Source organism: Tursiops truncatus, chromosome X, assembly GCF_011762595.2.
Source record: "Tursiops truncatus isolate mTurTru1 chromosome X, mTurTru1.mat.Y, whole genome shotgun sequence".
Taxonomy (NCBI): Eukaryota; Metazoa; Chordata; class Mammalia; order Artiodactyla; family Delphinidae; genus Tursiops; species Tursiops truncatus.
In genome coordinates, this window is record NC_047055.1 from 38729216 (window position 1) to 39003075 (window position 273860).

The window sequence follows — 273860 nt, forward strand, 5'->3', positions numbered from 1 at the left end:
CATTATAGGTTCTTACAAGATATTGAACATTGTTCCCTGTGTTATACAGTAAATACTTGTTGCTTATCTATTTAATATATAGTAGTGTGTACCTGTTATCCCCACACACCTAATTTATCTGCCCCCCTTTCCCCTTTAGGAAGTTTGTTTTCTATGTCTGTGAATCTGTTTCTGTTTTGTAAATAGATTCATTTGTATTTTTTAGATTCCACATACAAGTAATATCATATAATATTTGTCTTTGTCTGACTTCACTTAGTATGATATTCTTTAGGTCCATCCATGTTGCTGCAAATGGCATTATTTCATTCTTTTTTTTTCCTTTTGATTTTTTTTTACATCTTTATTGGAGTATAATTGCTTTACAGTGGTGTGTTAGTTTTATAACAAAGTGAATCAGTTATACATATACATATGTGGTGTGTTTGCTTTATAACAAAGTGAATCAGTTATACATATACATATGTTCCCATATCTCTTCCCTCTTGTGTCTCCCTCCCTCCCACCCTCCCTATCCCACCCCTCCAGGCGGTCACAAAGCACAGAGCTGATATCCCTGTGCTATGCAGCTGCTTCCCACTAGCTATCTACCTTACATTTGGTAGTGTATATATGTCCATGCCTCTCTCTCGCTTTGTCACAGCTTACCCTTCCCCCTCCCCATATCCTCAAGTCCATTCTCTAGTAGGTCTGTGTCTTTATCCCTGTCTTACCCCTAGATTCTTCATGACATTTTTTTTCTTAAATTCCATATATATGTGTTAGCATACGGTATTTGTCTTTCTCTTTCTGACTTACTTCACTCTGTATGACAGACTCTAGGTCCATCCACCTCATTACAAATAGCTCAATTTCGTTTCCTTTTATGGCTAATATTGCATTGTATATATGTGCCACATCTTCTTTATCCATTCATCCGATGATGGACACTTAGGTTGTTTCCATCTCCGGGCTATTGTAAATAGAGCTGCAATGAACATTTTGGTACATGACTCTTTTTGAATTATGGCTTTCTCAGGGTATATGCCCAGTAGTGGGATTGCTGGGTCATATGGTAGTTCTATTTGTAGCTTTTTAAGGAACCTCCATACTGTTCTCCATAGTGGCTGTACCAATTCACATTCCCACAAGCAGTGCAAGAGTGTTCCCTTTTCTCCACTCCCTCTCCAGCATTTATTGTTTCTAGATTTTTTGATGATGGTCATTCTGACTGGTGTGAGATGATATCTCACTGTAGTTTTGATTTGCATTTCTCTAATGATTAATGATGTTGAGCATCCTTTCATGTATTTGTTGGCAGTCTGTATATCTTCTTTGGAGAAATGTCTATTTAGGTCTTCTGCCCATTTTTGGATTGCGTTGGCTGGGTAATATTCCATTGTATATATATACTACATCTTCTTTATCCATTCATCTGTTGATGGACACTTAGGTTGCTTCCGCATCTTGGCTATTGTAAATGGTGCTGCTGTGAACATTGGGGTGCATGTAAGGAACCTTGGAATAGGCTTTTTTTAAATTAACTTTTATTGGAGTATGGTTGCTTTACAATCAACCAGTATGGTTGCTGTGTTATGGAATAGTCTTAAACATCTTACTCTCACCACCTCCACTGTCACACACACACACACACACACACACACACACACACCTCTACGTTTTTTTCAGAAGTCCACCCCATCCTCCTATTATCACTTCAGATAAGCCTCACATCACTTTCCTGCGGCACTATAATAATAGCTTCCCAATTCATCTGTCTACTCCCATGCTTGTTTTCTGATTTATCCAAGCCACGTATTTATGGACACAATGATATACCACGCAGAGATGAATAATACCTCATTTATCCAGAGGTCAGTCTTCCAGCTGACTCAGCCTTCTAAATCATAGTCTCAAACACCTACGTGAAAAGGTACTAGGAAACCCCAAATCGCAACTCCAAACCTGTGCCATGGAAAGGCTGAGGCTGTCACTCAAGATTCCACTGGATTCTTATTTGAAATGAATTTCACAAGCTTAGTTGATATTTTACAGTCTGAAGCAGGCTTAGGAGCAGTAAGATTCTAGAGGAGAGCCATATAAAGCTGTAGTACTCAAGATACAGACCCTGGACCGGCAACATCTGCATCACCCAGGAGCTTGCTAGAAATTCAGAATCTCAGAACCTATTCCAGACCTTAGAATCAGAGTGTGCCATTTTAACAAGATCCCCAGGTAATTTGTAGGCACATTAAAATTTTAGATGCACTAATTGAAAGCAAATTAGATATCTGAAAATCAAACTTCACAACAAATTGGGGGTAATCATGTTTCCATTAAGAGCTAATAGGCATCTTTTAAAAAATAAGCTCTATTAATGAATTTTGGATGACTGAATTGCTTTTTTTTAAAGTTTCTATCAGGACATGCCTATTAAAATTTTCTAAGGCAGTGGTTCAGAACTGGGATGTTAGTTGGAAGAGAAATTGCCACTAACTATCCATGCTAAACTCAATTTATATATACTACTCCTCTAACCATCAAAAATGGTATGTCCATAAGTGTCTCACATTCATGAGATTGTATGTTTCTGGAGGAAAAAAGTTAAGAACTAGTGAGTAGTGGTTTTCAAACTTTTCACTGAATTGCCTCTAAGGTAGAAGATAATGAACATTTTTCTCTGGTGGTCAAAGTGCCCCCCATAATAATGAACTTCTTTTAAGTTCATTACATTAAGTAGTATGTAAATTTTATATTGTTTAATATGTTTAAAGATATTTTAAAAATCCACTCCAAACAGAAGAGACAATGAGTAAGGAAAATTTTTATAACCTAAGGTGATAAAGTTGATCCAGATATTATAGAACATAACTAAAATATTTAGTAAATGAACCAAAACCAGAGGGAGGGAGGAAAAGAATTGTTCCTAGCATTCCAGTTGTATTTTTAAGTGTATTTTTACTGATTTACCTGGGAACCATGTGTATTCTTACTTATAAGATAATACAACCTGACTTCTACTAAACCTACAAATGAACTCTCAGAAAACCCCTCCTTCTTAAGTTGGAGACTACCTATACATACAAATACATCTACTGCCACTGTTAAAGGAATCAGCTTATATTTTGACCATGTGAAAGTAATAAAGTCTATTGCCCCTAATCTTTTTTCTTATCAAAAGATAATACCAGGAAGAAAGTTCACAAGTGACATGTAATTCCTCTCCTTTGCATATACCCAAGAGAACTGAAAGTATACATCTACACAAAGACTTGTACATGAATGTTCATAGCAGCATTATCCATAATGGCCAAAAAGTGGTAACGATCTGAGTGTTCGTTAACCGATGAATGGATAACCAAATATGGAATACCCGTACAATGGAATATTATTCAGCAATGAAAAAGAATGGAGTACTGTTGCATGCTTCAACATGGATGAACCTTGAAACTATTATGCCAAGTGGAAGAAGCCAGTCACAAAAGGCCATATCTTGTATGATTCCATTTAAATGTAATGTCCAGAATAGGCAAATCCATAGAGACAGAAAGCTGATTGGTGGTTGCCTGGGGCTAGGAATGGGAGCAGAAACTGAGTGCAAATGGATATGAGGCGACCTTCTGGGGTGATGAAATGTTCTCAATTTGATTGTGGTGATAATAATCGCACAACTCTATATACATTTGCGAGGCATCTTGGAACCATACATTTATAATGGGTGAATTTTTGGTACATAAATTATGTCAATAGAGTTATTAAAAATTTAAAAAGTTATAAATGCCTCCCCAGAAGAAACCCCACAAAGCTTGAAATGATTAATTTTCTAAGAATATAGGCCAACTTTATTGTGTGGCATCACACACACGTACATTTGGCATATTGCCACAGAAGACTGGTTTGATAATCATGGTTCTGAAGTGTTACAAGCCAACTGTTTATTCTTAACATGTTTGGCAAAATAAAGAGATGCATTTAACTCATTAACAGCATCCCAAGAATGATACTGCCAAAGAGAAGGCTGAAGGAAAAGGTAACTTTAAAGCAATGAAACGGCCTTATGTCTTGGGTCATATAAAGATGGACTGACATCATGGTCTTTTTCTAACCTTATATTATCAGTGGTCAACCTCATTATTTACCTTGCTGACATTTAAAAATAATTCATGGTAGGTTCAGTTATATTATAATGGCAGCAGTTCCTCTCTATGTAATGAAATATGTAAATGTAAAGTTTTAGTTTTTATTGATCAAATATATCAATGACCATTTACATTAAACCTTTTTCCCTCCTAAATCCAAGCATATATTAAAAGTTAGCATATGATAACTAAACACCAAACACAAACTTTTATTGGAATATTTTATTTACATTTTATATTTAAAGAGAATCAATACAAATCGGGACATATTTACAGCATTTCAAATCAGCGTACAAGAATGCAATGGTTTCATCCATTCTACATTTAGCCAACAAAAATACATGTCTATTCTGCTTTTGCCTAAATTCTGCTGGAATGTGTACTGGAAACAAAACTCTAAAACCAAAGATAAGCCACAGAGAATAGAAGTAAAGTGCATTTTTATAATAGCTCTATTTAACTTTGGTGGATGAAGCTTCAAACTTTTTATTAAGGCACCTGGAATTCTCCCCCTCCCCCAATTCTTTTTCAAACACCAAGAAAATGCATTCACAAAATTTATAGCTACATGGACAGAATTTTAGTTTACCTAATGTTATTTTAGCCCATTTAGGTAAAATGTAAACTCAATTTTCAAAGTCAACATTGTTTGGAAAATATTTTCTACAGAGTAATTTCTGTAGACAAATTCATACACAAAGATCAATTACCAATTTTTTGTGACTTATTCATAATCATTTTCAAATAGTATGATGATTTATATACTCTGCTTTTGAAAGTCCCATAAGTAAAGTTTGAGAAATAGTTATACAGTGTTTCTGTAAGTACAGTTTTTGTCTATAATCTTTTGTCAAATTGGTGTCACTAATATACCAATCAATCCAGTCCAGTCCATATTCTCTGATAAACTATGCTTGACACTCATATGAAGTATATTTAGCCTAATTTTAAAAACAAAAAATAGTTAAAATGAATATTTTGCTTTAATCTTGTTCTATCAACTTAATGTAGCTTAAATAGACATTTCATGAAGTACTAGCCTAAGTTTGCATTGTTTTTTACATTACAATTCCAGATCAATATAAGCACCTGGAGGAAAACCCTGACACATATAGCCCAAGCTAAAGTAGTATTATTTTTAATTAAGATACTATCATAAAATAAAGTGATTACAGCTACTCCACATTTTAAAAGCAACATGTTTTTATAAGAAAATTGTTATAAATGGAAAACATGACTACTTGACAAGAGTTTTGAATGTTTAAAAATGTTGCTACACTATTGAGAGGAAACTTGCCTATGAAAAACATTATATAATGAGTTTGTGGAAAAAGTTAATAGGTTAAATATTTTAAGTCATTTAACTATAGCATAATATTAGTCATCTCATCACTTTCAGTATCATTCTTATTAAGTTATTCTAGTTCATTAATAGCAAACTAGGCCCTGATTGGCAGTTCTGTTATTACTAAAGGTTCAAGTTTTCTATTGACACAGATTTTATGATTTAATTTCTCGAACAGCAGTCTCTCGATCAGGAGTTTCATCTTCTTCAAAGGTTGGGTTGTCAACATGAGGGACAACATCCACTGCCATGGAACTTGCTTCATGGTTTACCAGCTGTAGATTTTCATCTTTAAAGAAATGGTAATTTTAGGATGATTTCACCCCTCTCTTCTTTAAGACAAAATTCAACACACGTCTAAGAAGCCTTACTTATCTAATTCCATCATACTCTGATTCTTACGCTCATTCCCTGTTCCTTTAATATGATTTGTGCTGCCTTACATAAAGCACATATGGCATTATTTTAATTTACAATTACAATTTTATTGATTCACACGTGTGCTTACTTGTACCTAGATTATAGCATCGTTAAGAGCAAAAGTTATATCTTCCACTTCTCTATTCTAAATGTAATAGCTCTTAAATCACACTTCAATCACCTGGGCACTTTAAAAAATTACCTATGCTATGCATAGATATATAGACAGATAAATAGATAGATAGATAAATAGACAGATAGATGGATAGATAGATAGATAAATAGAGAGAGAGAGAGAGAGACAGACAGACAGGCAGAATGACTAAAAAAAATCAACCAGGAAGTTGTGGGGGGCAGGAGTTCCCAAAATGGAATGCAAATAGTAACAAGTGAATATAATTATATTACAGATGAAATACATAATCATCCCGAAGAGAGTGGGAAAGAAAAGAACTAACCTAAGTAACTTTGGAAAATGATACTTTGACTATATCCTATAAGGCTAAAACCAAAGAACTACACTCGTTAGTGAAACTGTTTTTCACAGGGGTGTGTTAGCAATGTTGAAACTTAGGTGTACTTTAGGATTGAACAAATAAGTAAATATATTGTGGATAATAACAACCAGGTTTCTCAATGTCAGAGAAAGGAGTTACAAATAAGGAAAGGGGAAGGCTAGAATAAACTCTGTGGTGTTGGACTGGAATCAGAAATATCAGTATGAACTAGCGGTTCTTCAGATAGATAGGTGAATATAGATGTGTGTGTATATTTGTGTGAGTACATACACATATTTCCTAGCATTGTTCCTTGAAAGGGCTAATAGCAATGACACCCCAATAGCAATGAGCATACCTAGTGCCCAGATCTTGATTTCGAGGTACTATTCTCCAATAAAAGCCCTCACCCCCTGTAGAAATAACTGATTCCAGGGCTAGGACAAGGAAAGTACAAGATTAATCTAGATTCTAGCCTAGGGATCAGCAAACTACAGCTTGCAAGCCAACTCCATAGCTAAGAGTGTTTTTTTCATTCTTAAGAGGTTGGAAGAGAAAACAACCAAAAGCAACAAAGACCTATGGCCTTCAAAGCCTAAAAAAAAAAAAATGATGGGGCATGGTGAAAGAAAACAAACCAACTTGAGGGAGTTCCCAATGACCAAATCTAGGACAATCTAACCATGAATAAATCATGAGAATAATATTATGGAATAAAAGAAATATCTATGAGTCCATAATATTATAAATAAATAATTGAATAAATAAGTAGAGAAAGGATAGCTCTTCCTTAAAATAGAAGCTTAATTAATGTAGAAAGAAGGATGGAAAGAGAAAATCACCATTTGGCACACATTTCAGTAATAATTATTGTCAGCAAGAAACATCAGTGATTGATAAAATTAGTAGGTAAAAAGTATGATGAGAAACAGGATATTTGCATAGTCTCCAAGTGTCTCTCTATAAAATAATTAATAATTAAAAAGGGAAAAAGAATAACTTTAAAAGGAGAAGCTTGGCAGATGCCACCTTAACCAAGCAAACAAAATTAAAACCATTGGTAATAAGACATGGGCATCATGTGCCTCATTATATGATATGAGCCAGAGAAGGGCACAATATAATTTCTGTGGTATTCTTGCCAGAAATAGACAACAGACAATAAATTTAATCATTGGGAATCAGGAGACAATTCCAAATTGAGGGACATTCTACAAAATAACTAACTGGTGGCCTTCAGAAGTGTCAAAGTCATGAAAGAAAAAGACTAAGGAACAGTCACAGATTGGAGACGAAGAAGACGTAACAGTTAAATGCAAATTGGGTATAGAAGGAACATTCCCAAACATAATAAAGGACATACATGGGGACTTCCCTGGCAGTCCAGTGGTTAAGATTCCATGTTTCCACTGTAGGGGGCGTGGGTTTGATCCCTGGTCGGGGAACTAAGATCCCACATGCCGCGTGGTACAGCCAAAAAATTTAAAAAATAATAAATAAATAAATAAAGGACATACTTGACAAACCCACAGTTAACAACATACTCAAGAGGAACAAGACAAGGGTACCCACTCTCACCACTCCTATTCAACATAGTACTGGAAGTCCTAGCCAGAGAAATTAGAAAGGAAAAGAAATAAAAGGCATCAAGGGACTTCCCTGGCAGCCCAGTGGTTAAGACTCCGTGCTTCCAATGCAGGGGACGTGGGTTCAATCCCTGGTCAGGGAAACTAAGATCCCACATGCCGTGCAGCATGGCCAAAAAATTAAAAAAAAAAAATTTAAACAAACAGAAAAACGGCATCAAAATGAGAAAGGAAGAAGTAAAATTGTCTGTTTCCAGATGACATGACCTAGAGAAAATGCTAAAGATACCAACAAAAACTGTTATAACTAATAAACGAATTCACTAAAGTTGCAGGTTACAAAATCAACAGACAAAAATCAGTTGCATTTCTATACACCAGCAATGAAATATCTGAAAGAGAAATAAAGAAAACAATCCCATTCACAATAGCATCAAAAAGCAATATAATACTTATGAATAGATTTAACCAAGGAGGTAAAAGATTTGTACTGAAAACTATAAGACATTTATAAAAGATATTGAAGAGGGCACAAATAAATGGAAATATATCCCATGTTCATGGATCAGAAGAATTCATATTGGACTTCCCTGATGGCACAGTGCTTAAGAATCCGCCTGCCAATGCAGGGGACACAGGTTCGATCCCCGGTCCGGGAAGATCCCACATGCCACAGAGCAACAAAGCCTGTGTGCCACAACTACTGAGCCTGCGCTCTAGAGCCCGTGAGCCACAACTACTGAGCCCACGTGCCACAACTACTGAAGCCCACACGCCTAGAGCCCGTGCTCCACAACAAGAGAAGCCACCGCAATGAGAAGCCCACGCACAGCAACGAAGAGTAGTCCCCGCTCGCTGCAACTAAAGAAAGCCCACGTGCAGCAACAAACACCCAACACAGCCAAAAATAAGTAAATAAATAAATGAATTTATTTAAAAAAAGGAATTCATATTGTTTAAATGTCCATACTACCCAAAGCCATCTGTAGATTCAGTGCAATCCATATCAAAATTCCAAATGCATTTTTCACAGAAGTATAAAAAAATCCTAAAATTCATATGGAACTACCAATGACACTGGATAGCCAAAGCAATCCTGAGAAAGAGGAACAAAGTGGGGAGGCATCACACTTCCTGATTTCAAACTATACTACAAAGTATAATAATCAACGCAGCATGGTACTGGCATAAAAACAGACAAATAGATCAGTGGAACAGAATTGAGAGCCCAGAAATAAACTCATGTGTATGAGACCATGTGTATGAGATGAATTAATATTTGACAAGGGAGCCAAGAGCACTCAATGGGGAAAAGACAGTCTTCAGTAAATGGTGTTGGGTAAACTGGATAAATATGCAACAGAATGAAACTGGACCCCTATCTTACACCACTTAAAAAATGAACTCTAAATGGATTAAGGACTTAAAAAGCCAATATCAACAAATGGGACTACATCAAACCAAAAACCTTCTACTCAGCAAGAGAAATAATCAAAAGAATGAAGAGGCAAGCTACAAAATGGGAGAAAATATGTGCAAACCACATATCAGATAAGGGGTTAATATCCAAAATATATAAGGAATTCATACAGTTCAATAGCAAAAAAGCAAATAATCTGATTAAAAAATGGGCAGAAGAACTGAGATATTTTCCCAAGGAAGACATACAAATGGCCAACAGGTATGTGAAAAGATGCTCAACATCACTAATCAGGGAAATGCAAATCAAAACCACAATGAGATATTGCCTCACACTTGTTAGAATAGCTATTATCAAAAAGAAAACAGTTAAGTGTTGGCAAGGATGTGAAGAAAAGGGAACTCTAGTGCACTGTTGATGGGAATGTAAATTGGTACAGCACTACGGGAAACATGTATGGAGATCCTCAAAAAATTAAAAATAGAACTACCATATCATCCAGCAATCCCACTTCGGGGTATATATCCAGAGGAAATGAAATCACTATCTTGAAGAGAGAGCTCCACCTCCATGTTCACTGCAGCATCATTCACAATAGCCAAGACACAGAAATAACCTAAGTGTCCACTGACTGATGAACACATAAAGAAAATGTGGTGTGTGTGTGTGTGTGTGTGTGTGTGTGTGTGTGTGTGTGTGTGTGTATGTATATATATATATATATATATATATACACATATGAAACAATGGAATATTATTCAGCCATGAGAAAGAAGGAAATCTTGCCATTTGCAACGACATGGATGGACCTTGAGGGCACTGTGCTAAGTGAAATAAGTCAGACAGAGAAGACCAATACTGTATGATATCACTTATATGTAGAATCTTAAAAAAAAAAGCCAAATTCATAGAAACAGAGTAGAATGGTGGTTGCAAGAGGCTGGAAGGTGGGGGAAATGGGGAAATGTTCGTCAAAGGGTACAAGTTTCCAATTATAAGATAAATAAGTTCTGGGGAATCTAACATATAGATGGTGACTACAGTTAACAATACTGTATTAAATACTTGAAAGTTGCTAAGAGAGTAGATCTTAAATGTTCTCACCACACACACACACAAAATTCGTAATTATGTGAGATGATGGATTTAACTAATCTTACTCTGATTATATGTCAAGTATATTTCAATAAAACTGGGGAAAAATGAGAAAAGAGGAAATGCAATGTGGGATCCTAGGACAGAAAAAGGACATTAATGGGCCAACTGGTGAAATTTGAGTAAGATCAGTTTAGTTAATAACATTTTATCATTTAATTTCCTGATTTTGATAATTGTATATGGTTATATAAGATGTTAACATTTGGAGAAGTTTGGTGACGGGTATATAGGCATCCTTTTTACTGTTTTTGAAACTTTTTTATAGTCAGGCTGAAATTATTTCAAAATTAAAAAATAACCTGTGCTTGGGCCCCACATCTCATGGATTCTGATTTAACAATTCTGGGGTAAAGCCCAGGCATTAGTAATGTTTAAAGTTTCTATGAGTGATTCTAATGTACAGCCAGGGTTAAGAACTAGGGCCCTTATTCGGTGGTTCCCAAAGTGTGGTCCCTGGACAAGCAGTATCAGTATCACCTGTAAACTTCTTAGAAATGAAAATTCTCAGGGCCCACCCCAGACCAACTGAGTCAGAAACTGGTGGTTGCCCCTCTGTTTTAACAAGCCCTCCAGGTGACTCAACGTATGCTTACGTTTGAAAATCAGTGCTCTGATAAAATTCAGCACAATGATGGAACACACAGGCATGAACTAATCAATTGTATGTTTACAAAGTTATTTAAATCACAACTATCACCATAATAATCAATGGTTAATAGGCATAATGCCCGAACTATTAATATATAATCATAGACAAAATTAAATCTATTCTATGTGGTCACTCATTCAACACTTAATTTGAGTATTTACTATGTGGCAGGCAGTCTGTGCTAGGTGCTTGGGTATACGATAGTGAATAATAAGACACTGTTCCTACCCAAAGGGACTTTTTAAGGTTTTAATACAATTCAGTGCAATAAATGCAAAGATAGAAGTTCTACCGAACTAGACAGTCCTAGACAGTAGGACCACACAGGTGAGTCAAAGGAAGCTTCTCAAAGGGGAGCAAGTTTTAAAGGAGGAACAGGAGTTGGACTGGGCTTCCCCAATTTCTTGGGGGAGGAAGAGTAGAAGGAATGGGCAGAGAGAAGATAGTGGCTCAAACTATGACTGTTGAATTAAGGTTGGAAATTAGGGGATGGTTTAGAGGAAAAATGATATTGAATCAGTAGGAAGCGGAGAGGGAAGGATCTAGGATCTACCTAAGTTTCTGGTTTGACGCACCCGGGTAGGTGTTACTACCATTCATGGAGATAAAGAATACAGGAGAAGGAACATGGATCATCATTTTATTTGCTTCGCAAATTCTCTGCAAAAACTGTTCTGCCTTCTACCCTCCCCCACAAGAATAGAACACAAAAAAAGTAGGTTGGGACTTTTTTCTTTTTTTAAACTGGTCTGACAATAAACTGAATTATCCCATACACTCAGGTCTCCCGTATGGCAGGCAAGAATTCTACCACTGAACCACCAATGCTGCTAAACTGAATTATCCCATACACTGTCCTTTATCTTCACTGAATTCTATTACCACAGTTACAGGAACCAAAAATTCATCTGGGGCAAATAGACAATGATTATCTATTATAGGTAGAACAGAGCACAGATTATTAAGATTCTTATGACTACTTTGTACTCTAGGAAATGTCCAAAGATTAGATTACAACATGAGGTTTGCGTTTGCATGATGGTATTCCTCGTGACTTCTGTAGAAATGGTATCTATGCAACTGATAAGCCTACCAAGGACAAAGGTTCATGTCATAGGAAGCTGAAACTTTTACAAGTCATCTTGACATTTCATTTTCCTTCTACTTTTATGTCAGAATTAGGTTATCTCAAAATGAGGATAGAGGAAAAACTATCAAACAAACAAAAACCATGAAAAAGGTGGAAGTTAAAGAAAGGGAAAGTAATTTGTATATGGGTTTTCTCTAAGGAAAAAAGTAACAGAATTCCCTAAAATCTCTCTACTGGTATGACATTACTAAGTTGCTAATACTGATTCACATGAATTTTGAAATTAATACATTCAATTTTACTTTCTACAGTTTGTTCACTTCATGGCAAATAATCAACAGGTGGCAGCACATCATTCTTAAACACAGTTTCTGATCTGTGCAAAAAATGCGTTCTGGAGAAGTTGTGTATAAATCAAGCTTTTGGAAATTAAATTCTGTTTTATAATTCCAGGAATTCTTTATCTTAAGTTCTGATTGATATGCAATAAACAATGGCTTCTAAAGTTGAAAAGTTTCTCCCTTAGCCTAAGTTAATAAGCCAACACTTAAATGCATTGGAGAGAAGCTTTCCAATAAAAAAATCTTTTTCTTCTGTGAATAATCCCCACTCTTAATGCATTTCATCTGTTTCAGGTACATTTGAATGTGTATATTAAGTTAAGGTAGGGGTGCATCCTGCATTGCATCATTGTTACTAGAAAAAACCTGGAATGTGTTAATGGATGAATAGAATAAATGCTAAAAAGCAGGAGTACTCTGCCTGGTGTCTAATCCCCAATGGATCGTTTGTGGGGCACTCACTGCCCCTCAGCATGGTGCTTACTTGCTGACTGCACATGTTCCTCCAAAGGCGGTTCATCTGCGCCCTGAACTGAAGCATATCCCGACGATGCAGTTTCACTGCGATTATCCTCTTCATGAGGAGAGGCACTATTGGATGCTTCGTTGGATGCCGGAACTTGTAAAGACACTGATCCATCTTCAACATCCACCTGCGGAAAGCATTTAAACACATTAAGAGGCTCTCAGAGTATACGTTTTTCCTTGACGTATCATTACAAAGTTTCTTCATAGGTGATTTATTAGAGCAATGCTTCTTAACCTTTTAAACCTACAATCCATTTTTGATGATCACAAAAATTTCTTGCAGGTCCCAGCCAGAGCAGTTGGAGTAATTGGGTCCAATGGGGTGAAAGATGTTACAGGCAGATTGCCATCAATATCTGACATGTTTATCTGGGTGAACACTTCATAATATAATGCCTGATACAAGGAAAGCACCCAAAAAACATTCCTATGCTGTCTCCTAGGGGTTTTGAGAATCACTGTCGTCTGTATATCTCCTCAAGTCAGGAAGAGTTTGTTGAGCTTGACTTTCTGTTGTGTGTACTGTGAAATAGGTAGGTTTTTTTTTCATTTACGAAATATAACTTAATATTTATTATACTCTCTCAAACTTTACATGCTCAGTTAACAACAAGTTTGATTGCTATGCAATAGTAAGAGAGTAAAAAACAGCAAGCGGTATCAGAAGTCAGTTGGGGTCATCACTTCCAATTCTGACCAAATAATAAGTACATTTGAGGAGAGGGAAGAAGGAGGAAAATGGAGGTGGTCCAACATGGTACTTCTCTGTCACTATGATGTAAGTAGGTCCAATTTTTGGTATAAACCGTAAGTCTAGCACATTATGTAGCTAAAAAATAAGGATTTTTTTCCTGAAAGCCCAGATATATAAATAACACACTGCTTAAGTTCCTTCGTATAAATAGTTTAGCAATATTTACCTCAATTCCCAAAGCTTTGAGTATGTCACATTTGCACATGGGGCAAGTCCTGTGTTCTAATAGCCATGGGTCAACACATGTCTTATGGAAAATATGGCTAATGAAGGAAAAAAACACATATTTTGGTTATCAGTTGTGAACTAGCAACACTTTGCCTAATATACTAACGGGTTACCCTATAAGTTTACTTAGTCTTTTAACGGATGCCTTTTTTTTTTCCTTTTAAACACACTATTACAGAAACAAAATTTGGAAATTTCATAATACAGTACTTTTAAATATAGCCTCATTACTCTAGCTTCATAAAAACTATTTTCAATACCACTTACTTGAAAAATTGCTAAGATGTTACCTGACCTAAGGTTTTGTTCAGTAATTCAGATCTTAATTATTTTGTTATTCCCTAACCATAAAATAGTACAGTTAGTCATTCTCAATAATATAGTACAATAAAGTATTGAGTGTAACATAATTCCGATACTTTAAGCAATGTGATAAGTTCCAAGAATGCCACTATTTAATAGCTAAAAGGAAGACTGTTAAGAACAACTTCCGGGAGAGGGATAATAAAAAGCTAAAGAATGAAGACTTCCAAATAGGTGCTCATAAGTTGATTTTATTTTTTTCTCAATAGGATTGGTAGAATTATTTTGAATTAAATAATCCAGTACCACACACACACACACACACACACACACACACACACACAATTAAATAAACAGTGATGCTGGCTAGGTTCGTAAGTCTTTTACGGAACTAGTTTCCAAATTGTACCAGATTATGGAAATATTGTATAATTAGCCTTATACCACTTCTAATGACATTAAAAATAAAGCAATCACCTATATTTAAATGAAAAGAAGTTAAAAATAAACACTTTCTTTACATCAAATTGGAAACATTCGAAATAGTTTCCCCCACTACAATCATTTTTGTAAGTCAGCTATTCTTATTGACGACGAAAAAGAAAATCAAACTTACTTGCAGGTTAAGATGCGCACCAAATCATTAGGTTTATATAGTTCAATACACACAGCGCAACTATCTCCATCAGGGCCAATTTCCTAAGAGCAAATAGTTATTGTTATTCAGATGGATAAGAAAAATACATTAAACTACAGAGCAAAATCAGAATATACATGTATTTAATAAATTACATAAATTCCTACAGAAGAAGGAGCATCACATCACTAAAACGACTGTTTCAATAAGCAGTTTAAAATTATCTAGACTTAATTGGAATCTAGAAAAAGAGTCAAACTCATAGAAAGAGTGAGTAGAAAAGTAGTTTCCACGGTCTGAGGAATGGGGGAAATAGGGAGAAGTTAATAAAAGAGTACAAACTTTCAACTATAAGATGAATAAGGTCTGAAGATCTAATGTAAAACATGGTGACTACAGTCAATAACACCGTGTATTATGTAATTGAAGTTGGAAAATAAAATAAAATATTTAGACTTTAAAAAGTAAAAGAAAGGGGCTTCCCTGGTGGTGCAGTGGTTAAGAATCCACCTGCCGGGTTTCCCTGGTGGCGCAGTGGTTGAGAGTATGCCTGCCAATGCAGGGGACACGGGTTCGTGCCCTGGTCCGGGAGGATCCCACATGCCGCGGAGCGGCTGGGCCCGTGAGCCATGGCCGCTGAGCCTGCGCGTCCGGAGCCTGTGCTCCGCGACAGAAGTGGCCACAGCGGTGAGAGGCCCGCGTACCGCAAAAAAAAAAAAAAAAGAATCCACCCGCCAATGCGGGGGACACGGGTTCGTGCCCTGGTCCGGGAAGATCCCCCATGCTGCGGAGCAGCTAAGCCCATGTACCACAACTACTGAGCTTGAGCTCTAGAGCCCGCGAGACACAACTACTGAAGCCCGCACACCTAGACAACTAGAGAAAGCCCATGCACAGCAACAAAGACCCAACGCAGCCAAAAATAATAAATAAATAATTTTTTAAAAAAAAAGTAAAAGAAGGAAGTTCCTTGGTGGCCTAGTGGTTAGGATTCCGGGCTTTCACTGCTGTGGCCCGGATTCAATCCCTCATTGGGGAACTGAGATCTTGCAAAGCCACTCGGTGCAGCCAAAGTAGGTAAGTATATAAGTGAGTGAGTGAGTACGTGAGTAAGTAAGTAAATAAATAAACAAACAAATAAATAAATAAAGTAAACGAATAAAGTCCTGCAAAGCCACTCAGTGCAGCCAAAACAAACAAACAAACAAATAAATAAAGTAAAAGAATAAAGTCAACCAAAGAGGAACAGTACAAAGAGAAACATGTAGCACTGATTTAAACCTCTTCCTGGTTTTAGAATTTACACAATGCCACAAGTTCTATGGCTATGTTTTTCCATTAAAATAAATTAAGGTATAAGTCACATGCAATAAAATTCACTCTAAATGTTGAGTATACAGTTTTTCAAGTTTGGAGAAACATGCAGTCACTTAATCACCACCATAGTCAAGATACAGGATAGTCCTGGTACCCCAACAAATTCCTCTATACCACTTAGTAATTAACCCCTCTGTAATTAACCCCTCCTTTTATCACTATCTTCTGCCACCCACTTATCTGTTTTTCAGTGCCTGTAGTTTTGGCTTTTCCAGAATATCTTATACGTGGGATTGTGCCTTATATAGCCTTTGAGTCTGCCTTCTTTCACTTAACGTAATGCATTTGTGATTCATCCATGTTGTTGTATGTATCAGTAGGATTCCCCCCTTTTTATTGCTAAATAGTATCCCATGCTATGGATGTACCACAGTTTTTTTTTATCCATTCAACACTTGAAGGACATTTGGGTTCTTTCCAGTTTCTGGTAATTATCAGTAAAGCTGCCATGAACAATTGTGAACAAGTTTTTATGTGAATGAGTAAACATCTAGCAGTGAGATTGCTGGGTTCTTTCGAGAGTGTATATTTGACTTCATAAAGAACTGCCATTCATTCTGCTGTACAGCAGAAACTAATACAACATTGTAAAGCAACTATACTCCAATAATTAATTAATTTATACATACACACACACACACACACACACACACACACACACACAGAGAACTGCCAAACTGTTTTCCAAACTGGCTGTACATTGCATTCTCACCAGAAAATGCATGAGAGTTCCAGTTGTCCCACATCTGGTCAGCTCTTGGTCTTAGCCATTCTAATAAATGTGCTATGGGTATCGCATTGTGGTTTTAATGTGTATTTCCCTAATGACTAATGATGTTTAGCATCATTTTATGTGCTTTTTTGCCAGCCATATACTTCTTTGGTAAAATGTCTGCTTTGACCATTTTTCCACTAATGGCTAATAGCTTTTTTTTTTTTTTTTCGGTAGGCGGGCCTCTCACTGTTGTGGCCTCTCCCGTTGCGGAGCACAGGCTCCAGACGCGCAGGCTCAGCGGCCATGGCTCACGGGCCCAGCCGCTCCGCGGCATGTGGGATCTTCCCGGACCGGGGCACGAACCCGTGTCCCCTGCCTCGGCAGGCATACTCTCAACGACTGTGCCACCAGGGAAGCCCATTAATAGCTTTTTTAGCATCTGCCTTCTGTCTGTTCTCTTCTTGAGTTTTGAGAGTTCTTTATATATTCTGAATACAGTCCTTTATCAGATTTGTGATTTGCAAATATTTTCTCCCAGTCTGTGGCTCATCTTTTCAGTCTCTTAACAGAGTCTTTCAAAGAGCAAAAGCTCTTAAGTTTAACAAATTTCTCTTTTTTCTTTAATGGACTTGTTTTTGGTATCATATCTAAGTAATCTTTGCCTAACCCAAGCTACAAAGATATTTTTCTCCAAAGTTTTCTTCTAAAATTTCATAGTTCTAGGTTTTATATTTAAGTCTGTGATCCATTTCAAGTTAATTTTTGCAGAGGGTATAAAGTATGGATTGAGGTTCATTTTTTTTTGCCTATGGATATTCAGTCATTGCGTATGGAGAGCCAACAATTGGCTGCCCTTTCTTCTTTGAATTGCTTTTGCACCTTTGTCGAAAATCAATCGACCATTTATGTGTGGGTCTATTTCTGGACTGTCTCTTCTGTTTCAAAGATCTAAAGGTCCATCCTTTCCCTAATACCATGCTTTCTTGACTACTGTAGCTTTAAAATAATTCTGCAACTCAGAAAATGTGAGTCATCCAAATTTGTTTTTTATCAAAATTGTTTTGGTTATTCTAGTTCTTTTGCTTTTCCAAATAAACTTAGAGTCAACTTGTCAATTCCTACAAAAGGTGCAACTAGGATTTTGATTGAAACTGCATTGAATCTATAGATCAGTTTGGGGAGGAAGTGACATCTTGACGACAGAGTCTTCTAACCCATGAACACGGTATATCCCTCCATTTCTTTAGGTCTTCTTTGATTTCTTTCTTTCATTATGTTTTGCCCTTTTCAGCATATAGATCTTGTACATATTTTGTAAGATTTATACCTAAGTATATAATGGTTTTGGTGCTATTATAAATGGTATTTTTTATTTCAATAAGTTCTGTAGCTATATTTTTATTGTAGTACAAACTTCCATAGCGATTTTTTGATACGTGTTTTATACATCAATGGTAGTTTTCAATTGTGCTAAATCTGAAAATGGATGTTCAAGTAGAGTTGTACTGAAGCACTGTAGTAATTTCCTGTTGCTGTAACAAATTACAATAACTTAGTGGCTTAAAATGACACAAACTTATACTCTTACTGTTATTGCTCATGGCCCCTTTCTTGCATCACTGCAACCTCTTGCTTCCATTGTCACATCTCCTACTGCACTGTAGTCAAATCTCCCCTTTCCTCCCTCTTATAAAGACACTGTGATTATACTTAGGATCCACCTGGATAATCCAGGATAATCTCCCCATCTCAAGATCCTTAACTTAATCACATCTGCAAAGTACTTTTTGCCATATAAGGTAACATTTACAGGTTCTAGGGATTAGGACCTAGATGTCTTTGGGGGCCATTATTCAGCCTACCTCCAGCATCAAATAAATTAAAAAATCAATAAGATTTATAAATTCCAATGAAAATCACACTTTGGAAGAACATTTAGCTTTTAACAATGGCTTGGTAGCACTGCTTTAAAACAAATAGCATTTACAAGTCATAAATGCACCTTGTCTCCTTGTTTCAGTGTGCGGAGTTGAAGCCTTCCAATAGCTTTTTTGGCGTCTGCCTTTAATTGTCTCTGTAATAAAAAAAATAGCAGGTATTAGAAAAAGTATTTTTAAAAGAAATATGATAAAAAAGGTAGAGAGGATTAATAAATATTTATGAGGTAAAAGTCAATGTCTAAGTAATTTTTAAAAGATAAAATTTAATTAGCCATAATAAATGCCCATTTATCTGATACCAAGCAGGATTTTTTTTAATTACTGAAACCTTATGTTTCCCTACCTTCTTAAACAGCAGCTTTGGGGCCACAACGGTAAAGCTATGCGTCCCTATTCCAAATGGATTCGGATGCTATGAATTTTCAAAGCAATTTTCCTATTTTCAAAAGCCCAGAGGACCTTAAGTTACATCTTTTCCAATTTCTTTTTTGAATCGTGTCTTGTTTGGTAGAAAGTGCATTGGATGCAAATGGACCTAGCTTCAAAATCTGACTTTGTCACTTACTAAATGAATAATCCTGGACAAGTCATTAAACCTTTGAGCTTGTTTACTCATCTATAAAATGAGGATAATACCAATCCTTACAGTGTTATTTGGTATTAGGGAAAAAAATTGCTGTTTATAACCACTACTGCCTTGTAAGGAGGGTGGATTCTGAGAGTGGTAAGCCTTTTTTTTGTTTCACTGAACATATACCTAGATGAGTTTGGATATGCAAAGGCAAGTCCATGGCTCATTTAGGGACCAAAGACTAAAATATTACATACATATCTATATCTATCCATATACATACACACGTGTGTGTGTGTGTATATATGTGTATATATATATGTGTATATATATATGTGTATATATATGTGTATATATATATGTGTGTATATATATATATTCAAATATATATATTTGAATCAGAAGTGAGGTTAAGGTATAGGGGGAAATTTAAAAGGTGAGGGAAAAGTGAGAAAGAGAGGAATCAATGAGAGACTATCCCTCTGTGTGGGAGGAAAAATCTCCCAGGTGGTATGAGATATTTGGTGTTAATTTGAAATTATTTGTGATGCCACAATTAACCTTCCTTCTATTTCAGTAAAATCTACCACATACACGAATGCCTCAAGTGAAGATATTATATGTGTAAATTGAAGAAGAGGCTAGGTTTCACACCTGGGTGAATGCTGTATGGAATAGAGAGATAGCATGTGCAGCATGGCAAGATGATAAGCAATCTTCCTATTTTGTACTGTAAAATGAACAAACTTATAGAAATTCAGCAGAAAGTAGGTGCTCAGAACCAGAGGTCTTGTGAGGATGTCAACAACTTCCTCATCCCCCTGTATGTACCTCCATCCCCAGCAGGGAGACCCCTAGGTGACATTGAGGTTACATGAAAATTAGAGATAACATTAAGTAAAGTATCCAGCATAATGTCTGGCTGATAGCAGACACTCAATAAAATGTTTATTAAATGAAAATATAAAGTACTATTTATTCATCAATTAGCATTACAGATTTATACATATCTGTAGCAAATATATTTTGGAAGGGAATAATCCATGGGTGTAGATATGTGAGGAAATTCCTTAATGCCCAAACCTGCCTCCTATAAGATATCATTTTGTGAAACGTATTTGGCTTGATGCCAAGGACATTACTGCCAAAATATTTCTTTGCTGGCATAGTAGCAGCAGAAACTTCTCAGATTGTTACCTGACTGGCAAATATAGCTCACAGAAACAGCTAATAGGAAGGCCTAGCTCTCAGAAGGAAAGAGGCATTAATCGAAGCCCTTTCACTCTCTGAGACTTAATCATGGATTTCACTCACAAGGGGAATTTTATGATGGTACTTAATTTTTTAAATAAACTTATTTATTTTATTTCTTGGCTATGTTGGGTCTTCATTGCTGCGCGAGGGCTTTCTCTAGTTGTGGCAAGCGGGGGCTACTCTTCGTTGTGGTGCACGGGCTTCTCATTGAGGTGGCTTCTCTTGTTGCGGAGCATGGGCTCTAGGCACGTGGGCTCAGTACTTGTGGCTCGCGGGTTCTAGAGCGCAGGCTCAGTAGTTGTGGCGCACGGGCTTAGTTGCCCCACGGCATGTGGGATCTTCCCAGACCAGGGCTTGAACCCGTGTCCATGCATTGGCAGGCAGATTCTTAACCACTGCGCCACCAGGGAAGCGTGGTACTTCGTTTTGAGCTTAAATATTTTCCCTTCTGTCACTTGCATCACAAGTAAATAATAGAGTGACAGTGAAAGGAGATACACTTAGGATCTTTAGAGCTGGAAAACTCTTAGAGTTCACCTAGCCTGAGATCTAATCTGACAGATAAGGAAACTGATGCCCAAAGAGAAAGAATGCTGTGCTCAAAATCTCAGAGTTGGTTAGTGTCAGTCCCACTGAAGCCCAGAGTTTGGGAACACTTAACTCTGACTTCAAGGTAGCCATCTTTTGTTTACTGTGGCTTGGAGCAGGAAGCTAGTACTACTTCCTTACATTTATATAGTTATTTTATAATTATTTTTGATATATATTACCTCATTTAATCCTCACAACAATCCCCTAAAGGAGAGGATATTTCCATTTTAACGTTGAGCAAGTGGAGGCTTGGAAGAGTAAAATAACTTGTCCAAAAGGGCCTGCAGCCTCTGAATGATAGGGCTGGTACTGGAAGTCTGCTCTTCGTATTCCAAGATTCCATTACGATACAACCATCCAAAACTTTCTTAAGTTTTTCCAACTCCTGGATTCTACGGTCTGTCAAATTGTGGCCAGTCCTTACAGTGAACAGCCAGTAGGCCCACAGGATTCTGGCCCTGGCCTAGATTTCCAAACATCACTACTTTCTTTTCCTATAAAGCATGAGCTATTTCAACACGAAGATGAAAAAAATGCAAATGATACAAAAATAGAGCCAACAAGAGAAAACTGGGCAAGGAAAAAATGTAGTTGATAAGAAGTCTTTGACAATCATTTTGCAACCTGTCTTTAGAGCACTTCTGATTTAGGTTTAAGTAACAAGCTCTATGACACAACTGGGGAAATGCACTCACAAGGAAGTAATACATCTCTAGTGTATTTACCTGATTAAATCTATATAGTCTGATTTCTCATTCCAAAATATTCAATGAAATATAAATGCATGAGTCTCCAGTGCTAGTGTTCATCAATTCATCAGGGATGAACGCTAACTATACAACTTTGATTATATCCAAGACTAATGCAAATTAATTTGAGAGATGGGATTGAACACAAACTTTAAATGTAATGTCCAAGTCTGTGTGAATGAGAAAAGTGGAACTTACATTAAGACCAGAAGATCCAAAAAAAAAAAAAAAAACCAGAAGATCCTAAGCAAGGGACTTGATTATGAAGCAGCCCTAGAATTTTAAAAAATCCTTTAAAGGGCAATTTGAATATTTCCAATAACTCTTACCAAGCTTTTATAAAGAAAAGACATTTCTTTCAATATGGAGGAGCGACATGTGGTTTTGTTAAGAAGCACAAACTGTATTTTTATAACCTGAATAAAGGTCACTTTTAAAACTGCCATCAGTACTCAAACTATTTCACTGTCACACTGATAGCAGGAGTTCCCAAGATGCATCCATTCCTCTAAAAACTGACATATGAGAACAAAATTAAGACCAAGTAGTTTATATTAAATATATGTTTGGGTAATTTTGTTTAAGTCAAACTTCTGGCTTTAACATTTAAAGAGAATATGCCCCAATGCAAACTTTAATTTATATTTGATTCCTTAAAAAACAGAACTTCAAGAGTATATCTACTTTGTTACACAAATTACTTTGGACACCTTTTCAGTACCTCTCCACCATATCAGAATTCTCCCCTACCCTATAAATTCCAATAGCACATTGTTTCTACCTCTTATATTCTGTAGTTGTATTATTCATGTGTCTTTTTCTCCTAGTAGATTGTGAGTAGGTGGAAGACTGGTCCTTAATCATTTAAAAAAAATTCCCATAATGCCTAGTAGTTGCTCAAAGAATAGCTTCGGAGTTTAGAAAAACAGATTTTCATGATTTTCTCGTCTAAGTTTGACTCATTAAAAGCTTCTATTCTATCAAATCTGGGAAAATAAAGGTTTAGAGAACACGTATTGGGCCCCTGCCATGCGTCAGGTTTAACCCTAAGCTTTTTACATGTGTCATCTTGTTTAAACATTAACAACCTTATGGAATAGGTATTTTAATATCCAAATTTTATGGACAAGAAAAGGTTCTGAAGCTTGACTAAAGTCCAGGCAGCTGGTTAGTTGCAGAGCTGCTATTCAATTCAAGCCCAGGTTCTATGTGGCTTTAAAGTCCATGATCTCTCCACTATAGCACACTTCCTCCACTGTGTAACAGCAAAGAAGCCTTTAAAGGGCTTCACATTCCTTGTGAAGAAGATAAATGAAAGAAATAAGAAAAAAACCCCTCAAAGTCAGCTATTATCCAATCTTCAAATCCTTCCTCAACTGGCTACTTACTGTGATTTGGGGATCTCTTATATATATATATATTTTTTTTTTAATAAATTTATTTTTGGCTGTGTTGGGTCTTCGTTGCTGTGCGTGGGCTTTCTCTAGTTGCGGCGAGCGGGGGCTACTCTTTGTTGTAGCACACGGGCTCAGTAGCTGTGGCTCGCAGGCTCTAGAACTCAGGCTGAGTAGTTGTGGCACACGGGCTTATTTGCTCCGCATCACGTGGGATCTTCCCGGACCAGGGCTCGAACCCGTGTCTCCTGCATTGGCAGGTGGATTCTTAACCACTGCGCCACCAGGGAAGCCCTGGGGAGCTCTTTTAAACAGGTATTTTATATCAATAGACTCTACCCACCTCTCCCCAATCCTAAGAGATACCTGGTCTAAGAATATTTGGCAGAGTAGAAGATTGATTCAAAGCATCTTGGTTTTTCGCCAACTTTCTTAACAGAAGCTTAATGCCATTAGTCTATTCAAAAGCTGGGACGGTTCTAGTCACTGAAGAATTTCAGCTGTATAGTTGTTTTGTTTCTGAGTGACACTTTAAGTGGACTGAAAATGAAGAGTCAGGTCAATTCTTACCCTATATTACAATGTTCAATTTTTAAATTACAGTGAACTCAAAGATATTTTACCTAGTTCATCTGTGAATTTATATCAAACTAAGTAAAATAAATGTTTAGTCTGGTTATTTGTCACCTGGGTTTTGGTCCCACAGCATTCAGCTTTTAGTTTAACTGAAACCCACATGAATAACACTAGGCACGTAGTCAAACCTAATTACTTGATGGTGGGGGGAGGGAGTGGATTGGGGTATGTAAAAGCAAGAAAAGAGGGTAGATATAAGCAAACTATATTTCCCTGTTCTTAAGTCACCACTTTTTTAAAAAATTTATTTTTGGCTCCGTTGGGTCTTCGTTGCTGTGCACAGGCTTTCTCTAGTTGCGTTGAGTGGGGGCTACTCTTTGTTGCGGTGTGCGGGCTTCTCATTGTGGTGGCTTCTCTTGTTGTGGAGCACGGGCTCTAGGCACGCAGGCTTCAGTAGTTATGGCGCGCGGGCTTAGGTGCTCCGCGACATGTGGAATCTTCCCGGCCCAGGGCTTGAACCCAGGTCCCCTGCATTGGCAGGCAGATTCTTAACCACTGCGCCACCAGGAAAGTCCCTCACCACTTTTTTAAAATAAAAATTTTCATAAAAATTTGGCTCGGAATTTATAAAACAGAATACTTAAAATCAAGGATTATAGTAAGAGGATTCTTTTCTTCAGATACATTCCTCTGAACAAAATCAAAGTTTGAGTGATGTGGCTGTTTAGATATATGAGAACTGAGAGAAATCTACTTTTTTCCCCAGCAAAAACCTAGGCATGGAATCACTGTATTGTACACCTGAAACTAATATAATACTGTATGTCAATTATACTTCAATTAAAAAAGATAAAGCCCAAAAAAACCTCTGTATAATATTTGAATGAGAGTATTCCTAAAGGAAAGAGGAGGTGCAGACTATAGAACAGCTTCCCATAAGTCTATGGAACTACAGAAATAGGAGTACAGACCACTTACACAAAGGTGATCCCTGTGAACAGTGTGAGGAAATGCACTGTAAGGAAGAGCAGTCAGAAAAGGGGGAATTTACCCTAGGAGATAGGTTATGACTCAGATTATAGCATTTTTCAAAGAAAGACAATCAAAACCTTTATTAGAGTAAGTGAATATTTTTAAAAATCCCGACAGACCCATTTTAAGAGCTTCCTTTTGTCCAGTGAGAAAGTCAGAGAAAGACTATAAAACCAGGTCCTACTCAGACAAGAATTTGTTTAATCTGCTCTTCTTATACAAGAGCCAAAGCAGTGGTTTTGTAAAGGGCTCTAAATCTCAAATTCAGGCAGGAACAGATACATACAAATGCACCAACTACAAATATGTATATATTGCTAGTGGTACAGCATGCAGACACCTGGTAAGTCTTCCAGTTAATTTCATATACTAGGACAGTAGAGAAAATTTAATGTAACCAGAAATGTTTCAGATAGTTTTTAGTCATGCTTTAAGTTCAAGGACAAATTTTAAGACATTAATGTAGCTAAGTTCTTCCTCATCTGAGACCACACAGGAGTGCTATCTCTTTGGCAGCAAAGTATAAGGACATGTGTTACATATCTCTGCCCAGGAAGCCAATTTGAGTCTCAGGATCTGAGGCTCAGATGGGGGACTGGTCACTAGATAATTCTGCTAGCAGTTGGCCATGCTGCTCCAAACTCAGGACCCCAACAACAAAACCAGGTGCATATTATTTATCCTGATTGTTGCTCTAGATGTGTATAACAAAATCATCAATCACTAACATAAAGAACACTTTGACTCATTTATTTTGTAACTGAAAGTCTGTACCTTTTAATCTCCCTCAACTATTTCTCTCCTCCCCCCACTGCTCCCCACCTCTGGCAACCACCTGTTTGTTCTCTGTATCTATGACTCTGTTTCTATTTGGTTATGTTTGTTCATTTGTTTTGTTCTTTAGATTCCACATATAAGTGAAATCATACAGTATTTGTCTTTCTCTGCCTGACTTATTTCACTTAGCATAATATCTTCTAGATCCATTCATGTTGTCGCAAATGGTTAAGATTTCATTTTTTATGGCTGAGTAATATTCCATTGTATACAGCGAGATAAAGAGGCACAAGTTTCAGTTACAAAATAAATGAGTCACCGGTATGAAATGCACAGTGTGTGGAATACGGTCAATAATTATGTAATATCTTTTTATGGTAACAAATGACAACTAGACAATCATGGCAATCATTTTCAAATGCATAGAAATATTGAATCACTGTGTTACATACCAGGAACTAACATAGCATTGTAGGTCAATTATATTTCAAAAACAAACAAACTTGGGACTTCCCTGGCGGTCCAATGGTTAAGACTCCACGCTTCCACTGCAGGGGGCGCAGGTTCGATCCCTGGTCGGGGAACTAAAATCCCACATGCCGCGTGGCGCAGGCAAAAACCAACCAAACAAACTTACAGAAAAAGAGATCAGATTTGTGACTACCAGAGGTGGATGGTGGGGGAAGGGGGAATTAGATGAAGGTAGTCAAAAGCTACAAACTTGCAATTATAAGATAAGTAAGTACTAGGGATATAATGTACAACATGACAAGTATAATTAACACTGCTATATATTATAAATGAAAGTTATTAAGAGAGTAAATCCTAGGAGTTCTCATCACAAGGGAAAAAATATTTTTTTCTATTTCTTTAATGTGTATCTACACGAGATGATGGATGTTCCCTAAACCTACTGCGTTTAATCATTTCAGGACGTATGTAAGTCAAATCATTGTGTTGTACACCTTAAACTTATACAGTGCTATAAGTCAATTATATCTCAATAAAACTGGAAGAAAACAGAAAAGCAAACAAAACAAAACAAAACAAAGAAAATAAAACCATTTGACGACCACATTCCCAGGGCTGGCCAAGGGCCAAGCACGGTTTCCTTGGAGACTTTCAAGGAGTAAGCAGCTAGATCTACTGTGTTGTCTCTTTCCTTACAATCTATTCTCTCTCTCAATCATGGTCTTTTTAACAACAAAACAGTCATTTTGGGCTTTTACAATTAGTACAGCATTTATATATAAAGTAAGGAAGAACAACATAACCATATCTAATACTTGCAGAAGGCAATGAAGGATGAAAATAGGCTCAAAGAAATAATTCTTCCCATCTATAAGACCATTTAAAACATCTTTATATTGATGTACCAATTTAATTATCTCTTTACTCCCTTGATCTATGGCCACTTGAACTTTGGGATGAACTTGTACAGAGCTATTTAAAGTAATAAACTATATCTAATTCTTCCTCAGGCCAGTCACTCTCCATTGGTATCACATCCTGGGGAGGTTTTAGTTCAGCTTCCCAATACATTTCATTATCATAAGATGTATTTATATAAGGCAGTTGAACCTTACCAACAATACCAGTATTACGCCATATCACAGTATGGTTATGATACAGTTTCATCTGGTTACAAAAGAAGTCAGGAAGTATCACAGAAGTGTTTATTAAATCTTCCTAGAAGAAACTGTTCTTTGACCACATACCAGATATTATTATGGACAAGTGTTACCACCAGTGGTGATGATTCTGTCATTTCTAGGTTCCATGTTAGCTGAGGACAAAGTCAATCATTTGTCTCAACTCACACTATTACACAGTTTTCCCACTGACTGTCGTGCAGCAAGGCTGTCTCCCTCCCATGGGGAATACATGGGTATCATTCAGTATTATTCCTATTCCTATAACTCATCTTATTTTGGTCCATCCTTTCGGAGAGGTGAGTCAGAGATCAGCAATGTAAGTTACAATTTCACCCAGAAAGTTTATGGCTCTGCATGTGTCTCAAAGATGCTCTTCCTGGGGCTTCCCTGGTGGCGCAGTGGTTGACAGTCTGCCTGCCAATGCAGGGGACACGGGTTCGAGCCCTGGTCTGGGAGGATCCCACATGCCATGGAGCGACTGGGCCCGTGAGCCACAACTACTGAGCCTGTGCGTCTGGAGCCTGTGCTCCACAACAAGAGAGGCCGCAACAGTGAAAGGCCCGCACACCGCGATGAAGAGTGGTCCCCCGCTTGCCACAAACTACGGAAAGCCCTCGCACAGAAACGAAGACCCAACACAGCCAAAAATAAAATAAATAAATAAATAAATAAATTTATTATTTTTTTTAAAAAAGATGCTCTTCCTGAACTTCCATAACTAAAATTGGAAGGTCATTACCCCATGACTACTTGGGTCCCCATTTGGAGTAAAATAGTTAACAGACCCTGTTGTGTCAGAGTATACGCTCTTCCCAAGTGTTGAGTGCTAACATTCTCTAGCATTATGTATTGGGTCTGTGTGACCATATAACTAAGTTTTTATCAGCTTTCCAAGTGGCTTCCCATTCTTTTCTCTGCTCTTGGAAGATGATTCCTACCAATCTATTTCAGAGAGTAACTTCTTTTCTTCTGAAAGACAGTTTTCATTAAAAGTAAATTCAGCTTGTTCCATTATATGAAGGCCAGCTTCTCTTTCACCTAGAGCCCTGTTTTGTTTCACTGGCCAATATTTAATCCAACACATACCTTGTTTCCACTGAGTATGGACTGCTTGAGTAAGGTTAAGGTACATGCACTGTATCCCAAAAATGCTGGGTGTCTCATGCCAGAGTCAAGTGGATAATGGTGGCTCCCAAACTCGGTTTAGTTTGAGCATGCCAGAAGGTTTTCCATAATCTTCATTGTCTTAGGTTAGGGTTGTTCCCAGTGAAGACATGAATCCACCATATAATGCCTAATATGTTATTTTCATTCACAACCCATTGATATTTTTCATCTTCTTTAAAAGCTTTCTATCCACAAAAACAGGGATGATGTGTGTTCTGACACATCATACTACGGAATGTCAGGCATACGACCACTATATGCTGTCCATTATAATTGGGCATTATGGTCATCAAAATTTATGGTTATACATTTATCAGTTTGCCTGACATTATCTACTATGTGTCATAATGGTTCAGAGGGAAGACACTCCTGAACATTCTAATGAATTTTAACAAAGGTAAATTTTCATTACTCAGTTTCAGTATTATTTTTACCAGCAAAATGGGTATAATGCAGTTAAATATTTAGTGATAGTTATAACTATCATATGCATCAAGCTTTATGTTTTAAAAATAAGAAGTCAGGAAAATTAAATAATATGTAAATGACATTTCAGCACTCTCAAGTATATACAAGCAAAAGCGATTATCAGTCATATATTTAATCCTTTAGTCACCAAAGGATAAACAGATATAACCCATTAAGGAGTGGAAAATGCCCTCTCAAAAGCCTTCTCTAAAAGGTGAGAAGTTTTTTAATTTAATTTTATTTTTTTATACAGCAGGTTCTTATTAGTCATCAATTTTATACACATCAATGTATACATGTCAATCCCAATTGCCCAATTCATCACACCCCCACCCCCACCCTGCCGCCACTTTCCTCTCTTGGTGTCCATACGTTTGTTCTCTACATCTGTGTCTCAATTTCTGCCCTGAAAACCAGTTCATCTGTACCCTTTTTCTAGGTTCCACATATACGCGTTAATATACGATACTTGTTTTTCTCTTTCTGACGTACTTCACCCTGTATGACAGTCTCTAGATCCATCCACATCACTACAAATGACCCAATTTCATTCCTTTTTATGGCTGAGTAATATTCCATTGTATATATGTACCACATCTTCTTTATCCATTCATCTGTCAATGGGCATTTAGGTTGCTTCCATGAGCTGGCTATTGTAAATAGTGCAGCAATGAACATTGGGGTGCATGTGTCTTTTTGAATTATGGTTTTCTCTGGGTATATGCCCAGCAGTGAGATTACTGGATCATTTGGTAATTCTATTTTTAGTTTTTTAAGGAACCTCCATACTGTTCTCCATAGTGGCTGCATCAATTTACATTCCTACCAACAGTGTAAGAGGGTTCCCTTTTCTCCACACCCTCTCCAGCATTTGTTGTTTGTAGATTTTCTGATGATGGCCATTCTAACTGGTGTGAGGTGATACGTCATTGTAGTTTTGATTTGCATTTCTCTAATAATTAGTGATGTTGAGCAGCTTTTCATGTGCTTCTTGGCCATCTGTATGTCTTCTTTGGAGAAATGTCTATTTAGGTCTTCTGCCCATTTTTGGATTGGATTGTTTGTTTTTTTAATATTGAGCTGCATGAACTGTTTATACATTTTGGAGATTAATCCTTTGTCCATTGATTCATTTGCAAATATTTTCTCCCACTCTGAGGGTTGTCTTTTCGTCTTGGTTATGGTTTCCTTTGCTGTGCAAAAGCTTTTAAGTTTCATTAGGTCCCATTGGTTTATTTTTGTTTTTATTTCCATTACTCTAGGAGGTGGATCAAAAAAGATCTTACTGTGATTTATGTCAAACAGTGTTCTTCCTATGTTTCCCTCTAAGAGTTTTATAGTGTCTGGTCTTACATTTAGATCTCTAATGCATTTGAGTTTATTTTTGTGTATGGTGTTAGGGAGTGTTCTAATTTCATTCTTTAACATGTAGCTGTCCAGTTTTCCCAGCACCACTTATTGAAGAGGCTGTCTTTTCTCCATTGTATATCCTTGCCTCCTTTGTCATAGATTAGTTGACCATAGGTGGGTGGGTTTACCTCTGGGCTTTCAATCTTGTTCCATTGATCTATGTGTCTCTTTTTGTGCCACTACCATATTGTCTTGATTGCTGTAGCTTGGTAGTATAGTGTGAAGTCAGGGAGTCTGATTCCTCCAGCTCCGTTTTTCTCCCTCAAGACTGCTTTGGCTATTCGGGGTGTTTTGTGTCTCCATACAAATTTTAAGATTTTTTGTTCTAGTTCCATAAAAAATGCCATTGGTAATTTGATAGGGATTGCATTGAATCTGTAGATTGTGTTGGATAGTATAATCATTTTCACAATATTGATTCTTCCAATCCAAGAACATGGTATATCTCTCCATCTGTTGGTATCATCTTTAATTTCTTTCATCAGTGTCTTATAGTTTTCTGCATACAGGTCTTTTGTCTCCCTAGGTAGGTTTATTCCTAGGTATTTTATTCTTTTTGTTGCAATGGTAAAAGGGATTGTTTCCTTAACTTCTCTTTCAGATTTTTCATCATTAGTGTATAGGATGCAAGAGATTTCTGTGCATTAATTTTCTATCCTGCAACTTTACCAAATTCATTGATTAGCCCTAGTAGTTTTCTGGTGGCATCTTTAGGATTCTCTATGTATAGTATCATGTCATCTGCACACACTGACAGTTTTGCTTCTTCTTTCCCAATTTGTATTCCTTTTATTTCTTTTTCTCCTCTGATTGCCGTGGCTAGGACTTCCAAAACTATGTTGAATAATAGTGGTGAGAGTGGACATCCTTGTCTTGTTCCTGATCTTAGAGGAAATGGTTTCAGTTTTTCACCATTGAGAATGATGTTTGCTGTGGATTTGTCGTATATGGCCTTTATTATGTTGAGGTAGGTTCCATGTATGCCCACTTTCTGGAGAGTTTTTATCATAAATCAGTGTTGAATTTGGTCAAAAGCTTTTTCTGCATCTATTTAGATGATCATATGGTTTTTCTTCTTCCATTTGTTAATATGGTGTATCACATTGACTTGCGTATATTGAAGAATCCTTGCATCCCTGGGATAAATCCCACTTGATCATGGTGTATGAGCCTTTTAATGTGTTGTTGGACTCTATTTGCTAGTATTTTGCTGAGGATTTTTCCATCTATATTAACCAGTGACATTGGTCTGTAATTTTCTGTTTTTGTAGTATCTTTGTCTGGTTTTGGTATCAGGGTGATAGTGGCCTCATAGAATGAGTTTGGGAGTGTTCCTCTGAAATTTTTTGGAAGAGTTTGAGAAGGATGGGTGTTAGCTCTCCTCTAAAGGTTTGATAGAATTCACCTGTGAAGCCATTTGGTCCTGGACATTTTTTTTTTTTTTTTGCGGTACACGGGCCTCTCACTGTTGTGGCCTCTCCCATTGCGGAGCACAGGCTCCGGACGCGCAGGCTCAGCGGCCGTGGCTCACGGGCCTAGGTGCTCCGTGGCATGTGGGATCTTCCCAGACCGGGGCACAAACCCGTGTCCCCTGCATCGCCCAGCGGACTCTCAACCACTGTGCCACCAGGGAAGCCCGGTCCTGGACTTCTGTTTGTTGGAAGATTTTTAATTTCACAATTTCATCACTTGTGATTGGTTTGTTCATAGTTTGTATTTCTTCCTGGTTCAGTCTTGGAAGGTTATACCTTTCTAAGAATTTGTCCGTTTCTTCCAGGTTGTCCATTTTATTGGCATACAGTTGCTTGTAGTAGTCTCTTAGGATGCTTTGTATTTCTGCGGTGTCTGTTGTAACTTCTCCTTTTTCTTTCTAATTTTATTGATTTCTGTCCTCTCTTTTTCTTGATGAGTCTGGCTAATGGTTTATCAATTTTGTTTATCTTTTCGAAGAACCAGCTCATAGTATTATTGATCTTTGCTATAGTTTTCTTAGTTTCTATTTCATTTATTTCTGCTCTGATCTTTATGATTTCTTTCCTTCTGCTAACTTCAGGTTTTGTTTGTTCTTCTTTCTCTAGTTCCTTTCGGTGTAAGGTTAGATTGTTTATTTGAGATTTTTCTTGTTTCTTGAGGTAGGCTTGTATAGCTATAAACTTCCCTCTTAGAACTGCTTTTGCTGCATCCCATAGGTTTTGGATCATCGTGTTTTCATTGTCATTTGTCTCTAGGTATTTTTGATTTCCTCTTTGATTTCTTCAATGATCTCTTGGTTATTTAGTAATGTATTGTTTTGCCTCCATGTGTTTGTGTTTTTTACGTTTGTTTTCCTATAATTCATTTCTAATCTCATAGTGTTGTGGTCAGAAAAGATGCTTGATATGATTTCAATTCTCTTAAATTTACTGAGGCTTGATTTGTGACCCAAGATGTGATCTATCCTGGACAATGTTCCATGCACACTTGAGAAGAAAGTGTAATCTGCTGTTTTTGGGTGGAATGTCCTATAAATATCAATTAAATCTATCTGGTCTATTGTGTCATTTAAAGCTTGTGTTTCCTTATTAATTTTCTGTTTGGATGATCTGTCCATTGGTGTAAGTGAGGTGTTAAAGTCCCCCACTATTATTGTGTTACTGTCAATTTCCTCTTTTAGAGCTGTTAGCAGTTGCCTTATGTATTGAGGTGCTCCGATGTTGGGTGCATATATATTTTAAATTGATATATCTTCTTCTTGGATTGATCCCTTGATCAATATGCAGTGTGCTTCCTTGTCTCTTGTAACATTCTTTATTTTAAAGTCTATTTTATCTGATATGAGTATTGGTACTCCAGCTTTCTTCTGATTTCCATTTGCATGGAATATCTTTTTCCATCCCCTCACTTTCAGTCTGTATGTGTCCCTAGGTCTGAAGTGGGTCTCTTGTAGACAGCATATATATGGGTCTTGTTTTTGTATCCATTCAGCAAGCCTGTGTCTTTTGGTTGGAGCATTTAATCCATTTCTGTTTAAGGTAATTATCGATATGTATGTTCCTATGACCATTTCCTTAATTGTTTTGGGTTGTTTTTTTTTTTGCGGTACGCCTTTATCTGGTAGATAGCCCTCTGCCTTTTCATCTTGTCTATCTTTCTGTGAATGTGGTCTTTGTTCCACAGGCTGCAGGATTGTAGTTCTTCCTTCTGCTGTCTGCCCTCTGGTAGATGAGGCTATCTAAGAGGCTTGTGCAAGTTTCCTGATGGGAGGGACTGGTGGTGGGTAGAGCTGACTGTTGCTTTGGTGGGTAGAGCTCAGTAAAACTTTAATCCACTTGACTGCTGATGGGTGGGGCTGGATTCCCTCCCTGTTGGTTGTTTGGCCTGAGGCGACCCAACACTGGAGCCTACCTGGGCTGTTTGGTGGGGCTAGTGGTGGACTCTGGGAGGGCTCACGCCAAGGAGTACTTCCCAGAGCTTCTGCCATCAGTGTCCTTGTCCCCACGGTGAGCCACAGCCACTGCCCACCTCTGCAGGAGACCCTCCAACACTAGCAGGTAGGTCTGGTTCAGTCTCCTATGGGGTCACTGCTCCTTCCCCTGGGTCCCAATACACACACTACTTTGTGTGTGCCCTGGAAGAGTGGAGTCTCTGTTTCCCCCAATCCTGTCTATGTCCTGCAGTCAAATCCCACTAGCATTCAAAGTCTGATTCTCTAGGAATTCCTCCTCCCGTTGCTGGACCCCCAGGTTGGGAAGCTCGATGTGGGGCTCAGAACCTTCACTCCAATGGGTGGACTTCTGTGGTATAGGTATTCTCCAGTCTGTGAGTCACCCACCCAGCAGTTATGGGATTTGATTTTACTGTGACTGCGCCCCTCCTACCGTCTCATTGTGGCTTCTCCTTTGTCTTTGGAGGTGGGATATCATTTTTGGTGAGTTCCAGTGTCTTTCTGTCGATGATTGTCCAGCAGCTAGTTGTGATTCTGGTGTTCTCACAAGAGGGAGTGAGAGCACATCCTTCTACTCTGCCACCTTGGTTCAGTACTGGTGAGGTGAGAAGTTTTAATGCTATTCTTAACCATGTGTACAGAAGTTGATTTTCTTAAGATATATTATAAACTATGAAATTTACTTGAGTGATGAGACCGGAGTCAAATATCCAATGGAGCTTGTGCAACACCAGACAGTTCTTTATAAACTGTATTACTTGCTTGTGGGTTTTAATACCACATTAATAGATTTAATATAGCACTTGGCATACAGAAATACATACCCCACCATGAACACGCACAAACCAAACACTCTTGTCACTGTAACTATAAACTTTGAACCAAACACTCTTGTCATTGTAACTATAACATTGGAATAGTTCGTCATACTGGATACCAATTTCTTTTCAACTTCAGAGATAAGATCAGCACTATATACAAATGCCAAATATTAACACAGTGTGAAACTATTGAATGGCCTGGCACAGGAATTTTAAACATCCTTTTGACTACAACTAGTAACGGGCTGAACCTGCCACCAGTGTGATAAGCTGCTTCTCTAAGGAGAAGTACAGAAGTCAATTAACTTTAAACATTGAGATAATCATCACTCATTACCACATGCTGGTGTCTAAATCTTTACAAAGGTTTTAGAACACGATTTCAATTTTTCATCTGTTCCCAAATTTAATTAACTTTCTTGCCATATAGAAATCCTCACTGCTTCCCTACTCTCAAATAAATTGGGTTCATCTTTGCTTATTCGAGATAGAGTGCATGAAGTGGCCAGAATTTCACTGCCTTTGGAGGAACTTCTCAGTACATATAAAATACAATCTGGCCTCTACTATATGATCAGCTGAAAGCCTTAAATCCCTACTAATCATTCTGGAGAAGCGGCACACCACTCTGCTGTTGTGTTGAGAATTCTCGAGAAGGAGAGGAGGTTAAGAAATGACGGTGGCATGGACCAGGGTGGAAGCAATGGGAGTGGTGAGAAGTAATCGGATTCTGATATATAATGAAGGTAGAAAACAACAGGACTTGCTGATGGAGGTTACGCGGGAAGTGAGAGAAAGAGAAGAATAAAGAATTTACTCCAAGGTTTCTGGCCTGGGGTCAAGAGAAGTTCTTCTGAAAATGGAAGCAATTAATAGCATGTTTGGGTGTCTACAGCAACAGAAGACAAGGCAGAGGATATCGGGTATAGACACAGATGCAGATAGATGGGTACATGTGGTAGAAGCTTGTGGAAGTACTCTTGATTACTTCGATTTTCTCAGTGGAATAAGATCCAAAATACAAGTTGAGAGTAAAGTTGGAGGACGTGTTGGAGGTTTAAGGAGAAAGGAATATGTATGATTAGTAACCTAGGAAAGGAGAGGAAATTGTTAAGAAAACATGGCATGATTGTTGGGCAGCAGTAAGCAAACTCACTCTGAGTTTGTGATTATAAATTTAAAAATGAGATTAGCCTGTATAGATGCTAATGTTTGTCTCCTACTTCCGCTAAGCAAAGAACTGGCATAGAGTAGGTGGGAAGTAGGATTTAATCAGGGTTGGGTTTTGACAGCAAGTTAAAAAAGAGAGAGAAGGGCCAAGGAAACTGAAGACGTACGCATGGGAGTGGCCATGGAAGTTAAGCTGGGTAATGAAGAGAAGCGAGGATATAAGAGGAATGACGGGCACTTTAAATGTGGTAGGATCAATGCCACATAACCAGAGGTTCTTCCCTGTTCAATGATGCTTTGGTATTTTTGTTCTATTATTTCTGTACTTTGTACCTGTTTATACATCAGTTGTTAAAATATGGGAGAGATTATGAATATGTGACTCTGTTTGGAGCCTAGTACTATATGATGCACAATTAGATCTTTAAACTTGCCTACTCATGACATTCAGCCTAGTCTCTCTTCCCAGCCCTGCCCTCAAATGCAAATGCACAATGTACAGGCACACACTTACATGTAAAATAACAGTGATTACCTTTGGGTGGTGACTACAGTTTTGTTGTTGTTGTTATATGGAGTTTTGGGTGAAGGTTTTTTTCCCTTGTACTTTCTAGTTTCTAAATTTTCTATATTGCGTATGAAATGCTTTTGTAATTTAGAAAAAATGTGTAAATGAACATATGTATTTACATCCATATATACTTAAATGCTGGCTGTGCTCCCTAATGAGGTATTAGAAGACTTAACCAGGCAGGATTAAGGCCATAGACAAATTTCAGAAAATAAGAGATCTCAGAGGATAGAAGGTGACATACTTTTAAAAACTACCAGTTTTCACAAAACATATGCATGGATCATTGTCCAGCAAGTGAAGAATATTAAAATGCATGACACTGAATCTACAATTAAAACAGTAAAATATTTTTAAATTGGAAGAAAGGCCATTACAAACCTGCTTCCTGCTTTGAGCTCTCGCATTCCGTAATCTTCGAGCAGAATAAAAGATAAAATAGCCCACAGTTGCTGCCGTAATAATAAAAAAGGACACAGAAACGAAGAAAATTGAATAGTGATTCACCCAAGGTCCATGTTTTTTCCCTACTTCAATGACCATTGTTACTTGTATGCCTCTTTGAATAGACTGTAGAATTTTTGTGCCTTTCAGATTGCCAATCATGATTGCAACAATGTCTCCTGCACCTGTAAAAGAAAAGGAATTCAGTTTTAGTTTGGTAAAGCATTCTTAGTATAAAAATCCAATTGCTAAAATGATTTTAAATGACACTCAATGAAACATAAACATGCTGAGACTTGGTTACTGATCTTAAGGAACTCATAGTTTAGTAAGGAAGCTATGATATACAACAAATACCTCCCCTCCCCTCAGGTTTGCCACCTATAATTCAAAAGTATTGGGTTTGGGACCCAATTTGCCTCTTACATGAAGGCTTTCTTAAAGACAAGTAGTCACCTGGATGGTAGGGGATTCTCCTAGAGAATCTGAGATTTGAGAAAGACAAAACTATTTAACTATATGTTTCCCAATTTATGAAGTGATAGACTATCTCATGAGCTCACTACTAAAATGTATAAGGATCTACATATCAGGATTAGTAATTTGAGACAAATAATGATTACAAGCCCAAATGGACAACCTATATATATGTCCATGTGCCATTTTTCTATATCCTCAAGAGCAATATAAAATTTGTCCAAGATGCTCTAAGGTTTTGCATGGACCTAATCAGGTTAGCAATGAATATAACATGTAAAATTGATAGAAATGTGTTTCTATTCAACCCCAACTAAAGTCAAGTCTGAAATCAGACTAAACTTATTACTTAGTCTAATCATCTATAAGTCTTAGTCTAAAGGCCAAATCTCTATAACATCTCCCACTTTACTGACTTTATAAATCTTATGATAAAAATAAAGAACAGACATTATCTTTCCCAGTGGTGTGTGAATGTTAGACTATTCTCACCATTCCAACGCTTATCACGGTTTATATTCCTTCTAGTTTAAATGACCTGAGACCAATAATCTTTAGGAAGAGAATAGAGTTCTTTGAATGTTAATAGCATTCACACTTTCAGTGGATCAAATCAAGAGTACAAACCTTAAATGGCAATGTATATAGCAGAATTATTATGCAAGTAATCCCTCAAGTTTATGGCCCCCAGTGGCCAAAGTCTACGAAAGATCAAGATCCTCTTCTCACTTGAAGTTACCAATTCAAAAAATATATTCATAGGGTATTATTAAAGATCCTTAAAGTTCCAAAAGACATTATTTTTACATATGACAGCCATTTAGTTAAACCCTTTTATATAACTTTGCTGACTCATTTGCCATTACTCAGTTTGGTAACATTGACGACTCACTCTCTTCCCATTTACATGAGGAAAATCTCAGAAGCAATGGGAAGTGAACGAGGCTGAAATGTCTTCTTTGCATCTCTTTCCTCTATCAGTATATAATGCAAATAGTCCTAAAGAACTGGCTATTTTGCAAGAGAGAGGCTCATTTTTCTCTTTATTTGGGGGCTTTACATTTCTAGCTTTGGCACTAAAAGCACAGAAATTATTTCAATTCTCTTTTGTCACTATTTGGCTTTTCACTACAAGCCATCTATCAGGAAAATTTCTGGCTATAAAGTTTTGATTAACTATATAACCTAGCGTTCATTTCTGATATTGTAACCTGAATAATTTTTGAAAGCATATATCATTCTAAAAATGAGGTTTTGGAATACATGATAATTTTAAAGATTTCTTTTTAAATCACACATGTGTCCTTCTAAATGTTTTTGACTAACAGAAGTAAGTTTTCATTCTTTTAGAAGATATGAGGTGGGTGGCAGGGCTGGATGCTCAGGAACATACTGGCCATTGCGGTCAAGTGGAGATTAAAAAACAAGGATACTAGAGAATGGACTTGAGGATATGGGGAAGGGGAAGGGTAAGCTGTGACAAAGCGAGAGAGAGGCATGGACATATATACACTACCAAACGTAAGGTAGATAGCTAGTGGGAAGCAGCCGCATAGCACAGGGAGATCAGCTCTGTGCTTTGTGACCACCTGGAGGGGTGGGATAGGGAGGGTGGGAGGGAGGGAGACGCAAGAGGGAAGAGACATGGGAACATGTGTATATGTATAACTGATTCACTTTGTTATAAAGCAGAAACAACACACCATTGTAAAGCAATTATACTCCAATAAAGATGTAAAATAAATAAATAAATAAATAAAATAAATTTAGGGTAGGAAAGAGAAAAAATAAAAAACAAGGATAGTCAAGAAATATACATTGTCTACACATAAGGAACAATGCTGTGCCTCAATCGCCCCAATTCATATTCATATATGCTATATGTAGTCCAACTATCTATTGAATTAGCTTTCTAATCATATAAAAGATCTATTTCTAAGCATTATTATATATCTCCTCCTCCTTACACCCTTGCAACTATTTAAAAACTGCTCCCCCTCCACTGTTCCTGATCACACTTAATGGCATCACAACCCTCTGGTCACCGGGTTTAGTAACCTCAGAATCACATTTGAATACTCACTGCTAACCTAGTCTGTCATGTAGATAATACTTCCTTGGCATCTCCCATTATCAGATCCTCTGTTCCATTCCTGCTGCCCTATAATGTAGGCCCTCATAATTTCCTTGCCTGAGCTACTTCAGTAACCTCCTAACTGGTCACTCTAACTCCAATTTTCCCCCTTCCCTTAAAGTTTCATCAGCCTTCCTGGTTGACATTTGTCATCACTTGGTTGGATCATGCCTCTTCCCTACTCAAAAGTCTTTAATGGCTCCTTATTACTCATTAAATTTCTGACTCCTTGGCCTAGCATTTAAAGCCTTACATTATCTGGTCCCAAGCGAACTTTTCCAGTATGATGTACCTCCACTACACCCCCATCTCATGAACACTTAGATCCAGCCACATGGGATCGGCTAGTGTCATTCACTCTTCATAACTTTCCTTTTGCTCATTCTGTTCTCTCAGCCTAAAATGCTCTACATCTGCTCTGACACTCCCCCTTCCTTCTCTGCCTGTCTATGTGTTACTCAAGTCCCAGCTCAAATGCTGCCTCCTGTGTTATTTTCCCGAGTTCCAAGTGAGAATGTAAATGCTCCCTCTTTGCTCCTCTGTTACCCCCTCTCTAAAGAACATTTTAAGGGCAGAGACTGTCTTAATTAACTACAGTAACGCCTTCCTTTATCTGGTATTGTCAGAGAATTAGGTATTCCATATAAGTTAAATTCCCAAGTAACAAAAAGTTTTACACAAATACTTAATTTCAACAATTTTGAACGGACATTTTAAAAAGGCATCCGTACAGCCCTATTTTCCTAACTAGGATATACTGATTATGATTTACTATTGATAGTGGATCATCTTTGTAAGCCATTATTTAATACAGTAGTTAGGTTATTTGTCCCCAAACTGTTATGATTTTTCACCAAAGTCACAGACTTGGAGAGCTGGAATGGACCTTAGATATCATCCAGTCTGACTCTTTTTTTTAAAATTTATTTATTTATTTATTTATTTATTGGCTGTGTTGGGTCTTCGTTGCTGTGCGCGGGCTTTCTCTAGTTGCGGCGAGCAGGGGCTACTCTTTGTTGCAGCGCGCGGGCTTCTCTTGTTGCGGAGCACGGACTCTAGGCGCGTGGGCTTCAGTAGTTGTGGCACGCAGGCTCTAGAGCTCAGGCTTAGTAGTTGTGGCACAGGGGCTTAGTTGCTCTGCGGCATGTGGGATCTTTCTGGACCAGGGCTCGAACTCGTGTCCCCTGCATTGGCAGGCAGATTCTCAACCACTGCACCACCAGGGAAGCCCCTCTGACTCATTTTTGAGTTCTCACTTTGGGTAATTTTCTTTGGGGGAGAGAGGTTGTCACTTGTTGCTTCTAGCAGCATCTCTCCCCTCTTTCTAATTTTATACATCTAATCTACTGTCAGCTATGAAAAGTCAATCAAGCTTGGATCTAAACAAAGAATAAAACAGGCTCCCAGAGACAGCTTGAGGGCTTCAGTGCAAGTACCACCCTCTGATATTTAGTTTGGTTGCTCAGTGATATTTTTGTTTACTTCCTGAACCCTGGCTATGTTCTGGATAACTGAAATTGCCAGATAAGATTCATCTATAAACTAGACCCTATTCTAAGTGCTTTACCTGTATTAACATATTTAATCCTTACATCAACCCTATAAGGTAGGCATTGCTATTATCCCATTAGAGATAAGAGTGACTAACTTGCCTAGGATAACACAAGCTAATACGTGCAGAACTGGTATCTGAACCCAGGCAGTTTGGCCTCAGTGCCTCTGCTCTTCACCACCATTCTACATCAGTTCTCTATCTTCAATGAAACCTAAAGTTATTATTTGACTGTAAAAAATAAAAATTAAATAGGTACATTCGGGATGGGGAGTGGTAAATGTTTAACAACTGGCTCTTGGGGGAGGTGGAAGAAACCTTGATTTGTAGTGTGTGCCAATTTCCATGGTATAAATACTACTCCCATGGCCATATGAATGTAGAGTTGGGAAAATATGGGTACAATTGGCTGAGTCAGATGACTCCAGTGCACCACTGGACGTTACCGAGTCAAAACTTAAATACAAGTAGTATACAATCCAAAACTTACAACGAAATTACTTTGCTTATTCTTTTCACTTATTCATACCTACTTTAAAAAGCCAAAGTTCATGTACAGCCCCAAGTAAAATTTGTTTTCCTATTTGCTATTGTTAAAAACACAAAATATGTACCCTAAAACTTCAAAGAAGAACAATCAGACTTCTTTTTGTGGAACGGAATAAAAATCTTTTTCTGACTGGGGCGTGTGAGTGAGTGAGTGAGTGAGAGAAAGAGAGAGAGAGAGAGAGAGAGAGAGAGAGAGAGAGTGTGTGTGTGTGTGTGTGTGTGTGTGTTTTGCTACAGCGGGCATGCGGAGCCTTTTTCTCCCTTAAGCTTTCTTCCTGTCCTTAAAATATTGGAGATTCAAGAGGCTGTTATGCTTCAGCTAATTCCAAACCTCTCAAATTAAAATTAATGACTTTGAAAGTGATCTTTTGAAAGCATCACAAAACATATTCTGTATAAAAAGTTAGCCATTTATTATAAGAAACACAGATGTGGTCGTATTCAGAACTTATTTTGAATGTTTAATTTCTCTGATTTCTGGTGTGTTGAGGAATAGAAACTTGAAGGCAACTTTGAAAATGCACAGAAAGCCCAGAAGTTTTTCTCATCTTAAATAAGATTTAGAAAATATGAAGAATGACATTTTTTCAACAGGATGATTAAAATACAATCTTTTGCCTATTTGGAAGGATGAAGTATTGCTAATCCCTTCCTGGAGAAACTCAAAGCACTTCTTCAGTGATTATAAGAATTGATCTTCTTTGAAGACAGGAGTTCAGACACTCAAGAAAACAAGCTCAGTTAACAGAAACCTAACCTGTATCATTGAATCTATGTTCTTTATGCTGCAGAATTTTGCATATCGGTTTATTCTCTCACAGTAGTACAATAATGTATTAAACGGAAATACTTTTAACAATCTTTAAAATTATCGCTATTTCCTTAAACCATTCTTACAGTTGATCTTTTTTTTTAAAGTTTGGCAGTTTCTTTCTTGTTTTTTTTTATAAATTTATTTATCTATTTATTTATTTTTGGCTGCGTTGGGTCTTCGTTGCTGTGTGTGGGCTTTCTCTAGTTGCAGCGAGCGGGGGCTACTCTTCATTGTGGTGCACGGGCTTCAGTAGTTGTGCCTCATGGACTCTAGAGCACAGGCTCAGTAGTTGTGGCTTGTGGGCTCTAGAGCACAGGCTCAGTAGTCATGGTGCATGGGCTTAGTTGCTCCGTGGCATGTGGGATCTTCCCGGACCAGGGCTAGAACCCGTGTCCCCTGCATTGACAGGCAGATTCTTAACCACTGAGCCACCAGGGAAGCCCCTTACAGTTGATCTTTAAAACCAATGTTGATGTACTAATACATAGACTCTTATACAAGGTATCAAGCTTTTCACTTTTCTATCCAAAATATTGCTACAACAACTATCTCATTTGGAAAGTACCAGGCTTAAGAAGCCAAATATGGGTTGTACAGCTCAGCTGATTAAAACATGGTGCTAATAAGATCAAGGCTATTCAATTAATCTTCTCGTGGATCAGTTATACAGAAGACAGTACCTCTAAACTCATTAAGTATTTTATAAGTATCTATACACATGCCAGACACTGTGCTAGGCCTTGGGGCTACAGAAAGGAATAAAATATAGTCCCTGCCTTCTAGGCACTTGCAAATGTCTCCTATATATTAGCCATTCACCACTAGGAATATGAACTAAGAAAGCGAAATGAATTGTACATATCCATTTTCATGGCCAGTAGTAGAAAAAAAGGATTTCCAAATCACATTCCGAACTGATACTGGGCTAGAATAGGTTCCTATATAAAAAAGACAACTTAATTTCCTTCAATGTCCAGTAATTTGTAATATAACAAACTGTACTTGTTTTGATATTTCTGAACTTGGTAGTACTCCTTATTTAAAAATTGGTAACCAGAAACAGACTAGAGTTTGAGGGAGGGAAGAAGTATCACGTGGCAAAAATAACCCTGAAGTGGGAATCAGACCATTGGGTTGCAGCTTTTGCCTGAAGGAAGCAGGGCTGTACTAAGCTTCTAAAATCAATTCTGGCAAAGGAATATGACTACATCTCTCCTGCTATCCTTATAGAATTTTCAAACAGCTATTAATTTAATTGTTTTTCCAAAAATCACAGCACCCATTCCCACCAAAAAGAAAAGAAAAATCTTTAACATGCTAAAAATGTCTGGTGAGGAAAACTGATCATTAATCGGACAACAAACCTTTATGGCCTAAACCCTGATCACAGAACAGCTGTCATTTCAGGATTTGAATCTCTCCAAATCTGCACTTGGTTTCAAGGATTTATTCATAAACTTTTAAAATGTCTTTATTGGAGTATAATTGCTTTACAATGCTGTTAGTTTCTGCTGTACAACAAAGTGAATCAGCTATATGTATACATATAGCCCCATATCTCCCTCTTGCATCTCCCTCCCACCCTCCAGATCCCACTCCTCTAGGTGGTCACAAAGCACCGAACTGATCTCCCTGTGCTATGCAAATACATAAATTTTAATGTTTTGTATCTGATAAATTTTCAGAGTTGAAAAGCAAAAAAAAAAAAAAAAAACAACAAGCTGTCATTTTTATAATTCTAGTGTATTAACATCACTTTATAATTAACAATTTAATGGTCAAGAATAGCTAATCTGGGTCCTTGTTGCTTAAACACATGTTCCTGGGTCCAGCAGAACTTTAATTTATCTTGAAAGGATTTATCTTGATAGGATCATTGTAGCAGTCACTCTACAGGGAATCCTTGAACTTCCCACTTAAAAATCACTAACAACATTCTATGGCTCAAGTTTTTCACATTCTCACTCTGATATCTAGAGTATTTTGGGAGAAGGGACAGATTAGGAATAGATAATAATTAAGCAGAAGAGAAAATTCAGACTCCAATTTCAAATGTTCAACAGTGAATAAAGGTTTTGGCATGTGTCTATCTTGGGAGCAAAGGTAATAAAATAGGCCGTAGCAACTCTTACTACTGTTACTCAATATCATTCAATTAAAATATCATTCAATTATAATTAATATAAATAAAGGTTATCTATCCTCAGCACTACTGGCAAAAAATACTTTTTAGTTATTATTCATAATATATAGAAATTTGACCCTAGGATCCTGCTGGTGGCCAACCCCATTCATTTCTTTCAAAAAAACTAATGATATTATGGTTTTGGTCTAATCTTATTTATTTGTGAACACAGACAAATTCACTGAATAAATTATTTATCAAGTGCAAACCATGTAGTGAGCTCTGTGCTTCTGGATCTTCCTCCCCCCCCCCCCCACATTTTAATATTAACATGTCAAAATGTAAAATAAAGTCTAAAATATTTTACAATATATGAAATATCCTAAGCATATGGATGGCATACTTACAGCACCTTGGCATTCAAACACAAAATACAAGGAGGCGAGGAAAGCTGTTCTAGTATCTATTTCAACCAGTTTTCCACTTTTAATATTAGAAAGAAGTATTCACAATGAGCGACTTACAAATGATAAAGGCAATTGAAAGCCAAAGTAGCTCTTCTAAAAATAAGCTCACATTCAATACTGCCCAACATTCTGATGATACAATGGGGTCACCACTTCTGAATTTACTTGTATCTGGAATGAACAAGATCTAGGTGTGACAAATTCCAACATAATTCTCTAACAAACATTTCCTCCATTAGAAAATCTGGAACCAATTCAAGTGAACTTCTAAACATTCGTTTTGTCCACAGTAGCTTTTAAAAGTGCGGTTCCCCCCCACCCCCTCCCTCATAGCCCAAACTCTTTGAGCAACTGGGGAAGGTCAATGTATTTCAAAGAGGGATATCAAAGCTCCCCAGACCAAGCAGTCCTAAGTGGGATTTTTTTAAACCAATAAAAAAAAATTATCTAAACTTTTAAGCCAGACTAGCCTCTCTTTATTCAAATTCCTGTTTTGTGACAACTTGGTTTTTTGCCCCCTTTTAGTTATTGCCAGTCACCAATGAACCAAATTTAGTTTCTTAAATTGACTGCTTCATGGCAGCTCTCTGGATGAAAAAAAAAATAATTTTATCATTGCACCTCAACAAACAAATATACAAATGATTTCTTAAAAGTATCTGGAAATACATGTCTGTGGTTTACTGGGAACCAGACAAATCAGTTCTGCACATCCCTTTAATATGTTATGCTCCTAACTAGTCTTTAGGTAAATTCTAGTCTATAGCAGAATATGAAATAGGCTTTAGTACAGGTTGCCTGTCAGTTAAAACAATGGTTCTTAACTTTTTGTACTGTTACAAATCATCTTTTTGAGGGAGGGGTGGTGGCAGTGAAGATGACCAAAATCACCTTCTATTATTAGCATCCTTTTAAGCCAACAAATGAAACAGAAGCACACAGCCCTGGGTAGTTCAGCAGGTTGCCTTTCTTTCTGTCCTGTACCCCCAGGTTTTGAAGGTAATACTACATTAGGGAATGGGTCACAGATTTGATATGGCACCAAAAAAAATCTCAGGAGCTGGAACCCTCAGGAAACAGCATATTAAAGACACTAGGAAATTAGAAACCATGCTGTTCCAAAGGTCACAGATGCATAATTTGTGGATGACATGTCATATTCACAGATAAACAATTCTTAGAATTATTATTAAAAACCCTAGTCCTACCAGGCCTCTTCTGATTTCCACAAGTGGTACTGTTTAGCACATTGTTAAGAACCCAAGGGCTAGATCAGCATTTCTCCAAGTTTCTAGACTTGGGACTCCTTTATACTCTTTAAAGTTATTGAAGACTCCAAAGAACGTTTGTTTATGTAGACTATTTCTATTCATATTAATCATATTAGAAATTAACAGAGAAATTTTACATGTATTTATTCATTCATTTAAAATAACGGCTGTAAATATATGTTAATATAATTAACATTTTTAAATCAAAAATAACTATTTTCCCAAAAAACATAATAAGAGTGGCATTGTCATTTGTGCAAACCTCTTTAATGTCAGATTTAATAGAAGACAGTTGGATCTTCATATCTGCTTCTGCACTAGATCTACTGTGAACTGTTTTTCTGGTTGAAGTATATGAAGGTAAATCTGTACTCACACAGATATGTAATTAGAAGATTGAGGAGTGTTTAATAGGTCTTCCAAACACCCAAGGCTGAATAACCATTGTTTGTCAGTAGTTCATTCAAGTTAAAAAGGAGTTGCTTGGAGAAAACAGCTAGTTCAGCTCACAACTCAGTCATACAAGTGCTTTGTGCCTACTTCCCATTTCACCACACAGAATAGGCAAAAAAAAAAGTTGTGCATGACAGAGTAGAGATTTAATAAAATTACTTATTCTTACTGCTACATCAAGGACATTCCTAAGTGAAACTGGCATTTTCTTTTTACTGTAAATGCATGGAGGTATAGTATACAACGTAGCTTGTTGTTTCTGTCTTAACTGGTGCTAAGGTGCCAGCAGCTTTTCCCCACCGTTGCTTTTATACCGTCCGTGTAAATGTCAACACAGTGAATTCTGCAAATAATGTCTACGTATTACTGTGAAAATAGTTTTGACCTCATGGGCCCCTGAAAGAATCTCAGGGACCAGTGCTCCCAGATCATATTTTGAAAACTGTCAGGCTAGATCAATGATCCTCAAACTTTAATATGCATGAGAATTACCTGGGAAACTTGTTAAAACATTGAACTCCCTGGGCCCCATTCCCTAATTCAGTATGTCTGGGGTGGGGCTTGGAAATCTGCGGTTTAACAAGTTCTGTGGGTTCTTTTGCTGCATGTGGTCTGTGGCCCATACTTTCAGAAGTATCGGGCTGGAGTTTGATTATAGTTTGATGTTATGGTCAAGGAGTTTCAAGATAGTGTTCCAGTCACTCTAGCCAGATCAATGCCAATCCTTTACCCTGCATGGAAAAACTCTGCCAATAGACTTATTTTTTGAAAATTAGCTACATAATAAACAGGCCCATTTCTTTTCTGTTATAATACTGCTTCATTGTCACCACTGTCTTTCACCGAAATCACTGTAACAACCTCCTAACTGGTTTCTACGCCACCAGTCTCAGTCTTCCAATTCATTCCCCTCACAGCTACTGGATAAATTTTTCTAAATGGGAAAAATGTTCATGTAATTCCTTTGCCAAAGGCCTTTAAAGAGCTCTTTGCCAAAGGCCCTTAGCTGGTCTCCATAAAGCTCTGTAGCTTTATTCACCTACAGAAGAAAGTTCAACCTCCTTTTATAAGATCCTGACTCATCTGCGTTAGATAGGTTTTACACTGTCGAGTGCAGGCTTCCCTTGAGGTTATCTGGTTTACTTGAGTTTCACTAAACTATGGATTCTTTCACGTTAGGGACTGGGTCTTTCACCACTGTAACTACAATGTCTAACAGAGTGCCTGGCACGTAACACATGTCAAATAAATATTTGATGAATGCAATTTTAACTGTGCTATATTTAGTGGTAATTTGAATCTTGATTGAATCTGAGAACAAATTCATCCTTTAAAGATAATTGTGAACAGAGTCTAAGATGCGCCTCCTCCCTGCATTCAAAGATGGCATTTCTTCAACACTGTTTGCTTATAAGCAAGGACATATTATCTATACACGGGTAACAAATTAAATACTAATCCTACTCTGCAAACCCTGGGTTTAGTATGACGCTTACTGCTACAGTGCTGATCCCACTGAAATCACCATACTGCCAGAGCAGCACTAATGGTGGCAATAATCCCTCTCCAGCCTGGGGTTTGAGTCCACTTCAGTTTCACACTTACATTCAGGAGCTAGGATGGATGCCATTTTAGCCCCAAGTTCAAGTTAGAACCCAGTTATCCTGGTTCACTAGCAGACTGGTTGTTTGGACACTTATGAGGAAGTTCAGAGGACATAAAAGAGAAGTCTTGAAGCAGTTGGAACAGGTTGAGTGTTTATACAACCTTAAATTTGTGCTGATACTGAGGAAAATAAAATAATAAGATATTGCTATTGCCAGGCCAGGCAGAAATTGTAGTATGTATATTATTTGATTAATAGGGTATTCTGTAATTGTATTAAAATGTTTATGCTAAAGTTTTCTATTGTCATAGCTTTTGTTTTGGAGTAGTAAGATTTCTAGAAACCAAATTCAATATTTGTTGCTGCTCTTTATTAATGTTTCCTGGAGGAATGCTAGTCAGTAAACTCCACAGCATCAATGTATTCAACCCTTTGGGATAATAAATTGCACGATATCCAGAGCTATTCAGAATCTGATAAAACTATTTAATGGCTCAAGGTAAAGCAATTACTGACTAACAATATATACACAACAGGTTAAAAATAATCAGATCTCTGTTAGGCAGTAAAAAAGATAAACAGGAGATTTAGGAGTTTCGCAAATGAATGTTGGAAATTATGGTGCTCTTTTGTCCTTGTAGTTATTGGTTCTGTTTTCCTGTAATGTGAGACCTTGGGAAGGAGAATTCCACTGAATAAATTGCTGCTGCACCCAGGGGGGAAAAATGAGCACAAAACCAGGCCATAGCCTAGGCATAAAATAAAATTCTGACATGGCCTCCATCATGCCACTTTACCCTCAAATTTTCAGACCAGGTGAAACTAGTACAAGAATGTATGGACCTAGAGACTGTCATACAGAGTGAAGTAAGTCAGAAAGAGAAAAACAAATACCGTATGCTAACACATATATATGGGATCTAAAAAAAAAAAAAAAGGTCATGAAGAACCTAGGGGTAATACAGGAATAAAGACACAGACCTACTAGAGAATGGACTTGAGGACACAGGGAGGGGGAAGGGTAAGCTGTGACAAAGTGAGAGAGTGGCATGGACATATATACACTACCAAACGTAAAACAGATAGCTAGTGGGAAGCAGCCACATAGCACAGGGAGATCAGCTCGGTGCTTTGTGACCACCTAGAGGGCTGGGATAGGGAGGGTGGGAGGGAGGGAGACGCAAGAGGGAAGAGATATGGGGACATATGTATAACTGATTCACTTTGTTATAAAGCAGAAACTAACGCAACATTGTAAAGCAATTATAGTCTAATAAAGATGTTAATAATTTTTAAAAAACTAAAAAAAAATTCATTTGTAAATGAGTTGTTTGGAACTAGAGACAATACATTTTCCCATAGTAATGTTGGTAAACAGTGTCTGAGCTCCCAAATGAGCCCACAGATTACTTCCGTGTGGAATGCTTGGAGGACTAAAAACTTCAAAGCAAATATAAGTTATTATTTAACCTATATTTGTAATAAAACTTCTCAGAAAAAAAATCACAGAAATACTTAAAGCAAAAAACAAACAAACAAAACAAAAAACATTTAAAATATCTTAAATAGTGGGACATAAGGAAAATGCATATTTAATCAGGAGGATTACATGGTTAATGGGAAGTTTCTGTGGAGACTGTGGGACTGAGTTATGGACACATTCAAGTTCGTCAGATATTGAAAGCACTGGCTGCTTATAATGTTTAATTTCTCTTCAAAATAAATGGCATCACATAGAAAGAAGCTCAAATTTTTTTGAAAAGGAAGATGGGGTTCAGTGAGAGAGAGAGGTGGGGGGAATATCTAAGGTACAATTAATTAAGCTATGAAAGGCAAAGGAAGTGGGTATAAAAGTGGGATACAAAAAAAAAAAAAAAAAAAAAAAAAAGTGGGATACAAAATGTATCCTAAGAGAAAAAGAAGTGGTACAGAAGCTACCCTTGAATTTGACAGTTTCTTGTGCAAACCACCAACTTGTGGAGATTCACATAGCAGAATAGTATTTCAAGGGAAATGCCAATTTTGAAAAGAAGTACAGAAGTTCCCCAACTTATGATGGTTTGACTTACGATATGTGTGGTATGATACTCTCTCGTGATGCTGGGCAGCAGCAGTCAGCCACGTGACCAATACACTTACCACCATTCTGTACCCAGACAACCACTCTGTTTTTCACTTTCAGTACAGTGTTCAATAAATTACATGAGATATTCAACACTTTATTATCAAATATGCCCAACTGTAGGCTAATATAAATGTTCTGAGCACGTTTCAGGTAGGCCAAGCTAAGCTATGATGTTAGGTAGGTTAAGGTGTATTAAATGCATTCTCGACTTAACAATATTTTCAACTTATGATTGGTTTATCAGGATGTAGCCCCATCATAAGTTGAGGAAGATCTGTAATTCAATTTTACTGATGTGTTAAATGCAATTTTGATTGAGCTTGTATGTTCTGCATATCATTAATGAAGTGTAAAATAAGAACACCATGATTCTCCTCTGCCCTTATTCTCACAAAATCTCTTCCTCTTTTCTAGAATGACAGAAGCTATTGTCATCAGATGAACTCAGTGTGTCATGGGTTAAAACTGCCAACATATTGGATTCTTCTTCCTAAGCTGTTAAATTTAGCACTAATCTTAAAAGTATTGAATAGAATAGATATTGAAGGGGGCTAGTGAAGGGAAGCAGGTCTCTTATGGGAAACAAACAAAAAAACCAAGAAAGGTGAGATATGTGTAAGGGGGGAAAGAAAAAAACACCACTCGTGATACAAAAGGAAGAGAAGAGAAATATTCCATATTAAAATAGAAAAAGTCATTCTTTAAAGTTCTGTAGTGTTCAAGGCTCATTTTACATATGAAGAAACCAGTTAGTGTTAACAAGAAAGAAACCAGTTAGTGTTAACAGTTGGTCACTAACAATTATGTAAGTTAGATATATTCAAAAGACCAAAGTAATTCTTCCTTAAATTCTCATAATAGTCAGTAAATCATTTCTATTATAAGGTATGCTTCGTTCCTGTTGTTGCAAAGGTCACATTATTAATGCTTTCTTTAGGATTTATCAACACTATAGGAGAATTTTGGATTTTCTAAAATACCTGATTTTTTCTGATTACAAGTATAAAACATATTCATTATAGGAAATTCAGAAAATACAGACAAATGATAATGACGAGGACAATAATCACCTATAATTCCACCAACCAGATATAACCAAGGTTAACATTTTGGTATATTTTCCTTTCAAAAGCTAAGACTTTTTAGTTGCAGGCAGCATTTAACTAAGCTACTTCAACATTTTATCTGAAATGATAATGATTAATATCTTGAGGGAAACATACACACACACCCCAACAAGTGAGTTCAAGCACCATCTTCTTTCAAAAAAGGTCAAAATAAATAAGGTTAAACTCAAAATCACTGATTTGTATCTAACTTGAGCATTCAAGCATTAAAACCAAGTAAAGCGCGACTAGGTTCTGAACCCAACAGCCTCCGTCAAGTCAGGCATGAATCACCAAACTTTCTTTTCGGAAGAAATCAATATTGTAACAAGCCTATGGGTAAATTTAAGCAATAATTATATGTCATGATATCTAGGAAGACATACATACATACAGCTGAAAAAGACAGAACAAGAAATGGAAAAATAACAAAGAGCCCTTGTGCTCTGCTTTGCCCATAGGGCTCCAAAGTGGGGTGTTAACAGCAAAATGTGGCAACTCTAAACTGGCTTAATAACTGTGTCAAAAAGTCCATGGGGACTTCCATGGTGGTGCAGTGGTTAAGAATCCACCTGCCTGTGGAGAAAAGGGAACCCTCCTGCACTGTTGGTGGGAATGTGAATTGGTACAGCCACTATGGAGAACAGTATGGAGGTTCCTTAAAAAACTACAAATAGAACTACCATATGACCCAGCAATCCCACTACTGGGCATATACCCTGAGAAAACCATCATTCAAAAAGAGTCATGTACCAAAATGTTCATTGCAGCTCTATTTACAATAGCCAGGACATGGAAGCAACCTAAGTGTCCATCGACAGATGAATGGATAAAGAAGATGTGGCACATATATACAATGGAATATTACTCAGCCATAGAAAGAAACGAAATTGAGTTATTTGTAGTGAGGTGGATGGAATGAGTCTGTCATACCGAGTGAAGTAAGTCAGAAAGAGAAAAACAAATATCATATGCTAACACATATATATGGAATCTAAAAAAAAAATGGTCGTGAAGAACCTAGGGGCAGGATGGGAATAAAGACACAGACCTAGTAGAGAATGGACTTGAGGACATGGGGAGGGGGAAGGGTAAACTGGGACAAAGTGAGAGAGTGGCATGGACATATATACACTACCAAATGTAAAAACAATAGCTAGTGGGAAGCAGCCGCATAGCACAGGAAGATCAGCTCAGTGCTTTGTGACCACCTAGAGGGGTGGGATAGGGACAGTAGGAGGGAGGGAGACACAAGAGGGAAGAGATATGGGGATATACATATATGTATAGCTGATTCACTTCGTTATAAAGCAGAAACTAACACACCATTGTAAAGCAATTATACTCCAATAAAGATGTTAAAAATAAAAAAATAAAAAGATCACTTAAAAAAAGAATCCACCTGCCAATGCAGGGGACACGGGTTCGATCCCTGGTCCGGGAAGACTCCACATGCCTCAGAGCAACTAAGCCCGTGTGCCACAACTACTGAGCCTATGCTCTAGAGCCCGCAAGCCACAACAACTGAGCCCATGCACCACAACTACTGAGCCCACACGCCACAACTACTGAGCCCACGTGCCACAACTAATGAGCCCACATGCCACATCTACTGAGCCCACGCGCCACAACTACTGAAGCCCATGCATATAGAGCCCATGCTCTACAACAAGAGAAGCCACCACAGTGAGAAGCCCAAGCACTGCAACGAAGAGTAGCCCCCGCTCGCCGCACCTAGAGAAAGCCTGTGCTCAGCAACGAAGACCCAATGCAGCCAAAATTAATTAATTAATTATTTTTTAAAAGTGAGTGTATTCTGTGCTTGGAAATAACTACCTACAGTGTGCAGCTGAGGATCACCACAGTTAACTAGCTCCAATACAGTGAAGGATTTGTTTCTGTAGGTGACTAGGCTCCTACCACATGCTGTAAGAAGTCATTTCCTCAGGAGACAAAGTTGACAATTGTGCTGCTTCAAAGATTCTTTGTCTTGGGGCACAAGGTAGTCTTCTGGGGTTCTGGTACTGTTCTGCTTCTTGAGCCAGGTGCTGGTTACACAGGTGTGCTTGCTTTGTGAAAACTCACTGAGCTATACATTAATTATTTCTATACCTATTTGGTATGTACATTATTCTTTGATGAAATTTACATATACAAAAAGTTATTCACCGCTAGGCAGTATTTGTGGTACCCTATCAAGTAAACTTTGGGAAAAACCCCAACAATAGTTTACAGTTCAGTGGTCATCATGAATAAGAAAGGCCATTTTAGTCAATGAGGTGCTACTTAACCAAGCAACAAGGAAACTGGTTGCAAACCTCATTTGTAACAAAGACATCACCTATAGGAATATTATAGGAGAAGAGGAACTAAGGTACAAATGGTGATCAAACCTTTCAAAACACCAAGGCCACAGTAGGCAATGAACATGGGTTAGACCAGATCACATTTATGGCTAGTAAGTATATTTTTATGTAAGGCTCTTTGGGGCATATTTTTGTTTTAAATGTTCCAATTCACACCCCTCCCTGTCACCATTTCTGCACTTCCTTTCTGCTGGTTAATGGAAGAGAAGCTCAATTCCCACCCCTCCAATCAATGACCACCATCTTCAGCCTACAAGAGAACCCTCTCTCTATTTTTAATTACATGGGAAAATGCTTACAATAATAAGCAGGATGCAAAGCTGTATATATAGTATATAATTATAATTCTTTAAATAATATATATGCAGAGTAAAGGAAGCAAATGACAAAAAAAACACCCCCAAATGCTAAAATGGTTATATTTATGGCTTTTTGTGTTTTCCTTTAAACTGTCTGTATTTTATTAATACTACATTAATATTCATGAAAAAATAACCATTATGATAAAAGTAGGATACATGGAAAAAGAGACTAGAAGGAATATTAATGGTACCATCTCTGCATTGTGGAATTATACGTAGCTTTTATTTTTAGTTTTATACTTTTCTGTATTTTCCAAGTTTTCTGCAAGATGCATGGTTAAGTTTATAATCATAAAATAACTTAGAAAATATCTTTGGTACCCTCCTCTATTTTCTCCATTTAAGCCTGAGAACAGAGACTAAATGTGGCATTCTATATGAGACAACACACATCTTCCATGGACTGGGGGAAATAGTTCTTTATGTGCTTAGAAAAACAATTCACCGATCAGGCTATATTTTTGTAAGGTTTTTATGTTATGGGATTCCACATTCATCAACATGTTCACTGGAAGCACTTTAATTGGAGACATAAGTTGAATGGTGTAAATCAAATTTTTAAAACATCAATAAAAAATAGAACAGGGAAAGTTCAACGTAAATACTCACTGTCACTATTTCTTTGTTACCTAGGTCATTTTGCCATTAAAAACCCATAAACTGGCACATTTTATGATGGTGACCAACATAAAAATTAGGGCGTTTGCAATCTTGAAGTATCTGTACAATTTTAGTCCTCCTTATTTTGTATATTCAGGCAAGAAGCACAGTACTTAGCATACAATAGACCCTTGATAAATGTTTAATGAATTGAATTTCAATCCCCTTCCGTTAGATATTTTTCTAGGGAATCATATGACCCTCTGGCATTGTTGTGTATTTAAGGCCACTCAAGAAGCATTTCCAGAGCACATAAAGTATAAAGGTTCCTATGGGGAATATGACAATAATAAAACATTAAAATGATTACGATACAGTAGGAAGGTAAAATATATAAACAAAAAACTACCAGCAAAATGCAGAAAGTAATGAAGCAACTGACAAAGGATTAATTTCCAAAATTTACAAGCAGCTCATGCAGCTCAATAACAAAAAAACAAACAACCCAATCCAAAAATGGGCAGAAGACCTAAATAGACATTTCTCCAAAGAAGACATACAGATGGCCAACAAACACATGAAAGAATGCTCAACATCATTAATCATTAGGGAAATGCAAATCAAAACTACAATGAGATATCATCTCACACCAGTCAGAATGGCCATCGTCAAAAAATCTAGAAACAATAAATGCTGGAGAGGGTGTGGAGAAAAGGGAACACTCTTGCACTGCTGGTGGGAATGTGAATTGGTACAGCCACTATGGAGAACAGTATCGAGGTTCCTTATAAAACTACAAATATAACTACCATATGACCCAGCAATCCCACTACTGGGCATATACCCTGAGAAAACCATAATTCAAAAAGAGTCATGTACCAAAATGTTCATTGCAGCTCTATTTACAATAGCCCGGAGATGGAAACAACCTAAGTGCCCATCATCGGATGAACGGATAAAGAAGATGTGGCACATATATACAATGCAATATTACTCAGCCATAAAAAGAAACGAAATTGAACTACTTGTAATGAGGTGGATAGACCTAGAGTCTGTCATACAGAGTGAAGTAAGTCAGAAAGAGAAAGACAAATACCGTATGCTAACACATATATATGGAATTTAAGGAAAAAAATGTCATGAAGAACCTAGGGGTAAGACAGGAATAAAGACACAGACCTACTAGAGAATGGACTTGAGGATATGGGGAGGGGGAAGGGTGAGCTGTGACAAAGCGAAGAGAGAGAGGCATGGACATATATACACTACCAAATGTAAGGTAGATAGCTAGTAGGAAGCAGCTGCATAGCACAGGGATATCAGCTCTGTGTGTTGTGACCGCCTGAGGGAGGGTGGGAGGGAGGGAGACGCAAGAGGGAAGAGATATGGGAACATATGTATATGTATAACTGATTCACTTTGTTATAAAGCAGAAACTAACACACCATTGTAAAGCAATTATACCCCAATAAAGATGTTTAAAAAAATGCAGAAAGTACTATAAGAGATGGTGTCCTACAGGAGATAAGAGACTATTTTGTTTTTGGTGTGGGGGCTGTGGTGGGAAGAGGAAATGAAAGAATTACGAAAGCCTTCAAAGATGAGGAGGCATCTGTGCTGGGTTTTGAAGGATGGGTAAGGTTTTGACCAACAGAGCTGGTAAGAAAAGGGTATGTAGGCAAAAGCAGAAGTACGAGCAAAGGAATTATAATGGGAAAGAGTAGAGAACATGTTTAGGGATCAATATGAGACAAGAAATACATACAGCTTCACAAGTAGGTTGGGACTAGATCATTAAGAGTCTTATATGCCATGCTGAGAAACATAGTCTCAAATTTATAAGTAATGGGCTTTTGAGCAATGGCGTATGTGTGACCAGAGCTGTGTTCCGGTGGCCACGTGGAGGAAGAACCGAAGAGAAGAAGTGACTGGAGGCAGGGAGACCAAGGCTAAGTATTTGTTCCCATGAGAAGACACAGGAACTGAAAGCAGTGTAAAAACAATTGTGAGGAAGAAAGGAACATATGTGAGAAGATTGAACATATGTGAGAAGACTGAAATCAACTGGACGTGGCAGATATTTACTGGAGGGAGAGTGTTGGGGGCCTGGGTATGAATGCAAGGAAGAAAAGGTATGAGATGAGTATGTTAATAAAATAACAGAAATGAAACAAAAGAGAGGCAAGAGAAGCAAGAGACTGCTTAGGAAAGAGTTTCAAAGGAGTGGTCAACAATATCAAATACAGTACTGCAGAGAGATCAAAAAGGATGCACATGGAACAGATTCTGGAATGGTATTTTACATTGGTAAATCATCACCACCCATTCTCTTCTCAACTTCTTTTGAGCCTATCATTCTACTAAAATAGGTTCTTTTTGATGTCAACTTACTAGGGGGCAAAAAAAAAAAAAAAAAACAAACCAGCCAACAACAACAAAAAACCCAACAAAGAATAAAAACTAAATGTCAAGTGGTTGAGAAGGGATTGGGTGGTAATAAATCAGTGGAAAATCCTATTCCAAAGTCCTTGTGAATGGGAAGAAGATTGGTTACTTGAGGGATAAGCAGTTACTTGAGAAAAGAATGACAAACATAGGTGGGCCAAAAGATCATTTTCTGGTAAAACAGTCAGTCTACTCAACTTATTCCTAAAGGGTTACAGTCAGATGTCAGGTAATATGGACCTTGAAGTACTCTAGGCTATTCATTTTCAAATTGTTTACCACCAACATACAAATCACTTTTCATTTTCTAAAATACATTTAACTATCTTAACTGTAATAAAGAAAAATTATAGTAGCTTCCTAAATGTCAGGCTCTATGCTAAACACTTTATCTGTAGTATCTCATTTAAACACTTTATCTGTAGTATCTCATTTAATCCCTTAACAGGTAAGTTTTTTTTTAACATCTTTATTGAAGTATAATTGCTTTACAATGGTGTGTTAGTTTCTGCTTTATAACAAAGTGAATCAGTTATACATATACATATGTCCCCATATCTCTTCCCTCCCACTCTCCCTATCTCAGCCCTCTAGGTGGTCACAAAGCACCGAGCTGATCTCCCTGTGCTATGCGGCTGCTTCCCACTAGCTATCTATTTTACATTTGGTAGTGTATATATGTCCTCAGGTAAGTTTTTTATTATGCCCATCTTACACAGGAGAAAACTGAGACTTAGAGAAGTAAAATACTGGCCTAAGATTTTAAAAATATTAAGTGGCAGAGGGAGGGAGTTTGGGGTTAACATATACACACTACTATATATAAAACAGATAACCAACAAGGACCTACTGTATAGCACAGGGAACTATACTCAATATTTTACAATAACCTATGAGGGAAAAGAATCTATATATGTATATATATAACTGAATCACTGTGCTATACACCCGAAATTAACACAACATTGTAAATCAAGTATACTTCAATAAAAAAAAGAAAACCTAAAAAAAAAACCTGGTAGAGGCCATCTTCTTAATACACTCTAAGAGGTCTTTCAACAATGTATACAAGCAACTGTTTTATATAGCAAACTCTATCCCAGGGAAGACCACCAAATCACTAACTTAAATGGCTTGGTTCATTCACTTTTTTACAGCCCTCAGGAATAATGCTTCTCCTGCCATCCCTCTGAATATGTTTCAAGTTCTTGTAAATGCGTCATGGATTATGAAGGTGGAAGCTTTGCACAGGTCTTTCAATAAATTCATGCCTGCACATGTTGACTCAAGGAAAATTGTGTAAGGAAGTACTGACACCACTTCAACCTGTGGGCTGTGCTCAATTAGAAAGCATGCAAGGCTCAGGCTCATCTGCTTGGCGAAAGGAGACTAGTTAGTTGTGCAACAACAAGAACATGCATAACGTGTCTCATCGTGACAACCATACCTTTTAGACAGCTTTAGTGCTTACTCTGTTTTGGCTGCTTCTTATCTGATTTTCATATTTAAATAAGACATGAATAGTGATTAAACTGTGAAACCAAAATTTTCTCTGCATTTTATTCCCAGTTTCTGGATCCATTTGAATGAAAAATATCCAGAGACTGCAGGATCATCTGTTAATAAAAATCTGTCATTTAAAATTTTTTATATGTGTGAATCAGGATTTTCTGGAAGATAATATACAGAAATAAACTGCATGGATTGCTGCAAGCCTACAGCTACCCTCTGGGAAAATTTGGTATCCATAAAAATAGCCTGATTTTTTAAAAAAATAGTCTGATTTTCCTAATCGATTGCACTTATATAGTGGAGTTTCTCTCCAATACACAAAAGTTTTAAAGCTACTGTTCTAAACCAGTTAGTTCTGTTACTTGAAACAAATGGGTCTTCATGGTCGCAGGACTGTGATAGGTGGGTGTGGATGATCAACACGAACTCCAACAAAGGACAGACAATTCAAGCATAGGCCCCTGTGAGAGGGGGTGAAGAAAGGTTTTGTAAACAAAGACCACAGCAATGGCTTTTCCACATTTGGTGGCCCTTGTAGAATTCATGGCAATATATATTGTTAATCAACACATAAACTTCAGTCCTACCTCTTTGCCACTAAAATCCAAGAGAAATCGTTTTTGACCAGAGATTACAACAAACCCTGGGATTACTCTGAGGAATGAGCAAACAACACAGCACTCTGCAAACAAATATTTAACAACATATGTGGATGAAATGCAAAGGGATTTTTCCCCTGTGTTGAAAAGTAGTTTCTCCAGGAGTTCAAGGAAGAAACGTGATTCCATTCCTCAAGTAACTAGCTAGTTATTTTAGCTAGTTAGCCTAAGTGTAACATTGCTACAGTCAGCATATCAGATAATAATACATTTTTAGCACCTCTTTTCTTTTCTTTTTTTTGCGGTACGTGGGCCTCTCACTGTTGTGGCCTCTCCCGTTGCAGAACACAGGCTCGGGACGCGCAGGCTCAGCGGCCATGGCTCACGGGCCCAGCCACTCTGCGGCATGTGGGATCCTCCCGGACCGGGGCACGAACCCGCAGATAATAATACATTTTTAAAGTATCAAAACACTTTTCTGAAAACTGAGACTCAGTAATGTTAAATAATCTGACCAAGGACACAAAGCTATTGTGTGGTAAATCCAGAATTTGATTCTCATTCTTGACTATAGTGCGTTTGCTTTTCCTAGTACACCATACTATCTCTCAATAAAGAATAAGTAAGATGTATGTAGAGTGCCTGGCACATAGTGGGAGCTCAACAAAATTAATTTTATTGTCCCCTAAATCTATCAGATAAATATAAGCTTATATACTTAACAGAAGTAGGATGAAAGCAGTCTAAATTGGAATTCTCTAAAGAGTACTCTTCAATTCCAAATCATCTGTGCAAATGAATCTCATTGGGAGGAAGCAAAGTCAAACCCTTGCATTCAGGTAGCCAGTTGAAATGTAAGGACTTTAAAATATACCAAGTCCTTATTCTTTGTTTCTATCAGCCTTTAAAAAGTAATTTCATTCTAATCAACGAATTATCAACCAAAAGAGATGCAGTTGCTCCTTTCTTTAATCAACATAAAATCTAAGAATCACAGCATTTTAGAGCTGGAAGGGAGTTCATCTAGTTCATTTTTTGTCACGATCTGCCAACCTGGCTTCCTCCTCCTGCCTCTATACTATCATTTGACCAGTGAGTAACTTGTACAAGGTTGTGAAGCTGGTAGAGGCAGAGAAGGGACTAAAAGAGCTAAAATCTCCTAAGTTCCAGTTCAGTGCTCTTTCCATTATACCACCCAGCCACGCAGTGCAAGTGCTCTCTAGACAGGGCCAGACATACTGTTTTAGGAAAAACACAGAATCTCCAGTAGCTAAACAAGCAGATTCATCTCTCCAACAACTCTGAAAAGCTGATCCTATCACCTAACCTTTACAGAGAAGGATGATGTGTTAAACTCTTTCCCATCATTATTTCATTTCATCCTCAAGGCAAACCTGTGGGAGTGGTTCATTCTTAGTTCTTTCCCATTTGATTGAGGGAATCCAGGCCAGACTTCAGATAAGTTGCTCAAGGTCACAGGACTAGTAAGCAATGGAGCCGGAATTTAACCAAGGTCTGACTTGAGGCCCAGCTCTCAACAACTATGATATACTGCTACTACTATTACGTGTCTCTGCCTTTTTCTCCCCCAATTTTTTTTTCTTTGTCTTTTGGGGCCTAGGATCACTATGTACATATGGTATGGACACCTAATCACAAATAGGGAGAAGGTTTCTGGAAGGATAACTGAAGAGGGAAAAACAGTAATCCACCTCATCTGTACAAATTTAAGACCTACCTGGATTACATTTTCCAAAGCCTAGGCCTTTGCTAGTCTCATGCAGAAACCTCTTCTTCTTTAATAACACTAATCACCTGTTTTGCCACTCAATATCCTAAATCAGATTTTTTCAAATGCAAAGGAAAGCACTGATACCAAAAATCACTTGGGACCTGAGACCCCTGGGCAGAGAAGAACCCAACAGCTGAGCAAAGTTTCCACCAAAACTGGAATGAGGTTAACAGGGCACAGTAACACAATCTTGTACCTGATACTAGGAAACATGCAGAGAAAACAGTGAGAGAGGAGGGAAAAAATCTGCTGCGGGCCTGAGGCTGTTAATCAGGACAAGACTGAGGAAGGGATTTCCAGGCAGGCTTCTCGGGTAGGCTTCTTCCCAGTCATTTCAAAGCCAATGCCCACCACCAACCAATTAATCCAATGCAAACCACCCTCGTGAAAGAGCAGGAAAAGACGACGCAAAGAGCCCAAACAGTCCTTCTCGAGTTGCCAGCCTCCTCACTCTGTTTTCACCCTTTTTCACCAGAGAGGCAAATTCTAAAGGATTTTTCTGCCCAAACCCCCGACGCAGGGTGAATCTCGGGGAAGAGAGGACCCTGCCCTCACTCGATGGGGACAGAAAGGACACTCGTTTTCCTTCGGAGCAAGGGGATAGGGGGAAGATCACACTGAGGAAAATAAGGGAAAATGGCCTTGGCAGGGGTTTGATGGCGCGCAATTCGGTAGCGGCACTCACCCGGGTGAGACATGGGGATGACCTCATTGCGGGTCCCCGGGAAGTTAAAGATGACGGCTCCAGACGCCCCTCTCTCGTAAGCCAGATGGATCTTGTCTGCGAAGGTGCAACCCCCGCCGCGCTGGATGAGGGCCAACCAAGAGACTTGCACGCTGCTGCCCCAGTCCCCCGGGACCGTGGGCACCGTGAAATTCGTGTGCGGGTTACAGGCGTTCAGCGCCCCTGGTCCGTCGGGCGGTACCAGGACCCCAGCCACTGGCTCGAGCGGCGAATCCTGGCCGTACACGCCCTCCTCGCTCAGCTCCCACACGGTGCGGTTCACTCCGGTGTGCGGAACCCGCCAGGACACGTTGAGGTACGCGGTCCACACTGCTTCGGCTCCCCGGGAACCGGGGGCTTGCGGACTCAGAGCCAGCAGGAAGCACCAGGCCAGCAATCGGGAAAAGCCGCAGCCACCGCGGCAGGAGACCCCGGCCCCGGGCGGCGGCCCCATGGCGCGCGCGCTCTGCGCTTCCCTAGGGCCCCTGGCACGCGCCTTCCCGGCTCTCGGTGGGACCCCGGCCTTGGCCAGGTGCGCGCCAGGTGGGGAGGGGGCGGGGAGAGACTGGCACGCGCGGCAGGCTGGGTCGAAGCCGAGAGGCACGTAACGTCGCTGGAGATGTTGCCGCAGATGCAGCTCTTCGGAGCTTCAGTCCTCTCTGCTACTGCCTTGGCCGCGTCGGGCTCCGGGGCTTTAGCGTGAAGCTCCGCCCAGCCGACTGGGGGTGGAGGCGGCTGGGAGGGAGGAAAGGACACTGCGGGATCCGCCTTTTAAAAGGGTAACAGGGGGCTTCCCTGGTGGCGCAGTGGTTAAGAATCTGCCTGCCAATGCAGGGAACAGTGGTTCGAGCCCTGGTCCGGGAAGATCCCTCATGCCGCGGGGCAACCAACCCCGCGAGCTACAACTACTGAAGCCCGTGCTCCACAACAAGAGAAGCCACCACAATGAGAAGCCCGTGCACCACACCAAAGAACAAAAGCAGCCAAAATAAATAGACTAAATAAATTTAAAAAAAAAGGGTAACAGGATGGGCAGGCATTAGAATAGGATCGGAGGCTGTGTGGTCAGGTGTGTCAAGTCGTTGTATGAAAAGTGGACAGGCGAGGAACTATGGAAACAGAGAACAGAAACGCTTGTTGGTAGGATTTGAGTCCCTTTTGAATTGCAAGAATATATTTTTCCCTCGTAACGTTTGCCTAAGGGGCATTTCTGGCTTAAGGTGCCAGAATGCGAAAGTACTTCTAAAAAGTGCAGATCTGAAATTTTAAACTTTTTCCTTTCCTTCTCTAAACAAGCGTCATACCTATGTATTTCCTTCTTACCCTTACCTCATACTAAATATACTGCATCAGATGCCCCTTCTAAAAGTAATCTTAGCCCTCAAAAAGGAATGACCATTTTCATACTCCTCAAAACTAAGCCTCTTTTCTTCCATTTTCCACAAACCAGACTTACCCAAACAGATATGTCTGCGTCATTCACGACCTCAACAATCTTTCTCCATCTCCCACTAACTAAAAAAGAGCCTGACTCACCTTGACAATTCACTCACAGCACTATTGCGTTAAGATTTCTCCTTACTTTAAGTGTACAATTTTTTATCTACCCTGTCAGTTGTTACATTTAGTAGGTGCTCAATAAATATGCATAGATTAAACTGAATTAATACTTCTGGTGTCTGACAGTTATGGATAACTTTTGGCCTTGGGGAAATTACTTCTCTGTGCCACAGTTTCCTCATCATCTGTAAAATGGGGATAATAATAGTACCTACCCCATAGAGTAGTCTATATGATTAAATGAGTTCATACATATAAAGCACTTAGAACAGTGCTTAGCAGAGTGTAAAAATTATATCTGTTAAATACTATTATTATTAAACAGATTCAGGGACCCAATACTTTTAAAATAATATTAAGGTTGTTACTTTGAGGTAATAATCAGAGAAAGTAAGGTTCAGGATGTTTACTTTTAGCCATTTTTTTCAGTTCAAATAAATATAATTTACTTTATCCAGCCCAACATTTGTTAAATTCCTAATCAATCATTCCACTCCCCTGGCCCAACATTTATTTAATCAATATTATTTGCAAAGATTAAGCATGGGACAATCCTGCACGTGATGCTCTTATGGCTTGAGAGAAACCTAGCGGAAAATTAACACCATAACCAAGCAGCACCTAGAATCCAAATGAATGGGCAATTTTGTGAAACATGAATCGTAGGTGTTGAAAGGGACTTAGAGGTCAAGGGAGGTATATGGGACCAATAGCATGGCACCCCCAACTACTGATGATGTTAATCTCTTAGATAAAAATTACCTAGGGGAAAATAAAAGGGTAGCATCTGTCATCTAAAGAAATGGTACGGGACTTCCCTGGTGGCGAAGTAGTTAAGAATCCGCCTGCCAATGCAGGGGACACGGGTTCGAGCCCTGGTCCGGGAAGATCCCACATGTCGCAGAGCAACTAAGCCCGTGTGCCACAACTACTGAGCCTGCGCTCTAGAGCCTGCGAGCCACAACTACTGAGCCCACGTGCCACAACTACTGAAGCCCATGTGCCTAGAGCCCGTGCTCCACAATAAGAGAAGCCACAGCAATGAGAAGCCCGCGCACTGCAACAAAGAGTAGCCCCTGCTCACTGCAACTAGAGAAAGCCCGCACGCAGCAACGAAGACCCAACGTAGCCAAAAATAAATAAATTTATATATAAAAAAGAAATGGTACAGTTCCAGAAATTGTCTGAAATTGCTGGTGAAGAACACTCAATATTCAATCAATATTACCTGCATGATTTGGACTTCCCTGGCAGTCCAGTGGTTAAGACTCCACACTTCCAATGCAGGGTGTGTGGGTTTGATCCCTGGTCGGGGAACTAAGATCCCACATGCCGCGCTGTGCGGCAGAAAATATATACATATAAAACCTGCATGACAGTCAACTATGTTGTACTTTGAAGAAACAATGTGTTTAAAAGAAAAGAGATCTTTTATAAGATATTTACAAAAATGAAGTTTGGAGAGACATTTGTTAATATTCATTCTTTCTTAAATATTTATTGCAATCTACTATATGCCAATCATGGGCTAAGCATTGGGTTAAAACAAAATAAGACATTAACTCTGCTCTCAAAAAGCTCATAAATTACCTTTGATGAGACAAACAAGCTGATAATTGTAATATATATATAGAGAGAGTGCTGATGTATATAGTATAAGAGCTACACTAGAGGTATGCATAGGGCAGTAGTGGGTGTTAGGGAAGAGGAACTAACCCAGACTGGTAAGTAAGAAAAAGCTTCCCAGAGGAGGTTACACCTGTGCTGACTTTGAGAGTGTTAGCCTTTCTAGACAGAGAACAATACAAGAAAAGGCACTGAGGCATGAAACTGAAAATGTTGAGAAACAACAAATACTACAGGCTCTATAAACACCAAGTGTTTGGAACCCAGAGTACAAGAGATAAAGTTATAGAGGGACAAAGGGGTCAGTTCTTGAGAGTCCTTTGGGTAAAGCTAAGGAGTTTGGACTTAATCCAAAAGCAAGGAGTAATATAATCAGGGTTTAAGCAGGGAGTAATAAAATCAGATCTGAATTTTAGTGATCATTATGCTTCTCTGTGAATAAAAATTGGAGGAGACAAGAGTAGAAGCAGGGAGCCCAGATACAGGATTGTTGGCAGTGCTCCAGGTGAGAAATGAAGGTGGCTTGGACTAAATTGGTAGTGGAGATAAAGAGAAATGGACAGATTGGTAATGTATTTTGGATATAGAATCAACAGGACTTGTTTGGAGGATGAATGAGAGGGAAGAGTTAGGGATTGCTCTGAAGCTTTTGGCTTGGAAGACTGAATGGCATTTAATTAGGAGGAGGGTTTTAAATGTGTAGAGTGGGTAGGAGGAGAAATGAGTTCAGTTTAGACAAGTTGAATTCAAGGTACCCATGAGGTAACTAGGTAGAACTGTCCAGCAGGTAGTTGGATTTTCTGATTACTGAACACCTACTAAGCTCAAGACACTTGAGAGGTGCAGGTATACAGAGACAAACGAAACAGTCCCTGCCCTCAAGGAGTTCATAGTTTAGTAGGAAAGTCAAAGAGGCAAACACACAATAACAGTATAGTGTAATACATGTTATCACTGAGAAGAGCATAGGGTGCTATGGCAACATGGGCGTGGCCCTCTTTGCGAACAAATAGAGCTAATCAAGAAAAAAGAAAGTAAGGATATTCAGGCATAGGCAATAGGCAATACATGAGAACACCAGCGAACATTCAGGGAACTAACATTCAATAGTTAGGCATGTCTGGGGGAGCAAAGGGGGAGCCCAGGGGAGTGAAGCAGGTCAAGTGGGTTATGCCAGAACATGAAGAGTTTAGAAATCTATGTTAAAGAGTGTGGGCTCAATGCACATGTGCACACACAGATACATAAAGTAAATATGGCGAAATGATAACAATTGTTGAATCTAGATGGTGGGTATATAGGTGCTCGCTGTAATATTTTTCAACTTTTCTCTATATTTTAAACTTTTTGTAATGATGAGTTTAGGTTATGAATTTATATTGAAATCAGTGGATCAAACAAATGATAGTATCGACCTAGGCTTACATAGATAATCTGGATTGTATGAGGGCAAGACAGGAGGCAGAGAGACTGTTATGGAGGCTAACACCCTCAGCACTATCTGGAGGTCTAGACCAGTAGTGGAGATGAAGGTATCAGACTATCATAGCTTGATGACATGAACCATTAAAATCATCCTATGAACTCCCCTTGCTATGAGCTCCTCCTCACCAAGCAACCTTCTTTTCATCATTTAGCTCCTCCTGTAAATATGCCTACAGGGAGGTAATTCTCTGATCAGCAAACACTAGTATCTGTTCCACTGGAAGTTATACTTCTCATAATAAATTAATCAGTTGGCATTCTGGCTTATATACTGGTCTCGTGAATTTGTTTAATTGTGAGTCAGTCCCCAGGAGCCCAGGCTCTGCCAATACTACCAATCAAATTTCAAAGCTTACAAAGCTAAGAACCAGACTGTAGATCATGACTGCATCAGAGTGCTCCTACTTTATGGAGCCTTGTCCGGGTAACTCTCTGGCTTTCCCTAACCATATCCCTCTGTCTCACTGTGATTTCTCTTCAAACTGCAACAGAGCCTCGCTACTAAGGATGACATCTGTTGATCGGAAGCATCAGCACTGTCAGCAAGCTCATGAGAAATGAAGAATCTCAGGTCCCACCCAGACTTGCTGAATCAGAACCTGCATTTAAACAAGATTCCCAGGTGATTTGTATGTAAATATAAGTTTGAGAAGCCCTGAGTATCCTGAGGGTAGCCAGCACTCAGCCTCTGCTTGAACACTCCCAGTGTCAGAGCTTACTACCTCACAAAGCATTGCATCCTGAGTAGTACTGCGCTTTTCTTATTGGAAGGTTCATGGAAATGCAGTGTGATTTTGCTTCAGTCTTTCCTCTTCCTCCCACCCAACTCTTCCAACCCCAGGTCCCCAGAGTTTCCATGCTATTCCCCAGCTGTAATATCACCACTCCACCAGGGCCTTTGCTGTGAGCAGTTTCCTGGTACCAGACTTCACCTTATTCCTGACCCTCAAACCAAATTTACCAGGTCCTAAATGTATTCCTTCAGAGCCCTGCTGTCCCTAAGGCTAATAACAGCTATTGTTCATTGAGCATTTACTATGTTCTTTACATGCATTCTCTCATTAAATTCTCACAACCATCCATTATTATCCCCATTTTCAGAAGAGGAAACTGGCTCAGAGAGAATTAGCAACCCCCTAAGCTCATACAGCTAGTAACAGAATCAGGATTCCAATGCACTTCTGACTCTGAGTATTAATAGCCGATAATGACTCAGTATCTTCCCTTTAGAGAGTGGTATTTGCATTCTAACATTGCCTTATACCCAAGAAGGAAAGTTCATGTGAAATGTTTCTTGCATGCATTTCAGGCACTGTGACCAGTGACAGAGATATATTTGGGCCAGGAGGCTTTTTGAATTCCTCAAATCCTACCACAAAGGCTAGCCTTGCCAAATATTTATATCAGCAACACTGAACTGAAAGTTGCCCTAAGCAGTGCACTATCTAATGATGAACTGGTAAACAGAGCAGCATCCTGCAGAAGCAACAGCAGGGTACCACCATGGCCGATTAAGTTTCCGATCATACTGAGTTTCTGCGGTGGTGCAGAGATGGGCCATAGCGTTCAGCCTTTAATATGTCTGCAGGAAATGAGACACCACATCTGGCTTCTTACTATTAAATGGTAAAGCACCATCTGAGACAACTAGTGTCCTGGCATCAAAGCGATGATGTGGCCACACAGCTGGACAATATAGGTGTAGAGAATGAATGACAACAAATTTCCACTCAAGGCAGTTGCCCCTTGTATAGCAAGAAGATGACGGTGGTGTGGAGAGAAAGAGCAGCCAAACAAAACAGAACAAAAAGCCCCAAATGTGATGCTGCAGCATACTTTCAAATACTATACTGTTACTTGCAAATGCAGGTAAACCTCAGTCAGCTCAAGTGGGTATACAACCATTAGAAAACAGGGGATTTTTTTTTTTTTTTTTTGGCGGTACGCGGGCCTCTCACTGTTGTGGCCTCTTCCGTTGCGGAGCACAGGCTCCGGACGCGCAGGCTCAGCGGCCATGGCTCACGGGCCCAGCCGCTCCGCGGCATGTGGGATCTTCCTGGACCGGGGCACGAACCCACGTTCCCTGCATCGGCAGGCGGACTCTCAACCACTGTGCCACCAGGGAAGCCCAAAAAACAGGGGATATTTTTAAACAAAGATTTCATGCACTCGAAGAAAAGACAGAATTTCAGAGAGGGGCTTTACAACAGTAGGTGTGCTATATCTGAAACTAAGAACAGTCTTATACCTGTAACAGAAATAGCTACCATTGAGAACCTGCTAGGGGCCAGATACTTTACACCCATGAGATAAGTATTATATGCTACATCTTACAGAAGAAGCAACGTGCGCTCAGGTTAAGTAACTTGCTGAGGGCACCCATTAGGGAATAACCTAATGATTGGATTAGAATTTGACCCAACATCTTAGTACAAAACTACACTCTTCTCCTTATGCAACATTCCACTCCTTATAACACTACCTTCCAAAGTAGAGGTAGGAAGGAAACATATTTATTGAGAACTTACTATGTGCCAGACACTGTATGTGTATTAATTATATCATTTGATTCTTACAACAAGTAATAAAAGCCCATTATTTTCAGATGAGGAAAATGAGGCTCAGAAAGGTGAAGTATCTTGCCAAAGGTCACACAGCTAGTAAGTGGCAGAGTTGGAATTCACATGGGAGCATATCGGACTCCAAATTCTATACCATTTTCACTCTGCTGTACTACCTCTCCACACACGTAGTAAGGATATTATTACAAGGTGGAAAGATTCGGTGTTTTTCAACCAGATATGGTAACATATTTAACCTACTAAGAACCCCTCATCAGGGTGCCCTGATTTCTTGCTGAGCAGCCCTGGAAATCCTAGATAACAGAGATTATGAAAGTACATTTTGTCAAGTGCTTCATCATCATTTATAAATGTCTACATCTTCAGTTGTACACACTCACTCCCATGCATGTGTGGAGTGGAATGCCTGAACGTGTGTTATGTGTGGAAAGGGTGTTTTTTGTCCACTGACGAAAACTGGTACAGAAAGGAATTGTACTGATAAGGATAATGCAGAAAATTTAAGCTGCGTCAAGTTGATTGCTATTGAGGGATCAGATTAGCTATCTTGAGTTTGGGGAGATGATTGAGGGGATCCCAGATTGCTAAAAAGGGATAAGAGTGGGGAAGGGCCCAAGGCATGGGAGGGCAGCAATGGCTCCAGGGGAAAGTTGGGCAGGGGAGGTGCTTGGAGGGAAAGATGGACATGAGTGATTTTTACCCTCGCCTGCAGTATCAGGACAACCTACTTGGGAAATTAATCTGTTCTCATGCAGTCTCCTCTCTCCTTTTATTTTTTTTTTAGGTTTCTAGTAAGATGAAAACTTTCAAAGAACTAAATTTGCGTCCACAAGAGATTTATGTATATTAAAAGAAAGAAAAACAATTGCTTGGGGAAAATGGGAAAAAAATGTTTTTAATGAATTGTGCCCTACAGATATGGCCACATATTTGAGGTTTACTTCCAATCCGTTTGTGCTACTCAGTAGACTAGATCCACAGAACTCCCTCATTCCAGTCTCTGTCAACTAAGCTCCTACGCCACAACTACTGAGCCTGTGCTCTAGAGCCTGTGAGCCACAACTACTGAGCCCACGTGCCACAACTACTGAAGTCCGCGCGCCTATAGCCCGTGCTCTGCAACAAGAGAAGCCACAGCAATGAGAAGCCCGTGCACTGCAACAAAGAGTAGCCCTCGCTCGCCACAACTAGAGAAAGTCCACGTGCAGCAACAAAGACCAAGTGCAGCCAAAAATAAATAAATAAAATAAATAAATTAATTAAATATCATAAAAAAAGAATAAACATAGTTATATTGTAGCACATAATCACAATCACCTACTGAGGCCAAGGCATACCCTTTTTTTTTTAGAGTAGAAACTTTATTTATTATTTTTTAAAGTTTTATTTATTTTCTGGCTGTGTTGGGTCTTTGTTGCTGCGCGTGGGCTTCCTCTAGTTATGGTGAGCGGGGGCTACTCTTCATTGTGGTGCGTGGGCTTCTCATTGCAGTGGCTTCTCATTGCAGAGCACAGGCTCCAGGTGGGCGGGCTTCAGTAGTTGCAGCATGTGGGCTCAGTAGTTGTGGCTCATGGGCTCTAGAGAGCAGACTCAGTAGTTGTGGCGCACAGGCTTAGTTGCTCTGCAGCATGTGGGATCTTCCCGGACCAGGGATCAAACCTGTGTCCCCTACATTGGCAGGCGGATTCCTAACCACTGTGCCACTCGAGAAGTCCCAAGGTTTACTCTTAGGAAGCTAAAGTCAGCCTGAGTGTGGGCAAAGGCAGCCTTTGTATTCCAAGGGGCAAAGTCAAAACTTCACAGCTGCCAACTATATGCATTAGGATTAGTTGCTGCTGGCCAGGGCTCAAAATCGATCAAAAACTTGGAGTAAACAAGTATCTGGCAATAAGTGACCAGGTACTAGCAAACAGTTGAGACAACTGAAATTAGCTGGCCTCCCACTCATGATTCACATAGTAATTAAGTTCTGTCACACCAGAATTAGATGTGTCATGGTTATGTTGGTCTCAGGAAACGGGCAAGAGACAAGCGGGCCTTCAACAATAGGGTATTTTATGGGCTTCCCTGGTGGTGCAGTGGTTAGGAATCTGTCTGCCAATGCAGGGGACACGGGTTTGAGCTCTGGTCCGGAAAGATCCCACATGCCGCTGAGCAACTAAGCCTGTGTGCCAGAACTACTGAGCCTGTGCTCTGGAGCCCACGAGCCCCAACTACTGAAGCCCGCACACCTAGAGCCCACGCTCCACAACAACAGAAGCCACCGCAATGAGAAGCCCGTGCACCACAAGGAAGAGTAGCCCCCGCTCGCCGCAACTAGAGGAAGCCCACACGCAGCAATGAAGACCCAATGCAGCCAAAAATAAAAATAAATAAAATAAAATTTAAAAAACAAACAAAAAAACCCAAAAGGGTATTTTGTGGTTACAAAAATTACTTTGGTTTGACTTCACCACAAATCATGCAGTATAAAGTATAGGAACTTTAATGAGGAAAAACACTAATGGAATCATCAAAAGGAAAAAATGTCCAGATCCACTGAACCACAGCACACTCAGGAATCCATAAAATCACTTCTCCCTTAGCTGCCAATCTTCCGATTAGCAGAGGGTGGGTATACTCTTTTCTAAGTTGTCTCTATGTAACTTTGTGTGCAGATAGGATCAGTATACTTCAGGTCCTTCAGAACAAACTAGTTTGGACACAGAAGTCAACAACTGCTTAATATTCTAGATGCTGTCAGCTCTGGAGCCACAGAAAGCCTTTTAGCAGAGGCAATGAAGTGGCTCAGCAATGTTTGCTTTTTGTGGGGGGAAAAAAGAGAGAGGGAGCAGACATTGAAAGCCTGAAGCTCCTGTTTGTTTGAAGAAGAGTTTGTCAACTTTACCTTCAATAATCCCACCAGTTCATTAAATGTTTTCCTTTTGTTGAGGCGGTTATGGTTGAGGTGTTTACAGACCCGATGAGAGCATATGTTTGGGCCCTACAAGGTGTTTAGGGCTCAATACCATGATGGTTTTAGGACCTTCTGTTTGTTTGGATTCAAGGCAGTATGAAAACTTTTCAGCACACACATTCCAAGAATCAGGCTGTCTTATATCAGTGCCTTCAGTTATGCCCTCATAAGGCATTTTCAGCAGAGGTTTTCAAGTTCCGAGACAGGTGGAACAGTCAATTGCTTAAGGGTAGTATACTGGAACAAAGTAGATTTATAACGCCTGCTGTTACCCAGCCTTTTTTTTTTTTTTTTAACAGAATCTTAGCCCTGTCACTGCAAGTTGTGTTATGTAGCAGTGAACAAGCAAAGAAGAAACAGACTTTCTGGGAAAAAAAATGTGCTAGACTAATCCCACCTGATAACTGCAATCAGTATTTGAATTTAGGGAAAAAAAATGTTTTTACTAACCTCGACCCTCTGGGCCATCCGACATACAAAATGATAAGCAATAAGCATCACTGGGTATACAGGACTTATAATTTTCTCTTTTCGAGTTTCGGTGATTTAAAAGAAAATTCACACATTCTCTAATTTATTCATTAGGATAATAAACATTTTTTAGAGCTTCTAATATCTACAAAGTCTTATGATAGTTGCAACAAGGTCCCTCCATTTAGTATCTTAGTCTACTGGGGGTAAATTTTACCAAGGAAAATTTTGTGAGCCCTCTCTGTTTTTGCCTATGTGAATCTAGATTATAAGCAATACAAGCTTTAGTTGAAAGCCTAGTCTAATCTCAATTGCCTACTAATGGGGAAGAGAAGTGATACTAATTTTCTCTCAGATTATTGTAAATAGCCTTCTAATTGATTTCCCTGCTTTTAGTCTCTCCCTCACTCCAAGTCATCCTTCATATTACTGCCATTTATACTTTTGAAAACATAGCTATGATTATGTCATTTCTCACTGTATATTGAACAGAATAGAAATTTCTAAGCTTTGATGGCTAGGATCTCAACAATCTAGGTCCATCTGACCACTGTCTCCTTTGTACCTCCACTGTCTCTGACATATATGTGTATTATATATAGTATCTTCCATGCTATGCTGCATTTATTTACTTACATATCTCCTCCGTCAGAGACTGAGTTCCTTGAGAGGAGGGACCATGTATTTTTCTTCTTTGTAGCCCCTGCTCTTAGCCTGGCACATTAGAGTACATTTGAAAAACAGTAAGTGGACGGCAAGAACTGGAGGGCAGGCTGGTTGGTTTGCTGGCTAGCTGGTATGATTTTTTTTCTACTGTGTTTGTTAAGGTATAATTTACATACAATAAACGTTTTTTAGTGTACAGTTCCATAAACTTTGACGAATATTCAATATATAGTCATGTAGCCACTACCACTATCAAGATATAGAACAGTTTCATCACCCCCAAAATTCCACATACTATGCCTTTATAGTCAAAGCCCCCCACCTCCTTAACCCTTGGCAACCCTTCATCTGTTTTCTGTCCCTATGGTTTTGCCTTTTCTAGAATGTCATATAAATGGAATCACTCAGTATGTAGGTTTTTTTGTGTCTGACTTCTTTCACTTAGTAAAATGCATTTGAGATTCATCCATGTTATTGCAATGGCAGGGCGTTTAAACAAAAGAGTGGTCAGAGAGATGGGTGCTGGGAAGGGGTACAAAGTCCTGTGTGAGTATAGAGGCAGGAATGTTTGCTTTTGACTTAAGAAATTAGGGGAGATTTCATGGAGAAAGCAACGTCTATCTGAGCAGGGCCTTGAGGGATAGGTGGGATTTTTATAGGTACCAACGGTGAGAGAAGATATTTCAGTAAAGGATATAGCAGAAACAAAAGCTCAGAGTCAGGAAAGAGCAGAGGGGATTTAGGAAACATTATTTCAGTTTGTTGAGAGCATAAGAGGATGAGTAGCAGGAGATAGGGCAGAAAAGGTAGGTTAGGGTTTTGTTGACCTTGAAAAGGTATTTAGGAATTTGGTCTTGATTTATTAGGCAGTGGATAGTCATTGCAGGTTTTTGATTCAAGCTCTTCTTGGAGGAGAGTAATAGTTCTACCTATAGGTAATTCTGTTACCCTGCCTGAGCTGAAGTAGACAGCTCTCTTTCTGGGTGAGTATACAACTATGACCCATAAAACAAGGCCACAAATGATATTTAAATATATCAAAAGCATACCAAGGATATAAAATATCTGCACTACTGGTACTCGCTAGAAAACGTGTTCATGAAATGACGGAATCTAATACTTACCAAAAGCTCTCTTATCTCTTCATTCATTTGTATTCTCTCAATTCTCTCTACAGTCAAGTTATCCAAAAGCCAAGCATTGTTCCTGGATTCTATTTTCCAGATTCTCCACAGAAACACCTTCACTGGGTTAAGTAAGAATTAATGTTATGGCTTCTGTCTTAGCAGATAGCCAATTAAAAAATCCTGGTTTAACAGCATTTCTTTCTTTTGTAAAACTTTGTTATCCACTGATATTACTCAAATTCCTATGTAAAAAGAACCCATTCCTATTTGGGATGCTTTTTTTTTTTTTTCTGGGATAAGAACAGACATTTCACCAAAGAGAATAGTATACACATGGTGGATAAGCACATGAAAAGATGTTCAACATTATTAGCCATTAGGGAAATGTTCATTAAAACCACAATGTGATATCACTGCACACCTATCAGAATGGCTAAAAAAAAAGTGATCACACCAAATGATGGTGAGAATGTGGAGGAACTGGATCACACACACATACACTGTTGGTGAGAAATGTAAAATGGTATAGCCAATTTGGAAAACAGTCTGTCAGTTTCTTATAAAACTAAACATGTAACTACCATATGACTCAGCAATATCAGTCATGGACTTCTATCTTAGATAAATAAAAAATTATATTCACTAAAACATATATATATGAATATATATATGTGAATATATATAGCAGCTTTATTCATAATTGCCAGAAACTGGAAACAGCCCAAATGCTCTTCAATAAGTGAATGGTTAACAAATTGTGATACGGCCATACCGTGGAATATTACTCAGCAATGAAAAGGAATGAACTATGAATATATGCAACGATCTGGATGAATCTCCAGAGAATTTTACTGAGTGAAAAAAGCCAATCCCCCCCAAATTACATACAGTATGATCCCATTTATATAACATCTTTGAGATGAAAAACTGTAGTAATGAAGAACAGATTAGTGGTTGCCCAGAGCCAAGGAGAGGGTATGGGGTGGAGTTGTGTGTCACTATAAAAGGCCCACATGAGGGAACAATGTGGTGATGGAACTGTTCTGAATCTTGACTGTGGTGGTGATCACATGAACCTAAACATGTAATAAAATTGCATAACGACTTCCCTGGTGGTGTAGTGGTTAAGCATCCACCTGCCAAAGCAGGGGACACAGGTTCGAGCCCTAGTCCAGGAAGATTCCACATGCCACAGAGCAACTAAGCCCATACGCCACAACTACTGAGCCTGCGCTCTAGAGCCCTCGAGCCACAACTACTGAAGCCCATGCGCCTAGAGCCCGTGCTCCACAACAAAAGAAGCCACTGCAATGAGAAGCCCACGCACCGCAAACAAGAGTAGCCCCTGCTCACCGCAACTAGAGAAAGCCCACGCGCCACAACTAGAGGAAGCCCATGCACAGCAATGAAGACCCAACGCAGCCAAAAATAAATAAATAAGCAAATAAAAAAGAAAACTTCAGCTGCATAAAGATCTTGTATGACCTATCTGTGCATCTCCGAGGACCCCAGACTAAGAATCCCCTCTTTAGATAGATTCTATTTTTATCCATAAATGTCTTATTTTTTGTATTGGATTTAACCAAGGGACTAATTGAAATCCCCTTGAATTACGTAGGCTACAGAAACTAAAGTTTTACCATTTCAATTATTAAATATAATGACGGAAGAAGACAGGGCTGGCATTTAAAAATAGGAAGAATTGGGGCTTCCCTGGTGGCGCAGTGGTTGAGAGTCAGCCTGCCGATGCGGGGGACGCGGGTTCGTGCCCTGGTCTGGGAGGATCCCACGTGCCGCGGAGCGGCTGGGCCCGTGGGCCATGGTCGCTGGGCCTGCGCGTCCGGAGCCTGTGCTCCGCAGCGGAAGAGGCCACAACAGTGAGAGGCCCGCGTACCGCACACACACACACAAAAAAAAGCAGCTAAAAATAGGAAGAATTGCTTCAAGTGCATAAAGTAATTTTGGAAGAGAACATAGATACAGATGAATAGATGTTAGGACATATTCAAGAGTCAGGCTTACCTACATAATACCAAAACAATTGTTTAAAAGTGGAACATTCAGTTGCCTTGTTCAACTAGTATCTTTTATTTATTTTGGTAGCATGTAAACATATATGATGCTAACTGTGGCAAAGGGTTATTAAAATAGAAAGGGGGAAGAGCAAGAGTTTAAATGCTGTGATGGGAAAATAAACAGCTGAGTTGAGTAACATTTTAGATGTGTAGGCAGAAAAAAGGTGGAGAAAAATGTAAGGGAAATGGTGTCTTGCAATAAGCAACTTTCTAGTTCATTGCAGTTTGTCAAGTACTTAGGAATAGAGGGCATTCATGCTTAAAGTAGTAGTCATTTACCAAAGCTCTGATGATCTTTCTCTTATTAGAAGAATAATATTCTTAAAATGTAAACAATATTCTTTCCTTCCTGGCTTTCTCCTTCAGATATTGAAATCAACTATTTTATTTTTTGAGTTGAATTTCATTTTCCACCTGAAGCTAGGTACACACCAGAATTATTATACTGAAGGTGTAGTTTTCTCAGGGTCATTGTTTATTAGTCCCCTAAGAAAGGAGTCAGATCTCAGTTATAGATACTAGTAGATGGGAAGCAGTGATGTAGATAATACAAAAGAGCAGATTACCAAAGACACTTGGAGTTGGCTTTGAAATGCATTTTTCAGCACATTTTCATTTTATGTTTTATGCAGGTGTTCCCTTCAGACCCATAAGAGGTGACTCTGAAGTAGTTTGAGTGATCAAAGAAAGTTAGCCTGAGATTTAAACACTGCCAGTGGACTAGCTGCATGCAGGTAATTAAATTAGTGGCATAACTTAGCATATTTATATTCTGTATATCGCCTTGCTCCCATGAGCATGTAACCACTAAAGAGGATCTATGAACTCACTGGTTTTATTCATTCTGGGAATTTATTCACATCTTCAAGGTGCTTGGTTTTAAAGTAATCAATTAGATTGATTTTTGTTTTATTTAAATCTATTTGTCTGAACTTGACTGAGTATCTTGGTGTTCTCTTAATTGAAAGAGTTGCCATATGATGTCAGAAGACATTGGAAACTTTACTTCAGATGCCAATATAGCATCTTACTCTTTAAATATCCTTGAGACAAGTACCAAGGTGTTTAGTCATAAAAATGCTTAACGTGCCCTCTGCTGGGCCTTTCTTTTATAAGATTGGAATTGAAGAATGCTGTGTCATCAGGTTGTACAGTGGGTTGAGACAAGGAATTCCCCTGTAATGATCACATGCAATGAATAAACCCTAAATACAGATTCATGAGTCTTTCTGGCACGGATAAGTCTGGCTCACTTAGCTGGTTTCAAAAGGAAGATTTAAAATGTTATCTAGGGCTTCCCTGGTGGCACAGTGGTTGGGAATCTGCCTGCCAATGCAGGGGACACGGGTTTGAGCCCTGGTCCGGGAAGATCCCACATGCTACAGAGCAACTAAGCCCGTGTGCCACAACTACTGAGCCTGCTCTCTAGAGCATTCAAGCCACAACTACTGAAGCCCACGCGCCTAGAGGCCGTGCTCTGCAACAAGAGAAGCCACCACAATGAGAAGCCCACGCACCACAAGGAAGACCCAACGCAGCCAAAAATAAATAAAAAAATAAAAAATAAAATGCTATCTAGACCCAAAGGAATGAAAACTTTATTATGCACTTGAGAATCCCCCTGTATTTTATGAAGGTAATCTTATTGTCAGGTAATCGCTGCATAACTATGTAAACCAACTAAATAACTCTACCATTATTATATTTTATGTAATTATTACATTATTATACAAACCAACTAAATCATTCTGCCACAAGAGGATATCTGTGAAGATGTGGATTTTTTTTAATAAGTGATTCTTTTTTAAAATTTAATTAGTTAATTAATTTATTTATTTTTGGCTGTGTTGGGTCTTCGTTTCTGTGCGAGGGCTTTCTCTAGTTGCAGCAAGCAGGGGCCACTCTTCATCACGGTGCGCAGGCCTCTCACTATCGCGGCCTCTCTTGTTGAGGAGCACAGGCTCCAGACGCGCAGGCTCAGTAGTTGTGGCTCATGGGCCCAGTTGCTCTGTGGCATGTGGGATCTTCCCAGACCAGGGCTCGAACCCGTGTCCCCTGCATTGGCAGGCAGATTCTCAACCACTGCACCACCAGGGAAGCCCCCAAAGAGGTGGATTTTAATTCAAGATTTTTGCAGGGTTTGCAAAGATGCATTTCTACCTACCTCCTGCCCGGTCCCTATCACAAAGGTTTTGTCTGAGACCAAATCCTATGAATCAGCAGGTGTTCCTATAAATTAAGAGGGTGTTTTGCTTATGGAGAAGAATGGGAATTTAGATTCAGTGTTTTCTTCGGCAAAAATTATTTTTATATTTTTGTTGGATCAAAATATTTTTTTACATCTTTATTGGAGTATAATTGCTTTACAATGGTGTGTTAGTTTCTGCTTTATAACAAAGTGAATCAGTTATACGTATACATATGTTCCTATATCTCTTCCCTCTTGCGTCTCCCTCCCTCCCACCCTCCCTATCCCACCCCTCTAGGTGGTCACAAAGCACCGAGCTGATCTCCCTGTGCTATGTGGCTGCTTCCCACTAGTTATCTATTTTACGTTTGGTAGTGTATATATGTCCATGCCACTCTCTCGCTTTGTCACAGCTTACCCTTCCCCCCAGCATCCTCTATGGCAGCGGTCCCCAACCTTTTTGCACGATGGACCGGTTTCATGGAAGACAATTTTTCCATGGACCAGACAGGGGTGGGTGTTTCAGGCGGTAATGCAAGCAATGGGGAGGGATGGGGAGCGGCAGACGAAGCTTCCCTTGCTCGCCCGCCTCTCACCTCCTGCTGTGCAGCCCGGTTCCTAACAAGCCATGGACCATCCAGCAAGTATCTTCCCCACAACTTCCTTACAGTTAAATGGGGGTGTACACAGTTCGGTTGTATAAATTGTACACATAGCCACATTTTATTTGACCACATGTTCCTGCTTATAGCTTCAGAAGAAGCAAATCATGAAACTAGACAAAATCTAGAGACTATTGTTTGTACTCTCCCCAGTGCCAACTGGCGCTCAAAAAATAGAACTGGCCAGAATATAGCTGGCTATTTTCTTTATGAATTTCTCCCTAAGGCGCCAAGATCAGCTTTAATACCCCTGGGAGTCAAAAAGGTTTTCATTTTTATCAAACTGAAAATTCTTCTGGATTCATTTAAGTCAATTCCCTCAATGAAATTACTGTTCTCTGAGTTTTATCCAGTTGCTTACACCATTAACAAAATAAAATAACAACAGGTGCAAAAGTAATGATTGGAGCACTAGAGATTTGTCTTGTGGTATATATTAGTCTTCCCTGCTTTCCTTTTGTTATGAATGTTAGTGGTATGTCAAAGACAAGGGTGAAAGTGACTCAAGGACAGGAAAACAAACATATTAAAGGAATTTAGATTATCTATTTTTCCATATTTCAGTAGAACACGGTACTTTACTGTTTAGCCTTTCAGAAATCAGAATACTACAATCTATGCAGTAATTAAATTTATCTGAAGGTAAATTTAGGACAATAGGGGTTTTGTTTGGTTTTTTGTTTTTGCCCTTTTGTTCAGCTGAAGGCAAAAAAGCCTTGAATTACCCTTCTACTCTGAGTAATATTTTCTTTCTCTAAAGTACAAATAGGGTATGTGATATGAGAAGATTTTTTTTTTTTTTTTTGCGGTACGCGGGCCTCTCACTGTTGTGGCCTCTCCCGTTGCGGAGCACAGGCTCCGGACGCACAGGCTCAGCGGCCATGGCTCATGGGCCCAGCTGCTCCGCGGCATGTGGGATCTTCCCAGACCGGGGCACGAACCCGTGTCCCCTGCATCGGCAGGTGGACTCTCAACCACTGCGCCACCAGGGAAGCCCTATGAGAAGATATTTTAAAAATATATACTATCTCTAAGATCTTACTGTAAGGAAATAGAAATATTCCCATACGAAGTTATAGCATAAAAATGTCCCAAATAAATGTCATAAAAAACCCCCACAAAACACCACAACTGCATGTTTTTAAAATGTAATTACAGGTTAAGAGCACAGGTCCATTAAATGGAAACCTAAAGGAACAGATTTGTAAGGTATTACTGCTTGAAGGAGACACATCTTGTATTTACCACTTTACTAACATTTTAAGTGTTCACAGAGTGAGAATTAATGGGCTGTGGACATCAATTTTTTTCAGAGACGTATTAATAGGACATCCAATAGTTTAAACAATTTTCACAAATGAACAATGTGGATATTCTTTTAGATTTAACTTTTTTCATTGCCAGAAGTACAGTCCAAGCATACAGAATAAAGAAAATAGAACTCTACTTTCATTATCAAATTATTTTGCAAGTAGAGTAAAACTTTACTAAATTAGACTTGCTTGAAGCTGGCAAGCTCTATAATTGGAATTATAGAATATATAGTAATATTTCATTATTTTGAAGAAGGGCTAGGACTTATTCTATGATGAAAGGAAGTTTATGGTGTATATTAGTTCTGCACTGGGAACAGTTAGATTAAAAAAACCCCACATTTTTATGTCTTCTTCTATTCCCATGTTGGAAAACCCAATTGTCAGCCAGAGCTTGCTCTCCCTAGGAGCTTACCTCTTAGTCACTGCAGAGTTATCCCTAGACCCAGGCTATGGGTATGTAAACAAGAACGAATAGCACCCAAGGGTCTTATGCCCTAGTGTTTAACCTCACCCCTGTATCCCAGGTGAGGGAGATGTCATGTGATAATATGCATCAGGTTAGAGCCCTAGTATTTCTCTTTAGGCCTTCTTTAAGCTTCCCTTGTTCAGCCAAAGGGCTACAGTTTTCAGGGGAGAAAGGATGTGTTCTTTGTGAAATGGTCAGAGAAACCACACATCTTCCTTCAGCCAAAATGCAACTTAACCCTCTCTCCATCTGACTTCTGTTCCAAGAATTCTCCTCAAAGCCCTTTGGTAAATATGGCCTTTTTGCATACCCTGGCTTTTTGACAAGACTAATTTTCGAAGAACATTTGCCTGTATGGTCGGAATGGTACTAAATTTCTCAGAATTAACCACTGTGGCCTGCAACTGCAGCTGATCTTACCATACACAAGTTACTGAGCATTTAGATGCTGGTTATATCCTGTATGAGGTTAATAAAAATAATCAGTGGAAAAATTAATTTGACAAATGGTTATTTGGTCCATGTAGGCATTTTTTAGAGGTAAAATAATGTCAGACCTCCTATGTGACTGATTCTACACTCCTCCTCAGCCTCTGTCACTGAATTGACTGCTTGAGGAGAAGAACTCAATTTACATTTCCATTTAAAAGCTAAAAATATACACAAGTAAATGTAGATTGGATTTAATTCAATTCTGGAATGGGGGGCATACAGACATTTAATCATTGCAATTTTGAAATCCTAAGGCCTTGACTAGGTTTCTACCAGTTTTTACTAAAAGCATTAGTCATAACAAACAGATCATTTCCCAGAACATTTGATTTATTAAAATGGCCCCAAAGAATTTTGTCATGAGCTAATTCTTTATAAGGATTTCATATTTTCATGAAACATCCTCCAGATACCTATGTAACACTTAACTCAAGCCCCAACTTGCACCTGACTTAAGACTTTAAAGAAGTTCCATTTGGAACCTTAAGGCTGGTTAGTTTTACTTTTGGGTCATTCAGCACCTATTACCTTCAGTGTACTCCCCCTCCCTGCCCAAACATTAACATGCCCATCTTTCACCCTTGTAATCTACAGCCACAGCTCTAGGACCCCATTGATCTAAATTCTTTCATATTTTCATCTCTACCCTATTCAGCTCTGCCCTTCTCAACTCCTTCAAGAGTGCCTGCTCTCTTGTGAATAATTCTCTTATGTTTTATATAGACTGCCAGCCTTCTTCACTGGTAACCCAAGTCCTCTATTTGTCTGAGACACTTTTACCTTCACACTAATGCTTCCTTCTCTCACATTCATGTCATCCTTAGTTATTGCCCCAAATGGAAGCTAATATGTTTAATCTTCATTTCTGTGCTCCCCTCTCTGTACTGTTCATTACTTTCTTCTTCCACTGCTCTTTCTCCCGAATTTCCACTGTGTCTTCTAGATCTCTGGTTACGTGACACATGCCTAACTGGTAAATTTCTGTCATTTCCTCTTCACTGAGGGTTACACTAAAGCTTATGTTTCCTTATGGTCCCTGACCCATCTTACCCCTGAGGACACCACTTCTCCTTCAGTTACTTTTAGTAGAGGCAGCTCATCCTTCTGTATCTTACATACTTCAGGGCTACAAGGGGTCTCCTCACTCCCACATGGTTGTCTCCAGACTACTTTTCCCCCACCGTCATGAGTAAAACCCATTTTTTGGAGACTCATGACAGTCAAGAGACTCATGGCACTTGGTTTTACCACCTTCTATTCCTTCCCTCCCTGTTTGGTCATGGACCAGCCTCCCAGTCATTCCACCACATATATGAAGACTTTGTCACTTGGATCACAGGCATTCTCTCCACCCTAAGTTCTTCCATCATCCAACACTCTGACCTCATTGTGATTCAACTTGAGGGACTTTTGTCTCTATTCCAGTGTAGTCACCCCACTGCCATGACCAGACTCTGGACATTATTATCATCCTGATCTGCTCAACTTCTGAAATCGTAACAGAAATACTCCACTTTCTGATTGCCTACTCTGTAGCTCTCCCTTTTATACTCCCACTACTGATCTTTCAGTTCTCTGTTATAATCATCTATAACTTTAACATCCACGTTGATGACCTTCCCAACACTATGACCTCATAATTTCTTAACCTCTTCAGCTCCAATAATCTTAACACTTCTATTAATAGTGCTTTTTATATTCTGCCTTCTACTAGTTGTATAAATATCGGTTCTCCCTACTACATTTTCCTCCTTGAGGGCAATAATCGTGTTTTGGTACCATTTTTGTATGGTGCCTTGCATAGTATATGCTCACCAGAAAGGTATTATAGTATTGTGTACTGATTAAAAGCACGGATTCTGGAGTCATGGTATAGAGGTATAGAGTTCAAACCCTAGTTTTGCAATCTACTAGCTGTATGACCATGAGGGGAAGTTAACCAACGTTTCTATGCCTCAGTTTCCATATATATATAAAATGGGGATACTAACACTTTGTACCTCATGGATTATTGAAGTGATTAATTACTCTTAGAAGAATGTGCAGCACATAGCTAATAGAATATTTATTGTTAACAATTGCCTTCATAAAGGGCAAAGAAAAACATATTTTAATAGGAATTAGGTGCAATGCTGAAAGAAAAGAAAGAGCTCCCGGTATTAGGAATAATGATATGGAGACAGTCATTTAAAATACAAATTGAAAGCAAGTAAATTATTAAGCAAATTTTCATTTCCTTCTATTTGTACTTTCCACCGAGGAGGTGCCAATGTATTGATTATTGCTAGAGACTAATTTATTTAACCACGTGGTATCACTATCATTGCATGATAAAGAAGATCACGTAGGACTTCCCTGGTGGCACAGTGGTTAAGAATCTGGTTAAGACCACACACTATAAAATTCTTAGAGGAAAACAAAGGAAAACACTCTTTGACATAGACCACAGCAAGATCTTTTATGACCCACCTCCTAGAGTAATGGAAATAAAAACAAAAATAAACAAATGGCACTTAATTAAACTTAAAAGCTTTTGCACCACAAAGGAAACCACAAAAAAGACGAAAGACAATGCTCAGAATGGGATGAAATATTTGCAAATGAAACAAAGGACAAAGGATTAATCTCCAAAATATACAAACAGCTCGTGGAGCTCAACATCAAAAGACAAACAGTCCTGTTAAAAAATGGGCGGGGGCTTCCCTGGTGGCGCAGTGGTTGAGAGTCCGCCTGCTGATGCAGGGGACACGGGTTTGTGCCCGGGTCCGGGAAGATCCCACATGCCGCGGAGCGGCTAGGCCCGTGAGCCATGGCCGCTGAGCCTGCGCGTCCGGAGCCTGTGCTCCGCAACGGGAGAGGCCACAACAGTGAGAGGCCTGCGTACAAAAAAAAAAAAAAAAAAAAAAAAAAATGGGCGGGGGAAAAAAAAGGGCAGAAGACCTAAATAGACATTTCACCAAGGAAGACATACAGATGGCTAAGAGGCACATGAAAGATGCCCAACATCACTAATTATTAGAGAAATGCAAATGAAAACTACAATGAGGTATCACCTCATGCCGGCTGGCATGTTCATTATGAAAAAATCTACAGTAAACAGTAAATGCTGGAAAGGGTGTGGTGAAAAGGGAACCCTCCTGCACTGTTGGTGGGAATGTAAACTGATACAGCCACTATGGAAAACAGTATGGAGGTTCCTTAAGAAACTAAAAATAGAACTACCATACGACCCAGCAATCCCACTACTGGGCATATACCCTGAGAAAACCATAATTCAAAAAGAGTCATGTACCACAATGTTCCTTGCAGCACTATTTACAATAGCCAGGACATGGAACCAACATAAATGTCCATCGACAGATGAATGGATAAAGAAGATGTGGCACATATATACAATGCAATATTACTCAGCCATAAAAAGAAATGAAACTGAGTTATTTGTAGTGAGGTGGATGGACCTAGAGTCTGTCATACAGAGTGAAGTAAGTCAGAAAGAGAAAACGAATACTGTATGTTGACACATATATACGGAACCTAAAAAAAAATGGTACTGATGAACCTAGCTGCAGGGCAGGAATAAAGACATAGACATAGAGAATGGACTTGAGGACACGGGGTGGGGGAAGGGTAAGCTGGGACGAAGCGAGAGAGTGGCATGGACATACATACACTACCAAAAGTAAAATAAATAGCTAGTGGGAAGCAGCCACATAGCACAGGGAGATCAGCTCGGTGCTTTGAGATGACCTAGAGGGGTGGGATAGGGAGGATGGGAGGGAGGTTCAAGAGAGAGGGGATATGGGGACATATGTATGCATATGGCTGATTCACTTTGGTGTACAACAGAAACTAACACAGTATTGTAAAGCAATTATACTCCAATAAAGATCTATTAAAAAAAAAAAATCTGCCTGCCAATTCAGGGGACACTGGTTTGAGCCCTGGTCTGGGAAGATCCCACATGCCACAGAGCAACTAAGCCTGTGCACCACAACTACTGAGCCTGTGCTCTAGAGCCTGCAAGCCACAACTACTGAGCTCTCGTGCTGCAACTACTGAAGCCTACATACCTAGAGCCCGTGCTCTGTAACAAGAGAAGCCACCGCAATGAGAGGCTCGCGCACCGCAATGAAGAGTGGCCCCCACTCATTGCAACTAGAGAAAGCCCACGCGTAGCAACAAAGACCCAACACAGCCATAAATAAATAAATACAATAATTTTTTAAAAAGATCACATGATAATATATATTATTAAAAATTTAGATACAAATATGATATACATCTAAAAATCTAAAACGTTAGGTGGAGTAGGTTGTTGCTTATATGATGTGATAAGGGATGCTTTGAAATATGATTTCCCCCAATTTACTGTTCCACAGTTCTTTCAAAGGTCCTGAAATTATCATCAGTTAGAAATTGGGTTTGTTTGTCTAAGTCATGTTGTTTCCAAGTACAACAAATAAAGTTTCCCCTGGGATACTTTAACAAAGTAGCTCCTGCATATCTAACAATTACCTAAGTGAGTAGGATATAAGACTTGAGAGTTTAGATGGAAACAGATATAATTTATTTACATGAAGTCCTTGTTGTCTAGGGAAGGTAAGCCTGAGTGATGGAAGAGGGGTAGCTGGGGTAAGAGAACTTAGGAACCAAGGATTGCTGAAAATAGAGGGAGAGCGTACTTAAGAGGAACTATTCTATTTTATGCAATCCTATCCAGGCATTTCTCTGTCTGTACTTACACACACACACACACACACACACACACACACACACACACATCCGTGTGCACATTCTTTCCAAGTAGTTATCAATAATTTGGGGGGCAATCAATGTCCTGGCAGTAAATAATAATATAATAAATAAAAGATTAAAAGTTTAGAAGGAAGAGGACAAGAGGTAAGTAGAGAATATATATCAATGAACAATATATATCAATGAACAAAAATATTACAAAATATCCCTTGATTTTAAAAAAGTATTCCTAGATTTTAAAATGGAGAAAAGGGAGCTAATGTACTTTAATGAGCTCATAGTGAATTTACTCATTTTGTTTCTTTCTGGAAACCAGCATCCGGAGGTACTGTATCTTTGACTCCCTTATAAAAATATAAATTCTTATGCAGTTATGTATGTCTGTGCCTATATGGCGGGAGGTGGGGGCGGGGAGAGACAGACAGACAGACAGACACTTGGGAATTTATTTGAGAGTATGAGAGAGAGGTACTAAAATCCTATTTTTGTAAGCCAGGTTACAGTAAGGGTTATGATGTTTTCATGGTTTTGTGAATTCCAAGCATAGCCGAGGTATTTTCCAGACCTAACATATTATATACTTGTTGGCATATCTCACGATCATACTGGTTTTAAAATAACTGTATGACTCTTTAACTTGTGGTGCAATGTGGCTGTCAAATATTTTGCTTATAAACCTGATAGGTTTTTCTATTTTATATCTGTCCCTACATTTATTATTCTTTACTATTCACTGTGGCACTTCATCTTGTTTTAATAAACAGTTTTTCTAGTTTGTCAAGATACTTTTAAATTTTGTTTGTGTCTTACAATTTGACACTCAACTTGGAGTCATATGTATAAGCAACAAAAATGTTTTCAATCCTTTTATCAAGGGCACCAATAAAATGATATCTAAAAAAAAAGAAAGAAAACCAAAACTGTCCCTTTTACCTATTGTTTATTTTTTTTAACATCTTTATTGGAGTATAATTGCTTTACAATGGTGTGTTAGTTTCAGCTTGTTTCTGTATATCACTTTATTATTTCCCCTTAGCTGACAGTAAACTATTGGATTTCCCCTTTGGATCATATCCTACAATAGTGACTATAGCTGTATGTGTTTTTTTTTTTTGTTTTTTTTTTTTTGTTTTTTTGCGGTACGCGGGCCTCTCACTGTTGTGGCCTCTCCCGTTGCGGAGCACAGGCTCCGGACGCACAGGCTCAGTGGCCATGGCTCACGGGCCTAGCCGCTCCGCGGCATGTGGGATCTTCCCGGACCAGGGCACAAACCCGTGTCCCCTGCATCGGCAGGCGGACTCTCAACCACTGCGCCACCAGGAAAGCCCTATAGCTGTATCTTATATCTATCTACACATATACATACATAAGTATATGTATATATATATATATGTATTTATATTATAGCTTGCCAGTAAGAATAACATGATTCAAAAGTCTTACTGAAGTCCTGAAACTTGATAAGGAGTATCTCCCAGAAACTTCTATCAAACAACACACTTAATGGTGGAACAGTGAGAGCATTTTGGTAGTAAAGTCAGGAACACGTCAAACGTGTATATATTATGACTATTAGAACCCTAGACAATAGAATAAGACCACTGGAAAGAATGAAGAGGTACAGTTAATATAAAAGATGAGGTAACGCTTTGTAGAGAAAATGGTCATTTATCCTGAAAAGTCAAGAGCCAACTATTAAAATGAAATAGGAGTTCAACAAGGCAGTCACATGCAAGAGCAACATCAATAGTGATGCAAGGTCATATCATTAACTTCCTTAGGTATCAGCAATAATTATGTTCATTGAAGTATTGTCTGTAAAAGAGCAGAGTTGAAAACAACCCAAATGTCCATTAGTAGGGGAGTGGTTGAATAAGTTATGAGTGTGTTCACACTATGAAATATTATGCAGTAGTTAAAAATGGATTAGATCTAAATATAAATTTATTAGTATGGAAATAACTCCAATTCCTACTATTGAGTGACAAAAGCAGGCTACAGAATAACTTCGTTAATGTGAAAAATAAAACACAGGTTGACTTTGCAGTTTCTACAGGTATACATATGTAAAAATTAATAGAAAAAGCCTGAAAGGTTACCTACTGAATGAATAACAATAGTTATCTCTTGGGAGAGGCCTGAGATTGGGGGCAATAGTCAAGGGGGACTTTATATCTTGTGTTGTTTTTTAAAGGAGAAAGTATTACTTGTATAGGTAAAAATAAAAACAATTTTAAAGTACAATAGTTTGCTGAATTCACCTAATCAACTTCACTTAAACTTGTATACCTTTTCATATATAAAAGGGAATTGCTTTCAAGTTTCTTAAACTTTCATTCATTTAACAACTAGTGAAGACTATGCACTACAATGGATGACATGGTCTCTGCCCTCCTGGAACCTACAATCAAGTGGGAAAGACAGAAAATAAGCAAATGAGAAAATCATTACACATTATAAGAAAATCATTACAATAATCATTTAAGATAATATGCAAATAAGAAAATCATTACACATTATAAGAGATTTCAACAGAAATGAGCACCAGGTTTTGATTGGAATTAATGCGGTAGGGGGGGAGTTCTTCAAAGTGACATTTAAACTGGGATTCGGAGAACCTGTTACATGTGGTAGTGATGATAGTGATGGGGAGAAAAACAAGCACAAAGGGCCTCACAGAAAAATCTTCGTGGGTTGGAGAAAATATCTGAAGGTCAGAGTGGTTAGGCATTGGTAGGGCAGGGGTGGCACTGTTAGGTTGGAAAGGTAGGCAGAGGCCAGATGATGCAAGTCCTTTTCAGCATGGCAAAGTTTAGACTTTATTTGAAGAACAATGAAAAGTCACTGGGGGGTTTTGAGAAGAAGAGCAATGTGATCCAACCTCGATTTTTAGAGGATCGCTCCAGCTGCCATGTCGAGAAAGTAGTGACATGGTTACATTTTTGGAGGAAGCATTATGTGAAAACATGAAAGAGAAATGACTTCGGTAGAGGGAACAGCAAGTGCAAAAGCTAGCTCTTTTGGTTTAGAAACAGAAAGAAGACCAGAGTGGCTGAGGCACAGTCATGTGGGAGAGAGGGGTGTGGAATCAGGTCTCATCACACACGGCTTTGTAGGACATGGCATGAAGCCTGGATTTTATTCTAATTGGGACTGAATTCCATTTTCTACGGGATCACTCTGGCTGCTGGGTGGAAGACAAGACTCTGTAGGGGGGCGAGAATAAGAGGGAGACCTGCTGGGAGGTTACTGCAATAGTCCAGGTGAGACAGGATATTGGCCTGGACTTGGATGGATGCAGCAGAGGTGGGAAAAGGGATGGATTTCAGAAATGTTTGGAGGTTGAATCAACAGGACTTGATCTTTAATGAGATGTGGGAGTGTGAAGAAGAGGGCGGTTTCAAGTATTTTCAAGCTCAAGTCAGGGAAGGGTTTAGTGGGATTGAGGGACTGAAAGGAGCCCAGTGTGGCTGGAGCTCAGTGTAGGGGGCAGGAGGCGTGCAGGGAGGTGAGAGGAGATGAGGTCAGAGTGGTGGGCATGAGCCAGGTAATTCATGGCTGGGTGAGGACATGGAAATGAGTCTGAATGTACTCTAAGTGCAGTGGGAAGCTACTGAAGAGTTTTAAACAAGGTGTGGTTTGGTTTTATTCTAAAAAGCCACTTTGGCTTCAGTGTGGGTAGTGGGCTTAGAGGGGGACAAGAGAAGCAGGGAGATGAGTTAGGAAGTTATTGCAGAGTTCTGAGGATGAAGTCTTGGAGATGGTGCTGGGCAGATCTGAGATTCATTTGAAGTGGAACTGATTAGTTTTCTTGAATTAAACTCATGTATATATCAGAGTCTAAGCCTTATTGAAGTTTTTATTATCTTCTCACTTCATTTATATACTATGTTTCTATTTCCCCTCTCAGTTCTAGAAAAATTTTTTTTCTAAAACATGTGAGTTTGCTACTCTGATTAAACCCTTCCTTTCCATGTACTTAATTGCTGGGGAATTGGTGAGTTTGGGGGATTCTGAAATGCTGCAGACCTCACCCTGTAATACACTTCGCTGAACACAGTCATAATGATAAAAACGTTAAGAAACATTTTATTCCTCTTAGATTACTGATTTTGCTGAAATAAACTACAGTACATTAAAATCTAATCCTTAGGGCAATTAACCTATTAATAGCATATTTAACTTTCAAAACCTGTTCTGTCAGCAAGCAAGTACTTAACATAGTCTGAATTTTCTGCTTTAATAACTGAGGAGTCCTGCCTTTTCTTGTACACCTGGGACAACTGGATGGATGAACGTCTCTGGAGCATTTGGAAAGGGTTGTTAAGAAGTTACATAATTACTTAAGGATACCATAAGCATATCTTTCTATTTCCAACTGCATCAAAATACAAATCAAAACACACTTCAAACTGGGAAACTTAGAATTAAAGGTTTACCTCCAAGTACTAGGTTAGACACCATTCCTCCTCGGTGGGAGCACTTCTCAGACTGAAGTTGTCCCCTTCAGAAAACGGATACTGCTAGTAGGGGGGCTATGAATGGATTGGGCCCAGGAGTAAAGACATTCTGTATGCACATCATGAAACCATGAGAAGCAAGGAGTGCAGAAGCATCCCTTAGGCTTGCTGGGGACCTTGAAGGCAGGCTATAGGGGATGGGGAAGCACTGATACATAAAATGGGAGGAGATAATGTATTTGCACAGCAGTAAAGACATAGGCGTAGTATACTGTTGTTGAGAAAGAGGAAAGCAGCCCTTGATATCTGGGACCTGGCCTGGCACTACCAATCAGGCTTTGGTGTTTTCTTGTTGAACATAAATAATTTCACAGAGCATCAACGGTAGAGGTCATTCTGTGCCATGATAGATCAAGACAAAAACAAGACCATCCTGTAATCATGTCTGAACACAGTCAAAATATGAACAGCATCCAAGTCACAAAAATGACCAAACATCTCCCATCCTAGCTAACATGAGTGACTGTTGCTTATTTACTAATTATAGCTGTAGCTTCAGGTTAGTCTTCCCCACTTACAAATAAGGTTTATTTAGAAATCCAATCACAGAATTACCCCCTACTTTCTGACAGTATCCAAATCCAGAATAAAGCCAGCTAGAGTGACCTACTCAGCCTGGTTTTCCCAGGAATTTCCTGGTTTTAGCACTGAAAGTCCCAAGTTCGAGGAAATCCCTGTCTCAGGCAAACTGGGCTGGCTGGTCAATGGCCTGCTTCCTTAAACCCTCCCCCAAATCAACTGAAGCAAGCCCAAATCCTATAAATCCTTTCTTAAGCCCTCTTATTGAGATACCCCATCGCTTCCTGTGGTGTGCATTCTCCCTTTGCTGCAGTAAGTAATAAACCCAACTTTTTCAACTACAGGTCTGTTCCTAGGAGCCTTTGGTTGGAGGGCATTGACATCAGTAAGACATAAAGAGGCACAGCATTGTGGAAAGGCTAGGAAGGCCTAGCATGGAAAATGGGATGGAAGGAATGAAGAGATAGTGGCAACCAAGGAAGTGAAGGGGGTCCACAGCCCTGAGGGGGGCTAGAGTGTGTTTTTCTGAAAAGGTGGTTTTTAGGGGTGATAAAAGATAAGGTGATAGAACACTCAAAGATTGGTTCAAGATGGCGGAGTAGAAGGACATGCGCTCACTCCCTCTTGCGAGAGCACCGGAATCACAACTAACTGCTGAACAATCATCGACAGGAAGACACTGGAACTCACCAAAAAAGATACCCCACAGCCAAAGACAAAGGAGAAGCCACAGTGAGATGGTAGGAGGGGCGCAATCACAATAAAATCAAGTCCCATAACTGCTGGGTGGGTGACTCACAAACTGGAGAACAATTATACCACAAAGTCCACCCACTGGAGTGAAGGTCCTAAGCCCCATGTCAGGCTTCCCAACCTGGAGGTCAGGCAATGGGAGGAGGAATTCCTAGAGAATCAGACTTTGAAGCCTAGTGGGATTTGATTGCAAGACTTTTTGACAGGACTGGGGGAAACAGAGACTCCATTCTTGGAGAGCACACACAAAGTAGTGTGTGCATCAGGATCCAGGGGAAGGAGCAGTGACCCCATAGGAGACTGAACCAAACCTACTACAAGTGTTGGAGGGTCTCCTGCAAAAGATGAGTGTGGCTGTGGCTCACCCTGGGGACAAGGACACTGGCAGCAGAAGTTCTGAGAAGTACTCCTTGGCATGAGCCTTCCCAGAGTCCACCATTAGCTCCACCAAAGAGCCAGGTAGGCTCCAGTGCTGGGTCGTCTCAGGCCAAACAACCAACAGGGAGGGAACCCAGCCCCATCCATCAGCAGACAAGAGGATTAAAGTTTTGCTGAGCTCTGCCCACAAAAGCAACAGTCAGCTCTACCCACCACCAGTCCCTCCCATCAGGAAACTTGCCCAACCTTCTTAGATAGCCTCATCCACCAGAGGGCAGACAGCAGAAGCAAGAAGAACTACAGTTCTGCAGCCTGTGGAAGGAAAACCACATTCACAGAAAGAGAGACGAAATGAAAAGGCAGAGGACTTTATACCAGATGAAGAAACAAGATAAAACCCCAGAAAAACAACTAAATGAAGTGGAGATAGGCAACCTTCCAGAAAAAGAATTCAGAATAATGATAGTGAAGATGATCCAGGACCTCAGAAAAAGAATGGAGGTAAAGATCGAGAATATGCAAGAAATGTTGAACAAAGACTTACAAGAATTAAAGAACAAACACCTAGAAGAATCAAAGAACAAACAAACAGAGATGAACAATACAATAACTGAAATGAAAAATACACTGGAAGGAGTCAATAGCAGAATAACTGAGGCAGAAGAACGGATAAGTGACCTGGAAGACAGAGTGGTGGAATTCACTGCCGTGGAACAGAATAAAGAAAAAAGAATGAAAAGAAATGAAGACAGCCTAAGAGACCTCTGGGACAACATTAAACACAACAACATTTGCATTATAGAAGGAGAAGAGAGAGATAAAGGATGTGATAAAATATTTGAAGAGGTTATAGACAAAAACTTCCCTAACATGGGAAAGGAAATAGCCACCCAAGTCCAGGAAGTGCAGAGAGTCCCAGGCAGGATAAACTCAAGGAGAAACACTCTGAGACACATAGTAATCAAATTGACAAAAATTAAAGACAACGAAAAGTTACTGAAAGCAACAAGGGAAAAACAACAAATAACATACAGGAGAACTCCCATAAGGGTAACAGCTGATTTCTCAGCAGAAACTCTACAAGCCACAAGGGAGTGGCATTTTTTATTTAAAGTGATGAAAGGGAAGAACCTACAACCAAGATTACTCTACCCGGCAAGGATCTCATTCAGACTCAATGGAGAAATCCAAAGGTTTATGGACAAGCAAAAGCTAACAGAATTCAGCACCACCAAACCAGCTCTATGATAAATGCTAAAGGAACTTCTCTAAGTGGGAAACACAATAGAAGAAAAGGATCTACAAAAACAAACCCATAACAATTAACAAAATGGTCATAGGAACATACATATCAATAATTACCTTGAACGTGAATGGATTAAATGCTCCAACCAAAAGACACAGGCTCGCTGAATGGATACCAGAACAAGACCCATATATATGCTGTCTACAAGAGACCCACTTCAGACCTAGGGACATATACAGACTGAAAGTGAGGGGATGGAAAAAGATATTCCATGCAAACGGAAATCAAAAGAAAGCTGGAGTAGCAATTCTCATATCAGACAAAATAGACTTTAAAATAAAGACTATTAGAAGAGACAAAGAAGGACACTACATAATGATCAAGGGATCAATCCAAGAAGAAGACATAACAATTGTAAATATTTATGCACCCAATATAGGAGCACCTCAATACATAAGGCAAATGTTAAGAGCCATCAAAGGGGAAATCGACAGTAACACAATAATAGGGGACTTTAACACCCCACTTTCACCAATGGACAGTTCATCCAGACAGAAAATTAATAAGGAAAAGCAAGCTTTAGATGACACAGTAAACCAGAGAGATTTAACTGATATTTATAGGATATTCCATCTGAAAAGAGCAGATTACACTTTCTTCTCAAGTGCACACAGAACATGCTCCAGGATAGATCACATCTTGTGTCACAAATCAAGCCTTGGTAAATTTAAGAAAATTGAAATCATATCAAGCATCTTTTCTGACCACAACGCTATGATATTAGAAATCAATTACAGGGAAAAAAACGTAAAAAATACAAACATATGGATGGTAAACAATCCATTACTAAATAAACAGGAGATCACTGAAGAAATCAGAGAGGAAATCAAAAAATACCTGGAGACAAATGACAATGAAAACATGATGATCCAAAACCTATGGGATGCAGGAAAAGCAGTTCTAAGAGGGAAGTTAATAGCAACACAATCCTACCTCAAGAAACAAGAAAAATCTCAAATAAACAATCTAACCTTACACCTAAAGGAACTAGAGAAAGAACAAACAAAACCCAAAGTTAGTAGAAGGAAAGAAATCATAAAGATCAGAGCAGAAATAAATGTAATAGAAACAAAGAAAACAATAGCAAAGATCAATAAAACTAAAGCTGGCTCTTTGAGAAGATAAAGAAAATTGATAAAGCTTTAGCCAGACTCATCAAGAAAAAGAGGGAGAGGACTCAAATCAATAAAATTAGAAATGAAAAAGGAGAAGTTACAATGGACACTGCAGAAATACAAAGCATCATAGGAGACTACTACAAGCAACTCTATGCCAATAAAATGGACAACCTGGAAGAAATGGACAAATTCTTAGAAAGGTATAACCTTCCAAGACTGAACCAGGAAGAAACAGAAAATATAAACAGACCAATCACAAGTAATGAAATTGAAACTGTGACTAAAAATCTTCCAACAAACAAAAGTCCAGGACCAGATGGCTTCACAGCTGAATTCTATCAAACCTTTAGAGAAGAGCTAACACCCATCCTTCTCAAACTCTTCCAAAAAATTTCAGAGGAAGGAACACTCCCAAACTCATTCTATGAGGCCACCGTCACCCTGATAACAAAACCAAACAAAGATACTACAAAAAAAGAAAATTACAAACCAATATCACTGATGAACATAGATGCAAAAATCCTCAACAAAATACTACCAAACAGAATCCAACAGCACATTAAAAGGATCATACACCATGACCAAGTGGGATTTATCCCAGAGATGCAAGGATTCTTCAATATACTCAAATCAATCAATGTGATACACTGTATTAACAAATTGAAGAATAAAAACCATATGATCATTTCAATAGATGCAGAAAAAGCTTTTGACCAAATTCAACACCCATTTATGATAAAAACTCTCCAGAAAGTGGGCATGGATGGAACCTACCTCAACATAATAAAGACCATATACAACAAGCCCACAGCAAACATCATTCTCAATGGTGAAAAACTGAAAGCATTTCCTCTAAGATCAGGAACAAGACAAGGATGTCTACTCTCGCCACTATTATTCAACATAGTTTTGGAAGTCCTAGCCAGGGCAATCAGAGAAGACAAAGAAATAAAAGGAATACAAATGGGAAAAGAAGAAGTAAAACTGTCACTGTTTGCAGATGACATGATACTATATACAGAGAATCCTAAAGATGGAACCAGAAAATTACTAGAGCTAATCAATGAACTTGGTAAAGTTGCAGGATACAAAACTAATGCACAGAAATCTCTTGCATTCCTCCTATACACTAACGAAAGACCAGAAAGAGAAATTAAGGAAATAATTCCTTTCACCATTGCAACAAAAGGAATAAAATACCTAGGAATAAACCTACCTAGGGAGACAAAAGACCTGTATGCAGAAAACTATAAGACACTGATGAAAGAAATCAAAGATGACAAAGACAGATGGAGAGGTATACCATGTTCTTGGATTGGAAGAATCAATATTGTTAAAATGACTATACTACCCAAAGCAATCTACACATTCAATGCAATCCCTATCAAAGTACCACTGCCATTTTTTACAGAACTAGAACAAAAAACCTTAAAATTTGTATGGAAACACAAAAGACCCCCAATAGCCAAAGCAGTCTTGAGGGAAAAAAACGGAGCTGGAGGAATCAGACTCTCTGACTTCACACTATACTACAAAGCTACAGTAATCAAGACAGTATGGTACTGGCACAAAAACGGAAATGGAGATCAATGGAACAGGATAGAAAGCCCAGAGATAAACCCACACACCTATGGTCAACTAATCTATGACAAAGGAGGCAAGGATATACAATGGAGAAAAGACAGTCTCTTCAATAAGTGGTGCTAGGAAAACTGGACAGCTACATGTAAAAGAATGAAATTAGAACACCATAAACAAAAATAAACTCAAAATGGATTAGAGACCTAAATGTAAGACCAGACATTTTAAAACTCTTAGAAGAAAACATAGGAAGAACACTCTTTGACATAAATCACAGCAAGATATTTTTTGATCCACCTCCTAGAGTAATGGAAAGAAAAACAAAAATAAACAAATGGTACCTAATGAAACTTACAAGGTTTTGCAAAGCAAAGGAAACTACAAACAAGACAAAAAGACAACCCTCAGAATGTGAGAAAATATTTGCAAACGAATCAATGGACAAAGGATTAATCTCGAAAATATATAAACAGCTCATGCAATTCAATGTTAAAAAAACAAACAACCCAATACAAAAATGGGCAGAAGACCTAAATAGACATTTCTCCAAAGAAGACATACAGTTGGCCCAGAAGCACATGAAAAGCTGCTCAACATCACTAATTATTAGAGAAATGCAAATCAAAACTACAATGAGGTATCACCTCACACCAGTTAGAATGGGCACCATCAGAAAATCTACAAACAACAAATGCTGGAGTGGGTGTGGAGAAACGGGAACCCTCTTGCACTTTTGGTGGGAATGTAAATTGATACAGCCACTATGGAGAACAGTATGGAGGTTCCTTAAAAAACTAAAAATAGAATTACCATATGACCCAGCAATCCCACTGCTGGGCATATACCCTGAAAAAGCCATAATTCAAAAAGAGTCATGTACCACAATGTTCATTGCAGCTCTTTTTACAATAGCCAGGTAATGGAAGCAACCTAAATGCCCATTGACAGACGAATGGGTAAAGAAGATGTGCTACATATGTACAATGGAATATTACTCAGCCATAAAAAGGAACAATATTGAGTCATTTGTAGAGATGTGGATGGATCTAGAGACTGTCATACAGAGTGAAGTAAGTCAGAAAGAGAAAAGCAAATATCATATATTAACGCATATATGTGGAACCTAGAAAAATGGTACAGATGAACTGGTTTGTAGGGCAGAAATAGAGACACAGATGTAGTGAACTAACGTATGGACACCAAGGGGGGAATTTGGCGGGGGGTGGTGGTGGTGGGATGAATTGGGAGATTGGGGTTGACATATATACACTAATATGTATAAAATAGATAACTAATAAAAAATAGATAATGTGATAGATGGTAAAGCCTTGAGCTTTTGGAGGAGGAGGAGGAGGAGTTGTTGCCCTACCCTCTGTGCCTAAACAAAACCCTAATGAAAGACAGCAAAAACAAACACAATTTTGGCTTATGTTATAAAATAATGACTCAATCTTTAATGGTCTAGGGGCTGATCATAGAGTTTTCGTATCCACACTCCCTTCCCTATGTTTGTCAACTGCATCATATAATAGTATCTATATAAGAGAAATTTCTGGGAAGGAAGAACTCCAATGACACACTAGTTGACAGGTTTTATAACGGCAAAACACTAAACTTACAATTTTAATTCTTTGGGGTTGAGATCGTTTAACGTTAAAGCTCAACATTCATTAAATAAAGACCCTAAAACAGTGCCTGACATATATTAAATGGCAATAAATATTAACTATTACAGTTACTATGATTATGCTATTTTTTCAAATGTGCTTATTTTAAAACATGCAATGCCGTAGCTTTAAAAAATGTTTTTGATCACATATCCTTGATTATATTGGAAGTATATATTCAATGATAAATGTAACTGCTTTGTTTCTTAAATTCTGCTCAGAGACATATACTCAAATGACTGTGCATGCCTTTTGGAGAGATTTACTGTTTTGGTCAGTCTTTTAAATTCAGTGGCTGAGCACCTACTTTCCAGTAGTTGGCCCTTATTGCATGATGCAAAGCAAGTTTGGAAAACATGACTACTATTTAGTTTGATACTGTTTATACTTTTAAAAAAGCAGAAGATTTATAAAACAGAAACAGACTCACAGACATAGAAAACAAACTTATGTTTACCAAAGGAGAAAGGTGGGGAGGGATAATAAATCAGGAATTTGGGGGTAACATATATACACTACTATATATAAAATAAACAACAAGGACCTACTGCATAGCACAGGGAACTATACTCAATATTTTATATAACCTATATGGGAAAATAATCTGAAAAAGAATATATATATATATATATATATATATATATATATATATATATAACTGAATCACTTTGCTGTACACCTGAGACTAACACAACACTGTAAATCAACTATACTTCAATTTTAAAAAAAGAAAGAAAATTATCCTAAAGAAAGCAGGGGAGTGAACAGCAGAATGTGGCTATGCATGTAAAAGGAAACCTAGAATACTCAGAATCTCTAAGTTGAAACATAGAGCAAGTAGGTTCCTTAGAAAAGGTTTAATTTCTAATCTTCAACAGAAAGCCACCTCATTTTATTTCTACAAAAATAAAATTCACTCGTAAAATTATAGGTACATGCAGATAATGTTTATGAAGTGCTCTTAACTTCAAAAGAAAAAAATGTGAATGCCTGGGTTCTCCAAATGTCCAGGATATGTTACAAAAGGTAGCAAGTAGAGCTTTGTACATTTACAATAATTTTGTACTGTTAAAGACCATGTTACCTAGTTTTTGATACCCAGAGAAACAAGCAGCTTGTTTTTCAAAGATTAGTACTAAATTGCCATACTGTAGGTACACAACCTGGATGTTCCACTCTACTACTCTTAACACAAATTTGTTTTTTTCTTACAGTTCTGAAATCTGGTTGATTTAATTTACATTAATCTTCTCAGAGGCCAAACTTGGTGGTAAGAATACCAATTATCCTGGTATTGTGTTCGACCAGATCTTACCCTGTTTGAAATTACCATTTTTCTCCTTTGGCCAAGTCTGGGGTCAAAAAACCTTTACCCACCTACAGTATAGAAAACTTGTTTCAGAAGTCTACTTCTTCATTAGTTTAAAACCATTTATTTGGAAAGTGGCATTTTTTACAAAATGAAAACAGTAATTCTAAGAAGTACATTCCTTCACAAAATTAATAAATTTGATAATTATATTTACTTAAGAAGTCATAAGTCAACATTTTTAAGGGAAATCTTTACTTTTGGTGTGAATTACAGAGGTATCCAATTTCAGCCTTACCGTTTTCAATGTATAATGTTTCTTACAGAGTAGTTTTAGGTATATTAGTCCCACAGACATTAAAATATCACATGCACACAGCAGAGAGTTGAATTCTCATTTCTGTAAGCATTTTTCACACTGACAATATGCTACTGTTTAATCATAATAATGAATCAGTTTTGCAGTTACTGCACACTTGAATACATACAACCCTGAATCAAACTGAAAAGTACAAATTAAGAATGAAATTTAAATATTTATATTTTCTTGAATGGTTACAGGTAAAGGCACATTTATTAAAAAGCAATTCTGTAATACACACTGAGAAAACTAGTAGAGCTAAGAACATCGTGAAAGAAAACAGGAACCACTTCATGAATTGCTTTTGACCTTGAAACAAATTAATTGCCAATATTAAATAATAGTGAAGTAATTCAGAGTAGTGCCAGGCAAGAAAATTTAAAATACACTTGTTTTACAACCTCATTGCCAGACCCTGAGTCATTGTAGATGGAAATACCATGTTAAGATAAACAAAGACATTCACCCTCTTTGGGAATCAGTTCTTACTTACCGAAATTTGCCATCTGTATCGTCTGGTTGCCAGTGTCTGGAGCATTGTAAATCACAACAGCATCAGCATTTCTTCTGCCTGCTGCTTGAATTTTTTCTGAAAATGTACAATTACCTCTTTCTATCAGTGCAATCCAGGGCTTCTTAGTATTAGTAAACTCAGTGTTGTAGTCACAAGCTAGGTAGTTACTGCCCTTAGGGATGGCCACCACCCCCATAGCATTAGCCACCGGTGAGGCTAATCCATAAACACCACATTCACATGTCTCTGTTGAAGTGTAGTTGCTGGTTTCATTGTAATAAGCCACAGTCACACGGGCATTCATTGAAAAAGGTGCTGTGATTCTAAATAAAAAGGTAAAAATTACCAGCAGCTGAAAACAACTGGACTTATTCTCCTGGTTCATTGCTCATTCATTTGAGAATAAAATTTAAGATGTCTGCTGATATTTCCAACTATCAGTCACCATTTGTCCACTCAGGTCCCCACTAAGCAGAAGTTTGAAATTTCAGCTGCAAGTAGGTAACTGATCTCACCTCTAGCAACGTAAGCTCTGAATACATCAGCTCTATTTCACTTTACTTAGCTACATTCCGTTTTGCCTGCCCCTCCTCCAACTGTACACACATGTAACCCTTAACCAGGATTACCTTAGAAATAAATAACACCATCAACTTTATTCTACATGTCAACTTATCAGGATTGGATGACTTCCTTCACTGACATTTTTTTCTTCTTACTGTTCCAGCTAATGAACTTTCATAAACATGGAGTGGATTGGAATGAGGAACTGGACTCTTGGGATTACCATGTGACAAAATGAAAGTCACCTCTCTCAGATCATCTAAAACACCAAACTGGTTTTCCAAGCCCTGCTGAAACAATGCTATCAACCAGTTCAGCCGGAAGTAAGTTAAGATCCATCATTTTAATTGCTACGGCATTGGTAGAATTGATTTCACAGCCTTTTTTTCTCTTATTTCTTTGTGGAATTTTTCTTAACAGGCTCCCCAAGGAACATCTTATGCTACCTTTGTTTATTCATTGAAAAGGAAACATATTCATCGTTAGAGATCCTTTCAAGTACAAGGCCTTGCCCATGGTGGGCACTCAAATATCTGTTGATGCATTCCATTAATTTTTATGTCCCATGTGTTATACTCTAACAAAAGACTGTTCAAGGTTTATCTTTTAACATTTAAAAATTTTAATTCTAGTTCTTTCAAATGTATAGACAGCTTTAGTTATTTCGTCGCTTCCTTTACTGTAAGCTCTGGTTTTTTTTGCATTTTTTATATATTCTTTTTTAACATCTTTATTGGAGTATAATTGCTTTACAATGGTGTGTTAGTTTCTGCTTTATAACAAAGTGAATCAGGGGCTAGTGAAGGAGTAGATGAATGGACAACAAGACAAACAGAGATATCAGGAGTCTGACTGGGCCAAGAGTCAGCAAACTACACAAATAGGCAACAGGCTGTCAGAGAAGCAGAAAGACACCAGGTCAAAAGGAAGGCAGACACAATGGTAGCCTGAAGTCCAAGGAAAATAGTCTGAAATAAGAAATACCACTAGAGTCAAGGGGACAGGACAACAGAAAATAGGAAACATTGTTGAAGGACATGATCAATAAAGCTATTTTCCCCCACACACACTTCTTGTCCGTTCTTGGGCATCTGAGGTATTAGCGTTGGACTGGACCCTGAAAGTGGGAACCAACAGTTAACAGCAGAGGAGAGTTCACGGAATCTGCAGTAGAACCTGATGGATAAATCCCAGCAGATGCACAATAGAAATATGAACCTTTTTATCCTGTTACAGCTGCTGATTACTCATATCTCCCTCACAGTACCTGGTATTAGTAACAACTTACACACAGCAATCACTTAATAATTATTCATGAAAAGTTTAAAGGTCTTGTGTATTAGCTCATGGTCTATTTCAGAGTAAACACTATTGCCAACGTTCAAACTCATAATAAAGACTGTATTCACTAGATAAAGAAAACTATCAAACTGAAAACAAAAGTGTTATTGTCAAAATGATTAGTCTGCTAATTGCTAATAGACATCTGTGATAAATTCAACATCAGCATTCAACAGGCAATTCATTAGTAAAGTTGTAGAAATTTGAGTTAACCTTCTCTACCAGTTATTAAATTGTTTCTAAAGGAACATCATTATATGCTTTTAAAATGACAACTTTCCATAACACTTTATGGCAGCACTGGTGAACTTTGCTAAACTATTTTAAATTACTCTGAAGTTTGAAGTGCATGACTTTGTATGGTAACCAGCATTATATACCTTGTATGTAAGTGCTTTTATGTTTCCTTGTATGGCTTTCAGAGAGTCATAACTCACAAAGATAATTTTAGATTGTTTTTAAAATTTTACAGTTAAGTAAAATTAGTCCTAGAATGATAAATACCCATCAATGCAATTTTCCAGTTAAGTCTTAAGGTAATTTGCTGGGGTGGGGGGCGGTGAGTGGTCTAGTACTTATTCAGTGTTTTTAAAATTTTATCTGTGGAATACCTAGACTCACTTGGAAGTTTATTAAAAGTGAAGATTTCTGGGTCAGCCTGAATCAAAATTGGAGGAATATATATAGGAATTCACATTTTAAATAGCTCTCCAGGTAATTCTTACACACTTTACAATTTAAGAACTTTAGATTATACAAGTTGTACATGATGAATAGTATGGGATCTAGTAGGTTTTTTTTAATTAATTTATTTATTTTTGGCTGCGTTGGGTCTTCATTGCTGCGCGCGGGCTTTCTCTAGTTGCAGTGAGTGGGGGCTACTCTTTATTGTGATGTGCGAGCTTCTCATTGCAGTAGTTTCTCTTGCTGTGGAGCGCGGGCTCTAGGCACTTGGGCTTCAGTAGTTGTGGTGCGTGGGCTCAGTAGTTGTGGCTCGTGGGCTCTAGAGCGCAGGCTCAGTAATTGTGGCACACAGGCTTAGTTGCTCCGCGGCATGTGGGATCTTCCTGGACCAGGGATTGAACCCGTGTCCCCTGCATTGGCAGGTGGGTTCTTAACCACTGCGCCACCAGGGAAGTCCTAGTTGTAGTTTTGACAGATTAGCTGCTGTCATTTTATTTCAACCTCATCGTGCTTCAACTTCCAATCTATAAAGGTCTGATGTTTTATTTGTACTTTACGTGGTTCTCTGAACATTTCTGAAGTTATCTTAAAAACCAAAAGGTTGTGCAAGTGCTGATACTGCAACAGCTAGTGTTATATCCTCAGGAAAATAATAACCTCTCCTGGACTTTTTCTTCTTTTACACAATGAAAGAGGTTGGGTTAAAATTTATCTATCAAGTCTTTTCCAGATCTGCCATGCTAGAACTCTATGAAAATGAAAGTTGTTTCAAAACTATCAATTGTTAATTTTTCCTTATCAGAACAATTGAAGTGGAAGCTGCATTGAGAGCAGATGAACTATGGCACCTAGATAGGAGGTAAGTTCAAAGTACTGGGTGAAGCTTGATCTCTAATAAAACTAACAAGTGCTTGAAACAGGACTATGTAACAGTGGTTTTCAAACTCGTCTGCACATTAGAATCATCTGGGGGAGATGTTGACTCTCTTGACGCCCAGGCTACACTCCAATCAGAAACCTGGGGTGGGGGTGGCATGTAGGAATAATTTTTTTAATTAATTAATTAATTTATTTATTTTTGGCTGCGTTGGGCCTTCATTGCTGCGTGTGGGCTTTCTTTTTTTAGTTGCGATGAGCAGGGTCTACTCTTCATTGCCGTGCGTGGGCCTCTCATTGCGGTGGCCTCTTGTCACGGGGCACCGGCTCTAGGCGCGCGGGCTCTAGACACGCGGGCTCTAGAGTGCAGGCTCAGTAGTTGTGGCACACGGGCCTAGCTGCTCTGCAGCGTGTGGGATCTTCCTGAACCAGGGCTCAAACCTGTGTCCCCTGCATTGGCAGGTGGATTCCTAACCACTGCACCACCAGGGAAGCCCAGGCATAGTAATTTTTAAAACTCTCCAGGTGATACCAATATGAAGTTAAGTTTCAGAACCACTGCTATGTTTCAAACATTTAATACTACTGGACTTTTTCAACTACTTGTACCTTAATAAATATTAAGTATCTTAGCAAAGGTACACAATATTAATTAAGGTATAGAGAAGTGAATCACTCATCTCTTAAGCAAGGAACATTTCAATTTTTTCCATATGATTGAATAACAGCTATGGCAAACCTACCATTTAAAGATGACGAGGACTTCCCTGGTGGCGCAGTGGTTAAGAATCCGCCTGCCAATGCAGGGGACACGAGTTTGAGCACTGGTCCGGGAATATCCCACATGCCACGGAACAGCTAAACCCGGGCACCACAACTACTGAACCTGCGCTCTAGAGCCTGCGAGCCAAAACTACTGAGTCTGCACTCTAGAGCCCGCGTGCCACAACTACTGAAGCCCGTGAGCCTAGAGCCTGTGCTCCGCAACAAGAGAAGCCACCGCAATAAGAAGCCCGTGCACCCCAACGAAGAGTAGCCCCTGCTTGCCGCAATTAGAGAAAGCCCGCGCGTGCAGCAACGAAGACCCAACGCAGCCGAAAATAAATAAATAAATTTATTAAAAATAAATAAATAAAAAATAAAGATGAGGAAGTACAGGGCTGTGTTTCTAATAGAATACAGGTACCCCTTGATTATTCATAGCAAACTTCCAGTTCTGCCTTGGGTGACTCTGACTTGGTGTATGTTCAAAAGAAATTAATTTTAATATTAGCCCTAGCCAAATAAAAGAAATAGTCACAAGGCCATATCCAGCTACAAAGGAAGCAAGAAAAAGTATTCTTTATTCTACATAGCCATGTGTTTAGCTAAACATGGGGAGAACTATTACTATAGAATAGGTATTAGGGTACAGCTAGCAGTCTCTGCTAACCTTCTTATAATCCATTCTCCTTCCAGGAGACAGTGACCACTCTAAAACATGAATCGAATCAAGGCATATCCCTGGCCACAAACCACTTAATGGCTTCCTAGTGCTCTGAAGATACATACTAAAATCCTTACCATGGACTATAAGGCTCTGTGTAATTTGCAAGAGCCTTTGTCTGTCTGTCTCGTCTTGTATCCAACATTCCGCACTCCAGCCATATCAGTTCTCATTCAAGTTCTCAAGCACACCTTGTGCTGCAAGGCCTTTTCACCTCAAGTTCACTTCCTCAGGAAAAACTTTCCCAATGCCCCCCGGCCAGCTTCCTTTGTGAAATTTATCTTATTTATTTGTGCAATTATTTGAATGTCTTTCTCCTCCACAACACTGTAAGCTTTATGACAGTAGGGGCCATGTCTGTTTTTGCTTGTATTGTATTGTGTTCCTAGTGCAAACTCAGTGCTTGCCATAGAGTGGGCATTCAAATACTTGGAAATATGCTGCAATAACTGGGCTCATTATTTTATGAACCCTAGGATTTAGAGAAGTTTATCTCACAGTAATCTACTAGCTGAAAATTTATTATTATTCAAACGTTTTACTTTGTGCTCAAATTAGAGTTTAAAGAAACAGACATTGGAGTTATAAGCCCAACCTTAAAATTTAATTGCCTTGACAATATTTTTTTTTTTTTTTTTTGCGGTACGCGGGCCTCTCACTGTTGTGGCCTCTCCCATTGTGGAGCACAGGCTCCGGACACGCAGGCTCAGCGGCCATGGCTCATGGGCCTAGCCGCTCCGTGGCATGTGGGATCTTCCCGGACCGGGACATGAACCCACGTCCCCTGCATTGGCAGGCAGACTCTCAACCACTGCGCCACCAGGGAAGCCCACCTTGACAATTTTACATTAAATCATTTAGTCTTTTTCTGTTTCAGGTTCCTATCTACAAAACAGACATTAAAAACCTTGTTAGGGGCAACTCCTAGATCTTAAGCGACTAGAAGTCACATGCAATAATCTCAGAATAGCATCAGAAGTACTCAAATTTAAAAAAAAGTTACTTGATTTTCAATGAAAATGTGCATATGATTAAAAACAGCTAAAATATTTCAGATTTCTGTTTTGAAAAAAATACATATATGTATCAATCACTGAAAGGGCAACAAATTAGGAAGAACATCAGCAATAAAAATAACTGAGATTTAAATATTTCAATTTTTTTGTTATGATGAGCTGCTATAATTGATAATGGTCTAATCATAACTTTAAAATGTTCTTCATAGAAAACCACATTTTCATGACACACATGATAATAACACAAAGACATTTTTACTGTTCTAATAACGATATTAACATACCAAAAGAATCATACAACTGGATGGGACCATTATTTTGCAAATTTTACAAATAAGAAAACTAAGGCCAAGCAGTTTAAGTGGCTTTCCTTAAAGTTCCACAGGGATTTAGGGACAGACCTGTGGCTAGCTTTAAGTCTGTTTTTTCAAAATCTACTTTTTATTTCTTTAGTATAAAGGAAAGCAAAAACTTAGGGCTAGAAGTGGTATCAACATAACAATGTAAGAATGAGGGATAATATTTAGTGGGTGGTGTGACCTAGACCAAGAGATAAGTTTTTATCTAATGTTTCCATTTTGGAGATGTGACATTAATGTAATATGACTTGACTCAAATATAATCGCAAATAACTGAAATCTTCAGATAATCCCCAAATCTAGTTTTACGTATTCATTTTAACCCTTTTCCCTAAAATTTCCTTACTAAGCACAACTGATTACTGAAATAAGCTGTACTAATACATACTTCACCTCCCATCAGTTTACCTGAAAACTCATGGGTAGCAATGCTTAAAAAAAAAAAAGGAACTGTACCTGAACAGGTAACTAGTAAAATAGCAACCAGCTCAATTATAAACCATATAAATGACTTCAGAATAATAGAATTGGTTATAATCTATAGTCCATGTTGGCAGAAGCTATCTAGCCAAAAACATCAAATATTATTAGTGTCACCAAATAAGGGTTTCAAAATTTTTAAAAGTCCTTGTCTTAATATGAATAAAATTAATGCAGGATAATTCCAACAAAGAAAAGTGGCAGGATAAACATGTACTCAGATTCTTCTTTTAATAGTTTATCAAAGGATTTCAATGTGTAGATCTCATGTACCATCTAAAATTAGAAACTTCAGTGAAAGATTGTGGTCTTGTGGTAGACTATGTAATATTTCATAATTTACTAACTGATTTGTTAATATAAAAGTGACACCACAGTAGTATATTTGTGTTGCTTTGGAAAGAATCAACACATATTGTCACTTGAAGATAAGGTATTCTGATGTAGTTTGCTTTTTTACTTAGAAAACTGCCACAGTAGCTATCCAATTTTGCCATAAACTGGAAATGTGGACACAGATGTTTAACTCCAAATTTGGATAGAAACATTACTATAATATAAAACAAATTGCCATGGAAGTTGTTTTTAAAGATCCTAAATCTTTTTTTAAAATTAATTAATTAATTTATTTTTGGCTGTGTTGGGTCTTTGTTGCTGTGCACAGGCTTTCTCTAGTTGTGGCGAGCGGGGGCTACTCTTCGTTGCTGTGCACGGGCTTCTCCTTGTGGTGGCTTCTCTTGTTGTGGAACATGGGCTCTAGGTGCCCAGGCTTCAGTAGTTGTGGCACACGGGCTTAGCTGCTCTGTGGCATGTGGGGATCTTCCCGGGCCAGGGCTTGAACCCGTGTCTCCTGCATTGGCAGGCAGATTCTTAACCACTGCGCCACCAGGGAAGTCCAGGATCCTAAAACTTAATAATGAGTTCATATTTCTCATTCAATATAAGAACAGAAATTACACCTGTTAAAGTGTGTAGTTTTGCAATCTCGGCCTGAGGTATTTTAGTCAATAGCCATTTAAGTATTAACTTTTTCCCTTCTCCAACTTTTATGAGGCACTAAAACTGAATTGCCTGTTAAAGTTTATAATAGCTTAATACAAAAGCCCAGATTCTGTTTGATAAACAACAGTTTTCAACCCATATGGAAGAATCATATTGGCTCATTTAGCAAGCATGTGTAGGTCTAATATAGGCCAAAAATATGAAGGAAAAACATCAAATACATTCAAAATGAGATAGGTTTTAACTTCTTTAATAATACAGTCAAAATTTTAACATGAGAAGGATTCCCTATTTTAATTAATGTTTAAACACAATTTTAAAGAACAAAAGATTGAACACATTTATGAAAAAACTGTAGCATCTGTCTTTAGGTTCATGATGCCCAACACATTTAAAATGTATAGCATATGAAGTTACAGAACCACAGGGCTAGAAGGAAGCCTAAAAGTTAATAGCTTAACTACAATCGGATTCATCTTGAAACAGTATTTTTTTTTTTTTTGCGGTACGCGGGCCTCTCACTGTTGTGGCCTCTCCCGTTGCGGAGCACAGGCCCAGCGGCCATGGCTCACAGGCCCAGCCGCTCCACGGTATGTGGGATCTTCGCGGACCAGGGCACAAACCCACGTCCCCTGCATCGGCAGGCGGACTCTCAACCACTGTGCCACTAAGGGAAGCCTGAAACAGTACTTTTTAACTCAAGTGATGGTCATTTTGGCTCATCTAACTAACCACGTAGATGTCAATCACAGAATCTTGCACATGTGGAATGGCCATTTACAGTTAAAATGAAGTAAGATAGACAACCAGAATAAAATCAATTCCCTTAGCTACTCTTTTATACTTTCAATATGAGCACTTAAAATGTTAATTTGAGATAAATTTTCACTATTTAAACTCACATTACATGTACCAAAATTACAAATGAACATAGCAAGAATACAGACATACTGTAGCCTCTGGCTTTAAGACCACACACTGGTCAAAACATTTAGAAATTCAAAGGATAAGAAGTCACATTAGGGAGTAGAAAACCTTAAAACAATTGAATTTGGCATGCTCTTTGTACAGCTGACCAAACTAAAGACCAAGGCAAATGGACATAACAATCCATGTGTGCTTTTGAAAATGATAGAAACTACCTTGGTTTTGAGAAATTCAGGTTGACCATTTTAGGAGAATTTAATCCTCAAATCAGCAATTCAAAATTCCCCATTACAGCCGAATAAAATGTTAAATGTCCATGAAAAGTTACTCTTAAGTTGGGATGCCTTATGCTGAGGCTTTAGAATAAAAGTATACTTCACAAATAGAACAGTGAACACAAATTATCACAAGTCAAGATAACAGTCATATAGAAAGAAGATGAACTTTCTTGATACACACAAATTGTTTCAATGACCTTTCCAAAGAATGAATTTAAAATGAAGTGTGCTAGCTCCAAATACAAGACGAACATAAAACCACTTAACTTTAGAGTGTATGTAATACTCTGAGAAACAGTTACTGAAATTACCAACAAAATGACAGAATATCTTTAAAGCAATGCCCTCTTTATAACCTTTAATAATTTCATCTGCCAGTTTTTAAGAAGTTTTATCTGGTCTATAAATTTTGTGCAAATAGACTTCTGTTTTACCGTTACCTAAATTACAGATATCCAAGATACCAACGATATGCACTTTATCCAATTCAGTTGCTGCTTTTATAATATCACCTAAAAGTAAAAAGCAGATGGTAAGTATTGTAAAATAGTTAAATATTTACTTGGATTTAGTATCACATAAGCTGATTTTTTTTCTTAAAATTAACAGTGTCTCTCATCTTCTCCCTCTTCCCTCCAGTTCATCACATACATTCATCAAAGTTATAATATAGTAATTTCTGCCAATAACAGCGAATACATCAAACAGATGCTACCAAAAATGTCAAGATACAGGCTGGTACTCCAAAACCTTATTTGTTTGTTTATTTATTTATTTAGTGGAGCAAAGTAAATCTACATATTTTCAAGGTCATTTAGGTGCCAAGTAAACAACTTCTTACTACCCTTCAAGGAAATACAAAGATAAATTTTTCTATTTTGCAATTCAATCATCAATTATTTGCAAAATTTACAAGACATAAAGCAAAATTTAAAAAAGAAGCTTCTTTTAAAGTATGTTTCCTTTTAAGTGGCTTTATTAACTAACACTTAGCTTTGGATATTCTTAAGAAGCTTTATCAAGAATGGATCGGGTGAGTGACATTGATGAAAATGGCAGAGTACGGAATTTCAGGGCTCTGTTCCTCCACTAAAGCAACTTATAAGCTGGCAAAAAAACTCTCAGATCAACTTTTCCAGAACTCTGGAATCTAGACAAAAACTTAACAACCTGGTGAAAGATTAATGAAGAAAGAAGTTGCTGCACTATGGTAAGAGTGTGCTGTGGTGTTTTAAACTGCCCGCCTACTCCCCAGATCAGTAGCAGCCATGAAGATGGCAGCTCGTACTCTTGGTGCAGGTTGCTAGCACCAGAGGGAGCTACGCAGACCTTATTCTCAAAGATGTGGTTGTGTATTTTGACCTGTCAGGCAGCTCCCTCAAGGTCAGATGCAAGAGCTTGCTTGTGTTTCACCCAATTTGGAGCATCCCATGACTAGGGTAGCTTTCCCAATGGCTTTTGTTGAAAGCATATAAAGGCAAAAGCATTTGTCAGAGCAGATAGATCAGGGTTTTAAAGTTGGGACAAGCAATAGACAGACCAAAAAGCCTGGGGAGGAAGGGCCTGGGAAAAGAGATACGTGGGGGAATATGAGCTTTTAAGAGCTCCTGTGTATTCCAAGGAATCAAGAAGGCTACATGTATGCCCAGTGCTGGATGCACGTTCAGAAAAGGCCTGAGAAAACTCTCATTGTTCACCTCTGGCTGACCATCAGTCTCTGTAGAACAGGAAGTGAGGGCTAAGACAGAGTCATAAACATCTTGGCTAAGCACTGAAGGGGTGCCACAACACAGAGCCAATCTGCAAAAGGTGAGAAAGTAATGTTTTTCTTTTCTTCTTCTTCTTGGCTAAAATGTATTTAAGGAATCTCTTTCAAAACACTAACCACTACCAAGCTACTGTATCACAGACTTCAGTGGTTACACATGACAAAGACCTCATTTTAAACATGAGAAAGCTAAAACATTTAGAGGTTAAGTAACTTAAGTAAAGTCACAGGGTGATTCTAATCCAGACAGTCTGGCACCAAGGCATGGGCTCTTAACCTTTTGTGCTAGAGCTACATCTCTACAAAATTGTGACCAAGGGCCAGTAGTGGATCTAGATTTTGTGGGGCTTGAAAGGTATACTACTTGGGGGTCTTCTTTATGAAAGAGAAAACAAAATACAACAACACACACACACAAAAAAAAAACCCTAGAAGTGCTGTGGAAAGGATTTACACAAGTGAGAGCTCCTCAAGCTTAGGCTTCATTAGCTGCATAGGACAGCCACATCTGCTAGGCATGTCACAAAATCTGATGAATGATTTAAAATTGTGCAAGTTCACTAAAGCACAATGAATATAATAACAACTGCTGGTACTATATAATTTTCTTCTTCTTTGAGTGGGATGGACTTTAATCCAGATGCTTTGGAAAGATTTCAAGCTCTTCAGATTTGATGCTAACAGCAGAAACCCAAACCTTAATAATTCTAATTGTCATCATATCATTCTACAAATAATGACTTACGTAGTACCTGCAACATAACATATAAGTAAGCATTCTGTTTAGGTAACTCTGCCTACTTGTGTAAATGACAACCTCTCTGCACCTCAATCTGCTCATCTAGTACCTATATCATAGGCTGTTGTGAGGATTAAATGCATGTAAAAGCATTTAGAATGGTAGCTGACACATAGTAAGCACTTAATTAAATGCCAGCAACCATCATTTTCTACTTAAGAAAACCTAGTATTAAATTAAAATGTTATTATTTACATTACAAAGGAATCATTTTAAAATGATTACAGATTTTACCTATAAAATAAGCTTCTCTACATGTCACTTTAAAATGTTGGAATTACTAAAATTGTACATTTTTAGGAACATCACATATGCAGAAGGTGAGTGTGACAAAGGCAATGCTTTGTGTTTGCCACTCCATTTCCTCTTCATGGTCACATGGGAGACAAAGTGTCCTGGCCTCCCTTGTAGTTAGCTTGGGATCATGTAAATAAGTTCTGGCAAATGAGAATGTGAGCAGAAATGATGTGGCAGTTTGGGTCCAACAAAATTAAAAGTCAGTGTCTCCTTCATCTATTTCTTCCTCTGCCTAGACAACCCTAGAAGCCATTTGTTCCTGTTGGAGGTGCAACAGGATGGAAGCATGCTGGATTCCTGAATCACTGCTGGGGAGAAAGCTAATAACTGATTGCATCAGACTTGACTTGAGCAAGAAATAAATTTTTACTGTATTAAGTCACTGAGACTTTGGAATTGCTTTGTACTGCAGCACAGTCTAACCTATCTTGTAATATAGTGTGGTATTCCTGCCTCTGAAAATAATGTCGGAAACTCTGATTATCTAGAGAATAATAAAATTATTTCTTACATGTGTTAAAACCTTTCCATATCATGCTATGCTTCTGAAATGTTTATCAATGAAAACAATGCTTTCAAAGAGGTGGGATATATATATGTGTGTATATGTATATATATATATATATCCTTGTACTTCATAGTTAAATATAATACCAATTATAACACCATAACAGTAAGTATTATTCAATAAATGATTTGGGAACTATGGCTAATCCCTTGGGAAAACATTAAGCTGGATCCTTATCTCATTCTCTATACCAAAATAAAATTCCAAATGGATTAAAATTTTAAATTATAAAAATGAAGCCATATTATCAAAAGCAAAAAACCCCCCAAACAACCCAATTCAAAAATGGGCAAAGGACTTAAATCGACATTTCTCCAAAGAAGATATGCAAATAGCCAATAAGCTCATGAAAAGATGCTCAATATCATTTGTAATTAGAGAAATTCAAATCAGAACCACAATGAGATACTGCTTTAGGATGGCTGTTATCAACAAACAAACAAACAGAAAATAACGTGTTGGCGAGGATGTGGAGAAATTGGGATCCTCATGCATTGCTGGTGAAAATGTAAAATGATGCAGCTGCTGTGGAAAATGGTTTGGTTGTTTCTCAAAAAGTTAAATATAGAACTACCATATGACTCAGCAATTCCACTCCTAGGGATATTCTTAAAACAACTGAAAGCAGGGACTTCTTAAACAGGTACTTGAATACCAATATTCACAGCAGAACTATTCATAACAGCCAAGAAATGGAAACAACCCAAATGTCCATCAACAGATGAATGGATAAACAAAATGTGGTACATACATTCAACAGAATATTATTCAGTCATAAAAAGAAATGAAATTCTGATATATATTATAACATGGATGGATCTTGAGGATATTATACTAAGTGAATAAGCCAGACACAAAAGGACAAAACTGCATTACTTCACTTATATGAGATACCTAGAATAGGCAAATTCACAGGGACGGAAAGTAAAATAAGAGGTTACCAGGAGCTAGGGAGAGGGGGGAATGGGGAGTTATTGTTTAACAGGTATAGAGTTTCTGTTTTCAGATGATGAAAATGTTCTGAAAATGGGTAACGATGATGGTTGCACAACATTGTAAATGTACTTAGTGTAAATGTACTGCATTGTACAATTAAAAATGGTTAAAGTGGTAAATTTTATGTTACGTATATTTTACCACAGTACAAATTATATATGAGTAAAAAACCAAAGCTATAAAAGTATCAGAAAAACACATAGTGAATTAAAAAAAAATCTTGGACTGAGTGATGCCTTTTTGAGTATGACATAAAACCAGCCACCATAGAAATGAAAGATTGATATATTTGAGTACATAAAAATAAAATTACTTAAAATATCAAGATTTCCACTGAATAAACGTCAAACTGGTAAAAGTACTGCAACACACAATAAAGGGTAAATTTCTTCAATATGCAAAGAGAACTTACAAATTAATAAGAAAAAGAATGCTCATGGAAAAATGGAAAAAATAAAGCTAGCATAGAAAGTTCATAGAAAGAAAAAATATAAATGGCCAATAAGCATAGGAAGATATTCAAGCTTAGAATAATTAAGATATGCAAATGAAGATAATGATATAATACTTTTTTGCCTATCGTCTGCCAAAGATTAACAAGACTGATAACACCTAGTATTTCTAAGGGTGTGAGTAAAGTGGCACTCTTTCTTTTGGTTAAAGTGTAACTTGTTATAAATGCATATATCTTTTGAGTCAGTGACATCTAAGAATTCATCCTACAGATGTGTAAGTGCACAAAGATTATATTATATACATACACACAGATAGATATACTCATTGCAGTACTGTTTGTTAATATCAAAAACATTTGAAAAAGAAAAAAAAACATTTGGAAACAATCTAAATGTCCATCAATAGGGGACTGATTAAGTAAATACAGGTATATCTACACAGTGGAATATTTATAGTTACTAAACGAAAAAGGTAGCTCTCTCTATACTAATATGAAAGTTATTCAAAACACAGTGTTACAAGGAAAAAGTAGGTTATGAGACCATGTTTACTATAATTCCATTTGTGTGTACTTAAGAGAGAGAGAGAGTGTATGTTTGTGTATGCGTGTGTGAGAGACAGAATATACTGTTATATGCAAAAATAATTTCTTAAGGATTCAAAGAATACTGGTTACCTCCAGAGAGTGGGTGAGTAGGTTGGCAGAAGGGGATGGACCTTCAAAGGCAGGGAGGGGAACTTTCACTTTTACCCTGTGCCTTTTGGTATTGTTTGAATTTTTAAATTGTGAACATGTATAGCTTTTATAATAAAAAAGAAACTAGTTCATAAAAATGTTTAAAAGATGATACCAATGTTATACTATAAGCCACTGCATTACATTATTCTGTATATTTTTATCTTTCAGTTCGTAATTATGGAGGGAATAGAAATGTTTTGAATCAGACTGATCTGGGTTTAGATCCTAGCTGTTATCCATGCTGGTGAGTCTCTCTGATTTTCAGTCTAATCATCTATAAATAGGGGATAATAATGTTTACCTTGAAAGTCTCTTGTTAGGATTAGTTGTAACTTATGTAAAATGTCCAGGCACAATGCTTTGCACAGAGCTAAACGGACACTATCATTATGTCATGAAAAATACGGTATTCCATGTTCAAAATGAATCACCTTGCTTTTGATCACATCACTTTTCTAGGGATTCTTGCCCTTCATGTCCCAAAATACTAACTGCTTTGGCAGAATGGTACCAGGTATTTTCACTTGACCATGTTAGTGACTGCTGGAAGACTACTGGCACTAGCAACTAGTAGATACCTGAGGATTTTGCCTTGATTTTCTATATCAATAATAACATACACATATAGCAGAAGAAACGTGACAGAAGTGGATACTGCATGAAGCAAGAACATGAGTGCACAAATATTTAAAGTACATATTAGGGCCCTAATTACGAAATCTGGGTTACTGTAAGTCTAAGGAGCTGAAATGTAAGAAGTAATACTGCAGGTTAACTAATATACCATCTTTAAAATGGACTGTGGAAAAATAAAAAACCTCATCTCTTACAAAATTAGATACTCAAGTTCAGTTTGCAGTAACCATTACTGCCAAAAGCTACTTCATCATCAGGTACAGCTCATAAGACTTGTTTAAAAACAACACCCACTCAAGGGTTTCATCAGCTTAGAAAGACGCACCACAAAAATCCCAAGATAATAAAGCCTTTCTTTAAAGCTTTTTAAAATGTAATATTCTTATAAGCTTGATGAAAATGGCTAGAAACTTTACCACATGCTTAGGAAATAGAAATGACAACAGAAAGTGAATAGGATAATTATAATTGGACACATAATTTTACTGGTATATAGAAATGATTTATAGTTCAGGATATTATGTAGCAGCCTAAACAATTAGTTGGTTGAAGGGTTTCACTACTGGGATTACATACACTCCTAGCAGTCCTGAAGAAATTTATTGCATAGCACTTGAATAACTGAACATTTATAAGAGAAAACAATTGTACTCTACTATACTATGGAGGTATTGAGATTTCAGGCAATTATAAGGTGAAAGGCCTGAATTAAAAGGAGAGAAGAGTAGAAGTTGCACTGCTCCATGTGCATACCACTTAGGTCTAATGAATACTTACATTTAAAAATGTATTATAAGAGAACATTCTTAATGCCTGCCTGGAATAGAAACCATTAATCTATCCAATTTTATTTAAAAATATATTCTCATTTATAAGTCTTTGGGTACTTTTACCTAATAATTCTTTAAACTATATCAAATGTTAAGGCTAGAACTATTTATATAATAACATCTTAAGGTTAGGACTGTTTGCAATATTAATTTTATTTTCTGAGTGAAAAGATCCTGAGATTGTCTTACCTGTAACTGCTTTTGGACCTTGAAATCTGTCATTGCCAGTTAATTCCTGTGGAAACACACAGCTGTAATTCATGCAGGTCAATAATGTGTCTATTTGAGATGTTCGGACATCTTCCGGAGAATACTCGGGAAGGAATGCAACACTGATTGCTCTCTCATGATTCAGACCTGTTAAAGAAAAATCACACTTTATTAAAAGTGCAGTGGGTTAGTACATGGTGCTAACGTGGCCAGATTTGCTGGTTTGATCCGCACATGTGCCAAATAGCTTCAAAACTGTAAAAAAAAAAAAACTTTCAAAACTAGGAACTAAACCCTTTCCTGTTACAAACATTTATGAATACATGCTATTGGTTGAAAGAAGAGACACTTTGGAGCAATCTATCTCCACCACTGGAAATAACAATCCCAAATCTTTTAATATTGACAGAAGGCTTAAATTTCAATATCCAGAGGATAGCCTAGTCACATAAATGAAGACATGTAGGGTGTTTTCTTCATCATTCATGACAGGTGCCATTACAGGATAGGAGAATTCAGAGGTAACTACTGGTTCAATTACTGCAATTTGGACTTAAGGATATAAGACTCAAGCAAGGCCAGGGATGGTAGTAACAAGGTTCCATTTGTCCTCAAATATACAAGAAAAACTTTAATCACTCACCATTAGGGCTAGAAAAGGTTGCAGTATGGGGAAACAACCAACATGAATCCTGACCTGTGTCTGTTACTCTTTATGAGAGTCAATGTCAACTAGGGTGGATAAAAAAAGATTCCTAGAGTCAAGGGTTTGAGCTGGGTATTAAAGGATGAGTAACATTTAAATAGAGAGAAGGGTATTTCAGGCAGGACAGGGAGAAGCCAAAAGTAAAGACCAGAGTTAAGGAGACCATCTTGGCTGGAGCAAGGGTAAACGCACAGAGCACATCTTGAAAACTCTGAATTTCACCCAGTCACCCAAACCAGAAACCTAGAAGTTATCCTTAACTCCTCCCTTTCATTCTTCCCTGATATTTTAGTCAGCAAGTCCCGTAGATTCTATATCGCTCCTATTCAGCCCTATAGCAATGCTGAAGTATGGAGTAGGAGCAAATGGTAAGTAAACAAGTCCTTCCAGTTAAGCTGTAAACTGATCCAGAAATGCAAGTCTGTTCTTTTTTGTTTTTGTTTTTTGCAGTACGCGGGCCTCTCACTATTGTGGCATCTCCCGTTGCAGAGCACAGGCTCTGGACGTGCAGGCTCAGTGGCTATGGCTCACGGGCCCAGCTGCTCCGCAGCACGTGGGATCTTCCTTGACCGGGGCACGAACCCGCGTCCCCCGCATCGGCAGGCGGACTCTCAACCACTGCGCCACCAGAGAAGCCCTCGTTCTTTGATTTTATGGGCAAATGACACTAAGTTCCATAGCTTTAACTTAACGAACAACTAAGGGCTACTTAAAGCTTTTTAAGGATTACTAAAATCTGGTATTCATAAACTAAAACAGTCATGCCATCTAGAATTTACTGTGGATTCCAATTCAGTATTACAAGTATAGCTACCTCAGAACTCTTAGCAATGCTGCAAAACTCATGTCAATGTGCACACAATGGCATCCCATTTCCTTGATTCTAATACCAAATCTAACTCTAAGACATACCATCAATTTAGTAACAGTTTTTTAATGAAAAAGGAAATGCTGCATTAATGTACCCATTGACCATAAGATGCATTCCAACTTGCAAATGTAGAAAAAAAAAACGTATGCTTTAGAATTGAGAAAATATTAGAAGTTGGAAATCCTGATATTTTCAGGAAGATAGCTTCATTATCAGTGTGTCACTGATGCTATTATGAGTTGCTTTCTAAATTACAGAATGCTGTGAGTTTAGCTTCAACATTATTGGTAAAATTCATCATGAGTTGTTTGGTTAAAACTAGAGTTCAGAGTGCAAATGTATAAGTAAACATGCCTAGGGCCTCTGTACTTGATGTTCTTGTACATAGAATGTTCTTTCCCCAGGTAAACACACGGCTTGCTCCTTCACCTCCATCAGGTGTCTGGTGAAATGTTATTTTCTCAGGGAGACCTCCCTTGACAACTCTATTTAAAATTTAGCCCTTTCCTACAACAGCACTCTCCAACCCTTTTCTTCTAACCCTTATCACCATCTCATTTTACCACAGGCTCTGTTATCTGTTGCATTAACGCATGTAACCTCAGCCCCCAGAACAGTGCTGGGCATGCCTTAGGTGCTCAGTAAATATTTGTTAAATTGAGCAAAAGAATGTATATGTGTGTATTTTTAACCTATAATTTTCGAATATTAGACTTTAGGACATTTGTGCATTGTGTTCAAATATGAATTCATCCATATTCCCAACAGCAAAAGAGATGAACACAAACATCCTCCCCACAATGTACATGTATAATGCACTTCAATGGTGACTTACTGTTTACGTGTTACTTAGATAACTTACAACATACTATCTAGGTAAACGTGATAATATATGTGGACTATATTAAAAATTAGAGGCAGATATAAAATCAAACAAGCTCATATTCCTCTTTTGTAAAGTGTATTGTATGCAATTTATATATCTTCCTCTCAAATTCTTTGTTGTCACTGGATTTCTTTTCCAGTGAAAAGTGTGTGTGTTTGTGTGTGTGTGTTGCAGAGGAGGGCAATTTGTAATCCCAGCACATAGCCAAGGGTACTTGGCATATACCATGTTTCATGGAATCTAAGATACCATTGATTTTTAAGATGATCATTATTTTATATACCACTAAGAAAGAAAAATGCTACCAACTAAACAAAGGCATGACATCGATTATAAGATCCGTATCAATTTTCAAAGATGTTAAAATATGGGGAAAAAAGTGTCTTACACTGATGAAATCTGATAGTAGCTACTTAAGGTTTAAGGATTAAATTACTTTTATTATGCAATGGAATAAGGGACAGAATTAAGGGGTGGCAACAGCAACCACCTCTGGAACCCATATAATCCAGTGTGCTGCTCCATTCAAGATACAATAATGGGAAGCATGCCAGTGGGACAGAATATCCTAAGGATATAGCCAGTTAGGGAACCAAGAGTGAGGGAACCCAGTGCTACTCAGTTAATGGTTCAAGTAGTCTTCAGTACGGAAGGAGGCATACCTCAGGGGTACAAATAATTGATCCTGAGCTTGCAGGCCAGTACCAAGGAGGGCAGGAATTATGTTGGCCTGCTTGGTTGCTTTAATAGGAGAAAAAAATCAAGGTAAGTAAAGCCTTATGATTTCCATGTTAACTATAGCATATTACATTACTTTGATGTTACAATTAATGCTATTAAAATTTTTAAATTATCATTTAAATGCATTTTGCAGAAAAGGAAAAGAACAAACCATATAAAAAATTTTTGACAAAAAAATCTTTTGACAAAAAGTCTAGAAAATACTGTCTTGACAGCTCTCCTTAAATTATACCTATTGTTACTGGGGTTTGTATCTCTTGATTTCCAAGAGATAAACAGATGGCTTTCAAAGGTTTACTAAAGACTGGCTGAATATTTTCCTTATTGTCTAAGTCAAATGCAAATCGAAGAGGGAACTCTTAAGCTTTAACTGACTCAGCATTTCATGGGTAACTAAATTAGTGTTGGCAGAGTCAGTGATATACTAACACCATCTATGAGTCCAATAAAGCTTTTGAAAAATACTTTCTTATATTTAAAGTGAGAAATAATTCTTAAAAATTGACCAATAGATTAAAAATTTTGTACCTGGGCTAAAGGCACTGAAAATTTAGTGTTACTCCATCACAATATCTTCTCTTTGAAGTGTTATTACACTCCATCCCAATATCTTCTCTTTGAAGTGTGTTATTACATAATAGGCAATGGGCCGAGATTTTAGCACTTATTAATACTATCTACTTATTTGAGTCAAGTGAGATGGCATAGCAAGAATTTTAACACAAGAATTGGTACTTCTGAGATGGGTTTCTGATATTGCCACAGTACCCAGGTGGTTGTTGGGAGCCATTAGAATCGTGGGAGGTAAGATTACAAATTCCGTTCAATATTTTCAATAATGATTCACCCTAGACCAGTCAGAGCTAATGACCAAGTAACAGGGTTATGGTCTGAATAACCTTTCTGGCTCCCAGAATAAGACACTTCAAAATTACTGGGTCCTCCAGAGATCAGCAAGATACAGCAGAGGGACAATAAACCACCAGAAGGTAGTATCAGTGTAGGCTGGACAAACTTCATGTTGGAAGAACTTTAAAAATCATACAGACTTATCTGCCTTGATTGGTTTAATCAGTTTCATCTAAAAACAGGAATCTAGAAGAGGGGTCAGCAAACTATGAGTTGGTGGGGGGAAGGGTCAAATATAGCCTCTACCTGGTTTTGTACAACCCATGAGCTAGGAAACTTTTTTTCATTTTAAATGGTTGAAAAAAAATCTAAAGAAGAATATTTTGTGATATGTGAAAATTACATGCAACTCAGATTTAAGGGTCTAAAAAGTTTTATTCAAACATAGCCATGCACATTCGTTTACACATTGTCTATGGCTGCTTTCACACTAAAAGAGCAGAGCAATGAGGTATCACCTCACACCTGTCAGGATGGCTATCATCAAAAAGAACACAAATAGGGCTTCCCTGGTGGCGCAGTGGTTGAGAGTTCACCTGCCGATGCAGGGGACACGGGTTCGTGCCCTGGTCCGGGAGGATCCCACATGCCATGAAGCGGCTGGGCCCGTGAGCCATGGCCGCTGAGCCTGCGCGTCCGGAGCCTGTGCTCCGCAATGGGAGAGGCCACAACAGTGAGAGGCCCACATATCGCAAAAAAAAAAAAAAAAACACAAATAACAAATGTCGGCAAGAATGTGGAGAAAAGGGAACCCTTGCATACTGATGGTGGGAATGTAAATTGGTGCAGCCACTGTGGAAAACATTATGGCGGTTTCTCAAAAAAGTAAAAATAGAACTACCAGATGACCCGGCAATTGTACTTCTGGGTATATATCCAAAAAAAACAAAAACACTAATTTGAAAAGATACATGCACCCCAATGTTCATAGCAGCATTATTTATAATTGCCAAGATGTGGAAGCAACATAAGTGACCATCAACAGATGAATGGATAAAGAAGATGTGGTATACGTGTACAATGGGATACTACTCAGCCATAAAAAAGAATGAAATTTTGCCATTTGCAGCAACATGGATGGACTTGGAGGGCATTATGCTAAGTGAAATAAGTCAGATAGAGAAAGACAAATACTATATGATATCACTTACATGTGGAATCCAAAGAAATAAACAAGTGAGTGAGTATAACAAAAAAGAAGCAGACTCACAGATATAGAGAACAAGTTAGTTGTTATCAGCGGGGAGAGGGAAGGGGGAGGGACAGTATAGGGGTAGGGGATTAAGACATGATTTTTAATCATGGCCTGGCTTTTACCTAGCTAGGGGGTTATGACTAGAAGATATCCAGGCTTCTTTTACCTTTAAAATTAAGTACCTCATTAGGAACAATCCTTTTTCTCCCTTCCTGCCAGAAAGCTCACAGAAAATTACCACCGAATGGTAATAATTTGTTATTTATAGGCACCTAGTAATACCTACTTTTTCTGTATCCTTTTAAATGCTCTGTTTTGTTTTATCCATACATATTTTCACTGTCTTTTATCCCTGTAAATCCACTTATGTCCTTGAAAAATGGTAGGATATAAAACAGCCCAATTCTAACATGGATTACAGCTGGTTGGGCAGAATGACAAATTTGCCTTCTTTATATCTGATTCTTGCTTTTAGGTGATGCATAGTAAAGCTACAAAGGTTCACAATATTTATAAGACAGCTGAGATGTTTAGAGGATCAGTGACATGTTGAAAAGAAGAGAAGTATTCAATTTCTGTGATTCCAGATGAACTCATGGTTTTCATGGTTACTTTTTGTGATGTATGAAAAATCTCCACTATAATTTTTGTTTCCTAGATATAAAACTAAGATTGATAAGTTACCCAAAGATAACAAGCAATGCAGTCTAGGAAAAAGAAGCATTTGAAACTTAGGTCTGAGAAGGTCTAACAGAGTCAATGGGGATTTATACTTTCCATAGATTATATACATATACACAATCACATGTATGTACACATTTACGTGTGAGGAAGTAGGGCAGAAGGAGTGGGAGAGAGTAAAGGGGAAACAGGAATCTTGATTAAGGGCAAGGTAATTCACTTCAGTACTGTAGGTGCAAAACTCTATGAAATGCATCCTCTTTCAGGCATTTAATTAATTTACTAATGGCACTTCATCATTCTTTCATTTTAAGGTAACAAGATCTTCCTTTCAAGTACAAATAAAAGCCTAGAGAGTAGCTCATTTTGGTTAAGATTTTATTTTATAATTAATTTTTGTGTACATTTTTCATTCATGAGAAACAAACTTTAAAAATAAATGTAAGTTGGGCTTCCCTGGTGGCACAGTGGTTGAGAATCTGCCTGCCAATGCAGGGGACACGGGTTCGATCCCTGGTCCGGGAAGATCCCACATGCCGTGGAGCAACTAAGCCCATGCACCACAACTACCGAGCCTGCGCTCTAGAGCCCGCAAGCCGCAACTACTGAGCCCGCGTGCTGCAACTACTGAAGCCCGCATGCCCAGAGCCTGTGCTCCACAACGAGAGAAGCCACCGCAATGAGAAGCCCACGTACTGCAACGAAGAGTAGCCCCTGCTCGCCGCAACTAGAGAAAGCCCGCACGCAGCAGCAAAGACCCAACACAGCCAAAATTTAAAAAATTAAAAAATAAACATAAGTTTAAAAATGTGTTGACTTTAAATTTTTATAAGTTCTATAGCTACCTGTCAGTTTAGAACAACCTGAGAAAATCAGTTTATTGTCCCTTGTCAGACAAGATAGTTTTTTGAATAGCTTCCTTCTGTTCAACTTGTTACTTGAGAATTTTATTTTCTTCACAGGCTAAACAGACGTCTGTTCATAGGATCTTCTCTCAATTAGTATGCCTTTCTCTTTAACCTACATTTTACCCTTCAGTGGTTCAGATGCACTGAGAAAGAGGTAGAGAATATGAGCAAGAAAGTGGTGGCTAAAGGATAAGTGAATCAGTTTTAGAGGTAGTAGGAGAGTCAGGGCTAAGGAAAGTTCCCTTGGTTCCCATTCTTCTCTCCCCAGTACTTTCTAAGGACTTGCCAATATTTAAATGCCCACAATTAAAGCTTAATGTATTCCAGAATTAGTGCTCCATTCCTTTGGTTTGAGCCAAACAGGAGTTCTCCTTGGGCTTAACTTTTTTGGTGGTGGGGATGTGGCGCGCTTAATTTTTTAAAGCAAAATAGTATCATCTATATTTAAATTATGTCAAATTAACAATATTCAAAGAGAAGAACAGGTGACTTACCTAAGATGGTTACTTCAAAATGTCCAAGGACTAGGGCACTCTTAAAATCATAAAGATTTGGGGGTCTTCCTTCTTGTGGTATGTATTTTGCAGGCTGAGAATTATACTGCTGGGTAAGAAAATTTCTGTGTTCTAAAACAAATCTCCGTGGAATACTTTCAGGATAAATACAGCTGTATCGTAGGTGACTTATTAAGCCAAACTTCTTTTCTCTCCACATCTGACTTTCCCATTTATCACTTATAGTTTTTCTGGCTTTCCCTATGCGACCAGTTCTTGTCCTTTCTTGACCTGTTAAAGAAGCGAGATGAACACAATTGAGACCTATAAACTAACCAAATCAGGTAAATCACTACAAAACAAGCACAGATTAATGAGAAATAGCTTAATTAACTTTAAAAATCAACCACCTACAAAATGTAAACTGAATGTCCAAAAGGTAACTCTTATTAAAGTGAGGAAAGAACTAGAATTCACCTTCAAAATAAACTTTTACTCCAAAATATTAAAAAGTAATATTGTTTTTTCTGTTTCTGGAATTAGCGAGATTTGTAATTATCTTCTTTATACTTTTCTATATTTCCTAAATGCTCTTAAATAAACAAACATTCCTTTTATATTCAGTGACAAATTCAAGTTAAGTAAAATTCATGAGAATAATAACCTTTAGAGATTGGACCTCCACACACTATTGGTGGAATTTAAGCTTAAAATAAAATTTTGTTAATCTTTGCTAAAAGTATCCTGAACACACACAGAATGCAGTCTATTTTTTGGATATAAGTCTCTTTCAAAAGGACCGTTGATATGATATTCCTTTCAGATATAAATAACATATGGAAAACAAAGAGGGAACTAAATTGAAATGAAAGACCACTTCAACTCTTAATTGTTCTCTATCATCAAGTCAGTTTATCATTTATGTACAATTTATCTAACATATTTAGTTTCTAAGGCAGAATATAATTTCCCTCTTACACATTATGACATTTATCCATTCATTCAATTCACTCAGCAAATAATTATTGAGCACCTATTATGTACCAAATACTACACTAAGGAATTTGCTAAAATAATATTTTAATTAAATAATACACCCTGGGAACTGAAGACATAGAGAAGAATCAGAAAAAAAAGAGATGTTGGAACTTCTCACACTGTCAGTTCTGCTAGTTAAGGCAAGCTGACAGCAACTGTTCCAGAGTTTAGCAAGGTTGCTGAATTGCTTCATTGTAGGCTGCCTATGCCTTGGCATTTATTATCTTCCTAGCATAAAAAACCATGCTGAGACAGAAGGGTGTTTCAACAGCAAGGTTTCAGTGTGGTTAATATATCACTTCTGTTTTTGAACTTTATTCTATATCCCCAGACTACTTTCTTGGTTTCTTAAACCTAGACAGAGACTGAAAATTTATTACGAGGTAAAATACTACATTGAATTTTTAGAGAAGATGAAGAGGTGAACTTCTTACCAGGTATTCAAAACACTGTGATATTACAAGAGTATTTTTTTAAACTTAAAATTTAGTTGATGAACACACTTAACTTCCTACAATAACGCTTGATAACAAATGAAAAGGATAAAAAATTTAATCACACATGAAAAGGAAAGGAAACAATAAAAGCCAAGAGAAAAACTCAAAGTTAATAGGAGTAAAGTAAGGATTGGGCAATGATTTACCCTTTTTATCTTCTAGAAATGAATTTCCCTTACCCAAACTAATAAAAGTACATAATTAGATTAGCAATAAGTAGCTATTACAACCCAAGTTATAGTGAGAATTCCTGACTGATTTGTTCTAAAATAATGCACACAAAGAACAAGTTATGGGCCATTCCAATCTTTAAAAATTAAGTAATTACATCCATTGCATAGGGAAAAAAAATCCTATGATTGACACTGTCAGGAATAAGTCAGAATATTTTCTATGGCTGTTTTCTTATTTGAGTGTTAAGAACTGGCAAGGTTTAATGTTCACATGAAAAGTTCTTCTGAAAAAATAATGCTTTTTTTTTTTTTCCCGGTACACGGGCCTCTCACTGTTGTGGCCTCTCCCGTTGCACAGCACAGGCTCCGGACACGCAGGCTCAGCGGCCATGGCTCACGGGCCCAGCCGCTCCACGGCATGTGGGATCTTCCCGGACTGGGGCACGAACCCGTGTCCCCTGCATCAGCAGGTAGACTCTCAACCACTGCGCCACCAGGGAAGCCCCATGCATTGTTTTTTAATTTAGTAACTTGGGACTGTAATTAACTATCCCAATTATATGTTCATAATTAATACAAATGGGTATGAAATCAGTACAAGAGATATTGGCAGTCACTGGTTGTGAATAGCAAGATTTCAAAGGCAATAATTGGGAGACAAAATACATCTAGAGCTCAGGTTTTTCTAAAAATAAGATGGAAAATTATATACTAGAATGCTTTTATTTTTAGCTTGAATATTACTAAAATTACCAAATGAAAAACATTATTGCTTAAGCCTAATGCATAACTAAGATACAGGTTAATTACTAGCAAAATTATATTTTTGTATATATCTAATTATATACCAGAATTATAGTGATCACTGTTATTTTAATGATTCATTTTACCCTTATTTCTGGTGAGAATGGATTTATGTTTTAATGAGGAAAAATTTCAGGAGAAGACCACATTTAGGTTGTGAGGTGAAAAAGGACATGGTATAAATGTATGTGTATAGGCATAGTGATTTTTCTTCACAAAATCTACTCTAAGCATTTCATTATGTGGATAAGAGTGATAGGTAGGGGTGTATGGAGGCATGGGGGTCGGAGAGGAGCTATTTCCTTTGCCTCTTTCCCCCTTGCCTTCACTGACCCCATGCTGGTGCAAGATCTACAAGTCTAGAAAAAACAGAGTATTTCAATCAGTGATCAGATCTATGCTTGGTAGCAAGTATAATAGACTTTTTAAAGAACTGTGTAAGTCAGAGGCTACCTATAATGTCTTATGATCTCAGTAGTACTGTTATTGTGAACTTTTCAATGTATGTCTTACTTATCTAAGTTACCAGATACAAACAATAAGATGTTAAACTTTGTAGTCTTCAAAATAACTAGCACAATTAAACCACATAAACAAATTAGCTATATATTCACAAAATGAGTGGCTTTTGAATTTACAGACACAGTAATTTCCAAAGCTATCATGAAACATATCTGGAAATACATCAGTAACCATGTTAACACATATAGATCTAATTCATTCATTAAAACTGCAGTTAATAAACAAATGGGACTACATCAAACTAAAAAACTTCTGCATGGCAAAGGAAACCATCAACAAAATGAAAAGGCAACCTACAGAATGCGAGAAAATGATTGCAAATCACATATCTGATAAGGGGTTAATATCCAAATATATAAAGAACTTGTTCAACTCGATAACAAACAAACAAACAAATAAACAATGTGATTAAAAAGGGGGCAGAGGATCTGAATAGACATATTTCCAAAGAAGACATACAGATGGCCAACAAGTACATAAAAGAGATGTTCAACATCACTATTAGGGAAACGCAAACCAAAACCACGAGATATCATCTGACACCTGTTAAAATGGCTATTATCAAAAAGACAAGAAATAACAAGTGTTGGTGAGGATGTGGCAAAAAGCGAACCCTCATATGCTGTTGGCGGGAACGTAAATTGGTGCAGCCACTACGGAGAACAGTATGGATGTTCCTCAAAAAAGTAAAAATAGAACAACAATATGATCCAGCAATTCCACTACTGGGTATTTATCCAAAGAAATAAAAAACACTAACTCAAAAAGATATATACACCCCGCTTTGGGGCGGGGTGGTGGTGTGATGAATTGGGAGAGTGGGATTGACATATACACACTAATATGTATAAAATGGATAACTAATAAGAACCTGCTGTAAAAAAAAAATACAATAAGCATAATGGTTAAAAAATAACATTAAAAAAAAGATATATACACCCCCCTGTCCACTGTAGTATTATTTACAATAGCCAAGACCTGAAAACAACCTAAAGGCCCATCAATGAAAGAATGGATAAAGAACAGGTGGTGTATATACAATGGAATATTATTCAGCCATGAAAACAATGAAATCTTGACATGGATGAAACTTGAGAACATTATGCTAAGTTAAATAAGTCAGACAGAGAAAGACAAATATTGTATGATCTCACATGTGGAATAAAAAAAAAAGACAGACCTCCCCCCAAGAAAAAAACAAGCTCATAGATACAGAGAACAGATTGGTGGTTGCCAGGGGTAGGGGTTTGGGAGCGGGTGGGTGAAGTGGGTCAAAAGGTACAAATTTCCAGTTATAAAATAAGTCATGGAGATGTAATGTACAGCATGGTGACTATAGTTAATATCATATTGCATATTTGAAACTTACTAAGAGAGTAGATCTTAAAAGTTTTCATCACAAGAAAAAAATTTTTTGTAACTATGTATGGTGACGAATGTTAACTAGACTTACTGTGGGAATCGTTTTGCTATATATACAAATATCAAATCATTATGTTGCACACGTGAAATTAATATAATGTTACACGCTAATTATACCTCAATTAAAAAAAGAAAAAAATAATGAATGTAAAAGAGTTTTCCTATTTTAAACAATGCTCCAATACTCATCTTAGAACATGTCTCCCAGTGTGCCCAACATATAGGTCACAAAGTGTAACATTTTCAATAAATTAGGTCTTGTCAAATTGCTCTCAGAGGTAGTTGTACATTTATCTAAGAAAGGGGGGGGCGTGACTCCTTCTCTCTCTCTGATATACACACATACCTTCTTATATTATAAAAAAAACAATGAAAAGACATACCATAGAATGAATTAAAAAGTTACCTATAATGGTGGAGAAGGAAGAGGATGCAGGGAACAGGGGTAGAAGCTAAACTTCTTTAAATATATATTTATACAACAGTTGAATACATTCTTTTCAAAAATACACGAAATATCTCCAGGATGGACCATATGTTAGGCCACAAAATAAGCCTCAATAAATTTAAAAAGAATCACATAATACAAAGTATCTTTTCTGACCACAATAGAATGAAGCTAGAAATTAACAATAGAAGGAAAGCTAGAGAATTCACATATATGTGGAAATTAAACAACACACTCTTAAGCAACTAATAGGTCAAATAAGAAGTCACAAGGGAAATTATAAAATACCTTGAGATGAGCAAAAATGAAAATACAACATAAAAACTTATAAGATGCAGTGAAAGTGGTGATCTGAGGGAAATTTACAGCAGAAATACTGATATTAAAAAAAAGAACTATGGAGAACAGTATGGAGGTTCCTTAAAAAACTAAAAGTAGAACTACCATACGACCCAGCAATCCCACTACTGGGCATATACCCTGAGAAAAACATAATTCAAAAAGAGTCAGGTACCAAAATGTTCATTGCAGCTCTATTTACAATAGCCAGGACATGGAAGCAACCTAAGTGTCCATCGACAGATGAATGGATAAAGAAGATGTGGCCCATATATACAATGGAATATTACTCAGCCATAAAAAGAAATGAAATTGAGCTATTTGTAGTGAGGTGGCTGGACCTAGAGACTATCATACAGAGTGAAGTAAGTCAGAAAGAGAAAAATAAATACCGTATGCTAACACATATATATGGAATCTAAAAAAAAATGGTCATGAAGAACCTAGGGGCAAGACGGGAATAAAGACACAGACCTACTAGAGAATGGACTTGAGGATATGGGGAGGGGGAAGGGTAAGCTGTGACAAAGCGAGAGAGTGGCATGGACATGTATACACTACCAAACGTAAAATAGATAGCTAGTGGGAAGCAGCCACATAGCACAGGGAGATCAGCTCGGTGCTTTGGGACCACCTAGAGGGGTGGGATAGGGAGGGTGGGAGGGAGGGAGACGCAAGAGGGAAGAGATATGGGAACGTATGTATATGTATAACTGATTCACTTTGTTATAAAGCAGAAGCTAACACACCATTGTAAAGCAATTATACTCCAATAAAGATGTTAAAAAAAAAAAGAAAGATCTCATTCAATAACATTAAACTTTGAGGAACTAGAAAAAGAGAAAACTAAACCCAAAGTTAAGAAAAAGAAGTAATTATGCTTAGAGTAAATATAAATGAAATAGAGAATAGAAAAAATAATAGAATCTAAGAAACCAAAAGCTTGTCCTATGTAAAGACCAACAAAATTGATAATCTTTACCTCAACTGACCTTCTCCCCAAGGAGAGAAGACACAAAAACTAAATGCAGAAATGAAAATGTGATTTATTACAGAAATAAAAATGATTATAATAGAACACTATGAACAATCATATACCAACAAATTAGAAAACCTAGATGAAACAAATTCCTAAAAGCAAAGAAACTACCTAAACTCACTAAAAAAGAAAAAAAAATCTCCACAGACCAATAATAAGAGATTCAAAAGGAAATTAAGAAACCTATTCTAAATATAATAGCAACTAAAAGAATAAAATACCTAGGAATAACTTTAAGCAAGAGGTGAATGACTTGTGTACTGAACACTACAAAACATTGTTGAAATAAATTAAAGAATGTCTAAAAATGAACAGAAAGAAATCCCATGTTCATGGACTAGAAGAGTTAATATTATTAAGATGTCAATACTATCCAAAACAATCTGCAGACTCAATGCAATCCCTATCAAAATCTCAAAAGCCTATTTTGCAAAAATGGTAAAATGGATCCTTAAATTCATATGGAATTACAAGGAGTCCCGAATGCTAAAGCAATCTTGAACAAGAAGAACAACGTTGGAGGACTCATACACCCCAATTTCAAAACTTGATACAAAGCTACAGTAATCAAAACATTGTGATACTGACATAGGGACATACATACAGACCAATGGAATAGAATTTGATGTTTAATAAGGGTTCTAACTCAATTCAGTGGGTACTAAGTCAATTCAATTTTTCCTACCCATTGCCCAGGGAATACAGGAAGCTCCTTGATACTTCCCCATGCTGACGGGAATAATTTATCTGGACCTTAATAACCTTCCAACTTTATATTAGTTCTACTTCACATGTAAGAGGCCTGTGGTCTGGACTCTCTTTTCCATGTCATTATTACACCTCAGCCTATGATCATTTAGGCCTCTATCTAGTTCTGAAATGCCCAAGAGCAGTTTTAGTTTTAGTTCCTACTCACCACTAAATTTAAATTCTTTTGTTTCTGCCACTTAGGGATTTTTCACTCTTGCTTTCAGCTTGGTTATATATTTATATTATAATGATCTTCCCCTTATTTTCTATCTTTTATTTTTTTGGGGGGTATAGTCCAGATCCCTTTGTGGGTTCTTTTTTTTTTTGGTGCCAAAACCTGGGACCTTTGTGGGTTGTTAATCTGTCAGACTGACTAGAAGTCAATCCCCAAATAAGAGTAACTCAAAAAGCAAGAAGGATCTAAAGTGCTAAAAAGTTTAGAGAGATGACCCCTTATAACATCTGATTTAAACAAAGCCACTCTAAAGATACCCTACCAGAACTAAATTGTGTCATGAAATCACTTCAGAAATGAACCCAAATATTCAAACCAGTCAACCTAACAGCAAAGAAAGGAACTACAACTACCTTTTAAGCTTTACCTATATTTATTGTCAAATAAAAATTAAACTTCCTACTTTAGTATTCTTCTGTTAATTCAAAATAGTACATTTGAAGAGATGTACCACCAAAGAAACAACTTAATAAGTGCTTAATATAAACAAGTTTATTTATATTTACTTGCACTTTGGTGATGATACCAAATTGTTCTAAATTTGGGACCAGTACTTTTGACAAGGACTTAAGCTAAATAAAAATAGAAACAAAAATAACTAGCTACATATAGTTTAATACAAGTACTTATATTATGCTAGTGGCAGGCATGACCCAAAAATGCAGAATCAAATCAAACAGCAATCTGTATATAACAGTGTTCCATAAAGACTTTATAAATCATCATCATCATCATCGTCAAAGCAACATACATTGGAAGGTGATTGGCATGTCTGGTTTACTTCCTTTTCTTTGTGCAGAAGTTTCTGGCTGAGGCACAGGAATTCTACAAAAGATTTTTAAAAAGATAACAAATAGTTAACAAATAGTTATAAAAAGAGACTTGAATGGGAAAAACTAATTGGTTCCATTCAGAGTTTATTCTAATTCAATACATTTAGAAAATTTATAGGTTTAGTTTCTTAACGTAATGCATTAGGAATTTAAGGAAAACACATTCAAATTATGAACAAATATCCATACTAACATAATTCAAATATTGCAACAGATTTAAATGTTCTCTTTAGGAGTGTTACACAAAAGAAAGTATTCAACTTTATTAAATGTCAACTAAAGATGGATATATATTTCATTCCCTATGATAGGAATTTAAAAATTTGTCCAATGGCCTATTTTCATCTTTGCTTTGTTCAAATATTCTGGAAAACTATTTGGCCTAACTCTCCAACTTCATTTCAGAGTTTTCTATAAGCCTCATACTGGTTCAAACCTTCGTGTTTTTCTTTCAGCCAGGAAAAACCCTATGCTCCTTTTCCTTTTCCTAGTTAACTCTTCTTCCTCTTTCAACATTTAGCTCAGGCATTATTTCCTATAAGAAGCCAACCTTGATCTCTAGTCAAGGCTCACTGATCCTTGTATATGCTGTCATAGCACCATGGATAAACTTTATCATAGCATTCATCACACTGTATTAAAATTACTGTTTTTTCAATCTGTCTCTTCTACCAGGTTCTACCATAAACTCTACAAAAATACAGACTTTGTTTTTTTGTATCTCCACAGAATATCCACTCAATAACTGTTTATTGAACTGAAAAAAAAGTGAAAAGGGAAGCATCTTATTTTGAAGCTGAGGAGAGAAGCTTGCACTTATAATAAAGACTTCCTTCTTACAAATTTTCAGTATATTTCTATGATGAGCATTTTCTTTTGTTGTATTCCCAAAACTAAAAGCATAAAGCAAAACAGAAGTGTCATGTTGTAGAATGCCACATAATATTGCTCAACTTATTTTATCAATAGATTTGTCTCTTATAATAGTATTCTTTATTTTACTAATGAGTTATTAATGAATACAAAGAACTAGCTTTCATGAATGAAGACTGCATCCATTTCAATATAAAACTCCAGCAAATAAAAACACATTTTATAGTTGTAATTTTAACTTTTTTTTCTGGTAATGAAAAATGGTATTTCTAGAAATTAGTAAACGGAAAACATCAACTCTGAGAGATATTTAAATAAATTAAAAAATAGTTAAATTACATGTATTTTGAGATCATTAAACAGTATGTATATACTTTTAAATATATGGTGTTATAAAGTGATTTTTTATCTGAAATAAATTAGAAGAAATAGTTTTCCAAACTCTAACAGCATCATTATATTGTATAGAATTTTTTTAAAGTGGCTTAGGGAATTTTTACTGGAATATACAGTCATTCATTTGTATGCCTTAAGTGTCTTAAAGGTTAGGGGCTTCATAACAGAAGTGGATGTATACAATGTCTACAGGTATCAAATGAGGAAACTGAAAAAAAAGAGATGAAAAATGAAAATATAAGAAATAAAAGGATACCTGAGGAAAGAAAGGGAAAAGACGGCTAAAAGAAGAGACAATAACATTACATATGATGGATAGTGGCCGAATATTATAAAAACTGTCAGAGGCAATAAGCTGTACTCTAACTTTTCCCTTTTCACCAACTTATTGACCTTTGATAAAAGTCATATAGATTGTATAGTATGCCATGTCCTCATCTATATAACAGTATTATAGTTAATATTATTGTAGTCTTTCCTATAATACCTTCTGCTTTTCTTAGAAGGAGACACTGATAACGATTTTTAAGGATTCAGATAAACCTGGTATGGTTCATTTTCTATCTTTATGGAGTAAATATTACCAACAGAATGCAAAGAGTAAGTTTTAATGTCCCATTGTTATATTTTATTTCTCAGTGCTAACTTTTGAATGAGTTGATGTATTTTGACTACATTTTACTATCTAACATAGAGCACCACGGTTCACTATCTACCATTTGGATTAAAATGTTCTTTGATACAACCTCTTAAATGGTCATATTTATTACTATCATAAATTGTACAAATGGAAGCCGACCAACAGGTAATACAGATATTGGAGTCAGCAAGCCAGGATTTAAAATACAATGATGTGCCAACAGAGTAACATGCCCAGATTCCACAAGGAGAGGGCATAGAAGCTCCATGTTCCCTCTCAGACCTTTCTCTATGTGTCTCCATTTGGCTATTCCTGATCTGTATTCTTTACAATAAAATTGTGATTGTAAGTATACTGTTTTTCTGAGTTCTTTGCATCATTCTAGTAAGCTATTGACTCTGAGGGGGACATGGGAACTCCTGAATTTGCAGCCACTTGGTTAGAAGTGAGGGTGGCCTGGGGACCAGCTGAACTGTGGCTAGCATCTGAAGTAAGGTCAGTCTCGTGGAGGACTAAGCCCTTAAGAGTCTGATGTTAAGTCTGGGTAGCTAGCATTAGAAATGAATCACAGTATAGCTAATTGGGTTGGAAACCCAACAAGAGCTCAATGAACCTAACTGATAGGTTTAATAGCAGATTGGACATAGTGAAAAAGTAAACGGAGTGACAGGTCCAAACTGAAACATGGAATCAAAGACAAAAATGAAATATGTATATGAATAAAAAAGAATGCAGTGTAAGAAACTTGTTGGTCACAGTTAGAAGTGCTAACATATGTGAAATAGGAATCATGGAAAGAGAGGAAATAATGAGGAAGAAAATATATTTGAAGAGATAATGGCAGATGGTTTTCCAAAAATGATGAAAGATATCAATACACAGATTCAAGAAGTTCAGTAGTATAAAACAAAGAAAACCACTCCTTGGCACATCATATTTAAACAGTTGAAAATCAAAGAGAAAATCTTAAAAGCACTCAGAGGAAAAGGACGCAATATCCTTGAAGGAGCAATTAGAAGACATTAACCTGATTCTTAATAGAAACAATGAAAGCAATAAAACAGTACAATAAGACATTAAAAAAAATGTGCAACCTAGTGAAAATATCCTTTTAGAACTAAAGGTGAAATAAAGATGCTTTTAAACAAACAGAAAGAGAGAATATATCATCAGTAAGCTGTACTGAAATAAATGCTGAGAAGAATTCTTCAGTCAGAAGGAAAACGATCCCAGAGAGAAGTATGAAAATACAAGTAGGAATGAAGAGAACCAAAAACAATGTGGTTAAATATAACTGAAAGTTAACCGTATAAGAAAAACAATACTAATAATGTCCTACAGAATTTAAAATATATGTAGAATCCAAATACAAGGCAAAAATAATGAAAATGGAGACAAATGGAATTGAAGTGTTCTAAGGATCTAGCATTATCAGGAAATGGTAAAATTTGTATTTAACTGCAATAAGTCAAGTGTTCAGGTTGTAATTTATAGCGTGACTGCTGAAGAATATATACCTAACAAATTAAAAGAGGGGAAATTGAATAATTAAAACTATTTGATTAAGCAAATAGTATAAAAATTGATATAAGCCCCAAATACATATCTTCCTCAACTTATGATGGGGTTAAATCCCAATAAACCCACTGTAAGTTGAAAATACCATAACTTGAGAATGAATTTAATTCACTTAACCTATCAAACATCATAGCTTAGCCTCGCCTACCTTAAACGTGCTCAGAACACTTACAAAAATAGCCTACAGTTTGGCAAAATCACCGAACACAAAGCCAATGTTATAATAAAATGTTGCATGTCTCATGTAATTTATTGAATACTGTATCGAAAGTGAAAAACAGAATGGTTGTCTGGGTACAGAATGATTGTAAGTATATCAGTTGTTTACCCTTGTAATCGCATGACTGACTGGGAGCTGTGGCTCACTGTCACTGCCCCACATCACAAGAGAGTATAGTACTGCATATCACTAGCCCGGGAAAAGATCAAAATTCGGAATTTAAAGTATGGTTTCTACTGAATGTGTATCGCTTTCGCATCATTGTAAAGTTGAAAAATCATAAGTTGAACCATCATAAGTTGGGGACCATCTGTATCATTAACTCCATTAAAAATGAATGGAGAGTGATATCAGCATCATGGCAAAGGGAGACGCTCTCTTTGTCTCTCTCCTTCTACCTACTATCAGTAAAACATCCATGACTCAGCAAAAGTGCCTCTGCCCAACACACCAGGACACTGGAGAATTCCACATATCCATACACCTAAAGGTGGGTGGACTAGAACACACAGAGGTGGAACTTGGGGAACAGTGGAGGTGGTACCTGCAGTTCTGGTCCCCCAGCCATGGCAATTGAACCTGCAGTCCCAGAAAACTCAGTAGCGACAGGGGAGGTGGTGAATACAGCTCTGGCCTCCTGGCTGCAGTGGTGCCCACAGCCACAGATAACTGGGCAGCAGTAGCAGTAGGGTCTGGGACCCTGTCTCTCCAGCTGTGGAGGTAGCCATGACTCTCTCTCCTCGTCCCCTGCTTACAGCAGCAGAGTCCTCAAACCTGACAATACTGAACACAGCAGAGGTTCCTGTGCCACCTGAGCTATCCCCCATTCTGCAGTGGGAGTGCCTGCAACTCAGCAGGTCCTAAACATGGCAGAATTGTCCACCATCCTGGTGTACCAGGCAGTGACACCAGCCACACCAGCAGCAGCATGGCACCAACGACACTGGAGGCATAAGCAGTGACAACTAGGGCACTGGCTGATACCTCTGATGGAGGCGGTAGAAAGTGGAAAGTGCTGACTGTCAAACATAACCAGAGGCAGCGCAGGTAAGAGAAACCAAAAACTTGTGGTATAGCACCACCTACTGGAAGATAAAAGAAGGGCCTAACCTGTTGAATTGTTAGAAACAAGATAAAAAAAGCTTTACCTAAAGAAGAAAGGTGTTTGCCAGTTGAAATGAGCTAGCAGAGGAACAACTCATCAAGCACCATGAAGAACCACAGTAACACTGTACCACAAAAAGAAAATGACAATTCTCCAGAAACCAAACTGAAAATCACAGAATATTGAGATATAACTGATAGAAAATTCAAAATGGCTATTATAAAACTCAATGAGTTACAAGAAAACTCAGAAAGTTCAATGAGTTCAGGAATAAAATTAATGAACAAAAGGAATACTTTACCAAAGAGACTGAAACTAAAACGAGCCAATCAGAAATTCTGGAGCTGAAGAACTCAGTAAATGAGTTGAAGAATGCATTACAAAGCAGTGGAAATAGAGCAGACCACATGCAAGAGAGAATTAGTGAGCTTGAAGACAGAAATATAGAAATGATACAAGGAGAAGAGGAAAGAGAATTAAAATATATATTTTTAAATGAGTAAATTCTACGAGAGCTAGCTGACCCTTTTAGAAAGGGCAATAGTAGGGTAATGGACATCCCAGAAGAAGAGAGGGAGAAGGGAGCAGAGAGTTTATTTAAAGAAATAATAGCTGAGAATTTCCCAAGTCTGGGGAAGGAAGTGGATATACAAGTCCATGAAGCTAAGAGAAAACCTAATTGCCTCAATGCAAAAAAGACCTTCTCCAAGACCCCTTATACTAAAACTGCCAAAAGTCAATGACACAGAAAATTTAAAGGCAGGGGGAAAAGGATGGTAACCCACAAAGGAACCCACATTAGGCTATCAGCAGATTTCTTAGCAGAAATTCCACAGGTCAGTGGAGGGAGTCGAATGACATTCTCAAAATACTGAAAGATAAAAACTGTCACCCAATAATACTCTATCCAGCAAAGTTATCATTCAGATATGAAGGAGAAATAAAGAGTTTCCCAAACAAAGCTGAGGGAGCTCATTAACACTAGATCTGCCTTATGAGAAATGTTGAAAGGAACTCTTCTACCAGAAACAAAAAGGCAAAAAAGGACACAAAACTTTGAATAGGTAATAAATAGACAGAATCAGAAAACTGTAACTCTATATCAGAATAGGTTTTTTGTTTTTGTTTTTAAAAATTTTTTAGGCCATGTCTCACGGCATGTGGGATCTTAGCTCCCCGACCAGGGATTGAACCCGTGTCCCCTGTGTTGGGAGCGCAGAGTCTTAACCACTGGACTACCAGGGAAGTCCCCAGAGTAGGTTTTTTTTTTAACATTTTATTATAGCATAAATGTTAAAGAGGAAAAAAGAAGAAAACATAACTATAGCTACTTCAATTTGGTAACAAACTCACAACATAAAGAGGGGTAATTTGAGAAACAAAAACATGAACAGGGATGAGGAAAAGGACGTAACTTATATAGGTAAATGAAGATAAGATGCTATCAGCAGAAAAGGAACTATTTTATCTATGAGATGTTGTACACAAACCTAATACATAAAACATAAATCTAAAGCAGAGACACAAAACATAAAAAAAGAGGAAACTGAGAAAAACATCAGAGAAAACCACCAAACCAAAATGGTAGATTGAAATACAAGGAAAAAGAAACAATGGAGATATAGAGCAACCAGAAAACAAAAGAATAAATGGCAGTACTAAGTCCTCATCTATCAATAATCACCCTAAATGTAAATGGATTGAATTCACGAGGCAAAAGATAGAGTGGTTGGATGGATTAAAAAACAAGACACAATTATATGCTGCCTCCAGGAGACTCATCTTGGCTCTAAGGACAAACATAAATTCAAAGTGAAGGAATGGAAGATGATGCTTCAAGCAAATTGCAGCCAAAAGAAAGCAGGTATAGCCACACTCACATCAGACAAAATAGACTTCAAGGCAAAAAAGGTAACAATAGACAATGGACAGTATATAATGATAAAGTGGACAATTCATCAAGAACACATAACAGTGATTAATATATATGCACCTAACATTAGGACCACCAGAATACAGAAAGCAATTATCAACAGATTTAAAAGGAGAAGTTGACAACACAATAATAGTAGGGAACTTTAACATCCCACTTAACATCAATGGGTAGATCATTCAGACAAAAAGTCAACAAGGAAACAGTAGCCTTAACTGAAATATCAGACCAGATGGATTTGATAGATTTGTATAGAACATTCCATCCAAATGCTGCAGAAAACACATTTTTCTCAAGTGCATGGGAAACTTTCTCAAGGACAGACCATATATTGGAACCCAAAACAACTCTCAATAAATTTTAAAAGATTTGAAATTATATCTTTTCGAAAGTACCTTTTCTGATCAAAATAGTATGAAACTAGAAACCAACTACAAGAAGAAAGTTAAAAAAAATCGCAAATGTGTGGACACTGAACAACATGCTAATGAACAACTATTGGGTCAGTGATGAAATCAAAGGAGAAATCAAAAAATACCTGACAACAAATCCAAATGAAAATTCAACAAAGCAAAATCTAAGGGATGCAGCAAAAGTGGTACTAAGGGCTTCCCTGGTGGAGCAATGGTTGAGAGTCTGCCTGCCGATGCAGGGGACGTGGGTTCATGCCCCGGTCCGGGAGGGTCCCACATGCCGCGGAGCGGCTGGGCCTGTGAGCCATGGCTGCTGAGCCTGCGCGTCCGGAGCCTGTGCTCTGCAATGGGAGAGGCCACAACAGTGAGAGGCCCGCGTACAGCAAAAAAAAAAAAAAAAAAGTGGTACTAAGATGGAAGTTTACAGCAATACAGGCTTACCTCAAGAAATAAGAAAAATACCAAATAAATAATTTAACCTTACATCTAGAGGAAGTAGAAAAAGAAGAACAAATGAAGCCCAAAGTCAGTAAATGGAAGGAAGTAATAAAGATCAGAACAGAAATAAATGAAATAGAGACTAAAAACAAAAAACAATAGAAAAGATCAATCCAACAGAGCCAGTTCTCTGAAAAGATAAACAAAATTGAGAAACCTTTGGCCAGACTAAGAAAAAAAGAGAAGACTCTGATAAATAAAATCAAAAATGGAAGAGGAGGGACTTCCCTGGTGACGCAGTGGTTAAGAATCCACCTGCCAGTGCAGGGGACATGGGTTTGATCCCTGGTCTGGGAAGATCCCACATGCCGCGGAGCAACTAAGCCCGCACACCACAACTACTGAGCCTGCGCTCTAGAGCCCGTGCTCCGCAACAAGAGAAGCCACCGCAACGAGAAGCCCGCGCCATGCAATGAAGAGTAGCCCCCGCTTGCTGCAACTAGAGAAAGCCTGCGCACAGCAATGAAGACCCAAGGCAGCCAAAATAAATAAAAATAATTTTTTTTAAAAAAATGGCAGAGGAGAAATAACAACAGATACCACAGAAATACTAAGGCTTATAAGAGAATATTACAAAACATTTATATGCCAACAAATTGAACAACCCAGAAGAAATGGACAAGTTCTTAGAATCATACAACCTTCCAAGACTGAATCAAGAAGAAATAGAAAATCTGAATAGACTGATCACTAGTAAAGTGATTGAAACAGTAATCAAAAACCTCCCCCCAAAACAAAAGTCCAGGACCAGAGAGCTTCACAGGTGAATTCTACCAAACATTCAAAGAGGATTTAATACCTATCCTTCTCAAACTCTTCCAAAAAATTGAAGAGGAGGGAACACTTCCTAATTTTAAATGTCCATATCACCTAAAGCAATTTACAGATTCACTGCCATCCCTATCAAAATCCCAAAGGCATTTTTCACAGAAATAGAACAAAGAATTCTAAAATTTATTTGGAACCAAAACAGACCGCAAATAACCAAAGCAATCATGAGAAAAAAGAACAAAGCTGGAGGTATCATACTTCCTGATTTCAAACTATATTACACAGCTATAATAATCAAAACAGCATGGTATTTGCAGAAAAACTGATACATAAATCAATGAAATAGAATTGAGATATCAGAAATACTCATACGTAAATGAACAATTAATTTATAACAAAGGAGCAAAACTACATACAGTGGGGGAAGGAATCTCTTCAGTAAATGGTGTTGGGAAAACTGGACAGCCACATGCATAAAAATGAAAATGGACCATAATCTCACACCATACACAAAAATCAACTCAAAATGGGTAAATTAATTGAATGTAGGCCCTGAGACCATAAAACTCCTAGAAGACGACATTGGCAGTATGTTCTTTGACATCAGTCTTAGTATTATCTTTCTAGGTAGGTCTCCTCAGGGAAGGGAAACAAAACCAAAAATAAACACAAATGGGACTACATCAAACTAAAAAGCTTCTGCACAGCAAAGGAAACCATTAATAAAATGAAAAGACAACCTACCAAATGAGAGAAGATATTTGCAAATCACATATCCCATAAAAGGTTAATATCCAAAATATATTAAAAAAAACGAATACAACTCAGCCTCAAAAAACCAAACAATCCGATTACAAAATGGGCAGAGGACCTGAATAGACAGTTTTCCAAAGAAAACATACAGATGGCCAACAGGCACATGAAAAGATGTTCAGCATCACTAATTATCAGGGAAATGCAAATGAAAACCACAGTGAGATATCACCTCACACCTTCACACCTGTCAGAATGGCTATTATCAAAAAGACAACAAATAACAAGTGTTGGTGAGGATGTGGAAAAAAGGGAACACTCCTACATTATTGGTCAGAATGTAAATTGGTGCAGGCACTATGGAAAACAGTATGGAGATTCCTAAAAAAATTAACAGTACTACCATATGATCCAGCTATCTCACTTCTGGGTATTTATCCAAAGAATATGAAAACACTAATTTGGAAAGATATATGCACCCCTATATTCTCAGCAGCATTATTTGCAGTAGCCAAGATATGGAAACAACCTAAGTGCCCATCAACAGATGGATGGATAAAGATGTGATATATACAATGGAATACTCCTCAGCCATATAAAAGATGAAATCTTGTCATTTGTGACAACATGGATGGACCCTGAGGTTATTATGCTAAATGGAATAAATCAGACTGGGAAAGATAAATACAGTATGATCTCTCTTATCCGAAGAATAAAAAAAAAAAGAGAGGCAAAGAATGTTTATTTTTTTGTAATTCCCCATTTTAAACTCACGTTCAATTAGTCCATGCTGAGCATGGCAGATAAGAGAGTCATGGACATATACACACTAACAAACGTAGTAAGGTAGATAGCTAGTGGGAAGCAGCCGCATGGCACAGGGATATTGGCTCGGTGCTTTGTGACAGCCTGGAGGGGTGGGATAGGGAGGGTGGGAGGGAGGGAGACGCAAGAGGGAAGAGATATGGGAACATATGTATATGTATAACGGATTCACTTTGTTATAAAGCAGAAACTAACACACCATTGTAAAGCAATTATACCGCAATAAAGATGTTAAAAAAAAAAAAAAAGAGAGCTTCTGTTATGGGTTGAACTGTGTCTCCTCAAAATTCATGTTGAAGTCCTAACCACCAGTAACTCGGAATGTGACCTTATTTAGATATAGGGTCACTGAAGATGTAATTAGTTAAGATGAGGTCATGTTGGATTAGGGTGGGCCCCTAGTCCAACATGACTGACGTCCTTATCAAAAGGGGAAATTTGGACACAGATACAGATTGAAGTGATGTTTCTACAAGCCAAGGAAAGCCAAAGATGGCTAGCAAACCACCAGATGCTAAGGGTGAGGCATGGGGCAGATTCTTCCTCACAGCCCTCAAAAGGAATCCACCCTGCTGACATCTTGATTTTGGACTTACAAAGCTGTGAGACAAATTTCTATAGTATAAGCCAAACAGTTTCTGGTACTTTGTTATATCAGCCCTAGAAAATTAATAGATTTTGGTACCAGGAAGTGGTGTGCTGCTGTAACAAATACATAAAAACGTGGAAGTGGCTTGGAATTGGGTATTAAGCGCAGGCTGGAAGAGTTTTGAGGTGCATAACAGAAAAAACCTAGATAGCCTTGAAGAGAATGTTGGTAGAAATATGGATTTTGAAGGAGAATCTGTTGAGGGCTTAGAAAGAAAAGAGCTGTAGAGAAAGTTTCTGCAGTCTTAGAGAATACACTCGTCGTCATGAACAGAACTAGATATATGAATGTAAAAGGTGCTTCTGGTGAGGTCTCAGACAGAAATAAGGAATGTGTTATTGGAAACTGGATTTCTAAGCAAAGTATTGAAGGCACAGCCTGGTTTCTCCTTGCTGCTTATAGTAACATATGAGAGGGGAGAGAAAAGTTGAAAAGGGAATTGTTAAGAAAAAAAGAACCAGAATTTCAATACTTGGAAAATTCTAAGCCTATCCATGTTGCAAAACATAAGAAAGCTTGCTTTGGAAAGAACACTAAGGGCACTGCTAGATAACCATTTGCCCAAGAGACTGTGATTTGTGGATCCAGTCAACCATCTCAGTAGGCATGCTGTTAGCTCTGACTGAAAGAAACACGGGTGGGAAGAAACGAAGGAATGCAATTCCATCGAATTTCTGGGATTCTACAGTCAGGAAATGAGCTGCTAGAGATATCCAGCTGTGATCAAGTATTATCCTTCAAGAAAAGGGAAAAATGACTCTGAGGATGAGGCCATTTCCTCAGTTCTAGAGGGCAGGGACACCTCCTCAATTCTAGAATCCAGGGCCACCTTCTCAGTTCCAGAGTGCAAGACCACCACTCAGTGCCACGGGGGTGGGGCTGCCATCCCAGTGGGCCCAGAGGACACAGTATTCTGCCAGGGAGGATAATTCTGGGGCCTTAATGCCAAATGGAATTTGCCTCATTAGGTTTCAACAAGGTTTCTGTGACCCATAACCCCCTTATTTCCAGTTTCTCCCTTTTGAAATGGGAATACCTTTCCTATGTCTGTCCCACCATTGTATTTTGGACAGAATGAAACATGTCTAGTTTCATAGGTTCACAGATGGAAAAGAATTTTGCCCCAGGATCAATTACCCTGCATCCCATCCATACATGATTTATATGATATTTAGGACTTAAGAGTTGATGTTGGTATAGATTAAGACTTCTGGGGATGTTGTGATGGGATGAATGTATGTTGCATGTGAGAAGGACATGAATTTTTAGAGGGTAGATTGTTATGGATTGAATTATGTCCCCACCAAATATCACTGTGACTACCAATATGTAACCAATTACATCTTCAGTGGCCCTAAGAATATGACTTTATTTGGTTGTAATTGGTTTAGATGAGTTCATACTAAAGTAGACCAGTACTCCAGAGTGGGTCCCTAATCCAGTATGGCTGGTGTCCTTAAAGAAAAATTTGGACACGTACACACACAGGGAGAATGCCATGTGAAGATGAAGGCAGAGATTGGGGTGATACTTCCATTAGCCAAGGAATGCTAAAGATTGCCACTAAACCACTAAAAGCTAGGGGAAATGCATGGAACAGATTCTTCCTCATAGCCCTCAGAGTGAACCCACCCTGCCTATATATCTTGGTCTTGGACTTTGGCAGCCCTAGAAAACTAATACAACTTCTAGTAGAATTGCTCATTTTACGGGATAGAAACAAATTAAAAAGTATATGCCATGTATATACTTAATACAAATGACTTACGGTTTGGCACATGGCCCTTGTAGAGCTCTTTTTTTCTTGGGAGGGCTCAAACTTGCAGATGTAGTATGACAACACTGAGAACTCACAGGACCATTATCTCTAGGTTCTCCATCTCTTTCTTGACTTTGACTTTCTCTTCTAGCTGCTTGGGATGTTGAGGGTCGGTTAGCATTCTAAAACCAAAAATTTGAAGAAAACGTTTAAAACTGATTCACAAAAATTATTTCTCTCTTAAAAGACTCTATAATTTTAGTTTACCCATTTTTCATAACTTAAGAGTTGTGACAAAACTTTGCAATCGTAACAATGCTTTTATAAAGTTGATTTATCTTAATCCATCTGCTATTAAAATATTTTAATAAGATAAAAGTCCTTCTTATATTAATATAACTGTAAAGTTGGATTAGATGCTTATTTCCGTAAAAACAGTAATCTTAGAAATAACTTTTAAAAAGATAAGCTCATGGAAAAATTTAACTTATTTGTCTTGATTTTGCCTAGATTCTAGAAGTGGCCTCTTCTGTAGCATTTATCCTACAAGAGTCATTGCTACCTCTTATAGAACCTGGGTAGAACTGTCAAACTGACAATAGAGCTAAAAACTTCTGGTGGGAGTGTGCCTATAACTTTGGCCTAGACAAAAGGAAGGAAAAAATCATAATCATATATACCACCTGGAAATTTAAATAAAGACAATCATGATAGGCTCATATTACACAGAAAACAAAAACAAGATACCAAGTTTTGAGGGCAGCCCAGACTGCTCCAAAATAAATGACATAAAAAAGAAACAAACTAAAAATCATTTTTTTCCTTTTAGGTTTACATCATTAAGAGTTAATACATGTGAGTTCTGAATGAAATTTACAAGATACCAGTTGTGATTATAAACACAGTGCTTTCAGAGATATACTATTAATTCTCTGGCACCATACCCGTAGTGTTTCAGATGCTGAGGCACGTTCAGTTGCACCGTTATAGGGGACATACTTTATAACAGTAATTATCCCCTGAATTGCAATGCGCTTTTGTTCCCTATACTGCAAGTCTTCAATCTCCTTCCTCACTTCACTTATAGCTGTGAAGAACAACTCAACTGCAAAAGAGTAATTTCAAGGAAACTGTAAGTTTTAAAGAACTGAAATGACAAAAATAACAATTAGATTTGCAATGTAATTTCACAACATGAAAATTATAAACTTGCTACATAACTTAAATATGTGAGATTTTGTGTTTATATTTGGCAACCCCTTATGTAATTTCGGTAAAATTGGCAAAACACATTTGTCAGTTAAATTGTGATACAGCCTTCTAGTCTGGCATCTTAATTTGAAACAGAAATTTTACATATTGAACGTAATTTGTATATCATACTTCAAACTATAAAGCGTTGCCTAGCCACTGCATAGAAACACATATTTTGATATTTTCTGTATTCTATATGCTATTTACAGCATATACTACATATTGCTGGCATTATGAAGTACAGGAGGGTGTCAATATTTAGATGATGATAGATCAGTATTTCAAAGTTTCTCTTTTTTCCAAAACCATGCATTATTCCATAGCTTTTCAAAAATAATATACTTATGTTAAAGTTTTCAACTGTCATATCTTAATTCTACTAAAATAATGTTAGGCCTCTCATTAATACTTATTCTGAATCTCACTGATTTTGGTATCATTTTTATTTAAAGGTAGAGCTCAATTGTGTTATATCCAATACACAGTTGGCCCTCCATATCCACAGGTTTTGCAAACCTGCAGATATAAAGGGCCTACTGTATTCATTGTACTGAGCCATTTTATATAAGGGACTCGAGCATCTGCAGATTTTGGTATCCATGGGGGCTCCTTGAACCAATGCCCTGCGGACACCAAGGGATGTCTATATATCATTCCACAAGAGTGGCCTAATACAGTTGTCACTACCTTGGTATCAAATTGTCCAGTGTCTCCTCTGATATCTTTAGTCTAAGTAGTATTATAGGAGTTGGGATCTACCAACTCAGGTTTGATCTCAATGACCTTAAATCAAGATATTACCTCCATTTAGTCATAGTCTATTTAAACTCCTTCTTTTCTTGCAGTCTAATAAAATCAAAATATTAACCTTTATGGGTCATGACATATGTTTTTAAATCTTGATAAAGATCAAATTATTACCAGTGAGTGTTGCTACACTTTGGCTCACTCCCATTAAAGATGACTAACTGATATGGCATATACCATACATATCACATATAAACATATAAGGGACTAGCAATTACATCAGTACCTTTAACAGAAATATTATACTTCGAAAATGTTTCTGGCACTGGTGGATAGGGGTAATATCCACCAATAACAGTGTTCTTCAATTCTCCAGAATCGGTCTTTGTTTTAATCCACCGAATAAAGTTTTTTACTTTGGTATCGTTGGTATACGGCTGGCCTCTATGATCTTATTGCAGGAAGGGTAAAGTGCAAAAATATGAGGAATAAAAAAAAAAAAGACAACTCACTGTAATAAACCATCTGGACTTTTTTGGGTATAAAAAGTTTAATATAAAATCATTCTTATAGCACCAAGAAGTTAACTTATTCACTATGTAGCAGATAATTATACTGAATATGCATATGAAAATTATCAGTTAACAAATCCTAAGTCAATAAGGAAATCAGACATATTAGTTTACGTGGACTAAACTGTAACTGTCTACAGGACACCGAAAAGCCAGAAGAAAAAGAAAACTAATAGTCTGGCTTTTGCTAACTATCCAACTGGTTAGCATCTTCTTAGAAAATTGATTATGTTTTAACCTGAAGGTATGACATCATGTATTAACTAAATTGCCTATGAATATAGCTCAGCATTTAAGTTCATGTTTTTGAAACATACTTAAAAGTGTCATTCACATCTGCTATTATTAGTATATATTAGATCTGATAGTATTCATATTTATAAAATGAGGTATGGACAAAGATGTGTGTTACATCCTTCCTAGGACTCTTCTTTTTTTTTTGCGATACGCGGGCCTCTCACTGCTGTGGCCTCTCCCGTTGCGGAGCAACAGGCTCCAGACGCGCAGGCTCAGCGGCCATGGCCCACGGGCCCAGCCGCTCAAGGGCCCAGCCGCTCCGCGGCACGTGGGATCCCCCCAGACTGGGGCACGAACCCGTGTCCCCTGCATCGGCAGGCGGACTCTCAACCACTGCACCACCAGGGGAGCCCTAGGACTCTTCTTTTGACAAATTTCCTAATTACCAACATGGTAGCATTCTAGTAAATACATCATTCCATAGTACTCCCTCACTCATCTGAAAACTTTTATCTTTTTGCCCCCCTTATCCAAGGGAATAGAGAAAAATAGTATATTTGTAGATAAGTAGTGAGACTTTTCTTGCTATATAAGTAAAATGCGAGATCTGGGGACCAAAATTGAATGCACATTTTTGTTTTATTTAATATTTTAAAACTGTTGTTAATTGAATCCATATTGTGATACAGGGCCCAACAGTCTTCAATGTATGAAGCAATTTATGGTTATCTAACTTCTTATGTCAAGCAGGAATTAAAGTTAACCAAAGGACATAAACAAAATTCTTCAGTAAGTCACAAAATCATTGCTCTAACTGTAAATAATCTGGAAGCAATAGATTTTATAGGCTAAATATTCTTTCTTAAACCATTCTTATAGTGAGAAAGGAGTTCAAAATAAAGCTATCTTGTGGTTGAATCTTATAATAGAAAAGTTAATTTAATGAAGAGAAAATACATTAGATTTCCAATAAAGTATATACAAAGAACTTGCTCACCAGTAATAAACATGCGACTCTCATTTGTAGTAGTAAGGTAAAGCAGTTCAGGTACTTGAGTGTCATTTCTGACAACTTTCAACTGTGTACACATGAAATGTGCCACTGTAGAAAATGAAAACACTTATGAAATTATTTCTGCATTTCAAATGGGAATACCAAGATCAGGATCTAACAGAGTGCTTCTCAAAGTTTAATGAACTGAGGAATCACCTAGGACAATTGTTAAAATGCAAATTCAGATTAAAGTAGTTTTAGTGTAGGGCCTGAGATTTTCCACCGCTAATGAACTCCTGGGTGATACTAGTGCTGCCAGTCCTTTGACCACACTTGGAGCAACAAAGATCTAACACTTAATCATTTCCTTTAAATAAAGGATCTAACACTTAACTTTTCCTTTAGAAAGTACAACGGCCGCACCTAACTGAAGTCACTGCTTGCTGGACAGTTGAAGACTGCAACAGTCTTTCTAATTGGCCACACAACTGAATGTGAATAGTTATTTCCTACAGAGAAAAAAGTTGAGTTCCTCCATGATGCTTCCACTGATTAACCCAATCTAACATTGATCCCTGAATTACTCTGACTCCTTCCATCAGATAGGGCTACACAATATTAATTTGAATTTGCTTATGTGAGTGTTTTACTTGTGTATATCTTAATTAGACTTTAAGTCTCAAGGACAGGGCTTATACCACCTATTATTTTCTGTTTGCCTTGCTAACCAACTGGATAGACTAAAAAGAATTCCTGAAAATGAGATTATAATGTCCTCAGACCAGCTACTTTCAAAAGCTATCAACTGCTTTCAACTATCAGGTTATTTAGGTAAAGTTTACTTATCCAACAATATTTTAAAAATTTTAACCCACTGCATGCCAAAACATTTACGGTCTTCAAATTAGGAAATAAAGAAATAAATATAAATACTCGTAACTTCATATCAACAGTAAGCTCTCATTTGAGAATATTTCCCTAGAGCATGATAATATCTATAAATTCGTTTCCTGTATCTCACATTTACTAGTTCTTTATTTTGTAGCAATGAAAATAAAGAAAATCTGTTCAAATGACCAAGAATAATTCTCTTGATTTATATCACTTTTCCTTTAATTCAAAAACTGTACAAAGATGTGAGTATTCATGATTAAAGACGTTGATATAAGAATACTTCTAATTCTAATTTCATGGTTGTTAAAAATCAGATATTTGGACCTAACACCTTCTGGCTGTTTGACAACCCTCTGGACCTTTGTTTCCTCACCCGTAAATTTGTAAAAACATCACCTGTTTAAAAGATAACTGGGAGTACAAAATGAGATAATATCTACGAGCAACTGGTATATAGTAAACGCTCAAAATTACTTCCCCTTTTCTTAGTCAAAAGTAAACAAGATGCCCTACTACCAAAGGATTTTGGTATTATTCCAGAAGACCCTTGGTCATGTTCCCCTTCATAGGCCTGAAGCCCCCTTAATACTCACCATTTATTTTATGATTTTTTTCCTTCACTCTTGGTCAAAAGATGAAAATGAATTTTGATTGTTGTCAACTATTGTACTAGAGTAAATCTCACCAAGGTCCATACAAACCTTTTTTTTTTTTTTTTTTTTTTGCGGTACGCGGGCCTCTCACCGTTGTGGCCTCTCCCGTTGCGGAGCACAGGCTCAGCGGCCATGGCTCACGGGCCCAGCCGCTCTGCGGCATGTGGGATCTTCCCGGACAGGGGCACGAACCCGTGTCCCCTGCATCGGCAGGCGGACTCTCAACCACTGCGCCACCAGGGAAGCCCATACAAACCTTTCTTAAAAGATATATTTCACATTTTCACAAGAAATAGAATGTGCATGGATGGCAACATTTCTGTGAAAAATCGTTATCCAAAACCTGTGTCAGTTTGTTGTTTAAAGTGGCTACAAAGAGAGAGGGACCTGGCCCTAAAGCCCATCTAAATTGTTATCAGGGATCATCACTACCAATCATCTGTGACCTGAGAGAAGTTATATGAAAGGTCATGGCCCCACTTACCTTGGAAGCCCATGCCTTGGTTTTGGCCAAAACTCTCTTTCTGCCCTCTCCTCCAATGACATTTGGGGTGATGGTCAGTTCTACTCATATATATTTAAAAAATTTAATCTCACAAGCAGAGGGTGGATTCTAATGAGGTAATATCCGAATGGTGTGTAATACTGTTTTACAACAGAAAATAAAGGGGTAGCAGAACAGCCCTGTATATGGTCTCTAGGTCTCCTGATATTCCACAATTTCTATCTTGTTGCTCATTAAAAAAAATACATGTAGTCAAGATTGGGAATTTCTCCAATGTTGGCAAGCACTTAACAATCAGTATTTTATTCACATAATCATTTGGAAAATAGGAAAATAGCACACCACTACCTAAAAAAGCTTTATGTTACAAATTCAAATAAGGAAAAATTCACTGAAGTTGTTAAAAAGTATTAGATATACTTTTATCCTTATCATAGTAGATCTAAAGACTAACTTGTTATATAAAACACATAATAGGACATACTTAAAATGTTTTCAAATAAATAAAAGTAGTGGAAAAAATCAACACCAAATTAATATTGACCAGCTGGTTTAACACCACCAACCTAATATTAATTCCATACTCAAATGACATCATACTTACCACTGCCATTATTTAATTACACAGTATCCCAATCCTCTACTACTTATTCTACATTAGTAAAGCCTTCATTGTGTTTAATGGGGTCTACTAAGTCAATTTCCAAATGGATACAAAGGAAACGGACTATCTATGTTTTAGTTTCACCGAATTTTAAGGTTTTATGTCTAAAATGCTAAAAATGGGAATTGATAAGAGCACCTGTTTTCTGAAAAACTAGTTTCAATCCCAAATTAATTCTGAATAGAAAACCAGAAGGTGGTTAATACCTGTTAATACCGATTATAATAATATAGAAAAAACTTAAACATGCTATCAGACTGCTTGAATTTGCTAACTCAATATCATGGCATTCTGTAAGTAAGTCAGTATACCTCTATCATTTTTTTAAGTCAATGCCCCCACTTCCAAAAACAAAATGATAAAAATATTGAAACTGAGTACTTGGGTAAATATTTTCAAAGACTTCTGGCTGAGATGTAGAAAACAGTTCCACTATAAATGGTTTTTTGGAAGTCCCATCAGCAATGTGAATCCAGCGATATGACCAAAAATCTTCACGGCTTTCTATATGGATAGAATGTTAGAATAAATGAAGGCAACTGATAATGCACATATGAACACAGAATTATTCACTGAAATACTTTTTATGACTTTCAATATCAAAAGCTTACCCTTCTTTTTTAACCGCTGGACTCTTCCTACAAAAACTAAAACGCCAATAACATCACAGATACTATTTTCTGGCATATCATCCAGTTCGGATCTAAAAAAAGCAAAATTATTAAATAGATATTGTATTTTTAAACAGTGAAAAAGCGTTCTGCAAATATGACTGTGAAAATGCACATCTATCTAACTGTTACAGCATAATTCTGGGTAGATTCCGAGCAAATTACAATACATTGTTTCAGTAACTAACATTAAAAATTAATATTTGAGATATTTTACAAGAAGCTATCTTACCTTGTGACAAAACGGTGGTTTAATTTTGGCAATCTCCATTCTCGTTTCACCTGCTTTTCTGGAATGATAATTATATTATTTGGAGGATTTCGAAGGTTCAGGCAGATTTCTGAAAAACAAATATATTACTTTAGTATGATATTTAATACATATAAAATAATATATGCATATAAATCACACAGCAAAAAATAGATTGAACACTTTTGAGCCCACCACTAAACCTAACAACTAGATCATTATCAATAGCTTTCTTCTACCTATTCCGACATTATCACATCCACTTATCTCGCCAACTAAAGGTTAACCATACCTTAAATTTTGTGTTTCATCATATACTTAATTTAAAAAAGAGGTTTTTTTTTAATCACTTATGTGTTCTTGCCCAAATAGTATACTGTTTGAATTTCTTTGTTTTTGAACTTTAAATGAATGGAATTTTACCATAATGCAGTATTCTAGGGCTACTTTTTTCACTTAACTTTATGGTACTAAAATTCATCCATGCAGCTGCATGTAGCAATTTTTTTCTCATTTCTACTGCTGAATAACGTTCCAGAGTGTTGATATACTACAATTTTATTTACTCTTTATTGTATTGCTGGACATCTGGATTATTTCCAGCTTCTGTTGTTACAAACATGGTCACTATGAGCTTTTTCTACATATCTCCTTGTACACACAGGCAAAAGCTTTCTAAGGTATTATATCCAGGAGGGAAACCCTGGATTGTAAAATATGCAAATGTTCCACCCTATAGGATAATTTCAAACTATCCTAAAGTAGTATTTATTATTTATTTATTAATAAATATTTACTAATATTTACTGAATATTAAATATTTATTTAAACTATTAACAGTTCCAGCAGTGATGTGCAAGAATTCCCACTGAGCCACATCCTCTCCAAATTTTGGTACTGTTAAAAAATTTTTTTTTTTTGGCCTCACCACGTGGCATGCGGAATCTTAGTTTCCTGACCAGGGATCGAACCTGTGTCCCCTACAGTGGAAGTGCATAGTCTTAACCACTGGACCGCCAGGGAAATCCCTAAATTTCTTAGTTTTTGTCAGTCTAATGACAGAAAATGACAATTTGCTGTGGTTTTATTTTGCACTTCCCTTATTACTAATTATGTTCAACAACATTTCATAAACCTATAGTTCATTCATGCATCCTCTTCTGTGAAATACCTGTTCATATTTTTGCCCATTTTTCTACTGGATTGTCTTTCTCTTATTTATTTGTATTACTTGTTTCTATATATGTTGAATACTAATCCCTTGTTGATTATACCATTGCAAATACCTTCACCCAGTTTTTGGATTGTTTTTTCATTTTGGGGGGCTGTCTCTTGATGAACAAAAGTTCTTAATTTTAATGTAGTTAGGTTTATTAATCTTTCTTTTATGGCTACCATTTCTGTGTCCTATCCAAAAAATCCTTCCTTATCCCAAAGTCAAACAGATACTTTCTATAAGTTCTTCTAAAAGTTTCGCCTTTCACATTTAAGTATTTGATATACCTGAAATTTATTTTTATATGGTATGAGTTAGGGATATAATGTAATTTTTTTCTCATATATAATCAATTGTCTCAATACTATTTACTGAATGGCTCTTCCTTCCTTGATGATCTGCACAGCACATCTGTTGTATATCAAAGTTTTATACGTCTAGGGCTGTTTCTTGACTTTGTATTATGACTCGCTGGTCAGTTTGTCTATATCTATACCAATACTACATGGTTATACTTTATAATAATTCTTGATATTTGTAGGACAAGTCCTCATTCTCTCTTCAGCCCCTTATTCTTTTTCCTCAGAGGTGTCTTAACTATTCTTGATAATTATATGCTTCCACATAAATTTTAGAATCAGTTTGTCAGTTCCAGAAAAAATAATCCGATGGAATAGCACTAAATTTATAGATCAATTTGGGGGGGACTTGACATACTTATGAAACTGAGACTAACCTCCTGCCTGGGAACACGGGATATTTCTCCATTTATTTAGGGACTCTTTAGTGTCTTTCGAAAAGTATTAAAATATTCTCCAAATAGGTCTTCCATATCTTCTGTTAGATTTATTTCTAGATACTTTATAGTTATTTTTGACAAGGTAAATTATGTTTTTAAAATTATAATTTCTAACTCTTTGTTACTGGAGTGTACAAAATCAACTGACTTTGATATATTGCTGTTACAGCTAGCTTTGCCAGTATCTTATTTTTTTCTCTCTCTCTGTTTTTGTTTTTTTTTGGCTGCACCATGCAGCTTGTGGGATCTTACTTAGTTCCCTGACCAGGGATTGAATCTGGGCCCTCGGCAGTGAGAGTGCATAGTCCTAGCCACTGGACTGCCAGGGAATTCCCTATTTTTTTCAATTTTATTGAAGTATAGTTGATTTACCATATTGTTTTAGTTTCAGGTATACAGCAAAGTGGTTCAGCTTTATTTATATATATATATAAAGTATATATACATATATTAATTTATAAATATATTTCTAAATATATATTTATACATATATTTCAGATTTTCCATTATAGGTTATTATAAGATACTGAATACAGTTCCTTGTGCTATACAGTAAATCCTTGTTGCTTATCTACTTTATGTATAGTAGTTTGTATCTATTAATCCCTTTTTCCTAATTTATCCTTCCCCCCCTCCCTTCCACTTTGGTAACCATAGTTTGCTTTCTATGTCTGTAAATCTGTCTCTGTTTTGTAAATAGATTCATTTGTATTATTTTTTAGATTCTACATATAAGTGGTATCATATAATATTTGTCTTTCTCTGTCTTCACTAAGTATAATATTCTCTAGGTCCATCCATGCTGCAAAAGGCAATATTTCATTCTTTTTTATGGCTGAGTAATAGTCCATTGTATTGAAATATATATATATACATACATACATATATATATATACATATATATATGTATGTATGTATACCACATCTAAGCCAATCATCTGTTGATGGGTACTTGTTTCCATGTCTTGCTTATTGTAAACAGTGGTGATATGAACACTGGGGTGCATGTATCTTTTTGAATTGGGGTTTTTGTCTTTTCCAGATATATGCCCAGGAGTGGGATTACAGGATCATATGGTTAACTATTTTTAGATTTTTAAGGAACCTCCATACTGTTCTCTATAATGGCTGCACCAATTCACATTCCCACCAACAGTGCAGGAAGGTTCCCTTTTCTCCACACCCTCTCCAGCATTTATTATCTGTAGTCTTTTTGATGATAGCCATTCTGACCAGTGTGAGGCGATACCACGTTGTGGTTTCTTATTATTTTTAATACTTTGTGTTATTTTGGATTTTCTTTGTAGAAGATCTAATTTGTGAATAATGACAGTTTTGTGTTTTTCTTTAAAATTCTTATGCCTTTGGTGGGTGGCCAAGATGGTGGAGTAGGAAGACCCTGAACTTACCTCCTCTCGTGGACACACCGAAAGTACAACTTACAGAGAAACTACCTAACAGAATGACCTGAAGACTAGCAGAAAAGATTTTCCACAGCTAAAGACATAAAGAAGAAGCCACAATGAGTCAGATAGGAGGGGTGGAGATGTGATATAGTCAGGAAGCACCCCCCTCAGGTCGGTGACCCACTAATAGGAAGGATAATCATAACCACAGAGGTCCTCCCCAAGAACAAGGCATCTGAGCCCCCCACACTGGGCTTCCCAGCCTGGGGGTCCTGCGCTGGGAAGATGAGCCCCCCAGAACATCTGGCTTTGAAAAGCAGCAGGGCTTATGTGCAGGAGAGCCAGAGGACTACAGGAAACAAGAGATTCCACTCTTAAGGGCACATGCAAAATGTCACATACTCTGAGTTCCAGCACAGAGGTAGGTAGTAGTTTTAAAGGAGACTGGGTCAGACCCACTTGCTAATTTTGAAGAACCTCCTAGAAAGGCAGGAGGCAACTGGGACTCTCTTGGGGACACAGATGCTGGTGGCAGCCATTTTGGGGAACTCCTACCAGGAGGACACTGGTGTTGACAAATGCTAATTTGGAGTCCTTCCTCTAGCCTATTAGCTCCAGGGGCTTACCCACCCACCAGCTGAGCAGCACGGATCCTGGGACACCCCCAACACCAAGCAGCCAGTCCTGTAGTGACCCAGCCCCAACCACCAGCAGGATGGCACAAGCCATGGCCCCACTCAACACCCTCCCCAGGGCTGCCCCGCCTACCAGCATGCCCAGAGTAGTCAACTACAACAGGAGGGCCCACACAACCCACAGAGGGGGCACTCCTAGAGCATATAGCCCTGGTGACCCATGCTTATAAGGTCAATTAATCTATGACAAAGGAGGCAAGAATATACAATGGGGAAAAATAGCCTCTTCAATAAATGATGTTGGGAAAACTGGACAGCTATATGCAAAAGAATCAAACTGGACTACTTTCTCACACCATATACAAAAATAAACTCAAAATGGATTAAAGACTTAAATGTAAGACCTGAAACCATAAAACTTCTAAAAGAAAACAGAGGCAGTATGCTCCTTGACGTTGGTCTTAGCATATATTTTTGGATCTGTCTCCTCAGGCAAGGGAAACAAAAGCAAAAATAAATGGGACCACATCAAACTTTAGCACGCCAAAGGAAGCTATCAACAAAATGAAAAGACAGTTCACTGAATGGGAGAAGACATTTGTAAATGATAATCCAACAAGGGGTTAATATCCAAAATAGATAAAGAACTCCAACAAACATCAAAGAAAAAGAACAACCAAATTAAAAAATGGGCAGAGGACTTGAATAGACATTTTTTCCACAGAAGACACACAGATAGCCAACAGACACATGAAAAGATGCACAACATCACTAATCATTAGGGAAATGCAAATCAAAACTACAATGAGCTACCACCTCACACCTGTCAGAATGGCTATCATCAAAGAAGACAACAAATAACAAATGTTGGAGAGGATGTAGAGGAAAGGGAACCCTGTGCACTGTTGGTGGGATTATAAATAGATGCAGCCACTATGGAAAACAATATGGAGGTTCCTCAAAAAATTAAAAATAGAACTACCATATGATCCAGAAATTTCACTTCTGGGTATTTACCTGAGGAAAACAAAAACACTAATTCGAAAAGGTATATGCACACCAATGTTCACTGAAGTGTCATTTACAATAGCCGAGGTATGGAAGCAACCTAAGTGTCCACTGATAGATGAACGGATAAAGACGATGTAGTCTATATATACATACAATGGAATATTACCCAGCCATTAAAAATAATGAAATCTTGCCTTTGCGACAACATGGATGGATCTAGAGGGTATTATGCTAAGTGAAATAAGTCACACAGAGAAAGATAAATACCATATGGTCTTACTTATATGTGGAATCTTAAAAACAAAACAATCAAACAAACAAAATGAAAAACAGACTCACAGATACACAATAAACCGGCTGTTGCCAGGGGAGGGGGGATGATATAGGTGATGGGAATTAAGAGGTACAAACCTCCAGTTATAAAACAAGCAAGCCAAGGGAATGTAATATACAATAAAAGAAATATGGCCAATAACATTATAATAACTTTCTTTGGGGACAGATGGTTACTAGACTTATCATGGTGATCATTTCATAATGTATGCAAATGTCAAATCACTATGTAGGACACCTGAAACTAACATAGTATTGTACAGCACTATGTCAACTATATTTCAATAAAAAATTCTTATGCTTTTAATGGATTTTATCTTCTCACATTGGCTAGGAGAGCCCGTACAACATTAAACAGAAATAGTAATAGGAGACCATCAATGTTCCCCGTTTAAAAAAGGAGCATTTCTAAATTTTCCCCATTAAAAGTTGTGTTTGTTGGGCTTCCCTGGTGGTGCAGTGGTTAAGAATCCGCCTGCCAATGCAGGGGGCACAGGTTCAAGCCCTGGTCCGGGAAGATCCCACATGCCGTGGAGCAGCTAAGCCCGTGCGCCGCAACTACTGAGCCTGCACTCTAGAGCCCATAAGCCACAACTACTGAGCCCACGTGCCACAACTACTGAAGCCCACGCACCTAGAGCCCGTGCTCTGCAACAAGAGAAGTCACCGTGGTGAGAAGCCTGCGCACCCAACGAAGAGTAGCCCCCCACTTGCCGCAATCAGAGAAAAAGCACACGCACAGCAATGAAGACCTAACACGGCCAAAATAAATAAATTAATAAAATAAAATAATAAAATTTAAAAATTTATTAAAAAAAGTTGTGCTTGTTATGTTTTGACTTTGCAAACATCCTTTATCAATTATGGAAGGTTCCTTTTCTCACTATTTTCTTTTTAAAATTTATGAATGTGTGTAAAATTTTAGCAAATGTGTTTTGTGCCTCTATTAGGATGACCTTCTTTAATCTGTGTGGTGAGTGACACTTATAGATTTTCATATGTAAAATCAACTTCACATTGCTGGAGAACAATGCAACTTAGTCACAGCGTGTGATCATTTTCCACATATAACTTAATTCAGTTTGCTAATCTTCAATTTTGAATATCTGTACATATGTTCATAGTGGAAGCTAGTCTTTAATTTTCCTCATTAATAATATTCTTGTTTGGTTTTGATTATCAAAGTTATACTGGTAGCAAAGAATGAGTTACAGAGTATGCCCTCTTATTCTATTATCTGAAATAGTTTTGGAATGGTACATTCCTTCAATGTTTGCTAGAATTTGCCTGTAAAATGGTACCTGCCTGGTATTTTCTTTGTGAGATGATTTTAAACCTCTGGTTCATTTTCTTAAACAGTTATAGAACTATCTGGGCTTTCTATTTCTTTAATGCCAGTAATATTTTTCTAAGAATTTGCTATGTAGCAAACAAAGATTAAACCAGGATGAAAATAATTCTTTCTTTTTTTGCCTATTACCATCCATGTGACTAGAAAATTCACTTTTACCTTTTCATATATGAGTGAGGAAGGTTTGTATTACACCTTGCACCTAGAAAATGGTTTGCATTTTACAAAGCACTTTCATAGCCATAGTTACTCAGTTATATTCAAGGTCGCCCCCAGCTCTAAAATGCTAGGATTTTGAATCAATTAAAAACCTCCTTTGCCCCAAACCAAAAACACTTGATGCTATTATCTCAATATGTATTATGCCATACAGTCTGAAAATCTCAAGACTTTAAAAGGTTTATTATTTGTGTATGCCAACTGAATACTAGTTTGTATACGGGGACAGAATGATATACAAAATGGCAATATACAAAGCATACATTACCAGCAAATATGTCCTTTTTTTTTTGCAATAGAATTTTCATCTTTATAAGCTTCCATTTATTTAGTTTTTTAAAAAATTGCATCTTAGTTTGTATAACTTGGAACTATATGTGTAAGTATGAAAAAATAAACCAAGCTAAATTACCCCAATAATTTGTCTTCCAACATCGACACCTAGAGGGCAGTGATGCTATCAGATCTTTATTCCTAAACTGACCAAACCGGCCCCAACTACATACGCTTTCTCATTTTTCCTCTCATAACATTTAAACTACCCTGCTATTATTCCTAACCCTCACTTATACTTTCTCCAATTCAACCCATTCTCCCACTCTCCAGACCATTCATTCTTTCCTCAATTTCTGTTCATTTCCTCTCCCCTTCCATTCATTCTTTTTTCTTACTGTTTACTGTCAGCAGTCTTTCATTTTACTGTAATTTGTTCATTTTACATATGTTACCCTGTTAGACTAATTTTAAGGGTAGAATTCTATATTACTTATCTTTGTGTCCCTTGTGCCTAGCATGGTTTACAAAACTTTTTTTCCCTTCAAAAGATCATTAATCATACTGAGGTTTTAAAAGATCATATATCAATAGTTTTCAACCCTGGCTGTACATTAGAATCACCTGAGGAGTTTTAGAGACACACCAATGTCTTGGTCCCCTCTTCAGAGTAATTAATTCAGAATCTCTGAGGGTGGGGTGCTCATGATTCTTTAAAGCTCCCCAAGTGATACTAATGTACAGCCAGTATTGACATCTACTTATACACATAGACTTGGCAAACTACGGCCTGTAGATGGATGCCTGTGTTTTGCAAATAGAGTTTTACGGTAACACAGCCAAGCCCATTCGTTTACATATTATCTCTGGCTGCTTTCACTCTATAAAGGCAGAGCTGAGTTGTTGTGAAGAAGACTATACTGCCTGCACAGCTTATAGTACTCACTGTGTGGTTCTTTTTTTTTTTTTTTAAGAAGATGTTGGGGGTAGGAGTTTATTAATTAATTTATTTTTGCTGTGTTGGGTCTTCGTTTCTGTGCGAGGGCTTTCTCTAGTTGTGGCAAGCGGGGGCTACTCTTCATCGCAGTACGCGGGCCTCTCACTATCGCGGCCTCTCTTGTTGCAGAGCACAGGCTCCAGACGCGCAGGCTCAGTACTTGTGGCTCACGGGCCTAGTTGCTCCTTGGCATGTGGGATCTTCCCAGACCAGGGCTCGAACCCGTGTCCCCTGCATTAGCAGGCAGATTCTCAACCACTGCGCCACCAGGGAAGCCCACTGTCTGGTTCTTTATAGAAATAGTTTGCTGACCCCTGATAAAGAGGAACAAAGTCCTATTACTTATCAAAAAGGTATGGGATAACAGAGACTGATGCTAACACTAATAAGTAAGACTGTTGTAAAGGCTAAAAGGAACGTTTTCAATATATTCTCATCAAGGCTCTCACTTTAAAAACGATTTCTATATTTGCAATTATTCACTTGAAAATGTAAATAGCTTCTCATATCCTAAAAAGAGAGTTTCCATTATGAAAATCTGGCCCTATAATTCTATGTAGCAGAGGTAGCATACAGCTCAATCAGTTTCACTGCTACATTCTAATGGCTGTATCTACTTGTCACATGCTGTCTATTGTCCCACTTTCCATATGTTTTTAAGGTTTAGAAGCAGCTATTAGTACAGACACATTTCTAGATTTGTCCACAGACACATAAAAACTGTGATAGAAATTAATTTTCTTTACACCAGAAAACACTGTATTTAGTAAAAAGAACACTAGATTAGGTATCAGGAAAACTAGGTTTCAATTTTCACTACGCCAGTGATTTATTATGTGACATTGACAAAGTTACTTACTTTATCTGTTATTGACAAAGAATGTCTCAATTTTTACTAAAGCAATTTTGTCACCTGGAGATGCTTGGTTGTGGGAAAGAATTTATAAATTGGCAGACACAATAATACACATTTTGAATTAGCTTCCTCTCGCCAAATTTTACTACATTTTCTTAATTAAGTCTCAATAGCAATATGAGTTTAATTTCTCCTGTAATAAAGAGTAATGAGATTATGGACTGGTTGTACCAAACTATCTAAGTAATGACCTGTTCATCCAGCAAGATTGATGTCTACCAAATGCTTAAGATTTTAATAGAGAATCATATGAGATTTTCCTAAACATATATTTCAGTAAACAGTGAACAAAGGCTTCATTATTTGAACATTCTTTACATAATTAAGCTTAATGGGTCAGCTAGGGAGTTCAGAATACACAGAAATAAAGGTCTAGTATAAAACTATGACAAGCCAAAAACAATGCTTAAAATTGTTGAATGATGTGTCCTACAATTTTGAAAAAGGGAAATGCAAAAAAAACCACATCCACATTTTAAAGCAATCACTTACTATATTAATTCTAATGCTCCCAAAATATTTAGGATGATGCCAAGATGTCAGTACTGTGATTTCAATACTAATCAGGAAGAGCCCTTTCAAGATTGTAGCAATTGGCAACATTTGAATATTGACCATAGGTTAGATAATAGTATTATATCAATTTTAAATTTCCTGATTTTGATAACTATACTGTGATTACATAATAGAATGTTCTCGTTCTTAGGAAATATAGAGTGAAATATTACTGAAGTGTTTAGAGGTAAAGGGGTATGTATGATGGCTGCCACTTACTGTCAAACGGTTCAGAGGTGATAAATACATATGTGTGTGTGTATGTGTGTATATGTATGTAGTGGAGGAATGACAAAGCAAAGGTAAATGTTACCAATTGTTGAATCTGTGTGAAAGGTATATGAGAGTTCTTCATACTATCCTTTCAACTTTTATGTAAGTTTGAAACTATTTCAAAATAAAATTTTGACAAAAGCCTTTTCAAATAGCACCTCGTAGTACCAAAAATTATCTTCAAGTCATTAATTTAATATTTTAATACAAAAAATGAAAGAAAATAAGTACATCCCAAGCGGCACTCATTCATTAATCAACAATACATATCTCAGATGATTTTTCTTAAAAAATGCAATAATAAATAAACATATTTATTAAGTGATTGCTCAAAAATTTTTATGGACAAAAGAATTTAAAGTCTGTCAGGTTCTAACAGCTTCAGTAATTTTTAAGGGCTTTTGACTGATATGGTACTTTGCAAATTTATACAAACAAAATAGCGATAAAATAACAAATTCATTGAATACTTAACCCATTGTAGAAATTAGTTTGATCTGTGGATCCACAGGGAGAGGCTGCATCCTGAGGGGGTGACTCTTTTTAATAGAATAATCTTGAAGCAGAAGAACTAAACCAACGTGCAAACTTTTATACCACTCAGGACACAGGGCATTCCACATAATCACTGACACAGCGCCTGAACTGTCAGCAACTTCCAAAAAGGTCTAGTTAAAAAAGAGTAAAAGCACATGCATAGCAAGAGGGAAGAGATATGGGAACATATGTATATGTATAACTGATTCACTTTGTTATAAAGCAGAAACTAACACACCATTGTAAAGCAATTATACCCCAATAAAGATGTTAAAAAAAAAAAAAGAATGTAAGCATTCAAGGAAAAAAAAAAAAAGCACATGCATATTTGTTAATCTACAGGGTGTTCAAATTTTATTTTAAGAATGAGGAAGCAAAACTATAGAAGAATCACTGAATAATTTATGATATGAGAGACTCTGTAATGAAAAGTTATAAATGAAGAATTTTTAGTAATATGAGAAAATACTTAAGAAAATGTTAAATGATACAAAATTTTATATACAATATGATTCCCATTTTGTAAGATAACTTACTATGATATATGCCATAGTTATATGTAATATATGATAGGCATACATATATGCATAGATGTGCTATCTATGACATACATATGATATCAAAGATATGTGTATATATATGATATACACGTATAAAAAAGGGGAATAAAATACACTTTAATATTAACAGTGGTTCTCTCTGAGTGGTAAGATTTGGCTTGATATTATTTATCAACTTTATATATCTTTATACATTTTCCAAATTCCCTGTAAATATGTATAACTTTTACTATAAAAGCTTAATAAAGCACCTAAAATAATTCTTGATAACATGTGGAAATACAGTAAAATGTTAAGTTTAAAAAAAAACACAGGACAGAAATCAGCACCATATGGCATAGAGTGTCAAGATAACAGAAAAGTGTCAGATAGATTGGACAATTAGAAGGTCTCTGGTGAGTTACCAGCTGAAGCAAAAAGTCAAACTAATTGTGTTGAGAAGTAAAAGGGAGGCAAGAAAGTGAAAACATATAGTATAGACTACTTCAAGGAGCTTGCCTGAAGAGAAGGACAGAGGGAATACAGGAGTCCTGATGTCAAAGGAGATTTTTTTCCTTTTTTAAAATGGAAGACTAGACTATATTTATATGCTGGTGTAGAAAGCACAGTAAAGAAGAAGTTGAAGATACAGAAAAAGGTGTGAAGGAGACCAGCTGGATCAAGGGAACTAAAGGGCACTAATACAGAAAGAACTTCTTTTTCTATAAGAAACTACATAGAAAAATACCTTGAAATATATATTTGTTCATTTTTAAAATTATTAAGTTGAACTTTAAAATATGTTATTTAAACATAAATTATCCTAATAAAGAGTTAGGTCTGTAAGTTATAATTTATGAGTGCTAAATTAACATATAATATCTTATCACTACTTATACCTGGTATGGCTCAATCATCTTTTTATTGGGTTTTCCATAGTATCGCAGTTTTGATTTATGCAAGATTCTCACAAGCAATGCAGGAAAATTCCTTATGTTAGACCAGGTCATTTCAAGGTGAGAAAGGGAAATTATTCTGGTATCTAGAATACAAAAAAGAAAAAAAATCCTACTAAATATGCCATGGTAATTTCAAAATTCTATTTTATTGGTTAAAAATGGTAGCCAGATCATACCCAAAGCAACTCCTTCTCACCAGCTAAACCAGTCTGTATACTTCTCACATATAAAACTTAGTAATAAATATTATCCCTAATAATAATAGCTAAAATATATATATGACTTACTATGTGACTAGAATATAGGTAAACACCTATGTTAACTAACACATCTAGATGGAATGTTCCATCTGGAATGCCCTCTACCTCATCAAACTGTGTAATTACTTCCTGGAAGACTTGGATCGAAACTTACCTCCCTTAAGAAAAAACTCAATGCCATGGAATATTTTCCATGGCACTTATATATTTAACTTATAGAATTGTTTCATGATATATTTCTTTACTGCCCTCACCTTAGTCTCATATGTATAAGTTCGAAATTTCCCAAACATTCCAGACATGGTCCTGTAACAGGGCCTTTGCACTTGCTGTTCCCTGGGTCTGGAATGTCTTCCTCTTAGATACCCAAGTGATTTCCTCTTAGATACCCGAGTGACTTTCTCTTCTCCTTCAAGTTTTGCTCAAAGGTCACTTTCTCAGTGATGTTAGCCATAACCACCCTATAGAAAACTGATCCCCTTACTTATCTTCCATCCCATTTTATTTTTCTACATAGCACATATTACCTTCTCATACGCCATATAATTTACTTTGAAATGTTTTAATCTCCAAACCTGCTAGCAAGTGCCAAAACTGCTTAAAAGCTATTCACCATCTTTAAAAGATTAACTTGTATTTCTAATTTTATTCTTCCTTGGTTAAGAGGGGTTCCATCTGCAATTTTCTCCACATTTTGCTCTCTCATAGCCCACAGTCCCAACTTTTAAAATGTGTATTTGTATTTTTTCCAATATTTATTTCTTTAAGGCATCCTCCACTTCCATTTTTATTTATATAATGTATCACCTACTCAACTCTGGCATGAAAACCATTCTTGTAATTTCTTTTCAATAAAAGTTTAAATGGCCTTTTATAACTACAATTGTACCATTAACACTGCCCCCCTACACTATTTTCAGTATTAGGGTATCTTGTGTAAATTTCCCTCCAGATTCTCCCAATACATTACTAGCCCAGGATCACAGATCCTAATATTTGATGTGACGTAATTAAGTGATTTCCTTTTAAATATGGTCAAACAAATTGTAGATCACCTCTGAATTATCTAGAAGGTATGTGGAACACTCTTCATCAATGAAGGCACATATACCACCTTTACCAGCCGGAATAAATTCAAGAGCTACATGATTTTATAAAACCACAGTTGTAAGAGCCACTGTTTCTGCTACAATTGAGTCCAGACAGTTAGCCATGATCAGATACGTGCTTGGTTAACATTTTCCCAGATTGGGTAAAAACAAACAAACAAACAAACAAAAAAACTCATTAACTTCATAGAATATACATATCTCTGAAATCTAAAAAAAAATTACAGGTTATACATAGACAATGAGGAATCTGTGTAAATTCATAGAAATAAGTGGGTTCATTATCAAAAGAAAGAATGAAAATAATAATAAACTACATATTCAATATAAAAAGTTAGTAAGCAATACAATAGTGTTTCTCAAACTTTGTGGTCCCAGGACCCCTTTACAGTCTTAAAAATTACTGAAGACCTCAAAAAGCTTTTGTTTATGTGGGTAATATTTATCATATTTACCATACTATAAAGTAAAACTAAGAAATTAAAATATTCATTAATTCCTTTAAAACAACAATAATAAACCTGTTAATGTATAATAAAAAGGTATATTTTTGAAAAATGACTATATTTTCCAAAACCAAAAATGTAGTGGAAAGAGTGGCATTGTTTTACATTTTTGCAAATCTCTTCAGTGTCTATCTTAGTAGAAGACAACTGGATAAATCATATTTTCTTTGGCATTTATTCAGTCTGTTTCAATGTCACATGACATGTACCCTCTGGAAAACTCCACTCTATACTTCTGAGAGAATGAGAGTAAAAAAAGATAAATAAAGCCTTAATATTATTATTATGAAAATACTTTTAACATTGCAAATCCCCTGAAAAGATCTTGGGGAAACACCTAGGGGTCCTTGGACCGTACAGTGAAAACCACTGCAAAAGAATAAATCTAAGGAATATAGAAAGGAATATAAAGATTAAAAACTGAAACTAATGAATTAGAAAACAGTATAACTGGCAAATCCAATTCCCTGGAAAAATTAATAAAAAGGTAAAACTTTAATAAGTGCAACCATGAAGAAAGCAAACAAAAAAATAATGTTTGGAATGTGATCAACTATAAACATAGAGAAAATCATCTTAAAGATTACTATATATAATTATATATCACTAAATGTGAAACTATCAGTGAAATAGATAATCTTCTAGAAAAATATGAATTACCAATATTGTTGCCCTAAGGAACAGAAGAACACTGGAACAGGTCAATAACCATGCAAGAAAATGAAAAAGTTCACAAATAATGACCTCCCCAAATTGCACCAGGTTTATATGGTTTTTAACAATTTTCATTTTAATAATTTTCAAAGAATAGCTCTTTCTCTTAACTATAAGTTGTTCTAGAGCACAATAAAATATAGAAATTATACCAATTCATTTTATAAACTTAGATAAGTCCTGAAAAATTATGACAGAAATAGTACAAAAGAGAAAACTATAAACCCAAAACATTTATGATGGCAAAAATCCTAAATCAAATACCTGCAAATCCAATGTAGCAGTATGCCAAATTACATCATGATCAAGTAGAGTCCTAAACCTCTTGTCTTGTTCAGGAGGAGAATATTATAAATTCTAAATAATTCTGGAGCTTGACATAAAATGTAAGTTCAAATGATTTTGTTAAAACATTAAAGAGAATAAAAATATAATATATTACATCTAAAGCACTAGAAGAAAAAAAATTTTAATCCTGTGAAAGCAAAAAAAAATAGTAAAAAAAATAAAGCATGGCATACACTAAACAAAGCAGGACTGCAAGAACAGGTATAATCATTAATTACATTAAATTTAATTGGATTAAATTCATCTCTTGAAAGAAAAAGAATTGGTTTGGGTCAAAAAGCAAAATCTTGGCTGTAGAAAGAAACCTAAAACAAAATGGAAATAAAGTGATGAACCAAGATACATACACTAGGCTAGTGGTTATCAAAGTGTGGCCTTTGCACCAGTAGCATCAATGTGTTAGAAATGTAAACTCTAGGGCTTCCCTGGTGGGGCAGAGGCCCGCGTACCGCAAAAAAAAAAAAAAAAAAAAAAAAAAAGAAATGTAAACTCTAGGGTAGTTGTACTGAATCAGAAACTGGTGATGGGGTGCAGCAATCTGAATTTTAAAACACTTTTGAGGCTATATGGATGCCCAGTCATGTTTGAAAATCACTGCCCTAAATGCTAACTAAAAGACAGTGGAAGTGGTAAACAGTACTATCAAAATATACAAAATATAATTTGAGGCAAAAAGGGACTAAGAGGGACTTCCCTGGCGGTCCAGTGGTTAAAACTCTGTGCTTCCACGGCAAGGGGCACGAGTTCCATTCCTGGTGGGGGAACTAAGATGCCCCATGCGGTGCTGTGCGGCCAAAAAAAAGGGGGACTAAGAGGTACATTCTATATTGATAGAGTAAAATCGACCAAGATATTAACAAGCTATGAAACTTTACACATTACAGCAACATCTAAATCGAAAACTTAGATGTTGAGAAATGAACAAAACCACCAACATAAAGAGAAGCCAATATTCCTCTCAAAGGAATGGGCAAATAAAATAGATTATAAAATAAGGATATGGAATACTTTAATTTAAAAACTTCATATAATAAGTAACTTCATGTCTAATAAGTAAGCTTTTTCTAACCTTTTGGGGGTAAAGAGGAACTCAAATTTAAAATCAGAAAATATGAGTAAGGAGTAATAATGAAATTTCTATACTTCAAAACCTGGGGGATACAGCCAAAGCAGTACTCATGGGAAACTTCAGAACTGTTAAAGCTTTTGGAAGAAATAAACAAGGAAATAAATGAACCAAGCATTGGACTCAAGAAGGTAGAACCCCTCCCTCCACCGCCAAAAAAAGAACAAAGGAAGTAAAAAGAATTAAAGAGGACAGCAAAAATAAAGTAGAAACATCTCCCCAATATAGACTTGCGGTATGCAGGCCTCTCACTGTTGTGGCCTCTCCCGTTGCGGAGCACAGGCTCCAGACGCATAGGCTCAGCGGCCATGGCTCACGGGCCCAGTTGCTCTGCGGCATGTGGGATCTTCCCGGACTGGGGCACGAACCTGTGTCCCCTGCATCGGCAGGCGGACTCCCAACCACTGCGCCACCAGGGAAGCCCTGAAAGTCTTTTGTTAGTTTTGAATACCAAGAAAGTAGACAAACTTCTGGCAAGGCTGACAATAAAAAAGGGTGAAGACACAAACATTAGGAATGCATCAGGGGATGTAACTGACAAGACAGAGATTTAAAAATGTAGACTACTGGGCTTCCCTGGTGGGGAAGCCCACCAGGGAGTGCTTTTTTAATGCTTTTAACGCACTAAAAGCATTATTGGTTTTACCACTTTTTCAAAAAACTGAAAAGGAATCATTCTCCCAATTCCCAATCCCGGCCCAAGGTCCCAGGTTCAAATCGTTTTAGGGGTAAAATCTACCAAACTTTCAATGAACACATGATTTCTGCTAAGTACAGAAAAACAGGTAACTCATCCTACTAGGCTAATATTAATTAACCTGATATCAAAATCGAACTGAAATAGTACTCTCCTAAAAAATAACAAAACTTATGGACCAAATTCACTTGAATATACAAATATAACAATAACAAGCATGACCAAATAGAAACAAAAGTGGTTCAACATTAGAAAATCCAGGAATGTAATTTATTTCATTCATTCCTTTATTCAATGAACCTGTATTGGATGCCTACTATGTTCCAGACATTGTTCTGGGTATAGGAGAAACAGCCCACAGCAGTGAGGGAAAAAAAAAAAAAAAGAGTGCTTGCCCTCCTGGATCTTACAAACTAGTGGGAGAAGAAAGAAAAGAAAATAATTTGAGTGTGTTACCACTTCTATGAAAGGCATTTGCACGGTGATGTAATAACAATAAATGCGGAAGGAATGCATATTTTAGAGAGCCCTTTTCTAATATATTTTATATATCTGAGTTGAAACCTGAGGATGGGAAGGAACTTTCCAGAAAGAGGAAAAAGCAGGAGCAAAGTACCTGAGGGCAGGACAGAGCTTGGAGGTTTAAAGATTTAAAAGGCGGCTGGCGTGGCCAAAACAAAATGGCGGAGGAGAGCGGGTAGAAAGGCGCGTAAGGGCACCTTGTAGGTCAGGTCTCCGCAAACTGCGGCCCTCAGGCCAAATCCAGGCTGCTGCCCGGTTTTGTTAATAAAGTTCTAGTTTTAACACAACCAAACCCATGTAATTACATATTTTCTGTGGCTGCTTTCCATAAACAATGGCAAAGTTTAACAGCTACAGCAGAGACCATAGGTCTCGCAAAGACAAAAAGATTTACTATCCGGCTTTTTACAGACAGTTTGCCAACCGCCGTAGCGCCACGTGGACCTGGGTAGGTCTAGATTTTCTTGCAGTGCGGAGCTACTGTAATGATTTAGGCAGGAGAGTGGCACAGTCTAACTTCCTTTTTACTTTATTTTACTTTTTTGGCTGCGCCCTCAGCTTTGCGGGATCTTAGCTCCCCCACTAAGGATCGAACCCTGGCCGCCAGCACTGGAAGCGCGGAGTCCTAACTCGGACCGCCAGGGAATTCCCCTAACTTCCCTTTTAAACCGCTGCCTCTGAGATCGTATTGGTACCTTTAGAATAGGATATTGAACGAGGAGAGGGAGCCTTTTGGGGTTCTTGAAATGCTCTATATCTTGATCTAGGAGGGTGGTTACACAGATATATATATAGATAGCTGTATTTTTAAGACTCTTCTATTTTACTGTGTACACCCTAATAGAAAAGTTTTAAAAGCACAAAATCGCACCACAAAACTAAGAGGAATGGAGTGGGAGAAAATAATTTGCAAAATACGGCAGACAAAACTTAATACCCATTAGCAAAGAAATCCTACAAATTAATTAGAAAAAGTCAAAACATATAATTTAAAATAATAGTACAGGGAATTGGACACTGTCGTATATATGTTAGTGGTAATGTAAATTAGCACAACCTTTTAAGAAGCTGCTCTGTCAATATCCATTTAATTAAAAAAGTCAAATAGTCTTTAACCCAGCAATTTCAGTTCTAGGAAGCCAACCATTCAACAGAAATACTTGCACATAGTGAACAAATACAGGTATATCTTAATGATGCTCAGCACTGGATTTAAAACTGAAAAACCAATAACTGCCTAAAATTATAAATTACCCATTAATGTGGGCATGGTTATATAAATCATGGTACATCCATACTATGGAAAAGTGTATAAAAAGATGTACGTTAAAGATGTTTGAGAGAAGTGGAAATAACAAATCATGCAATGTAATATAATTCATTTTTCCCCATCTTAAGAGAAAAGTTGAAGGCATACGAGAAGGCAAAAAGGGTCTCTTACTCCACCCATTTTATTATTAAAAATTTCAAACATACAGCAAACCTGAGAAGAACACCAATATACCCACTTCTATATTTTGTCATCAACACTTTACTGTACTTGGGTCTTACACTTTTTTTTTTTTTTTGCGGTACGCGGGCCTCTCACTGTAGTACTATCATTCCCCTTATTCCATCTCTTACAGATAAAAATATATTTTAGAGCATTTGCTGATGACGGACGAGCTAGCATTATCAGGTTAACTTCCTACTTCTGAAACAGAAGAACTGAACTTCTCAGGTTAGTATTGTTCATGGTAAGTAATAAGAAACATAAAAATGAGAATTCCAAGCTTTCCCACAAAATCACACATTCAAAAAACAACATTTACATAACTGCCACACTCAAAGGTATAGAAAATGGCGTTTCATTAAATGTGAATTATTAAGGAATAAATCACGGAACATCCTTTTTTGAACGACAGTTAAAACAGGCAAAACCACAAATATTTACAACGCTTATGCCGAATTCAAATCTATATACACTTTCCAACCAACACAGAAAGTACTACTTCCATGACTGGAATGGGACTAAAACTAGGATGAATTCCACTGTAGTCAAACGTATAACGAACACATGAGGAATACTGACTGCAACATCACTACGTTCGTCAGATTAAATTTAAGATGTATTCGGACATTTCCTGAATGACCACTTTTACAATCAAAGCAAGACGCGAGCTGGAACCCCGTCACCCATCAAAGCTTGTCTCTTACCACTCCCGGCTTATAATTAACAATACCAAAGCACCTTCGTTTCCTTTCCCATTAAAGCAAGCTCCCGAAAACCTTAACCCCTCCGTCGTTCCCTCCAATTACTTACCGTTAAAATTGTGCTCTTCAGGTCGCTTGTTGCTTAACCAGATATCTCCATATGGATCTTCGTTATTCCACAGGGCCAGGTAATGGCTCTTTCCGCCTCTTAACGGCCTCTCCGGGATTTCCCGGTGCGCTCTATTTCTGAAGGGAATTTCTAAAGAAATAGACTCCAGGGGCTCCCCACAGTGGACGTTATCTATGCACAGGATCCCCTGGCCTAATCTTTTCTCGTTGTAAATACACGAGACTCTGGAAATTTTCACTTCTATGCCAACTTTGAGAATATTTTTATATACGAGAAAATTCAGCCTGGGGTCCAGATAGCACTTCTCACGGAACACCCCGTCCGAGATCGTCACATCATAGCAATAAAGCGGAGGTTTATGTTCCATGTCGCGTGGCTCACCCTCTAACAGGTACCTCTGGACGGCCAAAACAGCGACAGGCACCACCTCCGACGGGGTGCTACACCGGCGAGGTGAGTTCGTTATTTGCTCAAGAACGTTTTGGATCCAGGACCTGCGCCTTGGGGCACCGACCCTTTGGTTCACACTTCTCTGGACCTCAGCCTCATTTCCCTCAGGGTTCGGCAGATAGAGCCCAGAATGTGACGGGCCTTCCTGCGGCTGACCTAACTCACCAGACATGGCGGGGTGACTGCGTACCCTCTTCGCTCCCAAAACCTAACTTTCCCCGTCAGAGGCCGAGAGAATGAGAGCGCGCGCTTGCGCGACGGTTGCTCTCTGCCCGGGCTGACTGGTAAAGCTCCGCCCAGTCGAGGAGCTACGAAGCCTATAGGAGGGCGTGCGTCAGCTCTCTGGCTCCGCCCCTCGCTCTGCACGTGTCAGCTCTCTGGCTCCGCTCCTCGCTCTGCACGTTTCTGTCTCCCCGCACTGTTACTAGTCAGTCACTTCCGGGGATACGTACTGGGTCGTCCAACCTAGTGCCCGCCCATTTGCCAGGATAGAAGCGGGAAAAGCGTTGGTCGCCATGGTTTCCAAAACAAAGTAGCAAGAGGGAGGGGGAGGAGCCCTCGTGGCTCTTCTGGAAAGGAGGGTGCAGACAGGCAAGAAAAGAGAACGTGGCTGGAAGCGGGAGGCAAGTAGTCATAGCTCAGGAGTTCCAGGCTTTTGGCCTTGGGCCAGCCACAGAAGGTAAATTAGAGTTTGATATACGTGAATGTGATAATATGGGTCTCCTGTAGTATGAACAAAACTAGATAATGTATGCACAGCCTTCTGGACAGTTCCTAGCACAAAAAGTCCTCCATAAACATTAGTTGTTATTGTTATTAGCATTCGCGTAATTGTAGTGGCTCACTGAGTGCAGGGTGGGTTAAATCGTGATTAAGTGCAAATGAAGCCATAAAATTATAGAACTGGCTTGGTGGAGAGCTACCTTTAGATTACACTTCTTAAAATATACTTATGGGGCTTCCCTGGTGGCGCAGTGGTTGAGAGTCCACCTGCCGATGCAGGGTGACACGGGTTCGTGCCCCGGTACGGGAAGATCCCACATGCCGCGGAGTGGCTGGGCCCGTGAGCCATGGCCGCTGAGCCTGCGCGTCCGGAGCCTGTGCTCCGCAATGAGAGAGGCCACAACAGGGAGAGGCCCGCATACCACAAAAACAAACAAACAAACAAAATATATATATATACTTATGTTTTATACAATACCTGGCTTAACATACAGGTAGGATATAGAATTTCAGAAGCTGCATTTCTAAACTACAAGGATTGTATACGGAATGAATGTAATGTGAAAAAGCTGATAAGAATAGTCAGAATTAAAAATAAAACATTTATTCCATGTACCCAGATGTGCCAGTATACAGAGAACATAGTAATTGTCCTAAGAATACTTTTCAAAGATAGAAACAGTCGTGTTTTGATTATATTAATCTCCCTTGGCTGTCTATTTCATCATTCATTATTCACTATTTATGAAGTCCCTACCATGAGGCAGGCACTGTTCTAGGCCATTATGGATAACAGTAGTCAGGCTCCTTTACTCAAGCTTCTTCTCACTGCCATTATTAATATTTAACTAATTCACTAATTCTACATATATTTCTTGAGTGTCTGCTCTAGGCCTGGTACACTCTTGCTTTGGAAACCAAAAAACATGTTAAGGGGAAAGGGAGGGGAGGGGGCAGGAGTTAATATTTTATATACAATACGATTAGGGAAGGGTTCTCTATTAAGAGATTGAATAGAGCAGAGTTCTGCAGGAAGTGAGGGAGTGTGTGGACTTCTTGGGAAAGGACACTTAAATCAGAGGGAACAGCAAGAATATGTTCCGTGAGACAGAAGCATGCTTGATATTTTAAAGGAAATGCAAAAAGCCAGTTGACTGGAGTGGAGAGGTGAGAGGAAGAGTGGTAGGAGATAAAGTCAGAGAGGTAGAAGGGCCCTTTAGGCTTTCCTCTGTTTTGAGCAGAAGAGTGACCTAACACTTCAGCTTGAGCCCCACTTCCTTCATGAAGCCTCCCATAATCAATTTATTCTAGAATGATCTTTCTCTTATCTGTATCACCTTGTATGTATCACTCATTTAACATTTATCATTTAATACCTTGTAATTAAAAACAAAACTTCTAATGTATGTAGCTCATCTCCCTAACTTAGGGTTTCTCAACCTGGATACTGTTGACATTTAGGGTCAGAAAATTATTTGTTGTGAGAATGTCTTGTGCACTGGAGGATGTTTAGAAACATTCCTGGCCACTACCCCCTAGATACCTGTAGCACTACTCTTCCCTCCCAGTTGTAACAACCAAAAATATCTCTAGACATGACAAATGTCCCCTGGGGGGCAAAATCACCCCTTGTTAGGAGCCACTAGTTTAGCTAGACTATAAGCCTTTTGAGAGTAGAAATTGATTTTTTCTTTATTGTTTCCTATAGTTCTTTCACTATTGCTATAAGTAAAAGGCATTCAAATATTTTAAATAAATGAAACATGTAATTCCCACTACCTCTCCACCAAAGGGAATATATATGTGTGCCTCTCTGTAAACAAATATAATAAACAAAAATCCAAACTTACAAAACACAAAATAAGTAAGCTCCCCGAGTGTAGGTACTTTGTTATGTTCGCTGCTGCATCTCCAGTGCAAAAATCAGTATTCCAGCAGATAGCATGTGCTCAATAGTAATTGTTGAATGAATAAATGAAATTATGGGGTTTTATTGGATTTACTGCAGGAGCCATTAAATATCAGCCATCTCTATTGTTTATCCAAGAAGAACTGGTTTTAAATCTTTCAAATCCATTCCATCAGCACCCCCTAAACTATATACTCAGTGGAATTTATACATAATAGTATTGTATCATCATATTCTGAGTCTATCTAATTCATAAAAGATGAATATTGGCAATGGTGCTCAGTAGTTGAATAATTACTGAAATTGGGAAGAAATAGCACCCATGTTTGTTTTTACAATACCACACACAATAAAGATATACACTAACTATGAGAACACAGTTGAAGTCTTTTGTATTGTTCTACTGACAATCTGCTGATAGTGCATCTCCCTGAGAATTAAGGTGTCTACTTGAATAGTTATCACACCTATATATGAATGTTCTCTGAAGGCATTATAAGCACCTGTTTTGGGATTAATTACACAATAATAGAATAAGACTTTTAGAGCCAATAATAGGTATCATTTAGGTTATTGATTTTTTCTCTCCCCTGAGATCTGGACAATTTGTTTTAGTGCCCTCCAAAGCTTAAAATAGTAAAAGCAGGTGCTACACTACTTTTATTTCATGAAACGGTGATGTTCTGAGATATTCAAAACACTTCAAATACAACATGAAATTTATTTTGGTAGTCCATTAAATTTGGTGCAGATTATCTGCCACATCGATTTTCCTCATCTTTAAAATTGGACTAATGAAAGTATTCACAGTAGTTGAAAAATTAAGTTAGTTCATATAGATAAAGTGCTTAAAACTGTGTTTGGCACATACTAAGAGTTCAGTAAATGCTAGCAATTGTTATTATTATTCTAAAAAGAAGATACAGGCATAACATAAGATCATAGAATTCTAGAACTACAGGAGCCATTATATACCCACTAACTAGTTCAGTGTTCTTCATACTGTGGGTGGTGAGACATTAATGATGTCATGAAGTCAATTTATTGGGTTACAACCAGCAACTAAAAATATGAAAAAGTTTAGAACAGAAAATGTCAGAGTACCTCACACATACATAGTAATCGTAAAGATCGCTTCATAAAATTTTTATTTTAGATTTGTTGGTATGTATATGTGTATACTGCATCATGATGTAAAATGTTTTTCTTACTATAGATTGTGACCAGAAAATTTTAAAACACGACTGCCATAATTCAACCCTCTTTTACTACAGTGAAGGAACTGAGGCCCAGAAAACGGGACTCTTGTGACCAAGATCACACAGTGGTAAGTGACAGAGCATCAGAACTATTAGCCAAGACTCCTGCTTATTAAGCCAATGTCCTTTCCACGACATAAGGTTGCACAGATCCTGGATTATCCCCCTGATATATCAGTTTTTTATTGAATAATCTTGTTTTGGTTATTTTTATTTGAATAATCTTGGTTGATCTTCTCATTCATTTAACTGTTCTTTCATTTATTTGCCTTGGGTAGGCAAATCAGCATCATTCTCTGGCCAAGTGCATTGGGCATTGGAGGTACACTTGTAGGTTCATCAAATTCATAAGATTATAACAGTATGAGTAGAGATGTGGGGGAGGAGGAAAAACAAGTGTCATGACTAGTTGGTGCTAAAAGGATGTGGAGAGTTCAGATGCTATCTCAAAGAGTATTTAGGTAAGCTCTCCAAACATCACCACAGTAACAAAAGAGGGCCCCAGAGTGGCTGCCTGGCAACCAGAGCACTACAGCCTTCAGCATAATGCTGCCCTTTTCCAACATCCTTCCCTTTTAATGCTGCTTTTGATGATTTTATTAACTAAATTGCCTCTATATACAAGGATGTATCTGCACAGCTTATAATACCCCCTACCTCATTGGAATCAAGGATGTTCCTATGTTACCTTTCTATCAGATGGCAAATCTGTTTTGATTTACTTGTTGAATGTACTTAAACAGAAGTCTCTAACACAGGCTCACCATAACAATGGTTCCAGACTCCTTTTGCCCCTCAGTATCTCAAACAAATGTTCCTATTTGTCTGCATTCCTTTGCTTATCCTGAGCACATATTAGATGCACAATAAATGATTGCTGCTGTCCTCCCTTCTCTTCTGTTCATTCAAATCCTACTATTTTCCATGAATATCTCAGTGTGTTAGCTTTTCTTCTGAGTCTCAATATTATATATCTGTAAGAGAGTTGGATTTTAGAATATGGATTTGATCATTTTCTTTTTTTAAAATATTTATTTGGTTGCGCCAGCTGTTAGTTGCGGCTCGAAGGCTCCTTAGTTGCGGCAGGTGGGCTCCTTAGTTGCGGCATGTGAACTCTTAGTTGCGGCATGCATGTGGGATCTAGTTCCCTGACCAGCGATCAAACCCTGGCCCCCTGCATTGGGAGCGCGGAGTCTTAACCACTGAGCCACAAGGGAAGTCCCTGATTTGATCATTTTCAATTTATTAGGTCTCTGTTTCTCTGATTATTAGATGAAGGGGGACTGACTGTAAACTCTCAGTATTCTACAGATTAATTTATTCCCATGTCTTCATTGGTCATGCTAGCATCATGTATCTAGCATGCTTCAATGTTTACATTCCTCCTCTCAAGAATTTCTGTTTGTTGAAATGTGTGGCTACAATTTGATGACATTTTGGAAATCCAAACACCAGTGTTTATGCTGGGTTGCCTTACATGAAATAGAGCTGGGTCAGAAAGTTGGTTCTCAGTAGGCTATTTATCTAAAGATGTTTGTGTTAGTTTATTATTAAAATAACAGCTTTATTGGAATATAACTCACAAAACACACAATTCATTCATTGAAACTGGAGAATTTGATTGCTTACGTATACTCAAAGAGTTGTACGTCCATGGCCACAATCTAATTTTAGTACATTCTATCATGCCATAAAGGAACTCTATACATATTAGCAGCTACCCCCAATTCCAGCTCCCTGCCCCAGCCACCAGGAACCAGTTATCTACTTTCTGTCACTATGGATTTGCCTATTCTAGACATTTCATATGAATGGAAACATACTTTGTGTCTGAGTACTTTCATTTAGCATAATGGTTTCAAGTTTCATCCATGTTGTAGCATACTTCATTTATTTTTTTGTTTGCTGAATAATATTTCATTTTATGGATATACCACATTATGTGCATCAGTTCATCAACTGATGGACATTTGGGTTGTGTTCACCTTTTGCTACTATGAATAGGCTGCTATGATATTAGTGTATGAGATTTTGTGTGGACATATGTTTTCAAACCTCTGGTATAGATACCTAGGACTGAAATTGCTGGCTTATATGGCAATTCTATGTTTAACTTCTTGAGGAACTGTCAAACTGTATTCCAAAGTGTTGTGTTATTTTATATTCCCACCAGCAACGTATAAGAGTTTCAATTTTTCCACAACTTTGCCAACATTTGCTATTGTCCGTCTTTGTTTACCTTAGTTTATCTTAGTGGATGTGAAGTGATATCTCATTGTGGTATTGATTTGTATTTCTGTAATGACTAATGATTTTTAGCTTCTTTTCATTGTGTTTATTGGCCATTTTTATATCTTCTTTGGAGGAATGTCAATTCAGATCCTTTGCCTATTTTTATTTTTTATATACTTATTTAAATTTTTTTTCTTTTTCCTTTGCCTATTTTTAAATTGAGTTGTCTCTTGATTATTGAGTCCTGAGGTCTTTATGTATTTTGTATGTTCTAGGTACAAGTCCCTTATCAGATATATGATTTACAAACATTTTCTTTGAAGATGTGGATTGTATCTTAATTTTCTTGAATGTGTCCTTTGAAGAATCTGCTTTTCCTTATCCTCCTCCTTATTCGTTTTCCTCATCTTATTCTTTGCCATTTTCATCTTAGAATATTGAACCTGTTCATTTAAGGCATCATTATCATCTCTGATAGCTTCTCTTGAGTGATGTTCTACTGATCCTGGGACTCATAGAAAATGTGCTCCACTTCATCTGCAGTAAGGATAGCTTCAGCAGCAGCATTTAGGGACCCTTCCTTGGGAACTTCAAGAGGACAAAAGCAATTAAAGAAGGAATCATTATATACCCACTTGACTGGCAAAAATTAAAAAGCCTACGAATGCCAAGTGTTGTAAAGGATGTCAAGCAATAAACCAGTGGTGGGAGTGAAAATTTGTTCAACTAGTTGTAAAGTTGAACATGCGCATACCATATGATCCATAAATTCTCTTTTGTATATACCCAAGACTAGTGTTTGTCAAAGGAGAAGATGGTATTAACATTTCGTGGGGGAATGATTTTTACTTGTACTGGGTAGTACCAAACAGTATAGGATGTTTAACATCTGGCCCTAACCCTCTGAATGCCAACTGTACTCCCCAGTCACTGTGACCATCAGCACTTCCCAGGTGAGAACCACTGGCCTAGAGAAACTTTAATAGCTGCACTAGTACATATGTAAAAGAATGTTCAGTAGCATTATTCATAGTAACTCCTAACTGGAAACAGCCCAAATATTTATAATAGGAGAATGAATAAATAAATTGTGGTGTAATCACACAATGGAATACCCTGATAACCTCATGATGCCAGCATACCAGCCCTCACTTGCTTATATCCAGGCTTTTTAATTTAAGAGTAAAATAATCTTTCTATCTTGTTTAGCCACCCTTTTTTTCCAGTCTCTAAAAAATATGGGTTTGAAAATTAATGTGACTTGGAAATGAGCCCTGGTCTTTGGTAAGGACCCCATTAAACAAATGTGGTATTTTAATGAGATTTTTTTCCCCTTTAATCACTAGGTTGTTCCCTAAAATATATGAAATGTGTAGGACTTAGACATAATGCTGGCTGAGGCAATTTCATTATGATGTAGCATTCTGAATTTAGGTGCTGTTCTTATTTTTGAAATTAAAGTGTAAGTTGGCTTCTAGCTATACGATTTATAAGGTGGATTACTATGCCTTAACAAACCAGCCTTTGAACGTCTGGTCTTTTTTCTTTTTTTTTTTTTTTTGTGGTACGTGGGCCTCTCACCGCTGTGGCCTCTCCCGCTGCAGAGCACAGGCTCCGGACGCGCAGGCTCAGCGGCCATGGCTCACGGGCCCAGCCGCTCCGCGGCATGTGGGATCCTCCCGGACCAGGGCACGAACCCGTGTTCCCTGCATCGGCAGGCAGACTCCCAACCACTACGCCACCAGGGAAGCCCTGTCTGGTCATTTTTGATGTAGTTAAGTTGTTCAGATCCTGGATATCTGGTGGTCCTCCATGTGCTTGGATAGCCTGGACCTTGAATGTTTTGCTAATTTTCATAAAAACCACTTGGCTGGCTTCATAAGATAGAAGCCTTAATGGATTTCTCTCTTAAACAGCTTGGAAAAAATTCATATCACTAGTCTGTGCTGGTGCTGTTGTAACATCTGACACATGGTTAAGGTCATGCTGTTCCCTCTCTGACTAGACACAGTTTTCTGGAGGACCCAGTTTCTTTGGTGGTATCCCTAGGCTGTTGAAATTATTTCATGTACCCTTATCCTTTTTCAAAGTAGCCTATATTCTGGAGAATGATGAGAAATTATAACTCATAATTTTATTTTGGTTGGGGATCTTTCACCTTCTTCCCTACCAGATCTCAGAAGACAGGCATCAGCAACAATATATGTATGTTCTTTATCTATAGTTTGCTCCTAGTTTAACTACTAGAAATGGAAAGCTAGCTTTTAATTAGACTAATACAAATTTGAATTCTCATTCTCCTATTTACTAGTTGTTTGATCTTGACCAAGTTACCTAAACTCTCTAAACCTGATTCCTCCTTTTAAAAATGGGGTGGAGGGAATTCCTTGGTGGTCCAGTGGTTACAACTCCTCACTCTCACTGCCAAGGGCCTGGGTTCAATCCCTGGTCAGGGAGCTAAGATCTCACAAGCTGTGCAGTGTGGCCAAAAAAAATAAATAAAAATAAAAATGGAGTGGAACACCTACCTCACATGGTTGTTATGAGATTTAAAACATAGTTTACCTAGAAAGTCTGGGATGTAGCCTGTTAGAAAGTTTATACTATTTACATGGTACAGATAATAATTCTTAAAGAGCAAATGGTCAGTAAAAAGATGTTTCATAATTTAATGTGCAGTATATAACACAAGCTAGAAGATGTGTTAAGAAATAAATGAGGGACTTCCCTGGCAGTGCAGTGGTTAAGACTCCAATGCTTCCACTGCAGGGGGCACAGATTCGATCCCTGGTTGGGGAACCAAAGATCCCACATGCCGCATGGCGCAGCCAAAAAAAAAGAAAGACAGAATCATAAGAAAAGTATCCTAACTTCTTTAGTAGTCAAGAAAATGCCCATTAAAATTACTTACAAAACTGCCAAAAATTTTTCTGAAGCATCATAATCGGTTATTCGTTGGCTGCCATTTTGTCTAACCTCCAAGTTGGATGCTAGTTACGCCAGAGGAACAGGAGGAAGAAGTTCATACTAACTGAACTGTAGGGAAGGTGCCAGTCTCAAGGATACTGAGCTTCACTGGAATATGGCCAGACTGCTCATGTATCTTTTATGCATTTCCTCCTCCCATACTATGGGACTGATCTAAACTCTCAACACCGTGACAAGGCCAGGAGATATCTCTTTTCTTCTCTGTACTATAGGAAGGTGTCTCTAACACAGTGACATATTTTTAAATATAAAAATTATAACTTGGAAATCATGCATCAGGCTTTTATTTTCAGCTACAATGGAGCAGCTGGTATCGAACTAATTCTACTGCTAACAATAACTATAAGTGCTTGACAAAAGTTTTACAAAGCTGTTTGGAGACATTGGAGAGAGCCAAGGCAGCCAGGACATGAGAGGACACATTGTAGTGTATGGAAAACATTGAGATGAGTCTTCCATTTGCTGCTACTTTTCTCTCCTCAAAGAATTTTTCAATTCATAGAATGTGTGGCTTAAAGGACAAACAAAAAGCAACAATTAGAGATTAGTGGATGGGATAATAGGACAGTAGACAAAATCCAAACTAAAGCTCAGAGAGAAAAACATCGGAGAATACAGAAAAAAGAATGAGACACAGATAACAGGGTGAAAAGGTCTAACGTGTATGTAATTGGAATCTGAGAAGAAAAGAAAAAGAGCGCAAAAGCAGTATTTAAGAAATACTTGTTGAGGATTTTTCACAAACTGAAGAATGGTCTCAAGCTGTATGTTCTAGATGCGATATGAATCTGAAGCAGTATAATGACTGTTTCAGGCAGAATACTGAACCCCCAAAGATGTCCACATCCTAATCCTCAGAACTATGAATATGTTACGTTACATGGTAGAAGGGAATTAAGGTTGCAGTTAGAATTTAAGTTGTTTTCCTGGATCCAGGGCCTTTAAAGGTGGACGAGGAAAGCAGCAATTTTGGTTAGTGAAAGATGTGGCATGAAGACTTGAACTATTGCTGGCTTTAAAGATGGAGGAAGGAGGTCATGAGTCAAGTAATGCAGGTGGCTTCTAGAAGCTGGAAATGGCCCTCAGCTTACAGCCAGCAAGAAAACTGGGACCTCAGTCCTGCAAGCACAGGGAATTGAATTCTGTCAACAACTTGAATGAGCAAAAAAATGGATTTTCCCTTAGAGCTTCCAGAACAGATCTCATCCCTGCTGACACTTTGATATTGGCCAGTAAGATATATACTGGACTTCTGACTTATGAAACTAAAAGATAATGAATTTGTGTTGTTTTAAGTCATTAAGTTTGTAGTAACTTTTTATGACAATGATAGAAAATACAGTGAGAAAGAAAACCAGACATAGGTGCATCAAAGCAAAACTGATGGATAGTGGAAACAAAGAAGAAGTTTAAAGAAACTAGAAAACAAAGACACATTATCTTGCAGGAACATCAATTACCTTGACAACTGAATTTTCCAAGGAAATAATGAAGACAATGGTCTGACATATTTAAAGTGTTGAAAAAAAAAGTTCCAACCAAAATGGTTTAAGAGAAACAAAAATTGAGAGAATTTATAACCATCAGACATGCACTAAAAGAAATACTAAAGCGAGTTATTTAGGCAAAAGGAAAATGATCCCAAATGGAAACAAGGTAATTCAAGAAGGAATGAAGAACACTAAAAAGAGTTAATATGGGTAAATCTACATGAATATTGGCTATTCAAAACAACAGCAATAATATCTTTTGGAGTTTAAAGTATATGTGCAATTAAAATACGTGATAACAGCACATAAGGTAGGAGGGTGTAAATGGAGTTGAAGTGTTGTAAGGTTCTTACCTTGTCTGGAAAGATGAGATCAAACCGGACTAGGACAGGCCCTAATCCAATATGACCAGTGTCCTTATAAGAAGAGAAGAGAAGAGATGCAGAGACAGAGAGAAAGAGAGGAGGATAACATGGGAAGACACAGACACAGAGGGAAGAGAATGCCATGTGAAGACAGAGGCATAGATTGGAGTGATGCATTTACAAGCCAAGGAATGCCAAGAATTGCCAGTAACCAGAAGCTAGAAAAAGCAAGGAAGAATTCCTCCCCCAGAACCTTTAGAGAGAGCATGGACCTACCAGCAATTTGATTTTGAATGTCTAGCCTCCATAACTATGAGAGAATAAATTTCTCTTGTTCTAAGTCACCTAGTCTGTGGTGTTTTGTTATGGCAGCCCTAGGTACCTAATACACTATTGATACATTTTTAATAAACTATTTGAAAATAATTTTAAAACTCCACAGCATATTTAACATCCTTCCATGCTTGTACTGTCTACATCATTATTTTGTTAATAAGTTACAGAAGGAATAATTTCTGCATATCTTCAAATTTTAAATTTCATTTACTTTTCTGACTACAAAGATAGTATATGTTTTAGATTAGAAAATAGTAGAGGAAATCTGTAAAATAAGATTTAATTGCCCTGTGACCCTACTCCTAGGGCCCTTTCTAAGATATTCTGTATAAATAGCTTTGGTGTATATTATTCCAGGTATTTTTCACTTCAGATTCAGATTCAGTATCAAGAGAAATGTAATTCTCTTATTCTCTCCCTCCCTCTCTCACTGTGAGATGCATGTGATTTACTGATATAGTATATCAGCAAAGAATGCTTATTGAAGCCTTGCCTATAATGGCAAAATGCTAGAAACTAATCAAATGTCCACCAATGGGTAGAAGCTTGAACAAATTGTTGTATATTCATAATAGAGCATTTTTCAGCTTTTAAAGGAAGGATAAGTTTTATCTATATTAATGATGAAGAAATATTCATGATGTATTAAGCGAAATACACACACACAAACACACACACACAATATGAGAAAAGTGTGGAATAATACATAGAAGGTTATTTGGGGTTTGCAGGTGAAGAAGGAAAGGGGTGGGGGTGGGGGTGGGGGTGAAATTATATATTTTTTAAATAATATCATTATATTATTTCATTTCATTGTTTTCAGTGAACACATGCTAATTTTATAGTTCTGGAAGAAAATTTGATCACAGATTGAAAAAATATACAAATTTGAAAACTTTTAATTTAATATGACTATATCAGTTGAAAAATATATTTTATTTTCATTTATCAGAAGCTTAATACTTATAATAAACTTATCACCTAAAAGTAGAAAAAATAAGGTATTGCATAAACTCTGAGTATTTAGTGCCATGAACATAAAACATATGTTTAATTTAGAGTCATTTCACAGAAAAATTTCTATTTGTAATATACACTTCTTTCTCTAGAAGGGCCAAACATCATTCCAATAATATGAGTTATGAAATTTTATTTACTAAAAAATCCTAATTGGTGACAGATAAAGGTTGGATAAAATTACTTAGGAGATATGGTAATATAGCATTTGCAGAAGCCAGATAAAAGGATGTTACAAACAGCTCTTTTGAGAGGCTCTTCAGGGTCATTTACTTGCTTTTGCTATGTGTTTCCTTTTTAAATTTCTATTTCAGCTTGTAATTTTGAAGTAGCTCCTGATTATAGTAAATGAGCACTGTTCTACAAAATTTATGACATTTTAGCAAAATGAAATAATCTCTGTCACATTAATTTTCTTCCTGTCAACACATTACTATCATCATGGTCTTCACTCTAATCTACTGTGGGGACTACAACAGTGTCAACATTTTCCCAGTCTGTCAAATACTGGTAAATGATGGAGAACTGTAGTAATCCATATGTTACAAGTGGTACTGCTATGATGTCCCTGAGATTATCTGCAGCAGATTTTACTGGTCGTAATCACAGCTTAGTGGATCACAGTGTCATTATGCACCATGCAGCATATAGAATAATTAATTGAATGCTTCCTGTGTGCCAGGAACTGTGCTAAGCATTGTACAAATGTAATATCATTTAAGATAAATAATTATTTAATTGGATAGGTATTATTATCCATACTAAGGCTCAGGATTTAAGCCATTTGTCAGGTGGCAAATAGCAAAGCTAAGCCTTGAATTTAAGGTGTGTGACTCCAGGTGTGCTCTTTACCTATAAGCTATGCTACTTCCAGTAGTATCTGAGGTATACATTACTAAAGTTCAAAAATATCTGGTTTTCTTCCATTTTATGTGCATTGAAAGGGTATATTTCCTAGTGTTCTTGTAATTGGTAAGGGCTACCTAACTAGTTCTGGCCAAGGGGCTGTGAGAGCTTTTGTTTCCAGGTGAAAACACTTAATTACTAATGTGCAACTCTTGCCACCTCTCTCTCCTAGCTGCAGTAACTGAAGATGCCTTGTGTTGAGATGCTAGAGCTTCTCAAATTTGAAGAAGCCTGATTACTCAGTCACCATAGAGAGGGAAGATACTCTGGAGAGTTATCTGAATCCATAGCATAATTTGTGTGAGTCAGAAGCATGCTTTTGTTATGTTAAACTACTGAGATTATAGGACTGTTACCATAGCTTAGTTTAACATGTCCTGATTAATACAGAAGACTGGTACTTCGAGTATTACCACAACAAAAACCTGAACTATGACATTGGCTAAGTGGTTTTGTGGTAGGATTTTTCAGTGGCAAAAATTCAGTGAAAAAAAATTTGGTGAAACTGTAACTTGCAATAGACTCAGCATATATAATTAGGGAATTTGTAACTCTAAGAGAAGAGATTGGAAAGCAATGTTAGTGGGGAAATATAGGGGAAGAAGCTAGAAAACAAAATGTTAGTACTGTTTTTTTTTTTTTTTTTTTTTTTTTTGCGGTACGTGGGCCTCTCACCGCTGCGGCCTCTCCCACTGCGGAGCACAGGCTCCTGACACGCAGGCCCAGTGGCCATGGCTCACAGGCCCAGCTGCTCCGTGGCATGTGGGATCCTCCCGGACCGGGGCACGAACCCATGTCCCCCGCATCGGCAGGCGGGCTCTCAACCACTGCGCCACCAGGGAAGCCCCGTTAGTACTGTTTTTAATAGTGATGATAGTGTTTGGCAATAGCTGCTGGCTTTGACTGGTGTGATGGTTAATTTTATGTGTCAACTTGATTGGGCTAAGGGATGCCCAGATAGCTGATATAACATATTTCTGGGTGTGTCTGTGAGGGAGTCTCCAGAAGAGATTAGCATTTGAATCAGTAGAATGAGTAAAGATCAGCCTCACCAATGTAGGTGGGCATCTATCAATCTGTTGAAGGCTTGGATAGAACAAAAAGATGGAGAAATGGCAGTTCATTCTCTCTGCTTTGGTGAAACACTCATTTTCCCCTGCCCTTGGATATCAGCGCTCCTGGTTCTCAGGCTTTTGGATTCAGACTGGGAATTACACCATCAGCCCCTTGATTCTTAGGCCTTCAGACTCAGACTGAGTTACACCACTGGCTTTCCTGGTTTTCCAGCTTGCAGATGGCAAATGGAGGGACTTCTTGGCCTCCATAATAGCATAAGCCAGTTCCTGTAATAAATATCTCTCTTTCTGTCTCTGTCTCTCTCTCTGTCCCTATCTATCTATGTATATAATTCGTTCTGTTTCTCTGGAGAACCTTGATTAATACAACTTGCAAGAATTGCTCAAGAAAGAATTAGCTGGTTTGCAAACAGAAATAAAGGAGAATAGAGAATACAAGAATTTCAAACATTTTATGGTTGGAAAACCCAACTGGGTTTGAACCTCAAATTGTAAAAAATAAGACTGAGAGCTCTTTGGAAGGACAAATGCTCAATGAAATGTTTCAAATTATTAAAATGTATCATGGGAAAATTAGACTAACGGTGTGACACCATATAAAACTTTTCATATAAATAAAATGCTCAGGTCAAAGATTACCTTACTGTTGTGGTTTTTCCACAGAAGACTGACAACCTCAAGTTAATCCACATTAAAGAAACACGGAGATACGGGAACAAGAAAGAAAGAAAAAAAGCTATAGCAAATCTGAAAACTACGCCTGCATAAGAAGTGCAGGTGTGGTTATTGGCACATATGGCTGACTGAAGCCAAGCCTGTTTTTGAGACAATGGAACTGTTAAACAAACCATAAGCCTGAACTAAGAAAGCCTGTGAAAAAGACTTAAACCAATGCTTGGGCCACCAGGATTAAAATAATCTAGGTTATCAGACTCAATTTAGGCCATAAGACTTAAAACAACCCTTAGGCTGCCAAAATTCTATAGACAAGAAGCAGGCATAACCCCCAAGGAAGACATATTCCATAATGCTCACTTCAGATATAACATACACACAAACGTGTATAGAGATTCAATTAATTTTATGAAACGAGGATAACCTTAACACAAACTTTGTAAAGATAACTCAGAATAGTAGACTAATTGCATTTATGAATAAAAGTACATAAATTTCTAATAAATGTAGAGATATTGTGGATTGATTAACTCAACCTCCATTCTACCTTACTAATTGCAGTTAGATTTCTCATAGTAAATTCAGTTCTGCCAATAAGATTGACTTGTTGGATATTTGTAATATGTGTAAGTGAGATGGAGGACATATTCCTGCTGCTGTTGCTGAGGGCAATGTCATGGATAAGAGAATAGGGACCCCATTTAGCAAAGACTACTTTGGGTCCAGGTGTGGCAGACACATTTGGTGCCTAATACTGCTTTTGCACAACCTTATCTCTGACTTGTCCTGTGCATGTCAGCCAGCCTCCATCCTTGGCCACCCCAGCATTTGCATAATGGGCCTATGAGTGGAGTAGCCATGATGGTAAGGATGGAGGCTATACACGGGCTCAAAAGCATGGAGTACTCACCAACACCAGCTACCATCTTGGTGGCAAGTTGATTATTTCAGACCTTTCTACCATGGAGGATGGTGTGATTTGCTCTTAACAGAATCAACATCTTCTCCCAATATGAGTTTAGCTTGCTTTCTCTGCTGGCATCACAATTTGAAGTTTACAAAATGCCTGATTCAAGGGATCCATTTTATGGTGAAGGAGGTGTGGCAATGCGTACACGACCACAAGGATCCACTGGTCCTATAATATAACATAGAACTCAGTATTAGCTGGTCCAGTAAGCTGATTGGATGGCCTGTTCAAGGCACAGCTAAGGCACCAGACAGAGGAAGACACCGCAGTGTTGGAATATTGTCCTTCAGAGCAAATAATATATACCTACATATCAACAAATGATATGCGGTATTGTATTTCTAATAGCTAGAATACATGTCCAGGAACCAACTCAGTGACCCACTTACAGAATTTGTGTTTCTTGTTTCTGCATACTCATGTCTGCTTCTCAAGAGTGATGCTTCCACCAGGAAACACTTTAAGGGTTCCTCCTAACCCGAAACTACAATTACTACCTGGTCACTTTAGGCTTCTCATTTCGGTAGAGCAGAAGGCAAAGAAAGGAATTACTATACTAGTGGGCATAACTGTCTCTGATTATCATAAGAAGTTAGGGTTTCTGTTACCTAATGGAGGCAGGGAAGAATATGTTTGTCACTCAGATGATCCACTGGGGTGTCTTTTAGTGCTTCCATGCCTGATGATAACAGTGAATGGACAGTTATAGTAACAATGACCTAATAATGGCAAGGTAACAAAGGGCTCTAACCCCTCAGAGATAAAATGTTGGGTTGTCCCAAAAGGTAAATGACTTAAACCAGCTGCAGTGTTGGTCAAGAGCAAGGGTAATCTAGAATGAATGATAGAAGGGAATGTATAGACTATGGCTTCAAGACCAATTGAAGCAGGGGAACCATAGCTTGTTCAATTAACTCTCTTGTATTACTTAATTTTAGAGACTATGGCCTGTACGTCCCTGAAAATTTTGATGTCAGAGTATACTTAACATAGGGTATGAGTGTATCTGAGTAGTGCAAAGGGTGAACCAAGGCAGACACACATATGTTGTGCAAAGGGTAAATTGTTGCACGTTAGAATCTTACTTGATTATTTTAAATTTAAGATTTCGCTTTACATAGCAAAATTGTACTTATTCCTTTTCTCCATTGGACTCTTCATGGCACCATTAAAATGATTTCATTGTCAGTTGATCAATATTTTATTTATTTCTATTGTTAGTGCTCCTCCGAAGTCTCTTTTTTTGGAGGTTACTTGAGATGGGGCTCATTGACTTAGCTGCAACTGATGTTTAATGTTAAGTTTTTAGGTATCAACATTTTGTTTTTAAAAATAAGCCATTCCAATCCATGATTATGCAACTAGTTTAATCTTGAGAACACTCTGTAAGGCATGCATACCAAGATGAATATATTGCTAGACAGATAAGTAAAAATATAGATCTAGACAGTTGATTTTAAATTTTACTTCTGGAAACTGTAAGCAACGACTTGTGGGAAGAGTTAATTGTTGCTAATTGGAATCTTGATTTTTTTTTTTTTTTTGCAGTACGCGGACCTCTCACTGTTGTGGCCTCTCCCATTGCGGAGCACAGGCTCCGGACGCACAGGCTCAGCGGTCATGGCTCACGGGCCCAGCCACTCCGCGGCATGTGGGATCTTCCCAGACCGGGGCACGAACCTGTGTCCTCTGCATCAGCAGGCGGACTCTCAGCCACTGCGCCACGAGGGAAGCCCAGAATCTTGATTCTTTAATGTGAGATTCAAATTAACCTTTTCATTTTGTTCCACTGTGCTCTTCATCATTTCTTTAACCAACGCCATACTTTTAAAAAGTATGTACAACAGACCCATTATATACTTTGATGCCTGCTACTACCAATGCTCCTTAGCAAGCTCCTTTTAGAGGTAAATCTAGGAGGTTGTCATTCTGTAAAGACTTCATGTGATACTTACCTAAATATTGCCTAGCGTTATGGACTGAATATTTGTCCCCTCCCCCAAATTCATATGCTGAAGCCCTAACCCCCAATGTAATGGTACTTGGAGATGGGGCCTTTGGGAAGTAGTTACAGATAGATGAGCTAATGAGGGCAGTCCCTATTCTGATGAGATTAGTGTCCTTATAAGAAGAGAGACCAAAGAGCTTGCTCTCTTCCTCCTTCACTGTGTATGCACAATGAAGAGGTCATGTGAGCACACAGTGAGATGGCTGCCAAGAGAAGAGGCCTCAGAATGAAGCCTACCTTTGGTGACAACATTGACATTCTTGGTATTCTGTTTGAAAATCAATCAACGATAAATATACAGGTTTATTGTTGGGAAAACCTCTGGAGGATCCTCCAACCTGGCCCATGAGCACTCCCAATGCCCTGAGAGCCAAACCCATACCTATCTCAGTCCGAAACCAGCTCCTTGTCCGTACTTCTCAAGGGCAGAAGCATGAGCAAGTCCTGGTAGACAGGGAGTATGCTCAGAAAATGCACATTATAATAAAACTGCCAAAAATCAAAGGCAAATAGAGAATCCTAAAAGCAGAAAGTAAAAAGATTGTAACCTACAAAGGAACATCCATTAAAGAATCACGAAGCTTCTCAGGAGGAACTGTATAGGCTAGTAGAGAGTGGAATGATATATTCAAAGTGTTGAAAGAAAAAAATTGCCAGCCAAGAATACTCTACCTGTCAACATTGTCCTTCAGGAATGAAGGAGAAATAAAAACTTTCCTAGACAAACAAAGCTGAGGGAGCTCATCACCATGAGACCTGCCTTACAAGAAATGCTGAAAGGAGTTCTTCAACCTGAAATTAAAAACACTAATTGTTAACAGGAAAACATATGAAAATATACAACACAGTGATAAAGAGTGACATAGAGTCAGATTCCAAAAATTCTAATTCAGTGATATGATGGTGTATTAACCACTTAACTATAGTATAAAGTTTAAAGGTAAATAATATAAGGAATATAGTGACTATAATTTTTTAATGAATGTACCATATAAAAAGAGGTAAATTGTGACATCAAAAACATAAAAGGGGGGAGTAAAAGGGGAGAGCTTTTGTATGTGATCAAAGTAAGTTGCTATCAGCTTAAAGTAGACTGTTAAAAATATAAGACGTTTTATGTAAGCCTTATAGTAACGACAAAGCAAAAACCCATCATAACTTCACAAATGATAAAGAGAAGTGAATCAGAAATAGCTACTATGAAAAGCACCAACTCACAAAAGTAGACAGAAAGAGAGGAAAAAAGGAACAATGGAACTACAAAATAGCCAGAAAACAATAACATGGCATTAGTAAGTGCTTACATATCAATAATTACTCTAAATGTAAACAGACTGAATTCTTCAGTCCTAAGGCATAGAGTGGCAGGATGGATAAAAAAAACAAGACCCAACTATATGCTGCCTACAAAAGACTCATGTCAGCTCTATGGACAATCATAGACTAAAAAGGAATGGATAGAAAATGATATTCCATGTAAGTGGAAACCAAAAGAAAGTGTGGGTAGCTATACAACACCAGACAAAATAGACTTTATGCCAAAAATGATTAACAAGAGACAAAGAATATCATTATATAATGATAAAGAGGTCAACTCATCAAGAAGATTTTAACAACTGTAAATACATATGCCCAACATCAGAAGACCTAAATATACTCCCTAACACCATACACAAAAATAAGCTCAAAATGGATTAAAGACCTAAATGTAAGGCCAGAAACTATCAAACTCTTAGAGGAAAACATAGGCAGAACACTCTATGACATAAATCACAGCAAGATCCTTTTTGACCCACCTCCTAGAGAAATGGAAATAAAAACAAAAATAAACAAATGGGACCTAATGAAACTTAAAAGTTTTTGCACAGCAAAGGAAACCATAAACAAGACCAAAAGACAACCCTCAGAATGGGAGAAAATATTTGCAAATGAAGCAACTGACAAAGGATTAATCTCCAAAATTTACAACCAGCTCATCCAGCTCAATAACAAAAAAACAAACAACCCAATCCAAAAATGGGCAGAAGACCTAAATAGACATTTCTCCAAAGAAGATATACAGACTGCCAACAAACACATGAAAGAATGCTCAACATCATTAATCATTAGAGAAATGCAAATCAAAACTACAATGAGATATCATCTCACACCAGTCAGAATAGCCATCATCAAAAAATCTAGAAATGATAAATCCTGGAGAGGGTGTAGAGAAAAGGGAACCCTCTTGCAGTGCTGGTGGGAATGTGAATTGGTACAGCCACTATGGAGAACAGTATGGAGGTTCCTTAAAAAACTGAAAATAGAAGTACCATACGACCCAGCAATCCAACTACTGGGCATATACCCTGAGAAAACCATAATTCAAAAAGAGTCATGTACCAAAATGTTCATTGCAGCTCTATTTACAATAGCCAGGAAATGGAAACAACCTAAGTGTCCATCATCGGATGAATGGATAAAGAAGATGTGGCACATATATACAATGGAATGTTACTCAGCCATAAAAAGAAACGAAATTAAGCTATTTGTAATGAGGTAGATGGACCTAGAGCCTGTCATACAGAGTGAAGTAAGTCAGAAAGAGAAAGACAAATACCGTATGCTAACACATATATGTGGAATTTAAGGAAAAAAATGTCATGAAGAATCTAGGGGTAAGGCAGGAATAAAGACACAGACCTACTAGAGAATGGACTTGAGGATATGGGGAGGGGGAAGGGTAAGCTGTGACAAAGTGAGAGAGTGGCATGGACATATATACACTACCAAACGTAAAGTAGATAGGTAGTGGGAAGCAGCCGCATAGCACAGGGAGATCGGCTCAGTGCTTTGTGACCACGTAGAGGGGTGGGATAGGGAAGGTGGGAGGGAGGGAGACGCAAGAGGGAAGAGATATGGGAACGTATGTATATGTATAACTGATTCACTTTGTTATAAAGCAGAAACTAACACACCATTGTAAAGCAATTATACTCCAATAACGATGTAAAAAAAAAGAAAAAAGACTAAACCTCATTCAAATCATTCATTCCTGTGGTCAGATCATGAAGGACTACCATTATTCACCTTGTAAATCTCAGCTCATCCTAGCAAACCAGGAATAGAAGATAAGTTCCTTAACTTCATAAGGGTTAATCATTAAATATCTATACTAATATCTCAATAGTGAAAGTTTACAGCAGAATTTCTACTAAATTGGGGAAAAAGACAAGTATTTTCTCTATCATTGTTTCTATTAAATATTATACTGGAGGTCTTAGTCAATGCAGCTAGATAAGAAAAAGAAATAAACATTATAAAAGATGGTGTGGAAAGGAGGAAACAAATCTTCCTACACAGAAAAATGAAGAAAAATCTATGGGTAAACTCTTAGAACTAAAAGGATAAAACTTGTTGGGGAAGAAGATACAAAAAAGTAGTGGTATATATAAAATAGATAAGCCACAAGAATATACTGTATAGCACAGAACTTACAGCCATTACCTTGTAGTAACCTGTAATGGAGTATAATCTGCAAAAATACTGAATCACTTTGCTGTACACCTGAAACTAATATAATATTGTAAATCAACTATACTTCAGTTTTTAAAAAAGAGTAGTGGTATGGAGCATGGAAGTTATCAACTCTGTTTTCCTTTCTCCACTGTAAATAATAGCCACATGGCTCCCCTGATATATTACATTTCTTAGCCTCTCACAATTAAAGGTGCCCATGAGACTAAGTTCTCATCAGTGGAATAGGAGTGTAAGTGATGTGTGACATTTACTGGCCAGGGCATAACAATTGTTGAGTCCCTTCTCCACTCTCTTTCTGCCTCCTTTGAGCTAGATCACAGACTTACACCATGGATCCAGCTTTAACTGCCAAGTAAGTGAAGAATTCTTTGGCAGTCTGGTGAAAACTATGCATTTCTTTTCAGAATAAACTTTTAAATGCCAAAAAAAAAAATTTAGGATAACAAAGGGCACCAATAAAGTTGAAGTATAATTATAAAAATACTACAATGACAAATTAGTGATATACTGTTGTGTCAGTCTCATCCCATCAATAGTAGTCCTATTGGCTAAGACTGCCTGAGGCACTTACCCAGTGGTACTACCTGTGAGGAGACTCCCACAGACATTTCCCCAACCAGAGCCAATGTTGTAGCTGGACCGGCCCTTGTGGTTCTTATTATGGTTGTAACATGCACCTCAGGAACAACCATCAGGAAACTTTGAAAAAGCAAAGTTAATTACTCGCTGGTCATGGAGGGTATATGGCGCAGCTGAGGGACACATAGCAAGGTCATGGAGAGAGAAAGAGAGACAATGAGAGACAGAGACAGAGAGAAATGAACTTGAGGTTTGCATTTATTAGGTCCAAGGGCAAGGTGGCTAGGTTCTCTCTTTATTGGTGAATTTAAAACATAAGAGGTGGGACTTCCCTGGTGGCACAGTGGTTAAGAATCTGCCTGTGGATCTACCTGTTTAATCACTGGTCCAGGAAGATCCCACATGCCACAGTGCACCACAACTATTGAGCCTGCGCTCTAGAGCCCACGCTCCACAACTACTGAGTCTGTGTGCCACAACTACTGAAGCCCGTGCACCTAGAGCCCGGCGCTCCGCAACAAGAGAAGCCACCACAATGAGAAGCCTGTGCACCACAACGAAGAGTAGGCCCCGCTCACAGCAGCTAGAGAAAGCCCGCACACAGCAATGAAGATCCAATGCAGCAATAGAAACTGGGCCAGTAGAGGATGGGAAGCTTGGGGAGAGAGGAAACGAGGAAGGATTTCTGAACAACAGTGGGAAGTTCCTCTTTAACAAGCAGCTTGAACCCATAGGCATTCCACAGTTTCACAGTCCAGTTGGGTCACCACTTAAGTCAATACAGGCCGCATTAACACCTTCTGCTATGAAATCTTCCCCTCAGATTCCTCATAAAACATACAGCAGCATTCTGAAACATCTAAACTACAACACTCAGCAGACATTTCTTTTTGTATTCTTCATGAAATGTGTTTTGTCTTTTTTATTACTAGTGTTTAAGTCATTTTTTTACTTGAATCAGATGGTGTCATTTAGAAAGGATTTTTTCTTGGTTTTTAAAATCCAGACTTTTTTTCTACATATGAGATGGTTTTCACTTTAACTGGCATGTCGTTTGCAGACAAAAATAAAGAATAGAGCAAAATAATGCAATGCAGGAGGAGACAAAAGAAATGCACTAAGACAAGTAAAAATCATTCTCTCATGGAACAATGATCTGTTTTACAGGAAACAAAAATCTTGCCTTGAAGTCTACACAGTGAGACTGTACATAATTAGATGAAAATATCTATTTTTTTCCTAAAATATTTTTCATTCATGAGTATTTTCAAGTTTTTCGTACTGTACACATTTTTTAAAAACACATGATACCAGGAGCAACTGAAAATGAATGCCAAATTTGGTATACATGTATTATCTACCTCAAGGTAACAAAAGTATGTGGCAAAACATATACCACCCATGGTGCTTCACAATATGCACTTCTATTTAGCCATTGTTTATTGTAGCAAACTATTCTTTATAAGATTCCCTCACCATTTATAAATCTTCTAGTATGCATTCTTTGTTTTGGGGTTTTTTAAAAATAAATTTATTTATTTATGGCTGTGATGGGTCTTTGTGCCACGCGCGGGCTTTCTCTAGTTGCAGCAAGCGGGGGCTACTCTTCATTGCAGTGCACAGACTTCTCATTGTGGTGGCTTCTCTTGTTATGGAGCACCGGCTCTAGGCACGTGGGCTTCAGTAGTTGTGGCATGCAGGCTCAGTAGTTGTGGCTTGCGGGCTCTATAGAGCTCAGGCTCAGTAGTTGTGGCGCACAGGCTTAGTTGCTCCGTGGCATGTGGGATCTTCCCGGACCAGGGCTCGAACCTGTGTCCCCTGCATTGGCAGGTGCATTCTTAACCACTGCGCCACCAGGGAAGGCCCTGGTATGCATTCTTTATAGTGAAGTGTTACTACATCACATCTTATTTATTTTAGCAAATCATTATATTTTCTGTAATTAATTATAAAAAGTTAACTTAGTTTTTGAAATTTATTTGAAAATACACTTTTTTACATTTGGCACTATGCTTTGTTGCCTACTTAGCTGAATATTATAATGTCAGCTATCCTAAGGCTGTCTACATACTTAATTTACTTAAGTATTCATTTTAAGTGAAGCGCTCACTGTGTATAGGAGTTTGTATTTTGGAGGTGCTTGATCTATGTACACAGAAAAATTAAGAATTACTTTATTGTAAAATGCTCGTAGAAGTCTTAACTGTGTTTATTTTTTTAAAAAAAACTGTAATGCTAGACTTGTGTGCATGGAAGTAATTAAGGTGCATCATTATTGTATTTTAAAAGTTGTACATGTCAAGACATATTTTGTTTTTACTTCATGTGTTTACTGAATGATCTAGTCCCCATCCCAAGTCAAGCATGAATAAAATTAGGTTAAATGTAAAAAAAAAAAAGACCCAACGCAGCCAAAAATAAGTAAATAAATAAATTTTAAAACATCAGAGGGGATTTAGGCACAGGAAGGGAAAAATGAGGTCACTCACCTGGTCAGTTATCTAGGTTACCCAGAGCTTTCTAAAAGAAGAACTTAATGGGTATCATGGGTGGGCGTACCTGGGTGCTTATCTAGTTGTGTAGCTGCCATACAGCTAGCAATGTGTTTATTCGAGATGGATATCTTTGAACTTGATGACTTAGCAATCAAAAGCTTAATGTCAGACACTCAACACTGCATATAGTAAGATATGTGTTCTATACTAAAAACATCATTCAGCAGGTATAATAAATAATGTACTTCCGAAGTCATAGGAAGTATAAATGATATTTTGAAATCTCTACAACAACTATAATGTTCCTTGAGATTGTGTGTGATTTTGTAATATGCATTGTGATTTTTGTAATATATACTGTGATTTTTGTGAACAGAAATTACAGGTATGACTGCCACTACTGTGGTTCTTTTTTTTTTTAATGTGTTTATTGGGGAATAATTGGTTTACAATGGTGTGTTAGTTTCTGCTTTATAACAAAGTAAATCAGCTATACGTATACCTATATCCCCATATCTCCTCCCTCTTGCATCTCCCTCCCACCCTCCCTATCCCACCACTCTAGGTGGTCACAGAGGTCCAAGCTGATCACCCTGTGCTATGCAGCTGCTTCCCACTAGCTATCTATCATGTTTTTAATAATTTTTGTAAAGTAAATAAGAAAAAATTGATGAAATTTAGTTTTGGAAAAACAGTTTAATGTTAATAATGTACTTGTATTCTAGATGGTATAGAAGGAAGTGTGTTCTGAAATGTATTTCATTTACAGCCACAAGTCCTTTGTCCTGTAGCTTTAAGACTACTACAGATGGGAAATTTATCAGACCTGGAAAAGAGACCTATATTTTTTTAGAGGTCTAAAATATAGAGACCTATATTTTTAGAGAGTGGCCATGAGGAGAAGCAGCTAAAGCGACCAAGCTGTGCACTAGCTGTACCTTCATCACCTGGCCACAGAAATGGAGTCTCTTGGAATAACAATGCCTTTGAGAAGGTGACTGCTTACAAAGTGGTAAAAAGTTAAGAATTTCAAATAAGACTGCATTTCATGAGTAATTCACAAATATTACTTCAATTTAGATTTTTTTTTCAAAAGAAAAGAAAATTAGCCATAGTAAGATTATTGGCTATCACTGAGTTGGTAATTCAGTCTTAGTTTCTCTTTCCTCTACCCATTCATCTTTTCCTTTCTCTCTCTCATCTCTCTCTCTCTCGCAGTATCACACTCTTTCTTTCTCCCTTTCTTAATTTTTACACCTGCGGATGTTTGATAATAGCCTCTTTCTCACTTTACAGTTACGGAAACCAGAGGTCTGGGAATATAAGGGATTTATGATTTGTGTAAGGAGCATAGGCTCTTAAGGTGGAAAGACATTTAAATCACAGAGTGGCCTTTCAAGAACAAAAGCTAGCATTTATAGTGGTGGGCAAGAGAGAGATGAGGTTGGTGTGATGAAATGATGTGCACCCTGACAACCAAGGGGCTGGGTTACAAGAAGAAAACGTTTTGTTTTCTCCTTGGAGAGCCAACAGATGTTCATAGTATTGACTCCTATTTAGGAAGTCCCTGGTGCATGTTATTGGTGTACAGTTGTTAATTGACTCTTCTCCCACCCTACAGTTGGAAGGCATAAAAAGAAGTGGACAGCGAAAGAAAAGAAGAATTGGTTCTTTACGGATATTCTAGTTTTCATTAGCCCACAATACAAATGTTGTTTCAAAGTTCAACATCCCAAAATGATATTAACTGACATCTGACTTTATTCTTACCTTTGACAGATAAATTTGACAGTATTGTTCACATTGAAAATAAAAGCTTGTTTGACATGAATAAGCTGCAGAGTTGGGTTTTTTTTACATAAATAATACTGACTCCAAAGTATCTTGGTTCTATTTATTTCGGCCCACCTTACTGTCATTGAAAGGGATTTCTTTCAACTAGTTGATAAGCCTGTTTGACATCCCTTTATAGCAGCCTCAAATAAATTGAAATATTAGATTATAAACAAGTTGTGTGGCAATAGAGATGGTGGCCCAGCCTCTAGTATATGTTACTGAAAGAAACTGATGGATGACCTAGCTTGCCTGGAGACCAGATGGTGCTAGTGACCTGCCATGGAGCAGCAGCATCAGCGTCTGCTGGGAACGTGTTTGAAATGCAAATTCTCAGACCCTGCTCCAGACCTGCTGAATTGGATATTCTGAAGGTAGGCTGCTAGCCATCAGGTTTTTACAAGTCCTCCAAGTGCTACTGAAGCACACTAAAGTTTCAGAACTGCTGCTTTAGAGCAATGGGGGAAACGTTTAACTACACCCACAGTAGGACCAGCCTTAATTCACTGACTTGGTACTATTGCAGGTAAACTGAACAGGATGGTAAGATCTGGACTGAGGAAGACACTAGAATTCTCAGGGGTCTGAGACACAAAGACCTCCCGGAGGGATGTGATAGTTTCCTAGGGTTACCGTAACAAATTACCACAAAGCAGGTGGCTTAAAACAACCGAAATTTATTCTCTCACCGTTCTGGAGGCCAGAAGTCTGAGGTCAAGGTGTCGGCAGGGTTGGTTCCTTCTGGAGGCTCGGAGGAAGGATCTGTTCCATGCCTCTCTCCTAGGTGCTGCTGGTTGCTGTCAGTCCTTGGCATCATTCGGCTTGTATATGCACGATTCCACTCTCTTTCTTCATCTTTACATAGTGTTTTCCCCTGTGTCTCTGTTTCTGTGTTCTTTCTCTTCTTATAAGGACACCAGTCATATTGGATTAAGGGCCCACCCTAATCCAGTATGACCTCATATGATCTTTATTACACCTGCAAATACCCTCTTTCCAAATAAGGTCACATTTACAGGTTCCGGGGGTCAAGACGTCAACATGTCTTTTGCGGGGACACAATTCAGCTTATAACAAGGGGCAAAGATTCAGTAGTGGAAGGGACAAAGAGATGAAGGAAAAACCTAGTTCCAAAATGATAAAAGCATTATGGTTGGATTTATATTTTACGCAGAAAATAGGACTTGTCTGTAAATTCCAAAACTGTTTTCCTGAATAATACCACAGAACTGGTACAATCAGGAGGGTGGAACGTGAGGAAGCCATTGGACCACTCTGTTTCTGCTGAGAGCATCACAAATTTTGGCTTTGAGGCCACATTGCCTCCTTCCTCCGTCTATACAAAGTTGATGTCCCATGCCTTGCCTTTTGATACCCACAAAACTAGGAACTGTACCCTGGGACCTCTATTGTTACTGCTGCAGGAGATGCGAAAGTTTCTGAGCCCATGCTCACTGAGAGAAACCAGAAACCCCAGAAGCAGCATAGACTCCACCTTCCTGCTCCTACCAACTCTCATGGGGGTTTATTATCTGCTTGGCAGAGGCTAAGTTATGTGTGCAATCCAGGCCATAAGGGCGGGAGTTCAGGAAATGTAGACTTGGCTTGCAACGTCGATCAAGCCTTACCTGCTGTGATTGGGATTGTAATGGAGTCAAGTGAGCTAATCTACGATATTTGCCACAGGATATAAAACTGGAAGTGGGGAAGCCAATTAGGAGGCTATTGGAGTGGTCCACCTGAGAGACGATGGGGACTTGGACCAGAGTGACAAAAGCAAAGGTGTTAGAAAGTGGTTGGATTTATATTTTACTCAGAAAATAGGACTTGTCTATAAATTATGGCCGGGTTGAGGGAAAGACATAAAAGTGTGAAGATTAATACTTCCTTTCACTCCTGCCGCAGACATCCAGTTTTCTTTGCAAACCCTCCAGCCTGGTTCAGGAGCCCCTCTTATGTATATCACTGCAGCATGTGTTTTGGAATTCCTTGGCTCATCATCTATATTTCTACTAAAGAGTCGTTTCCCTAGGGGCAGACCGTGTGTGTGGCTCTGCATGGCACAGGACCTGGCATATGGTGCTTTCTCAATAAATACTGTTATCATGAGGACTGGAGGAATACCGCATCACCTTGAGTTCACCAGCTCAGTGACCAGGGGAATATTTCTGTATTAAGGGGCCCTATGACTCCTTGCTTATTTCCAGTGTTGCCAGATGGGGCTACATCTTCCAGTGTGCATTGTGAACACATTTGGGTAGTCAGAAACTGGAATCCAACTCCAAGGGAGGGGCACGGGACTGAGGCTTACTCAAGTCAACACACATTATGTTCCGCTAAACTTCCACTTTGCTCTCCATGGGAGTGATTGCCCTAAGCACACTTATCCCTCATTACAGTAAATCAGAAACACAAAGACATTCTGCATTTTGCCCTGTGCTCCACTGTGAACAAGGCTGTATCCACATGAATATCTGAGACAAAGCTGCTGACGGAAAGGTATAAATGCTGAAGCTGCTCTAGGAGCTACTTGAGAGTCTTAACTGAAAAGTAAAGGGGAAACATTAGTTGGTTTGAAATGGACTAAGAGCTTTGAACAAAGTTATAGTTGAAACCACTTACATTCTGTGATGACAACGGAACACAAAGTCCAGCCATTAGAAGTGATAAGGTAAGGTGATACGGTGGTTCCATGTCACTCAGGGATTTGACACCCCTACTGGGTGAGCCAGAAACTGCTTCAGGTCTCCCAAAGAAAAACTATGATGAACAGTCAGATGCTTCATCCCTTGCCACTTGTAAATTAAGAGGGTAAAGTAGTACTTTTAAAGTGAATTTATTGTGACTCATTGAGCTTAGTAATTTGTATATTCTTTGGGGTTCTAAACGCTTCCTGGAGCCTGTGTGGGAAAGGGCCTTTTCTCATCTCCGGGATTCCAGGAGCTTCTAGCTGGGGCAGACTCATTTGGGACATATCTTAGGCACTGGCTCCCCCTGGAGTGCAAGGGTTGGAGAACCCTTGTAGACACCTCCCCCTGCCCCTAGTCAGGGTCACACAGCTCATCTCAGGAGCTATGGGTAATAAGGCCAGGCTGCGCCCATGACCCATGTTTCTTCTTCTAGTCGGCTTCAGTGATCCATATTTTTCCTTCTCGTTCGTCGTATTAAGTGGCCAGAAAATAAATGGCCACGTAACTCTAGAAGAAGAAGAGTTTCCATGTTTTGAGCACTGATTGTATGATTGGCCATAATAATTTAGGTGCTTTCCATGAATTGACTCATTGTAGCCTCTAAAGAAGTCCTATTATTATCTTACTCTAGAGATGAAGAAAGTGAGGCACAGAGCAGCTATGTAAGTTGCTTAAGATTCCACGGCGAGTGAGTGACACAGGTGAAATTCAAACCCAGGCAGTCTGGCTTCAGAGTCTAAGCTCTGACTTCTACTATATCATCTCCCCTCCTGGCTGGAAAACGGGAAGAATAATACCTACCTTACAGAGCTGAAGTAAGGATTAAATTATTATTATTAGTCCTCTGGAGGAGGTTGGCCGTTTTCTGATCAGTGGGATGGGGTAGAGAGTACATTTTGTCAATTAAGATCCACACATAATCCTCAAGGTGAAATAAGCGTTTCCATTTATTTTTAGTAAATTCCAAGTGAAGTTGTGTATAAGCAAGGTGCCATAACAGTGCATTTCAGTGGAAAGAAGCTCTCTTCATGTTTGCATTAAATGGAACACAAGAAGGGTCACTCTGACTTCATTTCCATAGCTGACTCCTAAATAGGATCTGCAGGTCCACAGAGAAGCTTTTCCAGACCTAATAGCTCCTGGAATAGGTTCATGCACTTGAAATTCTTCCTTAGCCCAGTCAAGGTGACACATAAAGTTAACCTTCATAATTCCTATGGAGAATACTCACCCCTGTCATAGCCCATGAGATGACATACTTATAGGGTGACGACCTTCCATGTATGACTAAGACAATTTGAACAGCTCCTAGGTGTCAGGGTGCTCTAAGAAATAGATTTGGTAGCAAATGTTTTTTATTAATGAAGGATGGAATGGATAACGTTTATAAAATAGTCTTTCATGCTAAGTCTGAGAGAAAGGTATTCTAAAGACCAGCGTCCAGAGGCCCATCCCCTTGTCTTTATTTCTTCTGCTCCTGCCCAAGGTCAAGATTCATTATCTCTCACTTGGATCCTTAACATAGCCTTCATTCTTTCTGATGTCCTGCACTCTCACGATGATGCGTCCAGGAGTGAATTTCTGTTTTCTATGCTGATGAGAATTCAATGAGCTTCTAGTATCTGTGGATTGGTGCATTTCATCTGCTCGGGAAAATGTTTGGCCATCATCTTCTTTCCCATTTCTCACTCGTGTCCTTCTAGGATTTAAATTAAATGTATATTAGACTTCTTCACTCTATTCATTGTGTCTCTTATCCTACATTTCTTTTCATAAAATTCACTTCTCCAGGCAGAATTCTGGATGATTTCTTTTGATCTGTCTTCTAATTCAATAATTCTCTCTTAGGTTTATTTCTCTTCATCGCATTTATCATCACCTAATGATTATGTTTAGCGTTGTGTTGAATGCATCCATTGAACCCTCAATCGTTATACTTTTTTAGTCCTAGATGTCCTATTTGATTCTTTTTCAATTGACTATGCCACATTTTAGGATTTTCTGTTCCCTGAAAATATTTTAAAGCTTATTTCTTAATTTTTTGAACTATAGTAGGCCATAGTGATTATAGTCTGGGTCTCATAATTCTGATATCTGAAATATCTGTGAATTTGTTTTCATTGTCTATTTTTTCTTTGGGCTGTCACTTACAATGTATTTTTTTTGCTTATGTGTCCACTTATCTTTGACTGTGTGCCAATATATTATTGAAAAATTATTTATCAGACTGATTTCAGGCATGGGAAGACAGAACCTTCCTGCAGAGAGCATTTTCACCTGCTTCTGCTAAATGCCTGGGGTCACTACCTGTCCAAGACCACTTTAATCCAAGTTCAGGGCTTGAAGTTCCTCGGATCACTCTGGTGATGGATACCTAGACTGCAAGTCCATGCCAGGGCTTGTTGCTTCTGGTTCACCATTATCGCAAAGGGGTAGCCACTTCTTTTCAGCTTAGAGTGGCTGGAGGGCTTATCAGATCTACTCAATGGGGGTGAGGATTTCAACTTTTGGTCTCTTTTCCCATCAGGCCGCCAAAACCACAGCTCAGTGTCACACTTCTTTCTTCTGGATCCACCTAATGCCCTCAGGCAAAAGTGGCTTTGAGTGCTGGGCTTTCCTATTTGGGTTTTTGCTTTCTTCTACATTTTAGCCTCAGAGTTTCTTAGCACTTAATGAAGATAATTTCTTTTCACATTTCACCCAGTATTTTTTAGTTGTCCTCATTGCGATGGTGAGTGCAAATGACTTAGCCTGCCATTACTCGGAGCAGAAGTGCGCACCACCCTCCTAACTTCTCTCCTTGTCCCCAGTCTCTCTTTCTTCCAATTCTTCCTCCAGAAAGTAACTGAAAGTTTCTTCCTGATGGTGTCATTTTCCTGCACAAAGCCTCCAAAAGCTTACTGTTGAATGTAAGATAGAAATCAAATTCCTTACTTTGGACAATCAGATCTAAAACTCTCTTTCTGAGAAACTACTGTATAGCACAGGGAACTCTACTCAGTACTCCGTGGTGACCTAAATGCAAAGGAAATCTAAAAAAGATGGGATATGTGTATACATATAACCGATTCATGTTGCTGTAAAGCAGAAACTAACACAACATTGTAAAGCAGCTATACTTCAATAAAAATTAACTTAAAAAAAAGAAGAGATGGAAATGAAAAATGGAGTATGTGGAATAGGTTATGGAGAGAAAGGTTGAAGATGAAAAGTTCTCTGCCAGTCAATCAGAAAACTTTGAACTTTTTAAAGTAAGAAAATGATGTGATTTTATTTGGGTTTACACATGGCACATTTTGGGCAGTATGGAAATTGGGTAGGTGTCCTAAACAGAATATTTGCATTCCCCCCAAATCTATGTGTTGAAATGCTAATCCCCAAGATAACGGTATTAGAAGGTGGGGTCTCTGGGAGGTGCCAAGGTCAAAAGGGTGGAACCCTCATGAATGAGATTAGTGCCTTATTTAAGAGGGTCCAGAGAGATACTTTGCCCCTTCCACCATGTGAGGACATCGTGACAAGTTGCCATCTATGATCCAGGAAGTGGCCTTCACCAGACACCAAAGCTGCTGGTGCCTTGATCTTGGACTAACCAGCGTCTAGGACTGTGAAAAATAAATGTTTGCTGTTTATAAGTAAAAAAAAAAAATACAGTGAAACTCTCCTTCTTAGCTTCAGTTATTCACCGAGGAGGTATTTTCTGTGCACTGAATGTGTGGCCATCATTAGGCCAGGTGCCACCTATTCTTTTGCTTCTTACCTATTTGGCCTCTTGCCTTACCTCCCAATCCACCTCATACTCTAGACAAACTGGAATATTTGCAGTCATGTGTCAGAGCTGGGTCAGAACACAGATGGGCTAACTCCTAGGTCAGTGACCTGTCCTCTACACCCTGATCCCATATTCATGTTTAATTCCATTCAATGTGGATATTTATGTACATTCTAATAAATGAACTAGACAAAAACTCAACAACTACAAATTGTACTGGCTTTTTCATATTCCTTGCTGCCTTTGGGGCTCTTTGTCATGTGAGTGTGGGACGTAAGCTTTGGAAATAAATTCATTTTTGCCATCAAGTTTTTGGCCATCTCCATAGTCACAAGGATGCCTAGGAAAAAAAAAAAAAAACTTGAGGCTTGCTTTCCCTGTCAGTTGAGACACTGATTGCAGAATTTGATTCCAGGAATAGGAATAACCTGCTTCCAAACAAAACAATTCCCACATGCCAGTGGCTGCATGAGATAACAGTCAAAGCTGACTTTCACTGGAAAAACACACTTTTTTGGAAGTGGGCCAACCTGGAGATAGGGTTCTAGTTTTGCATTTTGCCACTGTGTAACCTTGGGCCCATCCACCCTCCTCTAGACTTCAGTCCCCACCCCTCCCCGCCCATATACAATTCAGATGCTTGGACAAATGGATCTGAAATGGCCTTTTCATTTTTGACAAGCAAGTATTGTCTCTACGAGGATGCCTTAGTGACCAGAGACAAGGGGTGCAGGACTAAGAGCAGTAGGGCTGAGGACACTTGACCCACTGCTGTTGTGATGGTTAGTTATAGAGGGATCCCCCACGTAAGTAAGTGGGTTAGTTCCATGCAGATCCGCCACGTAAGTGAGAAGAAAGCACTTACTGCAATAGAAGGAAAAAGAGGGGGAAAGGAGAGGGGAAACGAAGGTGTGAAGATGCTCTGCTGGTGAAGAGAAGGAAGGAAAATAAGAGACATTTTAAAAATGTGTGATTCTAAAATGGTAAAAAGAAATAAAAGAAAAAGAAAGGGGGTGCTGGAGAAGGGGTCAAGGTGGGGTAAAGAGTTAAATTTTTAGCTGTACAAAACACTCAGCCACCCCAGGAAGTTCCATGCATCTAATGCTTTGCAACATGCTGGGCACAAGCAGTCCCAACTCTTTTCACCAAATACTGAAGGAAAGGTGAAGGGGGAGAATGTTTGTTTGAATATTCTAGTTGACCAAGAGTGAACCTGAAATCCATTTTGATTTCAACACTTTTAAATGGCATGCCTCACGAGGTCCAGCGCTGGTGAATATGACTGAGGTTTATCTGCTCATTGACCATCTGGCTTATGTGCTCTGAAGAAGCCTCTTTCTGACCTTGCTTCAGCAAGTTACCTGAGATGGGAAGGACGAAGGGTAGTGAATGAGTGGAAGCATTTCCTCTTTCTCTGAGATACTTCTATTCTACGTGGCAATGTTCAGGGTAGCGGAAAGAATAGAAAACCTCTAGCAAAAGTGTAAGGCTTTTTCCCCCCCATGCTGGGCCAGAATGCTGGAGCGTTAGAGTGACCTGCTCTCCAGGGACTCACTGCCTTGAAGATCCGATACACTGACCGTTGCCTTCTTTTCCCCTTCAATGCTGTCAGCCAAGAACCCTCACTTCAACTGTGCATCCCTTAGCTATGGGAGGGGGGCTCCTGGAGCCCAATTTCTGTCCTGATGATGGGCCAGAGCCGCGTCACAAAACGCACTGGTTGCACCTCCTCTATGCCTTCCAGAGGACAGGCACTCTGGTTCACTGGAGGCCCGAGGGTCTGGGAATGACCACCAGTCAACTATGTCCTGATTCCTCAAAGGTGTTCAGTACTTTCAAACTGCACATAGAGCCTGGGTCGTCAAATTACTTCTTTCACCACAAAAAGCAAACTCGTGGGCATACGCTGTTTCAAGTGAAAAGCATATTTTGCGTATTTGCAGAGGGGAGGCGCAGGGCGGGGTGCCCCACGCCGCCAACCCCCGGCCCAGCTCTCCAGCTGCCAAGGAGCTGGAGCTGCTGCTGACCGAGGAATGACTGCAGGCGCCAGAAGGAGCACAGGGCTGGGCGGCACACAGCCTGTGCTAGGAGGCGGGACCGCGCATCTATTTGAAAAGCTCCCGGCGCATGCCGGATTGGCTAAGCTCGCTTGCCATCAGAGTGGGCGGAGTCAGTTGTGCGCCGGGCCTCGGGCCCGCCCAGCGGCAGCCGGAAGTGCTTCAGACCCCGCGCTGTCCGCAGTGGCCGGGTGAGTAGTCGGGTTGGTACGTGGAGTGAAGCTGCTGGGCTGCTGCTCTTCTTGCCGCTGCCAGGCTCAGGGCCGCTGGTCGACCCCCACCCTCCGCGCTCCCCTTGGCCTCGATGTTCTCACCTTACGGGCGGCTCTTTGCAGAAGCACGAGCTCCTCGCCCCGCTCCTCTTGGTTATCCCGCGCCCCCCCTCGTTTGTCTTCCTCCCGGTCCGCAGCAGTCTCCAGGGTTCTTGGACCGTCGGAGCTATGGCGTCCCGACATGCGGCGGGCCGCTGTTTGCCTACTCCTCATCAGGACCCTGCCCTTGGAGGGCGACGACCCCCATCCCAGCTGGAAATTCCACTTTGGCTTCTAACCTCTCCTCGCCTGATGTTCCTGACGTCGTTCTGGACTTCTTTGATTGGTAAGCGGGGTCGCCAGGCTGCCATGAGCTGGGAGGGCGGTGGGTGAGTGGGCGACCTCTTAGAAGGAGACGGCTGGAGCAGACGTGGGCCTGGGCTTTTGAACGGCTGCCCACGCGCGCTGCCTGCTGGCCAGTCCCTAGAGGAGTTGGTGGTGGGGCTGGGCACGTCCAGCTGCGATGGAGCCCCCTTGTTTCAGGCCCTGTGTTGCCGTGGTACCTAATAGCGCTGAAATGGCGGGGTTCGGGGAGCTACCGCCCCAGGGTCCACCCCTCCATCTCCAGGGACTGAATTCTCCTCAGCCAGGTATACTGACCCCTGTGTGTGAGTGCGCGGGGAGGGGGTGATGGTGCGGTGAGGGCCCAAGTTAGTATTCCGCTGTGCTGAGTAGACGGCTGGTGAAACTGGGAGGGCCTCGAGCGGCCTAATCCCAGATTCTGCTGCCCACTCTGCTCCGCCAGATAGGGTCCTCTAGCAACAACCCTTGATATTAAATGCACCGGATGCATTCCTGCTTATTATCCCTGAATAGTGTTTCCTTGTCAGCCAGCAGAACGATTCAAACAAGCCAATCACATTCTTGCTTAGGCACCAGGGGGTACCTCGCCCTCTTAGTACTGCAAAGCCCGCTTCCCACAGACCCTTCTGGTTCACGCTGTTCCAGAATGCAACCCCCACGTGTCCTGCATGGCCTGCGATGTCCTCCTCTCCTGGGCTGCCCAGGAGGTGGGTCAGTGGGCCTCCGAACCTGTCCCCATAACCACCCAGAAGGTCTGGACCACTCATGATTAGATGGAGATAAAACCCACAGCTGTAAATTTGCACTGCTAGAAATCTAAACTATTCTGACAGAATTTGTACAGAGAGTAAAGACAAAATAATAATAATAATTCCATGCAGCACAAGTGGCAGCACCATAGCAGAAGATGGCTTCAGTCCACCCACCTCTGGCTTGGGGGCCCAGTAATCTGCTGTGCCATTCTATTGCATATGCTTCTGTTGCAGTAGAAATCCTGATCATCCTAATGATAGGGAAAAGCAACCATGGCACTTTTGGGACGCAGTGATGAAATTAAACGCAACTTAAGCCAGAGTCCTTAAAACTTATTAAGCAACCATTGCCATAGGGGAGGCCCCTAACCCTAATGAAACTGATCTGATGCTCTCTGAAGGAAGAAATCTATAAATATGAGCAGATTAGAGAGGACACTGCCCTCACACACACACACACACACACACACACACACACACACACACACACACAAAGTATATCCAGTGACAAACAAACAAGCAAAAAGAATCAGAGAGAAAGCAATCAGGAAACTTGAACATAGAGGGAGGAAACAATTTAAGTTGATACAAAGGTCCACAATTTAATCCAGTTGGAAATCTAGAATTTGCTAAAAGAATTTATAGCCTGGTGAGACCTTTGTCCTTGGCAGACAGCTGTCTTCTCACTGTGTCTTCATATGGCCTTTTCTTTGTTCAGTGTGGGGAGAGAGAGAGCTCTGTGGCTTCTGTTTGTCTTCTTATAAGGATACCCCCCTATTGGATTAGAGCTCCAAGCTCATGACCTTGTTTAACCTTGAAGGTCATATCTCCAAATATAGTCACATTGGGGATTAGGGGTTCAACATAGCAATTTGAGGGGAACAGAGTTCAGTACATAACATCTTTTTTTTTTTTTTTACTTTTGGCTGTTTTGGGTCTTCGTTGCTGCGCATGGGCTTTCTCTAGTTGCGGTGAATGGGGGCTCCTCTTCGTTGAGGTACACGGGCTTCTCACCGCGGTGGCTTCTCTTGTTGTGGGTGCGCAGGCTTCAGTAGTTCTGGCCCGCGGGCTCAGTAGTCGTGGTTCGGGGGCTCTAGAACTCAGGCTCAGTAGTTGTGGCACACAGGCTTAGTTGCTCCGCGGCATGTGGCATCTTCCCGGACCAGGGCTCGAACCCATGTCCCCTGCATTGGCAGACGGGTTCTTAACCACTGCGCCACCAGGGAAGCCCCATTCCATAACATCTTTTTTTCTTTTTTTAATAACATGTTTATGAGAGTTTAATTGCTTTACACTGGTGTGTTACTTTCTGCTTTATAACAAAGTGAATCAGCTATACATATACATATATCCCCATATCTCTTCCCTCTTGTGTCTCCCTCCCTCCCACCCTCCCTATCCCACCCCTCCAGGTGGTCACAAAGCACCAAACTGATCTCCCTGTGCTCTGCGGCTCCTTCCCAGTAGCTTTCGGTTTTACATTTGGTAGTGTATATAAGTCCATGCCACTGTCTCATTTTGTCCCAGCTTACCCTTCCCCCTCCCCGTGTCCTCAAGTCCATTCTCTGTTAGGTGTGCGTCGTTATTCCCGTCCTGCCCCTAGGTTCTTTATGACCATTTTGGGTTTTTTCTGTTTTTGAGATTCCATATATATGTGTTAGCATTACGGTATTTGTTTTTCTCTTTCTGACTTACTTCACTCTCTGTGACAGACTCTAGGTCCATCCACCTCACTACAAATAACTCAATTTCGTTTCTTTTTATGGCTGAGTAATATTCCATTGTATATATGTGCCACATCTTCTTTATCCACTCATCTGTCGATGGACACTTAGGTTTCTTCCATGTCCTGGCTATTGTAAATAGAGCTGCAGTGAACATTGTGGTACATGACTCTTTTTGAATTATGGGTTTCTCAGGGTATATGCCCAGTAGTGGGATTGCTGGGTCGTTTGGTAGTTCTATTTTTGGCTCCTTAAGGAACCTCCATACTGTTCTCCATAGTGGCTGTATCAATTTACATTCCCACCAACAGTGCAGGAGGCTTCCCTTTTCTCCACACCCTCTCCAGCATTTATTGTTTGTAGACTTTTTGATGATGGCCATTCTGTCAGTCCCTAACATCTTGATCTATATTTTGGGTATCTGTGAGGCAAGTGATTCCCAGAGTTCTTTACCTCAAAGGGGACAACATTTAGGCAATGACCCAAGAGTTTATAAAAATGTGAAGATGGGCCCATTTGTTAGCCGGGGCATCGAGTACTAAAATGACTGAAGTTTGGTCAATTGTGCTGACTCTTTGGTCCTGTCCTTTATCATAGGCATCTTGGTTAAGGGGTCGAAAGCAGTAATATGGATGATGGTGACCATACCATATGTAGTGTACAGTGCCCAATATTGCCCACTCAGTTGATTCCAAGGGGCTCCGCAGGTAGCCAAGAAGTCTGGGAGAGGGGTGTCTCCTTCTACCACTATCTCATCTGGCAAGGGACTAAGGACAGCTGAGGCCATGCCCTCTTGCAAGAAAGATATGCCAGAAAGCTATCTGGTATCAAGGAGGCCTCAGTAACCATGCTGAGGTTTTGGGGTGCTGGTTCCATGATCTAAGGCATCCTGGGCACCTGGGTACAGAGGGTCACAGGCCCAGGGTCTGTGAGAACCTCTATTTTGAGGATGGCCCAGTATGTGGCTGACAGTTGCCACTCTAATGGTTTATAATACAAGGCCAAGAAGGGCAGTTTCTTGCCTCAGTACCCCGTGGGCACCTTACAGCCATCATGTGTGGTCCAGAGATGCCATGGGGCATGAACAGAGGTTACTAAAGCCTCAACAATGAAGGAGCCTCTGGAGACACTACTGGGAGTGTCCAGTGATTTAGACTTGGACAGATTCTAGAGTTTTTTGTTGGAAGACGCTTTTAGCGTTTTGTTAATATACATTCTTTTAGTAAATTCTGGATTTCTAATTGGATTAAATTATAAATTGAAACAGAAACAGACATAAAACGAGTTTATATATTGATTGGTTGATGAAAGTGTTGTAACCAGAGGCTCGCAGGAACCTAACCCTGTATTTCCCCTAGGAGCAGTGGTTTAGTAGTCACTGATTCATTACTTGTGGTGACTTTGTAGGACATATAGTGAACACACACACACATTGCAGGAACTGATGTTCCTTGGTCAACGTGTGGGAGTACATTAGGATGACAGTGATGCTCAGGGCCTGGTTCCCATTCCCATGCCCTCTGGGAGGAAAGAGCCCTGCTGAAGGTCTCAGGTGTGTTGGGTGAGCACATCAGAGAGCTTTGGAAAGCCCAGCTGTCTGCAGGGCTCTGGCTGGCTACTTGCGTATACTCAGCCAAGACACCTCCAGGCTGGAAATACATGATTAGTGAGAGAAACGCCAGCTCCCAGAATGAATGTCTTTGAGAAGATAGCCTTGAGGCCTAAGAGTGTGAAATGACTTTGTTGGGCGAGGGCCAGAAGGTTGTCTCTCTGTGTCAAGCCGTATGCCCAGTTCTAAAATCAGAGGTGTACAAGAGCAAGGTTGACATGGGTATGACAAGAAAATGCCCAGGTGGGGAAATGTGACTTTGTGCTAGAGGCCATAGACTTGTTAGCTCAGCTCAGGAGGGCACTGAGGGTGGAAGAGTACTTTTCCTGGGGCAGTCAGCTGCCCCTGGAAGGACAGCCACCGACCTGGAGAGCTGTGTCCATTGCTGATTACAAACTGGGACTCTTTAGGGGGTTGAGGTAATGCATTTTTCTGAGGGCTGCCCCCTGCCTTTTTCCTCTCCTCTCCACTTCCCAGAATGCCTGCCCCCGCTCCCGCAGCCCCTCATCCTGCTTGGTAACGTGGACCCAGTCTTTGTGCCCCATCCTCTGGATAAAAGCTGGGGCGGGGGAGGAGGAGTCTGCCTCACTGCGTGCTTCTGGCTGACTCACCGTGGGGAGAGAAGGGGGTGGGGAGAGAAGGGGGTGGGGGAGAGAACGTGTACCCATACGACTATACATGTGTGCAGGAGAAGGGAAAGCCCTGGAAAGGTGACAGCTGCGCTCTTCTCTGCTGCTTGTCCTCTGGGAAACAATGTGGCCTTTACTGATGACCAGTGACTTCTCTGTTTCAGCAAAAACTATGCAAATGAAAGTGGTCCAGAAGGTTTTGGACAGGATGCTGATGGGATGTGGTATCCATCTGACTCCACATATTGGAGGTAAACCGCTTACAGATGTTGAGGGCTTTTTGTTTTTTTTGGTGAAGTATAGTTGATTTACAGTGTTGTGTTAATTTTGGGCACACAGCAAAGTGATTCATATATATATATATATATATATACATATATATATATATATACACACACACACACATATATATATATATATGTGTATATATATCTCCTTTTTCATATTGTTTTCCATGATGGTTTATCACAGGATATTGAATATAGTTCCCTGTTCTATACAGTAGCACCTTGTTGTTTATCCATTGTATATATAACAGTTTGCATGTGCTAGTCCCCAACTCCCAATCCTTCCCTCCCCTACGCCACGCCCCCCACCGCCTTGGCAACCCCAAGTCTGTTCTCTATGTGTGTAAGTCTGTTCCTGTTTTGTAGGTAAATTCATGTGTAGACACCTGGCGTTTTTCTGTTGAGGAGAGCTGAAACACAGGAAGGCAGCCCACCACGTAAGCATACCAGTGGCCCTCTCCCAGGCTCTACAGCTTTGCCTCTCGAGATCCCACCTTCCTGACTTGCAGAGACCTGCAGTCGGGGTGCTCCTGGGCTCCCAACCTCTAGGCCTTTTGCTCTGACCCTGGAATTTCTCCCACTTCTCTGGCTTCACATGCACGAGGCCTTCTGCTCACTCCACACTCCCTTGAGAAGGTCCCACACGTGAAGTACACTCCCTGGTGTGAGTGGAGGAGCACTACCCACAGAATGGGCGTGCAGGCCAGAGGGCGCTATGGTGCTCAAGGTAGAATTTTCTGCTCCATCTGTCAGGCTCTATGGGGAGGGCAGTTGAGCACACCTTCTGTGCACCCTGGGTACTCACCATATAGAGTTTCTTCAAAACTGAGCATGTGAGCTCTGTCTAGTCTACGTCACCTACCCAGGACCCAGGTGCTTGCCCCTCTGTCCCGCAAGCCTTCAACTCCCACCAGGTTGGTTGTATTGGTTCTACCTCCGGAAAACATCCCAAGTCTCTTCTTATCTCTCTGTTGATCATGAGCCACCCCCAGATCAGGCCTTGGGCATCTTCCTACTGAATTTCTGCAACAACTTCCCAGCCTCTCGTCGCCCTAATATTAGTGTTGGTCCCTCTAATCCATTCAGCACACTGCAGTCAGCATGGTCTTTATAAATCAAGCCTGATTATGTCAGGAACATCTGATGACTTCAGCTGTCCAATAAAACCCAAACCCTTTAGCCTAGCATTCAGATTTCTAGAGCAGAGGTGAGAACTGGCAAAGAAAGAGAAATAGAAACCACCACGAAGCCAATGAGTCAGTTTCTTTCTGTATTCCCTCCTAGCCTTCCCCTTAGAAAGGGCAGCTAGCCTGGGCCACACAGCTTGAAGTGACAGGAAACCTGCCCTAAGCCCACAGAACAGGAGTAGTATTCTTTGGCCCAGGGGACACCCAGGAACCCTAAGCCAATGACAGAGAAAAGGAAGGGTACATTAATTAGAGGTTCTATGGGAGGTTGAACTAGATACCAACTCTGAGGAGCTAATGAACGCTCATAGTTCATATTTGTGGAAATGAATACAAGTCTTCTGAATATGCGGTGCCTCCACCCTAGAGAGCACACGGCTGTGAGGATTTGGCACTTGGGGGTAGACCAGTGAGGGCACCATTTGCCCTGGGAGCTACCTGGAAAACCAAGGCCATTGCCCTGGGCCCTGAGCTTTGGAGGTGGGTCCCCTGACTGTTGCTTTCCCTTTGCTGCATTGTTCCCTCCAGCGTGTGAGGGGATAAGGTGTAGCGCGCATGTTCCAAGGTGAGTGTGTGTGTACCTAGGGGCTGGGAGGCTGGGGTGGAGAAGGCAGAAAGCAAGCTCCTTCAGTAGCCTTACGTTAGAAGGACAGCAGTGGCTCTAGGTGGGGACCTTAGGGAGGAGAGCGAGGGCTAGAGGGCTGGGTATAGGGGAATTCAGGTGTTAGAGCACAGCCCCTGCCCCTTGTATGATATCGTTTGGGGCAGTGGGCCCAAACACTGGTTGGTGTCAGGGAGTAGCTGCCTCCTTTCCTCCTCTCCATGTTCTCCTATATCTCAGCAGAGACTTAACAACCACAATTTAAAAACACCAAGCACATTCTCCCATTGTTTTAAGCAAGATAGCATCTCAGCAGGCATCCAGGGCCAGAAGGAGGGAACAGGGCCGAGGGCCAAGCTCTGGGGATTGTCAGGTGTGGAGAATCTGCATTATCTCTGAGGCACCTCATCACCATCTTTCAGACTCTGATCTGTTTACACCTGCTGCCTAAGGTGGGAGGGGGTGGGTTACATTACTTTTTTGGAATGCAAACCTGGGACATATGAGACAAACGAGGTCCCTGGATAGATTTGGCCAAATATTCGATGAAGAGGGGAGTGCAAGAACAACTTTAGACTTTCTTTATACAGAAGGGGGCACCGCAGGTGCTAAGTCTGGGGATGTCGTGTGTGTGTGTGTGTGTGTGCACGTGTGTGCACGCACGCGTGTGAGTGTGTGTACTTGGGAAGCAGGGAGGACAGTAGGTGGGGTAGTTGCTCTCTGAATGGAGTGCGTGGCAGGGCTGGGGGAAGAGGAGAACAAAGCCGAACACTTTGGGGCAAGGTGTGTGTCCTAGGAGGTAACTTCCCTGCCTGGCCTGCAACTGCAGCATGCTCTGGAGAGGAAGGAAGCTCAGCCCAGGGGGGCAGGAGAAGAGGAAGGTGAGCATCTGACAGGGGCCCATAGATACCACGGGAGCAAGGTTAAAGTTGCTGGGGGTGTCTCGCTGGGAGAAAAGAGCACCTGGATAGAGATTTGCAACTTGATTCTGGAAGAGAGTGAGACTCTAGCAATCAAGGAGTGAACATACCGGCTTACATTTTGAATTGCTTTAATTGAAGGAAGAAAGAGGCAGCAGGAGAATGAGAGCTGACACTGGACAGAGTTGAGTAGAGACGTCAGGACAGAGAGGATGAGGGATGAGGGTCAAGAACAGTGAGGACAGGAAGGAGAACACTGCCTAGAGATAAGTGGTAGTCTCAAGAGCACTCAAAACCCATTCGAACCATTGCCTGCTCCACGGGCAAGTTGAGCCGAGCCCATCCCCAGGTCTGTGAGGTTATCAGCGGCAAGCAGGATCCAGGCGGTGGCACCTACCCTGGGAGAGTCACCTGCCATCACACCTGTTCCTCTTCTCAAGCAGGGCTTCGGGGAGAATGGGCCAAGGGCTTCAGAGTTTAGGGACCCCTAGATCTCCCTGTGAGGCCTCCCACTAGATTGAGTCGAACCTCTCTTTGTGTGTGAGGTGGAGGAGAGCCTCAGGGTTTAACCCGTTCTTCCTCTTCCCCCACAAGTTCGCAAGCAGAAGCCTTGGGAACTTTGTCCTGTTCAGGTTCAAAGAGGAGCTTTATTTTCCCTCGAGAAGGAAGGGGCAGTGAGAAGAGGAGGAGGAGGAGCCGGGGAAAGCTAGCAAAGCGGCTTCCCTCTGGGCAAGAGAACTGGAAGCCACAGTGTTGTGAAAAGCAGCTGCCTGAGGGCGTCGCCCAGCCCAGCACCTCCTATGACACAGGCACTCCCATATCGTGGAGTGAAGGAATAAATGAGACATTTTTTATTCTTCCTCCCTTCGCCTTTCCTTTGAACCCTGAACCTGTGATAGACACTAGGGAGAGAGAGACGTTGGAGCAGTGAAGTTCAGAGAGGAAGGGAAGTGGTTACCCGCACAACTTTTCTTGCCTTCCTGAGCTCATCAGAGAGGACAGTGATAGGTTATGGAGCTGAGGTCATCACTGCAAAGATGGGATTTAGGCACCTTATCTGGAGGCTTCTTGTCTTAGTTCTGGCCACTATAGCAAATATCCCATAGACTGAGTGGCAACAACAGACATTTATTTCTTATCCTTCTGGAGGCTGGGAAGTCCAAAACCAAGGTGCTGGGCATTTTGGTTTCCGGTGAGAGCGCTCTTCCTGGCTTGCTGATGACTGCCTTCTGGCTGTGTGCTCACACTGTGGAAAGAGAGAGAGTTCTGGCATCTCTTCCTCTTCTTGTAAGGGCACTAATCCCATCATGGGGAGCCCCCCCCATGACCTCACCTGAGCCTAATTACCTCCCAGATACCATCACACTGTTAGGCTTTCAACGTGGATTTTGGAGGGTACACAAACATGCAGTCCATAACACATGTTTTTTTAATTTATTTTAGTTTTTGGCTGTGTTTGGTCTTCGTTTCCTGCGCGTGGGCTGTCTGCGGTTGCGGCGAACAGGGGCTACTCTCCATTGAGGTGCGCGGGCTTCTCACTGCAGTGGCTTCTCTTGTTGCGGAGCCCGGGCTCTAGGCGCATGGGCTCCGGTAGTTGTGGCACACGGATTCAGTCGTTGTGGTTCGCGGGCTCTAGATCACAGGCTCAGTAGTTGTGGCGCACGGGCTTAGTTGCTCCACGGCATGTGGGACCTTCCCGGACCAGGGCTCAAACCCGTGTCCCCTGCATTGGCAGGCGGATTCGTAACCACTGCACCACCAGGGAAGCCCAGTCCGTAACACTTTGAATTTTCCTGTTAGAGATGTATGGATACTTTAGCCAAGTTCTCACACTGATCACTGCTAGCACATAAGGCGGCCCCTCTGGGCAGATAAGTAGAACAAGTTTCCCTTCTTCTGGGCTGCATTTCTGTGCCAGGACACATGGCTTGATGAGGGGAATGTGGACTGCATTTCAGCTCCCGTTTGCTCTTTTAGCTGGGAGCCCTTGGACAGGGCTCTGTGCTGGCCCTTTAGGGTCCTCAGGATTCCACCGAAAGGGATGGAATTGCCTGAGTGGCACTGAATGGTCTAGAATGAGAAGTACGACCCTGGGATTGGTGGGGTCCCTGGCTCCCCGGCCCTGCTGGGTTTTGTTAACTGTCTTACACAGCTTCCATTCTCTAAAGGCATGTGAGGGGTGCAAAAGGTTTTAATAAAGGACTGTGTTTATAGGAACCCCTGTCCCTACATAGCACATTGCTGGGGCTTGTTCAGAGTAACCCTAAATGCTGGAGTCTGGGATTTGCCCTAACACAGAAACCCATTTACTTCTCAGTTGTCATTCAGACAATTATTCCCAGTAGAACTTTGCTTTCTGAAACATTAGGCTTGGAGTAACACATTTCTGTCTTTGCAGCTCAGCTTCTGGGCAGTTATCGTTCAGGGAAGCCAGCAGGTTGAATCACAAGAGTCACACAGGTTTCTATAGCAGCAGTGTGATGTAATACACAGAGAATAATATGGCCTAGCTGTAGAGCTGGTTAAAGACAGCTTTGAGCCAATAGAAAATGAAAACTTCTTTGTGCACAGTGCCTTACAGTTCATTATATGGACCTGGGGTTCTGAAAACAAAGAAACACACTCAAACGCATGCTCACACATTCACTCACACTTACACATTAAATCTGTAACGCGTATAAGCATTCTCACACATTCACTTACACAAACACTCACATGCTGACCCATTCACGCACAAATATAGTTACACATGCTCTTAACATTTTCACATCAACATGTTCACACACGTGGACATGCTCACCCATTTTTCACACAGGAACATGCGGGTGCAGTCACACGTAGACTCCTACACTCGCATTCACTCACACGTGAACATGCTCGCACATGGACGTACCTGCATATGTACTGAAACAAATGTGCTCAAACGCATACACACTCACAGATCACTCACACGTGAACAGGTTCACACGTTCACACAAATGAACATGCTCACATGTACGTGCATATTAACTCAGTCACACACAAGAACGTGCTCACACCCTGACAGACACAATAACATCCACTCACAAACTGATAGTCACTCGCACACAGACATGCTCACGTACACTCATACTCACACATCCACTCACACACATGATCACAGTGATGCTGTCTCACACACATAAAATCATACATTCATTCACAATTGCACTTGAACATACACCTATCGACTCACAGTCATTCCCACACGAACACACTCACGCTTTCAGTCACCCATAGGAGCACATTCGCACATTCCTTCACACGAATGAGCACACTCACATTAACATGCGTATATGCGCAAACATGCGCACACATTCACTCACACGTAGATGCACTCATGTCCAATCACGGGACACTCACACAGTCATGCAAACTAAGGTGTTAACATTGTCACGAACGTGAACGTGTTTTCACACACTAAACTGCTCCTCCATTTACTCACACATGAACATGTTCATATGTTAATCCACACATGAATACAGTCACATAGTCACATTCATGAATGTACACATATTAACACACATTTCAATACAATTACTCATATACTAACATGTTCATTCACACAGATACCCATATTCACACATTCACTGAATGAACATATTCACACTTTAACATACTCAAACACAGAAAAACCTTACACATTTATTGACACAAAGGAAAATGTTCACATAAATGCACATCCTTATATTCGATCACACGCACAAAGCTGCTCAGATACTCATGAGCACAAGCAGACGTTAACATGATCAAACAAACATATTGACATATTCACTCACATGAACTTGCTCACAGATCAATTCGCATGTACAGACACACCCCACATACACTTACAACTTCACTTAAAATTATACATCGTGCTCACATACGTAAACTTGCTTACACATTCAGTTGCACACAGGAAAAATAATTATACATCAATACCTTCACACACACCAGCTTTTTCATACCTTAATTAGTTCATGTGAACATGCTCCCTTACACGCACATGCTCACACACCTAGATATGAATGAGCACACAAATTCATTTAAACACACACAAAAACTTTCACACTTGCACATTAACATGCCCAAAACACAAACGTGTTCAGACTTTCATTTACACATGTTCATGCTCAAACACACAAGTATACTCAGACATTCACCCACACATGAACATACCTAAACATTAACATTCCCAGACACACAAACGTGCTCACGTTATCTCACTAACAAGTGGACACTCCCACTTTCACTCACATTCGCACATAAACACACACACACATTCTCATGGACTTACATACAGACATGACTGCACACTCACACACACTCCCTACAGCCACTCACACACATTCACACATGGACATGCTTTCACCTTTATTTAAAAAATAACAGGCACACACACACACATCACTCATGCATGAACAAGTTCACACACATGAACACGTTCACGTATTCACACAGCTACGTGCTCATAAACACACATGCTCTCATGTTTATTTAAAAAACAGCATTCACGCACACCCCAAAAACACTCATGCACAGACATGGACACGATCAGACTTTCACATATAGACAGGATCATATTCACACACACAATCTCTCACAGTCAAACTCACATACACTCACACACACACAGTTGCACATAGACATGCTCACATTATCACTTCCACACAAATGAATGCACTTTTAATCACAAACATAATCGCATTGACTCACAGAAAAGAACACACACATTAACATGCCCCTACACACCAGTATGTTTACATATTCATTAACACACACATGTTCCTGTATCACTTAAACTTGCATTTTAATAATATTCACCCGTATATATGTGTGTGTGTGTGTGTATATATATATATGTATATATATATGCTCCTGCATTTACTGACATAAACATTTTTGCACATTTACTCAGACACAAATGTACAAAAAGACAAATACAAAGCATGCATTCACTCACATTCATGAACATACCTGATATGCTTCCACGTTCATTCAAACACGGGAACATGATCACATGTATATACTTACACAGTCATTTGCACACAAACATGAACATGTTCACATATGCACACAGTGAACCTGCTCATAAACTCACAGGTACCCTCATTAACACAGTCATGTACATGCATCTGATCAACATTCTCACATGCACATACACTCATGCATTGACTCAGAAATAGATGCACACATTAACAAGCTCACAAAAATGAATACGGTTACACATTCACTCACAGATGAACATGCTACCATCATGCACATGCTTACAAATTCACTCATACACGTGAACACACAGAAACACACATTACCACACTGACATGTGAACAGGCTCCATTCACTCTTACACACAGACATGATCACATACATCCACAAGTTACACGTTCACTCATATGAACGTGCTCACAGACTTACTCCCATTCCTAGATAGACTGACATATGCACACATTCGTTCCAATACAAATATACTCAATTTAACATGGTTATGCACTCACTCACCAACCCGAATATGCCTCACATATACGGTGTCACTCATACATTTACTTACGTGCATCAGCCTACTCATCCTTAACATGTTCACACCCTCACATGCACAAACACTAACCTGTTAAAATGTCCAAATTCTTTTTTTCTCTCTCTACTGGTAGGTTTTTTACTATTGCTGACATATTAACTATACAGTTTTTAATGACTCTGCCCCTATTGGCACCAGCCACCTCCAGATGGAAATCAGGGAACAATTCACCCTGTGCAGCAGAGTGCCTCTATATGGGGACATTTTAGTTTTGCTGGCAGTGGTAAAATTAAAAGTATCGGATATGCTTGGACTTAAAGGGTAATTGGGGACTCCAAGGTCCTGGAAGGAAAGGGAGGAAGGTCTCAAATGCTAGAAGCTGGGTCTTGAAACTTCATTGAATCGCAGGCATGTCAATCCTCGCCTTTCAGCCAATGAGTTTAGCGCTCCCTATGCGGGGTGGGGGGGGATGGGGGGGAAACAGTTTGCTGTTGACCCTTCGAAGTTGTGGCTCCCGTCAACTGCCTATCAGATTCTTTCCCGCCTTGTCCAACGGCCCCCCAGGCACACTTATGGTTGGCTGCTCCTCGGGCCCCTCCCCCCGACCCTTCCTGTCACGAATCCTCCAAAGGCCACCATCACAGGCTGTTCCGCTGTCTGCCGCCATATTCTCTGCCTCCTACCACCCCCGCCCCCCCTCACCCGCCCCGTCCCAGCAGGCTCTGCTGCCAGCAGCGACGCTTAGCTCGGCAGCAGCCATTTTTGCCAACTAGGTCTAGCAGCCGGATCGCTTCTCTGGTTGAGGCACGGACTGGTGCGTCTTTCCTGCCATCTCTGCCACAGAAATGCGGGGCTCAGCCACAGGTGGTCCGAACAGAGCAGGCAGTGGCATGGCCAGCATCCCTGGTTCAGTCCCAGGAGGAGCGGTGCGGGCAGAATGGCGTGGCAGGGGTCGCAGTGTCGCCGCCCATAGGGATTTACAGGCGGTGGTGCGAGCCCTTTGGGAAGAGCAGGGCGCCCAGCCCATAGTCCAGGAGGACTGGGGTGTAAAGCTGGTAGAAGAGCAGGAAGAGGAAGAGGAGGAGGAGGAGGAAGTGGAGGAGGCGGAGGAGGCTGAAGAGGACGAGGAGAAGAACGAAGAGGCGGAGGAGGGAGACAGAGACAAGGAAGAGGACGAGAATTATGCGGACAAAGAGGAGGAGGAGGATGGTGAGGAGGGCGCAGAAGTGGTCGCGGGTATCTGTGAGTTCCCCACTGCGCGGGTCCGGTCCCTTCTAGACCCCGTATTCATTATAACGTCCGAGTCCTGGCCCGGCCGCACGCCGGCCACGCGGTGGTCAGGCGCTGCTCTTGGGAGCCCAGGGAGCCGGGAGAGAGAGGGGACCAGATGCTGGAAGGCGAGTGCCAGGCAGAGGGCAACCCGCCCTGGGAGCCGTGGGAACCTGCAGAGGGGGCGGCATCCCAGAAGGCAGAGGAACCGGCGGCGGCTGCAGCAGAGGCCGAGTTCTGGGCGGGCGACGTCCTGGCTGATACCTCCGAGTCCTCGGAGGCTGGGCGTGTGGACCCGACGACGGAGCCGAAGCTGGTGAGGGGCGGCCCAGGCCTCAGGCCCTTGCAGCCCCTGCTGGGGCATCAGCTTCAAAGGCAGGCCGCGCTCAGCGCTGGCCTCTGGCGGTTAGGCAGCGGGTCAAAGCTCTCAAAAACCTTCAGGCACGATATGCACAAGTAGAAGCCCAGTTCTCTAAAGACCTTTAGGATCTTGAGAAAAAATATGCTGCCTTCTACCACCCGAGGGGCAAACATATGGCATACCTCACTTTTGGCTGGCGGGCTTCTAAAAACGTAAAGATTCTCAGTAGGATGACCTGAGAAAATGATGAAACGGCACAGGGGCACTTTTCAGTGGTTGAGGAATCAATGAGCTTCGCCGTAGAATTTGTCTTTAAATCGGGTGAACGTTTTCCAGTGACGTTCTGGCAGAAACATACAAACATGCTCTCAGGATCAGATGATTTCGATCCCTTCTCCAAAGGGCCAGAAGTAATCAGCAGCACAGTGTGTGAGATCTACTGGAAAGAGGGGGAAAATGTTGTGAAAACTGTCAAGCAGCAGAAGTGTGAGGGCCATGGAAGTGTTGTATCAACCAGTAGGAGCATGGCCAGCTATTCTTTTCATTTCTTTATTTATTTTCTGACATATTTGTCTTCTCCAGATCCTCCCGAGGGCAGAGAACTAGATTCTGCTGCTGATGTTAAATCGGGAAATGTTGTCCACCACCTTGTGATGCCAAAGTCTGTATCATTCGACACTAAAGAAGAGAGTGAACATCAGTATGAAAACGCTGATGAAGAGAAAGAGGATGGAAATGAGAAACCAGAAGAAGGACGCAAGCTGGATATGGTCTCAGCAGAGGGCAGCTCTGGAGAATACAGGTATTATTGAATAGTGCAAGCATTCCTGACATATATCTGTTACTAACAGCTTTATGTTTGGTTTTGTTTACATCCTTAATCTACTTTTTGTTTATCTTTTTAACATCTTTACTGGAGTATAATTGCCTTACAGTGGTGTGTTAGTTTCTGCTTTATAACAAAGTGAGTCAGCTCTAGTATACCTATATCCCCATTTCTCTTCCCTCTTGCATCTCCCTCCCACCCTCCCTATCCCACCACTCTAGGTGGTCACAGAGGTCCGAGCTGATCTCCCTGTGCAATGCAGCTGCTTCTCACTAGCTATCTATCATGTTTTTAATAATTTTTGTAAAGTAAATAAGAAAAAATTGATGAAATTTAGTTTTGGAAGAACAGTTTAATGTTAATAATGTACTTGTATTCTAGATGGTATAGAGCGCAGTGTGTTCTGAAATGTATTTCATTTACAGCCACAAGTCCTTTGTCCTGTAGCTTTAAGACTACTACAGATGGGAAATTTATCAGACCTGGAAATAGAGACCGATATTTTTTTAGAGGTCTAAAATATAGAGACCTATATTTTTAGAGAGTGGCCACAAGGAGAAGCAGCTAAAGCAACCAAGCTGTGCACTAGCTGTACCTTCATCACCTGGCCACAGAAATGGAGTCTCTTGGAATAACAATGCCTTTGAGAAGGTGACTGCTTACAAAGTGGTAAAAAGTTAAGAATTTCAAATAAGACTGCATTTCATGAGTAATTCACAAATATTACTTCAATTTAGATTTTTTTTTCAAAAGAAAAGAAAATTAGCCATAGTAAGATTATTGGCTATCACTGAGTTGGTAATTCAGTCTTAGTTTCTCTTTCCTCTACCCATTCATCTTTTCCTTTCTCTCTCTCATCTCTCTCTCTCTCACAGTATCACACTCTTTCTTTCTCCCTTTCTTAATTTTTACACCTGCGGATGTTTGATAATAGCCTCTTTCTCACTTTACAGTTACGGAAACCAGAGGTCTGGGAATATAAGAGATTTATGATTTGTGTAAGGAGCATAGGCTCTTAAGGTGGAAAGACATTTAAATCACAGAGTGGCCTTTCAAGAACAAAAGCTAGCATTTATAGTGGTGGGCAAGAGAGAGATGAGGTTGGTGTGATGAAATGATGTGCACCCTGACAACCAAGGGTCTGGGTTACAAGAAGAAAACGTTTTGTTTTCTCCTTGGAGAGCCAACAGATGTTCATAGTATTGACTCCTATTTAGGAAGTCCCTGGTGTATGTTATTGGTGTACAATTGTTAATTGACTCTTCTCCCACCCTACAGTTGGAAGGCATAAAAAGAAGTGGACAGCGAAAGAAAAGAAGAATTGGTTCTTTACGGATATTCTAGTTTTCATTAGCCCACAACACAAATGTTGTTTCAAAATTCAACATCCCAAAATGATATTAACTGACATCTGACTTTATTCTTACCTCTGACAGATAAATTTGACAGTATTGTTCACATTGAAAATAAAAGCTTGTTTGACATGAATAAGCTGCAGAGTTGGGTTTTTTTTTACCTAAATAATACTGACTCCAGTGTATCTTGGTTCTATTTATTTCGGCCCACCTTACTGTCATTGAAAGGGATTCCTTTCAACTATTTGGTAAGCCTGTTTGACATTCTTTTATAGCAGCCTCAAATAAATTGAAATATTAGATTATAAACAAGTTGTGTGGCAATAGAGATGGTGGCCCAGCCTCTAGTATATGTTACTGAAAGAAACTGATGGATGACCTAGCTTGCCTGGGGACCAGATGGTGCTAGTGGCCTGCCATGGAGCAGCAGCATCAGCATCTGCTGGGAACATGTTTGAAATGCAAATTCTCAGACCCTGCTCCAGACCTGCTGAATTGGATATTCTGAAGGTAGGCTGCTAGCCATCAGGTTTTTACAAGTCCTCCAAGTGCTACTGAAGCACACTAAAGTTTCAGAACTGCTGCTTTAGAGCAATGGGGGAAACGTTTAACTACACCCACAGTAGGACCAGCCTTAATTCACTGACTTGGTACTATTGCAGGTAAACTGAACAGGATGGTAAGATCTGGACTGAGGAAGACACTAGAATTCTCAGGGGTCTGAGACACAAAGAACTCCGGGATGGATGTGTTAGTTTCCTAGGGTTACCGTAACAAATTACCACAAAGCAGGTGGCTTAAAACAACCGAAATTTATTCTCTCACCGTTCTGGAGGCCAGAAGTCTGAGGTCAAGGTGTCGGCAGGGTTGGTTCCTTCTGGAGGCTCGGAGGAAGGATCTGTTCCATGCCTCTCTCCTAGGTGCTGCTGGTTGCTGTCAATCCTTGGCCTCATTTGGCTTGTATATGCACGATTCCACTCTCTTTCTTCATCTTTACATAGTGTTTTCCCCTGTGTCTCTGTTTCTGTGTTCTTTCTCTTCTTATAAGGACACCAGTCATATTGGATTAAGGGCCCACCCTAATCCAGTATGACCTCATCTGATCTTTATTACACCTGAAAATACCCTCTTTCCAAATAAGGTCACATTTACAGGTTGCGGGGGTCAACACCTCAACATGTCTTTTGCGGGGACACAATTCAGCTTATAACAAGGGGCAAAGATTCAGTAGTGGAAGGACGAATTGGTAAAGGAGAAACCTAATTCTAAAATGATAAAAGCATTATGATACCATGCACATATGAAGTTTAAAGACATGCAAAATTACTAGGTTGTTTATAGATACATCTATTTGTAGTAAAAGGCATACATAGGAGTAATGCATACATATGTAGTATGCAGAAAGGTGTGTATGAGAACAATAAACTTATTTAAGACAGTGGTTAAATCTATAGAAAAAGACGGAGAATTCAGTTGGGGAGAGGTACACTGGGTTTCAATTTTATTTGTAAGCTTATGTTTCTTAAGACGGCTGATGGTTGCATGGGTGTAGCATTTTCAGACCTTTCGAGATCTGAAATATGTCCTAATTTAAAGAAAATTAAAAGAGGAAATGGGCCTAGTATCTGGAACCTCTTTAAGGGAAAAATGTGAAGTGGTACTTGAGCAGAGCAGAGGATCAGAGAAGGGGAGGACCAGGGGTTTGAGGGTAGAAGGCCTTATTTCTACATTCAGTTAAGGCTGCTTGAGAGCTTGCTAGTTAGCATCAATACCGCTTTCTGTTTTCTATGCTAGTTCCTCGCGTATGGAGAGTAGATTAACATTATTTATTTATGCGTGTATCTCGCCAGCTCCCTAAAGTGTGAGCTTCTGACTTGTTCGGAACGTAAAGGCTTTTATTGATTTCTCTCTCCGAAAGCACTGTGTTTTCTTCTTCGTAGATGCTTGATAAAGGTCTGTTAAAGTGAAGTGAGTGTAAGGTATCCACAACCCTTTCCCCTGTCACTGGTGTTGACATTTAAAAATGCGTTATCATGTAGTAACACAGAGTATTCCTCATGGCTAGAACAACAACAACAAAGGCACAAGGCCTTTTGTCACCATTGTTTAATGAAAGAACAGTCCAAGTAGAAATTTATCCATGTAGGGTCCCTGGAAAGTCCTCAACTTGGTTTGGTTCCTTATGGTTCATGCCATGCCGGCAGGGAGTGTGTGTGTGTATTTCTGTGTTAATATAGTTAGCGTATTAACTATAGTTAATAGTGAATATTAAAGGCCTTTACCTGGGCTGAAGAATTTTCGGAGGCTCACTTTATTTATTTATTATTATTTTTTGGCCACGTCGTGTGGCATGCAGGGTATTAGATCCCCGAACACGCTTGGAACCCGTGTCCCCTGCATTGGGAGCAGAGTGTTAACCACTGGACTGCCAGGGAAGTCCTGGGAGGTTCACTTTAGACAAACGCATGCACACCTCTTTTTGAGATAAGCCTGTTTTGGTGCATGCTCGGAGTCCATGTCCCTGGCCCTTACCGAGCTCCAGTTACCTAGGGCCCTGAATTTACTCCCCAGGTGGCCCCATGTCCCAAGCCCCAAGAGACATGTGTGTTCCTCTTCACTGCGTCTGTGCTTCTGAGGGCTGAGTGGCACTGTCAGTGTTATACTCTCAGGGCTGAGAGGTATCTACGAGGTGAAGGCTGCGTATCCAGGTAACAGGACAAGTGGGCTACGTTATCCACATGGATGCACCTGAAGCCTCTCATGTTGAGGGAGGAAGCTCAGGCTTGCTGCTCTGAGGGTTTGCTGTAGCTCTAACATATCAGGCTTCTCTGAGTCTCTGACAGACGGTCCCTAAATCAATCAGGGACAAATCCTGCATTTCCTGCTTCTCTGGGTGTTTGTGGGTTTTCCTGTATCCTCATGTATAAAATATGTTTTCAGTGAGTCCTTCTGCCTTGAAAACTTTGTGCTTCTTCTAGGAAAAGACCTGTCTTGTCCCTCTCTGCCTCGTCCAGGAAAGCTTAGGGTATTCTGATATTTTCCTTGGTTATGGCCCCATCTTCTGAAAGGATTTGATCCAAAAACTCTCCTTTTATTCCACTACCTGAGAGGTGACCATTGGGAGAAAAACAGAGGGGTAGGGTGGGTGCCGGAGTTGGAAACAGTGTTCTGTCCCAGTTAGGGATATGCTAATGACACTAAAGTTAGTGATGAAGAATCACTTTTATTCTAAGCCGCTTAGTTTCAGATGCTTATAACTCCAAGGAATACAAATGAGAACACGTTTACAAGTCTAACAGGGCAGGATTCTCAGACAATGGTGTTTTGTGAAATGTGGTATTATCCAGTCCCGTGAATCACATCATATAGTAGGATCGGCTTTGAGGCATAAAATGTACATTTCTTAGAAGTCTGAGCAATGAATTATGTGTGTTTATAGATAAGGAATTGATTTCATCCCCAAATCTATGAAGAAAATGAGTTTAAAACGTTTCGAGGAGGTACCTAAAAGTTGACTCTTCCCTCTCTCTCCCTGTCTTTCTCTTTCTCTCATCCAATTATTTACTGTGCTGCCTTTCTCTCCGTTTTCTTGCCTTATTTTAGACCTCATCACTTTCTGACAAATTATGAACTGTTTCATGTATACAGAAGATAATTCAGCATATATGTAAGGTATATCATAATAATATAGAAACCTGTGTACCGAGCACCAAGCTTGCGAACTAGAACATGGCTAATGCCTTGGGCCCACCTGTGCCCTTCCAGATTCCTTCCCTCATTCCTTCCCAGAGGTAACCACGATCCTGAACTTTGTTAATAATTCACATTTTTATACATTCACTGGAGAGGAATGTTCCTTTAAATAATGTTATTTCTTGTCCATTTTGGACTTTATGTAGATCTAATTATACTAGATGTATTACTTGTCTTGCTCTTTCTCTACCCCCCCCCAATTTTGTGTTTGTGATCTTTATCCATGTTGATGTGTGCAACTGTAGTAATCACTTTTCATTGCTGTATACTTATCCATCATATGAAAATTCCACAGTGTGTTTCCTTCCTGTTGATGGACATGTGGCTTGTTTCCAGGTTTATGCTTCTGCAAATTATTTTGTGACGAACTTTCTCATTATATCCCCGTATGCCCACATACAAGAGTTTCTCTACTTTCTCAGTTGAGGGCAATTTTACACACTACCCCTCTGCCCCAACCAGGGAGACATTTGATAACCTCTGGAAACCTTTTGGTTGTCATAACTGAGGGTGTGCTACTGGCATATAGTGGGTGGAGGACAAGGATACTGCTAAACATCCTACAATGCACAGGACAGTTCTCTACAGCCCAGAATTATCTTTTCCAAAATGTCAACCGTTGAGAAACCCTGATCTACAGTATAGGCCTAAACATGAAATTCCTGGGTCGTAGGGTCTGCCCACATTCAACCTTACTAGGTAACACCAATGATCTTTCAAAACGGTTGTACTAGTTCATATTCCCCACAGCACAGGATGAGATTTCTATTTGTTCCACATTCTTGCCAACTCTTAGTATCATTACCTTCATTACTTCTTGCCTGAACTTTGCGCTAGTCTCCTAACCTTCTCCTACCTCCATATTTTTCCCCACAGATACATGCTTCATGTACTTGCTAAGTCAACCTTCCTGAAACCCAACTCTGGCCATGCCAGATTCCTGTAAGAAAATTTTTATGTCTCTACTGCTTACACAGTAAACTTGGTATTTAAGATGCACACAAAAGGGCCCACTAGCTCTGTAGACCTAGTAATACCAACTTATTAGGTGGTATTCAAATAAGCCCTGCCCTTTCTCTGCTCTCTGCAGCATGTCTGTTGTTGAAGACTTACCCTTTCTTAAGTCTCTTCTACATTCATTTCTATGTCCATTAATTCAGCCAGTTATTAATTCTTTTTAATTTACTGAGTATTTGTCTCTCTCTGCCTCACTTAGTTCCCTTAACATAATACCCTCCAAGTCCATCCATGTTGCTGCCAATGGCAAAATTCCTTTTTTATGGCTGATTAGTATTCTATATATACATCACATCTTCTTTCTCCATTCATCTGTTGATGGACACAGATTGCTTCCATACACTGGCAACTGTAAACGACACAGCTATGAACATTGGGGTGCATGCATCTTTTTGAATTCGTGTTTTTGTTTTCTACAGATAGACGCCCAGGAGTGGAATTGTTGGGTCGTATGGTAGTTCTAACAACTACAAACTAAAACTATTTTTAGTTTCCTGAGAAATATCCATACTGTTTTCCACAGTGGCTGCAACTCTTTACACTCCTGCGAATCTGTGTGGGATGGTTCCCTTTTCTACACATCCTCGCCAAAATTTGTTACGTGTGTCCTTTTGTGAGGTGATGTCTCATTGTGATTTTGATTTGCATTTCCCTGATGATTAGTGATGTTGAACATGTTTGCATGTGTCTATTGGCCATTTGCATTTCCCCAGAGACTGCAGTGGAGACTTCATTCTTAAGGCTACAAGAAGCCATCAAGGGGCTCTAATTTGGGAAGTAATTTGTGTTTTAGACATGTCACTCTGAAAGCAATGTGAAGAAAGGATCAGAGAGGAGCAAGAATGGAGTGCTCATTAAAGCAGTGATTTATGTGAGAGATGCTGAAGTCCTAGACTAAGGTAGGGGTATTGGAAACACATGAAGAAGTGTATAGAACTGAAAGTCAACAGTTGATTGGCTATGGGTGATAACTGGATGTGGAGATACAGAAGTTGTTATAAGCGTAGAAGAATAAGCGGTGGTTGATGTATTGACAACTTAATATGCCTGAGTGTGAGCAGGAAAAGAGGAGAAACCCCAGGGAATTCCCTGGCAGTCCAGTTGTTAGGACTCTGTGCTTTCATTGCCAGGTGTGTGGGTTCAATCCCTGATCAGGGAACTAAGATCCCACCAGCCACGTGCCGTGGCTTGGAAAAAAAAAAGTTGAGAATTGTTCCCACCTCTTCTTTTGCCCCAGGAATAGCTTATGTAGAATGACTATTGAACTTCCTTCTGTGTCCACATATGATGGAGGAACAAGGACCTATTAGCGTCCTGTTGCTGCTATAAAACACAAGCACAAATTCAGTGGTTTAAAACCACACACATTTATTGTCTCACAGTTCCGGAGGTCACAAGTGTGAAATGGGTTTCTCTGGGATGAAACCAAGGTGTCAGTGGTGGCCATGCCCTTACAGAGGCTCTAGGAAAAATCTGTTTCCTTGTCTTTTCTAGCTCCTAGCACTGCATGTTTTACCTTCCTTTCCTCGGAGCCTCTTCTTCCATCTTTAAAGCCAGCCAGGAAGCATCTTCAAATCTCTATTTCAATCTTCACATCGCCTTCTCTCTTACAAGGACACTTCTGATTACACTGGGCCAACCCAGATATTGCGTGATATCTGCAATATGCCGCAAAATCTCCCCACTCAAGACCCTTAACTTAATCACATCTTTAAAGTCCTTTTCGCATTATAAGGTAATATATTCCCAGATTCTGAGGGTTAGGATGTGGAGGTCTTTTGGTGTCTGTAATTCAGCCTACCACAAGTTCCTGTGAAACACCAAAATAATCAGAAAAAAGACTATGAAACAATGATTTTCAACACACTGGACAAAAAGCTACAAAGGACAATGATAAATGAGAGATTGGAATCAAGTCAAAGCTAGCATCATACTTACTACTGAAAGACTGAAAGCTTTCCTCTTAAAAATCGAAAGCAGACAAGGATGCCTGCTCTTTCCACTTCTATTTAATAATGTACTGGGGGTTTTAGTCAGGACAGTTAGCCAAGAAAAAGAAATAACAGGCATGCATATTGAAAAGGAAGAAATAAAACTATTTGTATTTTCACAAGACATGGTCTTACATATATAGCTATATCTATACGTATATATCTATATATATAGATACGTGTAGATATATACGTATCTCTCTATATATAGATATATATGAAACACATTTTGCTAAGTAAAACAAGCTAGTGAAAAAGGCCATGTATTGTTTGCTTCATATGATATGAAATAGCCAGAGAAGGAGAATCCATAGAGATGGAATGTAGATTAGTGTTTGCCTGGGTCTGAAGTAGGAAGCAGGGATGGACTGCAAATGGGCCCGGAGGATCTTTTTGAGGTGTTGGAAATTTTCTGAAATTGAATAGAAGTTATAGATTGTGGTGATGGTTGCATAACGTTGTAACTTTAATACAAAAATCACTGAACTTTCCAACTAAAGTATGTAAATTTTATGTTAATTGCATCTCAATAAACATGTTATTTTGTCATTGGTGGTTTTTATCTATCAATGCCTACATTGAGATTAATTTAGAGAGAGTAAGAGAGAATTTTTTTCTTTCACGTTGGTACAAAATATAAAATGAACAATGTTTACAAGAATTTGTACAACGTACATAAAGATGATACCTTGGGGGGCTTCCCTGGTGGCGCAGTGGTTGAGAGTCTGCCTGCCGATGCAGGGGACACGGGTTCATGCTTCAGTCCGGGAAGATTCCACATGCCGCGGAGCAGCTGGGCCCATGAGCCATGGCTGCTGGGCCTCTGCGTCTGGAGCCTGTGCTCCACAACGGGAGAGGCCACAACAGTGAGAGGCCCGTGTACCGCAAAAAAAAAAAAAAAAAAAAAGACGATACCTTGGGCTGGGTATAAAGTGAAGAGACCTGATAATTTAAAATTCTCATTTTACACATTTCCCTGCTTTCCTATCTTCAGAGCAGATTCCAAGTACATGAGGTAGTCTATTAAATGAGACTCAAATTATGGTGAATCTATAAAATAGAGAGTTAAGCTTAAAAGAATAACAATTTTTCCTTTCAAAATTGAAATTTGGAAGTTTATAGATCCAAATATTATCTTGTGTGATCACTGATGATGTGTATTTTCTTAAGTTTTAACATCTTTTAAAATTATTTATTGATCAATGGTTTTTTTAATAAATTTATTTTATTTTTATTTAATTTTGGCTGCATTGGGTCTTCATTGCTGTGCACAGGCTTTCTCTAGTTGTGGCGAGCAGGGGCTATTCTTTGTTGTGGCATGTGGGCTTCTCATTGCGGTGGCTTCTCTTGCTGTGGAACACGGGCTCTAGGCACCTGGGCTTCAGTAGCTGTGGCACACGGGCTCAGTAGTTGTGGCTTGTGGGCTCTAGAGCACAGGCTCAGTATTTGTGGCACACGGGCTTAGTTGCTCCATGGAATGTGGGATCTTTCTGGACCAGGGCTCGAACCCGTGTCCCCTGCATGGGCAGGCCGATTCTTAACCACTGCACCACCAGGGAAGTCCTGATCAATGTTTTTTTAACTAAAATGGATCTGAAAATAGCCAATCCTATTTTATTACACACACACACACACACACACACACGTTTAGGTGAGGATGGAACTTTCCATAGGCTGGAGAGTGCTGCCTCTATATGGGCCTGCCTAGTTGTCTGTCTTTCATTTTATTCCTCTTCTATTTGCTTCCTTTGCATATGTCAGTAACCATTTAGAACATGAGTGTTCAGGTGAGCATTTTAGTCCGGATTGAGCTGGGCAGTTTTCCTGATTTTGGCTAGGCTTACTTGCATGCATGTGTGTTGTTTGGCTGTTGACTGATTGGACAGGCCTCACTTCAGAAACTGAGGGTTACTTAACTCTGGTCCACTTGCCTTTTATACTCCATGTTGTCTTCGCATATACTTATGATGATGCCCAAGTACAAGAACCTAAGGCTGAAATGCAAAAGTGCTTTTTCATGCCTCTGATTGTGCCGCCTCCACTGATATTTCATTGGCCCATGCAATCAAATGGACAAACTCAAAGTCAGTGAATGAGAAAATATAGTCCCTCTCTCAGTGGGAACGTCTACTGAGTCCTTAGGCAAAGGGTGTAGATACAGGATCTATACTGAGGGAACCTGCAGCAAGAGGAAGCTATCTCGAACCCCATGAAATGCATAAGAAAAGGTCCAGGATAGACTAGAATTAAACCTGTAGCCAAATTGAATTCATAAAGGGAACAGTAGCAATCAGACCTCAGACCTCCACGCTCTAGCTACTTCTGTTTTCCAGGGATGCAATATAGTGAGGTGCTTGCACATTTGAGCTTTCCATTAGGATTTAATTACGCAGTATTAATCATACACAGCTTAGCTACTAATTGGGATTGGGACTTTTCACAGGGATTGGAAGTTTCACTATCATAAAGATGTTTGGTTTCCCCAAACTGGTCTGGCGATCGAAACCAAACCAGATCCCAATCCCAGCAGGTTTTGTGTGTGAGTGTGTGTGGAAAGTGATAAACTGATCTGAGTAGTAGCATTATACAATACCAATTTCTGTGATAATGAAAATGTTCTGTATCTGTGCTGCCCAATACAGTAGTCACTATGTGGCTATTGAGCACTTGAAATGTGGCTACAGTGACTGAGAAACTAAATTTTTAATTATTTTAAATTTCAAATTAAGTAGCTACTTGTGATACATGCACCTTACGTTCACAGCAGCACTATTCACAAGAGCCAAGACATTGAAACAGCCTAAATGTCCGTCGACAGATGAATGGATAAAGAAGGTATGGTACATGTATACAATGGAATACTACTCAGCCATAAAATAGAACGAAATGATGCCATTTGCAGCAACATGGAAGCAACCAGAGATTATCATACTAAGTGAAGTAAGTCAGACACAGAAAGACAAATAGCATATGATATGACTTGTATGTGGAATCTAAAATATGACACAAATGAACCTATCTGTGAAACTGAAACAGAATCACGGACATAGAGAACAGATTGGTGGTTACCAAGGGGGTGGGGATTGGGAGAGGGATGGCGTGGGAGGTTGGGGTAAGCAGATGTGAGCTTTTATATCTAGAATGGATACACAACAAGGTCCTACTCTACAGCACAGAGAACTATATTCAGTATCCTGTGATAAACCATAATGGAAAAGAATATATAAAAAAGAATGCATATATATGTATAACGGTATCACTTTGCAGTACAGCAGTAATTAACACAATATTGTAAATCAACTATACTGCAATAAAAAAAGAAAAAAAACCCAAAAAACCAACCAAGCAAATAAACAAATAAATAGCTACTCGTGGCAGGTCACCACCGTACTGGACAGTGCAGGTATAGGAAATGCAGAATGGCAAGAATACAAAAGTAATCTTGAAAAAGGAAGACATAGGTTACCACACTTCGAACTTATTATGAAATTCTAGGAATTAAGCCATGGGGTACTGGTCAAGGAGAGACTAATTAACCAATGGAATATTACAGAGAATATAGAATCTATCTATCTATCAATCTATACACATACTGGTTCATCACACAGGGCAAAAAATGTGTGTGTGTGCATATACATATATGATAAGTCACCTGATTTATGACAAATGTGACACTTAAGTACAGTGAGGAGACAATGGTCTTTTTTTGTCAGTTGGATATCCACTTGAAAAAAATGAATCGACCTTTTTTCAAACTAGGAACAAAAATCAATTGGATATGGTTTGCAGATATAAATGTGAAAGGTAAAAAATAATTTAAAGCAAACATAGGGAATGTCTTCATGATTTTGAAGTAGGCAACATTTTCTTTTTAACAGGTCACACCAGAAATAAAATACTAACAATAAAGAAAAAAGACTATGTAAAACTTAAGAGCATTTGTTCATCAAAAGGCACCATTAAGAAAGAGAAAAGGCAGTCCACAGATTGGGACTATTTGTTTGCCATACATGTATCCAACAAAGGAATTGTATCCAGAATACATTAAAAATTCCTACAAATCAAGAAGTAAAGGCAAACAACCCAACAGAAAAAATGGGAAAAGACAAACAGGTACTTCAGAAAAACTGGCTAATACCAATGACTAATAAACAAATGAAGGGGTCTCAACCTCGTAATTCATGAAGGTCAGGGAAATGAACATTGAAGCCATATTGTGATGCTTTTACTTTCACACCTGAATAGGTAAAATGAAAACTGATAGAAACATCATGTCTTTGTGAGGACGTGGAGCAACTGATGCAAGTGAAAACTGGTACATCCACTTTGGAAATTTATTTGCCAACTTCAATATATGTGAATTTATGCATAACCTATGATGCAACAATTTCACTCCTAGCTATTTACCCAAGAGAATTATATACATATGTGCACCAGAACACCTGTATAAGAGTGTTCACAGCAGCACTCTTCACAGTAGGCAAAATGTTTTTTAACTCCCCAAACGCATATGAAAACTAGAGTTGCTAGATAAATGGTGGTATATTCATATCAGAGAATAACATGGAGCAATGAAAATGAACAATCTACAACCACTCACACAAAAAATTAGATGAGTCTTTCAAAAGCAAAAGAAGTCAGTCCCAAAAGAGTGTATAGTAAAAGCCCTTTTGTGTAAAGCTCAAAAACAGGGAAAACTAATCTGTGAGGATAGAAGTCAGATTAGTGTTCACTCTCGGGACATGTAGTGACTTGAAGCAGACACGAGGGGATTTTAGGATGTGGCAATGCGCTGCTTCCTATTCTGAGGGCTATTATATGGGTGTGTTCACGTTGTGAGTGCTCATAAGACTCAAAAGAGACTCTCCCAATTGTGAAGAGCCCTTTGTAGAGTTGTAACAGTAGGAAGATGACACCAAAACCACCCACAGACTTCCAGTTTTTCCCCATATTATACTGCAGAAGCAATATATAATTCCAGGGGGAAAAGTAATCAAAACCTTGATGAGGGACTTAAGGGTAGTAGGGGTCTGAGAGCATCTGTATCTCAAGACTACAGTACTGAGTATCCAGGGGAAAAGGCTAATGAGATCTGGAGACTTATGGTGTAATTATTATTGCCAACTGAATTTAGCTGTTGACACTGTAGCTCTGGCTATTCCAGACCTTGGGCTTAAATGCACAATTACCATGTTGCACCTGGGGGACTCAGATTTTCCTGCTACTTGCCACCAGTGGGTAGGCTGACATATGGAAAAAGTCACTCCGTTGATCCTATCATAATGGTAGGCCCCAATAAAGAAGAGTTGGCAATGGTTGTTTGCCCACTTGCATGAAAGCCAAGGGGTGGCTCCTTAATCCTGATAAGATATAGAGACCAGCCACTCAAGTCAAATTCTTGAGATCCACGTGGGCTGACCAATCTCCAAGATAGGAAAGGAAGTGTCATTCACTCTATGGCTCACTACTCCCTAAAAAGAAGTCCAGCGCTTAATTTGAGTGTTTGACTATTAAGAGACAATATGTCTCACCTAGACAGTTTGTTGTACCCTACGTCTATGTTGAAGAGAAAATCTAGCAAATGTAGCTTGGTACAGGAGTAGCAGGCAGCTGGGATAGTGCAACAGGCTATCTCAGCAGCCCTACGTTTGATGCCTGTAAAACCCCAAGGGTCCCCTGGAATTGTAGGTGTCTGCTACTGATAACTAGGCTATTTTGAGCTTCTAGCAAGGGAGACCACCTCCACCTGGCAGTGCCTCTTGGAGTCCTGAACTTGATGCCTCCCTGAGAGGGCCATCCACTGCACCCTTTCTGAGCAACAGCTGCTAACCTGCTACTGGACATTTGTGGAGAATGAGAGCCTTAGTCAGGACTGCCAGGGAACAGCACGTCCAGACATCCCTACCTTGAGTTTGTTCCACTCAGATCCTCACAACAAGGTTGGAAAGGTACAACAATCTTTTCTTATTAAATGAAATGTTGTATTTGAGAGAGGGGCAGGTCTGGTCCTATAGCTGTGTCTTGCTTATTTGAAAAGGCTGTGGCTACCTATTTAGGGGCCATTTCACCTCTGTTTGCTCAACTACAAGGGAAGTCTTTTGCTACCTGGTGACCACACTTCCAAGAAGTCCCCAAGGATGCTTGGTGTTGGCTTACTGGTGTCTTGGCCACAATAAAAGCTTATAGTGTCCCCGGGCTTCAGCACTCCTTTAGCCTCAATGACAATCATAAAGGACCCACTGCAGTGAGGACCAGTCAGCACCATGGGCTAAATTAAAAGCTGCCCTCCTTGCCCTAGACAATGCTCCTAAGGGGCAGGCATGCTGTATTTTCACTGGCTCTTGGGCTCTAGCTAACAGCCTAGTTGTCTCTTGGAGTTCATGGGGGATGATTGATTGTCGGACTGGGCAAGTGGCCCTGCTACCAGAATCGAATGAGCTCAAAAGGCCTCCATCTGGGTTACCTGCCAGCAGGTGACAGGACTTTGAGCTCTGCCCACGCCTGGCAAAGAGACTACTTCCACCCTCTGCTGCCATCCGGTGGCTACTTCTGGTGTCAAATAACCTTTGAAACCTATTCTGGCTACGAAGTTGCCATTCCTGTGTGAGCAGCAGATTCTGGCAGCACCAGGGCGACACTTGAATCTAAGTTCCGCCACGCTTTTGGCCACTTGTCATCTTTCAGTGCGAGCCATTCATGATGAAGGAGACTCAAGCAAGACCGCCAGAGCACCCCGGAAGTGCCGTGGTGTGTGCCAATGAAGAATACCTTTCTGGTTCTCACTCCAAACAGAGTACAGCTCTTTTTGACCAACCCGTTATTCTCCGTAATGACTTGAGAGAAGCTGATTCCATGGAGAGAACCAGCAGCCAGACAGAACTGGAGGAGCACAGTTAGAGAGACAAGAGCTGTTCACGATTTACAGCCTTGGTCAACATTCTCAAGAGCATATTGGTTGGAAGCAAAACCTCTAGGATAAATCAAATAATAACGGCTGAAATTTCAAGGACTAAAAAAACAGGCAGAGATGGGCATGACACTCATAGGTATTCCACGCCCCTTTTCATGCTCTGGTGGCTGGCATGATCAAGAAGTAGAGTGGATTTTCAAAGCTTTGACTATAAAAGATTGCTGGACAGGCCGTGCTGCCAGAATAATCACTGCCAGACTAGACATCACAGTCAGACTATAGGGCCACTATATGAGGCTGTTCCCAGCAAGGGAATATTCCCTTTCGTTCGTTCTTTCTTCCTTTCTTTTTGTATTTTGGCTGCGCCTTGACGCTTGTGCGATCTTAGTTCCCCAACCAGGGATGGAACCCAGGCCTGGGCAGTGAAAGCGCTGAGTCCTAACCACTGGACTGCCAGGGAATTCCCCAGGAATATTCCCTTTCTAAAGGGAATGGTTGCTTGGGGGATGTCAGGACAGGGAGATCACTTCACTCTATCAGTGATTCCACACCGACAATCCCCAACCATTCCTCTTTCTTTCTTTTTTCTTCCTTCACTGACCTTAGTCAGAGAACGAGGTGAAAGTGACTCCAGCTTATTGCTTCTACTATTACCTGGCTCCAGTCATTGGACATTGTGGGTCACAGATCACAGGGATAGTGATCCACTGGTGGAATCTGTGAAACCTAGATTACCCTTGTGGTGGCTCCCTCAGGCAGCAGTAGGTGATGGTCAATAGACCATTGAAAGTTCTACCATTGTGCCACAGCCTATGTCACTCCTGGAACATCCAGATAGGTCTGGATGCACGTGGGAAATGGCTGGGTCAACGGGAGAAGTACTGACTACTGAATTAGGACAGACAGACTATGGGGCCATGGAAGGAAAACAACAATCTCAGTATCTGGAGTGGAACTCCTTGTAAGCTGGCAGGTGCAGAGATGGGGATCGGGTTTGTGTCCCCTAAATCCAGCACCACGGCTTGGCAAATATCCCCACGGCCCACTTGAGTCAAGTGGCGGTAGCAGCTGACTGAATTGTCTGAGGTTTGTCCTTCCATCCACATAGATGGGAACAGAAAATCTTCCATGGCCATGGCTATTAAATTCAAACCCCCTCATAGAAACACTCTGACCAGGACAACCTGGTTTCATTATTACTGATACAAGTCCACATGGTTCTCCTGATGCATCCATGGCACCAGAGGCATGTATGGATATTGAAGCTGCATTTATTCAGCAACACTGCCCATGTGGCTTTACCAAACCAATATAAAGGTGATCCAAATCAAGTGTAAGAAGACCCTTTAGGTTATATGCTTGTCTGTGTTGGAGAGTGGGCCACAGAACGTCTTTCCATTGGGAGGAGGGGTAATGTTTTAAATCCTGCACTGTCCCCTGTAGTTATTGGAAGTGACGCAACCCTTTGGAGCACCTTTAGAGACACCAGGCAAAGAGGGCTGTTCTACCTGGGGAGATACCTGGTTCCATAGCCCTGGCATCAGTGTCCAGGCCCTGGAGACAATGGCAGAAACATACCTGTAACTTTAGCTCTCATAGCCAATGAGGTGGCACAAGGTCTGGAAGATAAGAGAATCAGTCTAAACTTCCTTGTACTCTTGTAATGGATGACAGACTGGCCTTAGGGTACATTCAGGCTCAAGGGGGAGGAGTATATCCGATCAACAACATCTCCTTTCTGGTTGGCTTAATTCCACCAGGTGGAGCAGCTCAGCTATTGCAGCAGTGCAGGTACGACACTCTGCATAGTTGGGACACATTCCTCAAGGATCTGGTATATGCACTGAATCAAAAACTGATATTTGACACTATGTCGCCAAATCTACTGTATATGAATCTGGGAACCAAGGAGTGAAAATCAGATTGGCTCACGTAAAAATGTGTCTGATTCCTTTATGATGTTTGAGTGCTGAGGACTTTTAGGACTCAGCCTTCCCTCTTCCCCTCCACCCCACAGCTGGGTAAGCTGACACGAAATCCCAGGTAATCTCTTCTTGGAAGCCAGCAGGAGGTTCAAGCCATGCAAGCCCCTACCTCTGCACCAGAACACTCACCCTGGCCCCACCCCTAACCGAAACAAAAACCTGAAATCAGTCTCCTTTCCCACTCTTTCAAGCAGTTTTCAGAGCAGTCTGGGAAGGCTTCCCTGCTCTTCCCTGAAAGCCTTATTATGTAAAGAATAAACCTTGTCCTACCGTCTTAGTATGTGTTATGTTTGGTGTCAGCACTCTTGACATCTGAAGCAAATTTTAGCTGGGAGGATGGGGTCCATCCTTTCTTTCTGGAGTGTCTACAACAGTTCTTCTCACCATCATTCCCTGTAGCACACTTGCAGAATGTGTGCTTCCCATCCCTGAAACTTTAGGGTCTGCCGTATTCAATGTTCTGGATCTCAAGACAGACTGTTTCTGGTAAGGCATACAGGTTGGATTCTACTGAACTTGAAGCTACAGCGACCATCTGGTCACTTCAGTCTCCTCGTGGCAGTGGATCAGCAGGCAAATAAAGCAGATTTCTATAGTGGAGGGGGCAAGTTGACCCTTATTACCATGAAGAGATATGAGTTGTTCCTACATAATGGGGACAGGGAGGAGTATGTCTGAACCGAGAGGATTCATCAGGAATTGTTTTGGTGCTTGCCCAGTAACAACAGGAAATGGAATCAGTATAAAAGAGCTAATGATTCCTTCATAATCTTAAGAATGGTTTACGCTTGAGATCTTGGCTAAGTGGGGCTGAATGCAACAAAAAGTCTTGGACTGTTGACTCAGAAATCATTCTAGGAAGCCTGCCTTTTCACGTCTATCATGCTTATCTTGGTTCTTTAAAAGAAGTCTCTCTCTTTCTTTATTCATTCTTTGGAGCGTTGAAGTGAATATGTTACTGAACCAAACTTGGGTCTGCTCACGCAACGTGCAGCAAAGCTAATCTGACAGCCAGTTGTGGTTAAGGAACGTACAGCATTTTCTGCAAGGTGCCAAGCAAGGAGTGTGGGCAACTTATGCTCAAAAGACCCAAACTCCCAAATGGCTTTCAGGGAAGGATTTTTAAAGGCAGGGTGAGGGAGAGGGTAGTGATGATATCCTACATGATATCCTTGTCATTAGTTTGTGATGAGGTAACAGGGTGGTATTTGGGGAATTAACATCATCAATATTCTGATTTCAACCTGTCTGGGATCTACTCGCTTGTGCTCAGCACACAGTTAACTTCTTCCACCCGGTGGAGGGTTTAGTATCTGCAAAACAATTCAAGGATATGGCTCAGATTATTATCTATAGCCCTTGAGAAGGAACTATGGGTCCATGACTTTGTCGTATGGCCAAACTATTATTATTTTGTCTTGCTTGACTGTTTTCCTTTTTTTCTGCATTTTCTCAATTCTCTGATTAAATTTGCTCTTTGGAACTCAGAGAAGGCTTAGGAGGCTACAGCTTTTCTACAAACAAGAGGTGGCGTGGGGGTTGGTAGGGTGTCTGTAACCACAGGGTCCTGTTCCTTTGAAATTTGGCAGCAGTTCATTAAATACTTACAGCTCCTGTTGTTAACACTTCTGCAACTTTCTGTTCTGTCTGCATCCATTTCAACTTTGCCTTTTTTCTAAGTAGCTTTAATAATGTTAAAATGCCCAAATTCTTTTTTCTTTCTCCTCTGGTAGGTTTTTTACTATTGCTGACATATTAACTATACAGTTTTTAATGACTCTGCCCCTATCGGCACCAGCCATCTCCAGGTGGAAATCAGGGAACAATTCACCCTGTGCAGCAGAGTGCCTCTATATGGGGACACTTCAGTTTTGCTGGCACTGGTAAAATTAAAAGGACCAGATATGCATGGGCTTAAAGGGTAATTGGGGACTCCAAAGTCCTGGAAGGAAAGGGAGGAAGGTCTCAAACTCTAGAAGCTGGGTCTTGAAAATTCATTGAATCCCAGGCATGTCAATCCTCGCCTTTCAGCCAATGAGTTTAGAGCTCCCTACGTGGGGGGGGGGGGGAGATGGGGGGGAAGCAGTTCTCTGTTGACCCTTCGAAGTTCTGGCTCCCGTCAACTGCCTATCAGATTCTTTCCCGCCTTGTCCAATGGCCTCCCAGGCACAGTTATGGTTGGCTGCTCCTCGGGCCCCTCCCCCCACCCTTCCTGTCACAAGGCCTCCCCAGGCCACCATCACAGACTGTTTCGTTGTCTGCCGCCATCTTGTCTGCTTTCCACCACCCCGCCCCTCTCCCCCGCCCCCTCCCAACAGGCTCTGCTGCCGGCAGCGACACTTAGCTCATCAGCAGCCATTTCTGCCAACTAGGTCTAGCAGCTGGATCACTTCTCTGGTTGAGGCACTGACTGGTGCATCTTTCCTGCTATCTCTGCCACAGAAAAGCAAGGCTCAGCCACAGGTGGTCAGAACAGAGCAGGCAGTGGGATGGGCAACATACCTGTATTAGTCCCAGGACGAGTTGTGCTTGCAGAACGGCACGTCAGGGGCCGTGGGGTCGCCACCGCTAGGGACTTACAGGTGGCGGTGCGAGCCCTTTGGGAAGAGCAGGGTGGGCAGGAGGTTGCCCAGCCCATAGTCGAGGAGTACTGGGATGTACAGCTGGTAGAAGGGGAGGAAGAGGCAGAAGAGGAGGAGGAAGTGGAGGAGGCAGAGGAGGCTAAAGAGGAGGAAGTGGAGGAGGTAGAGGAGGCTGAAGAGGAGGAAGTGGAGGAGGCTGAAGAGGAGGAAGTGGAGGAGGCAGAGGAGGCTAAAGAGGAGGAAGTGGATGAGGCGGAGGAGGCTGAAGAGGAGGAAGTGGAGGAGGCTGAAGAGGAAGAAGTGGAGGAGGCAGAGGAGGCTAAAGAGGAGGAAGTGGACGAGGCGGAGGAGGCTGAAGAGGAGGAAGCGGAGGAGGCGGAGGAGGCTGAAGAGGAGGAAGTGGAGGAGGCAGAGGAGGCTAAAGAGGAGGAAGTGGATGAGGCGGAGGAGGCTGAAGAGGAGGAAGCAGAGGAGGCGGAGGAGGCTGAAGAGGTGGAAGTGGAGGAGGCGGAGGAGGCTAAAGAGGAGGAAGTGGAGGAGGCGGAGGAGGCTGAAGAGGAGGAAGTGGAGGAGGCAGAGGAGGCTAAAGAGGACGAGGAGAAGAACGAAGAGGTGAAGGAGGGAGACAGAGACAAGGAAGAGGACGAGAATTATGTGGACAAAGAGGAGGAGGAGGATGGTGAGGAGGGCGCAGAAGTGGTCGCGGGTATCTGTGAGTTCCCCACTGCGCGGGTCCGGTCCCTTCTAGACCCCGTATTCATTATAACGTCCGAGTCCTGGCCCGGCCGCACGCCGGCCACGCGGTGGTCAGGCGCTGCTCTTGGGAGCCCAGGGAGCCGGGAGAGAGAGGGGACCAGATGCTGGAAGGCGAGTGCCAGGCAGAGGGCAACCCGCCCTGGGAGCCGTGGGAACCTGCAGAGGGGGCGGCATCCCAGAAGGCAGAGGAACCAGCGGCGGCGGCAGTGGAGGCCGAGTTCTGGTTGGGCGAGGTCCTGGCTGATGCCTCCGAGTCCTGGGAGGCTGGGGCCTGTGGACCTGACGACAGGGCCGAAGCTGGCGAGGGGCGGCCCAGGCCTCAGGCCCTTGCAGCCCCTGCTGGGGCATCGGCCTCAAAGGCAGGTCGCGCTCAGCGCTGGCCTCTGGCGGTTAGGCAGCGGGTCAAAGCTCTCAAAAACCTTCAGGCACGATATGCACAAGTAGAAGCCCAGTTCTCTAAAGACCTTTAGGATCTTGAGAAAACTATGCTGCCTTCTACCACCCGAGGGGCAAACATATGGCATACCTCACTTTTGGCTGACGGGCTTCTAAAAACGTAAAGATTCTCAGTAGGATGACCTGAGAAAATGATGAAACGGCACAGGGGCACTTTTCAATGGTTGAGGAATCAATGAGCTTCGCCGTAGAATTTGTCTTTAAATCGGGTGAACGTTTTCCAGTGACGTTCTGGCAGAAACATACAAACATGCTCTCAGGATCAGATGATTTCGATCCCTTCTCCAAAGGGCGAGAAATAATCAGCAGCACAGTGTGTGAGATCTACTGGAAAGAGGGGGAAAATGTTGTGAAAACTGTCAAGCAGCAGAAGTATGAGGGCCCTGAAGTGTTGTATCAACCAGTAGGAGCATGGCCAGCTATTCTTTTTATTTCTTTATTTATTTTCTGACATATTTCTCTTCTCCAGATCCTCCCGAGGGCAGAGAACTAGATTCTGCTGCTGATGTTAAATCGGGAAATGTTGTCCACCACCTTGTGATGCCAAAGTCTGTATCATTCGACACTAAAGAAGAGAGTGAACATCAGTATGGAAACGCTGATGAAGAGAAAGAGGATGGAAATGAGAAACCAGAAGAAGGACCCAAGCTGGGTATGGTCTCAGCAGAGGGCAGCTCTGGAGAATACAGGTATTATTGAATAGTGCAAGCATTCCTGACATATACCTGTTACTAACAGCTTTATGTTTTGTTTTGTTTACATCCTTAATCTACTTTTTATCTTTTTAACGTCTTTATTGGAGTATAATTGCTTTACAGTGGTGTGTTAGTTTCTGCTTTATAACAAAGTGAATCAGCTATAGTATACCTATATCCCCATTTCTCTTCCCTCTTGCATCTCCCTCCCACCCTCCCTATCCCACCACTCTAGGTGGTCACAGAGGTCCGAGCTGATCTCCCTGTGCTATGCAGCTGCTTCCCACTAGCTATCTATCATGTTTTTAATAATTTTTGTAAAGTAAATAAGAAAAAATTGATGAAATTTAGTTTTGGAAAAACAGTTTAATGTTAATAATGTACTTGTATTCTAGATGGTATAGAAGGAAGTGTGTTCTGAAATGTATTTCATTTACAGGCGCAAGTCCTTTGTCCTGTAGCTTTAAGACTACTACAGATGGGAAATTTATCAGACCTGGAAATAGAGACCTATATTTTTTTAGAGGTCTAAAATATACAGACCTATATTTTTGGAGAGTGGCCACCAGGAGAAGCAGCTAAAGCGACCAAGCTGTGCACTAGCTGTACCTTCATCACCTGGCCACACAAATGGAGTCTCTTGGAATAACAATGCCTTTGAGAAGGTGACTCCTTACAAAGTAGTAAAAGTCAAGGATTTCAAATAAGACTGCATTTCATGAGTAATTCACAAATATTACTTCAATTTAGTTTTTTTTTCAAAAGAAAAGAAAATTAGCCATAGTAAGATTATTGGCTATCACTGAGTTGGTAATTCAGTCTTAGTTTCTCTTTCCTCTACCCATTCATCTTTTCCTTTCTCTCTCTCATCTCTCTCTCTCTCGCAGTATCACACTCTTTCTTTCTTCCTTTCTTAATTTTTACACCTGTGGATGTTTGATAACAGCCTCTTTCTCATTTTACAGATACGGAAACCAGAGGTCTGGGAATATAAGGGATTTATGATTTGTGTAAGGAGCATAGGCCCTTAAGGTGGAAAGACATTTAAATCACAGAGTGGCCTTTCAAGAACAAAAGCTAGCATTTATAGTGGTGGGCAAGAGAGAGATGAGGTTGGTGTGATGAAATGATGTGCACCCTGACAACCAAGGGTCTGGGTTACAAGAAGAAAACGTTTTGTTTTCTCCTTAGAGAGCCAACAGATGTTCATAGTATTGACTCCTATTTAGGAAGTCCCTGGTGCATGTTATTGGTGTACAGTTGTTAATTGACTCTTCTCCCACCCTACAGTTGGAAGGCATAAAAAGAAGTGGACAGCTAAAGAAAAGAAGAATTTCTTCTTCACGGATATTCTAGTTTTCATTAGCCCACAATACAAATGTTGTTTCAAAGTTCAACATCCCAAAATGATATTAACTGACATCTGATTTTATTCTTACCTTTGACAGATAAATTTGACAGTATTGTTCACATTGAAAATAAAAGCTTGTTTGACATGAATAAGCTGCAGAGTTCGATTTTTTTTACATAAATAACACTGACTCCAGTGTATCTTGGTTCTATTTATTTCGGCCCACCTTACTGTCATTGAAAGGGATTTCTTTCAACTAGTTGATAAGCCTGTTTGACATCCCTTTATAGCAGCCTCAAATAAATTGAAATATTAGATTATAAACAACTTGTGTGGCAATAGAGATGGTGGCCCAGCCTCTAGTATATGTTACTGAAAGAAACTGATGGATGACCTAGCTTGCCTGGAGACCAGATGGTGCTAGTGACCTGCCATGGAGCAGCAGCATCAGCGTCTGCTGGGAACATGTTTGAAATGCAAATTCTCAGACCCTGCTCCAGACCTGCTGAATTGGATATTCTGAAGGTAGGCTGCTAGCCATCAGGTTTTTACAAGTCCTCCAAGTGCTACTGAAGCACACTAAAGTTTCAGAACTGCTGCTTTAGAGCAATGGGGGAAACGTTTAACTACACCCACAGTAGGACCAGCCTTAATTCACTGACTTGGTACTATTGCAGGTAAACTGAACAGGATGGTAAGATCTGGACTGAGGAAGACACTAGAATTCTCAGGGGCCTGAGACACAAAGACCTCCCGGAGGGATGTGTTAGTTTCCTAGGGTTACCGTAACAAATTACCACAAAGCAGGTGGCTTAAAACAACCGAAATTTATTCTCTCACCGTTCTGGAGGCCAGAAGTCTGAGGGCAAGGTGTCGGCAGGGTTGGTTCCTTCTGGAGGCTCGGAGGAAGGATCTGTTCCATGCCTCTCTCCTAGTTGCTGCTGGTTGCTGTCAATCCTTGGCCTCATTTGGCTTGTATATGCACGATTCCACTCTCTTTCTTCATCTTTACATAGTGTTTTCCCCTGTGTCTCTGTTTCTGTGTTCTTTCTCTTCTTATAAGGACACCAGTCATATTGGATTAAGGGCCCACCCTAATCCAGTATGTCCTCATCTGATCTTTATTACACCTGCAAATACCCTCTTTCCAAATAAGGTCACATTTACAGGTTGCGGGGTCAAGACCTCAACATGTCTTTTGCGGGGACACAATTCAGCTTATAACAAGGGGCAAAGATTCAGTAGTGGAAGGTATGAATAGATAAAGGAGAAACCTAGTTCCAAAACGATAAAAGCATTATGATACCATGCACATATGAAGTTTAAAGACATGCAAAATTACTAGGTTGATTATAGATACATCTATTTGTAGTAAAAGGCATACATAGGAGTAATGCATACATATGTAGTATGCAGAAAGGTGTGTATGAGAACAATAAACTTATTTAAGACAGTGGTTAAATCTATAGAAAAAGACGGAGAATTCAGTTGGGGAGAGGTACACTGGGTTTCAATTTTATTTGTAAGCTTATGTTTCTTAAGACGGCTGATGGTTGCATGGGTGTAGCATTTTCAGACCTTTCGAGATCTGAAATATGTCCTAATTTAAAGAAAATTAAAAGAGGAAATGGGCCTAGTATCTGGAACCTCTTTAAGGGAAAAATGTGAAGTGGTACTTGAGCAGAGCAGAGGATCAGAGAAGGGGAGGACCAGGGGTTTGAGGGTAGAAGGCCTTATTTCTACATTCAGTTAAGGCTGCTTGAGAGCTTGCTAGTTAGCATCAATACCGCTGTCTGTTTTCTATGCTAGTTCCTCGCGTATGGAGAGTAGATTAACATTATTTATTTATGCGTGTATCTCGCCAGCTCCCTAAAGTGTGAGCTTCTGACTTGTTCGGAACGTAAAGGCTTTTATTGATTTCTCTCTCCTGAAAGCACTGTGTTTTCTTCTTCGTAGATGCTTGATAAAGGTCTGTTAAAGTGAAGTGAGTGTAAGGTATCCACAACCCTTTCCCCTGTCACTGGTGTTGACATTTAAAAATGCGTTATCATGTAGTAACACAGAGTATTCCTCATGGCTAGAACAACAACAACAAAGGCACAAGGCCTTTTGTCACCATTGTTTAATGAAAGAACAGTCCAAGTAGAAATTTATCCATGTAGGGTCCCTGGAAAGTCCTCAACTTGGTTTGGTTCCTTATGGTTCATGCCATGCCGGCAGGGAGTGTGTGTGTGTATTTCTGTGTTAATATAGTTAGCGTATTAACTATAGTTAATAGTGAATATTAAAGGCCTTTACCTGGGCTGAAGAATTTTCGGAGGCTCACTTTATTTATTTATTATTATTTTTTGGCCACGTCGTGTGGCATGCAGGGTATTAGATCCCCGAACACGCTTGGAACCCGTGTCCCCTGCATTGGGAGCAGAGTGTTAACCACTGGACTGCCAGGGAAGTCCCGGGAGGTTCACTTTAGACAAACGCATGCACACCTCTTTTTGAGATAAGCCTGTTTTGGTGCATGCTTCGGAGTCCATGTCCCTGGCCATTACGGAGCTCCAGTTACCTAGGGCCCTGAATTTACTCCCCAGGTGGCCCCATGTCCCAAGCCCCAAGAGACATGCGTGTTCCTCTTCACTGCGTCTGTGCTTCTGAGGGCTGAGTGGCACTGTCAGTGTTATACTCTCAGGGCTGAGAGGTATCTACGAGGTGAAGGCTGCGTATCCAGGTAACAGGACAAGTGGGCTACGTTATCCACATGGATGCACCTGAAGCCTCTCATGTTGAGGGAGGAAGCTCAGGCTTGCTGCTCTGCGGGTTTGCTCTAGCTCTAACATATCAGGCTTCCTTGAGTCTCTGACAGATGGTCCCTAAATCAATCAGGGACAAATCCTGCATTTCCTGCTTCTCTGGGTGTTTGTGGTGTTTCCTGTATCCTCATGTATAAAATATGTTTTCAGTGAGTCCTTCTGCCTTGAAAACTTTGTGCTTCTTCTAGGAAAAGACCTGTCTTGTCCCTCTCTGCCTCGTCCAGGAAAGCTTAGGGTATTCTGATATTTTCCTTGGTTATGGCCCCATCTTCTGAAAGGATTTGATCCAAAAACTCTCCTTTTATTCCACTACCTGAGAGGTGACCATTGGGAGAAAAACAGAGGGGTAGGGTGGGTGCCGGAGTTGGAAACAGTGTTCTGTCCCAGTTAGGGATATGCTAATGACACTAAAGTTAGTGATGAAGAATCACTTTTACTCTAAGCCGCCTAGTTTCAGATGCTTATAACTCCAAGGAATACAAATGAGAACACGTTTACAAGTCTAACAGGGCAGGATTCCCAGACAATGGTGTTTTGTGAAATGTGGTATTATCCAGTCCCGTGAATCACATCATATAGTAGGATCGGCTTTGAGGCATAAAATGTACATTTCTTAGAAGTCTGAGCAATGAATTATGTGTGTTTATAGATAAGGAATTGATTTCATCCCCAAATCTATGAAGAAAATGAGTTTAAAATGTTTCGAGGAGGTACCTAAAAGTTGACTCTTCCCTCTCTCTCCCTGTCTTTCTCTTTCTCTCATCCAATTATTTACTGTGCTGCCTTTCTCTCCGTTTTCCTGCCTTATTTTAGACCTCATCACTTTCTGACAAATTATGAACTGTTTCATGTATACAGAAGATAATACAGCATATATGTAAGGTATATCATAATAATATAGAAACCTGTGTACCCAGCACCAAGCTTGCGAACTAGAACACGGCTAATGCCTTGGAAGTCCACCTGTGCCCTTCCAGATTCCTCCCCTCATTCCTTGCCAGAGGTAACCACGAGCCTGAACTTTGTTAATAATTCACTTTTTTATACATTCACTGCAGAGGAATATTCCGTTAAATAATGTTATTTCTTGTCCATTTTGGACTTTATGTAGATCTAATTATACTAGATGTATTACTTGTCTTGCTCTTTCTCTATCCCCCCAATTTGTGTTTGTGATCTTTATCCATGTTGATGTGTGCAACTGTAGTAATCACTTTTCATTGCTGTATACTTTTCCACCATATGAAAATTCCAGTGTCTCTCTTTCTTGTTGATGGACATGTGGCTTGTTTCCAGGTTTATGCTTTTGCGAATTATTTTGCGACGAACTTTCTCATTATATCCCCGTATGCCCACATACAAGAGTTTCTCTACTTTCTCAGTTGAGGGCAATTTTACACACTACCCCTCCGCCCCAACCAGGGAGACATTTGATAACCTCTGGAAACCTTTTGTTTGTCATAACTGAGGGTGTGCTACTAGCATATAGTGGGTGGAGGACAAGGATACTGCTAAACATCCTACAATGCACAGGACAGTTCTCTACAACCCAGAATTATCTTTTTCAAAATGTCAACCGTTGAGAAACCCTGATCTACAGTATAGGCCTAAACATGAAATTCCTGGGTCGTAGGGTCTGCCCACATTCAACCTTACTAGGTAACACCAATTATCTTTCAAAACAGTTGTACTAGTTCATATTCCCCACAGCACAGGATGAGATTTCTATTTGTTCCACATTCTTGCCAACTCTTAGTATCATTACCTTTATTACTTCTTGCCTGAACTTTGCCCTAGTCTCCTAACCTTCTCCTACCTCCATATTTTTCCCCACAGATACATGCTTCATGTACTTGCTAAATCAACCTTCCTAAAACCCAAAACCCAACTCTGGCCATGCCAGATTCCTGTAAGAAAATTTTGATGACTCTACTGCATACACAATAAACTTGGCATTTAAGACGCACACAAAAGGGCCCACTAGCTCTGTAGACCTAGTAATACCAACTTATTAGGTGGTATTCAAATAAGCCCTGCCCTTTCTCTGCTCTCTGCAGCATGTCTGTTGTTGAAGACTTACCCTTTCTTAAGTCTCTTCTACATTCATTTCTATGTCCATTAATTCAGCCAGTTAGTAATTCTTTTTAATTTACTGAGTATTTGTCTCTCTCTGTCTCACTTAGTTCCCTTAACATAATACCCTCCAAGTCCATGCATGTTGCTGCCAATGGCAAAATTCCTTTTTTATGGCTGATTAGTATTCTATATATACATCACATCTTCTTTCTCCATTCATCTGTTGATGGACACAGATTGCTTCCATACACTGGCAACTGTAAACGACACAGCTATGAACATTGGGGTGCATGCATCTTTTTGAATTCGTGTTTTTGTTTTCTACAGATAGACGCCCACGAGTGGAATTGTTGGGTCGTATGGTAGTTCTAACAACTACAAACTAAAACTATTTTTAGTTTCCTGAGAAATATCCATACTGTTTTCCACAGTGGCTGCAACTCTTTACACTCCTGCGAATCTGTGTGGGATGGTTCCCTTTTCTACACATCCTCGCCAAAATTTGTTACGTGTGTCCTTTTGTGAGGTGATGTCTCATTGTGATTTTGATTTGCATTTCCCTGATGATTAGTGATGTTGAACATGTTTGCATGTGTCTATTGGCCATTTGCATTTCCCCAGAGACTGCAGTGGAGACTTCATTCTTAAGGCTACAAGAAGCCATCAAGGGGCTCTAATTTGGGAAGTAATTTGTGTTTTAGACATGTCACTCTGAAAGCAATGTGAAGAAAGGATCAGAGAGGAGCAAGAATGGAGTGCTCATTAAAGCAGTGATTTATGTGAGAGATGCTGAAGTCCTAGACTAAGGTAGGGGTATTGGAAACACATGAAGAAGTGTATAGACCTGAAAGTCAACAGTTGATTGGCTATGGGTGATAACTGGATGTGGAGATACAGAAGGTGTTATAAGCGTAGATGAATAAGCGGTGGTAGATGTATTGACAACTTAGTATGCCTGAGTGTGAGCAGGAGAAGAGGAGAAACCCCAGGGAATTCCCTGGCGGTCCAGTGGTTAGGACTCGGCAGTGGCCGGGAGCCCGGGTTCCATCCCGGGTCGGGGAAGTAAGATCCCAGCAAGATGCGTGGCACGGCCATAAAAAAAAAACATAGGGAGAAACCCCAAACCAAATCACTGGTGACAGGACGGAGAGACAGAAGAGGGAGAGTGCAGATGTGCAGAAAATAGAGAGGCCAAGGAATAGGAGGGCTCAGTGAGATAAAAGAGCACGTGTAGAGAGTGTAGAAGAATGAGAGAGCAGCATGTCTAGGGGCTTGCGGTCCAACACTGGGATATTTTCATTTTAGATGTGAGAGGTAGAGTAGTTTAGGGTGAAGAATAAACCAGAGTGTGTCTGTGAGAGAGTTTGGCTAGTATGTTGTACAGATGTTCACTGGAAATGAGAACGTCCAATTGTTGAGTGATTGACGTGGAAGTTGGAGTCCTCTGGACGGTGGTAGGTTGGGGCAGAGAGCAGTCGATGGCTAGGGCCAGTGGATGATAGCGTGAGGGAGTTACAGAAGGTGGCGTAGCAGGATAGCTTAAACCTCAAGGATAAATGTTATGACCGTAGGGACTGATAGATACGTTAACAATGAGAGCTGGAGATTTTAACCCACCACTCTCAGAACATGTCCAAGCAAACAGAAATAAGCAGTGATATCAAAGGCCTAAACACAATAATAAATTTGAGCTATTAGATAATATAAAACTTCATACCCAACAAACAGAGAACATAAATTCTTTTGAGCATATTGACCGTTTACAGAAATAGACCTTAAGAAGAAAAAGGAAGCCTCAATAAACTGCAAAGGATCATCACTAGTGTGAAATCTAGGCTCTCTGCTCATAATGCTTAACGCAGAGGTTAATAACACAGAGATACTTTAAAACACCCAAATGTTTGGAAACAAAATAGCATACTACTAACTAATCCTTGGATTGAAGGAAATCAAGAAATATTTAGAACTGAATAACGGGAATATTCAGTATCCCTCAAAGTTTAAGATATATTTACCCTAGACCCAGTAATACTACCACTAGGCGCTTCGCCTAGAGAACCCCATGCCCATGCAAACCAGATGACAAGGCCAAGGATGCCCAGAGCTGCATTGTTTGTAATAGTCCAAAAGTGGACACAACTCAAGTTCAGAAACTAGTTGGGTAGGTATATGCAGTGATATGTCCATCAGTGGAATGTCATACAGCAAAGGAAATGAACAAACTTGGCTACATACAAGTTGGATGAATCTTATGAATCAAGGTATCAAGCCAAAAAATTAGAAAAGAACAGACACACACAAGAATATATTCTATAGGAGGCCACTTTTACAAAGCACAAAAACAGGCATGCATAAATAAATTACAAGAGCCTACAAAATACCTGGGTGTATGAGGGAAAAGCACGAGAGACTTTTGCACGGGGGGGGGGGGCTCATGTTTGGTTTAACTCAAGTAGTAGTTATAATTTCCAAAACTGTTTTCCTGAATAATACCACAGAACTGGTACAATCAGGAGGGTGGAACGTGAGGAAGCCATTGGACCACTCTGTTTCTGCTGAGAGCATCACAAATTTTGGCTTTGAGGCCACATTGCCTCCTTCCTCCGTCTATACAAAGTTGATGTCCCATGCCTTGCCTTTTGATACCCACAAAACTAGGAACTGTACCCTGGGACCTCTATTGTTACTGCTGCAGGAGATGCGAAAGTTTCTGAGCCCATGCTCACTGAGAGAAACCAGAAACCCCAGAAGCAGCATAGACTCCACCTTCCTGCTCCTACCAACTCTCATGGGGGTTTATTATCTGCTTGGCAGAGGCTAAGTTATGTGTGCAATCCAGGCCATAAGGGCGGGAGTTCAGGAAATGTAGACTTGGCTTGCAACGTCGATCAAGCCTTACCTGCTGTGATTGGGATTGTAATGGAGTCAAGTGAGCTAATCTACGATATTTGCCACAGGATATAAAACTGGAAGTGGGGAAGCCAATTAGGAGGCTATTGGAGTGGTCCACCTGAGAGACGATGGGGACTTGGACCAGAGTGACAAAAGCAAAGGTGTTAGAAAGTGGTTGGATTTATATTTTACTCAGAAAATAGGACTTGTCTATAAATTATGGCCGGGTTGAGGGAAAGACATAAAAGTGTGAAGATTAATACTTCCTTTCACTCCTGCCGCAGACATCCAGTTTTCTTTGCAAACCCTCCAGCCTGGTTCAGGAGCCCCTCTTATGTATATCACTGCAGCATGTGTTTTGGAATTCCTTGGCTCATCATCTATATTTCTACTAAAGAGTCGTTTCCCTAGGGGCAGACCGTGTGTGTGGCTCTGCATGGCACAGGACCTGGCATATGGTGCTTTCTCAATAAATACTGTTATCATGAGGACTGGAGGAATACCGCATCACCTTGAGTTCACCAGCTCAGTGACCAGGGGAATATTTCTGTATTAAGGGGCCCTATGACTCCTTGCTTATTTCCAGTGTTGCCAGATGGGGCTACATCTTCCAGTGTGCATTGTGAACACATTTGGGTAGTCAGAAACTGGAATCCAACTCCAAGGGAGGGGCACGGGACTGAGGCTTACTCAAGTCAACACACATTATGTTCCGCTAAACTTCCACTTTGCTCTCCATGGGAGTGATTGCCCTAAGCACACTTATCCCTCATTACAGTAAATCAGAAACACAAAGACATTCTGCATTTTGCCCTGTGCTCCACTGTGAACAAGGCTGTATCCACATGAATATCTGAGACAAAGCTGCTGACGGAAAGGTATAAATGCTGAAGCTGCTCTAGGAGCTACTTGAGAGTCTTAACTGAAAAGTAAAGGGGAAACATTAGTTGGTTTGAAATGGACTAAGAGCTTTGAACAAAGTTATAGTTGAAACCACTTACATTCTGTGATGACAACGGAACACAAAGTCCAGCCATTAGAAGTGATAAGGTAAGGTGATACGGTGGTTCCATGTCACTCAGGGATTTGACACCCCTACTGGGTGAGCCAGAAACTGCTTCAGGTCTCCCAAAGAAAAACTATGATGAACAGTCAGATGCTTCATCCCTTGCCACTTGTAAATTAAGAGGGTAAAGTAGTACTTTTAAAGTGAATTTATTGTGACTCATTGAGCTTAGTAATTTGTATATTCTTTGGGGTTCTAAACGCTTCCTGGAGCCTGTGTGGGAAAGGGCCTTTTCTCATCTCCGGGATTCCAGGAGCTTCTAGCTGGGGCAGACTCATTTGGGACATATCTTAGGCACTGGCTCCCCCTGGAGTGCAAGGGTTGGAGAACCCTTGTAGACACCTCCCCCTGCCCCTAGTCAGGGTCACACAGCTCATCTCAGGAGCTATGGGTAATAAGGCCAGGCTGCGCCCATGACCCATGTTTCTTCTTCTAGTCGGCTTCAGTGATCCATATTTTTCCTTCTCGTTCGTCGTATTAAGTGGCCAGAAAATAAATGGCCACGTAACTCTAGAAGAAGAAGAGTTTCCATGTTTTGAGCACTGATTGTATGATTGGCCATAATAATTTAGGTGCTTTCCATGAATTGACTCATTGTAGCCTCTAAAGAAGTCCTATTATTATCTTACTCTAGAGATGAAGAAAGTGAGGCACAGAGCAGCTATGTAAGTTGCTTAAGATTCCACGGCGAGTGAGTGACACAGGTGAAATTCAAACCCAGGCAGTCTGGCTTCAGAGTCTAAGCTCTGACTTCTACTATATCATCTCCCCTCCTGGCTGGAAAACGGGAAGAATAATACCTACCTTACAGAGCTGAAGTAAGGATTAAATTATTATTATTAGTCCTCTGGAGGAGGTTGGCCGTTTTCTGATCAGTGGGATGGGGTAGAGAGTACATTTTGTCAATTAAGATCCACACATAATCCTCAAGGTGAAATAAGCGTTTCCATTTATTTTTAGTAAATTCCAAGTGAAGTTGTGTATAAGCAAGGTGCCATAACAGTGCATTTCAGTGGAAAGAAGCTCTCTTCATGTTTGCATTAAATGGAACACAAGAAGGGTCACTCTGACTTCATTTCCATAGCTGACTCCTAAATAGGATCTGCAGGTCCACAGAGAAGCTTTTCCAGACCTAATAGCTCCTGGAATAGGTTCATGCACTTGAAATTCTTCCTTAGCCCAGTCAAGGTGACACATAAAGTTAACCTTCATAATTCCTATGGAGAATACTCACCCCTGTCATAGCCCATGAGATGACATACTTATAGGGTGACGACCTTCCATGTATGACTAAGACAATTTGAACAGCTCCTAGGTGTCAGGGTGCTCTAAGAAATAGATTTGGTAGCAAATGTTTTTTATTAATGAAGGATGGAATGGATAACGTTTATAAAATAGTCTTTCATGCTAAGTCTGAGAGAAAGGTATTCTAAAGACCAGCGTCCAGAGGCCCATCCCCTTGTCTTTATTTCTTCTGCTCCTGCCCAAGGTCAAGATTCATTATCTCTCACTTGGATCCTTAACATAGCCTTCATTCTTTCTGATGTCCTGCACTCTCACGATGATGCGTCCAGGAGTGAATTTCTGTTTTCTATGCTGATGAGAATTCAATGAGCTTCTAGTATCTGTGGATTGGTGCATTTCATCTGCTCGGGAAAATGTTTGGCCATCATCTTCTTTCCCATTTCTCACTCGTGTCCTTCTAGGATTTAAATTAAATGTATATTAGACTTCTTCACTCTATTCATTGTGTCTCTTATCCTACATTTCTTTTCATAAAATTCACTTCTCCAGGCAGAATTCTGGATGATTTCTTTTGATCTGTCTTCTAATTCAATAATTCTCTCTTAGGTTTATTTCTCTTCATCGCATTTATCATCACCTAATGATTATGTTTAGCGTTGTGTTGAATGCATCCATTGAACCCTCAATCGTTATACTTTTTTAGTCCTAGATGTCCTATTTGATTCTTTTTCAATTGACTATGCCACATTTTAGGATTTTCTGTTCCCTGAAAATATTTTAAAGCTTATTTCTTAATTTTTTGAACTATAGTAGGCCATAGTGATTATAGTCTGGGTCTCATAATTCTGATATCTGAAATATCTGTGAATTTGTTTTCATTGTCTATTTTTTCTTTGGGCTGTCACTTACAATGTATTTTTTTTGCTTATGTGTCCACTTATCTTTGACTGTGTGCCAATATATTATTGAAAAATTATTTATCAGACTGATTTCAGGCATGGGAAGACAGAACCTTCCTGCAGAGAGCATTTTCACCTGCTTCTGCTAAATGCCTGGGGTCACTACCTGTCCAAGACCACTTTAATCCAAGTTCAGGGCTTGAAGTTCCTCGGATCACTCTGGTGATGGATACCTAGACTGCAAGTCCATGCCAGGGCTTGTTGCTTCTGGTTCACCATTATCGCAAAGGGGTAGCCACTTCTTTTCAGCTTAGAGTGGCTGGAGGGCTTATCAGATCTACTCAATGGGGGTGAGGATTTCAACTTTTGGTCTCTTTTCCCATCAGGCCGCCAAAACCACAGCTCAGTGTCACACTTCTTTCTTCTGGATCCACCTAATGCCCTCAGGCAAAAGTGGCTTTGAGTGCTGGGCTTTCCTATTTGGGTTTTTGCTTTCTTCTACATTTTAGCCTCAGAGTTTCTTAGCACTTAATGAAGATAATTTCTTTTCACATTTCACCCAGTATTTTTTAGTTGTCCTCATTGCGATGGTGAGTGCAAATGACTTAGCCTGCCATTACTCGGAGCAGAAGTGCGCACCACCCTCCTAACTTCTCTCCTTGTCCCCAGTCTCTCTTTCTTCCAATTCTTCCTCCAGAAAGTAACTGAAAGTTTCTTCCTGATGGTGTCATTTTCCTGCACAAAGCCTCCAAAAGCTTACTGTTGAATGTAAGATAGAAATCAAATTCCTTACTTTGGACAATCAGATCTAAAACTCTCTTTCTGAGAAACTACTGTATAGCACAGGGAACTCTACTCAGTACTCCGTGGTGACCTAAATGCAAAGGAAATCTAAAAAAGATGGGATATGTGTATACATATAACCGATTCATGTTGCTGTAAAGCAGAAACTAACACAACATTGTAAAGCAGCTATACTTCAATAAAAATTAACTTAAAAAAAAGAAGAGATGGAAATGAAAAATGGAGTATGTGGAATAGGTTATGGAGAGAAAGGTTGAAGATGAAAAGTTCTCTGCCAGTCAATCAGAAAACTTTGAACTTTTTAAAGTAAGAAAATGATGTGATTTTATTTGGGTTTACACATGGCACATTTTGGGCAGTATGGAAATTGGGTAGGTGTCCTAAAGAGAATGTTTGCATTCCCCCCAAATCTATGTGTTGAAATGCTAATCCCCAAGATAACGGTATTAGAAGGTGGGGTCTCTGGGAGGTGCCAAGGTCAAAAGGGTGGAACCCTCATGAATGAGATTAGTGCCTTATTTAAGAGGGTCCAGAGAGATACTTTGCCCCTTCCACCATGTGAGGACATCGTGACAAGTTGCCATCTATGATCCAGGAAGTGGCCTTCACCAGACACCAAAGCTGCTGGTGCCTTGATCTTGGACTAACCAGCGTCTAGGACTGTGAAAAATAAATGTTTGCTGTTTATAAGTAAAAAAAAAAATACAGTGAAACTCTCCTTCTTAGCTTCAGTTATTCACCGAGGAGGTATTTTCTGTGCACTGAATGTGTGGCCATCATTAGGCCAGGTGCCACCTATTCTTTTGCTTCTTACCTATTTGGCCTCTTGCCTTACCTCCCAATCCACCTCATACTCTAGACAAACTGGAATATTCGCAGTCATGTGTCAGAGCTGGGTCAGAACACAGATGGGCCAACTCCTAGGTCAGTGACCTGTCCTCTACACCCTGATCCCATATTCATGTTTAATTCCATTCAATGTGGATACTTATGTACATTCTAATAAATGAACTAGACAAAAACTCAACAACTACAAATTGTACTGGCTTTTTCATATTCCTTGCTGCCTTTGGGGCTCTTTGTCATGTGAGTGTGGGACGTAAGCTTTGGAAATAAATTCATTTTTGCCATCAAGTTTTTGGCCATCTCCATAGTCACAAGGACGCCTAGGAAAAAAAAAAAACTTGAGGCTTGCTTTCCCTGTCAGTTGAGACACTGATTGCAGAATTTGATTCCAGGAATAGAAATAACCTGCTTCCAAACAAAACAATTCCCACATGCCAGTGGCTGCATGAGATAACGGTCAAAGCTGACTTTCACTGGAAAAACACACTTTTCTGGAAGTAGGCCAACCTGGAGATAGGGTTCTAGTTTTGCATTTTGCCACTGTATAACCTTGGGCCCATCCACCCTCCTCTAGGCTTCAGTCCCCACCCCTCCCAGCCCATATACAATTCAGATGCTTGGACAAACGGATCTGAAATGGCCTTTTCATTTTTGACAAGCAAGTATTGTCTCTACGAGGATGCCTTAGTGACCAGAGACAAGGGGTGCAGGACTAAGAGCAGTAGGGCTGAGCTCACCTGACCCACTGCTGTTGTGATGGTTAGTTATAGAGGGATCCCCCACGTAAGTAAGTGGGTTAGTTCCATGCGGATCCGCCACGTAAGTGAGAAGAAAGCACTTACTGCAATAGAAGGAAAAAGAGGGGGAAAGGAGAGGGGAAACGAAGGTGTGAAGATGCTCTGCTGGTGAAGAGAAGGAAGGAAAATAAGAGACATTTTAAAAATGTGTGATTCTAAAATGGTAAAAAAAAACAAAAGAAAAAGAAAGGGGGTGCTGGAGAAGGGGTCAAGGTGGGGTAAAGAGTTAAATTTTTAGCTGTACAAAACACTCAGCCACCCCAGGAAGTTCCATGCAACTAATGCTTTGCAACATGCTGGGCACAAGCAGTCCCAACTCTTTTCACCAAATACTGAAGGAAAGGCGAAGGGGGAGAATGTTTGTTTGACTATTCCAGTTCACCAAGAGTGAACCTGAAATCCATTTTGATTTCAACACTTTTACATGGCATGCCTCACGAGGTCCAGCACTGGTGAATATGACTGAGGTTTATCTGCTCATTGCCCATCTGGCTTATGTGCTCTGAAGAAGCCTCTTTCTGACCTTGCTTCAGCAAGTTACCTGAGATGGGAAGGACGAAGGGTAGTGAATGAGTGGAAGCATTTCCTCTTTCTCTGAGATACTTCTATTCTACGTGGCAATGTTCAGGGTAGCGGAAAGAATAGAAAACCTCTAGCAAAAGTGTAAGGCTTTTTCCCCCCCATGCTGGGCCAGAATGCTGGAGCGTTAGAGTGACCTGCTCTCCAGGGACTCACTGCCTTGAAGATCCGATACACTGACCGTTGCCTTCTTTTCCCCTTCAATGCTGTCAGCCAAGAACCCTCACTTCAACTGTGCATCCCTTAGCTATGGGAGGGGGGCTCCTGGAGCCCAATTTCTGTCCTGATGATGGGCCAGAGCCGTGTCACAAAACGCACTGGTTGCACCTCCTCTATGCCTTCCAGAGGACAGGCACTCTGGTTCACTGGAGGCCCGAGGGTCTGGGAATGACCACCAGTCCACTATGTCCTGATTCCTCAAAGGTGTCCAGTACTTTGAAACTGCAGATTGAGCCTGGGTGGTCAAATTACTTCTTTCACCACAAAAAGAAAACTCTTGGGCATACGCTGTTTCAAGTGAAAAGCATATTTTGCGTATTTGCAGAGGGGAGGCGCAGGGCGGGGTGCCCCACGCCGCCGACCCCCGGCCCAGCTCTCCAGCTGCCAAGGAGCTGGAGCTGCTGCTGAGGGAGGAACGACTACAGACGCCAGAAAAGCACAGGGCTGGGCGGCACACAGCCTGTGCTAGGAGGCGGGACCGCGCATCTATTTGAAAAGCTCCCGGCGCATGCCGGATTGGCTAAGCTCGCGTGCCATCAGAGTGGGCGGAGTCAGTTGTGCGCCGGGCCTCGGGCCCGCCCAGCGGCAGGCGGAAGTGCTTCAGACCCCGCGCTGTCTGCAGCAGCCGGGTGAGTGGTCGTGTTGGTATGTGGAGTGAAGCTGCTGGGCTGCTGCTCTTCTTGCCGCTGCCAGGCTCAGGGCCGCTGGTCGACCCCCACCCTCCGCGCTCCCCTTGGCCTCGATGTTCTCACCTTACGGGTGGCTCTTTGCAGAAGCACGAGCTCCTCGCCCCGCTCCTCTTGGTTATCCCGCGCCCCCCCTCGTTTGTCTTCCTCCCGGTCCGCAGCAGTCTCCAGGGTTCTTGGACCGTCGGAGCTATGGCGTCCGGACATGCGGCGGGCCGCTGTTTGCCTAGTCCTCATCAGGACCCTGCCCTTGGAGGGCGACGACCCCCATCCCAGCCGGAAATTCCACTTTGGCTTCTAACCTCTCCTCGCCTGATGTTCCTGACGTCGTTCTGGACTTCTTTGATTGGTAAGCGTGGTCGCCAGGCTGCCATGAGCTGGGAGGGCGGTGGGTGAGTGGGCGACCTCTTAGAAGGAGACGGCTGGAGCAGACGTGGGCCTGGGCTTTTGAACGGCTGCCCACGCGCGCTGCCTGCTGGCCAGTCCCTAGAGGAGTTGGTGGTGGGGCTGGGCACGTCCAGCTGCGATGGAGCCCCCTTGTTTCAGGCCCTGTGTTGCCGTGGTACCTAATAGCTCTGAAATGGCGGGGTTCGGGGAGCTACCGCCCCAGGGTCCACCCCTCCATCTCCAGGGACTGAATTCTCCTCAGCCAGGTATACTGACCCCTGTGTGTGAGTGCGCGGGGAGGGGGTGATGGTGCGGTGAGGGCCCAAGTTAGTATTCCGCCGTGCTGAGTAGACGGCTGGTGAAACTGGGAGGGCCTCGAGCGGCCTAATCCCAGATTCTGCTGCCCACTCTGCTCCGCCAGATAGGGTCCTCTAGCAACAACCCTTGTTATTAAATGCACCGGATGCATTCCTGCTTATTATCCCTGAATAGTGTTTCCTTGTCAGCCAGCAGAATGATTCAAACAAGCCAGTCACATCCTTGCTTAGGCATCCGGGTGTACCTCACCCTCTTAGTACTGCAAAGCCCGCTTCCCACAGACCCTTCTGGTTCACGCTGTTCCAGAATGCAACCCCCACGTGTCCTGCATGGCCTGCGATGTCCTCCTCTCCTGGGCTGCCCAGGAGGTGGGTCAGTGGGCCTCCGAACCTGTCCCCATAACCACCCAGAAGGTCTGGACCACTCATGATTAGATGGAGATAAAACCCACAGCTGTAAATTTGCACTGCTAGAAATCTAAACTATTCTGACAGAATTTGTACAGAGAGTAAAGACAAAATAATAATAATAATTCCATGCAGCACAAGTGGCAGCACCATAGCAGAAGATGGCTTCAGTCCACCCACCTCTGGCTTGGGGGCCCAGTAATCTGCTGTGCCATTCTATTGCATATGCTTCTGTTGCAGTAGAAATCCTGATCATCCTAATGATAGGGAAAAGCAACCATGGCACTTTTGGGACGCAGTGATGAAATTAAACGCAACTTAAGCCAGAGTCCTTAAAACTTATTAAGCAACCATTGCCATAGGGGAGGCCCCTAACCCTAATGAAACTGATCTGATGCTCTCTGAAGGAAGAAATCTATAAATATGAGCAGATTAGAGAGGACACTGCCCACACACAGACACACACACACACACACACACACACACACACACACACACAAAGTATATCCAGTGACAAACAAACAAGCAAAAAGAATCAGAGAGAAAGCAATCAGAAAACTTGTACATAGAGGGAGGAAACAATTTAAGTTGATACAAAGGTCCACAATTTAATCCAGTTGGAAATCTAGAATTTGCTAAAAGAATTTATAGCCTGGTGAGACCTTTGTCCTTGGCAGACAGCTGTCTTCTCACTGTGTCTTCATATGGCCTTTTCTTTGTTCAGTGTGGGGAGAGAGAGAGCTCTGTGGCTTCTGTTTGTCTTCTTATAAGGATACCCCCCTATTGGATTAGAGCTCCAAGCTCATGACCTTGTTTAACCTTGAAGGTCATATCTCCAACTATAGTCACATTGGGGGTTAGGGGTTCAACATAGCAATTTGAGGGGAACAGAGTTCAGTGCATAACATCTTTTTTTTTTTTTTTTTACTTTTGGCTGTGTTGGGTCTTCGTTGCTGCGCGTGGGCTTTCTCTAGTTGCGGTGAATGGGGGCTCCTCTTCGTTGAGGTACACAGGCTTCTCACCACAGTGGCTTCTCTTGTTGTGGGTGTGCGGGCTTCAGTAGTTCTGGCCCGCGGGCTCAGTAGTCATGGTTCACGGGCTCTAGAACTCAGGCTCAGTAGTTGTGGCACACAGGCTTAGTTGCTCCGCGGCATGTGGCATCTTCCCGGACCAGGGCTCGAACCCGTGTCCCCTGCATTGGCAGACGGGTTCTTAACCACTGCGCCACCAGGGAAGCCCCATTCCATAACATCTTTTTTTTCTTTTTTTATAACATGTTTATGGGAGTTTAATTGCTTTACACTGGTGTGTTACTTTCTGCTTTATAACAAAGTGAATCAGCTATACATATATATATATCCCCATATCTCTTCCCTCTTGTGTCTCCCTCCCTCCCACCCTCCCTATCCCACCCCTCCAGGTGGTCACAAAGCACCAAGCTGATCTCCCTGTGCTCTGCGGCTCCTTCCCAGTAGCTTTCGGTTTTACATTTGGTAGTGTATATAAGTCCATGCCACTGTCTCATTTTGTCCCAGCTTACCCTTCCCCCTCCCCGTGTCCTCAAGTCCATTCTCTGTTAGGTGTGCGTCGTTATTCCCGTCCTGCCCCTAGGTTCTTTATGACCATTTTGGGTTTTTTCTGTTTTTGAGGTTCCATATATATGTGTTAGCATTACGGTATTTGTTTTTCTCTTTCTGACTTACTTCACTCTCTGTGACAGACTCTAGGTCCACCCACCTGACTAGAAATAAGTCAATTTCGTCTCTTTTTATGGCTGAGTAATATTCCATTGTATATATATGCCACATCTTCTTTATCTATTCATCTGTCGATGGACGCTTAGGTTTGTTCCGTGTCCTGGCTGTTGTAAATAGAGCTGCAGTGAACATTGTGGTACATGACTCTTTTTGAATTACGGGTTTCTCAGGGTATATGCCCAGTAGTGGGATTGCTGGGTCGTTTGGTAGTTCTATTTTTAGCTCCTTGAGGAACCTCCATACTGTTCTCCATAGTGGCTGTATCAATTTACATTCCCACCAACAGTGCAGGAGGCTTCCCTTTTCTCCACACCCTCTCCAGCATTTATTGTTTGCAGACTTTTTGATGATGGCCATTCTGTCAGTCCCTAACATCTTGATCTATATTTTGGGTATCTGTGAGGCAAGTGATTCCCAGAGTTCTAGAGGGCTGGGTGTAGGGGAATTCAGGTGTTAGAGCACAGCCCCTGCCCCTTGTATGATATCGTTTGGGGCAGTGGGCCCAAACACTGGTCGGTGTCAGGGAGTAGCTGCCTCCTTTCCTCCTTTCCATGTCCTCCTATATCTCAGCAGAGACTTAACAACCACAATTTAAAACACCAAGCACATTCTCCCATTGTTTTAAGCAAGATAGCATCTCAGCAGGCATCCAGGGCCAGAAGGAGGGAACAGGGCCGAGGGCCAAGCTCTGGGGATTGTCAGGTGTGGAGAATCTGCATTATCTCTGAGGCACCTCATCACCATCTTTCAGACTCTGATCTGTTTACACCTGCTGCCTAAGGTGGGAGGGGGTGGGTTACATTACTTTTTTGGAATGCAAACCTGGGACATATGAGACAAACGAGGTCCCTGGATAGATTTGGCCAAATATTCGATGAAGAGGGGAGTGCAAGAACAACTTTAGACTTTCTTTATACAGAAGGGGGCACCGCAGGTGCTAAGTCTGGGGATGTCGTGTGTGTGTGTGTGTGTGTGTGTGTGTGTGCACGTGTGTGCACGCACGCGTGTGAGTGTGTGTACTTGGGAAGCAGGGAGGACAGTAGGTGGGGTAGTTGCTCTCTGAATGGACGTGCGTGGCAGGGCTGGGGGAAGAGGAGAACAAAGCCGAACACTTTGGGGCAAGGTGTGTGTCCTAGGAGGTAACTTCCCTGCCTGGCCTGCAACTGCAGCATGCTCTGGAGAGGAAGGAAGCTCAGCCCAGGGGGGCAGGAGAAGAGGAAGGTGAGCATCTGCCAGGGGCCCATAGATACCACGGGAGCAAGGTTAAAGTTGCTGGGGGTGTCTCGCTGGGAGAAAAGAGCACCTGGATAGAGATTTGCAACTTGATTCTGGAAGAGAGTGAGACTCTAGCAATCAAGGAGTGAACATACCGGCTTACATTTTGAATTGCTTTAATTGAAGGAAGAAAGAGGCAGCAGGAGAATGAGAGCTGACACTGGACAGAGTTGAGTAGAGACGTCAGGACAGAGAGGATGAGGGATGAGGGTCAAGAACAGTGAGGACAGGAAGGAGAACACTGCCTAGAGATAAGTGGTAGTCTCAAGAGCACTCAAAACCCATTCGAACCATTGCCTGCTCCACGGGCAAGTTGAGCTGAGCCCATCCCCAGGTCTGTGAGGTTATCAGCGGCAAGCAGGATCCAGGCGGTGGCACCTACCCTGGGAGAGTCACCTGCCATCACACCTGTTCCTCTTCTCAAGCAGGGCTTCGGGGAGAATGGGCCAAGGGCTTCAGAGTTTAGGGACCCCCTAGATCTCCCTGTGAGGCCTCCCACTAGATTGAGTCGAACCTCTCTTTGTGTGTGAGGTGGAGGAGAGCCTCAGGGTTTAACCCGTTCTTCCTCTTCCCCCACAAGTTCGCAAGCAGAAGCCTTGGGAACTTTGTCCTGTTCAGGTTCAAAGAGGAGCTTTATTTTCCCTCGAGAAGGAAGGGGCAGTGAGAAGAGGAGGAGGAGGAGCCAGGGAGAGCTAGCAAAGCGGCTTCCCTCTGGGCAAGAGATCTGGAAGCCACAGTGTTGTGAAAAGCAGCTGCCTGAGGGCGTCGCCCAGCCCAGCACCTCCTATGACACAGGCACTCCCATATCGTGGAGTGAAGGAATAAATGAGACATTTTTTATTCTTCCTCCCTTCGCCTTTCCTTTGAACCCTGAACCTGTGATAGACACTAGGGAGAGAGACGTTGGAGCAGTGAAGTTCAAAGAGGAAGGGAAGTGGTTACCCGCACAACTTTTCTTGCCTTCCTGAGCTCATCAGAGAGGACAGTGATAGGTTATGGAGCTGAGGTCATCACTGCAAAGATGGGATTTAGGCACCTTATCTGGAGGCTTCTTGTCTTAGTTCTGGCCACTATAGCAAATATCCCATAGACTGAGTGGCAACAACAGACATTTATTTCTTATCCTTCTGGAGGCTGGGAAGTCCAAAACCAAGGTGCTGGGCATTTTGGTTTCCGGTGAGAGTGCTCTTCCTGGCTTGCTGATGACTGCCTTCTGGCTGTGTGCTCACACTGTGGAAAGAGAGAGAGTTCTGGCATCTCTTCCTCTTCTTGTAAGGGCACTAATCCCATCATGGGGAGCCCCCCCCATGACCTCACCTGAGCCTAATTACCTCCCAGATACCATCACACTGTTAGGCTTTCAACGTGGATTTTGGAGGGTACACAAACATGCAGTCCATAACACATGTTTTTTTAATTTATTTTAGTTTTTGGCTGTGTTTGGTCTTCGTTTCCTGCGCGTGGGCTGTCTGCGGTTGCGGCGAACGGGGGCTACTCTCCGTTGAGGTGCGCGGGCTTCTCACTGCAGTGGCTTCTCTTGTTGCGGAGCCCGGGCTCTAGGCGCATGGGCTCCGGTAGTTGTGGCACACGGATTCAGTCGTTGTGGCTCGCGGGCTCTAGATCACAGGCTCAGTAGTTGTGGCGCACGGGCTTAGTTGCTCCACGGCATGTGGGACCTTCCCGGACCAGGGCTCAAACCCGTGTCCCCTGCATTGGCAGGCGGATTCGTAACCACTGCACCATCAGGGAAGCCCAGTCCATAACACTTGGAATTTTCCTGTTAGAGATGTATGGATACTTTAGCCAAGTTCTCACACTGATCACTGCTAGCACATAAGGCGGCCCCTCTGGGCAGATAAGTAGAACAAGTTTCCCTTCTTCTGGGCTGCATTTCTGTGCCAGGACACATGGCTTGATGAGGGGAATGTGGACTGCATTTCAGCTCCCGTTTGCTCTTTTAGCTGGGAGCCCTTGGACAGGGCTCTGTGCTGGCCCTTTAGGGTCCTCAGGATTCCACCGAAAGGGATGGAATTGCCTGAGTGGCACTGAATGGTCTAGAATGAGAAGTACGACCCTGGGATTGGTGGGGTCCCTGGCTCCCCGGCCCTGCTGGGTTTTGTTAACTGTCTTACACAGCTTCCATCCTCTAAAGGCATGTGAGGGGTGCAAAAGGTTGTAATAAAGGACTGTGTATAGGAAACCCTGTCCCTACATAGCACATTGCTGGGGCTTGTTCAGAGTAACCCTAAATGCTGGAGTCTGGGATTTGCCCTAACACAGAAACCCATTTACTTCTCAGTTGTCATTCAGACAATTATTCCCAGTAGAACTTTGCTTTCTGAAGCATTAGGCTTGGAGTAACACATTTCTGTCTTTGCAGCTCAGCTTCTGGGCAGTTATCGTTCAGGGAAGCCAGCAGGTTGAATCACAAGAGTCACACAGGTTTCTATAGCAGCAGTGTGATGTAATACACAGAGAATAATATGGCCTAGCTGTAGAGCTGGTTAAAGACAGCTTTGAGCCAATAGAAAATAAAAACTTCTTTGTGCACGGTGCCTTACAGTTCACTATATGGACCTGGGGTTCTGAGAAAAAAGAAACACACTCAAACGCATGCTCACACATTCACTCACACTTACACATTAAATCTGTAACGCGTATAAGCATTCTCACACATTCACTTACACAAACACTCACATGCTGACCCATTCACGCACAAATATAGTTACACATGCTCTTAACATTTTCACATCAACATGTTCACACACGTGGACATGCTCACCCATTTTTCACACAGGAACATGCGGGTGCAGTCACACGTAGACTCCTACACTCGCATTCACTCACACGTGAACATGCTCGCACATGGACGTACCTGCATATGTACTGAAACAAATGTGCTCAAACGCATACACACTCACAGATCACTGACACGTGAACAGGGTTCACACGTTCACACAAATGAACATGCTCACATGTACGTGCATATTAACTCAGTCACACACAAGAACGTGCTCACACCCTGACAGACACAATAACATCCACTCACAAACTGATAGTCACTCGCACACAGACATGCTCACGTACACTCATACTCACACATCCACTCACACACATGATCACAGTGATGCTGTCTCACACACATAAAATCATACATTCATTCACAATTGCACTTGAACATACACCTATCGACTCACAGTCATTCCCACACGAACACACTCATGCTTTCAGTCACCCATAGGAGCACATTCTCACATTCCTTCACACGAATGAGCACAGTCACATTAACATGCGTATATGCGCAAACATGCGCACACATTGACTCACACGTAGATGCACTCATGACCAATCACGGGACACTCACACAGTCATGCAACCTAAGGTGTTAACATTGTCACGAACGTGAACGTGTTTTCACACACTAAACTGCTCCTCCATTTACTCACACACGAACATGTTCATATGTTAATCCACACATGAATACAGTCACATAGTCACATTCATGAATGTACACATATTAACACACATTTCAATACAATTACTCATATACTAACATGTTCATTCACACAGATACCCATATTCACACATTCACTGAATGAACATATTCACACTTTAACATACTCAAACACAGAAAAACCTTACACATTTATTGACACAAAGGGAAAATGTTCACATAAATGCACATCCTTATATTCGATCACACGCACAAAGCTGCTCAGATACTCATGAGCACAAGCAGACGTTAACATGATCAAACAAACATATTGACATATTCACTCACATGAACTTGCTCACAGATCAATTCGCATGTACGGACACACCCCACATACACTTACAACTTCACTTAAAATTATACATCGTGCTCACATACGTAAACTTGCTTACACATTCAGCTTGCACACAGGAAAAATAATTATACATCAATACCTTCACACACACCAGCTTTTTCATACCTTAATTAGTTCATGTGAACATGCTCCCTTACATGCACATGCTCACACACCTAGATATGAATGAATACACAAATTCATTTAAACACACACAAAACCTTTCACACTTGCACATTAACATGCCCAAACCACAAACGTGTTCAAACTTTCATTTACATATGTTCATGCTCAAACACACAAGTATATTCATTCACCCACACATGAATATACTTAAACATTAACATTCCCAGACACACAAACGTGCTCACGTTATCTCACTAACAAGTGGACACTCCCACTTTCACTCACATTTGCACATAAACACTCACACACACACATTCTCATGGACTTACATACAGACGTGACTGTACACTCACACACTTACTCCCTACCTCCACTCACACACATTCACACATGGACATGCTTTCACATTTATTTAAAAAATAACATGCACACACACACATCACTCATGCATGAACAAGTTCACACACATGAACACGTTCACATATTCACACAGCCTACATGCTCATAAACCCACATGCTCTCACGTTTATTTAAAAAACAGCATTCACGCACACCCCAAAACACTCATGCACAGACATGGACACGATCACACCTTCACATATAGACAGGATCATATTCACTCACACAATTTCTCACACGCAAACTCACATACACTCACACACTCACAGTTGCACATAGACATGCTCACATTATCACTTCCACACAAATGAACACACTTTTAATCACAAACATAATCGCATTGACTCACAGAAACGAACACACGCGTTAACATGCCCCTACACACCAGTATGTTTACATATTCATTAACACACACATGTTCCTGTATTCACTTAAACTTGCATTTTAATAATATTCACCCGTATATATGTGTGTGTGTGTATATATATATATATTTATATGCTCCTGCATTTACTGACATAAACATTTTTGCACATTTACTCAGACACAAACGTACAAAAAGACAAATACAAAGCATGCATTCACTCACATTCATGAACACACCTGATATGCTTCCACATTCATTCAAACACGGGAACATGATCACATGTATATACTTACACAGTCATTTGCACACAAACATGAACATGTTCACTATATGCACACAGTGAACCTGCTCATAAACTCACAGGTACCCTCATTAACACAGTCATGTACATGCATCTGATCAACATTCTCACATGCACATACACTCATGCATTGACTCAGAAATAGATGCACACATTAACAAGCTCACAAAAATGAATACGGTTACACATTCACTCCACAGATGAACATGCTACCATCATGCACATGCTTACAAATTCGCTCATACACGTGAACACACAGAAACACACATTACCACACTGACGTGTGAACAGGCTCCATTCACTCTTACACACAGACATGATCACATACATCCACAAGTTACACGTTCACTCATATGAACGTGCTCACAGACTTACTCCCATTCCTAGATAGACTGACATATGCACACATTCGTTCCAATACAAATATACTCAATTTAACATGTTATGCACTCACTCACCCACCCGAATATGCCTCACGTATACGGTGTCACTCATACATTTACTTACGTGCATCAGCCTACTCATCCTTAAGATGTTTACACCCTCACATGCACACTCAGTCGCACAAACAAACACGGTTGCAAATTCCTTCACCCACATAGACATCCTTACATATAATCATTTGCACACACACGAACATGCTCACATATACAAGTGTGATCACTATTCACTCACACCCACAGCATATTCTTCACATGAACACATTCACAAATTCACTGAGATATAAGAAATGCTCACATACTTGCACACAGCCAAAATTCTCTAACATCGGAGCATATTCACTGACTCACGAGCATACTCACAAATTTCCTCACGTGCATAGACACACTCATATATGATCATACCCACATTCACTCACACAAAATCCTCGCATGTCCACTAACCTGTGAACATGTTTACAGATTCATTCACATACAGACATTCATATATGCTGACAACAGTACACTCAGTTTCACTTATACGTGCACAGGAACGTGCTCGCAACAGCAACACTTGATGCAGTCACTTGAACACAGATTTTCTCCAGTCATCACAAAGCTCACACCTTCACACACAGATACACTCAAACTCACAAGCATATTCTCATATATTCACGAAAATGCACTCACACATTAACAAGCTTACACAAATGAACAGTTACACGTTGACTCACTCATGAAAACGTGCTTACACATGCATTCCCTCAAACTTGCTCCCACATTCACTCACACACACTCATATATGCTCACAGTTGCGTACTCACATTTCCCACACACAGCACATTTACAAACAGCATCATACTCATACTCTGACAAGTGCATATGCTCACACTTACCATGAAGTTCACACATTTTACTCACACACATAGGGATGCTCAGGTATACCCCACACACCACACTGCACGTTAACTCACAGAAATCTACTCCACTTTCACATGCTCACAAACACACTCACTCACAGACACACACACGTACGAGTATGCTAACATCCATGCACGTGCTCACGAATTCACTCATACATATGAAAAGTCCCATTTACTTCAACACACAAACTCATATTTTAAAAGGCTCCCACGTTCGCTCTCACACCTGTGCTTATATACATGCGCAAGGTCCCCATTCACTTGCACAAACATGCTCACACACTCCTTTGCTTACAATAACTGCTCACATTTCACTAGAATGTGCTGACACACTGAGTCACAGTCATTTACACTTACATACTTACACTCATTCCCTCACATACAGAGCTACATGCTCCCAACTAGGAATGTGCTCACCCTCACCAAGAGCCTCACACATTCACTCACATACACTCACACATTCATTCATTCAAATACACTAGTGTAGTTGACCCTTGAACGACACGGGTTAGGGGTGCTGACCTCCACGTGCAGTTGAATACGTATAACGTATAGTCCGCCCTGTGTATATGAGGTTCCTCTGAATCCAGGGTTCTGCATCTGCTGATTCAAACTAATCGCATATCGTGTAGTACGGTAGTATTTGCTATTGAAAACATCTGCATATACGTGGATCTGTGCTATTCAATCCCCTGTTGTTTAAGGGTCAGATGTATTTTTCAAATGTCAGACGGGACTTCCCTGGCGGTGTAGTGGTTAGGACTCAGCACTTTCACTGCCGTGGTCTGGGGTCAGTCCCTGGACGGGGAACTGACATCCTGCAAGCTGTGCAGCATGGCTCCCCCCAAAAAAAATATCAGGCAAATAAACATGCTTACATTTCCACTCACACCCACAAACATGCTCATATCCATGCACATGGTCACCTGTTCTCTCATGCATATGAAGATGCACAAACATTTACTTAATCACACAAATAAATTCCTATTAACACACTCATACTGTACTTGAAAAGGCTCACCCATTCGTTCTCCAACACGGACATTGTTGTGTAAAGGAGCCAAAGTTGTCCTCTCTTTCCTTCTTCACAGCAGGCTGGAACCATTAGCTCAAAAGCCCAGCCACACCAAACTCAAGTTTTACACATTCATTTGCTTTGAATATATTCCAAGTAAGTAGATTTTAATCCATTCAGAGCTTGCGTGCTTTGTATGCCATGCAAAACTGCAGCCAACACCTGTTAGCTATAGATAAGATAAAGCCTGTAGTTATAAAGACCCCACAGCACTGCTGCCCTCTGGTACTCTCCGACCCAGAGGCTCCCCATCATGCTACTGAGTGGTGTCACCTGAACACACTAGTCCTCTCTCTGACTGCCTTCCTTCCCTGGCATTTCCCTTGCTCTTCTTTCCTGAGTGGTGCTCCCACACAGTAGCCTCTGGAAGTTCTCCTGTTATTAAGACACTTCCCGTGCATGCAAAGCTGTGAAAGCATCCTCCAGATAAAGGTCATCTTGTGCTACTGCCACTTTCTGGTGATACTTTAGTCTTTGATCAGCCCCTAAATCCCTCGCACTCATTACTCGTGTTTGATGAGGAAAGTGGAGGAGTTGGTGATAATCAAGAAATCAATATAGGGTCCACCCAGTCAGGAGGAGTATCCATTGGCAAAACAATCCTGGACAGTCTTAAGTGGTTGGGACTCAAAATGTGGAACTCCCCCATGTCAGTTTGGCATGGCATTGCTCTGTGCTGTATTACACTTTATCTGTATGTATGGTGTCTCCCTGTGTGTCATTAGCCTGGTCAAGCAGCAGCAGCAGTATTTGAGCCAACCCATGCCACTGTAACTGAGTTTTGGGGATCAGAGGCACTGGCTCCCCAAGAAAGATCCGCCCAGCCACTGGGTCCCTCACTAGGCAGGTACTAACGTTGTAAGACCTGTGGGCCCAAAT

General features: G+C 39.7%; 3 protein-coding genes and 1 long non-coding RNA gene across 17 annotated transcripts; 2 read left to right on the forward strand and 2 right to left on the reverse strand.

The window, feature by feature from the left end:
• Positions 1-4325: 4325 nt before the first annotated feature.
• Positions 4326-102864, reverse strand: RNF128 (ring finger protein 128). 2 transcript variants are annotated; one of them, XM_019949490.3, is made up of 7 exons: positions 100692-102864; positions 37118-37365; positions 19169-19240; positions 15054-15136; positions 14073-14169; positions 13109-13277; positions 4326-5752 (listed from the first exon to the last, which is right to left on the reverse strand). In XM_019949490.3, the coding sequence occupies exons 1-7, from the start codon at positions 101095-101097 to the stop codon at positions 5619-5621; spliced, it is 1209 nt and encodes a 402-aa protein (XP_019805049.1). In that variant the 5' UTR covers positions 101098-102864; the 3' UTR covers positions 4326-5618. The 2 variants fall into 2 exon arrangements, with proteins under 2 accessions (XP_019805049.1, XP_019805048.1); XM_019949489.2 differs by lacking the exon at positions 100692-102864 and adding an exon at positions 62221-62930.
• Positions 102865-108754: 5890 nt separating this feature from the next.
• Positions 108755-172680, reverse strand: RADX (RPA1 related single stranded DNA binding protein, X-linked). Its single transcript, XM_019949487.3, has 14 exons — positions 171973-172680; positions 164329-164471; positions 162829-163021; positions 152352-152460; positions 152060-152151; positions 151830-151952; positions 148736-148840; positions 147216-147380; positions 145873-146033; positions 144938-145110; positions 132434-132507; positions 124416-124706; positions 117004-117171; positions 108755-110237 (listed from the first exon to the last, which is right to left on the reverse strand). The coding sequence occupies exons 1-14, from the start codon at positions 172613-172615 to the stop codon at positions 110107-110109; spliced, it is 2571 nt and encodes an 856-aa protein (XP_019805046.1). The 5' UTR covers positions 172616-172680; the 3' UTR covers positions 108755-110106.
• A 34813-nt stretch (positions 172681-207493) lies between these two features.
• On the forward strand, positions 207494-225124 carry LOC109552480 (uncharacterized). Of its 13 annotated transcripts, none has more exons than XM_073799348.1 (6): positions 207506-207936; positions 208134-208240; positions 212832-212918; positions 213321-222419; positions 223390-223609; positions 224912-225124. In XM_073799348.1, the coding sequence occupies exons 4-6, from the start codon at positions 222023-222025 to the stop codon at positions 224922-224924; spliced, it is 630 nt and encodes a 209-aa protein (XP_073655449.1). In that variant the 5' UTR covers positions 207506-207936; positions 208134-208240; positions 212832-212918; positions 213321-222022; the 3' UTR covers positions 224925-225124. The 13 variants fall into 13 exon arrangements, with proteins under 13 accessions (XP_033705129.1, XP_073655456.1, XP_033705128.1 ...); XM_073799350.1 differs by lacking the exon at positions 208134-208240 and having other exon boundaries at positions 213321-219135; positions 219862-222419; XM_073799349.1 differs by lacking the exon at positions 208134-208240 and having other exon boundaries at positions 213321-213391; positions 216257-222419.
• Positions 225125-243842: 18718 nt separating this feature from the next.
• On the forward strand, positions 243843-246628 carry LOC117310258 (uncharacterized). Its single transcript, XR_004524433.2, has 3 exons — positions 243843-243905; positions 244908-245127; positions 246424-246628. It is a non-coding gene; the product is annotated as an uncharacterized lncRNA (long non-coding RNA).
• The last annotated feature ends 27232 nt before the right edge of the window (positions 246629-273860 follow it).

Coding starts and splice junctions, on each gene's coding strand:
- RADX (XM_019949487.3), bottom strand. CDS start 172,615: ATGTCTGGTGAGTTAGGTCAGCCGCAGGAAGGCCCGTCACATTCTGGG. Junction 163,022..164,328: donor AGATGATTGAGCCATACCAG/GTATAAGTAGTG, acceptor TTTTTTAACTAG/ACCTTTTTGGAAGTTGCTGA. Junction 152,152..152,351: donor AACCACCGTTTTGTCACAAG/GTAAGATAGCTT, acceptor TGCTTTTTTTAG/ATCCGAACTGGATGATATGC.
- LOC109552480 (XM_033849229.2), top strand. CDS start 207,644: ATGTTCTCACCTTACGGGCGGCTCTTTGCAGAAGCACGAGCTCCTCGC. Junction 207,937..208,133: donor GTTCTGGACTTCTTTGATTG/GTAAGCGGGGTC, acceptor CCCTTGTTTCAG/GCCCTGTGTTGCCGTGGTAC. Junction 212,919..223,389: donor TCTGACTCCACATATTGGAG/GTAAACCGCTTA, acceptor TGTCTTCTCCAG/ATCCTCCCGAGGGCAGAGAA.
- RNF128 (XM_019949489.2), bottom strand. CDS start 62,713: ATGGGGCCGCCGCCCGGGGCCGGGGTCTCCTGCCGCGGTGGCTGCGGC. Junction 15,137..19,168: donor CACTGAAACAAGGAGACAAG/GTGCATTTATGA, acceptor ATTTGCTCTTAG/GAAATTGGCCCTGATGGAGA. Junction 13,278..14,072: donor TCAAAGCTTTGGGAATTGAG/GTAAATATTGCT, acceptor TGCTTTCCGCAG/GTGGATGTTGAAGATGGATC.